The sequence below is a fragment of the Micrasema longulum genome, unplaced genomic scaffold, assembly GCF_059751315.1.
Source record: "Micrasema longulum isolate JH-2025_06_02 unplaced genomic scaffold, ASM5975131v1 h1tg001772l, whole genome shotgun sequence".
Taxonomy (NCBI): Eukaryota; Metazoa; Arthropoda; class Insecta; order Trichoptera; family Brachycentridae; genus Micrasema; species Micrasema longulum.
The window spans coordinates 9,516-297,873 of NW_028278947.1; the positions used below are offsets into that span (position 1 = coordinate 9,516).

At 31.0% G+C, this 288,358-nt stretch overlaps 2 protein-coding genes across 2 annotated transcripts; both read right to left on the reverse strand.

The window, feature by feature from the left end:
- Positions 1 to 53,396: 53,396 nt before the first annotated feature.
- LOC148274047 (lachesin-like) lies at positions 53,397 to 176,389 on the reverse strand. Its single transcript, XM_088237705.1, has 8 exons — positions 176,043 to 176,389; positions 116,765 to 117,035; positions 107,953 to 108,191; positions 78,301 to 78,402; positions 65,547 to 65,655; positions 62,067 to 62,178; positions 55,715 to 55,893; positions 53,397 to 53,807 (listed from the first exon to the last, which is right to left on the reverse strand). Exons 2-8 carry the CDS (start codon positions 116,871 to 116,873, stop codon positions 53,692 to 53,694), a joined length of 966 nt encoding a protein of 321 aa, XP_088093831.1. The 5' UTR covers positions 116,874 to 117,035; positions 176,043 to 176,389; the 3' UTR covers positions 53,397 to 53,691.
- On the reverse strand, positions 144,196 to 144,890 carry LOC148274048 (uncharacterized). Its single transcript, XM_088237706.1, has 2 exons — positions 144,411 to 144,890; positions 144,196 to 144,288 (listed from the first exon to the last, which is right to left on the reverse strand). The coding sequence occupies exons 1-2, from the start codon at positions 144,888 to 144,890 to the stop codon at positions 144,196 to 144,198; spliced, it is 573 nt and encodes a 190-aa protein (XP_088093832.1).
- Positions 176,390 to 288,358: the final 111,969 nt, after the last annotated feature.

A 288,358-nucleotide genomic window follows, 5' to 3' on the forward strand; every position in this document is an offset into this window, starting at 1 on the left:
CCGACGTTTTGGATCGCATTACAGCGTTCATCATCAGAGTTGATCTACAGTATTGTGCAAATTACTGGAATAAAATTCCTTGTAATCATAAAATACGTTTTTCATATATTTTGAGTTACAGGTGACATACAATCATAAAATGTTTTTTTATTATATAGAATGTATGTCTTCCCTTTGCTTTTATAACAGCCTGAACACGTGTTAGTATGGAATCAATAAAACTTCGCCAATTTTATTTTATTCTGTTATCTCGAAACCACATCTGAATAACAGCTTCTATCATCTTTATCTTGGTGATGCAGTCCAATTTTTGTATCCAAGATTTACGAATTTCCCTAACATTTACTAAAGTGTTTGGGTCAGATAAATATCCAGGCAAGTCTAAAAGAGTTATCTTTTTATCATTGAAATACTTAAGCATAAACTTCAATAAGCGACAAGGAGCTGAGTCCGGTTGAAATACAGCCCCACTATTAGGACTACATTTACTCAGTTGTGTACTCAAGTGCTGTTCCAAAAGAGCTTTATACTTTAGATTATTTATCATTCCTTCCCTTGGTATCAATAAACAAAGAACAGCTTCAAAAAGTCTTCTTCAAATAATATTTGAGCATTTGGTCAATATGAGCCACAGTAAGTTTTTCATTCCCACTTTTTCTGACAAATTTTGTACGATATCCCTCCACAAGAAAATGAGTCTCATCTGAAAACAGCACCTTTCTACAGTCTTCTACAGTCCATTTGGTATATTTTCTAGCCCAAATGAGCCTTTTTTTTTATCATACGTGCCACCAAGAGTTGTTTTTTCTGTGATAAAATTGCTTTTCTTCCAGATTCAATGAGTCTTCTTTGTACTGTTGAGTCATTTAATATCATTCCAGTGGCAGCCAAATCTCGTTGAAGTTCGTAACTTTTTTTTGGGGTTTAACTTACTATTTCTGATTAAAGATATTTCATCTCAGACACTAGTTTTCCGGTTTCTTACACATTTTCCAATTTTCTTGGCTTCAACTGACCCTATTTCTCTTTTCTGCTTAATAATCTTGCTTACTGCTCCCTGACTCACAAAACATTAACTTTCAATCTCTTTCTAAGTCATTGATGTATGTTTACCTAAGGTAATAATCTGTTTTCTTTTTTTCGGCGTGATATTCATAATTTTAACCAACTCAAAAACAGTTTTGAATATGCAAGCAATTTTAAAAATTTGTATTTTTTGAGAAAATGTAAAAAAAAAACAACAGGCAATTCATCAACAAATACAAATATGAGCTTTTAAACAATTAATGAACTGTAAATCATATTTTTTAGCGCTAAACAACTGTAAAATTGACATATTATGAGTGCTGTTATACGTAAAAAAGGTCCAAAATTACTCTTATTCCGTTAATTTGCACAATACTGTATCACCATTATCATTGCACACGTACACTCCTGTGCAAATTAATATGAACAAATTATTTTTTTCATACTGGTTTAGATTTATTTCAGATTTCGTTATGAAATCACTATTAAAAGTTTTCACTGATACTCTTAACTCGAATTGTGCACATGTTCGTATCATTAGTAAGAATTCGAAGTAAAAATTTAGTTTCAAGCGTTCCGACTTTCTTTTACCTATAAAATCTGAGATTTTTTTTTGTTTTCTTCAGTGTTTAGTGACAGTTTAGATGTATATGAGTAATGTTTATCTCAAAAAAAGTACGTTTAAATGTTATTACACTGTCTAAACATACTCAAAAGCAGATAACAAAAATGTGTAGCATATCTAAAACTTCAGCGAACAATTTGATCAAACTCTTTAGATAAACTGGCCGAAAAAAAAACACAAAGTAAAATTAACCCCACGAAGACCAACGACGACTGATAAATAGAGCAAGCTGTTTCTGAAACAAATTTACAAGCTCAACAGTGCGGCGTTGTCTGCTTGAAGTTTGCTGAAGGGCTCAGAAATCCGTAAAGAATCAACTTTCTATTACTGTGGTGATGAAAAAGAGGATAGCATGGAGAGAGCAATATAAAAAATGGACATACGATGACTTGAAAAGGATATTATTTTTAAAAGGAAGCAATTTCTTTGTTCAGAGCATGCGACATCAGTTTGTTCGCTGGTCAGAAAGTGAATCACTTTTACAAGCTTACTTTCTACAGTCAGTCAAACACCCCTTTCTTTTTCTACAGTCAGAAAAATATTTTGGGAATGTTTCGTTTTTTGGTCAAGGATTATAGTACTTGTAGCAGGAATGATGAATAGCAATAAATTTATTAGCATTTTGCAATATCAAATGGTCCCTAAACTTTAAAAAATAAATTCATAAAACTAATTTTTTTAACCAAATCTATTACTTCGTCATACATCCAAGATTATGAAAAATTTACCCACCAGATCTTAATCTCATCAAGAATTAATGATTTATTTTCAAGACGAGACTTGAAAGTATGGAAAAAACAAACGAAATTAAGTTCCTCGAGTCGGTGGTCAAAGTGTGGTACAGAGATGCAAAAATCCATAACAACCTGCAAAACATGGGTAAAATTTATGCAAAATATATTAGAATGGTACTCTAAACAAAGGTGGACATATGAACGTAGTTATGCAGAAAGCAATTTCCACAATTTTGTAAAAATGATCAATTGATGTTATTGGGTGCAGTAAGGTCGATTCTAAGTTCTGCTAAAAACAACCAGACCGCTTTCATACAAAAAACTTTATTACAGAAAAAGGTGTCGATCACGAAAACGGCATTTCTCGTTTCGCAGAAAATACCCACAGCACTAGAAAAATCCAATGGTACTTTAAAAATTATAAAAACTGGTCAAATACATTATGAATTCTTGATTGCAATATATAAAACAAACTTATGTATTCATTGTTTCTTGTTTGTTAAAGACAAAAATATTCCACTTGTTGTGTAGATTTTATAATTCACCCTTTTTCACAAAATGGTTATTATCTCAGTTTCACTGTTCTACCGCTGGCTGTTTTCTGTAAAACTACGTTTATTTGCATCTGATTGTATATCTATATGAATCAAACACATTTTTAAATAATTATTTTCTTGTCCACATTAATTTGCGCAAGGTGTATGTATGTATTGATTGACTAATACGACACGGTAAATTCCAAATTGAAAAAGATCATAATTTTTTATTTCTAGTTTAAATATATACTTCATAACTCGAGATGTTAAGGTTCGTCACCATTAAGTAAAACATGATTTATAACGATTATGTTATTTTCTGATACTGCGGATTTGAATGCCCTATTCTAGAATGATAATTCAAAAGATACGCTAGCCGCCCGTTGAACGTAAATTTTGGTCCTGCGCAGTAAAATGATTTTTCGTTTTGGCGGGAATGTTCCGGATTGGCTGGCACATTTTACGACGCGTGAAAAATGACGCTAGTCGTAACCTGATTCCCGCGTCTGTGATTTACATTTTTAGGTCATTTCAGTCAGGGTTGTCAAAACTTCAATAACAATATTTTGTTAATCAAAAAATTTAACCGGCGTTATTAATGAATTTTATAAACAGATATAGGGTGTGGCCATGGGTTCTCTACTCTCTCCCGTGATAGCAAATTTGTTACTAGAAAAAAATAAAGATACAACACTGGACACGACAATCTTGATACCAAGTGAAGATGATGAAGTAGACTCGAGAGCGGCTCGATGATTTGGAGGCCACGCGAACTGAAGTACTCTCTTATGATAGAGAAAATTCAAAAAAAGTTTCTGAGATATTTTTACATGAGACAGTGCGGGTATTATTCTTGGCTCTACCCCGACCGAGATTCTCTAGGGTGCTTGGCCACAACAGTTTAGAGACTATGTGTATTTGATTACACATTTTTATCGATTGTTGCGGTGTGATCGATTATTCTGAGATTATGATGAGCATTGGTTTGTATGTTCATAATAATTACCTTAGACAGCGTCAGAATAGATTGTTTAATATTCCAATATATAGGACAAACCTGTATATGGTTATGCTTGTTGGAAAGGCTTCCGCTATGCCGAACAACATCGCTCTGGATATTAATCTGTTCCGTGTATCCGAAGGAGTTTTCCGGAGCAGGATTCTCCTACTATTTTGACATGAGTCTTTTTTATGTATTTTTTTCTTTTTTATAATATGTACGTTTTGAATATATGTTTGTAATGTATATGTAATATTTAAAATAAATGAATTGAATAAATATTTTTAATTGAATACCCAGAGTATGGCTGAGGTAGGTAGAATATATTTTTGCGGTCTGGCCACGCGGAATTAATGAAGTGAATATTTTTCTGAATCGCATAAATTCATAACTTCCCCTTATAAAGTTCACAAAGGAACTACAAAATAATGACTTTTTTTGTGTTTATGTTTTTTTTATTAAACCCGAAAGACTGGTCTGTGTCCATTCTATGTCAATCGTAAAAATCACATTGAATCATTCTAACATCGCTTGCTTCGAAAAGTAGCATGAATGCTTGGACTAGAGAGAGTTAATTATTCTTATGCTGATAAAGAGTCAATGTCTAATATTCCTAGTCTACAAAAACGTAGAACTTATTTTGACTCTGTATATATGTTTGGCATACTAAATTGTATAATCGATATGCCATCATTACTGGGACAGGTAAATTCTATATTCTGACTCGTAGGTTGAGAAACAATGAAGTACTATTCACCGATCATCATACAACAAACTTTGGCCTTAATTCTCCATTGACCCGTATTTTGACTGATCAAGACGAGATCTGGATTTTTTTATTAACGTGTACAACAATTTAAACGAGCACTTAATACATATTCCAGATCTTGTCTTGATGTCTCTTTTGTTTGCCAATGCTTTTTTTTAATTTTTAAATGTTTTAACTACACTTTTATTGAAATAATTATTCCTATGATTTGTATAAATGGACAATGTCCATAAGTACATAAATAAATATATATATATAAATAAATAAAAAAGACACGAACCCCCTGAAAACTGAAGCAGTTTATAAACTGAGCTGCCGAGAATGTGATAAAGTGTACATTGAACAAACAGGGCGCACAGCAAAGAAAATAATTTTTAAATTTATTTCAACAGAGAGGGAAAAAGTTTTCGAGAAGAAATTTGGAAGTCTAGGCATTGACAGGGATTATGACCTGTCATTGGCTGGTTTAAGTGGCCACTTTACACACTGTGTAACATTCACCACCCACGTGATAAAGGTTTCAGCTCTTTCACTTCACAAAAGTCAACAGATGGAAGAGTTGAGTAAATGTGGATGTTCAAACATGGGCAGAATGGTGAATGTTACACAGTGTGTAAAGTGGCCACTTAAACCAGCCAATGACAGGTCATAAGCCCTGTAAATGCCTAGACTTCCAAATTTCTTCTCGAAAACTTTTTCCCTCTCTGTTGAAATAAATGAACAACTCCCTAGGGAGGAAATCCAGCCAGTCTGCAAGCATTTGGACATAATCAAACATTGTTGAAGAAAATAATTGACCAACGTAAAAGACTTTGTTAACTTGGGCACCCTAAATAATCTGCAACGGCAGAACACCTTATAGACACAGGACATCTTTTTGCTATCAAACCAAAGGTTTTCTACAAACCTAGCAATTACAGTGCACGAATAATAAAAGAGGCAATTGAAATACTTACACCCAAATAACATAAACAAAGACGACGTGCTAAAATTAAACTCAACATGGTTCCCGGCACTACACACTACAAAAATGACACAGAACGTGCCTAAAGCCAACCATAACACATTAAAATCACTAGCATTTGAATAAACATTCGATTCTTACAGATAATTAATACACAAATCAAAAATATTAAGAATGTACGTAGCAATAATAACTAAAAATTAATTTTTGAAATAAATAACTAAATTCAATAGATTATTTATATTCAATGTGTTTTACAAAATTTCATGTCATAACTATTTGATATAATAGTGTTCTGTATTTAAATTTGTAAAAGCATTTTTTTTTCAAACCTCTAGTATAAAATAAATGGGCCTTGGCGCGTTTTTTTTTTGTGTATATCATGATATCTTATCCAAATAAAATTCCTAAAAGTGTTTTTAAATAAAAAAAATTAAAAAGAAAAATCCATCCTAATATTATAAATGCAAAAGTGTTCGTCAGCTCGTTTGCGTTTCCTTCACGTCGCAACAGAAAAACCGATCAACGTAATATTTTCCATAGGAATAGACAGAGAGCTAAGACCCGTCAAATGCTTCTTTTTTTATGGAAAAATTAATATTTGCGTTCTAATTAATTAATTAAATTTTATTTTATTTATTTGAATAACCAACAGCTATAATTTTATGATAAAAATAACAAAACAAATAACAAATAAGCCAATTACAGGTTTTCACAAGTAGCATCACAGTAAATTAAAAAAGATTCTCGATCATAAAATTAATAGTCATTTTATGTAAATCCAAAAGAAATGAAAAAAAACCTACAAATTATTTCTAAAGCAAACGCCGTACGTCATTAAAATTGTTTGCAAATAAATCTATGTTTAATGATTTATTTATTACATTAAAATTATTAAAAGTCCGCCATAAATATAAACTTTGCCTATAATTAAATGAAACAAGAGGTTTGTGAAGAAGAAGGTTATTTCTTGGAAATTTGGAAGGAACATTGATAGAAAGTTTGCATAGCAGTTCAAGACAGTCGATTGAACCAGAGGCAATTTTTAGTAAATAAATTATATCCGCTTTTTTACGACGTTTTTGCAGAGGCAATAGGTAATGTTTTTTACATACATGAAAATATTGATCAGATTGAAACTCAAGTTTCAACCGGAAACACATGAACTTTAAGATTTTTAAAAAAATATTTTCAATGCGTGATATCTGCACAGTGTACATAGGATTCCATATTATGATTTAGCTACACAAATAATTAATTTTGAGTGCCATTTTCAACGAGTTATAAGTTACTGACTATTAGACAATGGAAATCAAGTTCGAGTAGAGTAGAGTTCGAGCCACGGACAAGCCGTGAGTTGAAGACACTAGCCACGGGACCACAGCCCGATTAAAATATTATAAAATTTCATACAGAAACAAAATACTCGTATATCTCCCTCCGGAAAATTCTTTATGAAAAAATGAATTCTTCTGTCAAGTAGCAACGGAGAGGTCAGATGAGATGATTTTTTACGTACGGTTATTCGGAAACCTGAAAAATATTATAAACTACTATTTATGCCGAAAAAAATATTAGTCCATGTTGGTGTTAGCTTCTAATAGCATGTGTCATATAAGCACGTTAGTTCTGTATTTTTGTGCAAATACTTTGGTAAAGGTGTACAGTAGAGTTCACATGTAATCGCAATTAATGTCCTGACGAAGAAACGGGCATGTATCGATACCTGTAAACTAGAGTCAGAAAGTAATTTAACACATATATTTTCAAATACATATAAATTTATTTCTGATTAATAAAGATTATTTGAACGAAAGAAAACCTTAAATTTACAATGTTTTTTGTACCTATTTATATTTTTTTTTGTAGAAAAATGCTGGATTCGATTACTTGGAAAGTTTAACTAGATAATTTAATATCGCGGCCTCCGTGGTGTAGTGGTCAAGACTATTGACTCACACACGAAAGGTTCCGGGTTCGATTCCCGGTGAGAACACTAAAATTAAAATATGATTTTTCTCAAGCCTGGATGTTCTGTGGTGTAATTCACCACTATAATTGGGCTTCTTGGCCTGTTGTGGTGCAAAAATAAATGAAATAAAATAAAAAATACAATAAAATAAATCTATTAACGATAGTGAAAACAATTTTTACTATGCGAATTTGGTAGATTGCAGTCCTGTTATGTCAGGACTACGATCAGGTCTGTAAATGTATGAAGCTTATAATTTGTTCGAGTGGATAAAGAATACAGTGTTATTTACGAATATAATATTATTGTATACACCATGATTTGGTCGGACACATTTTTTGTATATCCGAATTATGTTTCCAATAAGCATGTGTTCATTGTACTATACGACATTTCTTAGGCATCCAGATGTTTAATAACTGACATGGGTATGTTTTCATCATCACTATGGCGGCATCATCTGCATGGCATGTGATGTTAATGACCTTATCCCCCTTAGTAGATTCACTACTTTTTTTTATTCTTAAAAGCTTTTTTTTTATGTATTTATTCTGCTTGTGTAGGAAAATGTTTTTGGCGTATATATTGTAATGCTATATTTAGTTATAAAGGTGCTAAACTTGCTTTGTTTCTTTGTTGTTCTCAATATGTGTTATTTTCTAAATGTTAATATTATTTATGTCCCGAATTGAGTTGTTGTAACTCCTGGGAATGTAATTCAACGTATTATACTTGTAAAATACTAAAATTAATTTAAAAAATAATGGCCAATTGTAGTGACAATGCAGTGCCCTATGCCTTCTGGGTACAGATAAGCTGATGATAACATTGATGATGACTTATCATTGGCCGGCTTATATTATCATCTTATTAACTTTGTAAAATTCACCATTCTGCCTATGTTTGACATCCATGTTCCTCCGTCAAAAATGTTAACTTTTATTTTGCAATACCCATTAAATAGAAAACCTTTAATTTAAAAAATGTTCGTGATGAAATGCATCCATTAATTTACCAACACTAACGTGACGTCACACTTTGATTTACACTGTGGTATTTCCACAAACGTGTACTTTGAGTTGGTTTTTTCTAGTTCCACTTTTTGTTCAGCCAACCCCACTGTGCTGGGGTGACGTCACGCGTGAAATGTATGCGGTTGAACTCTGTTTGAGGGAAAGAGACATACCTCGTGTAGGTACACACATGTATTTTATACGGCAAAAGAGCTTGTTACATTATTTAAATGAAGAAACTAGGAATTAAAAATTAACCGCATTCGTTCATTTGTGTTGATTTATTGACACGTGCGTTAAAAAAAATATGTATCAGATACTTCAACAAAAAATCAAAATCGTTTAGGGAAAAGGACAATCTGAGCATCATTAGTTTAAATTTGTATTAAATAATTTGCTCGAATAGAATTATGCACATTTCAGGGTTTTCTTAAGACTTAGTTGCTCAATCACAATGGCCGCACTTGTCGATAATAACTGACGCTATAAAAAATCTCACAGTGATTGTTTATCGTTTTAGCGATTCCAATAGAAGATTGATTAAAATTTATAAATCGGTTTTTTTTTTTTTTTTTTATATTGCCACACTTTAACCTGATGCATGGCAATGTCATTATTAAACATATATATACGATTTGCAACGTATTATCTCAACGTTCAAATCGTATTGAAGTTTTATTAGGCACCGGTGAATTTTTTTATTAAGACCTCGTGTCGTACATCGCGCGTTTATTACGCTGAACGTGTGTGCCGCATTATAAAACTTTGTTTCCATCAACCACCAGTGTTGAGCTCCAGATCAGGGCCTGCCCTCGTGTAAGTGCTGCCACAAATCTCAGGTCAGATCCAACAATTCCATCAAGAACGAGAACCAAGTTAGTGGCATTCTTTCCTTATCCATCCCAATTGCTGGGGTTATGACTGATTGACACTAAATACCGCATATCGAGGATACTTACCTATTTTAATTAAACCAAATTTACGTCCACTCCGCTCAATAATATCATAAAAGCCCTAGGGCTTCGCAACCCGCTATTATGCGCCCCGCATCCGCGTAGGAGTTCTTACCTATATAGATGTTCAAATATAGGCCAAATAATTAATTTAGTGTGTAAAGTAATCACTTTTCTATGCTCTAAAATATTATCTATCTCTGTTGCATTATTTCAATTTTGACAACACCCTAGAGGGTGAAATCCAGTTTTTTGTCTGCAAAAATTTGGGCAAACTAAAAATATTATTGATTAAATTTAGTATTTAACTTTATAAAATTTACATTTGAGGCACTTTTTAATGGTTATTCGTTATTTTAAAAATAATTCATGAAAATAAAAATATTAGCTCTAAATGTCAATATTTAATATTTAGTAGAAACTGTTTAAGTAAAATGGGATAAGATTCATTAGAAAATTATACCTTTGTAATGAAGCTTGTGTAGCATTGAAACCGGTGGGCAGAAAAAAAAAGTTGTTAAATACAAAGTTGTTTTTTTTCCTATCATTAACTTAATATTGGTCGTGGTAATTTTATAGTGATTTTTAAATTTTATTTATCGGGATACAAAAATTGTAGTGTAGAAGTTTTGATTACCGTCCAACAATAGGACTAACGCCATCTGGCATGACGCCAAAAATTATCGAAGCGACATAAACTGTGCCAATACTGGCTATAAGTTTACAGTTGTGTACTTGTATATTAATTCTAGTTGATTATATTTTGCAACATTTAAGTATTATAAATTGCTAGAACCATTCTGGATAACGCTTATGTTTCTATGACTGATTTAAACTGTGAGCAACTCAATAAACTTGAAAGACATCAGAATAGATGCATGCATGCATGCATCATATTTTTGGTCTTAAGAAATATGACCATATTTCTGATAATCGTAGGCAACTGAAATATCTCAAAATTTGACAGCAAAGAGACTATCACTCCCTCTCAATTCTGATCAATTAACTTCATAGTCCTAACGCTGCTTTATACTCCAGTAAAAAATTGAATGAACTTATTTTTTCCTTTTAGTTCTTATTCTCAAAGCAATCTCTTAATACCCATGCATAATTTCTCTTTCTTTTTAACTCATAAAGTGTCCATGCGGCTTGACTGTGGAATCATTTCCTATGCACCATCAAAGATGTTACTACAGTATCTGTTTGAATCACAAAATCATCTTCTCCTTTATTCTCTCCTTCTTGCTCTTTTCTCTTTTTTCCCTATTCTTATTGAGTAATGGTTTGATTAAATAAAAGTTAAATATTTACAAATCCAGGTATTTCTACCTTTATATTTCTTTAGCTTTTTCATTTTTGTTTTCTATAGAATATGTTTTGTAACTTGAATTATAATTTTTTATTTTTATTTTATTGGTTGGTTAGAAGACATTGCCATTTGACTATAAACCCGCCAATGTTCAATTGACATTATGTGCAGAAAGTTAAATAAATAAAAACATAAAGAAGAAGAACACAAAATTTTGTTTTGAGATGTTCAGCGAAATGACGAAATTCATCGCTATCCTACGAGGGGAGGTGAGGGTTTCAGATTTCCCAAAACAAGAATCCAAGCAGCTCAAAACAATTTGTATCATTAAGGACTTACGATGTTTAATGAGTTGCCAAAAGGGATTAGGGAAGCTGGGTCTATCGCGTCGTTTCGTGGGATGGCGATGACTTTTGTTAAAAACAAACATCCATAAGGGCAGAGTGTCATCGGAAAGCGTCTGGATTTTATAACAATGTTTTGTTTTTTAAATAATTTTTACAAATATATTTTGTTTACTAGTTAAAGCATAACAAGATGTTCTAATTATTTATACAACTATCTAAAATAATACAATACAATACAAAAGATATGCATTGATATAATTTCCAATCTCCAAAAAAATATCAGATGGATGTTTTTTAACTCATAAAATACTGCAAAAATGTTTATCTGGAGACGGTGTTGTAATGAGTTACATTTAGTAAAAGACGGTTTTTTTTGAAATACAGATATCAAAAATTAGGAACTTCACAGGCACATAACACAAACTGTTTAATGATCTATTTCAAAATTTATTCGCTTTGTTTGAAACTTGAGGTAAGATGCATGTTTAATAACAAATAAAATTTTTCTTTGCACTCTTAATCCTGGGGATTGGTTTGCAATAAAATTCATCTCTTCCTCCACTGCCCTCCATAATCTGCAGCTCTCTTCTGCTTTATATATGAGGCGCAGTTCAAGTCAATTCTATTCAATTTGTTGTGCAGGAGACCTCCATGACCCATAATGAAGCCGATCCTTTGGATTCGCCTCTCTAAAATAGTTTTAATTATGTGCCTCCTTTCGTCAATTCTACTGAGAACTTCTTCGCATACTCTTCTGTAGCACCACATCTTAAAGGCCTCTATTATTTTATAGGCATTTTGTCTCACAGCCGTAAATCAATATGCTCTATACATATTTCTCGGCAAGTTGCGTGCGGAGCAATGTTGGTTGACCGGAAATTTTTTGATTTTTTTTAAACACAAACCTTGCTTGATGTATGCGGCTGTCAACTTTTTCTTTTGTTCTACTCAATTCAATTCAATTCGGTTCATTTATTTTAAATACATTACGAAGTAAAATTAAATACTTACATATTATAAAAAGACAACAAATACATTAAGAGAATCTTGTCAAAATAGGAGTATCCTGCTCCGGAAAACCCCTTCGGATACATGGAATAGATCAATATACAGATCCTAAAATTATCTAGTTAAAAAATACGAAATATTTTACAAAAGAAAAACGTCACGTACTTTTAAAACTAGAGTTAAAGAACATATGAGATGCCTTAAAAACAATAATTATTCTGAGTTTGCTGACCATATCATAACAAATAGTCACTCATTCAACTTTGAAGATGGCACCAAAATTTTACATACAAACAAAAAAGGATACGCACTTGATTATTTTGAAATATTGGAGATTATAAAGGCTGTTAAATAAAAGATGTAATATTATTAATAATCAAATAAATCTTAGTAATAGTCCTATTTTAAATATGTTCCCTCTCTCTAACTCCACACACAAACCCCCTCTCTTCTCTACTCCCGTAGCCACGCCCACTATGTTTTTTTAAATATGTTGTGTGAGTTTGTGATTTACCCTGAAGAAGGCGTTGTATTGCCAAAACTAGTTGGTTGTCAAAATATAAAAATAAAAGTGGTACATAAAAACAAAGTAATTTTATTTTATTTTAATATATAAAAGAAATTTTAAGTTTTTAAATTGTGAAACTATTCTATAAAATATTTCATTTTTTCCGGGTCTTTCTCGGTACAGAATTATTTCAATTGCTATGCATCAACGGCTCCGATTTATATACCATTAAATTATTTAGTGGTTGAAAGTCAAGCCATTTTAGTTTATTTTCTCTATTTAATGCTGTTTTCTGTCTGGCCATCGTAAACACGCTGTTTCACAATGATCACACTTTACTAATAGAGTGGTAGTTAACACGTTCACTGCCGTATAATGATAGAAAAATTCGAGGGCCAGTTGCATCAAAAAAGTTAAGTTAATATAAGTGTACATGATAGAATTAAGAATAGTCCAGAAGGAGCGTCGAATCGTATTTGAAAACATCGGACTGTGTACAATAATCCCCTCACTGTGGCCTACTTTCGCCGCGCGCATTCCTGATGTCACCGCGTAATGTTGCACGATGGGAAAAAAAATAATCATAACATAAATGTAAGGTAAAAAGAAAGCAATCTGATAATTTCTCTCAAATATCATTGTGCGCGCGGAAATATTGATTGACCCAACAAAGTAGATGAGTTAAGTGTCATTTAATAAGAGCAATTGAATTAATTAACTTTAAACTTAAAATACAAAACAAATTTTATTTTACATAAAACGAATATTTTTGTATCATGTTAAATAATTTTTGATGTTCTGAAGATAATGTTGGTCAAATGTTCGCCACAGAGTTGCTTAATCCGAGGTCTAATTTTATTTTTTAATTTTATTAGATGAGCAAAGTAGGGTAAACAAATTTACTACCCTGGCAACACAAACGAAATTCCGATTTTGTTTCTTCGACAATCTAAAAGATGGAAAAATAATTCAATTCCAAGTGTCTCGGACTCACGGACCAAAGGTCTGTGGTTCGAATCCCACTCTACTGCAACTTGATTCCCATTTTCTAATAGTGAGTTATTTACAACTCGTTGAAAATGGCCCACAAAATTAAATCTTTGGGTAAATCACAAGAACGCAAATATTTATTTTTTTGAAAATTAAAAAAAAATAAAAAAATATTCGGTTGTAGTCCCTAAGCTAGTGTCTCAAACTCACGGTTCAAAGGTCCATGGTTCTAATCTCACTCTACCTCAACTTGTTTCCCATTTTATAATAGTGAGTTATTTACAAATTGTTGAAAAAAAATCTAATATATGAAGCCTATTTCAAAACTAAAATATGTTTCATGAATACAACCACTATGGGGAAAAGGTAATAAAAATAACATAAACAGACCACAAAGAGAGCAAAATAAAATATTAAAGTTAGTATATGACCTTCCCTATCTAACAACAATGCTACCAATGAATAAAATGACTCGCTTACAGTCTGTATTGAATGCCGAAGCGAGACTTATTTTTGGAATCTCTAAGTTCCGTCATATCACTTCAGTACTTCGGGAATTACACTGGCTACGTTTACCACAGAGGGTGCAATATAAACCCTGTTGGCTTATGTAAAAGTCACTGCACAACTCTGCTCCAGAATATTTAAGGAAACTCTTCATTCCAAATGAACTAGCTGATAGACGTCTTACGCTTAGATCAACTACATCAACGTCGAAATAAAAAGTTATTATACCTCTACGCAAACAGCGCACTAAATTTGGCGAACGCGCATTTGCGGTCGCCGGCCCTACGGCATGGAATGCTCTCCCAGCAGAGGTCCGAAACTGTGCGAGTAAAATGATGTTTCGGAAGAAACTTGTTTTCCAAATCATTTGAATAAATTCTTAGCATGTTGAACAAAATACATTAATTTTCTTAAATTAAAAAGTTAAAATTAAATTTATATCTTTATAATCACTTTGTAAAGCGCCCTTGAGGTATTATATTTTGAAAATGGCGCCATATAAGTTATCCATAATAATAATAATAATGTTTATTATGATATAAAAGTAGGTAGGTACAGAATGAAATGTTTTTGAAGAATTATGACATTATATAAATAAAAGACGAGTGATACTTTAATCCACAAATATGGAATATCCAGTTACCGGTTTCATCGCTTTCGTGACATCTTCGAGACTGGTATATTTATTAAGAAGTTCGATGTATTTATACAAAACAGAGGTAAGGATAGATAATTCAAAGCTATATGGAAGTAAATTAAATAAAGTTTTTTTTATCTTAAGGATGATTATCAATTTTTTTTCTTCAGGTTAACTAATGAGTTGATATAATGCTATTTTAATGAGTTTAAGTATTTTATTTTATTTTTAGTGTCCTTCATCCTTTGTGAATGTGATTTTGTAAATGACGATTTCTGAAAAACAAAGGGTAATAAGTCATTAGTAAAAATATATTACAATGGATATTCCAAGTTTGTGGATTTAAGTATCACTTGTCTTTTATTTATATAATTAATTACAATGAACTTCCATCAAGAATTTTCAATTACATACTTAAATGTTTTAGAATTATGACAGTTTTAGGAAATTGTTTCAAGTATTCAGTTGGTATTATTTAAATGTAGGTAAGTCAAATACAAAAAATCAAAGTTATTTTAACGGCATTCGATAATTAAAGTTTTTTTGATTTAATCGCCTAAGCATTTTGAATCCAAAAACTGACAACGGAAAACAAAATATACCAATTACACTATACCCCCTCTAAGCTGGTGTAGTCTGTTGATGAGAGAATTTACAAAATAATTAAGTCATTTCATTTTAAGATACATTCGATTTGTGAAAATACCCAATAATTTTACAATTTACTGACAAGGAAGTTGATAAAGTTGTATTCTCAAAAGGCTAATTATAGTATAAAGCGACCCATACTTGTCAGATATGAGTGACAGCGGTCTCAAAGGCCAGGCTTCCAATAGTATTGTATGAAATGCTAAATGAAGTTGCGCGTTTTGGTTATTTAAAAGAAGTAGCAGTAACAATTACCGTTTCAAAAATCAAAACGTTTCGTGAAACGGTTTCTAAATAACAGTTTAGAGCAGCGTTGAGAAAAAATCTTATACAATGAAATGCTGAAACAGTTTCACAAAAATAAAATTAAACTTTTACTTTGGCAATACCGTGGCCATAGTCTTAACTGTTATTTTAAAACTTGTTTTACATTAACTGACTTATTTTTTTTTTTTTTTTTATAAATAATTTCTTTGACGTAACTACAAAATTATATCGTCCCTTTTTCTGACCACTGTCATTTTTTTTTTCAGTTTTTTTTTTTTTTTTACCACAACAGGCCAGGAGGCCCAATTACAGTGGTGAATTACATTTTCATGACAGTAACTTTATTTTTCTCAAACTGTTTCAGCTTTTGCAAAAGATACTGTACAAAAAAGAAAACTGCAGGATGGACTGTTTTTTTAATATTTTTTTTTATTTATACATCATATAACACAATGTATTTTACAAGATAAATGAGTTGAATTACATTCCCAGGAGTTACAACAACTCAATTCGGGACATAAATAATATTAACATTGGAAAAATAACACATATTGAGAACAACAAAGAAACAAAGCAAGTTTAGCACCTTTATAACCAAATATACAACAACAATATACACGACTAAAACCTTTTCTTACACAAGCAGAATAAATATATATAAAAAAAACCCTTTCAAGAAAAAATAAAAGTAGCGAATCTACTAAGGGAGATAAGGTCATTAACATCTGATGCTGCCATAGTGATGATGAGAACATATCCATCTCAGTTAGTAAACATCTGGATGCCTAAAAAATTTCGTATAGTACAATGAACACATGATTATTGGAAACATAATTCGGATATACAAAACGTGTCAGACGAAATCATGGTGCCTAACTAAATTTGTCAAAATCGACATAATCGTTTCTTTTCACGTTTTTCAAAATTTCCCATTCAATCATATTTTTTTATCGTATTTCCAAAGACGGCCGACAAAACTGGCCGTTTTTTAGGGTTTTAAAATGGTTCTAGCACACATTAGAAACAATAAATAAATTTAAAAAAAAACAATAAGGATTTGTAAACGGTGAATATCTATAGTGTGCTAAAAAATCATTGCTCTAGTGTTATAATCCAGGGAGGAAATTTACAATACGTTTGTTTAAAGAAAAATTAGACTGCTTTTTTTTTTAAGTACTCGTATCTTACAAAAATCTAAAAAATTGTCGACCAAGCCACAGACTAAGCAGCCGATTCTAGGTATTTTATATATTGCTAGGCTAGGCCTAATTTTTTAAAAAACTTTATAATTCAAATTTGACTACAATCTGACAAATAAGTTAATATTATATTGTTAGAATTACCTCAGCACGTCACCAGCGGCTATGTGTAAAAACGTCAATATATTTGTGTTGAGACAGGTAGCTCTAGGATTTTAAACATTCTCATTTTTTTGCAAATTATGTGGGTATGCGTTGTTCAAATTACTGTCGCGACTTCGACATTTTTTGTACCAACAACATCTGTTTACTTTCCACCTTAGTATCCTTTGATCATCCGTCACAATAAGACCTTGTGTAGTGAATCGCGTGTTTATTTTGTTGAACGTGTGCCGCATCATAGACTTTGTTTCCACCAACCACCAGTGTTTAGCTCTAGATCAAAGGCCTATCCTAGTGTTAGTGCTGCTTGCAATTGATCAGTCAGACCTCCTCAATTCCATCAAGAACGAACCAGGTTAGTAGCATCCATCCCTAATTCGTCTCATTCGTTGGGGTTGTGACCGATTGACACTGCGTTCCGCATATCCAGGATATTCACTTATTTCATTAAAATTAAAATACAGTTTACTCTAAATTAAAAGCTCTCTATTTTAAAAGCCTTCAGGCTTCACTTCCCGAAATTTTTCACCCCGCATCCACGTAGGAATTCGTTTTTCCAACACTTATTTTGAGAAGGTTTTAATGTACATATTTAGAATTAGAATATAACTTATTTGACTTTTTTAGTTTTATTTTCTGTATATTATTTCTATGACCAAAAACTGTATATTAACTGTCAAATATCTCCTTGTTATTTTTATTTACATATACACGTGTTTGCTTAGAGTATATACATATATAGAGGGATAACAAAACATTTTACCAATCCAATGCATGTTGCCGGTTATAGCGGACTCATTTTTAAAAATATGGTTTAAATGAGAGAAAGGGAGACAAAACAAATTTGTGGGTACGGTCCTTATTTTTTGTTTTGTAGTCGATTTTAGAATTTTACAATGCTCATTTTTTAAGTACGCAGCTAGTATTGTTTCGAACTGTCAAACGCTCTGTCGGTATTTTGATGATTGTTTAACGTATTTAGTGCTAATTACATCAAAATTCATTATGCTAACTTGTGCCATGAAATGATGTTCAAATAGAACTGGAAAAGGGAGAAGACGCTTCAGTTATCACAGGTATTCATCAAATAACATACATTTTCAAATTAATACGTTTTTTTGTAGTTTTCAACATAAATGCACCACTATTTTTATACTATCATTTGAGAAATTATTATAGCATTTGTTTCTGTGTAATTCAAATACCTTATACATTGGATTTATGTGATTTAAATATTTTTTTTCAATCGTTTCAATCCAAATATTTCTTTAAATGTTCAAGACACGCAAATTCGACGACCTTTTACCGAGTCAACCGACATCTAGAAATAATTCTTTCTCTTTTTATATCACTTAAAGAATGTGAAATTGTCGTTTATTGAATGTAACTAAAAGAGATGACAATACATCTGGGCCAATTTTGAATGGTATTTTTACGACTATTTTTTGGGCCGCTCTTATAATTAAGAATTCCAGGGCTGTGCATTACCTTAAAATATTACGTATTCACTTAAATGTTATTTATTAGTGTAACCATTTTATCATTTAATTTATAAGCATAATATAGTTGATAAAGGTTTTCTTTGGATTCCCGATAGACGAAATAAGGCGTAATAAATTGATCCATAAGACAGGGCGGAACAATTGTCCCCTTAAAATAACAATTGAGTATGTTCCAACCACTTTCTATCCATTAATTTGGACAAAAACAAATTATTTGGTATGTGTAATAAATGGTGCCGTACCCTTCATGTTTTCAAAAATCTAACTCGCTATGGGTAAATATACATTTATTTCATATTTATATACCATAAAGTCGGAAAAATCAGTGTACGTGCATGAGAAGATGTATGCATGTAGAGGAAGCGAGATCTACATGCAAAGACAGAGTGATATGGTGTTCTATCCTCTATGTCTACCTCTTTGGTGAAACAGCGTGATTTCTCCAAATCACCAAATTGGAAGTGGTATCTTCACTCTATCCAAAGATACAAGTTCAAATAAAAAAAATAATAGAGATTACTGTTTTCAGTTTTCAAATCAAACAACGAATTCGGAAAGTATTTTGGAATTGGAGACCCCGTTTAACCAGTTTTTAAAGATGTAAGTTACAACCTGCCGTCAGAGTAAGCCAATATTTTAACAAATTGGTTAATTTTCAAACTAAATAAATTTACTTTATTGCAGTTTTACTTGTTTATTATATGTAATTGCATATTTATTTATAAAATTAATTTATGTACACAACAATGTCATTTATAATGTTTATTATTGCTTACTTTTATTAGCGGATACGACAGACGTTGTCCTGCCCGAACGTTGATTTGCCTGCTATTACCTTGGAATAAGACTTTTTATTAATAAGTGGGTACCTAGGTTGTTGTTAATCATTTTATTTTAAAATTTAAAATTATTAAGACTCGAATATTGAATTTAGAAAGGTACCTGTAGATACTTGTTAATAGTTGAATTCCAAAACATAAAATAGTTAATGTTTAAATAAAGAATTCTTTTTGCAAATCTCAAACTCAGCTCTTCTCACCAACAGGGGTGCACTTTATTCATAAATGCGATTTTCAAAAATGTATTGAATGTCAGTTGATATTATTTTCGTTTTGTCAAAAATCCAGAAAAAATAAATAAATGGGAAAAAGTTATAAGAAATGTAAAGAAAGAATCTGATTGGGATTCATAAAAAGTGAATGTTGTTTGTAAACATTAAAAAACAAACTTTTTTTAAACACAAAAAAACAACATCCTTCCATTTTTTTGTATTTACATACTCGTTGAATGCAATCCTGGTAGGTCGATGAAAAAGTTTTATGCTTCTAACTTTTATTTTACAAATTCTATTAAAAAAAATATCTACGAAAATGCGTAGCGCAAATATTTACGTTTAGCTGAAGACCGCACGTAATTCGATTTACCGTTTAGGAAGAGTTCAGTGACATCACACGTATAGAAGAATAACATATATATAAAGATTGTGCTTTGGTATTTTTTTGCGTTTTTGTAAAATGTACTTTTGTACCCGGTAGTTAAGGCGTTCATACAATAAATTGGTCGGTAAACAAATCGGACACACTCTATAGTAACAAATTAAACAGTCCTGAATCGTGAATCGTTTCGGAATATGTGGTTTGTGTGATTCAAACCGCAAATTCTGGTTGTGTGTTCGTTTTCCACGTATTAATTCCCAATGAAAATAGAGCGCATTTGGAGGGTACAGGGTGTAAAGGATTAGTGTCAAAAATAAAATTTGGCGATGGAACGTTTTTAAATTTTCAAAGCAATTTGATATTAAAGGTGTAAAAAATACAATAATCTTCCCAATGAACTAATAACTATTAAAAATAATAAATCAATAAATAAATTAAAAATAAATCTGAAGAAATTTTTTAAACACGTATAAAAACAACATTCAATTTTCATTAGTATGTGTGTATTATTGTTTTTTTTTCTTTATATATCCTATGATTAAATTTTTTTCTCAAGTACTCATATTATTTTCTTTTTTTGTTTTTTACAATAAACATAATAGTAAAACAAAGTATTAAAAAAATAAAGCATAATTACATATCAATGAAATACATATTAATAGAAAAATAGTAAACAAAAAAAACCACAAAGGCATAGCCTGTTCGTGGGTATACAAGAAAATGTTAATGAATTTTTGCTCCTCTAATAAATAATGGACAGTTTTTATATTTCCGTATAACATAAGAAAAAAAAAATATAAAACAATATATTTAAAACTATATAAACTCTTATAATAAACAATAAACAAATACAACAGTGTAAATCACTCTCTAAGCACAAGAGTCTCTTTTTTGGAAAGTAACAGTAATAACATTTATTAGATGTGTAAAAGTAGATATATATAGAATTTTTTTAAAACATGTACTTTTTATGAAACTTATTTATAAAAAAAAAATTAAGCTTATAAATATAAAAGAACCTACCTCATGTAAATATCCTGTAATGTTTTACATATTCTAAAATGGTTTTCATTATCGTATCACAACAGAGATTAAGAAAATTTTTGAGAAGATAATATAGAAGTCTAGGCGTCTCGAGGGCTTATGATCTGTTATTGTCTGGTTTAACATTCACCATTCGGTGAATTTTACGCAGTGTAAAAAGTGGCTATTAAAACCAGCCAATGACAGCTCATAAGCCTTGTAAATGCCTAGACTTCCATATTCCCTCTCAAAATTGTTTTCCCTCTCTGTTGCAAACAAATTTAGACAAAAACTACTGTTTATTGATATACTCGTACATGCATTATGGTGTTTATAGTTTAAGGAAGTATTTTAGCAACTATTGAGGATTTCTATATAAATTTAGAAAAATAAAGTAATAAAAAATCCATTTGGGTATGAGTTCATTTTATAAAGTACATAATGGTTATATATTTATATGGTATATACCCAATTTTTTATTGCTTGACTTATCATGGTTAAATCCTCAATACTTGCTCAAATACCCCCCTATAAACTATTAGCACCACTATACACATATATCATAAAACATAAATTATTTTTAGTACATAAGGAAACTTTGTTAATATTTAAGTTAGTTGTTTATGTCCTAACAAGACGAATCGCGTCACATTGTACACTTTTGTGAAACACTGTACTTTGTTAGACTTTCGAAACGCATCACATAATTTTAAAAAATAAAAGCTGAGATTAATCCATTAATATTTTTTTAGTTAAGGATTCCTTAAAAATCATTAAAATGGAATTCTACCAATAACCGCATTCACAATGTAAAAATAAAGCTACTGTCCGAAAAATGCTTTAAAAAAGTAATTTACTAAATTAAATATCGGAGTAATCTTCTAAAGATATTCTCGTTATGATTCAAGTAGTCTTTTTCTTTCTTTTATTTATTTTTCTTTTCTTTCGTAGGAATATTTTAGTTCGTAAATAGTAATGTGAGTGATTCTAAATAGGCCGTGATATTGAAGTACTACCTAACCTCGAAACCGGACGTATAACAAAAATTTCAAGTAACTTATTATTGTTTTATGCATAGATAAGTTTAATAGTTAAATGCTCTTAAAAACTTTTTGTAACAACGCAAGACGACATGGATCAGTATATCAAAATCATTCATCCCATTTACTGGTGCACTTTAAAAGCTTTTTTACAGTGGAAGCTCGCGAGCTTTTACATAAAAGCAGACTCAACTCCGAACCTATTCTTCAAAAAGTATTTCAGCATAGCTCTTGCTTCGGAGTTTCAGATTAATGAATTTATAATTCTTTATTTTCTTTCTTTCCGCTAGGAAACTGCCGCATTATTTTTTTTTTTATTTGGGAAAAACCCGCGATCTTAATTTGATTTATATAATTACTAAAAACATATGAACATGAGTGATTAATATATCAAAAAGATGAGAAAATTATATATGATTATATATGATTAATATGGCCACTGTACTAACCGTGTGTGTACTATCAAAGAAAATATGGTAATTCATTAATTTTATAAATATTCAAAATTCCATTTTTTTTTTTGAAGAACCAGATTCTACCCGTTTAAGAGTTTTTAATATATTACAACAGAGATGAAGAATTAAAATTTATTTCAACTGAAAGAGAAAAAAAATTAAGAAGGGAATATGGAAGTCTAGGCATTTACGGGGCTTATGACCTGTCATCGGCTGGTTCAAGTGGCTACTTTACACACTATGTAACATTTACCATTCTGCCCATGTTTGATCATCTACATTTCCTCAACTCCGCCATCTCCTGACTTTTGTTTTGTTTTGTTGTAGGAGTTGAGTGAATATGGATGTTCAAACATGGGCAGAATGGTGAATGTTACACAGTAAGTTAAGTGGCCATTTAACCCAGCCAACGAGAGGTCATAAGCTCCGTAAATGCCTAGACTTCCATATTCCCTTCTCAAAAGTGTTTTTCCTCCCTATTGAAATAAATTTAAATAAGAATAACACCCTAGGGAGGAAATCCAGCCAGTCTGCAAGCATTTGGACATACTTAAACATTGTAGAGATAATGAACATAAGAAGGAAAGGGGTTTTTAGGCGATTCCTAGTATGTATGTAGGTGAAATAATTAAGTCTGAATGTCACTCACATCAATAAAGGTTTCAGTTCTTTAACTTCACAATCAACGACCGATGGAATATTTAAAGAAATATGGGTGTCCAGGCATAGGTTGAATGATGAATGTTACAAAGTGTGTGAAGTGGTCACTTTAACTAGCCAATAGGTTATAAACGCTCTTAATTTTTATATTCCCTTCTATAAAATATTTTTCATATCTGTTGTATTACATCAAAATAAAATTAAGAATTCCTTAAATACAAAATTCCCTTCTTTAAATGTTCACAGTCTTGTTATACTCATTAATATTTGTACCTACATTTTTTTTTCTTTTCTTTATATAGGCCAGCTACCAAAGCAAGAAAATATTGTGAGGAGTATCAAACCGTTATATGATAAATTCATAAATATAAAAAGAAACTTATTTTCATAACTTCTAAGACATGTGTTTTTAGTACTTAATCTGTTGACTAATTTTTTCCGAACCCATGGAATCGTGCAATCATTATTCTATTTAAATAAATCATGTCAACCATGTCGGTAACCAAACCCAGGACCTCTTGCATGGCAAGCAAACGCGCTAAACATACTCCGTGACACGAACTAAGCGATATTTCTTGGTGTTAACATCAAATATGTAGAACTAATGTTTTTCTTAATAGAAAAAAATAAAGTAAAACGCTTTCTAAAAACATATTTATAAATACCAATAGATTCTTATACCCTATTACATGTCATAATTAATATTTGCAAAATCTGTTCCTTTAACAAATTACAACAGGGATGGAGAATACTTTAGAATAGGGAATATGGAAGTCTAGGCATTTACAGGGCTTATGATCTGTCATTGGCTGGTTTCAGTGGCCACTTTACACACTGTGTAACATTCACCATTTTGCCTATATTTTAACATCCATATTTCTTCATTTCTTCCATTTGTTGATGTTAGTGAAGTTAAAGAGCTGAAACCTTTATTGTTGTGAAAAGATTCAATTGACTGAATAATTTCACATACAAGGCATCGCCTGAAAACAATTTTCCAATTTTTAAACTTCTTCTCGAACCAGTTGGTTTTATTACAATATTTCAGTTTGTCCAAATGATGAAGACAAAAGACTGGATTTCACCCCCTCGAGAGTCATTAAGATTAACAAATTACAACGGTGTTGGAGAATATCTCAGAAAAGGGAATATGGAAGTCTAGACATTAACAGGGCTTATGACCCGGCATTGGCTGGTTTAAGTGGCCACTTTACACACTGTGTAACATTTACCATTTTGCATTTGTTTGAACATTCATATTTCTTCATTTCTTCCATTTGTTGATTTAAGTGAAGTTAAAGAGCTGAAACATTTTTTGTTGTGAAGAGATTCATCTGACTGAATAATTGCCTGTTTCTTTTACTAAATATTTACTTTCGTAACGGATTCTCCCAAGAGACTTTTATTTAACGTGACAATTTTATTATTTTTTTACCCATTAAATTTGTACACATTTTTTAAAAACCGGTTACATATAATACCGATTTATCTTGTTTCAGGTTTATTTCAAAAACAGCCTTCCCATTAATTTAATGTTTTAAATTATTTCAGAAATCATCGAATTTTTAAATCGATTATCATATGAACGTAGTTATGCCAAACGAAGCCAGCCTTAAAAAAGTGAAACTGAGATCAAAGCATTTTTGTTAAAAAAAAAAAGAATAATCAAATCTACATAACAGTTTGAATAATTCAAATGTCTTCTATTGAGGGTATTGGAAGCAAATTTAGAAAGCTCCATTGAAAGAGTTACTGAGATATTTGCGAAAAGCTTTGAAAAAAGAGTTGTGAGTTTTTTAATTAAGCTTCACCAACTCAATGGAGAATGCCAAGTTTGCGGTGTCAAGTAGTATAGTTGAAATTTGTTTTTGCAAGATTTAAAGACAATTTTTAATTACTTTATTATTTAAATAGAAAGTTTTTTATGTGTTGTTTATTTTGGCATCAATAATTAATTTTCCATTTCTGATGGAGGTTTTTAAGTTCGCTTCGATTACTCTCAACTGTTTCAAACAATTAATAATGCACGCGTTTGTTTTTTTATAATAAAAAAATATTGAACTTATTATATGACGAAATTTGATGATTTTTAACCTCTGGCTGACCACACAACCTTAGACATGCATTTTTTATCCCTTGTTAAACTTTTCTCTGTGTTATGTCATAATGCACTTTTTATATTATTTTATGCTTACATAAGAACCCTTCCTCGTAAAAAAATAACTTGATATTTTTTTAATAATAACTTAATAAATAATTACATTATGTTATAAAAGAATTTCGATAATGTTTTAAGTCTGGCTGACATAACCTTAAATATGCATTTTGTAGAAAACAGCCAGATTTTACAATTAATAAAACCTCATACAAACTCTGAACGTATGATGCGACCTTCATTTATATGAAATTACTAAATTTTCATAAGTGTTTTCAGCCGTTTTCATACAAAAAACAGTAATAATACTGTTTTTTGTATGAAAACGGCTTGGTTATTTTAGGCAGAACATAAAATTGAACGTATTTATGCAGAAAACCTTCAGTTCACAATTTAAAAAAATAAAATATTAATGTTATCGGGTGCAGTAAGGTCTGTTCTATGTTCTGCTGAAAACAACCAAGCCTTACCAACAGGCCCAACCAACAGGTTCGATTCCTGGCAAGGAAATCATAAAATATTGATTTTACAGATTTTATAAATTTTTATTGTTCCCAGACTAGAACCTGAAACGTAAGACTGGTTCCCTTATCTTTAAATTACAGATTATTGAGATCTGCAGCATTTGGTTTACCAATGCAATGCCCTATGCACCTCTGGGCGTGGAAAGCGGATGATTTTTGAAAATTTGTTTAATTTTATTGAGGAAACATACAGTACAATTTTGTAGTTTAAGAGAATACAAATTTTGTCCTTAATTCAGCGTAGTTATGCAGGAAGCAGCCAGTCCACAATTTAAAAAAAATTAATGATGTTTTCGGGTGCAGTAAAATCAATTCTATGTTTTGCTTAAAACAGCCAGACCACTTTCATACAAAAAACTGTATTAATCACAGTCTGAAAATAATGTCGATCACAAAAACGGCATACCTCAATTTGCATAAAACAGCCAGAGCACTAGAAGAATCTGACGGTACTTTGAAAATCATTGAAACTGGTTAAATACATAATAAGATTATTGTTTGTAATATAAAAAAAACTAATGCTTTCGTTGTTCATCATTTGTTAAAGTCAAAAACATTTCATCTTATGTGTAGATTTGATTATTCACTCATTTCACAAAAGTGCTTTTATTTCAGTTTCACTTTTCTATGGCTGACTGTTTCCTGCATAACAACGTTCAATTGACCTTCTTGAATTCGATAACTCCTCATTCCATATCTCTTTTTTTATTGTGGTCTGGCTGCTTTTAGCATAACTACGTTCATATCTTATCACGCATACCACTCTTAAATTCTTAAACATTTCCGCGTCTTTTTAAGTGCGGAACATATAAACTCTATTATTTGGCCTTCAATGAGAAATATTTTACACCAGAAATAGTTTAAAGGCCGTTCGTACATTTCCTGAAAGCCTTCCACGTGGCAAATCAATTAAGGGAGAAATATGGGGTTCTATCCCATTTGGTCCGCAAAAAACATCCCCTCCTCTGACCCGCATCGGTATTCCTTTAAAACCCTCGATAGGTTTGAATATATTTTATAGGTTGAATCGACGCGTTTTGGGGCGAAATAAGCACACAATCCGACGCCCTTTTTAGAGGCAGGTTAGACGCCAGTTTATACCTGAAACCTGTGATTTGAGCTGTTCCAATGACACCAGATTGATATAGGACGCATACAAAAGTTCTATTTAACCTTTTTTACGGGAAGATCCTTGAATACTTGAAAAAATATTCACGGCTGCGTATAAAAACGCGGATTTATTGGCATCACTAGTCTACATAGGTTACAATACTTGACATATCTCTCTTATTTTTTTCAAATGATGAAATAAATTTGAAATTTTCAAATGGACATTTTTACACCGGATTAAGAAAGAAAAGTTTGTAAAGCTATGCTGAATTTTAATACAAAAATATTTATCTTTGCTACGCGAAGAATGAATGAGACGCTAATACCGCAATAAGTACCTAAATAACCGCAATAAGTAAAAATAGAGAACTTGAAAATGTAACTCATAATACGAAAGATAGAGACCCTGTATTTGTGAGAAAAGAGATTCGGTCGGTTATTGACAGAAATCGGGGATGCACGAACGCACGTATGTCTCCATGTTTTTTTTTTTTTTTAAGTGTTTGAACTTAAGAGTATTTATCTTGTGGTGGTAACACGATGTTACATCACCGCGCTCAAAGAAATTTTTTACCACAGTCTTTTGAGAGTTAACTCGAGTCACTCAAATTGTATTATTTGCTTTTTACTACATAAACACTTATACGCAAGCGTTCTAGGTTCAATTAACGTTAAAACTACTTTTATAAAATATTAATACAATTCTGCAAGACTTATAGTATTGGACATAAAACGTCAGCTAAATAATAGTAACGTTCTGCCGTGCATTCACGCCATGAAGATATGTTGAATAAAGAAACGTGGCCTATAAAGAGACCACAGGGTGAATTGTAAAGCCCGGTTAGGCCAACAAGTTAACCCAAACAGTTAGCTCAAGCAATTCAACCTTGTCGTGCAGCAAATAAATTCCAGCATCTTGTTCAACTGCAGCCAGTTCAACTTAACATCGCTATAGCACTCATCCGACTCAAAACAATTTATATATATTCTCCATGTAATCAATTCACTTCGGAACACCAACATTGTGTCTTCTGTCAATATCCAGCTAGGATAGGAGCTCCTTAGCCCTCAACAACATTAATCATACAAATATTAATCCAGCAACTAATGCAAGTAATTTATATTTTACCGTCTGCCTTGCGTTTGCCTCCGCAAGAAGTCTCGGGATCAATATTCGATATGGTTGATAGAAAATATTCGTTTGCTGTTTGTGCACTGTTATTCGGGTTTGATAAAAATAAAATACACGTTTTTATAGAATTTTGAATTTAAATACTTAATTGTAAGAGCCTTTTTTTCTAGATTGGTAGTCATGTTTTTTAAGAATCTTTAAATTTTCTTCCATTTTGACTTGAGGTAGTTAGTTTTTGACAGACAAATCATTGAAAAATTGTCAAGATTATTCCAAAGCAAAAATGACGGACGCCCTCTTACGCCTCGTGGCTTGTTCGTGAATGTTTGATATAAAAGTATGATATTTAGTATTTTCGTTACAAGTTACCCCCGTGAGAACACATTATTTTCATTGTTTTAACTTTAGTTATAATGAAAAAATGAAAAAAAAAAATGAATGAGCAAATAAATTTAATTAACAGGCCTCATTGTTAAATCCAGCCATCATATTCACAGGACTTGGCCTTTTGCAACCTTTTTCTGTTCCTAAAGTTAAAAAGGACGACGTTTTACGACCATAGAGGATAAAAATCCAATCGTTGACGGAACTGAAAACTATACCAAAATTTTGCTCCAGAATGTTTTGCGGATATGTTTAAGTGCTGGCATAAAAGTATTACGGGTGTATCAGATTGTTATAACATTGAAAAAGATAAAATTAATATTGATAAATTTCGAAAGAGAAATCACTTAATTTTTTTATCGAACTATGTAATCCAGTCTCTAGAGAAGCGTGAAACTGATTATCTTACATTATTGAAACAAAAATGATAAGGATACGCTTAGTTTGTCGTATCAAAACAGTTCACTATAGGTGCGAAAGAAAATTGATGATGACTGATTTTAAAATATTTAATTTCTTGAAATCTAACCTAAGACCACTTACATGGTAGAAAAACGCGCCGAGCACCAGAGCGCAATACAGACAAAACAGACAAAGACTTTAACTTTACTCTGATGATTTTCTTCAATATTTCAACAGAAAACAATAAATCAAAAATAGGGAATTGAAAAACTTTTTGCTCGATTTTTAGATTAAAAAATGCATTTAACTAAATGGAACATTGTAACCTATTTTAAGTGACATTCTGCAGCTCCCGTTTTGAAAAAAACTCGCCCTTCGAGACACGTACAAAGGGGATGAAAAAACTGGTCTAATTTGCTTATCGAATCGTGGATTTATACCGCGTACATCCGTAGTTTCGTTTCTATAGAGTCTGTTATACGAGAAGTCTCAGACTTTTCTAACCCAGTAAATATTAGGTATGTGTATGTAAAATTCACTAACATTCGTATAAGGAAATGTGTGACGTCCACAAACATTTTTTCCTTCCAATGTGTGACATATACAAATACTTTTTATCCAAATGTGCGACGTTTTGTCGGCAATATCTCAATACCGCCGTTGGAACAAAACTCAAAAGGTAATTGGCGGAAAATATATTTAAAGTTATAGAAAAGTCTAAGCTTAGGATAAAAATATTTAAATCAAACCTATTTTTTAAATTGAAGGTCTGTTACAAAACGATGTGTCAAATATTGTAAATATTCCTATGGGAACATTTTGTTTTAACTATCGTCATTGGCTCAACAGCCCGATTGTGGTCCATGGCATCCTCCTCTAAATATGTATTTATTTATTTTGACGACTTACGCCTTTAAAGTATAAAATAATAATAAGGCTCAATTATAATGAAACTAAAATACAAAACACCTGAACACAAGTGAGGAAAATATAAATATACATAAAATCAGCAGAAAATAAAAAATAACAAACAAAAATGAAAGAAAAAATTAAAGCATGGGTATGCAGCAAATTGACCATTAATATAGAGTTTAAATATAAAAAGTATTGAAGTAACAGAGACTTATCATTGTTTAAACAGTAAAACAAGTATAACACTTAGTACGTTTTTAGAGTTTTGAAAATAAGTTATTAAAAAGTAAGGATTTTTTTTTGTATAAAGATAAACGAAATAAATCTTTTTTTTTAAGAAAAAAATATTTGCGTTTTTATAATTTACCCAAATATTTTATTTTGAGGGCCATTTTCAACGAGTTGTAAATAACTCACTATTAGAAAATGGGAATCAAGTTGGGGTAAAGTGGGGTTTGAACCACGGACCTTTAATCCGTGAGTCCGAAACACTAGCCACAGGACCACAACCAGATTCAAAATTTTTAGTTTCCATGTTTGTTTGCTAACATGTAGAGCCGTGGAATAGGTAAATATTAAGCATAGTTTGATCTATACAAATTAACAGAAAACGTAGTCTTCTGTCTCGTCCCACGCTCTCTTACATAAAAATTCCAACAGTTTAAAAGTTCATTGAAGGATGCCATATACATTTATTTTAAATCTTCAAGTACAAAATTTAAATGTTTCGACCGACTTATTACTAAAAACAATATATTCCAGACAACCAATAAAACATCCATGAAAATACCTAATAAATTCAAAATAACAGCTGTTTTTTAGTGGGCAGATAAAGCTTGCACATTTAATCTGAATAGTAATACAATATGTTATACACCTAAAATGAATGATCAGGTAATGAGTTTGAAAGGAGAGAGCAAGAGGATAAAGGAAAGAGAAAAAATATTTTTGAAATAAAAAATGTTCTGGGTTCTAAGAGTAACACTGTTCCAGGCGTTTCTTAAACGTAGCCAAGGAGGATGCATTTATTACATAAAGAGGTAGCTCGTTCCAAAATCTGATATCATAAACGTAAAAAAACATTCGTCAATTTCTTCCTAGATCCTGGCAGTCTCTGATGCCAATAGCATCCACTTCCAGCTGTACTCCATCCAGCCATCTTCCCTAAATAATACTACGTTGGACTCATTGTGGATATCAAAGACTTTTTTGCTAAACCGTTTCCTCTTAACTCCGTTTTCCGAACAATTCATATATCTATTTATTTATATATACGCCCAATGGGAATTTTTATGTGTGCATTTATACATAAAAAAATATTATAGCAAAATTAGAAAGACTCAATGGTTTATAGTAGACTTTGTGGGAGTGGAAGCGGGAGAGAGGTGTTTATAATTGAATTTGATTCAGTGATCGTTTGAAAGTAGACAACTTGTTATCAAAGAAATTAAGACTGGTATGTTTGTTGGCAGACCTAAGAATTCTGGGCATAGGCAAATGAAAACCATAGTTAGTTCTATGGTTATCGGTTTGAAAGAGTAAGTTTTGTCTGAGGTTTCTAGTTGGGATATTTAATTTTATTAAGCTCAGTAGTTCAGGCGCATCAAAGAATGAGTTGAGAATTTTAAATAGGATTATAAGGTCGGATTTATTGTTATTTATTTTATATTGTTTTAAATATAATACATAAATAATAATACTTAATAAAACACCATTGTTTCATTTAAATAAGTGTTTATTTAATCAAAACTAGTTATGATTCAAACATAATACGCAATAATTTTTTTGTTCGTTAATCCAAAAAGGCGGGTTATATTCCGTACGTATTTTATATATATATTTTTTTAGTACCTTTCATATTTTCAAAAAATTGTACAAATGATATAAAAGACAAATACAAAAATCTATTCGGTAAAAAAATAAAACCAAAAAAACATACCAACTTAATTTTATGTTATATACGAGCACATTATGTAAATCTTTTTTTACATGAGTAAACTGACTAATAATTAAATTCTACGAAAAACTATAAAAAAGTTGAATAAAATATTTAAAACTTTAAATAGGAACACTTTCAGATCTCGGATCCTCTACATTCATACGATTATTCCGACTTTTAACATGCCCGTCTTCAAGTCTTTGTTGGATTTTAACATACTTTGTCTTTGTCGGTCTTCCTCTAATTCTGCATCCATCAATATTCGCATTTTAAATATTCTAAACCGTTCTTTCGCTGTTCATTCGCTCTACATATCCAAAGCAGCGCCGAGCTCCTTTCTTGGTTTTGTCGACAATGCTTGCCTTTTTTTGTCGACAACGCCTGCCACAGCCTTGCATCATGCACGGATCACAACATTTGTGCATCTATCATACATAGTTTTAACAGACATCCCCTCAAAGTTCGCATTTCGACAGCATTAAGCCTACTTTCATTCCTGTTTTTCCAAGTCCATACTTCGCTCCTATACATCAGGGTCAGGACCAGGACTCCGTTGTGAACTGCTTCTTTTTTAAAAAAATATTTTTTATTTTGTCTTAAATTTTATTTTTTATTAAACATAAAAAATGAATGTCCTTATATTAACTTATATCTAATTATTATTAAACATATACTAATTATTAATATTTCTAAACAATATACGTACACTTAAAAAGAAAACTTCTGCAAAGCTAACACGAATAAGATTACTTTTTTAAAAACTAACTCATCTGCTAAACACATGTTTTTTAACTGACATTTAAATCAAATAATATTTTTTAGCTCTCTTATTTCTAATGGTATTTCCTTATAATATAACTGTACAGCTCGGTGCATCAACGAGTTCTGTGTATTTGTTTTCCTACGAAATGGTAGTCTTACTTCATGTTTATTTCTTGTTTTATATACATGTTCACATTGATTAGAAAAACATTTTGAGTCAACTCTTTTGAGGTTTAATCATTAATCATTTTTTGAACAAAAAACGTTACATTGAAATATATTAGTTGACGCACTGTCATAATTTTTGCTTGTTTCAGCATCAACTTTATTCTAAAGTATTTATTTTTTCTCAAAATTACTCTCATAATTCTGCAAAACAGTAAGTTTATTTTTTTCCCCTTCAGTTGCCAAAAACAAAATACTACTTTTGCTTCTTGCGACAAACATTTATTTCCTTATGTTAATTTAAATGCACCGTTCACTCTGTGGCCGTGTAATTTTGAAACCATTAAAAAAAAACCTTGTACAAAGGGTTCCAATGTACTCGTATATTTGAAAATGGATATTTTTGATAGGTTGTTACACTAGCGTAGGCAGTATTAGGATCTTGGGGGCGATTTACATTATCCCAAGCGCTTTCCTATATGTGACACACTCACAAAGCTCCACACGATTTGCCCCCGTCCTGTGTCGTTCGCTGTACGGAAGGGGTGGTAAACTTTTTTCGTTCGAGCCGAAAGGTTAGTACGTGTCGACCAACAAAAACGAACTTCTATGTCTCTATCCCTGAACCGTCAACTTTTCAGAGTTTTTTCAAGCAGTAAACAAATCTCTAACACATCCCGTAAAAGTTCGAGGTTTGAATTCATATTTATTGTCGTTTTTATAAACACGGCGCACGTGTGAACTATACGGAAACATATTTTTTTATTTATGTGTATATTTCAATACCAACACATTTTATCACTTTACGGTAAGTTATTTAAAACTTTTTCTTTTTTACAAACAATTTATTAAATATGTTTTAAAAAAACAATTGGAAAATTTTATGTTTCAAGCATTAATTTGACATTTAGTTATGTCACATTTACAATACGTGTGTATAGCTCATTATTTAGGTTGAGGCGTTAACATTTATTTACTACCTACGCGACCCTAGTTAGGATGTCCGGCCCCAAATAACAACTGAACTGTCATCTTGTGTGCATGTGCCTTTGATATTCTCACCGCGATTGTGAATAAGTTATTTTTGCTATTAACATTATTTTAATACAATGTGTTGTGTAATCTCATATAATAATAAAGAAACCACTTCAAATAACCCTCTTTTCTGACCACAGAATCAAATTCTGCCTACCGCGAGAGAAGGTCTGAACAATAAGGTGGTTGAACCCCAGTACAAGGTAGGTATTCATTGTATTAGGGTTCAGTAGCAAAGTAAATAAAGATTACTCATATCCGCGAACCAGACCAATTCGAGCAGTTATCTGCCAACTGGCAAGTGGCGCAATCAACATATATATATTTTTGAAAAAGTCTCGATTCTTAAATCGGTAAGACTATTCATTTATTAACTCATTTCAAATTACATTTGTGAACACATTCACTAACCTATAATGGCTATTTAGGCTGAGTCCGTGTTAAGTCATAATAATTTGACTGGCAGTATCCTTCAGTCTATTAGGTCAAGAGAACTGTTTTGAGTTGGAATACAACATAATAGAAAATGAAAGCATATACATTATTAAATAATAGCAAAATAAAAAATTATAACATTTACATATATTTTAATAAATATCAACAACGCGCTCTATAATATAAAAATCTATGCAATATATCGCAGCAGTATCCTGCAATGGTCTCTTTCCTTTGATAAAATCCAAACTTGTACACCTCTCATGAATATGGATTTCGTTTTGGAGAACCATATGTTTATCCAGGACATTGAATTCTTTTGGGGCCACAAAAGAGAAATTTCTCTGAGCAAAAGTCTTACGTGTTTTTAATATAACAGGGAGAGCGAGATTTTATTGACAATACAATGCTTTTATAAAAACAAAAGGTTGTAGTTTTCTGGATGAGACATTATTTTCCAAAATGTGGGGAAATATATTACACGAAAAATGTCGAGATTATCTGAGAATTTTTAAAACGCTCCACTTTTGGAGAGAAAATTGTTCTGATAAGAAAAATGTATCCTCTGTCATTTTGATATAAATTATATCATAATTTTACTACTGATACTTTTAATAACTTTGCAGGGATGCGGAACGCTTTAAAGCTACAATTTTATAGATAAAATCATTTAAAAAATATATTATTACCCTTTTCAGGCTTCTAGTATTTTTTTAAAGTAATTTAACAATAATACTAACTTAAACCAAAGGATTCATAGATATTCGTCCATACAATTCCACGTTCATTTATCTGTAAAAATTCGGTAGTCGAGGGTTGGAGCTCCTATTCCAGCTAGAGATTGAAAGAAGACACGAGGTTGCTGTTAAATAAGTATTTATTACATGGCAAATAAATAATTATTTGTGTCGCGCGAGTGTTGCGGTGATGAGGTGTTGAACTTGGTGGACTTTGACTACATGCTAAAACTGACTCGCTGCATGACTGGGTTGACTTGTTTGGGCTGACTAATTAGGTGAACTGGGTCTGACTGGGCATTACCACGCTCTGTGGTCTCTTTAAAGACCGCGTTCCTTTGTTCTTCTTATCTCCATGGTAGGAACGATGTGAACGTACTGCTGGACGTTGGTCTTGTCATTATGTGAAATACTGTTAGTCCTGAATTCTGACTTATTATTACTGATAAGTAGGGCACACGTGGGCATATTCTTATGTCTGCTCCAATAATAATAATAAAATTCTATTTATTTTTTATATTATATATATTTTAATCAACAATATGTTTACCCTCGTAAAACAGAAAAGCAATCAATTTAATACTTAATTCTTTAACCATATTTTTTTCATTTGGATGTATGTTAATATAAAGATATATTGATTTATTTCGTTTAAATTATTTATTGATAATTCTTGATGAAATTCCATTGTAATGATGTAATAACTGATATTGTTATTAATTTAATATATATAACATAAAAGTTATTAATTTTAAAAATACTTGATAAAATAAAATAATTTTAACATACTTTTTATAAAGAAAAAAACATAAAAATTTTACATGTAGGACATAAAGGTCAAAAGTTAGATAGATAAGAAATTTTAGAAATAAATAGGATAAAAAATAATAGCGATAGAATTTTAATAAATCAGCAGATAGAATTTAAAAACTCACCCTTATTAGCCCCCTTAGTTACTTGTACATTGTAATAAAACAATAAATATTTTTCATAACATAGAATATCCTCTTAAAGTACACCGCCAACACGTGTTTCGATCATTTGTCTCACTCTGTTCCATTGCAATATTGCGTATTGTATTTTTTTCAACTTATTTTTAAATGTACCTACACTTAAGATAATATTTAGTTTTATATAAATTATCCATACACTGTATAATATTCACCAGTCTGAAGATGTCCATTATAGGGTGAAAGCGCTAATTGGTCAAAATAAATAAGTGGAAATGTACCAAGTATTTTTTAAATTAATAACTTATATGTAAATATAAGTTATTACATCAAACATTGATTTATGGTTTAATTGGTTTTTACATTGGAATAAGATATTTGTATTTTATTTATTATTTATTGTTTAATCTGAAAAAAGGTCACATACCAATATAAAATAAAATATGAGTGCTATATTTATGATACTATATATACGTGAAGATCATTTATAAATAATTTATGTTAATGATATTTATGACAAAATATATTTTTTAAATAAATTGTTTAATTGTTGCCTTAAAACGGGAAATCTTTACCTGGTTGGGGAGTTTAGATGACTCACCACTAAAAACAAAAAAGTATTTATACTTTTACTAATGAATTAACCTATTGTAAAATTAATTAAATGATTATTAAATAGTACAAAGATTAATTATTAAAGTAATTTTAAAGAAACCTTCAACATTGAATACGGAAAGTCTGAATAAAATATTTAAGGTTCATACAGTAGACACTCTTTATAAAATAAGTTATGAAATACAGATTTATAAAAAAGAAAAAATAAAAGAATTTGAAATGAATAAGTCACTCAGATACCAACATAATGTTAAAATTCCATACAAGTCATGGTCAAAATAGCTTTGTCTTCAAAGGTGTAAACAATTATAATAATCTTCCCAATGAACTAAAAACTATTAAAAATAATATATCAATAAATAAATTTAAAGTAAATCTAATGAAATTTTTTAAACACGTTTTAAAACTACCTAAAATTTTAATAAGTATGAAAGTATTATTATTTTATGTTTTATCTTTATATATCCTATGTTTTTAATTTTTTTCTCATGTACTCGTATTTTAAATTATAAAACTCTTATAAATAAACAACTATAACAGTGTAAGTCACTCACCAAGCACAAGAGTTAAGTCTCTTTTTTCGGAGAGTTACAGTGATAACATTAACTATATGTGTAAAAATAGATATAAACATTTGTAATTTTATAAAAACATATACTTTTTATGAAATTTGTTTAAAAAAATTGTTGTAATAAATATGTAAATATTATCAATTAAATGAAAATACAAAGATTAACAAAAAAAAACAATAAAGAATGATGACTTGCTTCATCGGTCGTCACACTATATTTTAAGTGAAATTATTCAGCACGTGTGTTTGTCATTGATCATATACTATGATCCCCCCGCAACTTTAATTACAGAATTAGATAGAGTAGATCGAATAACTTATTCCTACTTTTTTCATATCCGCTCCTAAATTGAGAATGTGGACATCACCAGATGCCTCCAGGGAATTGTTTTGCTAGCTATCACTGTCACCTCCTGTCACGTTAATCTCGCCTCTCATAGTTCCGCAGAATAAGGCCAAAAGGTTGTCATTAATGGCCATTTTGAACGGAGCGAGCCCGCAGGTGTAACTTAGGTTAAGACTCTCTTGAGCCATCTTCTCCACGTCTCCAAGCCAGGTCCACCGTTGCACCCAAAACGCTCGTCATGGAAGGTTTTTGCGTTTGTTCTTGGACTGCAATGTTAGTAAATCAATCAAACCACCTTATATACTTAATATTATCTTTATTGACTTATATTCAAAATTCAAAGTTTGGTGTTTTCAGTTTTGTAAGGGGTCAGGATTTGCACCTATATAGACAGAGTACAGGCATTATACAACAGATAAATAATCGGCGTTTCGTTTTGAGCAAGTATTGACTAGAGTTACAAACAGCACGTATCTTGTTAACGTTATTCCAGCAATTTCTTGGACGATTGCGAGCTATTTGTGCATACCACTATCGTCAGCTTTAAAAACTCCTAAATATTTAAAGCTTTCTACATTTTACATTTAAATGTTTTTTTTTAATACTTCTTGTGTAAAATGAACTCTGGATTTTTTACATGTACACGTTTTAAAGAAAACCGTAATTTAAAATTTCCTAAAAGATTATTAGCAAAAGTTAGAAAATGGTTTTAGCAGATATTTTTATAGGTGTCCAAATTTTTGTAGACAAGGACTAGATTCAACTCCCTGGGGAGCTGTTATCATTAATATATTACAACAGAGATGAAGAACATTTTAAAGAAGGTAATATAGAGATAAAAAGATATTGTTGATAAATCCACCTGGTCCATGAAGAAGTATAGAAATTGAAAAAATAAAAATTTCAGGCGTTGCCTCGTATGTAGGTGAAATAATTCAATTAGATGAATCTTACCCGCATAAATACAGGTTTCAGCTCTTTAACTTCACAAACATCAACAGATGAAAGAATTGAAGTAATATAGATGTTCAAATATGGGCAGAATGGTGAATGTTACACAGTGTGTAAAGTGGCCACTTAAACCAGCCAATGACAGGTCATAATCCCTGTAGATGCCTTGACTTCTATATTACTTTCTTTAAAATGTTCTTCATCTCTGTTGTAATAGGTTAATTTTTATAGGTGTTTTTTTATTCTTGATAATTTTTGGAATAATGGTTTATTTTAAATCTACTTAATATTTATTACATAAGTACACATATCATCATGATTTCCTTATGTGGTTGTGCATAGGACCAACAAAACGGACTTATATCCACTCAATTTCTTTTTGTATCAAAAACGTCCATGGTTCTGAATCATATTCACTGACAGAACTGTATTTCATTACTTCCAAACACGGCCGAAGATCGTTTACCTATGAATATATTTTTATGCTTACTGGACAACTTTTTAAAAAAATAGTTGGGATAAAAATATATTAAAGGGGAGAAAGAAAATTAAAGAAAAAGAAATAAGGAAATCTAGGCATTTACAAAACTTATCAACTCTAGTTAGCTGGTTCATGTGACCATTTTACACAGTGTGTAACATTCACCTTTTTGCCTTCATTTAAACATCCAAATTTCTTCAATGCTTTCATTTGTTTCATCGAGACTGTCAAACACAGTTTTTAAGAAAAATGAAATGATTACTCGGTTCGCAAAAGGGTGATTATTCTTTTTTTTTAAAAAAGCAATCTCTCAATCTGCCTTCATTGGAGAACCGTAAAAGTAAGATGGACCTTATTTGCATTTAAAAAATACATAATGTTATTATTAATGTTATATCTCTGTTTCAATCAATTTCTTTACTTTTTTTCAACCGTATCACCAAAAGTCAAAATGTACTGTTTATAAAATCTTCTTTTGTTTTTATGCCCCAACTTCCAGAAAGTGAATATTTGGTAATTCGTCACAAAACTTGGAATTCTTTGGAATTGATTTACCAGCTTTTCTAAGATCTCTTTGCCAGAAACACAGTGTTGGTTAAGGATGGATTAGCATGGATTAGCTCGAAATTTTATAATTATGTTGATCGTGTTTTTTAATATATTTTATTGCATACCATTCTTTAATTACCTTTGCCATATATTTTTTTGTTCGTTTTGTTTTTTCAGTTTCTAAGATACGTTTCTTTATATCTTTCACATAATGTTGTAATTGACTTAGGCCGTACGTAAAATAAATAAATCTATTTACCTTTGCATAGTTGATGTCCGTAAAATTTATTTGATTGAATTATTAAAAACTAAAGTTCATTTATAACGCAATACATTGCACACGTGCACCTCCATTTTGAATATTGCACTGCTATCTGGTCCCCTGTTTATAAATTCAATATTGATAGAATCGAAAAAATCTGAAACAAGTTATATACAAATTTCATTTGAATTTTCCAAATTAAACAGCTTCTTTTAAATTTCATAACCTTGACTCATCAACACACAGAAGAGATATTTTCGATCAGATCCTACTTTACAAAATTGTAAATAATAGATTTGATTCCCCAAAACGAATTCATCTACTTGCTAACCGTATCCCCTCTAGACCAACTAGACTGTCTGATATTCTCTATATTCGTAATATTTAAACGAACCATCGGAAACATTCTACCATCCCTTGTATATGTGCAGCATTTAACAAAAAATGTAACAGTTTTTGTATATATTTAACACTTCATATAATAGGTACAGAAGAGAACTAATAGGCTTAATTTAGAATTACAGAGAATAAACGTTTTATCTTTTTTTTTGATCTTATAATTTAATCAAATGCAGTTTTCTACTCCTACTTTCCTTGAATCACCCATTTCCAGTCCTTATCAATTTCTTTATTTTCCTTCCCACTATTGCCTTGTTTTGTCTATATTTCTTTTATTTGAATATAAAGTTTATTTATTCTTTATATAGTTTAAGCCGTCGTCGCTTTATTGTAGAAAATTTTTGTTAATTCATATTATCGGTTGGCAGGCCCTGCTATTTATACATTTGTTAAAGCTTTTACAAACATCTTTTTCTATTCAAAATAAACAAAATAAAACATTTATCCTTCTGGGCAACGCCAAAAAAACCCCTTTTGAATTATTTTTGTATTTCGCCTAAGAGAAGTTAGATTAATCATAAATTTTTTCAATTTTTCCAAATGTTTGTAGACGAAGACTGGATTTTACATCCAACTGAGCTATTCTAAAGCACTTTCACGTCCGTAGAACACACTTTAACATATAGAATACGCGAGATAAAAGATTTTTCTACGATTGCAAAAACGTTAGAACACCCCAGGAAATTATTAAAAATAAAATATCAAAACACAGATGGAGAAAAATTAACAAATGGAAATATGAACGTATTGGCATCCACAAGGCTTACGATATATTTTGTTTCAGGTCAAGCATTTTTATTATGCTCATAATGTGAAATAAGAAAAAGTCTATGTGACTTATTACGTAAATCTGAATTCTAACTTACTTGACAACAAAGAAGTAATAAATAAGATATACAGCGGATTATAAAGACGAAAAAAGTGTAACTTTGTCCATTATGCTAAAGATGAAGGCAATATTTCTAAATTCAAATGCCAACCTTAAATTTATTACCTGTCATATAAATTGTTTCTCTCATAAAAAAGTACTATAAATGAGCATGAAAATATAAAAACTAGGCGAGAATTTAAAAAAAAATCTAAACGATGAATTTAAAAAAAAATACATACATTTAGTTATTTTCAGTGTTTTTTTCGTAAGTTAGCAAAGTGTATGAGTTCTATTTAATCCGTTCAAAAAGTAAGTTAGACACATTTTAATATTTCATCATCATTCCCAGTGATGCTTTCGGCACAACACTGGTAAACCAAATGCTACGTATTTTAACATATTACAACAGAGATGAAGAACATTTAAGAGAAGGTAATATAGAAATCTAGGCATCTACAAGGTCTTTGACCGTCAATGGCTGGTTTAATTGGTCACTTTACACACTAAGTAATATTTACCATTCTGCCCATAGACTTCTTTATTACCGTCTTTTAAATGTTCTTCATCTCTGTTGTAATATGTTAATATAAACTGCTCCCCAGGGAGTTGAATCCAGTCCTTGTCTACAAAAATTTGGACAAACTCAAAACATTGTCATTGATAATCTGTTACATGTTGGTAAGGTGGTTCGTCTAACTTCTCAGGTGTCAGCCCGGGAAAAATAAAATTTTGGAGTTTTAATAACCGCTGAATCATTATTCCATGTCCACCCTGACCAAAATTGAACCCAGCACTTTGGAAAATGCGAGTTTGCCTTCACTCATTTCCTTTATTCAGTATTTTTACATGGAAGTAGACATTAGCCATCGAGTCAAGGGTTGTTACAGTTTGTAGTCGTTTATTTTTTTCTTAAATGTTCTAAATAAAATGTATTTCTGACATGTTGTATGTTTTTTATTTACAGAACAGTTTGCGATACATTGCAGAATAACTCTGTTCTGTATCAGTTCAAAGTATGGCCACATGTCAGCAAACAAACATGGACTTTGCTTTATTTAATTTATTTTTATACCAATTGAAATCATTACATTTTAATATCTTGTTTTCTAAATTAGAAAAATGTACTAGGTGTTATACTTGTTTCACTGTTTATGCTATGATACATCGCCTCTGTTACTTCAATACTTTTTTGTATTTAAACCCTTTATTTATTGTTAATTTGCTGCATACCTATGTTATAACTTCTTCTTTAATTTTACTTTATTACTTCCCTATTTTCTGCTGATTTTAAGACATGTATCTATATTTTTTATACTGCGTTTAAGTGTTTTGTTTCAATTTTATTGTTTTTCAATATTATTTTATACTTTGTCAAAATAAGTAAAATACATATTCGGAATCAAGAATAAAATACGCATCTACTAAAAATACGTCAATCTTCCTAAAACAACCACAACCTTATCATTTTCACTAATAAATGAGACTTTACTGCTAAAAGTCTGGAAGATTTCAAATTATAAAAGACTGTTCTGACCTACATAACTATTAAAGACTTATTAAAATATATATTTTTTTCTATTCCGTTTTTAAAAACATCTGAAATGAATGTACTTACTCGTTTTCAATTTAATTTATAATCTGCTAATAATTTCGAAGTAAATTAATTATTAGGTCGGCGTTACTAGTTTTAAAAACAGTAAATGCCCAGTAACGTCTATTTCATTTATTTGAGTAGAGTCAATTGGCATATTAACACAAAAAAAGTGTTTATTTAATTACTAAATAAAAAGGCGTTTCTAGCTGGAAACGTGTTTTCATTGCAGTATAACATATTTTCTTGTATTTTTATTACTTAAAAGAAGATAAAAAATTTAGTTTTTATATATATAACGTGCAATTTATTAAAATTAATATGTATATCCCGTTAGGACAAATCATAATACATATTGTCGCATAATAATATACTTAATTTTTGTAGTAATTTTTACACGGCAATTTTTTTAATCTCCGAGCTACAAAATATTCATTTTCTCCGTTTTTTATTTCTTATGATGGCAGTATAGGCTAAAGAAGAAGAAGAAGAGGAGAAGATTGTTCTGCATTCGTATGTATTATGCTTTAGCACACGCTGTATTTTAAAGAGCACACTGTGTTCTAACACAGACTAGTATTGGGTAAGAGTAGGAATAATTTTAATTGTTTTTATGCCAGTGACCGGAACTTGCCAGGATCAACTTTGTTGAAACTTCGGCGTACAATTTAATGCTCTAATTTTTACCACGCGTAATAAAACATTTTATCGATCAAATTTTCAGTAGGGTTGAAGTTCTTCATTGTTGCATTAACTTGATTTAATTTTAGTTTAAAATAATAACTTCTAAATCATTTCTCCGTACTAAAAAAAACAAAATACAGTACCATTGTACAATGAGATATTCCCGGAGTTAGTAATATTAATTTATTGATAGAAACAGCTCAAAGCAAGTTGATGGATCTATTTTTTGGGTAAGCATTATGTTCCCAGAAAATGTACTGAAAATATAAAAGAACGATTTAAAGAACAAATTGTAACAAGTTCTTAGAAATGAGAAATTGCTAATACAAAACTGCCTTGCATACAAAAACATTCTTAAAATACCTCTGGCGTGGGGAGTGAAAATGAGAATGGAAAATAAAAGGAATTGAATAAATAGGGAACAATTTTGCAATAAAATAAAGTGTCAGATGTTATGATTTTGTTTTATAAGTTCGTACGTTCATCACATATCCATCTCTGTAAAAAAAAACCTTATTGAATCTAATAAAAGAAGACGCATAAAAATTGAAAAATTGTTTTCAGGCGTTGCCTAGTAGATGAGGTGAATTGGTTCAGCCGGATGAATCTCACCAACATGATAAAGGTTTTAGCTCTTTTACTTCACAAAAGTCCACAGATAGATGAGTTTAGGAAATGTGGATGTTTACATATTGGCAAAAGGGTAAATGTTACACAGTATGTAAAGTGGCCACTTAACCCAGAGAATGACAGATTACAATGCATATAAGAAGATGGTTTGCGAGTGGATTAAAAACAGACCTTCTTATCGACCTGTGAATTGTTTCATTGATTAAATGTTTTTTCTGATTTAGTTTTAAAATATCTTTTTATTTTCAATTAGGTACTGATTTTATAAATATTTTAAAAATTGTATCTGTTTGTGCTTTTATAATTATTAGTACATTTAAACTAATTATCCAGATTAATAATTGCCAGATTTAATTGTTCTTAAAATAATACAGTGAATTGGGATTATATTAAAAACTTACTCAAATATGTCCAGCATAGTTTATTTCACAGTTAAATCAAAATTAAAAACTTCTGCCTTTTTTTATATTTCTTGATAACGATTTGGATATTTGGCAATTCAGATTACTGGAATTTGGATAAACAGAGTTTTTGTCATCATCATAAGCTTGACAGCCTTGGGTGGGCCTTGGCTAAATCCAGGAGTCGCTTTCAATTTCGCCAGTCTGCTGCCCTTCCTTTTCCAGTTTCTCACTTCCAACATTGTCATATCTGCGCTGATGCACTCCATCCATCGCATTTGGGACCTTTCTGGTCTTCGTCGTCCTTGTGGCACAGAGAGAATTAGGCGTTTTATGGGGTTTTTGTCGTCTATTCTAATTAAATATCTAGTCCACCTCAAACGTCCCACCTTGATGGATTTGATTACATTGGACGCTCGGTAGATATCGTAAAGCTCTCTATTGTAGCAATGAATATTCTTAGCCGTTCTTTCGCTGTCCATTCGGACTCCGTGTATATACGGCGGCCTCCGTTGTGTAGTGGTCAAGACGCTTGACTCACGCACGGAAGGTTCCAGGTTCGATTCCCGGTGAGAACACAAAAATTACAATGTGATTTTTCTCAAGCCTGGGTGTTCTGTGGTGTAATTCACCACTGTAATTGGGCCTCCTGGCCTGTTGTGGTGCCAAAATAAAAAAACATAAAATAAAAATAAACCAGCGCAGAGCTTCTTTTTTTTATTTTGTCGATGATGCTTATCTCAGCCTTACATAATGTACGAATCTCACCATTTGTGTATTTACCGTACATAGTTTTACCACAAATTCACCTGAGAGATCGCATTTCGACAGCATTCGACCTACTTTCATCCCTGTTTTGCCAAGTCCATACTTCGCTTCCATACATCAGGGTCGGGACCAGGACTCCATTGTGAACGAAAATAATTTAAATAATAAATAAATAAACAAAAAAAGAAAATACGGGTTTAACTGACGTGTATTGTACGAACTGTTGACTAACAGTCATTCTACAACATCGTTTGACATGATCGGATTCGTTTGTAGGAACGACAAACTGTTTAATTTAACCCTTTGAAGGACACCTAGACCAAAATGGAACATACATGTACCACCAGAATACAGTTCTACATTTTTTTTAAAGTCTTATTTTTACAAAAGTATCGTTTCAACTTTGTTAATTTTTAAATACAATATTTATTTATTTCGACGGTTTACGCCTTTGACAAAGTATAAAGTAATATTAGATAAAATAAAAAAATTAAACAAAACACACATACACAGTATAGAAAATATAGATACGTGGAATATAATCAGCAGGAAATAAGGAAATAATAATAAAAATAAAAATAAATTAAAAAGTAAGAGCGGTGAATGCGTATTGAGAGGGATCTCTCGTTACTAGAACGAAGAGATGGCCCATGATGTGATAGAGATTGGAAGAACTTTCTCTGATAAACCGACGAAGTGGGATTATTTAAAATATTTGCATCTGCTTACCTGCATCAGATGTTTTTGCTATTTTTTTATATTTTGAATCTTGAAATAGGGCAGACATAAATATTATATTCTTATGTGTGCTCAAATAATAACGATTTAAGTATATTTAATGTACAAGTGGTTTAGCACATATTTACTAACCCTCCGATTGAATTTTGATATTTTTTTCCTCATAAATGTTTTTTCCCGTATCATATCAGGATTTTGTTTGTTGAGGATTGGAGCTCCTACCCCAGTTAGAGATCGACAGAAGACACATGGTTGCTGTTTGAAGTGTATTTATTACATGGCGAATAAATAATAAGTTATGTCGGACGAGTGTTACGTCGATGATCGGTTGAATAAACTGCACTTGAAAAATATGCGGAACTGAGTAACGTCGTCAAGCTAGACTGCTGACTGAACTGAATTTGGGCTGACTGACTGAGGTCTCTTTATAGGCGACGTTTCTTTGTAGTTCATTTCTTTATGGTAGAGACGATGTGAATGTACTGCGGAACAATGCCCACGATTGCATGTGCAATACTGATAGAGTAACATTATAATGTTGTATTAGATTCTACAGAAAATGATGACATTTCTTTCTTTGATGATCATTCTATTTCAGGTAAAACGTTTTGGCACGTGAGTGTCATCAATTATGGACTATGAACCCTACAATGACATAGTCTTTTTTTACAGGAGTCTGATTTTTACCTTTTCTCTGGTATTGTGTTCATGTTTATGTTTTTTGACTTTTCAAAAACCAACGTTTGGAAGAATAAAAAAAATGGACTTTCAAACAATGGCAGAACGATAATTATTTCATAGTGTATAAACTGGCTACTAATTTTGCGATCCCGTGGCTAGTGCAGGCTCACGGATCAGAGGTTTGAGGCTCGAACCCCACTTAATCCAAACATGATTCCCATTTTTCTTAGTGAGTTATTTACAACTCGTTGACAAGACCTCCAAAATAAAAATATTTAAATAAATAAAAAAAACCTAAATATCGTTTTTTTTAAATAACCGCCAATGACAGGTCATAAGCATTTTTAATCAACTTTACTTTATTCATGTAAATATTTAAAAATATTCCATCGAAATAATTATTTGATTTAATCTTTATAGGTGCGACATCTAAGTTAAGAAAAGTGATTTTCTTAAATACATTTTGACGACATACATTTTTAAAAGAAATGAGAATCTACGCTTTAAAATGCTATTGAATACGGACGTTTTTTCCTTCCTTAAAAAGTAAGATTCTGAACAAAAGATTACGAGCTGATTGTATGAAAAAATGTTTTTCCCTCTCATTTTTTATTTCCAGAATCTGCGATACGCTTGTAATTTTGTATTTAAATACAATTAGACCCTTTAATGTAATTTCTTAAGAAATTATCAAAGAAAAAGGTTTAATTTTGGATAATTACTAAGATGAATCAACTATTTAACATTTATTTTTAGTATATGTGATTAATAATATATCTTCACTGATAATTATTACACTCATATCTTACCGTGTTTAATATTTTATTTTTTTATTTATTGTTACTTTTATTTTTATTTATTTTTACTTTTATTTTTATTTATTTATACTTTTACATTGTTTGTATTATTTTTGTGATACAGAATAACTTTCCCTCACTGTGTGCCGTGCCGAGGGAAACATTTTATAAAACGTGAAACATGCCTAATATTAGCTATTTAACAAAGTTAACATAATAATAACAATAAAAAAATAAAATATTCATGAAAAACATAACCAATTTAAATAGACCAATAGAAAAAATTTCATAAACAGTGCACACATTTTACCTATTTGGCTTGATCCTCTCGTCGATACGTGCGCAACCCCCCTCCACTATCCATTTATTAATAGCTATATAGAATTACTTTGTGTTTGTTACTTTTTTCAAACAAAATCACTCCACCAAATTGTTAAATTTGTGTTAAAGATGATAAATCTTTCATTTCATTCCTATGTCCGTTCCATGACACCCTCTTTCCCTTTTCAAGCAACGGTGTTTTGAAACGGACAAATTGAACACTTTACCAAAACTCTTTTATTGTTTTTTAATTATTCAATTAACAATTTTATTTTTAATATGCGTAGCAAAAAAATGTTTATTAATTTTACATACTTGATTTGTGTCTAAGGGCGACAGTTTTTAAGAAATTGACAACTGTACAAAAGTGGTCGTTTCATTCCGGACTTTCTCCCACGTCATGTGTATTGGTGATTGAGTAGTCTTTTTTTAGATATTGTTTTTTATTGAACTAAATGTTATACCTTGAAATATTAACAAAGTAAACTTATTTCATATGTTAGTTTTTCTTCTGATATTGCGTGTATTAAAATGGTCTACTTTGCATATGTTCGCAGTTTGCTCGAGTAGGCCTCTTCTGTTTGGTCTCGACAATATGTCACACATTAAGAAAGGCTTGATAAAATAAAGTGGACATTTCTTCGACTTCTTACTGGAGATGCAGGTTTACTGATTTAAATTTTATGTCTTTCTGCAAAAAGCACCACTTTCTTAGTTTAGAAGATCGCCGTCTACTATTAGACATAGGAATCTTTCATGACATATTTAGTGGACGCCTTGATAGCCCGGCTCTGACGTCAGAGCTATCATTAAATACAAACAAACGTACAAACTATGCCCGAAACTTTCCACTCATACGTTAAGCTCATGAGTATAATTTGAACTTAACCCTTATTAATCGTTTTGCTTGTAAAATAATGATATTTTAATTCTCGTTAAAAAACACACATTTTTATCTTAGACTTAATACTTTCTCTAATCAAATCTAATCTAATTATTCATATTTTATATGTTTTGATACTTGTGCAATAACATTTATACACATGTCCACTCTCTCACACGCGTTTACTAACCCAAATTCACTTACATGTATTGTACGAACATTTCATCTTTTTCTGTGGATATCTGTCATTGGTTTTATTATCTGTATAAATTATTTGTTATATTTTTTTGCATGTAATAATTTAAGTAGAAAAACGGATTTTCACGCGGATGCGGGGTGAAAATTTGTGGGGAGCGAAGCCTTAAGGCTTCTACGATATTATTTAGCGGAGTGAACTGAATTTTAATTTTAATGAAATAAGTAAATATCTTCGATATGCGGTATATAGTGTCAATCGGTCACAACTCTTACGAATATAATGGATTAGGAATAGATGCCACTAACCTGGTTCGTTCTTGATGGAATTGCGGTGGTCTGACAGGTTGATTGCGAGCGGCACCAACACTAAAACCGGCTCCCGATCTGGAACTCAACTGGTTGTTATTGGAAGCGAAATCTATGACGCGGCACACGTTCAACAAAATAAACGCGCAATTCACTACGCGAGGTCTTGTTGTGGCGGATGATTAAAGGATACTTAGGTGGGAAGTGAAAAGTGGTTGTGGGTAAAAAGAATGTTGAAGTTGTGACAATATTTGAACAATGCATACCCACATAATTCGCAACAAACTGTTGATATCCTCAAAAAATAAATGATTTGATGAGTCAATATCGTCAGTGATACTGCAATACCACGTTATCTATTTTTTTTTAAGAAAATGTTTTACTTTTTACTTTATATAATGAAAGTTTTTCTAATGCTTTAGCGGTGTCTCCGGTTTATTAAAATCGTAAGTTGTATAAATAAACAAAACACTTTTTAGGTTCCCACGACAAAAAAAATATTTAAGTTACGCGGTATTGCAGAATGCCCGACAATGTATACATGTATGTCGCCGCCAAATAACTAAATCAGCCACTCAACAGAGCGGTTAAGCTGTTCAATACACGCCGGTATTCAACCTAAATGACTAGGACCGTTCATTGAATAAATCAAGAATACTCACAGTTCAACGTGCTGGCTGGTCGAAAACTAGCCCTTTGGAAACGGCCGAACCAAAAGCCACCGGGTGAAGTTAGGATAGATTGAGTGAAGTTAAATAAAAATAATTTTAAAAAGTATATTTTACTGAATTTAATAAATGAAGTTAAAAATGGCCCTAAAAATTAAATATTTGGGTAAATTATAAGAACGCAAATGTTTTTTTTTTTATATAAAAAAAAAGTTTAGTCAAAGAAAGAAAACGATTTTTTTAATGTAAAACTTAAACCAACCCATCCTTACCTAACCTTAATTCACATTACAAAATTAATAAAAAAATAAAACAAATATTTTTGATGTATTTCGCGCGATTGTAGTTCGCGCTCAGCCGTACGGGCTGGGCGTGAAATATAGTTCCTCCCCAACCGTAGCTTATAATCTTATAATAAATCTGAAAATAAGTTGTTATATGTTAGAAAACAATGAGTTAATGTTTATAAATCATTAATGTGTAGTAGTGTAGTCATGTTTCAACAAACAGTGGAAAAAAGAAGACTATTTATTTAATAGCATTGTTTTATACTTTATTCTTAACAAAATATGTGACAAATAGCGAACAATGGAAACTTACAAAAATAGTGCGTCTGTAACCTTAAAATCATAAAATTTTACATGAATCCTTTAAAACCGTTTAAGAATGCATCAGTTTTTGACGCGAAAGTACCTAAATTTTGCTTTTTAGAACACTACACCCATAATTAAAAAATTACAACAGTGCTACTAAAAGTGAACTTACATTTATTGATAAATACATAATATTTCAAATATCTGCCTTCTAATAATATACAAAATTATAAATCAAACCGCTTATACACGCGTTTGTGTAATATTCATGTAAAGAAGTGAATTTGAACAGGAATGTTGCGTCTCATAAAACAAAATAATACGGACCAAAATGGACACCAAGTCATTGGAACAAAAGGCATAATAGTACTACACACGTGCGTTTCCAGAAACTATCTACTAGCCAGCGGGCCACATGGCAACGATATCTACCTACCGTCTACAAAAGCTTCTCTTCGGACATCTATCTCCCTTTGTTAACCATGGAGTTGAAACAGTGTTTGATTTATTTAGTTTTTTATTGCTTACTTCTTGGTATGAACACTTGACCAATTTACTACTATACTCTATTTTTTATAAATTTATTGATATTGTTTTAACTTTGTTTTAACTTTGCTGGAATTCCTCTCATCCATGCGCTTTGTAACTGCACGATGATTGGTTATCTAGCTTTAATATATCAACTTTAAAATACCTTAATTTTGTAAACGGGGTCTAGAATTCCAATCGTCTATGCGCTTAGTAGCAGCAAGGCGTGTTGTTATCTTACTCCTTTTTCCTATTCATATTATTATTATTACTAATTTTATTTTTCAATTTTTAAAATGTGTAAATGGGGGCTAAATTTCTAACTGTCTATGCGCTCTGTAGCTGCAAGACGTCCTGTAATCTAGCTCCTATCTATTATAATTTTTGATTGATCTTAATTGAAAACGAGGAACTAGAATCCCAACCGTCCATGCGCTCTGTAGCTGCAAGACGTACTGGGATATTTATTAATTGTACAGCGCCCTTGAGGTAATTTTCACAAAAATGGCGCTTTATAAATTATCCAACTATATATATTTATATATTTAATCAAAGAGCCAAAGCGACACTCAACCCTTTCGTTAAACGTTCATTCAACGATTGCCCAGCCATTCAGTTAAATGCCGGCATTTTATGAACAGCCTTGCCACTCATTGGAGTGACTTATTAAAATATTTGCCGACTACATATACTTCGCAATTGGTAGTTGTGCTGTAGTGTAAAGTCAGGGTGCCGACCGTGGAGCACACTTATTTTGGACGGCTGTAATTTTGTAATGGTTTAAACGCGAACGCTAAAATATAGTATCGCTGTAGTTGAAGTATCGTATTTTTGGATTGCGATGTATTTTTTTTATATTGACTAACAATAAAAAGAGTAACAACGGTTTTATGAAGAAAAAAAAATATCCACTGAGTACTCTAGATCCAGTACAATGGATCGCAAATAAATCAACAGTGACTCATTCTTGTACACATTTAATAAATATGTATTAAGACTTGCGTGAATATGTGGGTAGCAAAATAAATACTTCTAATAGCTTAAGTACGCAGTGGATCTTAATGGATCTGTGTACTCCGGTATTTGATCCACTGGCCATTTTGATTTTCTAGTCAAACAAACACAAATAACTTAGTTTGTTCGTGATAGTGATAATGTTGTATAAGTGACCAGAATACACGGAGTTAACAGTAAAATAAGATATGATATTTGTACCTTGTAGAATTATCTCTGCAATATTTAGCCATTTTACTGAAATAAGATTAATTATTCTTATATTTTCCTTAACGTCACAATATATCTTCATAGGTCGCAGTGACATCAGGAGTTCGCGTAGCACTGACCCACACTTCTAAGAATGATAAGAATTGTCTTTTACTATTTTATCGATAAGATTTTATTAGGTATTAGTTTAAAATAGCAAACTCGGGAGTTAAGGATAACACGTGTCAAAAGTAGACAATATCTCGCAATTCTTATATTTATTTATTTTATGTCCGCGGTAAATACAAAAGGCGACGGCCAATGGGCAGTATGAGATACACGGTGACTCTAAGCACCTCTCAAACAAATAATATTTTTTGCATTTTGTTCATGTTTTTTTTTTTAACTCTGTTAAATCTGGTACAATAATTTTTATTTATGTCATGGATTGAAGCAATTTTGTTTTGAAAGATTAAACTTACAACAAACAAGAATAAAATTTGTTTGTCGTACCATAATTTAATACGTATGATTTTCATTTAAAAACTTCGCTGGTCCGCCTTGAAACTTTATCTTTACTTTATTTTATTTATTTATTTTTTTTTTACAAAAAACATAAGTGATAAAACAGAGTATTAAAAAAAATAAAGCATAATTACATAGCAATGAATTACATATTATTAGTAAACAAAAAATCCCACAAAGGTATGGCCTGTTCTTAGGTATACAAGAAAATGTTAATGAATTTTTGCTCCTATAATAAATAATGCACAGTTATAATATTTTTATGTAACAAAAGAAAGAATAAATAAAATAAATGATTAAAATAATATGATATTTTTTATAGTAATTAAAAAAGGAAATAAAAAATATTTTTGAAAAAATACAAAAATATTTCTTATTATTAAAGGGCAACAAAATATATCATAGAAAAAAAAATCAAATATTAAGTTTTAATTCAAAATTGTTTGTGTTTTTTAAAAGAAGGGAAATTTTGAAAGTTTGGAGTCAATGAAATATTATTAGTAAAAATAGAATTAAACATTTTTGGGCCTATAAAATATGCGTGTGTCTGTGCGAGCCTCTTAATCATTGTTGGCATATTTCTGTAAAAAATAAAATAATGCCATATGAAAATGTTACGTGCAAAGTCGACAAGAAACAAAGAAAACTTTCATTTAAAATTTAGTTTTTAGACACAAAAAAAATGGTTGCACCGTGTGTACGCACTATCTTGTAGTATCTAAGCTAGTAGCTAGCAAGTGGTAAAGTGTTTGTCCCATAAGATATTTTTACTGCGAGCAAGATTTAAGTGTGGTGCGTCCATATTTTTACGCGCAAGGTATTAATTCCAATGTACTCACCTGAGCCACTGTCAGCACCTTGATCCTACGTGTAAATTTCAAATAAACAAATAAAAGACGAGAAAAACAGCTCAATTTTATTCATTTAATTACTCCTATAATAAATACCTACAAAATGTACAATTTAAATCTAATATATACAGAACATTTACTACTACTTGTGATCACAAATAGTCAACAACATTAAATAATTACAATTAACTTACATATTTAAGGATATTTTGACGTTTTATTTACAAGATTATAAAAGTTAAGAAATTTTGATAACATACGATACATTGTTTAAGTTTGTTTTGCGTATAAAAGTTTTTTACATCTATTAATGTTTTTTCATTTTTAAGAGTACTAGACTTAGGGTTGTCAGCTCAATAGGGCTATGGTTGTTGCTATCGCGATGATAGTAAAGATGTTACATCTTCTTGAGCATAAAGTGTGTCTGCACTCAGCTCCACTTTGCATCGCAGCTGGGTTCTCACCTGAAATGCAAAATACTTCAGTTATTTATACACAACATAATAATTTAATTTAGGATACTAACAACACAAACACATTTTTTTCTTTCTATAAGCATTTAAACCAAATTTGATATATTTGTTTATTTTTTAATTTATTGATTTTTTTTTCTCTTCTTTTTCAAATTAAAGAATTGTTTTGAACTATTTTATATTATATTGATTGAGGTTTTATTTATTTTTGTACTTTTTTATTTACATCTTTATAACCACTTGTGTCTGAACACTCGATGACATACTATTAGTTCATAGTTTATCTGGACAATTATTGGTTTATATGTAATATTTTATAATGTAAAATAATATTGTTATTTAACAAATTATGTTTTTTTCTTTTTTTATAATCACTCTGAAAATAATTCATATCTAACAATAACATTTACATATTCTATCAGCAAGTAAGAAATACTTTGATTTAAATTCATTATCACGTTTTTACAAAGTCGCGTTCTGATTCGGTCGGTATAATGTATTTTATTTAGTGATATACATTATTGAACGTGTAAAATTACTTATTATGCTTCATATACATATTTAATCAAATATACTTTTTTTAATCATCAAAAATGTGACGAAGAAGCAACCTTGCCTCGAAAGCAGTTAGAAAAGATAAAAACGTGTTTTTATTTGTAGTGTTACTGTTATAATAAATAACGTAAACATTTAGTTCGTTTCATACAAATATTTAGGGTAGAGATGAAACGGATACCAACATTTTCGGTATCCAGCCTATTTTAACTATTCGTCCGGATACTGGATAGTAGTTTTATGTCTGGCGCATGCTTGATTTTAATTTAAATGCAAAAAAAAATCAAGAAATCAGTCCCACTAAATTAGTTTATTGATGTCAACCGTGTTTGACCGTGGGAAACAGAAGGAAGGTAACCCTCATTGTATGAAAAATTTACTTTCATTGCATAACAAAGTTTGTCAGTGTTTATCATACAGTAAAAAAAATATCTGAAAAAAAAATATCACAAATGACTTTTTAATTGAAAGTGTAATTGCGTGAAAAAAGAGACAATAGGCCCGATATCCGGCTATTTGGCTAACCAAATATCCAGTATTCGGCATTTTGGCATATCTGGTATTTCGGCATGTCTCCAAATTATACAAAATATTTCTCTAGGCTCGGGACACCCCTGAGTAGCATTACTGTAAATTTTTAAAATAAGTATAAGAGTTTTACAAGAATCGTGTGATTTAACATAAAATAAAACGAAGTTAAAATAGAAAAGAAAATCACAAGACTCGTGTTTTATAGGACATGATTTTATCAGACACAATTTTTCAAATATTTTTTTTAATTTAAGAAACAGGGTTGACTTACTTTTAAATTATGAAGTGTACCGAAGTAAGAGCCGTATTCCGAAACATACTGGCATTTCAATTCAAATTTAGTTATTTCTCATAACATAAAAAAAATAATGGATAAAACAATTGGCTTGCTCACAATAAAGCAACAAATAAAATATATTGTATCAATTGAATGATAAATAAAATAAAACCAATAATAAAATTTAACCAACAATGTCTGTCATACATATGAAACAAGGGGTAAAAAAAAAAAGATTACCAATGAGGAGAAAAACAGAATCTCAAAACTCATTGTACAAGGGATTGAAGCTTTACAATGAGTAACCTAAAGAAATAATGGAAATAGAAAAAATCGAAATATTATAAATTTATTTGAAAAAAAATTTTTTGAGAAATTTTGATAAAAAAATTGAAGTGTTATAAAAAGTTTACATTAGTTCTTAAGATGTTATGAACTAACTTAATAAAGCATAAATGAATAAAAAAATAAACAAATGAATAAATTATTTAGTGTCAGAAAATCTCAAAGGTACATTAAAACAGGGTTGTCAAACCATTAAAAATGTGCACATAAATGCTCGCAGACTGCGCGTTGTTGGGAACACACGAATAGTTTCCGGCGTGGGATGGTCCGGTCGCGGGAATATACAGATCACTGGTCCGCCCGGAGAGGTCAGAGGTAACATTTACACCCCTATCCAGGTCGAAGTTAATCATTCGGCTATTGTGGTACCTGGAAAAAATAAATAAAAATATGTTGTACTATTATTTAAAAATAACAAGTTACACAAAGACTGCGAGAAACATGAGTGTTCGTCAGTCCTTGTTGGATTCGTTCCAACGTTTCTGCTACCATTGCAAGAACCATATTCAGGATAAACTATGGGTTTTAAGAAAAATACATGAGTTTATGTACTACCGTACATTCACAGGAACTGGACCGCTGGGCACGTGCAAACCACGTGCTCACTGCGTGATTTCGCATGATTGACTCACCTATACCTAGGAGATATAGGTATGGAAATGAATTAGAACAAATATTCGATTATTTCAATACAAATTATGTTCATGAATTAATACAAATTCTCACTCGTTATTATTAGAAAAATTATGGATCAACAATGTTTTGAGTTTGTCCAAATTTTTGTAGACAAGGACTGGATTAAACTCCCTAAGGAGCTGTTTATATTAACATATTACAACAGAGATGAAGAACATTTAATAGAAGGTAATATAGAAGTCCAGGCATCTACAGGGCTTATGACCTGTCAATGGCTGGTTTAAGTGGCCACTTTACACACTGTGTAACATTCACCATTATGCGTATATTTGAACATCTATATTCCTTCAATTCTTTCATCTGTTGATGTTCGTGAAGTTAAAGAGCTGAAACCTTTATTTATGCGGGTGAGATTCATCTAATTGAATTATTTCACCTACATACTAGGCAACGCCTGAAAATATTATTTTTTCAATTTCTATACTTCTTCATGGACCAGGTAATTTATCAACAATATTTTGAGTTTATTCAAATTTTTGTAGACAAGGACTGGATTCAACTCCCTAAGGAGCTGTTTATAGTAACATATTACAACAGAGATGAAGAACATTTAATAGAAGGTAATATAGAAGTCCAGGCATCTACAGGGCTTATGACCTGTCAATGGCTTTAACTTCACAAACATCAACAGACGAAAGAATTGGAGGAATATAGATGTTCAAATATACACATAATGGTGAATGTTACACAGTGTATAAAGTGGCCACTTAAACCAGCCAATGACAGGTCAGAAGCCCTGTAGATGCCTGGACTTCTATATTACCTTCTATTAAATGTTCTTCATCTCCGTTGTAATATGTTAAAATTATGGATTTTTCAAAAAATATAATATTAATTTAACTTTGTTTCCTAGAAAACGTGATTTACAACACTATAATGCATTTGAACGAAGCTTGTTCTTGCAGCAAGGGTTACATTATTTTCAGCCAGAGCACAGCTTGCGTATTTGTTTTGCAGGGTTGTTCGTTCACTAGTTTTAGTTATGTGTTATAGGTGAGTTAACAAACAACTGAGTGACACACAACACGGTTTTTTTTTTGAAAAAAGAACAGAAGTAGGGTACAGAAGAGGCCGTTGATTCATTATTTTTAAAATATATTTTTGCACCACCGGTAAAGCTTCTATTCTGGTTTTGGTAGCTCCTCCCCAGCTCAATATTCCGTATGCTAATGTGAACTGTACAAGTCCGATATTTCCGAGTCCATTTTATACAGAGAACTGTATTGTTCATCCGCCAGACACAGTCAACTTTTCACTCAATGGGACTTATTTATTCATTCAAAATTACACAAGTTTAAATATTAATGAACTTATTAAGGCTTTTAAGGCTATGCCCGTGTTAAGCCACAATAAATAACAATAAAAATACATAGTTAAATAATTGGATTAAATTATAATAACATGTGATGCAATATAATAACAATTTAGAAAAAAAGGTATAAGTAATAAATAATAAAATTCCAAAGAATGCAATGCAAAAAAGATTTTCAAAATAATTTTTAAAATATGAATTTTACAAATTAAGAATCACACATAATCAAATATACAAAATAATGGTTTCATTAAAATCAACAAAAAAATAGTAAAAAATATTAGTAAAAAAAAATAAAAATAAATAAGAGCATCATTGAAATCAACAGAAAAAGAATATAAATATAAAAACATAATTGAAATGAAAATTGAGATATGTTTTCTAGAAACTCACTTAATACTTTATTAAGAACTATATGAAATAGGAGCAATAAATCATATGCCAAATAATAGTACGTACTGAATTAAAAAATACAAAAATACGTGTGAAAAATGTAAAAATATCAAGATATATATAAAAAGCAAATAAAAGTAAAAGTATGGAAGGAAAGCAGTTTTGTAAATTTTTGCTAAATGCTAATCTCGAACTTAAAAAAAAAAAAAAAATGGATAAAGTTGGATGAACTGTAAACTTAATGCTTAAGAAGCCTTAAAATTATTTTTGGCAACCAACCGATCTGTTTTAAAGTGTTTATCCAATAGACAACGATAAAAGGGCAACGGTTAGTAGCAAGTAACGAGCGATGTAAGTAAACAATTTTACAGAAAAATATTTTCAGTTTTACAAACTTCCTAGTTTGTATTTGCTAACTTAGGTCTTTTCCTGGGGTGACTCTATGCGACTAATTCATATCTTAAACCGTGTCGGAAATGCTTCGTTCCGCTGTGTTCCTGTACCCGATTGGCTGCCAAGTTGGCAACCCTTACGTAACAAAAGTTTAGACCCGAGAAGCGCCCTTAATACTTAAATGATGGATACATTAACTACCACGTTAAATAATTAACTGCATACTTCTTTGAAACAGGTAGAATAAATGCAAACATTTAGCCTTTTTTAAAAAACACTATTCAGCTGCTAGACAATTTTGATAATTATTCATAAATGTTTTAAATATTGTAAATTCATCTCTTTTGCTGATGACCTAAAAATTAACGCCTGCATTAAATCTCACACTGACTGTGCAAAAATGCAAGAAGATCTCGACTGACTTTTTCAGTATTGTAATCAAAATTTACTGGAATTATCTATTAGTAAATGTCATTCATTTTATATTTCGCGCAAACAAATGACAATCAGCTTTCCTTACTCTTTTGATAATACCCCGATCTCAATAACAGATAGTCAAATTCGCGACTTAGGTGTTATTATTGATACAAAACTAATGTTCAATATTCATTTTGAATCAGTTCTGAAAAAAAAACATATAAATGGTCGGACTAATTATTTATTTATTTATTTACTTAAGTTAGTTAATATTACATTGTATATTAACTAATATATTTACAATTATAACAAATACTTATTAAATATTTCTTACATAACTACATTATTACAATAAACTAAACATTTTTTTTTTAAATCCGTAAGTTTTCTTTCATTCTTCATACTTTCAGGCATCTCATCATACAGTTTTAACCCTTTATACAATAAGCTATTTTGTGATTTTGTTTTTTTCTTAAGTGGTTGTCTTATCCTATTTCTATTTCTTGTCCTATATTTATGTACATTTCTATTTAATATAATTTCACTTATAAAATACTTTGGCATGAGATTATTAAACACTTTATATATAAATACAAATACATTATACAATAGTCTTTTCTTTATTCCTATCCAGTTCAATTGTTTTCTCATTTTTTCAACACTATTATATTTGCTTTTTTTCAGTATAATTCTCATTGCTCTATTTTGTAGTATTATACGAGTTTTGAAACCATTTAAACACGCAGAGACATATAAAAAACTCTACAAAACATTTGTTCGTCCCCAGCTAGAATACTGTACTCCTATTTGGTATAATAATATCAATTTATATATATCTTATCAACAATTACTTGAGTCGATCCAAATTTTTGTAGACATAAACTGGATTCAACCTCCTTGGGAGTTATTAATGTTTATTTGTTACAATGGAAATGAAGATCATTTTAAAGTAGGAAATATATAAGTCGAGGCATTGACTACATTTACGAAATACTTCAGTCAGAATGTCACCGGCATCAATAAAGGTTTCAGCTCTTTAATTTCACAAAGATCAACAGAAGAAAAAAATGAAGGAATAAAGGATAAATATTTTTTTATGATAGAGAGGCGTCGTGAAAAGATAGTAGGAGGGGTAGTGGTGACCTATAGTTTGGAAACCAGTACTTTATACGGAATGGAAACTTGAGAAAACGGAAACGGAACGCGCCATAATAATTGAGTCACGACCATATTTCATACTTCGCGTGATGCTCTGGAAAGTGCACCTTGTATAAACTCGGTCATGAATCATACCATAAGATTTATGGGGAAAAGTGATCACGAACCCTTAGGTAAAAATGTTTTTGATTCAAAGACTAGAAGAGAAATTCTTAGATAATGGTTAGTAAAGTTCTTTATATATTTTTAGATTTGAAGCACTAACTTTGTGGTTATTCATTATAATAAAATATAACAACTTCGTTTTTGATCTTTTTTTTTTTTTTCTCATGTTAATGTATTAACATTTACACTAAAGCTGCAGGTCTCGTAAATAACCATTTTGCCATGACTAATGTAATACAATGGCGCTTCTAAGGACTTTATTTCAAGAAATATGACAATTAACATTTATTACAATATTTGAGTTTGTCCAAATGTTCGTAGAAAATAGACTGAATTTGACCCCCTTGGGAGTCATTGAGATTAACAAATTACAACAGGGATGGAGAATACCTTGAATAGGGGAATATGAACGAACATTTGGACAAACTCAAATATTATTATGAAACCAACTGGTCTAAGAAGAAGTTTGAAAACTGAAAAATTGTTTTCAATCGTTGCCTAGTATGTGAAATAATTCAGTCAGATGAATCTCTTCACCACAATAAAGGTTTCATCTTTTTAACTTCACTAAAATCAACAAATGGAAGAATTAAAGAAATATTGATGTTCAAACATAGGCAAAATGGTGAATGTTACACAGTGTGTAAAGTGGCCACTTAAACCAGCCAATGACAGGTCATAAGCCCTGTAAATGCCTAGACTTCCATATTCTCTTATTCAAGGTATTCTCCATCCCTGTTGTAACTTGTTAAAATTAACCTTTATTTTTATTTCTATCTGGCTATATCGACCCCGGCATTACTGAGGCCAGGATCAAAAGCGAGTCATTTATCTTTATTATTATCTTGGCGGCCTCCGTGGTGTAGTGGTCAAGACGCTTGACTCACGGAAGGTTCCGGGTTCGATTCCCGGTGAGAACACAAAAATTAAAAATGTGATTTTTCTCAAGCCTGGTTGTTCTGTAATGTAATTCACCACTGTAATTGGGCCCCCTGGCCTGTTGTGGTGCAAAAAAAAAAGAATGAAAAATGAAAATGAAATTAAGGGCATAGAACTCAGCCAACAAATACCGGGGTTCCTAGTTGCATACCTTTTAATATATTTACTATTTATTTATATCGTTTACACTTAATACATATTATTCGCGTCCAGAACAGTACTTCAACATATAAAATATGTTGATAAACCTATTTAATCCATCTTACAACCAATTGATATATATCCAAATTAATAATAAATGGAACTAACAAATTATCATATTACACTTATTTGTTTATAAATTTGTATAAACCACTTAATTTTTTTTAATTACACTTCGACCGGTTTCGAGGTTACTACCTCATCGTCAGGAATTTAAGTAACTTATACTTACACGCGTTGCTATTTACATTTAAAAAAAAGTGGTTTATACAAATTTATAAACAAATAAGTGTAAAATGTCATACCACAAAGTAAAAAATGTTTTTGATAACAATAATAAATTATCATATTGTTTCACCAGAGAGGAACACAGAGAAAATAGAACTACACATGATTCTGTATTTGCGTAAATACCTCGCTCCTTCTTTATTTGCACATATTCTCATGCACGCACAATGTTTATTCTGGCATGTCCATCTTCGAGTATTAATTAAATTTGATTATGCTATGTCTTTCTCCAAATCAATGAAGCACTTCTTTCGTAATAGTGTCGACAATACTTGTTTCAAACTTAAATAACACACGGATCTCGACAATTGTGCACCTACATTTATAACACATAGCTTTCATAAACATGTATAAAAATATCAAAATGATCGTGTTGTGATTGGGTATTAGCTGATTTTTGAGTTTGTTCTTCTTCTTAAGAAAAAAAATGACAGTTACATAAAAACAAGCACACAAAGATGAAAAAACAATTAAATAAATCGAAAAAGCAAACAAACAGGCATATGCGAACAAACTCACAAACACAAACAAACAAGTTAACAAACAAACATATAAACAATGAACAGACACAAATTCTTACCAAAACACAAAAGCAGGGGCCTCGGTTGTTTTGATTATCACACATTGCAATCTGAGGGCAGATCCTGGCTTTATGTATTTATCAGATGGTCCAGATATTTGAGCTCTTGCCTCTGTAACATAAATTAAAATGAACAAACACATTTTATGATCAGTTTTAAGGGTTTTAATTTAATGCTGCTTAAAACTTCAAACTGTATTTCTATAATTTGTGTTTTTGTATTTTATTTGTTAACCCATATTTTTATTTTTTAAATCTAGCTTCCTTAGCTTTTTTTAAAGCTTTTCAAATCAACTAACTATACTCTTAAACAATGTTCTGTATTTTCTTTTCTTTTTATTGTATTTTTTTAAATTTATGTTTTTTATGTACTCATATTCTTTTTTATACTAACTTTACTTTTTTTTAATATATTCTTTTATTTTATTTATTTTATCTAATATAAAAAACAATACAAATTCATAGTTAACAAAAATGTATTAACAATAGGTAGGTACATTCAATATTTTTTTTTTTATGGATATAGCCACTCCACTGGCCCACAGGCACGTTCCGGAGTGTCAGTGTATTATTTATTTATACATAATTGTACATAATTTCACATCAATTGTGTAAAAATTAAAAAGAAATAAATTATTTTTTAAATTAAAACATATCTACATCAATAAAACGAAAAAGGATTTTCAAGAAACTATAATTACATTCTTATATATGAAACATATTCCTCAGCTTCCTGTTTAGTCTTCTAAACACTGTTCTATTTTTAAATGCCCTAAATTGTATTTTAAACTATTCTTTCTTTTAATACTCATGTTTCTTAATTGCCCTAAATTGTATTTTAAATTATATTTTGTTTTAATACTAATGTTTCATATAACGTTCATATATGTAAAAGCCTGATGGGCGTGAAAAATGAATAAAATATAAAAATAATAAGAAAATATAAATGTTAGTTGCTTAGAAATAATTTAATTTTTGATTATTTTGTTGTAAGTATCCGAGGATTTTTGAAATCCAAAGATGGATCATATTTTTTAGAATTCCTCAACATTATCGATGTAGTAAAAACTGAGTTTTGAGTTGTTTTTGCAATAACTACAGAAAATTTGTGCCTATTTGAAATTAAATTGTCCGTAGTCAGTGCATTTACCTGACTTGGTCATTTACCTGAAAAGGTCTTGGGTTCGATTTTCGGCATGGTTGACATGATATATTTATTTGTAAAATATGTTTTTGCACTAGATTATATCATAGTACCTGGACTGGTACCAGAAGTTTAAGTATGTTCTTATTGTTTTCATGTTTTTTAATCAAGATACGCTTCCATTGGTGTACCCATGCAGCCCTTTATAAATCATTAGATGCAGAAAGTGAATGATGATAAAGTTAAAATTAAAATTTACTCAAAAATGAACGTTATTTCACACTTTATTATCAAACATCGTAAGTATCGAGTATTTAAAAAGTAACCAAAAAACCAAAAGGAATACTGTTTGTTGTTACATTTTATGTTTATACTAGAAGTGTTAGATTTGATTACATTTTTAAATACTCTCATTGAATACGAGTACATTTTTATTATTTTCTTAGGTTAACATTTCCTTTTATTTCTTTCTTATTTTATTCACATTTTAAGGATCTTAATTTTCATAAGTACTTTTATTTTTTCTAGATAGTAGATATGAATTGAAATGTTCGATTTACTTTGTTTTATTTTTTATCTTGTTTTGATTACATTTATGAGCACACACTATTTATCGATGTATATATATTTTTTTTATGTTTAAAATGTTTTAAAATAAATGTCTTTTCTTTAATTTTAAAAGTTTCATTTTTCTCTACTTTCCTACTTTAAAAAAAATTAAATTAAATCATTGTATCTGGTTTTGTTTTTTCCAGGCTGTAAGTTTTTTCTTTTCTATCTTCTTAATAATATTTTTCAAAGCATCAAAAACAAAATAATATATGTTCATTATTTTATAGGTATACACTTTATATTATATGTCTGTAATCTTTTATTTGATTTTAATTTAAAACTAATGTCTGAGCACCCGATGACAAACTATTATTTAATTAAGTCTGAAAAAATATGTTTTAACACTTTACTTTCTTTTAATAGTGAATAAACATTGCAATAATGTGTGTATTTTATTTAATAAAGACTCAACGAAGAAAAAAGAACCAGAGTGTGTTTTTCGAAATCTGTAATGCGACTCTTGATCTTTCAAAAAACATTTTTTTTTTCTTTCTGCAGTTAATAAATAGTTAAATACCAAGGAGAGTTTCAAATATGATATTTTTTCGACTTAATTACGCCTAGAACGTGGCCGAAGGCTTCTCCTGCTTGCAGACCGCAGTTTAATAGTAAGGCTCTTATTGTGGTTATTTTATTAGCTAAGTGAAGAGGTTTTGCGCAGCAGGCCTCTGAGTTGAAGTAGTGTACTGGCGATTGGCCTTCAAAAGTGACGGCCGCGTCTGAGCGACAGCGTCTGACTACGACATTTCCCTGTAAACGAGAGTTGCCCTTTTGCAGGGTTTAAAGAGCAAAAGTAAAGGTCATGGTCAGGCCCACGGTCCCTGTTTTCATCTCGGGTTAAGAACCCGGGGCCAGAGACCAAACGTTTTTCGTTGGCCAAGTGGCCGCCCGGCACCCTTCTGGTGCGGGCGCGCGTGCGTGTTGGTAACAATATTAATATTGGGGAAAAATAATTGTTTTTTGAAATGTATTTTTTTTTAAATTTTTAATCAAATTTCTCTACTGAAATTTATATTACTGCTAAAATCGCTTTAATGAAATTTTATTAACTACCTTTGGTTTAAAATCTTCTCCTTTTATTGCTTTTTCAAATCTTAAAGATTACTTGCTATTATTTTTTTTTTCTCTGCTGCATCGACATATTTTTATGCTTTTAATTAAAATCAATATATTGCTGCTCTTACAATAATGCGTCATTAATTTAATTTTGAAGATGTCTTTTAAATTGAGTTAAACTTATTGTCTTATATTTTATTTAAAGATTCTTCTCGTCGTTTCTTTGAATCCCATAAAACATGTATGTGTATGTATTTTCCTTTTGGAGAATGTTTTTTTTTTTTTTACATCTGAGCATGTTTTTCATTCTTTATTTTAATTTTGGCTTTTAAATACTTTTACAAAAAAAATTTCTTCATTTTTTATATTATTTCTATTTGTAAATACTAACTACAAACTTTTAAATAACTTTTTTTAGTTTAATTTTAATTTTTAAGCAACTTCAGTTATATTTTTTTCCTTCTTTTTTTGTTCTTTCGTTGCTAACCTTACATATAATTATTGTATAATATGGAAACTTTACTGGTTCATAAGAGTTAAGTGTAACAGCGTAAAATATAAAACTATGTAACCGTACTGTATGTTTCCTGAATAAAAGAAAATAAAAAGTTTTAAAAAAGTACACAAATTAACTGAATTTTTTTAAAATAAGCTCTAAGGGTCCTTACCAACTACGTTAAGCTGCAGAAAGATGCTTGTTGGAGGATGAGATGAAACTTGACATTCGTAAATTCCAGCGTCTCTCTTTTGGACGTATTTTATCTGAAGAGTCCAATCCTGTGAATAGAAAAATAAATATTTATTTATTTATTACTTTTTCGTATTACAAACAATGATTAATAATAAAAAAAATGTGACCTCACTGGTTACTCGTGCTAGGGACACTAAACAATATGTTTTTTTTTATTATTTACATGTGATAATACCTACTTAATACCGAGAAAACGTACGATGTTTGCTCGGAGACACTTTTCATATACAGCTCAAGAGTGTTCAACGTCTTGGATGAACATATTAATTTCTCCAAAACAACGTCTATATTTAAGATGAAGATCCATAATTGGATTTTATCGAGGAGTAGAGACCACTGTATAAGATTGCTTCGGGAATAAATATATAATATCGATGCTTTCTTCATTATTATCCAGATTTTTTCTTTTGTATTTAATTTATTTATTTTGTATGTAAAACGTACGTCCAAAGACGACATATAAAACTGGATCTTTATTCAAAATTTTGGATGCTCTTGCTTTCCATGAGAAGCAATAATTGTTTCTTAAATAAAAAAAAATAAAACAACAAATAATTAACAAATTGTTTGTCAAAAAAAAAAACGATAAAGGCACGCTGATGGTTAATTAATATTTTGTAAAAAAATTCACTGCTCTTATGCCATAATCCAGGGAAAAAATACCGGAAGACGTTTGCATAAAGAAATGATGGGCCGCATTTTCTCTCTAAATAACTCCCTAGGGGGTGAGACAACCAGAATTATATACACGAAATATTAATGCGTTGCAAGATCCGTCTAAAGATTATAAATTATTGGCATCATTATTTTTTCATTGAAATAAATATTAGTTTTCCTTTGATTTTTTTTTATTTTGAAAAGTTGAACTTTTAAAATAGGTATCAAGTTAGGGAAGAGTAGAATTCGAACCTTGAACCTCTGATCCGTAAGTACACAATACTAGTCATGGGACCAAAACCCGTTTTTTTCAATAATTCAATTTCATAAAAAGACGAATGAAGTACAAAACCTACAAACAAAATACATTTCGATATGTTCCACTTCATAACTTTACAATGTTTACTCTATTGATATTGTTTAGCCAAAATATTGTTATAGATGACTGGAAAGAGAACATTTATAAAAATAAATATGTAATTGCAGTGTTTTTAGATTTTTAAAGAGCGTTCAAAACCATTGACCGAAATAAAATCATTTAAAAAATAAAAAATATTGGTATTCAAAACACGGAAATAAAATGTTTTGAAAATTATCTCAACAATCGCATGCAAATGACAAAGGTTAATAATGAAACGTCGGATCAACAAAAAAAAATTATTGGGAGTTCCACAAGGATCTGTTCTGGGACCACTTTTGTTTATTTTGTACATAAACGATATGACTTTAACATTGTCTTATTGCCAAGTTCGACCTTTTGCAGATGATACTTTAATTTATGTGGTTGATAACGAATATGATTCAGCAATAAGGAAAATAAATGCAGAATTAAAAACAGTCTCCAAATGGCTAATGGCAAATAAGCTAAAACTAAATGTAGGAAAAACAAAATGTATGATAATGAGTAAAAAATGCTGTTTTAACAGTGATCACAGTGTTAAATTGGATGGAAAGGTTCTTGAGAATTTTGAAAGCATAAAATATCTAGGAGTTTGGATTGACTCTAAATTATCTTTTTCAAAAAATGCAGACTATACGAGTTAGAAAATCGCAAAGAAGGTATCCCTGTTAGGAAGGATAAGGAATAAATTAGACATTAAAACCTCTCTGCTAATATTTAAAAGTATTATCGTTCCCCACATTGATAATTGCTCCGGTATTTTATTTTTAAGTAATGAAGGAGATCTAAAGGGACTCCAAATAATACAAAACAAAGCAATGAGGATAATATTAACATGTGGGAGACGAGCAAAAGTTAAGAAAACGTAAATATAATTATGAAACACAAAGCAAATCAATTCTAATGCTCCAACGTTCAGGTTATGTATATTTAGGTTTCTAAAATACATAATTAAATGATAAATCAATAAAAAAAACAAACATATCTTTCAATCTTTTCGATACGATTTTACAATTTTTCGGCTTCGCAATTTTATGATACTGTATCTTATTCTTACCAGCGTCAAATTACAGAGAAAGTAGATTGCTCAAAATCAGCAAATTATACTGAAAAAAATTCATATAAAACTTTGACCTTTTGAACACATGAACAATAATAGAATTTGCATTACACAAAAGAACTATTTCGTAGATACAATTGGTTAAGCTTTTTTATGATGAGTAATAACTTGGAGGAAAAGACTTCAAAAAAAAAAACTTTAATTCTTGATGCCAATTCGTAACTCATAGATCGTCTGGAGCGTTTGCAGAATCAAAGCATTAGCTTTATTTGTAATTTTAAAAAGTATGACCATGCATCAATCTTTAGCTCTGATTTCAAGTGGCTTAGTTTTTATCAGCGCATAAACGTTCAATGCCTTTCACATTTTTATAAATATCTTGCTGAAAATTTCATTTACCTTTCTGATCGTGATCTTTCGCTTCGCTTCTTTCAGGAGATAACATTTGCCATTCCTCGAAATAGCATATCATTTTTCAGCTATTCCTATTCTGTTCAAAGTGCTAGACTTTGAAATGAGCTACTCTTTCCTTACAAAAAATGCACTTTATCTAGTCACTTTTTAGGATTACCAGAAACATAACTGTACATTCTTATAATCAAAAAGTTTTTTTATTTTACTGCCTTGTAAAAAATATTATTTTATTATTTTTCTTCTCTTGGTTCCTCTTTATCTCTTCTTCCAAACTCAGAACCTGATTTAACATTTTTCATTCTTCAATATGTAAAACATGAAGTGTTTTTACTTAAGTTAATATGCGCAAGCCTTATCTTCCCATTAAAAAAAACACCTGTTATTTTTATTTAATTAGCTTTTTTACTGTTTGCCTCTTTTGAAATGTATTTTATTTTTTGTTACAAATTTTTAAACAACTCTTCTTTTGAAAAGTCTGTTTTATAGTTGACTGGAAGATATTACTTGAAGCAAAAACTCTGCCACAGCACTAATTCTTTGTACTGAAATATTATTAAAAAATAAATATTTTATCAAATTATAAGAAAGCTAAAATATTTAGTTTTTTTTTTAAGGCATTAAATTTATCATATTTGAGTAACGGCACTGTTTTCGTGCGTCACACATTCAAAAATAATTTAAAGGGTGAAATACATTTGATAAAATTTTGTAAATAAATTTATCTCTTCATTTCACAGTCTACATATGGAAAACAAATAAAATGAACGAATTCTCTCTCTATGTACCACTAATGATACATTTTAAATTTTCCGCATAGTGGTTTGAATACAAATGCCACTTTACCAAAACACGTATTACCAGATTTATATTTTGCGTGAAAATAAAATGGGAAAAATTATTGCGACATAAAATTTGCCGTACCTAGTAAGATTTTTTTTATTGGGAGATAAAAATGTAATGTTTTATAACGCTTGACTTATGCACGTGGTTATGGAAATAATAAAAAAATATTGTCGGAAATTATGAATAAAATCTTTATTATTAAAAAAGATATGTGTAAATGTTTACTTCTGTTCAAATTGCGTTATCGTTTTTTTTTTCATTAAAAAAATATTGTAAGATTCTCATCATGGTTTGCGATCTCAAAAGGCGTAAAACAAGGATGTGTTATGTCACCATGGTTGTTTAATCGTCTTCTTCTCCTTTTCAACATCCGCTCCTAAGTAGAGCATGTGGACATCACCAGTTGCCTCCAGGAGACCCTATCGCCAGCCAGCATTATCGCCTCCTCCCACGTCAATCTAGAGCCCCTTTGTTTCGCCGAATAAAAGCGAAAGATTGTCATCGAGGGCCTTCCAGGACGGCGCGAGCCCGCAAGTTTAAAGAAGAGACAACTTGGGTTTAGGATCTCCTAAGGCATGCGCAGAACGTGTTCAAGTTAGGTTTTTTTTATTTATTTTTCATTCATTTTTTTTTGTTTTTTTACAACAAACATGATAATAAAACAGAGTATTAAAAAAATAAAGCAGAATTACATATTAATGAAGTAAATTTTAATAGAAAAATAGTGAACAAAAAAATCCCACAAAGGCATGGCCTGTTCGTGGGTATACAAGAGATTGTTAAAGAATTTTTTCTCCTAAAGTAAATAATAGACAGTTATAAAAATTTTGTATACTCGTAACATTAGAAAGAAAAAATACAGTATTCTGTAAAATGTTATATGTTTTTTTTTCTTTTACAGTAATTAAAAAGGGAAAAAAAAAATATTTTTAAAAAACACATAAATATTCCTTATTATTAAAGGGCAACAAAATAAATCATAGAAAAAAAGAGTTCATATCTTTAATTTGAATCCAAGATAGTGCATGTTTTTTAAAAGAAGGAAAATTTTGAATGTTTGGAATCAATGAAATGTTATCAGTAAAAAAAGAATTAAAAATTTTTGGGCCTATAAAATATGCATGTCTCTGTGCGAGCCTCGTTTTGCAATGAGGTATTTCTAACACACGATTCCTTCTTTGACTTGATCTATTTGAATTACTTGTAAATAAATTATGGTTCTTAAATATATGTTTTAAACATTGATAACAATATATTTGTCTTACATCTAAAAGTTTAGCTTCTTGGAACAAAGGGAAAAGTGCAATTTTTGTGAAGCATTATTTTTAATATAAATTTTTGAATAGTTTCTAATGGTTTACCGTCGCATTCTCAAGACGCTCTTTATAGGAGGTTGCTGCGTTTGTTCTAGGATTTCAATGTTACCGTTGTTTAATTTTTGGATGTTGGAGCAATAGCTGATAATTTTGCAGTAAGCTGTTTGTTGTACGATGATAATGCAGTTATTTTACAGTCGAGGAGAATTTGCAACAAATAGTCTCTTAAATGTATGATGTTTGCCTGGAAAGCAAACTGGAGATGAACGAAATAACATTTAAAGTTATTTGAAAGGGAAAGTGAGATTGCTGATTTCATAAAAAATGAAAACCACAAATGTCTCAAACAAGTAGAAGAATTTGTGTTCCTGAAAAGCATATTTTCAAGAGATGGAAGAGTAGAAATGGGTGTTAAAAGGAAAATGAATGCGGGAAACAAAATCGTGTCGAACGAAATCTTCATTTTTTAGTAGTTCTTTTCCCTTGTAATCGGAAGAACTATCAGAAAGATGAACTGAAGAATTTAATAAATTATTCGATTCTCAACAATATTTTGACTTAGTCCAAATTTTTGTAGATTAGGACTGGATTCAACTCCCTGGGGAGCTGTTTATATTAACATATTACAACAGAGATGAAGAACATTTAAAAGAAGGTAATATAGAAGTCTAGGCATCTACAGGGCTTATGAACTGTCAATGGCTGGTTTGAGTGGCCACTTTACACACTGTGTAACATTCACCATTCTGCCCATATTTTAACATCTACATTTTTAAATAAAGATTTCAGCTCTTTAACTTCACAAACATCAACAGATGAAAGAGTTGAAGGAATATAGATATTCAAATATGGACAGAATGGTGAATGTTACACAGTGTGTAAAGTGGCCATTTAAAGCAGTCATTGACAGGTCATAAGCCCTGTAGATGCCTAGACTTCTATATTACCTTCTCTTAAACGTTCTTAATTTTTGTTGTAATATGTTAATTATTTGATTCAGTTTTTTTTTCCTCTCACTTTTCTGGCGGATAATATTTGTGAAAACCAGCAAAAATCATTTTTCGGAAAGTTTGTTGGTCAAGAAAATATCGTTCTAAAAGCGGGACAGATTCATTCTTTACAGCAAAATTTGTGCATTTACAGGAGTCAACATCAAAAAGTTTTTGATTTTTGTAGGAAAACGCTGTACTATATTCTTTAAATACCTAACACTTTACACGATGTTTTCTGGTTTTTCAATAAATTTGGATACTATTTGTTTGATTCTCACACTTGAAACTATAAAATTAGAGATTTTTTCCCTTTTTTTATTATACTTCGAGAAACTCTCAAATATATTTCTGACGCCATGGCTCTTGCAACGAAGAATGTCATTTGATGTCTCACCCATAAGGTTATATTGGAAGACACTTCATAAGTTGATGGAGATGGACTCATCATTTCTCATGGAGTTTGGTTTAAAAAGTCGGATTTGGTAGCGAGTTTCGTATCTTTTTTTTCGAAGACATACTAATGAATTTCATCTAAGTAAGCGATCAAAATGATCGCACGAAAAAATTGTTGAAACTTTCAAAAACACACAATATTTACAAAACAAGTTAATCAAAATGGAGGGACAGGTGTGATATAACCGCCACAGATAAATCTCTTGGACCCGCTGTTCTGTGTCCTGTGACCTGATGAGCTGCGCTTACATTTTTTCAAAAATGAGGATGGGAAGAGGGTCGTGGAGGAATGTGAAGGGGTAGGGAAGATAGGAAAATAATTAAAAGAACTTTAAAAGTAAAAAAATAAGAATTATAAATTGTCAAATAAATTATTGTGGTAAAGAGACTGTTAAAAAAATTATTTTTAATTAAATTTAAAAAAATGTTTTTTAATTTCTCGTATTTTTTATTTTGCTTGTGAAAAAATAAAACATTATTTTTAAAAATTTGCATGGTTTGTATTGTTATAAACACGGCGTTTGCAAAAAAAAAAAAATATTTGATCACAATTTAATTTTTTTATTATTTAAAAATTATAAATTTTTGTATTTTTTGTGTTTTCAAATCTTTTCGGCATTTTAGCAAACCAGACATTTTTTAAAACATTTTTAAGGGTGTTTTTATTTTTTTTAAAACGAAACTTTTTAGACGTTTCTGAATTCGAAAGTCGAAAAAAATGACACACCCTATTGACCAGCGACTTTACATCATATTAAATATCCTTTGATGGTCATGTTCAACATTTTAATAAATAAGCGGAAATTACGCAATACGTCGTTCAAAAACCCGGAAATTAAGCTCTTTGAAATAAAATATAAATTTAAATAATGTACACCTGAAAAATCTTTGAAATTTTGTGAAAATTGACACAAAGTGTTTTTATTAGAAGAGTAAGATAATAATTGGAAAAGAATTAGGCCTTCAAATAAAAAGTGGAGGATATAAATTTATTTCGTAAATTCTTTTCCGTTTTTGATCTTCATTTGCAACCGATATTTTTGATGAAACAAAAATCTTTTGACGATGCGTAAATTAATTAAATACAATAGAACTCCTCCTATCCGAACTACAGGCATACCAAACATCCGGATCGTTATCAGGAAATAAAACCTTGCTGCGCGTAAACGAGCACCTTTGTCGAAGCAATTAACTTTGCTGGACATGTTTAACTCTTTAAAAAAAAAGTATAATTCATTGCCCAAAAAAAAAAAATTATTAAAACTCATTTATCTATCGTATCTGCCCTAAATTCAAATAACTTAGTCCATATTTTGAACTTCCTCTCTGAACACAAGTAGTTTGCTAACTGAGAGGGGTATTGTAATTATTTTTATTGTAGATAACTCATATAGCGCCATTTTCGTAATTTAATACCTCAAGAGCGCTTTACAAAGTGATCATATAAAGATATAATTTTTTTATTTTTTTTTTTAATTTAGGAATAACATAACATAGCATCAGTATATTTTCTCGACGATGATTTGACAAAAAGGTGCGATATGTTATTTTGGCCCTTCGAGCCAACATTTGTCGTTATTTCAGGCCTCTGATAGTCAGCCTTTAAGCCAAGTTGGTCTTTCGGTTTTACTTACGGGTTGCGGTCCTGTTGCTAGAGTCGGGGATTCGCGGATCAGGGGTCCGACGTTCGAACCTTATTCCCTTTTCCTAATAGTGAGCCATTTGCAACTCGTTAAAACTGCCCCCTTAATTTGAAATATTTGGGTTGTTAATAAAAACACAAATATTTCTTTAAAAAAAAAATAATGAAAATAATAGTCTGTCATTCATAATAACGCTACTAAAACCGCAAATTTATAATTTATTTATTATCCCAGACGCCACCGAGGTATAGTGGTTAAGACGCTTGACTCACGCACAAAAAGTTCCGGGTTTGATTCCTGGTTAGAACACAAAAATGAAATGTGATTTTCATCAAAAAAGTTGTAGGTAGATCATCCTATTTTAATTAAAATCTACTGATCTACCGAATTTGTTTGAAATACTAACATTTTTCAAATATTTCCGTTTTTTTCATAGAACTATTTTAAACTATTAATTAGTCCCCAAAATATGCAATCTGCTTATAAATGAATAAACCAAATACTAACTTTTTTCTGTTTACTTTGAAAGTATTTTTCCTGCCATCTGTTTATTATTATTTTTTTTCAATTACAGTTGTGAATTGTAGCGCAGAATATCCAGGCTTAAGAAAAGTCACATTTTGAATTTTCGTATTCTCACCGGAAATCGAACCAGGAACCTTCCGTGCGTGAGGCAAGTGTCTTAACCACTTTACCACGGAGACCGTCTATTATATTATATATACATAAAAATAAAATAAAAACGACTCCCCTGAATTGGTTACCCGCATTCACCTTAAGGTACCACAGATGCAAACGCGTATCTAAATGTAGAACAAATTTTACAAAAAACACTTCAATTAACCGTTTTATGGATACTTATAACAGGAAATTAAACCACATAGATATATTTGCATGAAATGTTAAATTTATCAAAAAAGCCATAAATATTGAATTATCATTGCTGGCTTCTTCCTATCCGTTACTCTCTTTCCCTACATAAGTATAAGTTTATAATAAAAAAATATTTTAATATAATTATGAATCCCCGTACTGCGGGCCAACTGTTTGTGACACCTGATTTTTATCATCCGAATTCTATCAATTATATATTTTATATCTATTTATTTATATATACAATGTAGGTGCACATACATAGAATTAAGAATAGTCCAGAAGGAGCGTAGAATCATATATGAATACATCAGACTGTGTCCAATAATTCCACCACTATGCCCTATTTTTGCCGCGCGCATTTGTGACGTCGCCACGTAATGTTGCTTGATGGGAAAAAAAAACCATTACACAAATGCCAGCCAAAAAAAAGCCATTCGTTAATTTCTCTAAAATTTTATTGTGCACGCGGAAACATTGATTGACATAACAGAGTAGGTAAGTAAAAGGTCATTTAATAAGAGTAATTGAATTAATGAACTTTGAACTCAAAATATAAAACAAATTTTGTTTAACATAAAACTGATATTTTTATATCATGTTATACAATATTTGATATTTTAAAGACAATATCGTTCAAATGCCCCCCACGGAGTTGTTTAATCTGAGGTCTAATTTTTATTAGTTCTTTCATTAGATGAGCAAAGTAGTGTAAAAAAATTTACTACCCTGGCAACACTAACGAAATTCCCATTTTTTTTTTTATTTATTTAACTTTTTGTACATAATGTTATTTGTACATTGGCGGGCTTATTGCCAAATGGCAATTTCTTCCAACCAACCAATAAAATAAAAGTTATGTTTTTATAATTCAAGTTACAGAACATATTCAATAGAAAAAAAAGATTAAAAATTTAAAGATATATAAAAATAGAAATAAACGTATTTGTTTATAAATTACCTTAAATCGAAACTATTACTCAATGGGAAAAAAGAGGAAAGAGGAAAGAGGAAAAAGGAAAGGAGGAGAGATTAAGGAAGAGAAAGGAGATGTTTCTTCAGACGTGATTTAAACAGAGATAATGTAGTAACATCTTTGATGGTGGATGGGAGATGATTCCACAGTCGTCACAGTTTTTCGTTGACAAAAGCGACAATGTACGTCCAAGACTCGTCCCCACCTTATTATACCATACGTTATTGTAAACCATTTTTAATTCTACTTTAGAATTACAGTGGATTTATTTAATTGGCTCTAGTATTGTTAATACATTTCTACTAATTTTTTATGTAAATAGCTGGAAAAATCCCAAACGAAAAAATATATACTTCGCCTATAATATATGTTTATTAATAATAAATACTATTATTCATCGGTCGTACAAAATACGTACATTGATTGGTTAGTATAAGTAAATAGTGATTTCTGGTTATTTTCAAAGTTGTTTGAATAAAATTAAAATTACGTCATTTCTCTTAGTTTCTATTTCATTGAATGAAATACCAGCATATTATTTAACAATAAAAACAAACGTTTTAAAAGTAAGTATTTTCTGCTCAAATTTAAAACTCTATTTCAACGATTAATAGTAATTATTATTTCATCATTAATCTTAAAATAACGATAAACGTAAAAAAAATGCATGAATTATTTATTTATTTTACAGAAACCAACAGTCTACATTGATATTATAACATAACAGCGAAGTTTCTTAATAAAAATGAATTGTGGTAAAACAAAAGGGTGTGTTTATGTGTATTTGTGAGAGAGTAAGTGTAGAGGTGTGTTTGTGTGTATTTGTGTAGGAGTAAGTTTTCAGGTTTGTGTAAGCGTGAGCATTATTAAACAGTAAATGGGAGCGTATTGCAGCCAAAACGAATGATTCATAATTTATTTCTCAAATAAATTAAGGGGTTTGTTAATTATATCAAAAGATGAATAAAAAGCAATATACTTTGAGAACGATAGAAGAAAGAGTGTTGTGCATAGTAAGTGCTACAGACTGACATATGGAATAAATGGTGGCCTTCGTGGTGTAGTGGTCAAGATGCTTGACTCACACACGAAAGGTTCCGGTTTTGATTCCCGGTGAGAACACAAAAAAATAAAATGTGATTTTTCTCAAGCCTGGGTGTTCTGGGATGTAATTCACCATTGTAATTGGGCCTTCTGGCATGTTGTGGTGCAAGAATAAATAAATAAATAAAAAATCCTTTTTTCTTGTCCCGCAAGAGGATATTAAAATTTATTTAAGAGAGCTGGTTAAAAGAGTCTACTTTATTTTCAGTAATTTATAAAAATAGCATAATTCAGATACAGAGCGTCTATTTTCAAAAGTAAAAAATCCATTTTGTTTAGTAGATTAGCTGTAAGTGAATAAGTGGAGAATAGGTGTTATGCATGCGTTATAAAGGCGGTATTTGTTTTTTACTGAATCAATTACTAATATGCAAACAGCCTTCATACGATTGAATGTGACTCCTGCTACTACTAGCCGCTCTCAGTTCTATTTGAAAGCTAATTTTACACAAGAATTCAACGAAATTTTCTTTTTCTTTGTTCAATAGAAACATTTAATTACGTTTTTTGTAACGTTTATACATTAGTGTTTTGCAGAAAAACGTGTTTTTCAATATTAAGAAAAGGTGTTATTGTTATTTTAATCGAATTAAAAACACATTTAATACACTTTGTTTCTATCGTACATTTTTTCTTATCTGGCCGTGTTTTCCTTTATCCAACCATAAATATCCTGGGCAATATTAACCACAGTAGGGTCCTATTTACCCAAACAAGGATTTATTTTCCCCGCAGGGTTAACGAGTTTTCTTGCTGATTTAGAAGCAATTTTCCAGAATGTGTAAAGTTTTTAATGCGAGCCTTATCTCCCGCAAGGATCCCAATAACTCCATCCTGGAAGTTTAATAAAATCGACCAAGTCTCGCCATTTCAACGACAGCTTTTCGCCAAATTTTTCACATTCCAGCGAATATTACGGTGAATAAAACGTATTTATAGCGATCTTCTGCAACGCACATTTTTTTAATAAAACTTTCCATGACAAAACCTTTTGGCTGTTTTCTTGAATAATTACGATTAAGAAAAATATATCCATAGAAACGGATAAGTTTAATGAATGAAGAATGTACAAGGTAGTCAAATCAGATAAATTAAATAGTAGTTGTTCAATTTAGCTGCATGAGTTGCTTTTTAAAATTAACGAGAAATATTTATGTCCAAATGTTTTGAGGGCAGGTTGGATTTCCTCCGAAGGAAGTAATTTAGATCTGAATTTGTTGCAACAGAAAATGAAAACATTTTTGAGAATAAAATATAGAAGTCTAAGCATTTACAGTGCTTATGACCTGTCACTGGCTGGTTTGAGTGGCCCCTTTACACACTGTGTAACATACACCACTCTGTCCATGTTTAATCATACACATTTCCTAAACATTTCCATCTGTTGACTTTTACGAAGTAAAGAAGCTGTAACCTTTATCATGTGTGTGAGATTCATCTGGTTGAACCCATACACCTACTAGGCAACGCCTGAAAACAATTTTCTTTCCATATTCTCTTCTATTAAACAGAACCTAAAAAACTTTTGTACAAGGGATTGAAGCTATATAATGCATTACCTAAAGAAAAAAAGAAAAAAAGGATTGAAATATTAAAAATTAAAAAAAAAAATGTTCCTAGATTTTTTTTTTAAAAAATCGTAAAGTTATAAAATGTTTCTATTAGTTATTTATATGTTATGAACTAAATTAAAAAAGCATAATTAAATATATATATTGTAAATAAATATTCCAGTAAAGTGGTTTAATAGTGCAGAGCCAATTCTACCATAAAAACAACAACATGAATATTAATTTAACAATGTAGAGATAACTAACAGGATAAAATATTAATAAAAATTTTGAAAAATAAAAACTTTAAAAAAAAATAATAATAATTTACATTTTTTAATTGTTTTCATGTGTTAAAAATAATATTTCAATAAAATACAGACAACTTACTTCAGAATGAAGAAAATGTATTGCTTGATATCTCTCATCGGATGTGTATGTTGTAAGGCCTACTGTCAAAAGGTGGCGATCCTTTCTCCTGATCCAAGACACCTAGAAGCAAACACAAATGTTTCTATGAATGTCGCTCACCTACATGGAAATTTTTATTATTTTATGAATACGAAAATCACGAATACATTATTAATAAATATTTTTTTTTATTACGACGGGTATTCGTATATTATAAAAATCTTAATTTCATTCCGGGAAGAATGATGACATTATTTAGGAAAAATTAATGCCATCGAATGGTCAAATATGACCATTAAAAAATCTTTAAATGGAATGAACATTTTATGTCATTATAATCAATATATTATATTTAAAAAAAACAAATTTATTAATCTTAAAAAAAAACAAAATACATCTTAATTTATGTGAAATGAAATGATTGTATTTTTAACTTTTGTAACTTTTAAGTATCTTATTTTTTATTTTATCCCTCATCTTTAAACTAAAAGAATTGACCATACTTAAATATATTCGATTACCAATATTATCTACATAAGTTAAGATTTAACTTCTAGCGTCGTAATCTGCTGGTCGAAGAGTAATTATATTTCAGTGACGTAAAACTTTTCAGTAATTTTTAATCAAAAACGTGAAAAGAGATTTTTTCTCCCACTTTCATTATCTGATTTTGTTAAAAGCGCGATTAAAAAAACGTCCTGTAAAAATGGCAAATTCTAGTGATTTTCTCGTTTTTTATCAGACAACAGCCATAACTAACTTAGGGCGCAAATAATATGATACAAGAAATACAAAACATACGTTTTTTACAATTATCACTGTTATAATTGTTATAGTTATAACTGTTATAATTAATTTTGATTCATTACAGAAATTAAAGACGATTAGTACTTAAATACATTAAATAACCAATGACCGGTTTCCCGTCTCTCGCGACATCTTTGAGTCAAGTCTTAAAACCAGATGATAAAATAATCTAAGTTGAATGCCTGATTTCAGTCTCCAAGACTTCAATTAACCTTTTGACTGACCCTTGTGTATAAGAAGAACAAAAAACGCATGTAAGTAAAAAAAAGTATTTTGTTTTTCAAGATCTTTGAACATAACAAAATATCTAGAACCTTGAGTTAAATATATACAAATATTAATTTGAAAGAAATATATGTATTTTAATTCGATCACTTAGCAAGACAGAGATGTTTTTTTAATAAGATGAAAAAAAAAGTGTTTATCTGGCGATCATTTCCTTGCCTCAGGTTACCTAAAGTTAACCTTAAGTAACTTCAGTTTACCACACAGTGACTCAAGGGAGTTTTTTCACAGTATGTTAAAAACACACAATAAATTACACAATATGGCCATATTTTGAGATTTGGGTGGTATTCATAGTTTAAATTTGTTGTAACAGAGAGAGAAAATATTTTTGAGCAAATAACATTTATAGGGCTTATGACTTGCCATTTGAGGGGTCAAGTGGCTATTTAACACACTGCGCAACGTTTGCCATTTTGCCTTTATTTAAACATCCATATTTTTCTAACTCTTCCATCTGTTGACTTTTGTGAAGTAATTCCTGTAAATGCCCAGACTTTCATATTACCTTCTCAAAAATGTTTTGCCTCTCGGTTGCAATAAATTTAAATCTTAACAACTTCCAAGCTAGGAAATTTTGCCTGTCTACAAAAAATCACAAAACATTGATATGTTTTGTCCTGTTTGAATTAATAGCAAAATACATTAGATTTTTTTTTAAGTTGTTCAAAGATTTAACATTATATTCTAAAGTTTGATAATTTTAACGTTATGTATTATAAGAACTTAAGCGTTCAGTAACTAAGATTATTTTTTTAATTTGAAAAAAAATTATGTCGCCATCGTGATGTAATGGTCAGCGCGTTTTCGTCCCATGCAAGAGGTCTCGGGTTTGATTCCCGGCATGGTTACGATTTTTTGGTTTAAAGGGGTGTTTTTACACTAGAATATTTCATAGTCCCTGGACTGATTGACATTATATCTGAAGCGTGAGACTGACATCGTATTTCATGTAACAAAAATAAACAAGATACGATGCAATTACTGTACCAATGCATCGGAATCTGAGGAATAATAATGATGATGATGATTTTTATTAAATTAAGCCTATTATAAATAAAAATGTCTTATTTAATATTAATTTGGTAATCAAGTTATCAAATACATGTTTTAATTATTTTATTAACGGTCGCAACTTTTGTACAAAATGTAATACATACTTAAAAAACTTATACTTAAAAAGTAAAGTTGAATATGTTAAAAGGAAGGCATAGTTGATAAATATAATTAAATTTAATTCAGGTAAAACACAACAATATGAAGATTGGCGGCCTCCGTGGTGTAGTCGTCAAGACGCTTGACTCACGCACGGAAGGTTCACGATTCGATTCGAAAATGTGATTTTTGTCAAGCCTGGGTGTTCTGTGATGTAATTCACTACTGTAATTGGGCCTCCTGGCCTGTTGTGGTGCAAAAAAAAAACAAAAAATATTTTAAGATTTGTGACCAAATAGATTAAGTAATATTGAACATAAACTAGCTACTGGAACTTTTAAGTTAATTTAATGGTTCTATATAATAACAAAATAAATTTGTTTTAATTTTTTTCTCTACTGACTTGTTTTGAAGCTATACAAACTTCTTTTTTAAAGTATACTTAACTGATTAGTTCTATTCTTATTTATGCTTACAGTGATAACTAAATAGTACACTTTTTATGCATATTATTGAGCTTATAAGACAATAGTTTTTGTCATGTTGCTATTTTAATGACGGGAAGTGTAAAGTGAAATGGATAAGATGTGTTAAACTGGACAGAAGTGGACTTTAAGAAATATTGTTTTTTTTCTTACTTTACCCTTTTTTAATTTTTAAGATTTCCATCTCGTATTATTTTGTATTCTGTTTCATTTTCAAAAAAGAAGTTGTTTTACATTTATTTTGATATTATGAAAACCACAAAGTTAGTTCTACAAATTTAAGTTTTATGTTTTTGTACTATTTTATTTATAATACACAAAAATTTCGTACAAAATAAATATTTTCTTCTTAAGGGCTAACGTTAGGTATTTGATCCATCAAAATACATAATTACTTCGTTTTAAATAGTCTTTAAACGGGGAAGGAACGTTATTTAAGGGGTAGATAATATTTTATGAAAATATTAGAGTTCATGATAATATAATTACAACGCAACTCCACACAAATTTTCGAAGAGTTTAATATCAATTTCGCATAGAGAGTAATTAGATTTAAATATTTGACATTTTGATAATTCATTTTACGTGTTCTGTAAAACGAAAATAATGTTACTTTAGCACAGAAACGAAAATTTGTTAGTATTTATTTATTTCAATGTTTAATTATCAAAAGGAATTTATTTATTCTTGGAATTCTTTAGGATAGATTATCCGGCTTTTCGTTGATCTTTCGACCACCGAAACAGTGTGGGATGAAGATGGATTGGCATGGTTGAGCTCGAAATATTATGTTTATGAATTTGCATAAGAGGTAAAACAGAGTATTAAAAAAATAAAGGATAATTACGTAGAAATGAAATACATATTAACAGTAAAAACAGTAAACAAAAATCCCACAAAGGCATTACCTGTTCGTGTGTATACAAGAAATGTTTATGAATTTTCGCTTTTATAATAAACAGACAGTTTTACTATTTTTATGTAACATAAAGAGGAAATAAAATATTCTGCAAAAGTGGTATTTTTTTTATTATAATTAAAATAGGAAACAAATTAACTTAAAAATACTCCTCATTATTAAGAGAAAAAAAAATCATCGAAAAAAAGAGTTCATATCTTTAGTTTAAATCTAGGAAAGTGCATGTATTTTAAAAGAAGGAAAATTTTGAAAGTTTGAGATCAATGAAATATTATCAGTTAAAAAGGAATTGAAAAAATTCGGGCTTATATGCATGTCTCTGTGTTTTAAAATGTGGTATTTCTAACACACGATTCCATATTTGACTTGATCTATTTGAATTACTTGTAAATAATTTTTGGTTCAAAAATATATATTTTAAACAATATATTTGTCGTATATCTAAAAGTTTAGCTTCTTCGAACAATTGGAAAGAGAGAAAAGTGCAATTTTTTTGAAGAATTATTTTAAATGTAAATTTTGAACACTTTCTTAAGGTTTAATATGGTTGTTGTAAGTTCCTCCCAATCAAATTATTCCATAGGAAAGCAATGACTATACAAGTGCATGATATACCATTAAATAGTATCTAGTTGGGCGTAAATACTTTGTCGTTTGAACACATAGGTTAAATATCTCAGTTTATTAACAAATATTTCAAGATGTTTGGTCCATTTAAGTTGACAGTCAATGATTACTCACAGATATTTTGTGCTCCTTTAAGACTTAATTTTTTTGCTGTTATTACACATGTCAAGATTACAATATTTTTTATAAAACAGTACTTTAAGGGAAGAAGAAGGGGAAGATGATTTTGAGTTATAAAATTGAATAAACAGTATTTTATGACAAATTAGCGAGAGAAGCTTTGCTTTATAGTTAATTGTTATTATTGTTCAATTTCTTGTTTATTTGTTTCTTTATGTTACAATTGTAATTGGTTTAAGCCATACATATTTTTTTTTTAAATAATTCATATTTAACGCTGAGATTGTTTTCAGAAATCTCAAAATGACAACTATGAGGGTGTTGAGAATTTTACAATGAAAATTAATTTGATAATTGTTTCTGAAATCGTAATAATACTGATTTGTTCTATATACCTATCCAACGCCAGAGTAGCTACAATCACTAGAGTAACACAACACTATCCGCTACAAAACGGAAATAAGCCAAGCCATACTTTCTCCGTTCAGCGCTGGTACCAGACGTTAAGCGCAACGTCGCAACCGATACGCGATAGTTTTGTAAATTCAACAAATTTTTTCACAACGCCTAAATTCACCCAGTCTTGTCTATATTTCATATTACCATATTCAAATATCTAGGGTGATATTTTGAATGCCCTCGTAGTCACGGAAAACGCTTTTGTAAAGCGTACGCAGTACGTAAATACACTATATAAAAGCGTTTTCTACGACCGCAAGAGCGTTTGAAATAGTAGCCCTATTAAAGCTTAACATGATATTTAAGTTAGTAATTTACTCGCAACCTATACAACAAAACTTCTTGTCAGTTTAATTTGATCTCATCATCGCTAACAGAAAATTATTAAAGACGATGCTTTTTAATAAGATTAAATCTGTTTATTATACTTTAATATGATTGCTTTATTGTAATGTCCTTGTTTTTTTGTAAGGTGCTTGATTTATTGTAATCTGCACGTTTTACTGCAATGTGCTAGCTTTATTCAAATATGATTGCTATTTTTTAATCTACTAGTTTTATTATTTATTTATTTTTTATATTAACGGTTCAAGGAACCTTTTACAATAAAAAAAATAACAGAAATAATCACAGCAGTGAACAATTCATTATGTCATATATAATATGAAATATAACTATATAATTCAACTAAATTATCAAAACTAAACGAATTGGTTAAAGTTATAAATTTAAAAAAAAAACTACAAAAAATTAAAAAATAAACATAAAATATCCAAGATGACAAATAAAAGGTAACAATCAAAGTGATCAAATAGTATGCTCTAAATATAAGTATAACAAAGTTAAATTAAGAACAATTTAACATAAACATAAAGTAGCTAGTATTTAGCTAGGTAATAATGAAAAGGAAAAATAATGCTACAATAAAACTTTATACATAATACGTTTTTTGGATCAATGTGGAAGCTTCAATAATCTTAACAATACCTTAATTTCTCTGTTGAAATAAATTTTAATATGAATAATTCCCTACAGAGGAAATCCAGCCAGTCTGCAAGCATTTGGACATACTCAAACATTGTTGAATGTATTTATTTCTCGGTATTAAAAAAATAAATTAAGTTTTTTTTACGTACATGCCCATAAATATTTTTTATCTCGTGTATACCGTGTTAAGACCACATTAAGCGCCGATTTTCACACCCCCAAATATCAGATAAAGTTCAAAATACCTGCGAAGCTGTAAGTAGATCCTTATCGAAATGTTTAGGATGCTCCGTAAAATATAGAAGACGAAAATCTTTTCAACTGTAAGGAAGCCATTTGGATGTAAAACAGGTTGAATTAAAAATACGTATCCAAGAAAACAAAGTAATATAATCAACTTTTTATGCCAGTTTATTTGTTTTATTATAATGTGCTTGGTTAATTATTTATTTAATTTAAACTGTTAATTACAAGAGTTATTTCAACAAGATTTTAGTCGTACTGTTATTATTATTATGAAGAATAATAAAAGTTACGCAATTTTTGTAGAATTTATCAACAGCGCAGCAAACAAATAATATATAACAAACACATAACAGATCTTGACCGTCTGGAGGATTACTGCAACTCCAACTGCTTGGACCTTAATCCTTCTAAGTGTTAAGTTATTACATTTAGTCGCAAAGGAACAGCCCTAGTGAATTTAATAAATTTTATTCAAACCAACATGGATACTGGGATCCCAATCACGGGAGTAATCTTAGATTTTAAAAAAGCTTTCGATACGGTTCATGTTGAGACAATGATAAAAAAATTAAACGACATAGGAGTAAAATCTCAAGAAAGTAAATTATTAAAATCATATTTAGCAAATCGGAAGCAGTATACATATGTAAATGAAAAAAAAAGCCTTTTGCAAACGGTAAATTTTGGAGTACCCCAAGGATCCATTTTGGGTCCAATATTATATATTTTATACATTAATGATTTGTCACTGTACAATTTCAAGGGAAAAATTATTATGTATGCCGACGACATTGGACTATTCTATAAAAATCAAACAGACGTATTAACAAACAATGACATAAACAAAGACCTAACTATGTTGACTAAATGGACAAACACAAACTTACTTACACTTAATGAAAAAAAATGCAATATTATCCATTTTGAAACTAGAAAAAAATGTCATAAAGTAGATGCTTACATAAATAATGAACGACTTACTGAAATTGAACATGTTAAATACTTAGGACTAACAATAGACAGACAATTAACATGGACAATTCATATCAACAATTTAATTAGCAAAGTGGCGACATTATCGAGTCTTTTTTTAAAAATCAAAAACTTTGTTCCAAAAACGGAAAAAATTCTAATGTATGAAGCCTATGTAAAAACTAAAATATGTTATACGCAACTATTATGGGGAGCAGGATATCAAAATGACATAAATAGACTACAAAGACAACAAAATAAAATATTAAAGTTAGTATATGACCTTCCCTATTTAACTGCAACTAGAGAACTTTTTAAACAAACTAAGCAATTAAATATAACTGAACTCTTTCAACTAGAATCATTAAAATTTATCCATAAATTAGCCACTAATGTAATTGTAGACGAAGAACTAAAACTAATAAAAAAATGTAGTCAACATGGACATAATACGAGAATATCAGACAAATACCATATACAACTTTTTAAAACAAGACAAGGACAATCAAGACTAATGAACCAGGGACTGAAATTATACAATAAACTACCAGACAAAACTAAACAAAAGACTCAGACAAACTTTACAAAAGATGTTAAAAATATTATTTTAAACAACAGAGTATAAATGAAAAATGTATATATTTTTTTATGTAAAATGAATGTTATAATCCGTAAGGGTTTATAAATAAATTTTCAAATAAAAAAAAAAAAAAAAATTTTTACCTACTAACTATGTGCTTAAGGGACAAAACCTCCAACGCTCATTATGTGTAAAGGATCAAGATGTCCTTCATGATAGTAAATTACTTTTCGACGCCCATGTTGACAGCATCATAAAAAAGTCATCGCGTGCGTTTGGCTTTGTTATGCGTAGCTCTACCTCGTTCACCATGGTAGACATTTAAAATTGTTTATTGTATATTAATGCGAAGCAACTTAGAAAATGCGTCACAAATGTGGAATCCAATGTACAATGTGCAGATATGACGCATTGATTTTTTTTTTTTTCAATTCGTAAAGTTCATGAGTTTCCAGTTGAAACTTGAATTGAAATCCGATCAATATATTCAAATATGTAAAAAAAACATCACCTGTGCAAAAACGTCGTGAAATAGCGGATATAATTTATCTACTGAAAATTGTCTCTGGTTCAATCGAATATCCTGAACTACTTTGCAAACTTTCTATTAATGTTCCTTCCAAAGTTTTAAGAAATAACCTTTTTCTTCATATACCTCTTGTTTCATCTTATTATATTTTATAATTTTAATGTAATAACTAAATCAATAAACATACATTTATTTGCAAATAATCAAAATGATGTACGGCGTTTGCTTTCAAAATAATTCGTAGTATGTTTTATTTTCTTTCGGATTTACATTAAATTACTGTGTATTTTATGTTCGAGAATCTTTTTTAACTACTGTGATATTATTTGTGATAACCTGTAATTTGCTTATTTGTAATTTGTTTTATTTCATATTTAAAACAAATGTAGCTGTTGGTTATCCAAATAAAGAATAAAAATAAATAAAAATAAAGGTTTACGCGCATAGAACGTCTTGCAGCTACAGAGCCTGTTGAAGGTTAAACATCTAGCCCAAATACAATTTAAAACTTACTGTAAAGAGTTTCTTTTTAAACCGTTTAAAAATATGAGCTAAATTGGACATGTCCTGCACTAGGAAATTATTTTTCAAAGCCTTTCGTTTCTTAAATCTTTCAATTTTACAAAATAATGAATGATATCATTTAATAACTGAGCGAAGAAAACTTTTTTAGAAAACAACATATAATTGTTTACATATTATATGTTCTGCCGATAAAACAACTTTGTGACTTCAAATTGTTTGTAGATTGCTTTTTCGATCCGGAATATATAAAAAGAGTTTCCGACATTCACAACAGTAGACTGAAAAGTAAGGGTTTCCTGGTCGTTCTCTGAAACACAAATTACTTCGGAGAACAAACATTGAATTACGTTATTCAAAAAGTGTTCCATAATCTCCCGGAAAATCATTACTTACCCGGAAGATCATCAAATGGAAAAAAAAAGAACTGAAAAACACCTGAATATTATTTATTAATTTATTTATGCTTTATTAAATTAATTCATAACATCTTCAGAACTTTTAATAAGATTACAATTTTTTATCAAAATGTCTGTATTACATATTTTTTCAAATTAATTTGAAATGTTTCGATCTTTTCTATCTCTTTTATTTCTTCAGGTTACTCATTGTACAGCTTCAATCCCTTGTACAATGAGTTTTGAGATTCTGTTTTTCTCCTCATTGTAATCTTATCTTTTTTTATTCCTTGTTTCATATGTATGACATCGTTGGTTAATTTTTATTATTTTTTCAATTTTATTCATCCCCTTAATTATTTTATGCGTAAAAATTGCTACATCATATTTAATTTGCTGCTTTCTGTCAGCAAGCCAATTTTTTGTGCATTCTTTCTACATTTAAATAGATGTTTCTTTTCAGTATAGTCTTCATCGCCTTATTTTGAAGAATCTGTAGTTTTGTAATTTCTTCTTCATTACATAAAAAAAGAATAGAAAAACAGTAATTTATATGTGGACATATGATTGTTTTATATATTAGAACACTACTCTTTACATATATTACATTTCGCAATCTTCCTATAAATGTTTTTTTTTGTTACATATTGAGAATGTGTTTTGAAATTCAAATATCTATCCAAGTAAACCCCGAGATATTTTATTTCGTCCACAGAATTTATATTTAGATTATCAATAATAATATTGTATCCATGGGGTATACTTTTTCTCCCTATATTCATATATTTTGTTTTAAAGATAATCAATTTTAATTTATTCACTTTTGACCATTTTGATATATTTTCCAAATTGTACTTGATCTTATTTATCATTGTATCATTATTAACTCCTGATATGTAAACCAGTGCATCATCTGCAAAAAGTTGAATCTTACAATATTTAAGAGATTCACTGATGTCATTTGTGTACTCGTATATCATAAATAATATGGGCCCTAGCACTGAGCCTTGGGGTACTCCTAAATTATTTTCTATTGGATTTGAAATAATATTTTTAACTTTCGTTATTTCATATCTGTTATTTAAGTTGCTTTGAAATCAATTTAAGGCATTTCCCCTTATTCCAATTAATTTAAATTTTTCTAGTATTCTTGATCTATTGATTGTCTCAAATAACCTTTTAAAATCCAGAAAAACCGCCAATACATGCTTATTTTTCTCAATTTCTGCCTTCCAGTCATCAATTACCGTATTAAGAGCTGTTTCACATGAATGATTGTTCCTGAATCCAGATTGTTTTTAAATAATTATATTAATTTTGACTAGAAATTCAACCAGTTGATTTTTTACAATAAATTCCATCAGTTGTTCATATTTTGGAAGCGTGTTGATAGGTCTGAATTTTTTGTCTTATTTAGTATTCTTGATTTTTGGTATTGGGAAAACTATTGATGTTTTCATGACTGTGGTAATGTCCTTGTTTTTATAGAGTGATTAATTACATCAACTAAATATTTACCAATTACTGGCATAGGATATGTAGGCATGGTTAAATTATTTTAATTGCGTGTCACCATAAATATGTTTTGCCATAAATATTAATTAAGTATTAAATATTTTATACGTTTGTGTGTAAAACAAGTCTGTTTTAAACAAAATGTGTCTTAACGAAAAATTTCTAGACTTAATGGGTAACTTAAATAATATCACGTTACTATTCTATGGGCAATTTAAAAAGATACTTTTGACGTTTACACGTTCATGAAGTTGTGTAAATATTAAAAGTCTTCAGATGTTCAACGACGGTCCTGCAGAGACAAGCAACGGACTCTGCAAATACCTTGATCCGTTAATTTCGGGATTGTTGAGGTTTTTTTGGCAGTCTTCGTGGTTGCTTCTTCTTCAGTTGCTTCTTACTGTTGAAAGATTTTCCTCACAGCACACTTTGTGGAGCCACCACATAACCTGTTGGCGATATCTCCATAATAATAACCTTATTCATAAAATGTTATCGCTCAACTTTTTTTATTGGTTGACCGATCAGCAAGTGAATGCATATTTGGGGTCATTGTTCTCAATATGCAAACTTGTGCCACACTTTAATGCGAGTGACATGGATTTTTTCTACTTAAATAATATAAGTCGATTACAAGGATATTGAAAATTTATTTTAACTGTTGCCAAAGCTCCCTTGATTACTGGATTTTTTCAATTGCACGCATCCTGTCGTAAGTTCATATGGGACAAGTTACATTTTATATTGCTAATGCACAAAAATGTTAATCTGTAAATCTTTTTATTGAAGACTCTGACAAGTCGGGTTGTGGTCCTGTGACTAGTGTCTCGGACTCACGGACCAAAGGTCCGTGGTTCAAATCCCACTCTACTCCATCTCGATTTCATTTTCTAATAGTGAGTTATTTACAACTCGTTGAAAATGACCCTCAAAATTAAATATTTGGGTAAATCATAAGAACGCAAATAATTATTTTTGTCAAAAAAAAAATATATATATCGTACAGAAATACACAAGATTAAAGTAATAAAATAAAATTACTGATTAACACCAAATAACCAAATGTTGGAATCGGGACTGGGTCATGTGGCTAGTGTCTCGGACTCATAGATCAAAGGTCCGTGGTTTGAATCCCGCTCTGCCCCAACTTGATTCCTATTTTCTAATAATGATTTATTTACAACTCGTTGAAAATGCCCCTCAAAATTAAATATTTAGGTTTGTCTTATGATGTTATGGTTAATCTTATAATTATATGTTCTTATGAACGCAAATATTCATTTTTTCTATGAAAAAATAAAGAAATCATAAATGAAATTTCAACTAAGATGCCTAATGAATTTTAATATTTCGAAAAGCTTTCACAATTAATGCCACTAGTGTTAATTATGGTATTTTAAAGCTTTTTTGTAATTGCTCATTAGCATAAAACATGTTTCATATCGACACAATTTATATCTTTGGTTAGGAAGTCCTTGCAATATTCATGATAGATTTCAGACATATGTTTGAACATATGGGGTTATATAGAGAAATAGGGTAGAAATATAAAATAACGATCTAACCTTTGGGAAATACAGTTAGTACGGAAAGCCGTAGGGGATGTTTTTTCTAAAACTTCCCTTGCAATTCACCCCGAAAAAAGGCTTTGTTGCTCACATCATTTGCTTTTACGTAAGGTATCTTAAAAAATAACAAGTAAAAATATGACTCATTCAAGCATAAGATTATTATTTAATGCTAATTCTATTTTTTTTTAGTTTCCTTAAATCTAAGAATCGTAGTTTTATAAATTTGATTTACGAGTGTGAGGTTTATACTTGTCAATGCAGAGAGCTCCTACCCCAGATAGAGATGATAGACGAAAACGACGTTATACTTATGTGTATTTATCAACCATGTTTTGAGTTTGTCTAAATTTTTGTAGACAAGGACTGGATTCAACTTCCTGGGGAGCTGTTTATATTTACATATTACAATAGAGATGAAGAACATTAAAGAGAAAGTAATATAGAAGTCTAGGCATCTACAGGGCTTATGACCTGTTAATGGCTGGTTTAAGTGGCCACTTTATACACTGTGTAACATTCACCGTTCTGCCCATATTCGATGATCTATATTCCTTCAATTTAATTCAATTCACCTGGTTCATGAAAAGGTATAGAAATTGAAAAAATAACATTTTCAGGCGTTGCCTAGTATGTAGGTGAAATAATTCAATTAGATGAATCTCACCCGCTAAATAAAGGTTTTTGCCCTTTGACTTCACAAACATCAACAGATAAATGAATTTAGGGAATAAAGATGTTAAAATAAAAGCAAAATGGTGAATGTTAAACAGTGTGTAAAGTGGCCACTTAAACCATCCATTGACAGGTCATAAGCCATGTAGACGCCTAGACTTCTATATTACCTTATCTCACATGTTCTTCATCTCTGTTGTTAAATGTTAATAATGTGTATTTATTACAACATAATGAACAAAATATAACATTTCATAAATTGTTCCTTCTATTTGATGTTATTCATTCCTTTTGTAATATTTCATTTTTCATTTCTTCCCCGGGGAATGAATCCAGTCCTTATCCAAAAATTTGAACGAATTCACAATATTGTTGATCTTAAATACTTCTTCTTTGTATAAAGTTTATATTTGAAACACTAACTTTGTGGTTATTCATTATAATAAAATAAATAAAACAACTTTGTTTTTAACCACTAATTTTTATTTTTCATCGACCGGTTTCAAAGCAAACAAGCTTCTTTGTCAAGGTTTACGTAACCTTTGAATTGATTCCTTTTTATTTTATTTCTATCATGTTTACTAAATACTACACGTGGACCCAATAAATCAAGTGTTTTTTTTTCTTACACGGGTAGTAATCTGATATCATTATTTTCGAAGTAAGCCTATTATAAGTTATTAATTATTGTTTTCTTATTATGAATCGCTTTTTTAATTTCTAAGATTTCTACGTTGTCTAATTATAATATTTTATTTTCAACATGAAGTACTTTTAATCCAATGTCTTTATTGAAGTTATGATTATTTTCTATCAGATGATTTGCGAATTTAGAAAAGTAATTATTATTTAAGCATCTTAAGTGTTCTTTTACTCTAATATTAAAGTTTCTTTTAGTTTTTCCAATGTAGATTGAATCGCAATCATTATAATTTAATTGGTATATTCCAGATTTATTATATTTATGGACTTTGTATGTGTCTTTGTGATTTTTTAACAATGTTCCCATATTATTAGTTGTGTAGAAAGACGGTTTAATGTTTGATGGTAGGGAATTTGAAAATTGTTTTGAAAAAATGTTATTTATAAAAAGAATCCGCCCCCATTGTTTACGTGGGTTTGCTTTATTTACTGTGGGAGTCGAATATAAATATTTGTTTATAAGTTTGCATCTTTGTTTTTGATTTAATATTTTATCAATGAAGTTCTCATTATATCCATTATTATTAGCAATCTGTTTTATTCTATTTAGTTCTTTTTTAATTATTTCTTCTTTGAATTGAACTCTACAGATAAATTGATCTACGACTAAAGTACTGTTGGGTGTAATTGCTTTTATAGAAGTCAATATAGTTCTTTGAAAAAATGCGAATTTCAGATATTTTACATCGATTGCTAGGTTTAATAGTGTAGCCTTTACAATAGTACCCTCCTTTGTTTCAATTGTTTACAAGATACAATATTTTTATTATAAATGGTACACGTTGATGTGAGCTTTTAATTACACATGTCCTATCTGCAAGTTTCTTTTATATTTTTGTGCAACAACTACAGCGAAGGGTATAGTGAGATTTGCATATGAGTGTAATTTGTATCCTGACAAATAGACGGATACGTCTCAAAACCAGTAGACTTCATCATCATCATCATCAGCCGTCTCTTGTCCATCGAAGCTAAATTGGCAATGCACAATGGAGTTTTAGTCCCAACACTTATGTATGGAAGTGAAACATGGAACTGTCAGAGAAAGGATGAAGTCCGTAAAAACGCGGTAAAGTAAACGTGGTTAAAATGCGATCTCTTAGACGAATGTGTGGGAAATCAATGTATGACACGGTTACGAATGATGAAATCAGGCGAGAGTGTAAATCTAAGTCAAGTATAATTGATAAAATTAAGAAAGGGTCTCTGAGATGGTTTGGTCACGTAGAACGAATAAACGGCAAAAAATGGTAAAACAAGTATAAATGGTGAAAATGAACAGTAACGTGAGACGAGGACAACTAAGGAAGACGAAGCATGATCAGATAAAACATTATCTTAGGTCTGGTCATGTCAAAAGCAGACAGAACCAAAGGACATGTATGACAAGATATATGACCGTGGAAGAAGCTAGGAATGTATGCCAGGATAGACGTGTGTGGCAGTCCATTCTTTTTGCCTACCCCTACGATGGGATGGTAGTAGTAATAGTAGTATTAACCATACTCTAGGTTGCAGAGTTTTTGGAAGGAGGAGATGGATATTTCTCGATCTTGTGGAATCGACTTTCTCAAGACGAAGGCCATGAGGATTATAATAATGAAAAAATAAAAAATCATCATGAAACTTTTTATTTTCCATTTTAATTATTAATACCTCACACCTAAAGTAAATTAAATATACAACCGTTGTCATATTACAAATGTTTTTAAACGAGTTTTTTCCTACTAACACATACAAAAAGAAAAAATTGCATTATATTTTTTTGTCAGCACCCCTACCGATAATTACAGTCACCGCAAGGGCTTAGTATATGTCTTTGTATGTACATTCCATATGATTTACTTTGCTTTAAATAGATTTGAAGCATTCAGGACAATCACTCAAGTGTTACAAGCAAAGAAGGATTTTATTACAATAGTAAAAGGAACAAAGGAGGTTTCCTGAATCGATTGTTCGACCACCCTACATGAAAATGTAAATCACTTGCTGATTTCACAGCCTGGAACGAGTATTGACTATCCCCATTTAAGACCTTTTATGTACAAGAACTGTGTTCTGCCACTTTAAGGGTTTTTGCACTAGGCGTGAACAAACTCGGATTGATAGATGTTTTACTTTATTTGTTACGGTGGCCTCCGTGGTGTAGTGGTCAAGACGCTCGACTCACGCACGGAAGGTTCCGATTCCCGGTGAGAACACAAAAAATTAAAATGTTATTTTTCTCAAGCCTGGTTGTTCTGTAATGTAATTCACCACTGTAATTGAGCCTCCCGGCCTGTTGTAGTGCAAAAAAAAAATGAAATGAAATGAAAAAAATAAAAAAAAATAAAAAATATATACTACCTTACTTTAAACGATATATAAAGAAATTACGCAGTGGCAGACATTTGATGAATGGGTAGGTATTTTAACATAGTTTTTCTGTCACTCTCTCGCAAATGTCTCCCCGATATTTTGCAGAATAGAAGTTTTGTTGTCCCGTTTTTCGCGCCCCATGAATGGACGATATGTATTTTGTCAAAAAGAATCAGAATTACATTTTTTGTCTTGTTTTTTTTTCAGTATTTCAAAATTATTCATCATAATTGTTTACCATATGCCAAAGACGGCAGATAAAACTATGCGCCTTGTTCTTGTAAGAAACAATTTATCAAAATCGCAAAACAACAGTCACGCTAAATATTTATAGTTCAAAAAAATCACTTCCCTAGTGTCATAATCCAGGGAAAAAATATGGGAATACGATTGTATGAAGGAAATTAATACCACGTTTCCTCTTAAAGCCTAAGCATTTAAAAATTTAACGTCTCACTTTTTTCTGCCTAGACTGTCTTATTTTTTATTTATTTTTTTATTTTACTTACATAAACGGCAAATCTGCCTTTTACAAATATTTATAATACTAACATATTTGAAACATAAATTTTCTTATACCCAAGATTTATAAAAAAAAATAAACCTAAAAATTATACAAGATATTCAGTAGAAAGTTTAAATAATAAAACACTACAGTAATACAACAAGAAAATCATAAGTACTATTTCACATAGTTGGGCCAAGTGAACAAAAAACTGTATATATTATGAAATGCATGAATAAATAAATATAATTTCTATTCACCATCTTTGAAAAAGTTAAAAAGGTTTTTTCTATAGGAACAATACCCACACTAAATATATCAGATACGTGGGAATAATTATTGACGAGTTCATGAAGTCTGTTTAATACGGCATTTCATGTATACACTGTCCGTGAATTGTTGCTACAAAACGGTGGCACTTGTCTAGTCATTCCTCCAGGCATCCTGAAGTTGATGAGAGATAATAGTTCAGGGCAATCCCATATTGAATTTACAATTTTGAATAAATTTAAAAGGTCTATAATTTTTCTTCTATCGATTAACTTACTACAACATAGATGAAGAATATATTACAGAAGGGAATATAAAACGCATGAAGAGACTGGTAATCTTCGAGGGTTTTCAAAGATGTCACGAAAGCGATGAAACCGGTCACTTTGTGGATTAAAGATTAATTTGTTTTTTTTTTATTTAACAAAAATGCATAACACCCATTGATTGAAATTATAGTAACAAAAGTTTAGTAACAAAGTAAATCTTTTAAACAATATTTTAAGTTAGTTCAAATTTTTGTAGACAAGAACTGAATTGAACCCCTCTTATTGAAGTTGATATATTACAAGAAAGATGAAAAACATTTTTTGAAGGAAACCTTTTCATTTTTTTTTCAAGTCCCTAAAATCCCACCAACCCACTCGATGTGGCTTGTTGGTGGACATTTATATTAATATATATTTTAAATTTCATTGATAAACCCTTACGGGTTACACACATTTAACAAAATATTTTTACTTCTAAATTCACATTCTACTGTTAATGATAATATTTTAAACATCTTTTGTAAAGTTTGTCTTAGTCTTTTGCTTAGTTTTGTCTGGTAGTTTATTGTACAGTTTCAGTTCATGGTTTATTAGTATCGACTGTCCTTGTCTCCTTTTTTGAAGGTTGTGTATAATATTTTTCTGATATTCTCGTATTGTGTCTATGTTTACTACAATTTAATTCAAGTTTTAGTTCTTCGTCTACAATTACATCAGTGGCTGATTTATGAATACATTTTAAGGATTCAAGTTTTAAGAGTTCAGTTACATTTAATTGCTGAATTTGTTAAAAAAGTTCTTTAGTTGCTGTTAGATAGAGTAGGTCATATACTAACTTAAATATTTTATTTTGCTGTCTTAGAAGCGTGTTCATATCATTTTAATTTCCTGTTCCTCATAGTAGTTGCAAAAAACATATTTTCGTTTTAACATAGGTTTCGTACATTAAATTTTTTTCCGTTTTTGGAACAAAGTTTTTGATTTTAAAAAAAAGACTCGATAAAGTCGCCACTTTGCTTATTAAATTTTTGTTATAAATTGTCCACGCTATTTGTCTGTCTATTGGTAGTCTTAAGTATTTTACATGTTCAATTTCAGTTAGCTGTTCTTGATTTATGTAAGCATCTACTTTGTGACATTTTTTTCTAGATTCAAAATGGACAATATTGCATTTTTTAAATTAAATGTATGTTTGTGTGTGTCCATTTAGTCAATTAATACAAACTTATGTTATGTTACCTAAGTTTATAAAAACAATAAATTTACAGATATAATTAACAGCCGGAAAGATCCAAAATCTTGAATCCAAATCAACTGTTTTTTTTTAAAACAAATAATTAAATATTTACATATAAGCTAGTTTAATTACTATTTATAAATAATCTTTTGATCAATTAGCCAGTCTCTTATTCTGCTCTTGTTACATTGTGAGTTAAATTAAAGTTCTTTTGGCAATAAATTTAATACGCTAGGTACTAAACAAATGTGAGTTCCATGACCATACTTACAATATATTTTTGGTACTTCTAAACTCATATTATACGTGAAGCGTGAATTATGCTTACATTTGGGAGAAATTTTGAAATTATTACTATTAAATCGTTCTTAAATGATGCAAAGCTACAGTTATCCTCAGATCAGCAGAGTTTTTAGTGTTTTGTACATGAAAACTGTGTTACCTATTTGTCTGTAAATCTCTTCTGGCAAAATTCTCCTAACTATAGAATACGTAGACCTTGGATCATTTAAATATTAGTTTATGTTTAATGTCTCCACGACTTTATGCTATATCTTATCATTGATTAAACTAAGAAAAAAAAATAAAGAGTTCTTTTAGGCATAAAATAAAAGGAATAAAAATTACTCGCAAGAGTCCACAATTGATCACAAAGTTTAACCATCTGACAATTCTATTTAAAATTATGATCTAAAAAAATACCTTAATACTTGTACTCCTCTACAGTTGCTATAAATTTACGATTACAAGGGTTTGTTTACTTTTTGTAAACTTGTTGTTTGATTGAAGAAACTCTTAAAAAACTTTTTATAAAACTTGAATAAACCTGTTTGATTGTAGACTTGTTGTTTGATTGAAAACAAATGTTGGTTTCTTCCAAAATCCCTGTTGTAATTTGTTAACCTTAATGACTCCCAAGGGGGGGAAAATCCAGTATTTTGTCTACAAACATTCGGACAAACTCAAATATTTAAAAAAGTCCAACTGGTCCAAGAAGAAGTTTAAAAATTCGGAAAACCGTTTTCAGGCGTTGACTAGTATGTAAAATAAATCAATCAGATGAATTTCTTTGGAACAAAAAAGGTTGCGGCTCTTTAATTTCACTAAAATCAACAAATGGAAGAATTTTAGAAATATGGATGTTTGAACATAGGTAAAATGGTAAATGTTACACAGTGTGTAAAGTGGCCACTTAAACCAGCCAAAGACAGGTCAAAAACCCTGTAAATGCCACGACTTTAAGATTCACTTATTTAAGGTATTCTCCATCCCTGTTGTAATTTGTTAATCTTAATGACTTCCAATGGGGTGAAGCCCAGTATTTTGTAAACAAACATTTGGACAAACTAAAACATTGTAAATTTTGGTTTGTTTGATAACCAGTGCAGTATACAATTATTTATAAAAATACACAATGATTATTAGTGTTAGTGCCGGTAACAGAGTTAATGGTGCCTTAAAGTCTGTCGTAGCAAATAAGTGTCTATCGCAAGAGGCTAAATTAGCAGTTCATAATGGAGTTCTGGTACCAACCCTAATGTATGGAAGCGAAGCATGGAGTTGGAAAAAAAGGGACGAAAGTAGACTGAATGCTGTTGAAATGCGATCCCTCAGGCGAATGTGCGGAAAAACAATGTATGATAGGTGCCCTAATGTCGAAATTAGAGCAGAATGCAAGGCTGAGTTAAGCATTATCGACAAAATTAAGAAAGGTCTTTTGCGATGGTTCGGTCATGTGGAGCGAATGAATGATGAAAGAACGGCTAAAAAGATTTATGATGCGAATGTGTCTGGTTGTAGAAGTCGAGGAAGGCCGAGAAAGACATGGCATGATCAAGTACAACAAATTCTTGAAAGTGGTCATGTGAAAAGTCGGAATAATCGACGTGCGTGCATGAGAAGATGTATGAATGTGAAGGAAGCAAAGGAAGTGTGCCAGGACAGAGTGGTGTGGCGTTCTATCCTCTCTGCCTACCCCTCTGGGGAAATGGCGTGATGGTTAGTTAGTTAGTTAGTTCACAATGATTATTCGTTTCAGGATTAAAGTTGCTATCCAAATTATAACAACTTTTTAATTAGTTATCGAACTAAGATAGTAATAAGCCCTTTTATTTCCTAATGAGTACATTTAACAATAAAAACCTAAATGTTTAAATAAATATATGGAATAGCAAAACTCATGACTTCAAAAATTTTGAGTTATCCCACTATGAAACTGAGCCATCGATGTAAAACATTTTTTTTCTATGTTTGATCAATTACGGCTGACTGATGAAAATGCTTGAACAATGTTTTGAGTATGCCCAAATGCTTGCAGACTGGATGGATTCTCTTCTCTCCCTAGAGAGTTGTTCGTATTATAATTTGTTTATTTATTCATATTTTTCTCTTACAAACTATAATTATTAATAAAAATAATGTGACCTCACTGGGGTTACCCGTGCCGAGGACACTTTACAATATACTTTTTTGAAATGTTTGTACATTATAAAATAAACAAAAAAAACTAACTTAATAAACAGAAATAATTCACAAAATATTCACAGTTTTAAAAACTAGGTATATATGTACATTTATATTATTTATATTACAAAACGCACAATGAAAATAACAAAAACCTAACAGAAGACCTTGTATGCATTTTCAAAATACTTAATACTTTAAGTGATGTCCCATCTCTGTTGCAATCAATTTCTTTTCATGTTCCCAACCGTGTCACCAGAAGTCAAAATATGCTATTTATAAAATCTTCTAAGAGCAACTTTGGTTTTTATGCCCCAATGTCCAGAATGTGTAGATTAGTCAATTCATCACACGACTTGGAATTTTGAGGGATAGATCTTCCGGCTTTTCGTAGATCTCTTCGCGACTAAACAGTGTGGGATGAAGTTGGATTGGCATGGTTTAGCTCAAAGTTTTAGGTCTTTCGTTTTTTTTAATATATTGTATACAATTATTGTTTTGCCCTTGTTTGTCTTTGCTTAATAGTTTTATGTTCTTTTTGAACAGTTTCTTGCATTTATGTTTCTTCATGTAACTTTTGTAATTAGCTTAGGCAGTATATAAAATAAATAAAAATAAACCATACACTTGTTGCAACAGAAAGGGAAAATCTTTTTGAGAAGGGAATATAGTAGTCTTGGCATTTACAGGGCCAGTGACTTGTCACTGGCTGGTTTCAGTGGCCACTTTACACATGTTAGGCTGTTCAATTCATTACAGGGGCAATCAAGCAGGCTAATTTATTTAATGGTAGTATTTAGCTCCTTTTGTTTTCTTTGTGTTCAATCTTTACGACTATTTTTTTTTTATTATTTGTTAATTCATCGTTATGAATCAATATTTCAAATCAACTATGTCAGGAATCGAACCCGAGACCTCTTGCATGGTAAATAAACGCGCTGACCATTACACTACGAGGCCGACGTTTTACGACGAGTGCCTATGTTTACACATCCACATTTCCTCAACTCTTCCATCTGTTGACTTTTGTAAAGTAAAAGAGCTGGAACCTTTATCATGTGAGTGAGATTAATCTGGCTGAACCAATTTTTCTACTAGGCAACGCCTGTAAACAATTTAAATTTTTTTTATACTTCTTCTTTATTGAAGAGTTGATGAAATGTGGACATCGCAAAAAAAGAAGTATAAAATAAATGATTTTTTTTTTCAGGCATTGCCTAGTAGATGAATTGGTTCAACTGGATGAATCTCACCCACATGATAAAGATTTCAGCTCTTTTACTTCACAAAACCCAAAAAATAGAAGAGTTGATTAAATGTGGATGTTTAAACATAGGCAGAATGGTGAAGGTTACACAGTGTGTAAAGTGACCCCTTAAACCAGCCAATGAACGGTCATAAGCCCTGTAAGTACGTAGACTTTCATATTCTCTGATCAAAAATATTTTCCCTCTCTGTTGCAACAAATAAATGAAAATTATTTCAATATCAATTTTACTTTATACCGTCTTGATAGGTACAGATGAAAATAGCGTTTTTAACCGGAGCCCTGGAGTTCCACCAGTATTATGTGATTGATCACTATACCTTTAAGTTACATAATATTATGAAAATAGGCTGCATTTGTTTTAACAGTGCAGTGCCTTAAACACCACTGGGAGCAGAAGAAGGGATTATTAAAATAATTAAGTTTTACTTTTGATTTTTCGGAAAAAATATTTTTTAATTATTTAAAACCGAAAAAATAAAACAAAAGAAATTTTAAATTGTGAGAGATACAACCGCTTCACTTAACACCACCTCTCTCTAGCGAAATTCATTTTTGCATAAAATATTCCACACCGAACGCTATGCAAATAATTTACCCCTCACTACAAGGGTGAGAAATTTGAATACTCGAATATCGAACGAAAATTCGAAAAAAAAACAATCGTTAAATCCACGTCAGTTAACGAAGCGTAAGACATTTTTTATTTGAGATAAAAAATACAAAAAATGTGTTCTATTAGTACGATAATTAAAATAGAGCAAGGGGAGGTGGATCCAGAAAAAAAAATGTAAAGATGTAAAACAAATGAGAAAAGATTTGAACTGCATGAAAATAAATGAAGAATTATATTTAACGTACTCATATAAAATGATTAATATGTCGGCCTCGTGGTATAGTTGTCAGCGCGTTTGCTTACCACGCAAGAAGTCTCGGGTTTGATTCCCGACATGGTTGACATAAAACATTTATTTAAAAAGTGGTTTTTGACTGGTACCTGAAGCGTTATACTGATCATATTACTTTCATGAAACAAAAATTATCAGAATACACTGTGATTGGTGTACCAACGCAGTGCCCTATGCACCATTAGGTGCGGAAAGATAATGATGAGTGTTTAATAATCTCAGAGAAATTACGTTATATAGAACTGATCTTTTGAAAAAATAAAAACAACTTTCTACTAAATGTTATTAAATATTAGTATATAACTTACCGACTTTTACATATATATATATTTTTTTAATGGAACAATTCGCTAAGCTTCTATTTTGAGGCTTGTCAGCAGGTGGAATAGAGGGGATATGGAAGGAGGTTATGAAAAATGCACCACAACACCCTGACCAATTGAGAAAAAAATGTTTCTTGGATTTTCTTGTAGCATTGGCGGGAATCGAACACGTGACACCAGTTTCACAGTTAATCGTCTTACCAACTGCACCACGGTGCCTATGTCTATCGGCTTCGAGACGTACCCGTCTTTTTGTCAGGATACCAATAAACCAACTAATAAATTGAATACAATGTTAATGCTTTAAATATTGATGATAAAAACAACTTGGATTTTTATAATACAAACGAGAAAAAAATGAATAATTTGGATGCGTTTTCTACATAAAGGCGTAGGATTGTGCAAAACATGAAATATATATGAAAATTAACAAATAAGGTATTAACATATTACAACAGAGATGAAGAGCATTTTAGAGAAGGTAATATATAAGTCTAGGCATCTACAGGGTTTATGACCTGTCATTGGCTGGTTTAACTTCACAAATATCAACAAATGAAAGAATTGAAGGAATATAGATGTTCAACTATGGGCAGAATGGTAAATGTTACACCTCGTGTAAAGTGGCCGTTTAAACCAGCCAATGACAGGTCGTAAGACCTGTAGATGCCTAGACTTCTGTATTGCCGTCTCTAAAATGTTCTGCATCTCTGTTGTAATATGTTAATGTTAACAGCTCCCCAGGGAGTTGAATCCAGTCCTTGTCTACAAAAGTTCGGACAAACTTAAAATATTGTAGAAAAAGGGTATTTTTGTTTTTTTTTTTAAAAAATGACAAGTGATACTTTAACCCACACATTCGTAATTCTTTTAAATAAAAAAAAAAAAAAACGATTATTTATTGAATGTTTTCAAGTTTTGTTCGATTTGAAAAGCACGAACATTTGAAAAGCTTGGCTAATTTAATTAACGTGAAAAATTAGCTTTAAGGGTAAACGAGAACCTAAAGAGGGGTTGTTTAATACAAACGGGGGATATTTTTATAAGTCTTTGGATTCCGCATCTCAAAGTTAATTTAATTCAAAGTTTTTAGAAACGCGGATTCCAAATTGTACAGTTAAAAATAATGGACGTTTAAATATTTCGCGAATAAATTATTTACAAAGTTCTGGTTGCGAAGGTGGAATTGTAATATTTCAGCATTTTTATGTAAATGGTTTTGAAATCAAGTGTAAAGTTTCTTAATAAAACTCGAAAAAAGAAGTTGCGCCTTTTGGGAACATTTACAAAATAAAAAAACATAATTTATTTCTGCGAATTCGGATCCAATACTGTCGCTTGTTTAGTTAAAATTTGTCAAGGCATTACATAAAGAAAATGGGATTTGTAAAGAACCCATTTTTTCTTTACTAATTTATGACCAAGCGCTTTCGTAATACGATTTAAATTTTTCGTGTTTATATTTTATAATCTCTCAGCTCTTTTCACGCTTCGTCATGCCTGTTATTGGATATGGTACCATTTAAAAAACTAGCAATTTTTTTCTGTTTTAAACTGTCATTAAATTAGATGGTAATGCTTAACTTGAATATCAAAGCACTATGATACGTAACAAATGACGTATTGTTGCGAATTAAGATCAATATGATAACAATATTGCAAAAATATGTAAATTTCATAAAAGACGCAATAGACAAAAATTCCGTCAAGTTTTGTTTACTTCAAACTTTAACTAACTTTGTATAGTTTGGGGATTCATTTTGGAAGTAAATACTAGGGTATTTTGAACATTTCAATTTCATTATATTTTTACTCAAAACTTTCCATCAAAATAAAAAACATACTATCAGTAATGTTTTATTTAAAAATATAAAAAATATATGAGTTTATTACAATATTTGAGTTTGTCCAAATGTTTGAAGATATAAGACTGGATTTCATCCCCTCGGGTGTCATCAAGATCAACAAATTACAACAAGGATAGAGAACACCCTAAAGTTGGGAATATGAAAGTCTAGGCATCAGGACTTATGACCTGTCATTGGCTGGTTTACATTTGGACAAACTTAAATATTGTAATAAAACCAACTGGTCCTAGAAGAAGTTGAAAAATCGGAAAATAGTTTTTAGGCGTTGCCAAGTATGTGAAATAATTCGATCAGATGAATCTTTTCACAACAATAAAGGTTTCAGCTATTTAACTTCACTAAAATCAACATTGAAAGCATTCACCACATACCCGAATCCGTTTTGAAAGCTACATGTCTTTCTTCGAATTCACTTATACAAGCAAGTATTTTTTTTTATTACGAATTTATTATATTTCATGCTTTACTAACCAAATTCAGTTAAGAAAAGCGCGAACAAATATTTAGATTTACAACTTTCAATGTCCCTTTCACTGTCGCTCTAAAACCACCCCTCATCGTCTTCATTGTAGAGACAAAGGGAAGTATAAATAAAATAAAATAATAAATTCGTTACTTATTTCAAACTCCCTTATGTCGACAGTGATAGAAAACGTTACTTACTACTCTCTGGAGCACCAGAACGCCCCCAGGTGGCACTTGAGGCCAGTCACCGGCAGCGCACCCAAAAGCAGCAGACTTACCCAAAGACTACTGGTTGCAAACTTACTTTTGCCACCACTCATACCTTCTCAAACTGTAATTATTGAAGAATTTTACCTCATCAAGCAAAAGCAATAAAGGAGACGTATATTCCGTGCTCAGGGAAGTCCTCAGCAAAAGATGTCCACTGACAGGGGCAACCGCAATCAAAAACCTCAGGCCTCAGAAACGTCCAGTGACTTTTGCTTAGTAAAGGATTAATTACCTCTACCGTGGAGGTAATTAATCCCATACTAAACTTAAATCAACAAATGAAAAAGTTGAAGAAATATGGACATTTAAACATAGGGAAAATGGTGAATGTTACGCAGTGTGTAAAGTGGTCACTTAAACTATCCAATGACAGGTGATAAGCCCTGTAGATGCCTAGACTTCCGTATTACCTTTTTTATCTATCCATACCTGTTGTTATTTGGTTATATGGATTTATGTTTTTTTTTTAAAAAACGTTGTTCAAAGCATTTTTGTGTTTTGTTATTACAAAAGTGTACACTTACAATAATTGTTAAGGTGTTCTAATAAAAGGTGTTATCCCCCTTTTTTGCTTTATTTTCATATTAAAAAAAAAAAAAAAAAAATATCACCTGTATTATGTTCTACTGAGTACTTTTTATGTAATTTACTTAACAGCGAAGAATAATAATTATCATATTTTTGAAAATTACGCCTTATATTATAGCTCAATTTTCTCAGTTTGAAGTTAGAGTGGCTTAACTCATTTTTACATAACACCATTCAATTTTCAAACACTTTAGCATCAAATTTCTGATTTATGTTAATTAAAAAAAATATATCTTATCCATTCAACTAAGTTTTAAAACATATTTTTGTATTAATGTATACGACTTGACGACATGCTAATTTGTTTCTTACTTATGTAATTTTTTTTTAAATTATATATTTTTCAGTATGGCCATATTTTAAAAAATATTTTTTGTAAAATATTTGACTCTACTTCGAAATTATTTGAGTTGGGACTAATCATTCAAAAAAATGTGTTATAAACTGTTTAAAAGTTAATCAATAAATAAAAATGTTTTGTTTTTTTATTTATATCCCTACAGAGATGAGGTAGATTTTTTTTTTCAAATTCAGGATTATGGATATTCGAGCGTTTACAGGGCTTATTACCTGTCATTGGCTGGGTTAAGTGGCCACTTTACGTAGGTACTACAACATTCCCCATTCCGCTTATTAGCGAATATCCACACCAGGTAACATTTTTGATTTTTTGTATTTATGTTACGAATCGAGAAACCATCCACAAGCGAGTTGGAGCGCCATCTATGTATTTATATTGAAGTTAAGTATTTTAATTAGCAGATTACTTTATTTTATGTAGTTAAGACTCTTCCGAGTTAAATTAAGTACTAGTAATCGCCTGCAGATGACTCTGCAATTTATTTTTACTTATATTTGAAAAATGTTTTGTTTTCTATTTAAGATTAACCAGTTCTTTGTTGATTTTATATCTTTACATGGATCTTGTTTTAATCAGTTCTTTTTACACGGTTCCTTAATAATTAGGTCTTAAAACATTTGTTTTCGAGATTTAAGATATAAGTCATATAAGCGTCTCAAAAATGATTGTGTAATCAAATTATTCTACCAAATCCTAAAAGGAACACTTTCACTCTACCAGAAGTCAAACTAGAGGATGGGTCATAGGGTCTACCGCAAATTCTGTATTCGAATAAAAAAGTTTCAGGTGTTTGGGCCCCAAAATATTGATTGTGCTACCCAAACATTGCAAAACTAGGACCCGGATTCAATCAAATAAATTTGTGAAAAATTGGTTACTAGGTAGAGAAAAATCGGAGAATTTACAAAAATATATTTTTCAAATATAAATAGTAAAATAACATATTGAATAACTTTTTAATACATTTACTAAGAGGTTTTTATGTAATTGTTTATTTTGCATAAAAACGTCTGCCTTGAAACAGCTTGTACCTAGATAGACCGACTAGATAAAATCCAGAGAAATCTATTACCTAAAATACTGAGTAGATAAAATAATTGTGATTTTTGTTAATAAACCGTCATTACTATAATTATTAAAAACTAAAATGGCAAACTCAACTGTCAAAGAGAGCACTTGTCAAATGTTGACAATATCTTCCGATTATCATTTATGTTTTATTTATTTATTTATAAACGAACTTAGTCCATTCAAAAAATGGCAAACGCATATCCGCATAATTCATACAGGCACAATACTATCTAGATGTATTTATTTTATGTCCTCGGAAAATACAAAAGGCGATGGCCGATGGACGTTATGAGATACACAGCGCTAATCACTTATCGAACAAATAATATTATTCCATTTAATTCGTGTTTTTTTTAAGAAAACTATCTTAAATATAGTCCGACGATTAACATTTATTTTTTGAATCGAAGCTTTTTTAGGAATAAACAGAAAATACGTATAAAATATATTTATCGCGTAATCGATTATTTTTGTATTTATAGGGTGTTAGAATCTTGTCATCCCATTTGTCATTGGAATAGCCTACATCGCTTTTTTACTTGGCGTGAAATATATGAAAACTAGAGGAAAACACATTCTTAGTCAGTTTGTTTATGAATCTTAGTTAAATATTTCAATTTATAAATTTCTACTGTACGCAATGTTATGCCACCAAAAAAAAATCACAACATTATCAGTCATCAACAAAGTTGTTTAAAAGTTTTGAATCAGGCAAAAATAACATTTGGAAGGAAATAAGAAAAGCGAAAAAATATTGGTTATGTTTCCTACGTCCAGTCTCAGAAATATAATATGACAATACCACTATGAAGACAGTTAAAACTATGAGAGACTATATCAATTTGATTCAGTGCTGGTACATGAGGGGATCTGACATGCATAATTTTAATCGTTTTTGCATTTATTATAAGACCCATATAATGCGACCATTTAAGCAAGGAATTGTAGTCTTCTTGTAATTGACTTTCCGCAAAAGATGAATGTCTGTGAGAAATTACAAGTGTCGTATCATCGGCGTAAACATAATGTTTGGCGTACTTAATTTTTTTTACTTTAATTAGATGTAAGTAATATATAATAATGGACCCAAAATGGATCCCTGGATGGACCCAAAATAGATCCATCAAAAATGTTATAATTTTGTAATATCAAAGTTTCCCAAACGCTTAAGTTCCTCATTGGAACACTTATAATTATTTATTTATTTATTTCATTTTATTTGGGATTTTTACAGCTATTACATAAACAAAATAATTAAAAAAATCTTAACAATACTAAAGCCAATTAAAAAAATCCACTGTAAATATAATGACACATAATATATAAGAAAAGAAGTTTAGTAATTGTATTTGTGTGACGTTTGTATTCATGTGTATGTGAATGTGTGTATGCGTGAATGAATGAGGGAGAGGATACATGTGCGTGTGGGAATGAAAGAGGGAGAGGGTGCGTGTGTATGGGTGCGTAAGTATGAAAATAATATATTTGCTTAAAACTTGTAAATTGTATTAAAAATGGTACAATAAAGAGCTTAGTAAAAAGTGAGAAACCTTTTTGTTAAAATTCAAATGACGAAATGATATAAATTGTTTTTTTTTTTTAAGTATGTTAAATTTCAAATCCGTATTCTGAAAAAAAAAGCATTTTATTTTTTAAATTTAACTGATACACATCGAATGAATAATGTGCGACGAGTCCTATACAATACAATACAGTAGGTAACCACAAAATGCAGTAAATACGAAATAATGACAACAATAAAATAAGGTTTGACAATACGCAAACGTTGATTCAAAACGAACACACAAATGCATATTATATGCACCAATTATGAAAAATATATTTTTTCTTTCTTACCGTTCCTTCGTCCATATTTCTTATAATGCATGGTAACAGCGCATTGGAGCCAGTCTGTGACGTCACCGCTGTGTTGTTGTCTGTGGCAAAGTACATCCCCGTCGGGGCGATCGTGGGTTCGAATCCCGATGGAGGAAAAGAGGCAGTCAGGTGATTCTCATCTCTCGAGTCGAGTACTCTAGCTGGCTTCTTCGTCAGGATGGAGCCTTGTAATGCTGAAGCTTGCATCGACGGTAACCCTGGAAAGGAATGTTAAAATACGTATTAACAAAAAGTATCGATTGATATTTAGTCAATTTTATTTCTTCAAAAATAAACATGTATACTTTGATTTCGTTAAAATGAAAATATCACAATATTCTTAGACGAATGTGTAGGAAAGCAATGTATAACAGGGTTACAAATGATGAAATCAGGCGAGAGTGTAAATCTGAGTCAAGTATAATTGATAAGATTAAGAAAGGGTCTCTGTGATGGTTTGGTCACGTAGAACGAATGGACGACAAAAGAATGGTAAAACAAGTAAATGAGGCAAAAATGAACGGCAACGTGAGACGAAGACGACCAAGAAAGACTTGGCATGATCAGATAAATCAGAATCTTAAGTCTGGTCATGTCAAAAGCAGACATAACTAAAGGGCATGTATGACAAGATGTGGAAGAAGCTAGGAATGTATGCCAGGATAGACGTGTGTGGCGGTCTATTGTCTCTGCCTACCCCTACGGGGAAATGGCGTGATGGTAGTAGATGTAGTAGTAGTAGTTATAATATTCCAACAATATGTTCGTAAAACTTTAAACTCACGCACCTCCCTTCATCCCATCCCTCTTTTTCAAACTATTTCTCCCACACAATTTTTACAAATTATAATCGCTGCATGTAAGAGTTACCTTCTTAAAGCACGTGATTTCAAATCGGCATACTGGTGTTATATTTTTGTGCAGCAACTATACTGAATGCGCATAGTGGATTTTGCATGTTTGTTTTATTGGTATTCTGACAAAAAACGGGTACGATTGGAAACCAGCAGACATAGAAAAGTCGATAAGTAGTTAGTTTGGAATATTTCATTACATTTAGTTAAATATTTGCCTACTAGTTTAATGCTTTCAATAGCAATAAAACATATCATAATTCATCGGCTATTGGCAAACACGTGGTCACATAAACACGTGTCGTTGCAAAGCAGTTCGTTTTGATTAACTTCGCCGTACAATAGAACACGCTAGTTATTACATCATCGTCATTCCCTTTCCGCACCTAATGGTGCATGGGGTATTGCATTGACAGTTTTTACAGAATGTGAGAAAATATTTGTTTATTTCCATTTCCCCGTAAAACAGAACTTTATCATTATAGAAAAAGCGGTTTCATTATTTGAAACACATATATTATCCAATTATACAGGGGACTGGAACTGAACCCGCCATAGCAAATTCGCATATAGAGGAGGTCATTTGCTAATTATTTTATCTACTTTCCTAAGCTTAAGTTTTATAGTTTGGGAGATATGTCAAGTTTTTACATTAATAAGATTGTTCCAAAATTTGAACTTCAAGCATTCAGAATATTATTTTTTTCGTTATTTTAGTATTTTTTTATTATTTGTTGGTAGTCATAAATATTTGTGATTAAAATACCTCGGAACTTATCTCAAAGTAGGGTTGAAAAATAAGATATTACGCTCTAAAAAAAAAGGTGACGAACTAGAGAACTAACTTAAAGTAAAATAAATTATTGAAACACCGTAGTTTTTCTTATTACAGGTTGAATTTGATCGTTAAGTTTTTTTGAGTACTTTTTATTTAAAACGTAATATTTTATTTTTCAACCCTAGTTTGAGAGAAGTTATGACTTATTTTAATCACAAATATTTATGACTCACAACAACAACAAAAAAACCAAAAAAAAAATTAAGTTTCAAATGTTTCAAGGTCAAATTTTGGAAAAATCTCAATAAAGTATAAAAATGGACATAGGTATCTCCTAAACTTCAAAACTTTATCTATGGAAAGTGAGATCCAACAGTTAGCAAATGACCTCCTCTATGTGCAATTTGCTTTGGCGGGTTTAGTTCCAGTCACCTGTATAAGTTTTGTACATACTTTTGCAGAAGTATTAAAGGTGCAAACTCTTATCGGCACTATTTTGTTAACAAAATGTGTATAAGACCCATGTCAAATCACATTAAAACTAATAAAAAACTTTTTTCGAAATCGTGGCTTGAAACCTTTATCTTAAATATAGTCAATTTGCTATACTGTCCTTAAGCAAAAAGGCCGCTTTTCAACAAAATTCACTAAATTAGTTGAATATGAGGTTAAGTTCAATAATATTCTTTTAATCATTTGATATAGTAAATCAAAAAGCTGTAAAAAAAATTTAAGAACGAAAAACGAAAATAATATTTTTTAAGTATTTTAGTTTTTTAAGCAATAATACAGTTTCTATAGATTCTTAAGGAAAAATACAGTGTAGATATGGCACATACAGGTTTATGTTCTGAAACATTTGCCGTGCTGTATATCTACTAATGATTATTAACAGTTTTTTTTATAATTGGCATATATTGATAAAAATTTAAAAATGTAATATTAATTACTTTATTTATTAATCAATAAAGATGGCACGTAGTGTCTCTTACTTTACAAAAAATACATGGTTAGTAGAAATAAATACTTCAAATAATAAACAGTTTATAAACGAGAGGAAAAAAATCTAAAAAGTTTATGTCTTTATTATAATAAATGGTTTCTGTAATAAAAAAATATTGTGTTAAGAATAAATCATTTAAAAGCATATAAAAATTAAAAAGAAAGAAAAAAAAAAATCGTTTAAAGATTTTTAAAAAAAAGGACAAGTGGGTATATTTTTAATCATAGGTACGGTACATTGAACAAAAAAAAATTTCAAAATGTAATTGTACTAAGTTAAAGAGAAAAAATATTTATTTAAAAGTTAAAAATAAAAATCCAAAAAACATGTAATTTATATTAACAAAAACATACCAAAACTAAAAAAAAAGTAAATAGTGAGCAAATATTTTTGTAAAAATATATTAAAAGTACATAAATATAGCTTGACAAATGTAAGTTACCGTTCACTATCTTTAAAATAATCAAAAAGAGTTGATTTATATAAAGTATAGTTTATGTTAAAAATATCGGCAACGTCAGAATTTTTATTGCCGAGTAAATTGATTCGATTCAGAATAGCATTTTACCAGTTTACCGTTTGCAAATTGTTGCAACTAAACGGAGGTACTTAAGAAGTCATTTGTCCAAGTACCTTGAGATTAATGAGTTCTAATATATACATATATATATAACCGGGTTGTGGTCTCGTGGCTAGTGTCTCGGACTCACGGCTCAAAGGTCCGTGGTTCGAATCCCACACTACCCCAACTTGATTCCCATTTTCTAATAGCGAGTTGTTTACAACTCGTTGAAAATGGTCCTCAAAATGAAATATTTGGGTATATAATGAAAACGCAAATATTTATTTTTATTAAAAAATAAATTTCAAAAAGATTTGGGCAGTCCCATGTAAAGTTGACAATTGTAAATAAATTTTATAAATCTATCAGTTTTCTTCTTTCAGTTAGTTTAAAGTATTTAATGGGTAGTCATAGTTAGTAAATTCACATCTGATTCCGAGTTTTTTTTTTTAACCAACACAGTCATAGTTATAAACAATGCTTAGTCCTGCTTTACGCGTATTAAGTCGTTATTTAACCGCTAGTCGGGTTTTCAGGTGAACTTGATATTTCATTCAAAACCGAAATGTTTGGTTGTATCGTGAAAGCGTTTAAAAACTATTCGGATAAACGTACAAAATATGGTGTAAATTTTCATTGGTAAGTAGGTACTTAGGTATTTTTTTATAATTGAATTTCAGTAGGTACTGAGGTATTTGTACATGGTTTAATTTAAAAAAATGATACAATTATTTATATATATCATTATTTATGCAAATGTTAGACTCTGCTCTTTTTACGAACAAAGGTGCACTTTATTTAGGAATGCAGTGTTTTAAAATGTATTAAATGTTAGTTAATATTATTTAAGTTTCACTAAAAATCCAGTAAAGAAAATGAATTGTTAGAAATTGTAAGGAATTAAAGGAAAAAATCTGATTGGGATCCATAAAAAACGAATGTTGTTTGTTAACATTAAAAACAAAAAAATATAATAAAGAAAAAATAAAGAAAAAATCAACCTTTAATTTTTTTTGTATATGCATTCTCGGCAAATGCAACCTTGATAAACGATTTAAAAAACATTTACACTATAAATGAAAGTTTTTAAGAGCAATAAATATGTTAATTTTAAAGATCTACACAGCCTTTCATATTAAATATCTACAAAGATAATACATTCACGATATTTTATTAATTTGCACAAAAGCAGAAAAATTCAATTTGAAAAAATATCTTTTAGAAAAAATTTCCACAAATACGTGGAAGTAATTTAAACATTAAAAATCTATTCTTAAAAGAACGTTTTCCAGGATTAAATTATGTTTTTGAGTTTAAAATTATGCGGCGTTTTAATTACACGTCATTTAATTTAATGAATTATTTTCTACATTAAACTCACGTCCTGAAATTCTATTTTTATCTACTGTTTCTCCTTAGTACAAACAGGTTTATTGCCTTTTTCTCTTTTCGGTAATTTTCTAATGAACCGTTAAAAAATAAAACCCGGTTTTAGGGCGCCGTTATGGTCACATTTTGTTCGGGGATTAATTATATCAAAATTTAGGGCCTATTCAAAACAGTCTCAAGAGAGGTCATATATTTTGCATTTTAATTTTAGAATTAACTCGCTAAACGTGGGTCAATGTTCTTGTTTGAGAGAGTGAAAAGTCAAGGGTAGGTTTGATTTAAAAGAGCTCTTATTTTAAGGCTCTCAAAAGTAAGACCCTCGTTAGGTTCCATGCTATGAAAAGAACAGCGGGACGATTTATTTTCATCAAGCTCTCATTTAAAAACCTACGAGTATATAAAATATTTAAAATGATATTTTTGTTTAAGAATATAGGCATTTGTAGCAAACTGTCTCCTGGTTATATTTAATTAAACAATTATGTTAAATAAAATGCCTTTTGTCTCAAGCAATGTTTTAATGCGTATATTTGCCTGTCGTACTTGAACAATACCATTGATCCAGCTCCTGGGGACTAAAGCTAGGGATTCCTAGGACAGCGGTGCCCGTATTTTAACGCCTGTAGTGAACGGTGATGCAGTGGACAGCCGTCGTAACGATGACTAGAGTGTGGTTTCCTAGTAAAACGGTGTTATCAACACCATTTACACCGTTTCCCTAGGCTTCCTACTGCATCACCGTTCACTACGGCCGTTAAGATACGGGCACCGCTGTCCTAGGAAACCCTAGCTTAAGTTACCTTTTTGGTTCTCACCATTGAGGTATATAACTTGAGTAAGCAAGAGCGTTCGAAACGTGACCCCTCAACCTGCGGCCAATTAGCATATGTTTAAAAATACTTACTATAGTCTGTTGCAAGCAGTCTCTAGCTACTTTTCTTCTCGCCATTACTAAAATGCTTACTGTACGCTAAGATACTGCACAAATCAATCTGAAAAAACGATGGTATATCTTTTCAACAGTAAGTAATATTATTATCTTAATTAATACTTAACTTGTTTAAAATAGCTATTTTAATGTCAAAAAACGTCTTATTAATAATATGTTACCAATTCGTGAGTTATCTTCTGTTTTTGTCCTGCTCAGTTAGTCAGGCGTATTTTAAACGACAAACAAAGGTGACACGTAGGCGGAAAGAAGCGACATACTGAATAGAACTTACAGAAAACCGTTTTAAACAGTCGATGTTTTTACTGTGCTACGTGTTTTGCTTGCCAAAGTCGATGATATATGACAATACAAAACTTGCTCCCTCTTCTGGTCATTCCTTTTTCTTTGGAGTCGACTTTTTAACTCGGATTTAAATGGATTGTTTTCTCAATACATTATATCTCACTGGTTCTCACAGGAGTAATTTTCATTCACCGCGTCCACCTTTCACACCAGCAGACTAGAGTATTTAGGTGGCAATGTTTGAATGAACGCAATTAACCTCAACGGCTGTGATGGCAGAAATAAAGTGCACCATTACGACGGATCAGGCGAATGAACACAACTCTTATCTCAGACCACCCGGAGATACTTCGGGATACAGGCTTTTGGGAGACAGCGGCGTCGCGTCCGGTTAAATGTTCTATTGAGGATGATAACAGAGAAACAATAGTCGACGGTGGCATCCTCAGGCACAATTAGAAAGAAGGGTTCATTTTTCGGGGTCAAGTGGCAATCGGCTGTAAAAAAAATCAAACAAAAATTTCCTAGCCCGACATATAGATTTAGGACTAGGGAACTGAACTTAAGTAAATGGGGCGTACAAACAGGAGGAGGAAGAATTTGTATTAAATCACATCATTTAATTTTAAAAAAATAATTTTAAAAACTACTTAAAACTATGCTGTCCTCGTGTACGGGGCTCATTAATCAATTCTAAAGCCCCGATTATAATTGGAGGTAAAGAGAGTTATTTTCGATTGTGTATAAAATAAAATATGAATATAAAATAAAAATATGTCCAATATTTTATACATTGATGATTTGTCACTGTACAATTTCAATGAAAAAAAAAATTATGTATGCTGATGACATTGGACTATTCTATAAACATCAAACAGATGTATTAACAAACAATGACATAGACGAAACCTAACTATGTTGACTAAATGGACAAACACAAACTTACTTACACTTAATAAAAAAAATCAATATTATCCATTTTTAATCTAGAAAAAAATGACATAAAGTTGATGCTTACATAAATAAAAAACGACTAACTGAAATTGAACTTGTTAAATACTTAACTAACTAACATTAGACAGACTATTGACATGGACTATTCATATCAACAATTTAATTAGCAAAGTGGCGACATTATCGAGTCTTTTTTTTTAAATCAAAAACTTTGTTCCAAAAACGGAAAAAATTCTAATGTATGAAGCCTATTTAAAAACTAAAATATGCTTTACGCAACTACTTTGGGGAACAGGATATCAAAGTGACATAAACAGACTACAAAGACAACAAAATAAATTATTTAAGTAAGTATATGACCTTTTCTATCTAACTGCAACCAAAGAACTTTTCAAACAAACCAATTAAATATAACTGAACTCTTTCAACTAGAATAATTTTAATTTATCCATAAATTATCCCCTAATGTAATTGTATGTGAAGAACTAAAAATTGTAAAAAATTGTAGTCACATGGACATAATACGAGAATATCAGAAAATTATCATTTACAACTTTCTAAAACAAGAGAAGGACAATCAAGACTAATAATTCAGGGACTGAAATTATACAATAAACTACCAGAGAAAACAAAACAAAAGACTTTTCAAAAGATGTAAAAAATATTATTTTGAACAGCAGAGCATGAATAAATAATGTTTGTCTTATTTTTGTAAAATGAATGTAATAATCCGTAAGGGTCAATAAATAATGATAGATTGATAAAAACAAATAATGATAAAATAAAAAAATATATACATTATTCAAAAAGAAATTAATTGAGTTTGTCATTTACGAGTCTGTTTCACATGTATCGCCCCAATCCACTTAAATTTCGGTCCAGTAAGATTAGGGCGGGTGGATACTTTTTTGGTTTTATTTTATTAGTTTCTACTCAGGGTGAAATTTTTGCTAAAAAAATCAAATGAAGATTAATTGGCCTCATGGTGAACTAGTTCGTATGGTTATCTGCCGATTGATAAATTAAATCGTAAAATAATAACTATTTATAAATCCGCCCTATGTTTTTTTTTATGGCGCCATGCTTTACTGAACGATAGACTAAATTAGCGGAAAGGATTTTGAGCTCTTTATGTTAACAAATATTAGATTTTTTATTATATGCAAGATTCTACAGTATGAGTAGAAAATGTTCAAAATAATCATTATTGTTCCTCAACCAATAAATATATACGGTTTAGCAAAAAAACACAATTAATAAAAAAGAGATAGAAATATTCTAAGCGTCGTTTTCATCATTTTTCTATCCTTATCTAGACGTGCATAGGGCAAATATTATAAATTAAACAATGTTTTGAGTAAGTTCAAATGTTTGCAGACCGGCTGGATTTCCTCCCTACGGAGTTATTTAGAACTAAACTTTTTGCAACTGAGAGAAAAACCATTTCGCGAAGAGAATATGGAAAATTAAACATAAATATGGCAATATTAATTAGCTCTTAGAGTCAGGTAAACAGGTACAACTTTGCTTCAGGACTCAGACCCGGATCAATTAAATACTTTAGTTGAAAACCTAAAAGAATATATATAATGTTTACTTTCCCTGGAATTGTACCCTAGACCTTAAGCATGGTAAAAAAATACGCCATTCATTGCAGTAGGAGGTGGATGATTTTTTATTTAAGATTTTTAACTGACAGCACTTGTCACATCGAGTCAAAAACGCACAGTGGAAAATCAAATCAAACTTTTTTTGATGAGTGAAAATATCCTTGGATTTTAATATGGCCACCAAAAGCAATTACATTTTCAACCACAGTACATTTGCCAAGTGTGTAAATATTATTCGTTTTGCGGGAACAATGTCAGAATTAAAATAATTATAATTACGGCCGGTAAGCCGCGCAAAATAAAATAACAATCCCATCGCGAAGCGACTCTTTCTCGGTTAGGCCGTCAAAATACTAAATCCGCAAATTGCTTTCAGACCCTTTCAGTGTGATTTATATAATATTTACCTTGACCAGCGCCGGTGACAGCGAATAGCAGAAGCGTCGCCGCCCACAGGCCTGCCCCATTTCCGGGCGTCGGGACGCCCGCTCGTCGCTTCCGGCGCTCCAACGCCATCTCGCGCCGGACACACGAAACTCACTCACTTGTGATTTTTCACCATTGTTCGAATTTCACACGCACACTTTAATTATTTTTTGCATTTGTTATGCAGTCGCTCACTATTGGTACGTGTTGTGGGCATCGTCTCAAAATCACTGTTTTAAATTTCGTGAAAGTCTTTTTTAATATAATGAACGTATTTTTTATTTAAAAAGTATAAATAATAATTAAAAAACGAATTAATCAAATAAAATTAAGCGGTCATTTAATCACATTTTACAGTTTTAACCCTAAAAAGATAACCTACATTGATTCAACGTAATAGATACAAAAACACATACATAATTTTTTCGTATATGGCGCCACTGCGCTCGCCGTTCTTCCCAACTCAGTCGACCCACAGAGCGTACAGGAGACTCCCGTGTTACTCAGGAAACTGCACTACTTTTGTGAATGTATACCAAACGTACGTCTTAGTGACGTATGGTCATCTTCAATCTACTTTTAAATACGGTCATCTTTCTAGCGTTAAAAAGCAAAACGAATAAAAATGATTTTTTTGCAACGTTCCTTACAAAATCTTTAATCATTCGTTTTTTTTACAAAAGACATATAAAATTAATTTAAAAAAGATATAATTGAAAATATAAGTCTTAAGAAAAGATTTCCATATTTCTTTTTGTTTTGCAAAGTAAATTATTTTTTTGTTATTTCAAGAATCTTCCTTATCAAAATACAAAAAACCTTCTTATTTTTATTTATCTATAAGACCATGGCGTTTATAGTTGTACATTTACACTAACAAAAACATTTTATATACACAATCCAAAATATGTGCATTCAAACATGTAGACGTTGAATTGACGAATGGTTATCTTCAATATACTAAACATATAAACATAAAAAGTTTTCTTGGGTTTAAACTCATTTTTCGTTTATCAGCATTTTTCAATAGAGATTGAAAAAACTATTAAGAAGAAAATTTGTTTATTTGTTTTGTTTCATTTGGGCTTGTTACAGCTATAAAATCACAACCAAGTTGAAATATATTTACAGTACAAGATACAATTATAATAATCTACTGATAATTTAATAAAACATAATATAAGAAAATAGTTTACATAATAGTATGCGTGCGACGTTTGTATTCATGTTTGTTTATGTAAATGTGTGTGCATGAGCTTGGGAGAATGAATTTGTTAGGGTGCGTGTATGTGGGTGCGTAAGTATTTTTTTTTAAAATACGTGTTTTTATAACAAAGAGTATAGGAAAGAGCTTAGTAAGAGATTTGTTTATTTAAAAAAAGTTTGTACGTGCTTTTCAAACCTTTTTCAAAACATTTTGATTAACTAATGATGCTTTGACTAAATATTTGTATTTATTTATTTTTTATTATTTTTTTATTCCAGTAAAATGGCTATATAGTGCAGAGCCAATTCCACCATATGAACAAAAACATCGATATAAAATAAACGTAAACCAATATTTTATATTTGCAGAACTTATCGTGGTCTTAGCATATCCTGCCATCGCTCGAACAACGGTGAATGAATCCACCCTGCAGTAGCTTGGAGAAGCGCGTTATTAGAGCTTTTCAGGCGTTCCCATAGGCTCCAGACTCTTTGGTGAAGTAGGACAGAGAAGATGTTTACCAGCCCAGCTGTAAACATTTCGGAGGCACTGCAGTACCTAGGCAGTCCAAATAATTGCTTGTATGAGTTATTGTACGTGACCATTAATTTATTCCATGCAGCTTGCGTATAATTGTTCCATAGTTCCACTGTATACATGGACGTCAAATACGAAGTAAAGATGATTTTCTTCACTTCGTCACTGCACTGAAATAAGCGTCTTGCTAACATAGAGGCCCTGACATTAATGGTTCTTCTCTGTCTCTCTATGTCCTGATCATTTTTACAATCATCAGTCAGTATGTGCCCTAGATACTTGACTTTTGCATTTACCGTTAAACTGTGGTTGTACAGGAATACAGGTAAAAAACAAAATAAATATCGAAACCTTATTCTGAAAAAAAACCTTAAAAAATAAATTAACGTATGATAAATGTACATAAGAATACCTATATATACCCGTATGAATATTTTTTTTGTTTTTTATTACATTAATTTTTTTACATATTTTTTGATTCAGGTTTTAGGCCGGCCCATAAGGTGATTTATGGGTTACTTTAATAATTTCACTTCACACTGTCATATACATAACAGACTCAAGCTGTTTCGTTAATATGTAAACTAATAAATTGCTTTTAATGTTTTACAAAAATAAATTGAATTCCATGAAAATCTAATGAAAAATATTTAAATTTGTTGCAACAGAGAAGGATAATATTTTTAAAAGAGAATATGAAAGTCAAGGCACTTAAGAGGCTTATGATCTGTCATTGGCTGGTTAAAGTGGCCACTTAAAACACTGTGAAACATTCACCATTCCGTCTTTGTTTTTGTTTCAGTGCTGAAAACAGCGTTTATCAAATATTTTTAAAATACATACAACAATTTGTTACCCACTAAGACTTTTCAGTGGGACACATTTTTTTCCATTATTTTATTAATATAACACGTATTTATTGATGAATATTAATTAAACAGACACAAAAAAATAAAAAAAATAAAAAATATATAAACATATTTTTTCAGTTATTCAATTGAAGACTTATCATATTAATGATGGTTTAAAACATCAGTATTCCCTCAACTCTTCCATATGTTGAATTTTGTGAAGTAAAAGAGCTGAAACCTTTATCACGCTAGTGAGATTCATCCAGCTCAACCAAGTCACCTACTAGGCAACGCCTGAAAACAATTTTCCAATTTTTATACTTCTTCTTTTACCGGTTAGTTTAATCAATCTCTTCGATTGTAATAACTCCCTGGGGAGGAAATCCAGACTATTTGCAAACATTCGGAAACATCAAAAACATTGATGAAAACTATTTAATGTGAAAATTTATGTTATTATAACTTATTTAATCCTGATTTTTTTAGCAAAGTTCAATTTTTTTATACCGTTAAGATTTTGGAAAAGCTTTAACTGGTTGAAAATATTTTTTCTAAGTATTTGGTCAGTTAAATTTAACATGATCATTAAGTACGTTAGGCTCCTGGCTATAAATTAACCTTAATTGCGAATTAATTCAAGGTTAATTACGCTTTTACGTCACTGCTTTGTTTCACTTTTACAGGTCGTTTTACATTTTAATTTTCTGTAATTATGAATTTCCGCGGTGATAATAAAGAAAGATGCTCGCTGGATTAAACCTTTTAATTTCACAAAAGATCCTTATTTCGTCTAAATGGATACATTTCTATTCAAATATTAGCATATTTGTATTTTCTCCTGCTTTAATTTAAAATGCATTGAAATGTTTATTTATATTACTTTAACTAGTTTGAAAATTAAAATTTCATTGAGTAATAATGTAAAAGCTGCCCAAAAAATTGACGTGAATTTTTTTTTTTTTTTTAATGTTCCGCTAAGCCTCTATTCCGAGGCTTGTCAGCAGGTGGGATAGAGGGGATAAGGAAGAAGGTAGTGAAAAATACACCACAAAACCCAGACCAATTGAGAAAAAAATATTTCTTTGATTTTTTTCTTGCAACTGGCGGGAATCGAACCCGCGACGCCAGTTTCACAGATAGCCGTCTAACCAACTGCGCCACGGTGCCTGAAATAAAACATGTTTTTTAAAAATTAATAATTGTACATTTTATATTTATTCATAAAGGATTGTAATATTGCTGGCCTAAAAAAACAGTGGAGTTGACCCGAAATTTTCCAATTTTGAAATACACATGCTGATATGTTAATAAATTTAATAAATGCATAAAATATTGAAGTTAGATCGTTAACCTACGTAAAAATATGGTATTTATAATATTCTTCAAATAAAAAAATTTATTTCAACAGAGAGGCGAAACATTTTTGAGAAGCGAATATGGAAGTCTAGGGATTTACAGGTTTAAATTTGGTTCAACATTGGCTGGTTTAAAGGTTTCAGCTCTTTTACTTCACAAAAGTCAACAGGTGATAGAATTGAGGAAATGTGGATGTTCAAACATGGGCAGAATGGTGAATGTTACACAGTGTGTAAAGTGGCCACTCAAACCAGCCAATGACAGGTCATAAGCCCTGTGGATGCCTAGACTTATTTTTTCCTGTCTCTTAAAAGTTCTTCATCCCTATTGTATTATGTCAATATTAACAGCTCCCTAGGGGATTGAATCCAGTCCTTGTCTACAAAAATTTGGACAAATTCAAAACATAATTTAAAAAAATTGGTATTTCTAATAAAATTTTATCGACTCTAGTAATAATTGCTGAACTTCGAAATGATAGCACTCTTCCAAATTGGCAAGTTTGTATAATTGATTGATTGTTCTGGTTCCAATTTCAATAAACATGTCTCCGTTATTGAAATAACCTTTTTGCAAATAGGAGCCATAACTCTAGGAACCCCTATTATTCAGAGTTTCTCTATCAAAATAGAGGGTTGTTTTACATCGTAGATCAACATTATATTTGTGTTTGTATTCAATGTCACAAACTTCACAAACCAAGTAAGTAATTCTAAATCTGATATTTTTCAGCACCGTATATTATTATCGTTGGGTCGAAAAGAAATTTGTAAAACTAAGTTTTTACAAAATCCGTGGTAAATGATTTTTTCGTGGTTACTTCTTTTGAGCAATGTCCGTTTAAAAACATGGTTAATTAATTTTTACAATATTTACATAGGTATATAATTCTTCTGTACGAATGTCACTGAATTCCTAATTGGTTTAATCGATTTACGTACAGTTTTTAGCGAAATGTAGATTTTTGCGCTGCGCGTATTTATAGATATTAAAATTTTTAATCTAATCTGTAAAAAACAAATTATGAGTATGAATTTTGTTTTCATCGACTAACCAGAGTTGCATTCTCATCGAATGTGTTAATAGCTCAAAAAAGGCAAAAATAAAATACGTGTGTTTTTATTTATTTATTGATTTGGTGATTTATATAATTATTCTTCTAACGCGTATGTCACTGTACTCCTCCTAAACGGCTCAACTGATTTTGATAAAAAAATTGTTTGTGTTTGAGAGAATCCCTGGATGGTTCAGATTTACAATTGAACCCGGTAGGTGACTCTGCGATCTCAATGTCAAATGTCCCTTAGTATATATGTTCAACAAACCCGTCAGAACAGTTTTTCCAATAAATTAAGGTGCAGAATATGAGACAAACTGTACCTAAAAGAAGCAATTACACACTTCTGGTCGAACAATCAGAAGAGATCTCAGCAAAATGTCCATACTAGGTTTTCCCAGAACATGAATTATGTTATACCCAAAACCCGTATGACTTTTGCTCAGAGGCATCTTTCATTTATCGCACCGAGAGTGTTCAATATTTTGGAAGAGCGTATTAAGCTCTCAAGGACAAAAACTATTTTTAAGAAAGCAGTTAAAGACTGGATTTTCCTTAGTGGAGGGGATTTGATTAGGAAACTCCTTGATGGTTTTCCGAATGTTTGAGTTTACAGTTTACCATATGATGTGCCATATATATATATACATCCATTTAAAAAAAAAAAAAATTTGTTTCTGATCCTATATTTGTGATGATATACTCATATGTCTGTGTCAACTAATTACTAGTCCTATCTCAACACAGGACTTTTAGTTCCATGGAGTTGGAACTTACGTTTCAAATAATGTACAATAAACTTATGCATGTAAATAAATAAATATAGTTTGGGAAAAATTCGATTTTTTTAAGATTTTGAGTTTGCTGAACCAGCTAATAGAAGGCAAGCCAACGTTTGGGCAGGACAAAGTCTGTCGGGTCCGCTAGTTACTTATAAAATACAATTTTAAATAACGGGTAGATTTCACACATTGAAATTTTAACTAAACATGGGAACATTAGTACTCATAAAATGACAAAGTAAAGTAAAATTTGTTACTGTGATTTGATTAATAAGAAAACGGACGCAGCAAAATTTGGTGACAACTGCCATCAGCGGAGGCGATACGGTTGGCTTAGCCATGTGGTGCGGATGCCTCCTGAGAGCCTTGCCTTAACCACGCTTGCCTACTTTACATGGCATCAGGTTCTCGACGTCCCGGACGTCCACTACTGACTGTTTGTCGGTAGTTCGTGTCAAAACTACGGGACGCGAACCTTACTCGAGGGGATGCACAGGAGCGGGCAGCCGAATGAGATGCTTAGAGGATCTTTGTGGACACCATACGCTCCAATTAGGGAGCGGACATAGAATAATGAAGAGTGAAATGAATTTTAGTCGGCCTCGTGGTGTAATGGTCAGCGCGTTAGCCTACCATGCAAGAGGTCTTGTTGATATGAAATATTTATTTAAAAGGGTATTTTCACACTGGAATATATCATGGTCCCTGGACTGGTACCTGGAGCGTAAGACTGATCATCTCACCTTCATGTAACCAAAATGATTAAGATACGCTGCGATTGGTTTACCTATGCAGTGCGGAAAGAGAACGATTTGATGATGTTGAAATGAATTGAAGGTAATGAATTGAACAAAAAATGGATTAGGGAAAAAACGTTAATTTTTGTGTTCAAAAAGAAAACATTTTAAATCAGACAAATTTTATGATATTCGTGTTAAATTTTGGATTTATTAAAATATTAATGATCGTTTTTTTTCTCATATTTCAGTTGGAACCATTTTTAATGGAATTATTTTTTTATTTCTAACATATTTTGCAAGCAAAACTTTGATATTCATATTTGTTCGACGGCACTGAAATAAACGGTGAAATTCGTAAGATTTTATTACTTTTTATCAGGCTTTTAATATCGTTGGAATTTAAAGCAGGTTGATAACGTATCATTCAACTGATTCTACTATAGATAGACAAGAACCTTAATGGATCCTTAAACATTCTATTGTCATGCTAATGGTCGTCTTTTCAGTACCTCTGCCATTCTCCATACTCTACACTCTACACTATACTTTGCTTACTTTTGTCCCCAAGCTCAGCTCAGTTGTATTATGGCCCCGTTCGCTAACCACAGTGCTTATATCAGTGACGTCACACTTTATGATGATGACGTATGCTTTGGCTCCAACTTCATGCATCAAACGTTATTCTGAACTGTATATTATGTAAATAAAGTGCACCAGAGACGGAGACAATAAAAAAATGACAAACATATGAAACTAGAGATAAAAGAAAATGAAACTACTAAATTCAATGAATCTCTAAAATTTGGTAAGATATCCAAAATAAAACACTTTTATTGGATTACTTCTTTAAAAATACCTTAGAGGCGTTTTTTCTTGTTAGGACATTATCAAACTGACTTAAATATTTACGAAGTATCCTTGTGTACTAACTATTTATAATTTATGTTCAATGATATAGGTGTACAATAGTGCTAACAGTTTATAGGGGTATTTAACAGTTATTGAGGATTTTTGTTAAGACCAAGAAATGTTAAGTAATAAAAAATCAATCAGGGTATGTATACCGAGTGCATTCTATTATGTACATTATGGGTAAATTAGGAAAGCCCATATATTATTGTGTATGTATTTTTAAAATGTATATTTTTAAGTGTCCTCGGCACGGGTAACTCCAGTGATTTGACATTTGTTTATAATAAATCATTGTTTATTATGTGGATTATGTAAAAAAAAATGAATAAAAAATAAAAAAGGAAAATTAAATTTTTGGCGTGATATTAGGGTGCACAAGGGTTGTAAATTTTTTATTTTTTTTTGATAATTAATAAATTTACAATATCTACCTACTGTAAATCATAATAATAAAATTGCGCATTTAGTTGAATTCCACTTTTACTTATATTTTTCATCAGTGACCAGGTTTAGTCATGTCCGGCATCAGCAGACCGGAAAAAGCGAATTCTCATGTTATATACAAGTGCAAGCAGATAAACTTGTATATAACATAATAATTAATTGATAATTATAATAATAAATATGTACATCTCCCTTCCCCTCCTTATCCTCTCTTCAAGCATTCTTGTCATAATCCCGCCCAATTTACAGTCACTTAACTTTGTATACTTTGTGAAAATCTGTTATTAGTTCTGAGTTTATACACTATATCTGTTTACTATAAACATGTTTGTAGAACTGTTGATTTCCCAAATAAAATAAAATAAAATAAAATGTCTTTACCCGTATTCAGAGACAAAATTGAAGGTGAGGAAAGTACTTATATTGTCTTTACCTTTGGGTTATTCTCTGCATATGAAATTAGAATGAAACTCTGTTACTGGGAAAAATTATAAAAAAGTAGAATTAACTTAACAGGTTATTTTATTATTATAATTCAAATGCAGTTCTACAGAAAAATGTCTAAAAAAACTGTGTCATCTGTAAATTTATATCGTTGCATTTGGAAATTCAAAACAAGGTTTTAATGTACTTCAAAGGTCAGCTTATCACATGACAAAGCCCATAAATTGTTGGCAGAGAGGAACATGTTTTTAATTAAGATCTATTTGCGATAGCAGAGTGTGAAATTCTCGTACATCGACTGTTGTAAATTTATTTGTGTGTTTCAATACAGGGTTGAAGCAGATTTATAAAAAAAATATTTTTTTCACCACTATCGATGATTTTTTTAAATTTATGTTATAAGATTAAGAGCCTTCGTCAATTATTACTAGAACAAGTGTAAAAACTGCTTTTTATTTTAATTAGTATGAATGTATTATTATTTTTTCTTTTTTCTTTTAAATCCCATTAGTTTTTTTTTTATTTACTAGTATATCGTGGGCATACAAGAGAAATTGACCAAGTGACAAAATCAATAATGTTCAGGGGAGCCATTTTAGTGTTTTCTAGAGTTCAATTTCTTCTCTCAAAGTATAAACGTACTTAAAAAACATTATCACTTTTAAATAATAAAAAAAAAGAAAAACTTAGTCAATTTTGCACGTAAAATTTGTCATAAAATTTTGCAGATAATTTGTTTTTTTTTGTTCATTGAGGGATTTTTTAAATTTTTATATTTTATAACTATAAACTAAGTTTTTGGGATTTTTAAATATTTGTAAAGGTTAAATAAACACAGAAATACAAAATAAATGGAAAAGAACAAATGATGAAGAAGTGTTGCGTAATAATCTAAAGAAGAAATTTTATTTATTAACATTTGATAAAAAAAAAACATATCTGTCAAATACAAAACGTATACTAACTTACTAACTACTAACATTAATTACTCTTTACTGGTTACATCTACCTACAAGTTAAATTGACTAACTGTTACTTGGTCAATTTTACTTGTCAAAAATCTATGAGTTTTTATCAAATGGTCACATATTATAATGACTAAATTTTTTTGGAGTGTCCGATCGACTTGGTATTTTTACTAGTCAAGCATTATACAAATATAATGTCGATAAAATAATAATCCCTATTTCGTTATTTTTTCAAATGGTTACTTTTTTTTGTATAACCACGATATTCAAAATTATATAAATTCTAATAAATAAATAACTATAACAGTACGAGGCACTCTGCAAGCGCAAGAGCTAGTCTCTTTTTTTGGAGAGTTACAGTTATAACAGTTACCAGATGAATAAAAGTAGATTTGTATAGATTAAAAAACCCATGTACCATGTTATGAAATATTTTGATTATTAAAAAAATTAATACAAGAAACTGCACAGACCATAAATGCACGAAGAAAAATTCTACTTTTCATTTTGTTTTATCCCAACTCACAACACAAGGCTTCTTTGCCTCATAGAGTTAGAAAAATGTAACTATTTCTTTTGTCTTTGAATGAATAAATACATTTTAAAATCAGGCAAACCCGGACAGTAAAATGATGGTAAACCGTATATTTAAAGAAAATTATCTAGTTAAAAGTCTTTACAAGCTATCTCTATAAAAATAATTTGATCTCACACTGTAAGATGACATGTATGTGTGTGAAGACGTGTAATGACAAAAGTAAGAAAATATATTCCAAAGAGCTCTAAGTTGTACGAAGAAATGAGAAATCTACACATGCTGAATATTATTACATAAAATTTTAATTGTTTTCAGAGTAATTTTTTTTTTTTAAATTTCGGTTTCTGGTGACACGGTTTTTTGCCCAACATAATATGTTGGTATATTATACCGTATGTGAGGAGTCAAGTGTCATTGACGGTGTCTACATGCGCGGAAAAATTACTTGCCAAATAGGGAAAACTTCCCTTGGAAGCTTTCTGTAATTTGAAAGCCTAAGCATAGTTAACGTATAACAACAGAGATGAAGAACATTTTATAGAAGGTAATATAGAAGTACAGGCATCTACAGGGCTCATGACCTGTCATTAGCTGTTTTTATTATTTGTTTATTTATGGATTCAAAAACCAAAAAAGCATAGAACGGTCAAATGCAACAAATACTTGATGATGGCCATGTTGAATGTTGGAATAATTGGCGGACGTGAATGAAAAAATGTATTGATGCAGAGGGAGCGAAATCTGTTCGCAGAGACAGAGTTATATGGCGTTCTATCTTCTCTACCTACCCTTGCGCAGAAACTGCGTGATTGTTTGTTTGTACGTTTTTGTTTAGATTTACATAACGTACAAACATAAAACACTTGTGTTTTTTTTTTTAATAATAAATTTTGCATTATCTGATTTCAACCCTGTACACGCCATGTACGATTTACGTTCCTGGTTATCAGGAAGGTCTCTAGAGATTTGCTTGTTCGCGAATAAAACATTTTTTGCAGTTATCGGATTACTTCCTGTGTATTTTTGTCACCAGAACTGTGATTTAGGGAGTTTTTTTACATTTTTGAATCGGTTAAAAAAGTTGTGGAACAAAAAATATTTTAAAATATCGTATTCAGACTATAACGTTAAATTTTTATTATTTTTTTTGTTTAACTTTTTGTACATAATGTTATTTGTACATTGGCGGGCTTATTGCCAAATGGCAATTTCTTCCAACCAACCAATAAAATAAAATAAATATTTTTATATTTCAAGTCACAGAACATATTCAATAGAAAAAAAAAAAAAAAAGCTAAAGATATAAAAAAATCGAAATAAACGTATTTTTTATAAATTACCTTAAATCGAAATTATTACTCAATAGGAAAAAGGAAAAAAGAGGAAAGAAGAAAAAGGAAAGGAAGAGAGATTAAGGAACACAAAGGAGATGTTTCTTCAGGCGTGATTTAAATAGATAATGTAGTAACATCTTTGATGGTGGATGGGAGATGATTCCACAGTCGAGCCGCATATACACTATATGAGTTAGAGAAGAAAGAAAAATTGTGGATGGGTATTAAGAGAGTGCCTTGAGAATTAGAACGAAGAGGTAAACCATGAACTGATAAGCGTTGAAATTTTTCACGCAGGTATATAGGAGCGTTAGGACTATGAAGTACATTGAACAGAAGTGAGAGGGAGTGATAGTCTCTCCGCTGTCTAATTTTGAGCCATTTCAGTTGCCTACGATAATCAGAAATGTGGTCATATTTCCTAAGATCAAAAATGTACCTTATGCATGTTTTCTGAAGTCGTTCAAGTTTATCGAGTTGCTCGCAGCTTAAATCAGTCATGGAAACATCAGCGTAATCAAGAATGGGTAGTAGTAATGCTTGTACAAGGGTGCATTTAGTATTAATGGGTAAGAATTTTTGCAACCTTCTTTTTTTGCAAAGTGAGTGTAGACTGAAAAATATTTTGCGGCTTAATTCATTAGTATGAGCTCGCCAGCAGAGATGTTCATCCATTTGTACTCCTAGATTTTTTACGGATTTCCTGTATTAAATATTGGTACCATTGACAATAAGAGGATAAAGTGAAGGTACGTCTAGCTTTCTAAGCAATCTTTGACTACCTGCAAACATAATTTGTGTTTTAGATGGGTTTATTAGTAAACCATACTCTTTTGTCCATGTTGACACGCAATTTAGTGTATTAGACATCGATTCTATTGCTTCGCTGGTGTTTTCAGGTCTGCAATGAAGATATAAGTGTAAATCATCTGCATAGAGATGATATGAACAATTTAGACAATCTGCAATCGGATTAATAAACAGGGAAAATAGTAATGGTGATAAAACTCCACCTTGAGGTACTCCAGCGGCAATATCAACCCATTCCAATTGATGATCTGGTGTTTTGATGCACTGTTGTCTATCTCGTAAATACGATCTGAACCATTTTATCGCCGGTTGTGTCATATTTAGTGTTTTGAGCCTAGCCAACAAAAAATCGAAATCCACAGAGTTGAAAGCGCTGCTGAAGTCGAGTAATGTTATCAGGGTTAGCATTTTGTTATTCATTGCGTATCTTATGTCATCTGTAACCTTGATTAAAGTGGTAGTTGTACTATGGCCCGCACGAAAACCTGATTGATTGGGATCAAGAAGATTATTTGACAATAGATAATTATTTAGCTGATTATATGAAACTCGTTCAATGAGTTAGGAAAAAAATGTAAGAATAAATATAGATCTGTAATCTTTGATAGAAACTGGTAAAGAAATTTTGGGAAGTGGTATATTGAATGCTTTTTTCCAAGCTTCAGGAAAATCTCCAGTATTTAAAGAAAAGTTTATAATGTGAGTAATAACCGGTAAGATAATAGGAATAATAAAGTGTATCAATCTCATACTAATGTGTTTATAATTAAAGTTTGCAATGCGTATTTGTATTGATATTATCGATTAATTATTCATTTTCTTAATAGAGGTCCTGCCGATGTTAAAAAAGTCCATGTTTTGTATGATTTCTTTATATTATATTATTTACATTAGCTGATTCTGCAGCTTATTGCTTTCCCGTAATTCGACACTGGTAACTTTAGGGATAGCAATATAAATTATTGATTTTGTGTTTATTTTCTGGAAGTACATATAATAATTTTAATCCTAAAATCAAAAAGTGATTTGAGTCTTATGAAAATCGTTTATTTTATTTTTTAAAACAAATACGACTTTTGCTCAGAGAAATTTACTTTTTATGGCTCCAAGAGTGTTCATTGTCCTTCATGAACATATTAAATTGTCCAAAACAAATGTCATTTTGAGAAGAAGTGTACAAGTTTGGATTTTGCCTAAGGGTAGAGACTATTGCAGGAAACTGCTGCAAAACCTTGCACAGATTTATACATGGTTTTATTTAGGGCCAGACAGCGAAACTTTAGAGAACTATTCCTCATGGAAAGCTTTTAAAAAAATCCTAATGATTTTTTTTCCAGAAAGTCATTTAAAAAAAAAAATATTCTCGAAATCCAGCATCCCTTCCGCAAACCTTTACTTTATCTACTACATACACACTTAGGTTATAAATTTCTCTGGATCATGTCTAGTCTGCCTAGTTAGATACAACCTGTTTTAAGGCAGACATTTTTATGCAAAAATAAACAATAACATTACAACTTACTAGTTAACTAACTAACTAACTAACCATCACGCCATTTCCCCGGAGGGGTAGGCAGAGAGGATAGAACGCCACACCACTCTGTCCTGGCACACTTCCTTTGTTTCCTTCACATTCATACATCTTCTCATGCACGCACGTCGATTATTCCGACTTTTCACATGACCACTTTCAAGAATTTGTTGTACTTACTAGTTAATTTACTAAACAGTTGTATTTTACTAATTTATACCATTTTAAAATGTGTTTGAGTAAATTTCCTGATTTTTCTCGACCTCAACCCAGTAACCAATTTTTTACCGATTTATTGAATTGAATCCGGGTCATGGTTTTGCAATGTTTGGGTAACAAATTGAATATTTTGGGGCCCAGAAACCCGAAATTTCTTTGCATGAATTCAGAGTTTGGTAGACCCCATGACCCATCCTCTAGTTTGACTTCTGGTAGTGTGGGAGTGTTCTTTTTGGGATTTGGTACAATAATTTTCTTTCACAAAAATTATTATTCTTTTTAGAATTTTTATACATAATTTTCTTATATCTAAGATCTCAAATAATTTGATGCTTGGGTACCTGAAGGGGTTTTTAAAAAATATTTCAATTATTGTTTTTTGAGCGGATTTGAAGGGTTTTAATATTGATTAATAAGTGCCTCCCCATCCTTTGTTGCCATAAGTTAAAATTGAGTTACATTAAATAAATATTTTATTTTTAATGGATTCCTTACAAGAGTTTGTGCCATTATTATATTTTAATTATTTACATCAAAACTCTTTAACGAAAAATGATACCGTTTGAGACAAACACATCATAATCGAATATCAACAAAACGAGAGCATAAAAATGAATGGGGAAAATCGAATATAGTTTGTGCAGTTTTCGCAAAAGAAAATTTATACCACAAGTTCCAATGCCACTTAGGTTTTTCTGAAGTTATCGACGCTTTCCAACTATAAAACTGAAACAGACTGTGGTCTAAAATTTTATGATTTAAGAAAAAGAAATAGCTACACAGATAAAACTTCTCTGTGGACATTTTTTTGTTGAGCTGCCTTTCAATTATAAAAGTATAAAAAGTCTAATAATTTTTACCACTTTTATGAATAATGTATACCAGTGACCGAGTTCTGTTTTAGTGGGAGATTCCAAAAATCATTACGCTTTATTATGTACACACAAGGAATGGGTTGTGGTCCCGTGGCAAGTGTCTCGGCCTCACAACTCAAAGGTCTGTGGTTAGAATCCCACTGTACCCTACCTAAATTCCTATTTTCAAATAAAAATAAAATACCTCTTTTTATCTATTGATATATTTTACATGCCCCTTAATTTATTTAAAAATAGATTAATACTCATGATTTATGACTGCAATACGATCCCACTTACTATTTAATTATGCTCACACTTACCAACACCTGAAAACTTACTCTCACACTAATACACATAAAAACTCATCTACACTTAATCTCATACAAATACCCGTAAACTCACCCTTTTGCTGTAAAATAATTTAATAATATGTATGATTCTCATTAAGAAACTTCGCTGGTCTGTCTTTATAACCGTATTTTTTAGTGTTATTATTTTATTGTTGACTGTTTGTTTCTTTAAAATATATAAATTACATATTAGAGGGTATTAAAACAAATTGAGAAACCTCCACCAATAATGGAAAATTATTAAAAAGTTATTTATGCCAAAATAAACTATAATAAAAACCTACCTACTGACCTAAATAATAGCGCAATTCAAAACCGTCTCTAAATCTCGCAAAAACAGATTTCAATTATTCTACTTGGCATCGTCAACTAAACGTTCTCCATTAAGTTGGTGAAGTATATTTAGAAATGTCACTATTATTTTATTAAAGATAAAATACCTCAGTAACTCCTTCAATGGAGATTTCTTAAGTTTGCTTCTTATACTTCATTCATTATACACAAGCTGAGTCATGTTAGATGGAGACTATCCTAACCAGAGTACGCTCCGTATTTATTTCCTCAGTCAATGGTTTTAAATGGATTCCGTGGTATTAAATATGTATACTTTTTATGCGATAAATTAATTGAATTAATCAATAAAATGAAAATAACAGGATCCACGGTGAACTGAAATCAACTATGGCAAATAAATAATTGTCGCAGAAGGCAAATCCAGTAGTTTTATAACGACTGAAAGAAAATGGCGACAAGTATTTTGTAAATCACATGAACGAAAAAAAAAATTTGGAGCATCATGTAAAAAAAACACATCACACCACCGTGCGCAAAATAATTATTTTCCATAGTTTTTTAAGAGTTATTCATTAATGTTTTTGTTTTCTTTGTGTTTGTTTAAAATAATGCAATAAGTATCTACAAGAAACAAAAACAACAACTTAAGTGCCGAAAACCATAATATTTTCAATATATTACAACACAGACGAAAAACATTTGAGATAAGGTATTATAGAAGTCTAGGCATCTACAGGGCTTATAACCTGTCAATGGCTGGTTTCAGTGGCCACTTTACACACTGTGTAACATTAACCATTCTGCCTATATTTGAACATCTAAATTCCTTCAATTCTTTCATCTGTTGATGTTTGTAAAGTTAAAGAGCTGAAACCTTTATTTATGCGGGTGAGATTCATATAATTGAATTATTTCACCTACATACTAGGCAACGCCTGAAAATGTTATTTTTTCAATTTCTATACTTCTTAATGGACCAGGTGGATTTATCAACAATATTTTGAATTTGTCCAAATTTTTGTAGACAAGGACTGGATTCGACTCCCTGGGGAGCTGTTCATATCAACATATTACAACAGAGATGAAGAACATTTAAGAGAAGGTAATATAGAAGTCGAGACGCCCCTTCTTTATTTACATTTATATCAAGATTGAAATGTCACTATTTAAATTGTTTCCTTATACTTTCCTTCCCATCCCCTCTCCTCTCATCATAGTAAAGTGTTATTTTTTAAAAATGTATTTTCATTTTGTTAATCTTTGTTTTATATTTTTGTATAAAATTGTAAGATTCAATATGTGCATGTATTTAAAATTTTCTCAAACTGAACGGTTTGGGTAGGTAGGGAGAAATTGCCTTAAGGCAATATGCCCGCCCTGATATGTTTATTTATATTGTATATGTATATAAAGTGTCAAATAAATAAATAAATAAGTCTAGGCATCTACAGGGCTTATAACATTAGGCAGAGCTTGTAACATTCACCATTCTGCCTTTATTTTAACATCTATATTCCTTCAATTCTTTCATCTGTTGATGTTTGTGAAGTTAATATTCTCACTTAAAACAAAGTTTAAATAAATGTATGGCATTTTTTATGTTTACCTCGTCGGGAATAAAAATCGATAGTGATGCATCAATAAAATTCACGGCCAACACTAGGTCACGTGACGTAAATTTATTACTATAAAGCAATTAGCATATTCGGTGTAAATGAGCAAATAATCCAATTACACTAATCGCGATAATTAATAATCATAATTAATAATCCATGTTCTTTGATAAGCTCATTTTCGTCAAAGCGTCAAATTCAATGTTGATAAATTGAATTAATAAGGAGATTATATTGGTAATCAACTTTTGTTATTTAAAATGATTGGATTTCAGAAATCAAATTTTAAAAACATTAGGTAAATGTATGTTTTACTTCAATTAACGCGTCTTATTTACAATATTTGAGTTTGTCCAAATGTTTGTAGACAAAAGACTGGATTTCACCCCCTCGGGAATCATTTAGATTATCAAATTACAACAGGGATGGAGAATACCTTAAATAAGCATTTACAGGGCTTATGACTATCATATCAGTTAAGTCTATCAGAGATTTAGGAGTTATTTTGGATTATAAACTGACATACAACGAGCATATAGATAATACAGTAAATAAATCACTGAAATTACTTGGCTTCATTAACAGAACATCCTCTGATTTTACTAATGTCCGTACAATCAAAACTCTTTATTGCTCAACTGTTCGCCCTCTTCTAGAATATGCCTCCGTGGTCTGGTCTCCATTATATGTCAATCGCATAAATTACATTGAATCAGTCCAACATCATTTGCTTCAGAGTCAATGTTTAATATTTCTAGTATACAAAAACGAAAGAACTAATATTGACTCCACATATTCAGCATACTAAATGGTATAATCGATGTTCCATCATTACTGGGACAAGTAAAATTCAATATTCCGACTCATAGATTGAGAAACAATGAAGTACTGTTCATCGATCAGCATAAAACAAACTGAGGCCTTAATTGGTCTTTGTCGTATTGTTAACTCAAGACAAGATCTGGACTTTTTTGGTTTACAACGATTTTAACGAGCACTAAATAAATAGTCCAGATCTTGTCTCGATGTCCCTTATGTTTGTCAATGCTTCTTTTCTTTTTTTTTAATGTTTTAAACTATTCTTTCGTTGTAATATTTAAACTTTATAAATTGTATACGTGGACAATGTCCGTTAATAAATAAATAAATGACCTGTTGTCGGCTGGTTTAAGTGGCCACTTTACACTCTGTGCAACATTCACCATTTTGCCTATGTTTGAACATCCGTATTTCTTGAATTCTTCCATTTGTTGATTTAAGTCAAGTTATAAAGCTGTTACCTTTATTGTTGAGAAAAAATTCATTAGACTGAATTATTTCACATACTAGACAACGTTTAAAAAGTTTAAAAATTGGAAAAATGTTTTCAGCCGTTGCCTAGTATGTGAAATAATTCAGTCTGATGAATCTCTTCACAACAATAAAGGTTTCAGCTATTTAATTTCACTAAAATCAAAGTACTGAACACGCAGTCTGGGCGCAGGCGCAGACTCAACTCCTCACTACGCAACGAAAGCAATTGAAATATACCAATACATTATTTTTATATTTGCATCGCCGCCGCCGCGCAGCACAGATGCGATTTTAGTATTTTGGCGCTAAACATAATATTATAATTATTATTTTGTGGTGTAGTAGAAATACAAAATAAAATGTAGAATTAAATTCAAACATTACATCAATATTACGATGATTTGTTACTAGAAAAAAGGTTATAATCTACAACATATGTTGATTTTTCCGGTTCAAAAAATGACCAATTATTTTTCGTTGAAAAGTCATGTTTTATTTTTATTTTTATTTATTTAAATCTTAAAATAGGGCACACATATCATACATATTGTTATGTGTGTCCTAATAATAACATTGCAAATATATTTAATTTATAAATTGTTTATCACATATGTCTTGACCATTATTTTAAATTTTGATATGTTTTTTTCTTCATAAATATTTTTTTCCATTTCGTAATACTTTTTAATTGCTTTAAATAAAATCGAATATTGTGACTTTGCCTTTTTCCTAAATGGAAGTCTAATTTTGTTCTTTTCTCTAGTATTGTGATTGTGTTCATGCTGGTTCCGATCAATTTTTTTCCAAAATTCTGTTTTTTTATTAGAGTTTATAATTTTATGAACAAATATCATTGTATTGTAAAATATTCTTTGTTTATATGTTAATAATTTCATTTCATTTACCATTGACTTGTTTGTTATTGTTTTTAAGTAAGATAATATCTAAATTTATTTCAACAGAGAATGAAAAAGTTTTTGAGAAGGGAATATGGAAGTCTATGACAGATTATAAGCCCTGTAAATGCCTAGACTTCCATATTCCCTTCTTAAAAACTTTTTCATTCTCTGTTGAAATAAATTTAAATACGAACAACTCCCTAGGGAGGAAATCCAGCCAGTCTGCAAGCATTTGGACATAATCAAACATTGTTAAAGATAATATCTATTTTGGTTTCACTGCATTTTAGTCAAATAAAATAAAATGCCACAAAATACTTCGCAGTTATTTATTATAGTATATATTAAAGTGAAGTTGGTTGATTTGTTAAAACATTTTTTTACTAGATGTGTAAAATTATTGTTATTTCTTTTTATATGAGTATAATATTAAGTTTGTCTTTAATTTCTTAATGGCAGTGTATATTATTATGTACCAATATATTTTTTGCTTTCCTAATCAAAAACTCCACCGCACGCTCCTGCTACATAGGTATATAATTTTTCTGTGTGTGTGTGTATGTCACTAAACACCCCTTTAAACGGCTGGACCAATTTTAACGTGTTTTTTCGGGTTTGAGTGGGTCCTTGGATGGTTAAGATTCACAATTGAACCCAGTAAGTGAAACGGAAAAGATTGAAATAGCAAATGCAATGTCAAATTGCTGTTTTAGCTCTTGTATGTCCAATAGACCATTTTGCAAATTGTTCAAAGGACATTTTATTTGTTTTTAAAGTTAAACGAGTAAGATCAGTTAATTGGCACTCAAAAAATGATAAAAATACTATTTAATAACGGAAAAAATAATAATTCTTTAGCAACATGAATGCGTTATAAGATAATGAACATACTGGCTTTAATAACTCATTTTTTTACAACGGTCTATTGAACATACAAGAACTAGAATAGCGAAATGTCACTAAGTATATAGTTTATCGAAAAATTCGATTATCGAAAAAACTTTTACTGAACCAGCTAATAGCAGGCACGCCATTATTTGGGCAGGACAACGCCTGTCGGGTCCACTAGTTAATTATATATTTATGTAAAAGTATATTTTAAATGTTTATGTTTTTAAATTTTTATTTGAATATGAACTGAAAACAAAACGAACTAAATTTTAATTAATAAAATAACTTTGTTTTTAACTAATCATTTATTTATTTTTCCACCAAACGGTTTAAAAACAAACAAGCTTTTTTGTCTAGGTTTACGTAAACCTTGACGAAGAAGCTTATTTGCATAGAAACCGGTCGATAAAAAAAAAATAGTGGTTTAAAACAAAGTTGTTTTATTTATTTTATTATAATGAATAACCACGAAGTTATTGCTTCAAATATAAAATGTAAAAACTTAAATTGTTCTTTTTCGGCATGGTTTTCCCAGTGAGGAATGCATTGTTAATGCAATTACGTGATTTCTGATTAAACATTAAATAAATAATGAAACTCATCCTCCCCGCTGACTTAGTAAAAGTATAAATGATTAAAAAGGATTGGACAAAATGAAAAAAAACTAAAAGGATCGAAGATGACGTAAGAATAAGATTAAAGTATTTTGCCCTTTACGGGAATTTATTATTTAATTCCTTTAACGACAGATCTGACCTGACGCATGACGTCACGCTGTCTAGGGAATTCCCCTAAAGTACCCTAGAAGTCTTTCTAATTCCCCCTTCCCATTCTTAGTAAAGCTTTTCCATTCAATAAAACATCTCTAAACGAGGGTATTATTAACCCCTTCTAATGTAAAAGCTTAACCTTTTCATAAATTATCAAAATCACAAAAAGAAATAAAACTCTTTCTTTTATTTTATTCAAATACAGATTTCCCTTTATTTGTCTTTTTTTACAACGTGATTTGGCAAATAGCTTTATTGTCCATAAAACCAAATTCATATTAATGGTGTTATTTATTTTAAGTCTTAACAGAAATGTTAAAAAAAACAACAAAAAAAACCTCGATCATTATGTACTTTTATATAACTAGCAGTAGTATATGTATACAAGTTTTATTTTTAACTTAAATGGCTCCGGAACCAAAATTTTTAGGTAAATCAGTACTCAATTTTTTTATTTTTATTAATACTGAATTTTAAACCTATTTATTTAAACACTTTGTTTTTTTGGTTGGCTGGAAGATATGGAAGATACTTTTAGTAAAAAAGCAAATATAATAACGTTGTTTGAATGAGAAAAGATTTGATCTGGATGGAAATGAAGAAGAGACTATTGTGTAACTTTTAAAAGGATGTTCTAAAGTATTCCTTTACGCTCAGTTAAAAAATTCCTTTTCCATATTTTTTGTTATTTTATATTGAATTTTTCGAACAAAATTTTAATTGCACATTGGTGGACTTATTGGAAAATGGCAAATTTTTCCAACCAACCATACAATAAAAGTTTTATTTTTATAATTCAAGTTAAAACAAATTCAATAGAAAACAACGGTAAAAAAAGCTTAAAATTGATAAAATTATAAATAAATTTATTTTTAAATAAATTACTATACATCAATAATATTAATCAAGAGAAAGGAGATCTTTCTTTTTTTACTTTACGTTTTTAATTTAAACAGAGATACGGTAGTAACATCTTTAATGATGGATGGGAGATGATTTCACAGTCGAGCGGCATAGACACTATTTAGTTGGAGAGGAAATGAATTATGGATGGGTACTAAGAGAGTGCTTTGAGAATTAGAATTTTTAAAAATTATAAAAAAATTTAGACCAAAAAAAAAACATGAATACGCCGTTTTTTTTAGAGTTAACTAGTGCGAACTCCCATTACCTAACATATTTAACTAATTACTGATTTTATTTTAATCTCTTTCACACAAAAACCGGCCATAGAACAGCGTCTCTGTCTTTTTTATTATAAGTTTTATTCTCGTGCTTTTTCGTGTACAGAAAAACCAATTTGATGTAGTATTGGCATTACTTTCATTTGCATAAACATTCATCGCATAGTAAAGATAAATATATTTGTATTTAAAACAGCATGTTAATACAAATTTTACTTTCCAATCCGGTGCAAAAACGTTCATTTAAAGATTTAGTAATAGTAATAGAAAAAGGCTAGCTAGCACTTAAAAAAAACACAATATTTATGTATAAAAAGTTAAAATTGTATCATAAGATGTCTGAAACTATGAAGAATGAAAAAAAACTTATTGCATTTAAAAAAATATTTTATGTTTTTTTGTAATAATGTTTATAATTCATCATCATCATTCTCTTAACGCATCTAATAGTGCATAGGGCACTGCATTGGTTCATCAATCGCAGCATATCTTGATCATTTTTGTTTTATGAAGGTAAGGTGATCAGTCTAACGCTTTAGGTACGAAATGTTTTATGTCAACCATATTGAGAATTGAACCCGAAACCTCATGCATGGTAGGCAAACGCGTTGATTTAGAAATCGAACGTAGTTATGCAGAAAGCAGCCAAACATAGAAAAATAAAACTGAGATGATAGCACCTTTGTGAAAAGAGTGAGTTATCAAATCTACACAACAGCTGGAATGTTCTTGACTTTAACAAATGATAAACAATGAATATACTTGTATTTTTTACATGTTCACAAAAAAATCCAATTACGTAGTTGACCAGTTCAAATGACTTTTTTTAAAAACCGTAAGATTTTTTTAGTGCTGTGTTTTTTTTATTTTTAAAGGAATAACCCGCTAAGCCTTTATTTTGAGGCTTGTCAGCAGGTGGGATAAAAATGAATGGAAGAAGGTAATGAAAAATACACCACAACGCCCAGACTAATTGAGAAAATAATCTTTCTTGGATTCTTTTCTTGCAACTGGCGGAAATCGAACCCGTGACGCCAGTTTCACAGTTAGCCGTCTAACCACCTGCGCCACGGCGCCTGTCTGATGTTTACAGCAAATTGAAAAATGCCATTTTTGTGAACAACACCATTTTCAAAAGGTGATTAATACAGTTTTTTTGTATGAAAGTGGTCTGGCTGTTTTTAGTAAAACACAGAATTGACCTTACCGCACTGGATTACATCAATATCATTTTTTTTCATAATTGTGGACTGGCTGCTTTCTTTATAATTACGTTCAATTAGTAAATAATTATTTAAAGCATTGTAAATATTTGACACATTAATGTCATATTAACTAACTAAAGAAAATAAACAAAAATAAATAAAAACACGTCTGCCAAAGTGCATATTTGTTTGAATTGTATTTGAAATTCAACAAATAAATTAAAACTTTTTATTTTATTGATTTAATACAGTCGCATAAAACGACACGTGGTTAATTATAAAAACTGTAAATTTCTAAAAAGAAGACTAACTCTTGTACTTGGACTTACACTGTTGATTAGTTATTTGAAGTTTTATTCTTTCGAATATTTAATAAAAATACATTTACATGGGTTTATATAGTTTTGAGTGACACCTAGAAGAATAAGACCCGTTTTAAGACAGACTTACATAAACTTGTGTTTGTTTATATATCCTTATGTACATACGCACACACGTGTGCATGAAAAAATATACATACACATGTAAATTCACCCTGCTCACAAATCTTACACCCAAATCCCTAACATTCGATGTTTGTAGCATATTTTCATCATGAGTTTTATAAACCCTAGTAAAGGATGAGACCGAACACTTGAAAACATTAAACCTACGTTTGTATATCAGATATATTAGATATATCCGATTAGAGAATATGAAAATCGTCAGAAGTTGTCACCTTTCAGAAAAATCATCCACATATAACAGAAAACGCGAGTTCAAAATTACATTTTTAATATTTCTAATGAGAAAAGAGAACAATGGACTCAGGTTAGAGCCTTGCGGGACACTAAAAAAAGCGTAGAAATACTCCGATGAAAACAGACCTTAAGACGTATTGGTTTCTATTTTGGAGGTAGCTTGCCATTAATTTTAACGTTTTATCCGAGAAACCAATCTCATACAGCTTTTTCAATAAGACATCATGGTCGACAGCATCAAAGGCCTTGGCCAAGTTATTATATGAACCAGTCTACCTGATGTCCTGTATCCAGAGCTTCCGCGAAAACCATTAGATTTGTCTCAACCGAGCGTCCTTTCTGAACCCATTTTGTTTATCAATAATCAATGGTTCTACTCGGGAAGCGACAATTCTACATATTATGATTTCAAATACCTTCGCTGGTGCAAAAAGAATAGGTACAGGTTCTTTTTTTTCTACGGGTGATTTAGGTTCACTCTTATATATTATCCACTCGTATAGTAATTTCATCAGGTTAGATGAGTAAAATATCCCTTACTTTAATTCTAGCAGCCACAAAACTAAAAGATCTCTGTCCGATATACATGTACATGAGAATAAAAAAAATAAATATAAGAAATAAAGAAAAAAAACAGAAAATTATGATACAGTAATACTAATTAAAAAATAATTATGTTTTGTCTTACTTAAGAGCATATATTTAATAGGTTTTCCATCTCATCTTCACATTTCCAATTTTCTCACCTGTTCATATTTTTTTTACAATTGCCAACTTTATAAAAGCAGATATTTTATTCGCGGATGATAATTGAGCTTACCTTGAATTAACGAAAATATATAAACACGCTTAACATTCATTTTGATTTCCCCCTTTAGGAAATTACTGACTTTTAAAACATCGTTTTCTTTGCTTAAGTTTACTTAATGAAGTTAATTTGGCTTTTTGGGTTTGTTGGTTTTAATTCGTGGCGTGTGGGAGACCGCTCTGAGAAGCTTTACAAGGAAAGAATATCTTATTAAAATTACCTTAGGCTTTTTTGAAGAAAAAAAAAACAATTAAGGTAGCCATAACTACCCTAAACTGAAAGGTAACTACAACTTTAGGTAGAAAAATTGTAAAAAAATATATTTTAAACAAACATTTGCGTCGACGTATCACAACAGAGATCGAGAATATTTTGGAGAAAAAAAATATGGAAGTCTCGACATTTACATTTAGAAAATTACATTTAGAAAATTATTTCTGTCATTTTTTGAGTTTTAAAAATTAAAAATCTTAATATTGTACGATAAGTATTGACAAAATATTGTTAATATGTTTTGAATATAACTAACTAACTAACCATCACGCCATTTCCCCAGAGGGGTAGGCAGAGAGGATAGAACGCCACACCACTCTGTCCTGGCACACTTCCTTTGCTTCCTTCACATTCATACATCTTCTCATGCACGCACGTCGATTATTCCGACTTTTCACATGACCACTTTCAAGAATTTGTTGTACTTGATCATGCCATGTCTTTCTCGGCCTTCCTCGACTTCTACAACCAGACACATTCGCATCATAAATCTTTTTAGCCGTTCTTTCATCATTCATTCGCTCCACATGACCGAACCATCGCAAAAGACCTTTCTTAATTTTGTCGATAATGCTTAACTCAGCCTTGCATTCTGCTCTAATTTCGACATTAGGGCACCTATCATACATTGTTTTTCCGCACATTCGCCTGAGGGATCGCATTTCAACAGCATTCAGTCTACTTTCATCCCTTTTTTTCCAACTCCATGCTTCGCTTCCATACATTAGGGTTGGTACCAGAACTCCATTATGAACTGCTAATTTAGCCTCTTGCGATAGACACTTATTTGCTACGACAGACTTTAAGGCACCATTAACTCTGTTACCGGCACTAACCCTCCTTTCAATATCCTTGTCCATATTTCCATCTCTAGTAAACATACTACCCAGATATACAAATTCTTCGACCTGTTTCAAACTATCTCCATTTACTACAATCTTACATTCAGTCATAGTTACATTTCTTTCAAAGACCATGACGTTCGACTTTTGCACATTCATTAGCAAATCACTCTCCTTGCACACTTCGTAAACCTTTGTAACCAAGGATTGCAGTTCCTCTTCGCTGTCAGCTAAGAGGACTGCGTCATCGGCGTACAGAAGGCAACTGACAGTAAGATTACTCATTTTCGCTCCCACATCCATACTTTTCAATTCTCTCATACATTTATCCATGTATATGTTGAATAACCACGGTGACATAACACATCCCTGTTTGACTCCTTTAGGGATGTCAAACCAGGAAGTTAATGACCCATTTACCCTTACACACGCTACACTATCTTTGTACAAGGAAGCAATAGCGCGGACAAGGTTGTCACTCACTCCATACTCCGATAGAACCATCCATAATTTTTTCCTAACAACTCGATCAAATGCTTTTTGCAAATCAACAAAAGCGCAAAAAAGCTTCTGGTTTTTCGCCAAAAACTTTTCTGTCATATTGCGTAATGCAAATATTTGATCCATACATCCTCTACCATTCATAAATCCACTCTGTACATCCCATACTTTCTCCTTGGTCACGTTTCTTACTCTTTCTATCAGTATTCTTCCATACATTTTGCCGACAGCGCTCAGAAGACTGATAGCTCTGTAATTCCCACACTCCACCTTAGAACCCTTTCCCTTGTATAACGGCATAACAACTGCCCTCCTCCAATCAGGTGGAGTCCTTTCCTCCTTGAGACACAAGTTAAAAAGTTTATGTAGCCATGTGAGAATTAATTTGCCACCCGACTTAATAAACTCTGCTGCAATACAGTCATACCCTTGCGCTTTACCATTCCGCATACATTTGACAACGCTGATAATTTCTTTCATACTAATCTGACTTACCTCATCATTTGCGTTCAGACACACCTCGGATAATGTCGATACATCGGCACCGCCCGAGTTACCAGTGTGCGATTCATAAACTTCCTCAAAGTATTCCTTCCATCTCTCTTTTATTCCACTCTCACTAGTCACCATTTTTCCATCCTTATCTTTAACAACTGTCATGCCTCCGCTTTCACTGCTACTCCTGGAGTTTTTCACAGCTTTCCAGAAAACTTTAATGTTTTCATGGAAATTGTGTGTCATTTTCATTCCTTCTTCATCCTTCAATTTTTTCTTCCGTTCACATACACCCTGCTTAACCTTTTTCTTACTTTCACCATACACGCGTTTAGCCGATTCATATTCAATTGTATTCTTTTTTACAGCAAGCAAATTTATCCACGCATCCTTCTTTTCTTTAACGAGTTTTTTGACTTCGTCGTCCCACCACGCATCACCTTTCTTTCTCCCTAGCGTTGTCACACCGCACACTTCTTTCGCCGCCTCGCACATACTTATTTTCAAACACTCCCACATATCGTTTATACCCATACATTCTACATCTTTTTCGTTCAGTCTGTGACTCACAGATCTTTCAAAATTATCTTTTATGTCAGCATTTTGCAGTTTTTCAACTTTGACTCTAGAAGGAGCCTGAACTTTGTTTATTTGGGACCGCCATCCCTTAAACAGAATCACCCTTGAGACCACTAAAAAATGGCCTGATTCCATCTCGGCCCCTCTGTACACACGTGTGTCGACAGTTACAGGCTTCAATCTAGAGTCAATGATGACATAATCGATAATCGACCTTTCATTTCCTCTCTCCCATGTGTATTGGTGGATTCCTTTATGTTCGAAAAATGTATTTGATACAAAAAGGTTCCATTCCAGGCATACCTCTAGCAGTCTTTTCCCATTGTCATTCACTCTTGCATCCCCAAACATACCTAGAGCTGACTCCAGCCCATCTCTCCTTGTTCCCACCCAACCATTAAGATCTCCAGCCAAAACTATCCTTTCGCTATCTTTTTTCCCATTCATCACATTCATTAGACTCGTCCAAAACTCGTCCTTCTCAGATTCACAGTCGGAGTTGACAGGAGCGTATCCTATGATAACAAGCAATCTTGTCAGTCCGACCTTAAATCTGACAAACATGAGTCTCTCACTTACAAATTCATATTCATTCATGCCCTCTATCATTCTTGGCGATAGAAACGCAGCAACACCCCGGCAAGCTCTGTCCGTCTCAGGGAGACCGGACCAGAGAACCAGAGTATCACCGTGCTCCATCGAACCACTCCCTTTCTTCCAAGTCTCAGAGACACACAATAAATCTATACATTTATTCTTCATTATATCACACAGTTCATTCATCTTATCAGTCATACGTCCTCTTACATTCCAAGTGGCAATTCTACATTCCTGAGAATTCCTCCTCTTTGCGCCCCCCCGAGAGAAGCGACCTTGAATATCTAAACTTTAAATACCTGGAAAATGTTTAAATACATATTTTTCTAAATTTTTATTCTCTGCTGCACTGGCATATTTTTATTCTTTTAAACTACTTTTAATTACATATATTATGTTTGTAAATAAAATCAATATATTGCTGCTCTTACTAAAATGTGTCATTATTTTTGAAGATGTTTTTTAAATTGACCTAAATTTACTGTCTCATATTTCACTTAAAGATTCTTCTCATCGTTTCTTTGAATCCCTTATATTAAATATGTGAATATTTATGTTTTACCTTTTTTAAAAAAAATGTAATAACTATTTCATTTTATTTTTTACATCTGTGCATGTTTTTCATTCTTTATTTCAATTCTTAATTTTTAATTACAAAATTTTCTTCATTTTTAATATTATTTCCATTTGTAAATACTCACTACAAACTACCAACTTTAAAATATCTTTTTTTCACTTAAATGTTAATTTTTAAACAATTTTCATTTGTGTTTTTCTTTTTCCTTCTCTTTTTTATACTTTCATAACTAACCTTACATATAATTGCTTTATAATATGGAAACTTCACTGGTCCATTGGAATTAAGTCTAATTGTGTAAAATATTAAACTTTGTAACTGTACTGTATGTTTCCTGAATAAAAGAAAATAAAAATAATAAATTTAAAAAATAAGTTTCAACTCTATGGGACTAAAAGTCTAGTGTTGAGATGGGATATGTTCAAACATTAATTCAAAATTAATATTACAGTTTAACAAGTAACAAATTAATTAATTAATACGTAATTACTACAACTAGTTATATTTTAAATCAGCTGTGTTACCAACTGAAAATACTTTTTTTTCATCGTTCATCAATGCTTCAAACAAATAAGGCATGCACTTAAATCATCATAATATGATTGTTATTAATCACTGCTTACCTATTTTAGCATTCTTGGAAGAAGATAAAAATCTGTATTTTTAGTGGGTTAATCAAAAATACAGATTTTTAAGATACCTAGTTGTAGTAATAACCCCACAACATAATATCTTTAGTCTAACTTATAAAACTTTTAAATCCAAAACCAGCTATCTTTCGGGGGTAGAGTAAGAACAGTTTTTACATCAGTAGCAGTAAAGTGGCCACTAAAACCAGCTTACGACAGGTCATAAGCCCATATTCCCTTCTCAAAAATGTTTTACTGACGCGTCATTATAAAGGCTCGCTCTATCTACTTGACATTTCTTGCAATAATATTAAAATACACGTAAAGCAAAAGCAAACTTACTTTTTTGTGGGGCTGAAAATTTTCTTTCGAATGACGTGTAATTTTTACCATTTTGCTTTACTTTTTACGAAAAAAATGGATAAAAATGTTACCACCTAATATATGTACTATGTTTTTCTCTTTATTATATAATTATACGTCTCAATATACAATTCCTAGTAAAAAAACAAAATTGCTTTTCGTGAAAATGTAAATAATTTAATTATGTTTTACTTTTGTAATCAGATATTTTTTCTTTGAGAGCTTTTTAAACATTGATACAGAAACGAAATAAAAGAAAAAGAATTGGAAATTATTTTTTCCCAATAATTAAAACAGCCTATTTTCTGTTAGAATATCACGAAAGTGAGGTAATATTCCATTAATTATGTCACAAATTAGCGTTTCTATTCATTTTAGCATAGTTATTAAAATATATTTAAAAAATAATTATCATGAAACGAAAATAATACCTATAACGCACTGATAAAAAAATTGAAAATGGCAGTTTTAAAAAAAAACGGGAGTTTGAATAGAAGTAGCCGGTGCCCCATTCAACAGTATGATGGCCGTCTGGAGATCAGATATTTACTCAATGAAAAATAATCGCCTCATATAATATAACGCCAGCAAAACAACTATTCTCCTCTTCGGATGCGAATCGTGGCACTTCACTAGGGCACAAAACAGCAAAATACTGAGTTTGAGAATAGGTGTCTTATAAGAATATTGGGTATGCGGTTGTTTCATTTTGAAAGGAATAAAAAAATAAGAGAACGGATGCTTGCATATTCCGGTGACAACTGTCATCAAGCGAAGGCGATACGGTTGGCCGGGTCATGTACTGCGGATGCTTCCTAAAAACCTTAACCACGCTTGAATTTCCTGTTTTCGTGATTTTCCTACAGTTTAAACAAATAGATAGTAACGAAAGTGATACAAGTGTTTTAAACTTATTTTTCTATAAAAAAAGCGCGAATAAAGGAATACAGGTGTGAAAAATAAAATTTCTTTTAGTAAATAAAACATTTTTTATTTGTTGGCTAAAATTGTTACTTTTTATTTTATTTATTTATTTCACAGTTTAAAATTTAAAGATGTTATCTATTTCAGGTCCCGACTAGCTATAAAATGCCCGAGTTTAAGTAGGACCTTTTTTACATATTTTTTTTTAAAAATAAATGATGCTAAAAAAAATAAATAATAATAATAGTCACGACACAAAAAAGGAATATAAGAAATAATAATATTTTTTGATTTTTTTTAGTTTCTTAAAACATGTGTCATTAAAACTATAATTTAATGCCTTATATTGAAAATAATTATTTTAAGTAAGATGAAAACATGTGCATCTCCCAGTTATATTACGACTATTCTTGTCTCTATGTTTTAAGGAAGCCACCCAACAGATGTAAAAAAATAACGATCCTGACAGATTGCAAATCTGGCGTCCATGCAAAAACTGACCGAAATTCAAAGAAGGTCAACCTTATTGTGATGGACATTAGAACAGATATCCAGAAGCTACGATGCAGACACCAGGGCGTGTACATCGGCTGGATACGGGGACACTGCGGAATCCTTGGCAACGAAAAGGCTGATGAAAAGGCTCGGGAAGCTACACTCAAGAAGACAGCCCCCGATTCCACCGATTACCCACTCAGTTTTGCCAAAAGGATAACAAGAAGCAAGACCTTTCAACCCTGGAACGATCGTTATTTAAGTGAGACTCCCGAAAGTATAACTAAAACGTTTTTCCGACCATTTTTTATGCCCATGATTTCAGGAGAATGCAAAATGCTGACTACGAGCTTACCCAGATGCATACGAGTCATGGTGGGATCATGAGCTCCCTGCATCACTTCAAACTCTCAGATATTGACAACTGCCTATGCGACAATGAAACTTCTCAAGATGTCCCTCACCTATTGATGCATTGTTCCTTTTTCAGCTTTCAAAGACAACAGCTGGAGGTACAATGCAGAAACCTGGGTGAAGATCTATAAATGTTCTATGAGAGGTACTATCATACATGATCAATATAGTGCAGGTAATTGGTAAAATAAACCAAAGTAGGGAACAAAATGCCGAACACTCCTTTAGTGGAACAGAGGGCCTGTTGACTACTGCCAACAAACCGGCTTCTCCTGAAGAGTTTGAAGTGATTTCCTCTCTACGTAAGCAAATGCTGAGAAGTTCCTGATTGGCCCACATAAGTATATTTCTCCTGATGACAACAGTTTAGTTCAATTTAAAGAAATTCAATTGCAAAAAATCCACCTTTTTAAATATAAACGTTTTAAATTATAAGCAACTTATAATAAAGCAACTCCCAAATAAAAAAAATAAAAAAACTACTCTTGTCTCACTGGGTATTGCAAACATCGCAGGGTTAATAGTGTGGAAATCGAGTTTTATAGATTTGGAGACACTAAACATATTGTTTATTTATAACTTCAAGTACAAAGAATAAGTACTTTGGCGCACTAATTTCTAAAACAAATATCTTCCAGCCAACTAAAAACAGGCTGGTCGAAGTAAGAGAAAATCCATAAATATATCAGAAAACACATACATTCGCTAATATATAATATTAAAAAATCTAATTAATTTAAAATCACAGCTGGTTTTTAATTGGGAAATAAGGCTTGCACAAAACATCATTTTTTTTAAATATTATGTTACATTTATTAAATAAAGAGGAATGTGGGATTAGATAATGAGTTTGGAAGGAGAGAGAAAGAGGAACCAAGGAAATAAAAAGGGATAAAAAATACGTTTGAGAAAAAAAAAACAATAAAAATTCAAAGAGTTCAGGATTCTGGGGATATGTAGCAATGTTTACTGTATCCACATTTCATATTTGTTTTACTTCAAACAGTTGACAATAAAAGTACTAATACCTGAAAAATTTAAATTTGGAAATAGTTAATTAAAAAAAGAATTCTAAAATGAAGAAGTTCAACGCTACGGGAAATAGTTGCAAAACATTTTCCACACGTGATTAAAATTACAGGTTTTAATTGCACAGTAAAATTATCTCAAAATTGTATGAAAAAAATAATACAAAAAAACTTATTTGAATTAGGTCACCACTATTACACACTATCTCTCAGGAATCGAACTCGGGACCGCAAGCATGGTAGTCAAATGTGTCAACAACTGCACGACGAGGCGGATTCATCTCCAGTCGATATCATGTTTTTGTGCTTCATGTCCAGGTAGATAAAACATTAGGTTCTGTGTGTGAAATAGAACTTGAACCCTTGACTTAATTATAGATAACAATAAATATAATACAACAATTAAGTCGTGTCTACTTGAAATCAGTAGTTAATCGAAAAATGGTGTACGGTTAACTGTGAAGCTGGAGTCGCTGGTTTAATTCCCGCCAGTTGCAAGAAGAAAATATAAAAATGCAATTTTTTCAATTAGTCTAGGTGTTATAGTGTATTTTACATAACTTCCTTCCTTCTCTTTACCACTTGCTAACAAGCCTGTAGAATAGAGGCTTTGCTGGTTGCTTCATAAAAATATAAATAAATAAAAATGCGGCTCGACTGAGAAATCATCTCCCACCCACCATCAAAGATGTAACTACAATATCTCTGTTTAAATCACGTCTGAAGAAACATCTCCTTTCTTTTCCTTAAATCTTGTGTGGCTGTGATGTCACACTAGTCAACATAGGACGCAAGATTTGATATATCTCTCTTATTTTTTTGAGTGATGAATTCGTATTTTTTGTAATCTTCAAATAGACATTTTCATTTTAAAGTAAAAATTGTACAACTAAGCTAAATGCTCATACAAAAAATATTTATCCTTGCTACGCAAAAAATACATGTCCGCTAATTTAGCAACACATCTATACGGATACCTTATACAAGAGAGAGCACGAAGATAGAAGTCATAACAAAGAAGACCGAGACGCTGTTCTGCGGCGGGTGTCGTCTAAAACGGATTTAGTCTTCAGTCGGTTGATGACAGTGATGGGGAACGCACGCGCGTATCATTAGCGGTGTACTTGTGATTTTAAAATTATTTTGCTATAACAGGGCTAAATAAATGTTTATTTGCATAAACAATGGAAAAGAAATTATTAAACAGTATGTCTCCTTGTTTTTCATTTTCTTTAAATGTCTGAACTTTAGAATATTCCGTCTTTTACTAGTGGTAACACGATGTTACATCACCGCGCGCAAAGGGATTATTTACCACAGCTTTTTAAGAGTTGATCTCTCCTTCGTTCCTCTCTTCTCATTTTTTCGCTTTTTCCCATTGAGTAATAGTTTTGATTTAAGGTAATTTATTAACTAATACGTTTATTCCAATGTTTAAATATCTTTAGCTTTTTAATCTTTATTTTCTTTTGAATATGTTATGGAACTTGAATAATAAAAATAAAACCATATTTTTTTAATATATTACAACAGAGATAAAGAACATTTAAGAGAAGGTAATATTGGACAAACTCAAAATATTGTTGATGAATTACCTGGTCCATGAAGAAGTATATAAATTGAAAAAATAACATTTTCAGGCGTTGCCTAGTATGTAGGTGAAATAATTCAATTAGATGAATCTCACCTGCATAAATAAAGGTTTCAGCTCTTTAACTTCACAAACATCAACAGATGAAAGAATTGAAGGAATATAGATGATCAAATATAGGCAGAATGGTGAATGTTACACAGTGTGTAAAGTGGCCACTTAAATCAGCCATTGACAGGTCATAAGCCCTGTAGATGCCTAGACTTCTATTTTACCTTATCTTAAATGTTCTTTATCTCTGTTGTAATATGTTAATATAAACAGCCCCCCAGGGAGTTAAATCCAGTCCTTGTCTACAAAAATTTGGACAAACTCAAAATATTGTTTATAATTTTATTTGTTGGTTGGAAGAAATTGTCATTTGGCAATAAGCCCGCCAATGTACAAATAACATTATGTACAAAAAGTTAAATAAATAAAAAAAAGTTTTTTTTTTCGTGAAAATAATAATTATTTAAATATTTGAAAAGCGTTATTATTTCTTCCGGCGCCAGGTAGCCTAAGCATGTTATAACCAATTAAGTTCATTTTCCGGATGCTTTGTTTATTGTTTGCAAAACGAAATTTTTATTTGCTTTGTGAGGTGACTGCCTAAATTATTAATTAACAGGAACAATTATTCTGTTCCGCGAAACGAAATATGATAAAACGCTTGCCTAATTTATTCCGGAGTTAATATTAAAAATATAATGTCATTGGAATACCTTTGTACACAATTTTAATAATATGATGTCGTAATAAAAATGTTCGTTGTGTTTGACGATTAATTATACAATTAAATTTATTTGCAAATAAGAATCCTTGTAAAATGGAGTGTAATTTGCGAATCTGAGGTGTTGAGTTAAAATTTAATTTAATCCAAATCTAAGTAATGTTAAGTTATGTAATTAGTCAATGTAATTGACTTGTGAATAATAATCTAATTGGGACGAGTTGTGGTGTCAAGTGCGGTCAGGTCCACAAACCTGTGTCCAGGTGGACAAAAATACAGTTATGTGTTTAAAATATAATTAAAACCCTATTTGTGGGTTTTGGACATGATAGGTACTCTCAGGCAAAAATCCTTGAAACGAAAATCGAGTGAAAATACGCCGACCTCGTGTGTAGTTGTTGGCGCGTTTACCAACCACGCTTTAGGAATTATATAAATAACGTTAATTACCGATTATCAATAATTATAACATGTACTAAAAATGAGGTTTTTTCAAATAAATCGGTATTTACGTAGTTTTCGATTAAAAAATACGTAGCATTTTCGCTTCAATATTTTTGTTTACAAAAATCTAAGCTTTTTTTTGGTTTTAATAGTTAAAACAACGCATTAAAAATTGAAACAAGATTTTTTAAGGATCTCGAATTACAAAAATCTAATCATTTCTCAAAAAAATGTAAGAGATATTACTAAAATTGTTTATCTTCAATATTTTAAGTTCGTCAAAATTTTTGTAGACAAGGTCTGGATTCAACTCCCTGGGGGGTTGTTAACATAAACATACTACAAAGAGATGAAGAACATATAAGATAAGGTAATATAGAAGTCTAGGCATCTGCAGGGCTTATAGCTTATGCAGGGTTTAAGTGGCTACTTAACACATTTAATAAACTTCACCCTTATGCCCATATCATAACCTTCAATTCTTTCATCTGTTGATGTTTGTGAAGTATAAGAGCTAAAACCAATATTTATGCGGGTGAGATTCATCTTATTGAATTATTTCAACTACATACCTAAACGCCTGAATATTTTTTTAAAATTTCAATACTTCTTCATGGACCAGGTGGATTTATCAACAATATTATTATTGACAAGACATAAACCCTGTGGATGCTTTGACTTCTATTTGAATTTATTTATTTTGAAAACGTTTATGAACATTACGAAAATATTTTAATGCATACATAACACAAAAAAATTAATACCAAAATTTGAATATAAAGATGGTAAAATAAAAATACCCAGCAATTAAAGGAAAAATAATGTTATCCTATCTGAACTTTTTTTCACTTATTTGAAAAATGCCGATATCCGAAGAGATACGGTTGAGTAAAGACATTGCTCTTCCTACAGGCATTACCATCGGCAGGTTGGTTCTGCCAGCAGGAAGATAAAACAGCTTAAGCTGCCTATGTCTAAGGTAGTCATTAGGATTATTATATTACTTAATCTCAAATGCTCTTCATCTCTGTTGTAATAAATTAAAATTATTAACTGTTTACTTTTATGAATAGATTTTTACTTATAAGAGATAGACCCCCTCCTACAACGTTTTTTGTAACTATAGATACGCGCAATTACAGTGAAATGAAAATCTTCTTTATCTTTAAAATTATTGCAACACAGAGAGAAAATATTTTTGATAAAGAAATATAGGAGTCTAGGCATTTACAGGGCTTATGATCTGCCATCGGCTAATTAAAGTGGCTACTTTTCACACTGTGTAACATTCACCATTCTGCCTATGTTTATGTTATTTACATTGGCAGAATGGTAAATGTTATACAGTGTGTGTATAGTGGCCACTTAAACCCGCCAATGACAGGTCATAAGCCCTGTAAATGCCTAGACTCCTTTATTACTTTCTCAAAAATGTTTTTTCTCTTTGTTGCGACAAATTTAAGTATGAACAACTCCCTAGGGAGTAAATGCAGCCAGTCTGCAAGCATTTGGATATACTCAAACATTGTTGAAAAATTTTTTGACCAATTTTTTGTATTTATTTATTAATCTTAGAAATTTTTGCTAAATGAAATTTTTGCGCGCAATTCCAGAAACGCCTGAACTGGCAAAAGCAGGGTTTTTACATAATATAACGAAATAACTTAATAGACATTTTATTGTAATCGAATTTTCATCTGATTCTCCGTAATGATATTACCTCCCCTTTATTCTTCCTTCGTCATTTTGATCTTATATGATTGGCTTATTTCCCAAAAAAGACAAGAATTGATAAGATTACCCGATTTGATATAAAGAAATCACCTGGGAAGTAAAAAATGAAAGGTTTAGTTCAGAACTCAATATTTTGGGACAGAAGTGTCCAGAAAATACGAGGAATTATATTTCTTCTCTGTAATATAAAAAGGGAGAAAAATCATCAATTTTTAAAATGAGAATTTCAAGAAATAAAAAATAAAATATTCAAAAGTTATCTGCATATTACAATGACATATTATTTTCTTTAAGTTTTTATTTCATTTCAGTTCTACATAAAGCAGCCAGCCGTAGAAAAGAAAAACTAAGATATTGGGCCTTTGGTGAAAAGAGTAAATAATCAAATCCACACTACAGTTGAATGGTTTTAACTTTGACGAATGATAAATAGTGGATGCATTAGTATTTTCTTATGATACAAAAATTAATTTAATTGTGTATTTAACCAGTTTTAATATTTTTTTAAGTCTGGCTGACCACAAAACCCAAGATGCGTTTTTCAGGATCTTCTAATATAGGCAGAATGGCGAATGTTACACAGTATGTTAAGTGGCCACTTAAACCTGCCAACGACAGGTGTAGACTTTTATATTCCCTTCTCAAAAAAGTACTTTATCGCTGTTGTAAATATGTTTGATGTATTATATAAATATCAATATATATTCTAACCCTGAAATGGAGGTAAAAACTTACACAATTCATTGGTAGTTAACAAAATATTATTTTGTGTGCTAATAAAAATATTGTTAAATTATTGCTCGTCACAAATTTGCCGTTTGTTCGAAGGAACGCCAAAAGCGGATTATTAGTTCAGGAATCCGTAAAACGTTTCAAAGAGAAATTCAATTAATTTTGTAAAGTGCTTTCATCTTCGATTCAGAAACAAAGGGTTTATTTGGAAATATTGATTCGGTCAACATTGAGAAGGTTAATAAATAAATGCCAGTAGGATTCAGGGTTGCCATTTTTTTTTGAGATAAAGATTCTAGAGCAAATATTTTGGCGCATGAAAAAAAAATGGATAATGGCGTTCTATGCAAACATTTTCACATTATTTGTAATGCTTTAAAGCAATTTTTATTACCCTATCGGATATATTTTAAAGAATAAAAATTTATTACTTAATTTAATTAAAATAAAAAGTCAAATGAACTAAAAAAACACTTGAACTATGGGATGACGGAGAGATCAAAGTGGTAAAGGAGAGGAAAAAATAAATATGTGAATAATGACACTTTCAGCGTGATTTGAATGAATGGGTAACTTTGACTTTAAAGGGTTGATTATTCCACAGTCGAGCAACTACATTGAGCAGTGTGAAGGGTGATTTTGTCACAGAAGAAATAGCCCATCTTAATATTATATATATAATTTTTATGTACGTGTGTATGTCACTGAAGTCCTCTTAAGCGACTGGACCAATTTTGATGAATTTTTTGTGTGTGTTTGAGTGGGTCCTCGGAAGGTTTAGATACACAATTAGACCCGGTAGATAGCTTGTGATATTGCATTCATTTTTAAATTTTGCTTTGGGCACCAGCAAATTACTCAATGACAAAACGGAAAGATTAAAGTGTCAAACTCCATGTCACTCAGTAGGTATATAGTTTATCTAAAATTCAAATTTCATAAAAACGTTTGCTGAACCAGCGAATAACAGGTAAGCTTACGCTTGGATAGGACAATGTCTGCCGAGTCCACTAGTGTTGTATAAATGAATAAAATATAAACGCCTGCATAAAACCTATTCTCCTCTCCGGATGCGAATTGTGGCACCTCGTCTAGGCCCAAACCTGCAAAATTCTCAGTTTCAAGAATGATATCTTGGGTGAGCGGTGCTTTGAATTTGTAAGTAATAAAGTAATAAGAGAACGAACGCAGCAAACTCCGGTGATAACTGTCATCAAGCAAAGGTGATATTGTCGGCTTAGCAAAATGACTCGCCTACAATCTGTATTAAATGCCGCAGCGATACTTATTTTCGGAATCTCTAAGTTCAGTCATATCACTCCACTACTTCGGGAACTACACTGGCTACGTTTTCCACAGAGGGTCGAATACAAACTCTGTTGGCTTATGTATAAGTCACTGCACAACTCTGCTCCGGAATATCTAAGGGAACTATGCATTCCAGATGAACTAGCTGACAGGCGTCTCACGCTTAGATCAGCTACGTCTACGTCGAAAGGAAAAGTTATTATACCTCTACGCAAACAGCGCACTAAATTTAGTGAACGCGCATTTGCGGTCGCAGGCCCTATGGCATGGAATGCTCTCCCAGCAGAGGTGCGAGGCTGTGAAAGTGAAGTGATGTTTCGGAAAAAACTTAAAACCCACTTGTTCTCTAAATCATTTGAATAAATCCGTAGCACGTGACAACAAAATAAATTGTTTTAATTAAATTACAAATTTAAAAGCTTCAATTAAATTAATTTAACAATAGAATCACTATGTAAAGCGCCCTTGAGATGTTTTATTACGAAAATGGCGCTATATAAGTTTTCCATAATAATAATAATTAACCATGTGCTGCGATTGCCTCCTGAGATTATTAACCACGCTTGCCTACTTTACAAGGTATCAGGTTCTCAACGTTCTGAACGTTTCATGCTGACTGTTTGTTGGCAGTTCGTATCAGAATTACGGGACGTGAACCTGACTTGAAAGAATGCACAAAAGCTGGCAGCTGAAAAAAACGATTAGAAGACCTTTGCGGACATCAGATGCTCCAACCAGAAAGCGGTTATTGAATGATGATGGTGATGTTTAAATTTATATCCATAAGATACAGCATGCCAATGACATCAACCCAGATGATAGACGCTTCAATGGTGTCCGAAACGGTGGTTTGATGTGCTTTTCTTAGCACTAGGAAAAACCACAAAAAAAAACCTATTCATTTTTATTTATTTATAAAACACTTTATATACATATACAATATGTTTACATGTTTAGAACGATGGGCATATTTCCTTAAAGCGATTTCTTCCTACCTACCCAAACTGTTTAGTTTGCAAAAATGACAAATAGATAAATATATTCAAGATATATAAAATAGAGTGGGCTGATGATGTATATTTTTTAAATATTTTTTTAGACATCAAAGTTAAAAGGGTCTTAAAAGTTGAATTTTAAATCACATTGAGCGTAAAAATGATTAAAACAAATTATTCCATACTCTTTTTGGCCCTCAACCTATGTTTGGAGTTTATAACTGTTTGAATATTTTGTGAACTATTTATATTGATAAAATTATTTATTTGTTAGTAAAGATATAACATAATCACATTACAAATTCGAACACGATTTAAAACTACCGAATTGGAAAAAGTTTACACTCCGCGGAACTAATTCCGTTGAGCGCCTGACTAATATTGACGAAAACAATGTCTCATTTAAACAATGCTACCCGTTTATTACAAAACAAAGTGTAACTCACGTCCTTAGATGCTTATTTTATAATTAAATTAGACTGATTTTTTACTTAAATACGAAATGACAGCCAAAATGGACTTTTTCGAAAATTTCAAGCTCTGGTAAGTAGGATAAAATATTTTAAAATATTTTTTTGCGTTCCGAGTAATCCAAAAGGCAATTTTTAAAACCCTTTTCATTTCAAATTCGGAAAAAAAAATTATCTGCCCACCCTTATATAGAATCTTATAATTTCATACAGAATTTAAAAGAAAAAAATAGACTAAACTATGAAGAGAGGAAATGAGATGCGAAGGAAAGAAGAAGGAGAAAGTAACAACTCGAACATTTAGATAGTGACATTTCAATCCTGATTCAAATGTGAATAAAGAATGGGGCGTCTCTAACATTAGTGAGTAGATTATTCCACAATCAGCAGCTACTACTGTAGAAGAGGTGGAAAAAAAATTACAGCGATTATAAATTTTATTCATTACATTATGTATAAAACAGACGATCTTTTTTATGTTTTCAATACTTTGCCTGTTGATAATACAATAAAAAAATATGTAGATAATAACATAATTAGTATTCAACAAAAGTAATGTTAAAATTAGTCACCGCTTAATTACGAGTACAACTACTTAATTTCATATTGGACAATGTATTTTTTTTCCTTATTTATATAACAATATTTTGAGTTTGTCCAAATGTTTGTAGACAAAAGACTGAATTCCACGCCCTGGGAAATAATTAAGATTTCTCTAAAAAGTCGTTTAGATAATCTTAATGACATAAGATAAGCTTAATGACTCCCTTGGGGGTGACATCCAGTCTTTTGTTTACAAACATTTGGACAAACTCAAATTATTGTTATAAAACAAACTGCTTCAAGAAAAAGATTAAAATTTGGATTATTATTTTCAAGCGTTGCCTAGCATGTGAAATAATTTTATCAAATTAATCACTTCCCAACAATAATGGTCTCAGCTCTATAACTTCATTTAGATCAACGGGTGGGAGATTCAAGAAATATGGATGGAATGTTGCACAGTGTGTAAAATGGCCGCTTAAATCAGCCAACGATAGGACATAATCCCTGTAAATGCCTAGACTTCCATATTCCCGTCACATAAATGTACTCCATCTGTTAAGTACTGACTTTACATTTTCTATGCTGGCAACTCTAAATATTCCGTTCCTTCCCAAATCCTTCCTATTTCAAATTCTTGTGCTTCTACCGTTCTGTGAGCAAGTCACATGTAAAAAGTTGCGTCTCTGATAAATCTTTATCATATTCTCGTCAGCATATTCGTACAAATTGAAGTTTTGTGTTATATCAACAGCTAAATTATACAGTTCATCATCATCTACACGATACTGGTATCCGTGTTACAGAAATAGTGAAGTGCTTCATATTTGAAACAATCGGAAGAACATTAAAAGTGAGTTATAACAATTACCATATAGTCCACTAAACTAAAAATCCCGCTGTTATCAGTGCTCAATGCCAGAGAGGCGTTGAACTGACCAAACATTCCTATTTGGTCTTTCGAGCCGGATTATTATCAATTATTTCCTAAAAATTATTCTCGATTCCTATTACAGCCTTATATGAAGTTTTCATCGTTGTTCATTTGTCTTCCATATTTTCTTCCATTTGTCCACCGGTGACGCGCAAATTCAAATAACGTTCGAAAATTCATTCGATTCGTAATTCATGTAGTAGGTAGGTACCTACACAATATTTCTAGTGTATGCGTTATGTTTAATTGTCTTTTTTACCACTGAACTATAAATCCCGCTTTTATCAGAGCTCAATGCCTGAGAGGCGTTGCACTGACCAAACACAATCCCTGTTGTATTTTGTCTACATTATTAATATGTTTTACGTGAATTGCGCACGTAACTAACGTTGTTTTATTTTTATTATTTTTTCTTAATTTTTGTCATTACCGTTTTGTTTTTAAAAATAAATATTGGTGTTTTAATAATGTATCTAAACATTTCAAATCAAGTGGCCATTTTAACGAGTTGTAAATAACTCACTGTTAGAAAACGGAAATCAAATTGGGGTAGAGTGGGGTTCGAACTTCGAACCTCTGATCCAGGAGGCCGCTTCGCTAGCCACCGGACCATATCCAGATTTTTTTTTTTTTAAACTTTTACTTTGTAAGAACTATAACTGTTACCTTTATTTTATTTTTGTACATTTTTTTGTTTATTTTGTCATCAACAATTTATTATAAAAGCTCTCTTGGTGTTTGATGTATAAAAAAATCATAGTTAGAAATAAATTATTTGAAATCAAATATACTTCACACAATTTGGTTCCTGGGTAAGTTGAAATAATTTATTATTTTATTTCATTTTAAATAATTTTTAATGAATTATTTATATTTTTCTTTACTTAGAATCTGTTAGTGGTCCCATGGTTTGAGTAACAAAATCGCAAATTAAAAATCCACGGTTCAAATTCCATGCAACATCGATTGATTTTCTAATAATGAGTTATTTACAACTCGTTGAAAATAACACCTAAAAATTAAATATCGGTTTGAATCGTTAAAAAGCAAATATTCATTTTTAAAAAAAAATATATGCCATTTACTTTTTAAAAAATACGAAAATAATAAATTCTTGTGAAAGATTTGGTCAATTTAGTACGTTTGCTAACCAGGATTTTTTCAAGTTTTTGATGTACGTTGAAAATATTTCTCCCGGTCAATCAAAGTGTTCTTATTTTTTCAAGTTTTTTTTTTATTAAACAGTAAAGCAAGAATGAGAAAAGGGAGGATTTTTTTTATTCCGTATATTTTTTTTTGATGATTGGTACTCATTTATTTTGAAAAAAGATTAAAGTTCTCACTTTTATAAAAAATTGATTTTTGCTCTTTTATACATCCATAAATTTAAAACCTTAAAAAAGTAAGATGTGTATTAAAACATATTCAGAATTATTTTTTTTACACTACGGCTATATTTGTGATTTATTTGTAAATCTGACTTTCAAATTATTCTGTTTGTTGCAAATATGGTAACCTCTACTTGAAGAAATGAAAAATTAGAAATCTACGAAATAAAATTTATTGTTTTTTATTGTTTCTTGACGTTATATTTACCAGTTATAAATACAACATTAATTGATTAAAATAAATTTGATATATAAAATATTTATTTATACAAAGATACATATTACAAAAAAATAATAACGTTTCCCCAACTCTTTGAGATCAAGAGCCCTGTGTTAAGTTGTGAAGCAAAATAATGGAGTGAAAGCATACATATTATTAAAGACTACTAAAAATTAAATTAAAACATAAATATAAGTTAAAATAAACATCTGGACAACACGCTTAATTTTATATAAATCTATGCAATTTCTCGCAGCAGTATCTTGCAATGGTCTCTTCCCTTGGACAAAATTGTACACATCTCCAGAAAACAGCGTTCGTTTTGGAAAACTAAGTATGTTCATCCAGGACATTGAACACTTTTGGGGCCACAAAAGATAATTTCTCTGAACAAATGCCTTACGTGTTGCAAATAATAGGAAAACCTTGCACAAAGATATATACTAAGTTAAAGCTATTTATTCATTTATTCAATGGCCTACGCCTTTAACAAAGTAAAAATAATAATAAAAAACAATTTAAATTAAACATAATACAAAACATCTGTGCACAAGTGATGAAAATAAAGATTCATAAATTCAGAAGAAAATAAAGAAAAATTAAACAAAAAATTAGAGCATAGGTGTGCAGCAAATTAACAAAAAATGATGAGCTAAAATATAAAACAGTATTAAAGTAACAGAGGCGATGTATCATAGTACGAGGATAAACAGTAAAACAAGTAAAATACTCGGTACATTTTTAAAATTAAAAAAAAAGTGATTGAAAAGAAATTATTTCGATTTGTATAAAGATAAATTAAATTAATACAAATTTCCAAGTTTGTTTGCTAACATGTGGAGCCGTGGAATAAGTGAGTATTAAGCATAGTTTGAACTATGAAAATCAACATAAAAAATAGTATTTTGTCTCGTTCCACGCTGTCTCACATAAAAATATACACTATTTGAATTATATTTAAATCTATTGTTGTATTCGTTTTTTGAGATTAGCTCAAGCTTAAGAAAGGTGGATTTTGCCGGGTTTGTACCCTTATTTTTGTGTCTATTACTTTTTTTATTTTTTATCGTTAGGGTTAATGCTTTACAAGCTTCTAACGTCACTGCGACTTGTGAAGATCTATTGTGACGGGTCCCCGTGAATAGTTCTCGCCCTTCAAGTCGAGATCTATAAAGAGCCTGGCTACTGTGCTAAGGCGGGAGTTCACATTTTGGTAAATCTTCCACTCCAAGCCCAGATTCGTAAAGCATCGGGCTATTAGGTAGGGGGCGAGCTCTTTAATATCCTCATGGTTAACCAGTGGTCCCTCGAAGTTGCGGCTTCTTTGTGTGTCGGTATATATAGATATATATTTTTTTAAATTGTAAATTCTTTATTTAGATAACCAATAGCCAAATATAAAACAAAACAAATTACAAATAAGCCAATTACAGGTCATCACAAGTAGCATCACAGTTAGTTAAAAAAGAGCAAAAATGTGTTGTTTTTTTTTTAAATAAATATTTGCGTTCTTAGAATTTACCCAAATATTTAATTTTGAGGGCCATTTTCAAAGAGTTGTAAATAATTCACTTATGTTGATAATTTTAACCGTGTTATTTCTCTAATTAACCTGCTTCAATCACCAAAATCTTATATCCCGATACACATAAAAATCATTCAAACCTCTTTATTATGTATGACATACAATTGCTTTTAATAATTTTTTCGTATTTGAGGCGGATTTTGGTTCCATTTCCTCAAAACTGTATTTATTATCACCCTGAATATAGGAAATACTTGAACATACATTTTAAAAATACTTTTCAAAGCGTTAAACAACGATGAAATTAATAATCCCCTAAAACCAAAAATTTAATTTTTATTTTTCTCCAAATTTTTACTAAGGCTTTTAATAAATGAAACCATTTTTTTTTTTCTACAATTTTATAAGGTTTTTAGATATAACCTCCATTTTCATTGCGTAATTCCGATTGTTTAAATATGGAAATCATCCCCTTAAAATGCCCACCGCAGCCTCAATAAAGCTTATTAAGTATATTATGTATGTAAGTCCCGGGAAAAGAAAAATTACGGTTTAAGTTCAAAGACCATACACAAATGTATGGAATAAATCAAATTTAAGGCTCTTAGGCCTAAAGAAAATTTAATTTTTAAAAAGGTTTCTCTTTTAGCTTTTGAATATATTCTTATGTACAGTTCTTTTAAAAAATCAAAGGAAAATTTAACACATCGGAAAGCACCATACCACGTAAATGAAACTATATAAATCCACGTACCAAAAATATGTATTAACGTTTTCAGTTTATTAAGTTCAAACAAACAAACCATCACGCCGTTTCCCCGTAGAGGTAGGCAGATGGGATAGAACGCCATATCACAATATCTTAGCATGCAGACCTCACTTCCTCTACATTCATACATCTTCTCATGCACGCATGCCGATTATACCTTCTTTTGACATATCCATCTTGAGGTATTTGATGAACTTGACCGTGCCATGTCTTTTTCGGTCTTTCTCGTTTTCTGCATCCATCAACGTTCTTTCGCTGTCCATTTGCTCTACATGTCCAAACCAACGCAGCATCCCTTTTTTGATTCTGTCGATAACGCATGTCTCAGCCTTACACACTTCACGGATATCGGCATTTGTGCACCTATAATACTTCGTTTTACCACACATTTGCCTGATTGATCGCATTTCGACAGCATTCAGCCTACTTTCATTATCATTTTTCCAATTTCATACTTCGCTCCCATACATTAGGGTTGGCATTTTACTATTTTAAAAACCCATTAAGTTTATACAAACATACCATAAGGTTTCTGTGTACACGTGGATGAAGAATACAGTTCTGTGTGTTAAATCGATTCAGAATCCTGGACAAGCGTTTTCGAATCGATAAAATAATTACTAAAATAAACTCGGGTAAAATAATAACAAATAAGGAAATCGAGTTTAGGTGTTATTATGATGATCATAAGATGAAGTCATGGTACGTTTTAGGTGGTTAACTCTTAAAAAACTGTGGTAAATAATTCCTTTGCGCGCGGTGATGTAAAACATGAAACCACAAGCAAAAGACAGAATATTCTTAAGTTCAAATGTTTAAAAAAAAAACATAGTGACACACTGTTTCAAAAGTCTCATTCCATAATTTATAAATATAATTTAGCCCTGTTATAGCAAAATAAATTCAAAATCGTAAATACGCCGGTCATCTTACATGCGTACGTCCCCATCACCGTCAGTAATTGAATGAATATGTTTCACACATACACTGGCCACAGATAACCTTAACGGTCTTCTTAACAATCATAAATAAGTAAAACAATAACATTATATTTTAAATATGCTTCGAAGAAATTGCTTGTCAAAAAAAATATTTGTTCTTTTCTCCTTTGCGTCTTTTACCTTCTGTTATATTTTTCCTGTTATAAATGGAATATATATTTTTTCTTATTTTTTCGATTTGTTTACTTTTTAAACACTGTGTTTTTTTTCATGAAATAACTATTTGAAACTCTTCAAAAATATTTTTGTGGATAAAATCTTTTTAAAAATACATATATAGGTTGGGATAAAGTAATTTCGTGTTTCGCGCCATTTTTTTTTTAAATAAGTATATCTCGTTCATTATTGATTACATCGAATCATACGATACGGCATTGTAAAGGTATAAGTATGAGTGTATACCACAATGTTGAAAGTATTTCGCTTGGTAGGTTTAGTCGTGAACTATCGTGCGTCGAGTATAGAGGTCTAAAAGGAAGAGATTCACCATATTTTACATTTTTACTACCCGAAAGGGAAAAACGCGTCGAAAGCGACCAAAAAAATTTGCGATGTATACGGAGCCGATATTTTTTTGGTTCGTGCCACACAACAGTAGTTTAAGCGATTTCGTTCTGATGTAGTAAAGATGAATGATGCACCACGCTCTGGCAGGCCTGTCGTCAAAAATGTTGATAGAATCATGGAAAATATTGAAATAGACCGTCATGTTAGCAGTGGTAGCATCGTTTAGAAGCTGAATATTGATCACAAAATTGTTTTGAACCGTTTGCAGAAGGCTGGATAAAAACAAAGCTCGATATTTGGGTGCTACGTGAGCTGACGCAAAAAAACCTCATGGACTAAATTCCAATTTGCGTATCACTGCTGAATCGCAACAAAATCGACCCATCTTTGGAGCGGATGGTGACAAGTGATGAAAATTGGATCATTTACGACAATGTCAAGCGACAAAGATCGTAGTCGAAAGCCAACGAAGCGGCCCCAGCCAGTAAGGTGTTGCTGTGTGTTTGGTTGGATTGGCGAGGTATTATGAGCTACTATGAGCTTCTCCTCCATGGCCCGACGCTCAATTTTGCCCTTTACTGTGAACAACTCGATCTTTTGAAGCTAACGATCGAACAGAAGCGGCCAGCATTGGTGAATAGGAGAGGAATCGTGTTTTACCAGGACAACGCTAGCCCGCAAACATGTTTGATGACGCGCCAGCAGCTCCGGAAGCTCGCATGGGAAGTTCTTATGCGTCCACCCTACAGTCCGGACCTGGCACCAAGTGACTACTACCTGTTCCTGTCTATGGCCAACTTATAGTATACATGAGAATACTTTTGTTTAAAAAAAATGTTCTTCGGTAGCCATAAAATAGGGTGGTTAGTGTTGTATATTATGGCCTGCCTTCCATTGTAATAGGACACGACTTAGACCAGGCCCATATATTAAAAAAGAAATTAAATTTAAATATTTCCCTCCTAGAACTGTGAAGTACTTGCTTACTAGTCTTTCGTAGTCACTCACTGTGCGGCGGTTACCCTAGACAAACGGCTTACTTGGCCCAACAGTTGCGCCCTAGAGGCTAAAATTCAATTGTACCTACGCTTTGACCGTTATAAAGGCAGCTTTGAGCCCCGTGTAATTCCCCACTGATCCAACGCCCTTCTATTGCCGAATTTTACAAACCAATTCCTTGTGATTGTTGAGTAAACCTCATTATTAACGCTTACGATAGAACTTCTCATAAAATTCTGAAATTCTAAAACTCATGTACATTGGTCGCGAGGAAGTGATTGAAAATTTCTTGTGAAAGCGTTTACGTAAAACCCGACAAAATTTATTTATTTCGACGGCTTACGCCTTTGACAAAGTATAGAAAAGTATTGAAAAACAATTAAAATAAAACAAAACACCTGAAAACAGTATGAAAAATATAGATACATGAAATAAAATCAGCAGAAAATATGGAAATAATAATTAAAAATTAAATAAGAAATTATAACATAGGTATGCAGAAAATTAACAATAAATAAAGGGTTTCAATAAAAAAGTATTGAAGTAACAGAGGCGATGTATCATAGCATAAACAGTAAAACAAGTATTTCATTTAGTACATGTTTATAATTTTTTTTTAAAAGTAATGATTTTAATTAGTATCAAGATAAATTAAATAAATCTAAGCTTCCATGTTTGTTTGCTAACATGTGGAATCGTGGAATAGTTGAGTATTTGGCATAGTTTAAACTATGCAAATCAACAGCAAAATAAGTGTTTTGTCTCGTCCCACGCTGTCTCACATAAAAATTCACACTATTAAAAAGTTCGGGGCTGTCTAGAACATTATTTAATAACTTGAAAAGCAGCGCTAAATCACTAATACTCATAAATTTAAATGTGTCCTGTATTCACATAATATCACAAGGACGCAGTCCTAGGCGAACAACATTCAGTGGTTTTACAAGCTTTTTGTAATCACCTATTTAAGTGACATTTGTATGGAACACGTGAGAAATTAATTTACTCGTACATGGGATCGTTCGAAGGATAAACCCATATTGTTCGAATTGAATATTGCCACCGGCTATCTACGAGTAGGTGCCTGTCAGTAAAATCCACTTTGTCGATTTCGTCGATATTAGTCCTTGACTAACGAAACGATATACGCCATTACGAGCCAGTGATAACCAGTGTGATTACACCATTTAGACAAATTACGTCACAGACTATTCAAATCATAAGGAAAAGACATTTATTTAATTATTTATTTATACTTTTATTTAAACTTTAACATTGTTTTTAATCTTTTATTCTTTTTTTATGCAGCATAATGTTCTCTCACTGGGGTGTCCCGTGCCGAGGGAAACATTTTACAAAATGTGAAACATACCTAAGATTAGCTTTTTAACAAAGTAAACAAAATAATTACAGCTTGCCCACCACATAACGCACACCGCATCTGAGGACATAAGTCTCCTTGGCGGTGCCCACATACACGGAAAATTTGCTCGTTGTCAAACGAGAAAAGCTATCCGAAGGACCTCTCTGAAATCTGGTAGCCTTTGTGCTGAAAGAAAGTAATCCAGAAGTACATAATATGTACTTCATTGGATTGAGAAGAAAGGGAAGTGAATTCTTCACTGACTGGAATTAAATTGATTCGACATGATCAATTCGCCGAAATTATTACAAAACTTTTTAAAAGCCTTGAAATTCTTTTTAGAAGCCACCAGATCTGTATATCCGACAGGACCTATAACAGGGCCACGGATAGTAGCGAGAAGCTCCATTCAGTAATCATAGAGAAGCGGAAAGGGACAAGACCACAGGATGTATTCAAAAGATTGGTTAGGATATCCGCAGCAGCACGAAGGGGAGTCGACAATATTAAAAACAAATAATTTTTGATTAAATTTACCATGACCTGATAAAAACTGCGTAGTCCAGTGATCGGGGATAACCCAAAAAGATTCTAAGCGCTGACGGATTGAAGGAAAAAAAAGAAAGGTAACCCTCCCTGAAGGGGAAGATTTCCATCGCAATTGCCAAGCATTAAGAAAAGCATTTAAAGTCAATAATAACAATAAAAAAAACGTAATTTATCCAATTAACCTAATTATAATTAACATAATAAAAAATAAAATAACAAAAGCATTCATAAAAAATAAAACCAATTCATATAGACTAATTTAAAAACAATCATAAACAGTGCATACATTTTACATATTTGGCTTGATCCACTCATCGATCCGTGCGCAACCCACCTCCACTTTCCATTTCTTAAAAGCAATTTTATATTTTGAGAACTTACTAATTGTCTTTATTGATAATGGAAGTGGATTGTACACTTTAACCGAGTAGAGGGTCAATCCTCTTTGACCGAAGGTTGTATTTATTATTTTATTTTTTTGCAGCATCAGGGTGGAGTATCTAGTAACTCTTGTATTTGAAACGGAAGGTAGAGAATAATGTTTACGTGCGTATAGTTACAAAGTTTTAACATAAAGTTGTTTTATAGATTTGACATTAAGATTTTCAAATATACCGAGGGAGCTAGTTCTGATTGGGACTCTTAAGATAATTTTTAATAAAGCTTTTTGTGCAATTATTATTTGCTTAATCATCCCCATCCAATTATCCCATTTGCATTTTATAAAAACATTACTGCCCACTGTTTTGTTCATCATCTAAGGTGCGTGGGATTCGTACTATAATCCCACCTTTTCTGTAACTAAGCAGAAGGACCTACAGGCTACCTACCGTAGCCTACGCATAAATACAGCTGGGATCTTCCTCCTTTCTAGTGTAACGTTGCGGACACATTCGTCAACGGTATTCATTCATTTTTTCATACATTATTCATTTATTAGTTTAAACATACAATGTTACAAAAATGGCACAAAAAACATTCTGGCAAATTCTGCTTGTACTAGGACTAGGCTCAGTATATGAAGGGTCGGCAAGCCAGAAATATTAATACGCCTAATGTTGCAATCGGTTCCTATATGGGCAAATGCCTGTTCTAAGAAACCGATTTGTTGCGGCAAATATGGTTTTCAAATGTGTTTCCTATAAATAAAAACAATATTGAAGAAATAAAAAAACAGTTATAGCCCAAAAGAGAAGAAAAGAAAAAAAATTACAGTTTACATTAAATGTAAAAATACAAATAAATATGTAAATATAAAGCATACATACTTCATACATACATATACACATACATACATATATACACACATATACATGCATATACATATATATACACACATACATACACAATATATATGCACATGCGAAAATACAATAAATTTATATATTATTCAATGGGATAGCATAATATTTAGATTACTATCCTCAATAAATTCTCCAATTCCTTACTTCCAATGTCTGTCAACCAAATTTTTGAATTTCTTTTCAATACTGATGGTTTATCAGATTTCCAAAATGACGGTATCAGGTATCCCATCAAAATTCCATTGACGTGAGTCTCACTACTGATAAATAAAAAAATTAATTACTATTATACAGAATTCATTCATTGCTCAAACAGTATCGCTTTCCATAGTGTCTCAAACAGTATCCATTATTGTCTCAAACAGTATCGCTTTCCATAGTGACCCAATTTTAGCATGTTGTACGACAAACCTTGGTCGAGCCATATCGATGTTAGTATTTGGGAAATAATACAGACATGGATTATTCGAGGGCAAACATGATTTTATTACCTATTATAGCTACTGGTGAGATGTCTTGACATTTAAATAGGACAAGAAGAAAGTTATCTACTAAAATCATAACACCTGTAATTTACTTTTAAATAAATCTATTTTCCAAATATCGAATATGATTTGTTCTCGAGCTCAAATTATCTTGGAGGTCTCTACATATCAATGAAGTTAAAGTGTAGTTTGTATTTAATATCAGCCCATGCAAATGTCCATAGTTGATCTATTTTTCAATTTTAATATTTTTCTAAAACTTTACCTGTGCCAATATTTTAATATATAATAATGTTTGTTTTTGTTTGTTTGTGTTTGTTACATAATACTTTTACACTAAAAATGTATTATGTAACTAAGTAGACATTATAATAATAAATATGTACATCTCCCCTCCCCTCCTTATCCTCTCTTCAAGCATTTTTGTCCTTATCCCGCCCAATTTACAGTAACTAAATGTTCTTAAAATTAATATTTAAAAAATCTTTGATTATTGAGAACATGAAAGAGACATTTTGATACGTATAAATTGTATGTATTTATTTGATTTGTAATATATTTTCTTTACTAACTTTGTATACTATGTGGAAATCTGTTATAAGTTCTGAGTTTATACACTATATTTGTTTGTTTACTAAAAATATGTATGTAGAACTGTTGATTTCCCTAATAAAATAAAATAAATAAATAAAATTAAGCAAATTCTTCATTTCAACAGAGAGGAAAAACATTTTTGAGAAGGGAATATGGAAGTCTACGGATTTACAAGGCTTATGACCTGTCATTGGCTGGTTTGAGTGGCCACTTTATACACTGTGTAACATTCACCATTCTGCCCATGTTTGAACATCCACATTTCCTCAATTCTTCCATCTGTTGACTTTCGTGAAGTAAAAGAGCTGAAACCTTACACCTGAAATGTTACACAGTGTGTAAAGTGGCCACTTAAACCAACCAATGACAGGTCATAAGCCCTGTAAATGCCTAGACTTCCATATTCCCTATTAAAAAATCTTTTCCCTCGTTGAAATAAATGTTTATATGAACAACTCCTTAGGAAGAAAATTCAGCCAGTCTGCAAGCATTTGGACATGATCAAACATTGTTGAATTACTACCTGGTAAAAGAAGAAGTATAAAAATTGGAAAATTGTTTTCAGGCGTTGCCTAGTAGGTGACTTGGTTGAGCTGGATGAATCTCACTAGCGTGATAAAGGTTGAGGAAATGTGGATGTTCAAATATGGGCAGAAGGTTGAATGTTACACAGTGTGTAAAGTGGCCACTTAAACCAGCCAATGATAGGTCATAAGCCCTGTAAATGCCTAGACGTTCGTATCCCCTTCTCAAAAACGTTTTCCCCCTCTGTTGAAATAAATTTTAATATGAACATCTCCCTAGGGAGGAAATCCAGCCAGTCTGCAAGCATTTGGACATAATCTAACATTGGCAAATTATTCTACCGAATCCCAAAAGGAACACTCTACACACACACTACAAGAAGTCAAACTAGAGGATGGGTCACGGGGTTTATCACAAACTCGGAATTCGGGCAAAGAGATTCTAGGTTTCTGGGCCCTAAAATATTGAATATGTTACCGGAACATTGTTAAACCATGACCCGGATTCAATTTTTAAATATTGATAAAAATTGGTTACTGGGTTTAGGTCGAAAAAATCGGAAAATTTACTCAAAATACATTCTTTAATAATAAATAGTATGAATCAATATTGTACAACTGATTAGTCAATTAACTAGAAGGTAGTAATGTTGTTGTTTATTTTTGCATAAAAATGTCTGCCTTAAAACAGGTTGTACCTAGTTAGGCGAACTAGACATGATCCAGAGAAATCTATTTCCTAAGTGTGTATGTAGTAGATAAAGTTTTTGTTATTTTGTTATTTTGTTAATACACTATAATTATTTTTATTATTTTTTCTTAATTTCATTTAATGTTCCCTAAAATCTATTAATACAAATAGCGATCGCCTAAAATGTGCACTTATAAAAATTTGTGCTATGTACATAGGGCGTACTGATACGATAATTATTGTGTCGATAAATTTAAATTTTCGTTCTTTACAGTTGTTAATTTATAACTAAATGTCCGCTTTGTATGTATCTTTGTGTCCTTTATGATGATCAATTAACATGTGTGTATTTGAATAAAGGTTTACATGCAATTGGTGTCTTTCATTCGTCGAGTGGGAAGTCAGTTCTCTCATAACCTTTAAAAATTAACCTAACCCTCGCGGAGTTATGGTCGTCACTGACTCACCTAACCTAACCTAACCTTACCTAACCCAACCTAACCTAACCCAACCGACTAGGGCAAAAGGGCCCTTCCTCAAAACACTGAGCTGGCTGAAAGCATAGAGGTACTGTATGAAAGTAAGGAGAGGTCTGGACTGACTTCCTTACTTAAAATATAATTTAGTTTACCCATGCATTATTCTTGTCTGATTGCTGATGTAAGTTGTAAAGAATCACAATCATTATACTTTACAAGAAGTCTCGGGTTCAATTCCCGGCATCGTTGACATGAAATTTTTATTTAAAAATGTGTTTTTACACTGTAATATTTTTTAGCCCCTAGACTGGTACCTGAAGCGTAAGACTGATCATTTTACCTTCATGTAACAAAAAAATATCAAGATAAGCTTCGATTGGTGTACCAATGCAGTGCCCTATTCACCATTAAGTGTGAAAACGGGGATGATGATGATGATCTATATATTAAATTAAACAAACTCGAACTTAATATAAGTTATTTTTAAATGAACTCTATAAATTTAAATTCATTATTTTTTAGGCTAAAAAAATAAGAGAGTAATTATCCTTGACACCGTAATTAGTCTTCTGTATTTAAGTTGGTCATTGAATTTCGTAAAATTATATTATCATAGCCACAGATTGTGTGAATTCTCTTGGCTTAAATCCAGCTTTAAGCACCAAACTTATAATTAAAAGGAAGACTGTATTAATTCGTCCTTGGAAAAGCTATATTCACATAGTTTGGGAAATTTTCAACATAGCTCAGGATCGAAACTCATTGCCATAGAATGTTCATGAAAAGATTTTCGAATCAATTGATAATATAACATAAAAAAGCCATAAACTAAATACGGTAAAACTCCAATTATCCGGAATACGATTAATTAGTGCCAAACCTAATTCGAGTAAGAAGAAATTTGTGAAGTTGGATTAACCATTAACCTTTGAAAAGAATCGCAAAATTTACTCTTAGATAATTTTTATCTTGCTTTTGAAATAAAAAAGCCAATCAGAATCACATTCAAAACTTTAAAAATTTTGGAATAATTTTTAAAACATAAAATAAGTAAGGGGATGGATAAAATTAAAAACATAATAAAACCAAACCAACCATATCACACATATGAAAGTAGGGACAAAAAAAAAATACCAATGAGGAGAAAAACAGAATCGTAAAACTTATTGTACGAGGGATTAAAGCTTATGAATTACCTGAAAAAATTAAAGAAATTGAAAGAATTGAAATATTTCAAATTAATTTGAAAAATTTCAAATTGATTTGAAAAAATATCTTCTTGAGAAATTTCAATGAAAAATTGAAATGTTATTTAAAGTTTATATTAGTTTTTAAGATGTACTATTTTTAACTTACTTAATTAAGCAAAAATAAATAATTAATAAATAAAAAATAAATAAACACATCTAGCAAAGTTAATTGCTTTGACGGGGAAATTCGTTTCCGAGCAGCGAAGTCCCGTACGAGTATACGCTTTATGAGAGTTTTTTTATTTTTATTTAAATCTTAAAGTAGGGCACACATATCATACATATTGTTATGTGTGTTCTAATAATGACATTGCAAATATATTTAATTTATAAATTGTTTATTACATATGTCTTGACGATTATTTTAAATTTTGATATGTTTTTCTTCATAAATATTTTTTTCCATCTCGTAATACATTTTAATTGCTTTAAATAAAATTGAATTTTGTGACTTTGCCTTTTTCCTAAATGGAAGTCTAATTTTGTTCTTTTCTCTAGTATTGTGATCGTGTTCATGCTGGTTCCGATCAGTTTTTATTTCCGGATTACGATTCGGATATTTGGCAATCAAGATATCTGGAGTTCGGATAAACGGAGTTCTACTATACATACTGCCGCTGGAAAGGAAATAATACCAAACGACGTATAACAAATTCTACAGAAGAGCCAATTAGAGAATTTTTATTTCTTAATCAATAAAAAAATATCATGCATACGTATTATTTTGGCGTCATTCCTACAAAATTTAAATAAAAATTAAATAATTTACAGGGCTTATGACTATTTTACCACTTTACGCACTGTGTAACATTCACCATGTCGTATATCTTGTCATTACATTGGACATATCTTGTCTATGTTTTAAAATCCACATTTCCTCAACTTTTTTATCTGTAGACTTTTGTGGAGTAAAGAAGCTGTAACCATTATCATATGGGTGAGATTTATCCGGCTGAACCAATTCACCTACTAGGCAACGCCTGAAAATAATGTTCTATTTTTTATACTTCTTCTTATACCGGTTAATAAATTCAACAATATTTTGAGTATGTCTAATTATTTGCAGACAGTCTGGATTTTGTTTCTTCGGAGTTATTTAGATTAAACTTTGTTGCAACAGAGAGGGAAAACATTTTCGAGTGGAAAATATACATTATCAATTTATTATGAAACTGACACTTCTAGAACATTTCTGATTCACGTATATCTTGTCAGACGAATAGAGGAATCTTCTTGCCATCACTTAAGTCCTACGTCTTACTTAACATGAGACCAAACCCTTCAAAGGACGAGCGAGGAAGACTACTAAACTTAATCAAGAGGTCAGGATCTAGACCAACCGGTTTACTAATTAGATTTATGCCCTTATTTCTTCCCTTGAGGAAATGTTATTAATTAGAAGTTAAAATTAATAAAGGGGGTTGATGATCGGAAATAGGGAAGTTCAGTGCGATGGAAAATAGGACATGATGAATGTTTTCTTAGACGCGGTAAGAATTACACGTAGTAATGCTAAAGACAAACTTTTCTTGTTTACATTTAAATCAAGATTGAAATGTCATCTCAGTGTTTGAGTTAGTTTTTTCTTCTTCTTCTTTTCTTCCCATCCTATCTCCCCTCTTCATAGTATATTAAAATGTTTAGTTATTTTTTGTTTCAAATTTTGTATTAAATTATTACATTCTGCATGAACCTAGAATTAACCTAGAATATGTCCATGTACATTTAACTCCTTAATGCTTTATGCTTTAAGACAATATGCCCCTCGTCATATGTATGTAAATCGTATATACGAGTTTATTTAAATGGTTAAATAAATGTAGAATGCTGCCAGCCATAGAAAAGTGAATTGAATTGTGAAAAGAGTAAATAATAAAATATACACAACAGTTGGAATATGTTTTACTTAAACAAGGGATAAACAATGCATGCATTTGTTTTTTTTTACTCAAATTTTTATTTTATCAGTCAACCATAACCTTAGATGTACATTTTGCAGAAAATAATTAATCCTTGTTAACGTCTAATGTATAGTGTATCATTATGTATTGAAAATATTATTTTGTTTATATTATTAAGGGAACTAATTTGTAATGATTCACTACATTCGTTTGTTAAAGGTAGTAAATAAAAATGTAAAATAAAAAAAAAAAATAAAGCTTGCAATTTGTAGAAAATAGACCGATCCTTATTCAATCTTTGAATGCATGAGTTGAAATTCTGTATAAAATCTTTTTTTTTATAATACGCATTTTAAAATTGATTTATTTATAAAATGAATGTATTTATCCACTTTTATTAGATTTTTAGAGGCATTAATCTTCCTATCAGCATGTGTACCGTAAGGTTTTCCTAGTTCTGTAGGTGTTTTATGCAAACAGAAAAATACCGTTTTTGTGATCAACACTATTTTCAGAAGTAGATAGATAGATAGTTTTCTGTATGAAAGCTAACTGGCAGTTTTTAGTATGACATGGAGTTGACCTTACAACACCCAAAAACATCAACTTCCCACCTTTTCAAAATTGTGGACTGGCTGCTTTCTGCATAACTACGTTTGATTGCGCATTCATTTGTAGAACGATTATTCTCAAAAATGTACGAAAAAAATTTTGTTTTAACAGGTTTACGTGAACGCGTGTTCAACCAATTTATTATGGCATTGTAATAGATTTCCGGTTCCCGGATAACCATGTTTGTGGATGTTTAGCGTGTTTAGATGTCAGGAAAACTCACCGTCTTCATTATGATCGTAATACAACGTCACATGTCAGTTTCTTCAACTTCACACGAAAGTTGATTAAAAAAATTGTCACATATCACAATTTGATAAATACAAAAGTACAACATGTTATACTTAATCAATGTTTCAACCCTTTGACTACACAAAAGTCAACAGATGGAAGAGTTTGGGATGTGGATGTTTAAACAAAGGCAGAATGGTAAATGTTACACAGTGTGTAAAGTGGTCACTTAAAAACGTCAATGACAGGTCATAAACCCTGTAAATGCCTAGGCATATTTTCTTCTATTTTTTTCCTTTCCTGTTGTAATCAATTGAAATATTTGTTTTGATAGTCTTATCAATTTTTAAATACGTTTATTTTTAACACCCTTAAGGGAACTTTCAAAAATATTTGCGTTAATATGATTAACCAAAATTTTTCAACATTGGACCATTTTTAACAAAGTGTAAATAACTGACTAATCGAAAATGGGATTCAAGTTGGGTACGAGTAGAGTTCAAACTTTGGTTCTCTGATATGTTATTCTGCAACATTAGTCACGGCATCACAACCCAATATTAAATAATCTTAAAAATATTAACACTTCTTAACGTGAGCCAGCGCGTCAAAAACACAAGTCCAAGATCCTAGTTCCATTTCACACACATAAGTGTATTCTTCATTCGTCTGGACACAAATATAAAAAAATAACTAATCAAATAAAAATATACGCTCGGGTTTCAATAAAAATGTTTTTGTAAATGCTTAATTCAAAACACATAACTAAAATAAAATTTTACTTTGCGGAAAACGAAATATTTTTTTTAATAAAGTATACTTGTATTTTTTTCTTTCTTAAATTTCTTAAAATATAAACAAGGGACTTAGTTTTGAAAATGCAATGATCAAAAACCTATTAAAAATATTATATTTATTACTTATTTTTTTATTTTTTTTAATCATCGGTACACAACATTGGAATGTAAGTTTTAAAATAAATTACAATCTTACCTCACTCCATCCATAAAATAAGAAAAACAAAAATAAATGACGAAAAAATAATTGTTTTTATTTGAATATTTTTTTAAAAGATAAAATAATCACTTGTAATGTTGATTATTTAATAATGTCTCAATAAACATCACTTGAATAAATTAATTTATTACACATTATTGGATCACTTATTTTTTTTTCACAAACTATACATTTTTATGTTGAGATAGTTTATGTCTAGTTAACACAAGCGAAACATACAAGGGTAAACTTTCAAAACAGGAAACCGTAACGGAGGCTTAACAAATGGAGCCTTTATCTGTGACGTCTACGTCCCGTCAAGGGGCGTCGCGACGCTCTACTGAAACGCCGTCGGGGGTGGATTTGCGAAATAGATAGAGCGCCTGCGCGGAAACCTGAATCTAGATGATTTTACAGCATCCATGGGATAAGGGATGATTATACAAGTAGGATGTGTAAGAGATAAAGGACGAAGGATTTTAAGGTTCAATTCGAAAGTGTTTACTTTTTGTCCCGAAAGAAAAAATTTAATTTTTCTGGAATCAGTTCACACTATTTAATTATAGAGAGATTTTTTTAACAAACAAAACAGTGGTATTACAATTTTATCAAAATTTTGCAAAATGACTTGTTAGAAACAAAAGATAAATTTATATTAATTAAAGTTTCAGCTCTTTATCTTCCCAAATATAAACACATTAAATAATTTAAGGAATATGGATGTTCACGATGTGTAAAGTGGTCACTTAAACCATCCAATGACAGGTCATAAGCCTTGTAAAGTAAATTTCTTAACTTCTACATACTCTTCTATAAAATGTTCTTCACGTCTGTTATAATGTATGTTATAACCACCTACTCACTTTTCAATGTCGACTAGCTTCAAGACGTACCCGTTGTTAACGAAAAGGCGGAATGTAAATGAAAATCGAATTTCATTCAGTTTTGTGATTGGGAAATATTTGAGAAAGAGTAAGAACATGGAATGGATACCTACCTTTAATATGTTCTGAATTTTCTTTAATTTCTGGCTCTGGGTGACGAAATGAACTATAAAAAGTTACAATGTTTTCCATGACGCGCGACGATTCCAACCACTTTTTATCCGATTTTATGTGAAATAAAAATGTAGTTTGGTTTTCCTTCTAAATTCGAATCTTCTAATTTTGAATATCTTCTATCTTTATGTTAGGTAGGTACCATAAAGATGGGTCATGGGAAGGTTGGGAAAAAAGGTAATCAGCCAGGAATAGTATCGATAAATGCTGTTATTTACTTAACACCCGTATCTTCGTCAAAACACCAATTATTAAACCAACATGCAAAACCCACTATACACCTTCACCATAGTTGCTGCACAAACAGTCAAAACCAAAATGCCAGTGAAACCGGTAGACCTAGAAAAGTTGGTAAACAGTTATAAACAAATATTTAATAACATTCAATAAAACGTTTGACCGCAAAGTTAATGCTTTAAATATTTATAATATTAGGACATACATATTTCATGATGTCTGTACTATTTTAATACCGAATAAAAAAACAGACAGAATAGTGAATGTTACACAGTGTGTAATGTGCCCACTTAGTCAGTCAATAGCAGGCCATAGGACCTGTAAATGTCTGGACTTCTGTATCCCTTCCATAAAATGTTCTTCATATTAGTGATAAATAAAATATATTTTTATTTGTATATTTTATCACGCTTTTTTTTTTTAAAAAAAACTATTTCGAGCTCATAAAGGTACATACAAATGTGAACATAGAAAATTTCTCTATGACAACCAAAAAAAAATTCAGCCACTCCAACAGCGTTCGTCGGAATGACAAGATAAACTGAATGCGATTCTAATGTGAGTGAATGAGATAAATATTGTCTCGTATTGCGCCATGAACTGTTTGTTCGAAAGAAATTATAATATTCCTTTTTTTTAAATTTATTGAATTTTTCTCTTATGATTACAAAGTTTTACAGTACATATGAATAATAAAAATATTTAAAAAATATAAACACAAAAAATCCCCCATTGGCAAAGCCTGTACATAGATATATTGGTTTTATCAGTTTAACGTCACAGCACGAATTTAAAAACAAAATAACACATACATACTGATACAAATAAGCACACAGACTTATCCATACACCCTATACATGTGTAAATCAGGGGCAAACCGTGTATATAAGCGATTATGCGTAGCTTACCATTATATTTGACTAACCATAATAATGTTTTACTGTAACTTTATTTACAGAAAAACAAATAAAAAATGACTATTTATTTTAAATTATTTCCACGTAACCGCAGAACTAGCCGATTATTCCAGCCTATTTTTTCATACTAATAAGTATACTATATTTTGAATGTTTTTACCCCAGTGCGGGTTTTTTCTCCTAGATTAAACTTGCAGATTACACAAATTATCTGAAGATTCTTGATTCGGAAAACTATATTTTAAACATTATTTCTTAAGGGCTATTTTCCTTTGAGATGATATTTTTGACATAAGACCATAATAACTTTCATGCATCATATTGCAGGACATATTAATTTCTAGAACAATCCGGCCAGTTGACATTTCAATTGAATACTTAATATCGACTGAATTCATATTGCTGTTTTTTATTAATTTTTAAATGAGTTTCGTATTTTAGAGTAATGGATAATATATCAATATAATATAATATATCACGAAATTACGTCGTTTGAGTTGATTTCGTGAATGAGAGTTGTTGTATCAAACAGAACCACAAAAAATATGAATTTATAGAATATATTACTTACATTATATTATGTACATTCTAAGTAGGTACAAACATAATATATATTTTTATAGCTTACGTGTAAAAAAATCACAATTTGCAACTGGTGTATATACACACAAACTTGCATACACATATATAAGCATTCACATAATTTTAAAAAATACACAATATATATGTTTGTACAAAAACAAAAAAATACATATTTTTCTAGCAATTTACTTAAAGAAATCAAGTACATATTTTTCTATGACCCATTTTTTGCGTATTTTTTAAAAGTAGGACGAATTAAATTTTTTATGTCTCTAACATTATTAATAAATACATTGTATAGTCTGGGAGCAAAGAAGAGTGCATATCTCTATCCAAGTCAAGTTTTACACAGGGGTACTCTATTTTTTAAGGTTAAGCCTCTTACTGGTTTGATTTGAATCGTTATAAATATAGTTTTTTTGCGTGTGTATAAATTTCAAAGTCTGTACACAATACAGTCTTCTTATTTCCAATATTTAAGTTTCTCTTAATAATAATATGGAGGTGTACGTTAAGGGTTTTTCAAATATAACTTTAAGCATTAATTTTAGAGGTATTTCTAATAGTTTTATGTTTGTCTAAGACTCTATCTTATCTAATTATTCAGTATGATAAACGTGAATGAACAAGAGCATGGTTTACCGATTTCATCATTCTGAAGTTCACAATACCACTTAGTTTTTTTAAATATACATTACGTTTGTCTTATTTTACTACCCATCATTTCAATTTGTTCAGTAACAACTTTTTAATTTTTCAGTTTTATTCAATTTGAACAATTAAAAATATTACAAGTAATTTTATCAAATATTATATTTGGAGTACTATTCAATATTTGGTTACATTTCTCTATCTTTATATCAAACATTTATCCGCAAATAATGGAGCATAAAACACTGCAATGGTAAAGTAAATGCTAAGTATTTTAATCAATTGTCCCGTTAAGTCAACACGAAAAGTTATTTTTTTTATAATTCATTGCCCAAGAAAAATTATGTTCAAAACTCGTTTATTTATCGTAGCTGCTTTAAATTAATTTTACTCTGTCCCCATTAAATTATTTTTAAAACAAAATTTTGTTACTTTCAAAAAAAAAATGAAACACAGTAAAATGAAACATTTATCAGTGTGTAATAAGTTAATGTTCCTTCAAATATGTTTATTTTATTATGCTATCAAAATTATTAATTGGTCAACTATAAAATGAAAATTCGTCTCCTCCACCCCTCAACTCTTTTTCCTCATCCCTTCTTACGAGCTCTTTTTTTTCTCATGTCTTTTATAATATATTATTTTTCTCTTTACTGTGTAACATGTTCTATCATTATATTTGTGAAAAACTTTAACTGGATGTATCTAGTATTTTTTATATTTTGTATTTTTATACAACAACTGTTATTTTTCCATAATAAATTATTTTAAAAAAATCATAAAATAGAAATGTCTGCTATATTAAGGCAAGGTTATTAATCTGACGCTTCAGGTGCTAGCCCATGGACATGGAGTAAAACATTGCGATGTAAAACCATCTTCTAAACAAATATCTATTGTAACCTTATACAGAAATCAAACCCAAGACCTCCAACATTGTAGGCTATACATCAAAAACTACACTGCAAAGAGGACAAACCTTCACTTGATTCCCCTTTTCAGAATTTTTACCTGACAGTAGCCACGGTGTCAAATGCACTCATCTAATCTGGTTCTGTTAAACACGAACAGAAACGAGCTGTTATAATTAATTAAAATATATCCTTCAGCCGACCATTATTGGTAGGTTTTTTTCTTTGACATCTCAAATGAGGGTCTAACACTTAATGAAAATGAGGAAAAAAACGCCGTAACCCTTTAAGACTTGAATTGTTTCCTGTCGACAAATAAAAATCCATTTTCTGATCTTGAGTTATTTACAGTGCGTTGAAATTGGCCGCCAGAACTAAAATATTTGGGTATATTTTGAGAACCCAAATATTTCACTTCTCAAAAAAAATAAAAAAAATATTGCACTCCATTAACATGATCGTTGAACAACGTCACATTTGAACTTTTTTGTACTTTACATAAGGGCGGTTAAATGTATTTTTTTTGACACTTTATATAACAACTCAAACTCAAAAAAAGTAAATCCTTAGATACTTTGGTTATATCATAATCATTACTTTTCCGCACTTGTGGGGCATAGGGTATTGTATTGGTATACGAATTGCTGAGAATCTTGAAAAATTTTATAATATGAAGGTAAGATCATGAGTTTTACGCTACAGACATACTGTTTGATAATTCCTTTTCCCTAATTTATAAAAATAAAAATATAATTATGATATGTTACATTGAAATAAATTTAAAATTTTAAATACGCTGGTCATCCTACATGCCTGCACCCCTCCCTTTCCGCTCAGTACCAATAATTGACTAAATTTCTTTCACACAAACACCGGCCACAGAACAGCGTCTCTGACTTTCTTGTTATAAGTTATATCTTCGTGCTCTCTCTTATACAGTATTACTTCTGTATTGACGTCACATTCATTCTAAGCATAGCAAAGAATTTTTTTTTTGTATTTAAATCACGCTTCTTCTTTTTCTTGTGCCATGTGAGGTATCGCCGACGGTGGAAATCTTTTAAAAAGACCTCTCTGTTTTGCACTGTTCGGAACAATTCTTCCACACATCACAGTTACGTCCAGACTCTTATGTTGCGCAGCCAAGACGTTTGCCTTCAACCAGGTCTGGCATAATATAAATAAAACAACTTTGTTTTAACCACTAATTTTTTTTTTTCACCGACCGGTTTCAAAGCAAACAAGCTTCTTCGTCAAGGTTTACGTAACTAATGAATCGATTCCTTTTTTATTTTATTTCTATCATGTTCACAAAATACTACACGTGGACCCAATAAATCAAGTGGTTTTTCCTTACACGGGTGGTAATTTGAAATCATTATTTTCGAAGTAAGACAGGAGAGGACTAAAAGAAATATTGTTTATTTGGTTATTAATTATTGTTTTTTTTATTATGAATCGCTTTTTGAATTTCTTAGATTTCTAAGTTTCAATCTATATTGGAAAAACAAAAATAAACTTTAATATTCGAGTAAAAAAACACAAAAAACAAGATGCTTAAATAATAATAAAACTTCTGAATTCGCAAATTATCTGATAGAAAATAATCATAATTTCAATAAAGACACTGGATTAAAAGTACTTCATGTTGAAAATAAAATATTTTTATTTGACAACTTAGAAATTTGAGAAATTAAAAAAGCGAGAAGGAATCAATTCATTGGTTACGTAAACCTTGACGAAGAAGCTTGTTTGCTTTAAAACCGGTCGGTGAAAAATAAAAATTAGTGGTTAAAAACAAAGTTGTTTTATTTATTATATTATTAACTATAATTGTAATTTTAATACATAGCTTTAAAAGATAAAAAGATGTACATATCAAGTCGTATTTCGTATGAAGACGAGTGTGGAGCCGCACACTAGTGTGAAGCCACACAAGAGTTAAAAAATAACTAAGACTTTTTTTGGCAGTGCGTGAGTTAATATATATCTTTTTTCCGGTGTATTTAAAAGACCACCCGGACTGAAAGGGTAAACGAACTTCATAGGCTTTGCGGCTCTGAAGCAGGTCAGTAGGTCAAGAAAATAAATTGAAAATTCTCGCAGATGCTATGCGACGCTGGAATTTTTCAGAATAAAACGGAAAAAACGATACGCATGTAGACAAGTACTATAACAAAAAACATTATATTTTTGAGGAAATTTTGAAAACTGTCGACTATTTTATTTTTTTTAATGAATATTTGCGTTCTATTGATTTACCCAAATATTTAATTTTGAGAGCCATTTTCAACGAATTGTAAATAAGTCACAATTAGAAAATGGGAATCAAGTTGAAGTAGAGTGGGGTTCGAACCACAGACCTTTGGTTCGTGAGTCCAAGACACTAGCCACAGGACCATAACCTGATTTAAATATTATTCTTAGAGGTGGTTGCAGCGCTATTTAAGCTCCAGACGTCACTGCGATCTTTGAATATCTATTGTGACGGGTCCCCGTGAATAGTTTTTGCCCTCCGAGCCCAGGTTTATAAAGAGCCTGGCTTCTGTCTGGAAGGCGAGAGCTTACAGTTTGCTAAATATCCCTCTCAAGGCCCAGATCCGTAAAGTATCGGGCAATTAGGTAGGGGTTGAGCTCTTTAACATCCTCAGGTTGAACCAGTGCTCTTCCGAGGGTAAGGTTCCTTTTATAATGTTAAGCACCACATTCACCCAGAATGTGTAGAGGAGTTTCCTCATCTGCGTTGCAGAACCTGCATCTAGAAGTTTCGTAAGAGTTCAGTCTAGCGCGGTGTTTGCTCAATCTGCAGTGCCCTGTAAGGGTTCTTGTGATAAACTTCCCTTGATTTTGGCTTTGAAATTTATTTACAATACTTCACTTTTATTTAAAGTGGTATTGTTACCTTTTGAATATTGATTAACCGTGCTTTTCTTCATTTGATCGTTTCGTCTATGTCTAGGCGGATGAAGAATATAGTTATATGTCTCAACTAAAAAAAAAGGTTTTATTTTAAATTTTATGGTTTAAATCTCCAAGTTCCAAACCAGTCAATTCGACAATGTTTTGGGGATGACCAAATGCTTGCAATCTGGCTGGATTTTCTCTCTGGGGAGATGTTCATAATTTCATTTGTTACAACAGAGAGAGTTAATATTTTTGAGATGAGAATATGGAAGTCTAGGTATTTACAGGGATCATGATCTATCGGCTTAAGTGCTCACTTTACTTACTGTGTAACCTTCACTATTGTTTTAAAATCTTTATGTTTTAAAATTTACATTTCCTCAAATCTTCCATCTGTTAACTTTCGTGAAGTAAGAGAGCTGAAAGCTTTGTCAGCCTCGCAGTGTAGTGGTCAACGCGTTTGCCTACCACGCAAGAGGTTTAAGATCGATTCCCAATAGGGTTGACATGAAATATTTATTCAAAAATGTGTTTTTACCCTAACATATTTCATAGTACCTGGACTGGTACCTAAGGCGTAAGATCGATTATCTTATATTTATGAAAAAAATGATCAAGATATACTGCGATTGGTGTACCAATGCAATGCCCTGTGCACCACTAGGTGCAGAAAAGAAATGATGAAGATGATGAAAATCATCCGGCTGAACCAAATCACCTACTAGGAAGCGCCAACGCCTGAAAAAAAAAAAATTCTTCTTCTTTTACCTCTTAGTTAATTCAATAATGGTTTGAGTATGTCCAAATGCTTAAGGACTGGCTAGATATCCTCTCCAGGGAGTTATTTAGATCTAAATTTGTTGCGACAGAGTAGAGAAACATTTTTGAGAAGTGAAGTTTTGACGTTTACACGGCTTATGACCTGTCGTTGTCTGATTAACAAGCTTTAAAAACAAATTTTCTGCTCAATTTTGATCAAATAAATTAAACTATTCAAACCGTTTTCACGCGATTGTGCAAACTTTTAATTTTATTCGTTTTGAATTTTTCCGATTTCCATAAAATAAATGTTTTACACGTTTCTCTGCGTTTTACGAAGAATAAATAAAAGGAAATCCTTTTCATCCCTTTTTCCAATAAATTCAATAAAACGTAGCCGTGCTGTGTGCTTGTATTACGTTCTTACTCTATACTTTTATTTGAACAGCGTACAAGGTTACAAAGGATAAAAAGTCTTATGTTACATTTATATGTTTTAATTTAAAATGAAATGATTAAGTGTTTTTCTGTATAGAAAACGAGACTTTGACAATGTTTAAATGTTTATGGACTAAAACTGCACCTTTCATTTTAATTAAGACCAAGCATTGGTAGTGAAAATGTGCAATTTTAACGCACTAACATTCATTCGTTTTCATTCTTGCAGAACCTTGTCAGGTCCCTCCGATGCCGACGCCGACGCCAACGCCGACGCCGACGTTGGCAATCACTCAGCGAAAGAATCTCTGTCCTGCGCTACCCTTATTTCCGCAGCCAGGATGACTGTTCAGTTGATGTACTCACCACGGTGATTTCTGGGAAAAGATGACCAGAGTGGTTTCCCGTTCCCTTCTCTGGTGGATTTTTCTGTCGGGGTTACCTTCCCTTAGCTGGTTGGTTTTGGTTTTGAGGCGCCAGACACTCGCCTTTCATTTCCTCGGCTGTGATCACACCTTTATGAGTGTAATCCCATTGCCTAGGGTTTGCGACGTGGACGCTAACGAGTTGGACTAGTCAGTAGTGTTACCGGTGGGCAACTGGGCGTTCGCAGCATTTTATGGAATCACACCCTCCAGCAAGATGTGACTCACTGCTACCTTACTGATATTAGAAACCCTATACGTTCATCACATCTTATGATTATATTTTTTATAACTGTTTTAACACTTTGTATCCCGGAGCCGTGTAAACACGTTATTTTATAACCATGCGTTGGGTCCTGGTCCCGTGTTTTCACGTGGTTTACCAGCTGCCTAAAAAAGTGCATTTTATTGACATCTAGTGACTTTTATAAGGATTTTGGCGATGCTAGTAAACTACGTGAAAATATTGGACCGGGACACAATGTATGGTTATTATAATCACGTGTTTACACGGCTCCAAGACACAAAGCACACAAAAAGGAGTGAGGCCCTGTATATGTGCAAACATTGCTATGCGCAATGTAACTCTCCATAAAGGCTAACGTTGGCAAAACTATCATACAAAAATTACTTTTTAAACTATATAAAATAAATATGAGAAGTTTTAATTGATTTAACTTAGTATTTTCATAATGATGACACTTTTAAAAAACCCTTTACAAAGCATGAAATTTCACAAAAATGGGCCGGGCACAGGGTAAATTCTATGTGTATTCGGCCGGTACTCGAAGTGTAAAGTCCTTACTCCTTTTTTTTAAATAATAATAATAATAAAAATACGTATATACTTTTTAAATTCATTGCAAAAGAGAGGGAAACATTATTGTCATTGAAAACATAAATGCCAAGACTTCCATATTCCCTAATCAATAATGTTATCCCTCTCTGTTGCAATAAATTTAAATATGAACAACTACCTAGGGAGGAAATCTAGCCAGTTTGCAAGCATTTAGACATACTCAAACATTTTTAAATCAACTACCTGGTAAAAGAAGAAGTATAAAAATTGGAAAATGGTTTTCAGGCGTTGCAAAGTAGGTGATTTGGTTCAGCCGGATGAATCTCACCCACCAATATAGGTTTTAGCTCCTTTGCTTCACAAAAGTCAACAGATGGAAAAGTTGAGGAAATGTGGATGTTTAAACATGGGCAGAATGGTGAATGTTACACAGTGTGTGAGGCTACTTAAACAAGCCGATGACAGGTCATAAGCCCTGTAAATGCCAAGACTTCCATATTCCCTTCTCAATAATGTTTTCTCTCTCTGTTACAATAAATTTAAATATGAACAACTCCGTGGGAGGAAATCCAGCCAGTCTGCAAGAATTTGGGCAAACTCAAACATTGTTGAATACGTATATACGTATAATACGTACCTTTTCTGTTACATTACCTAACGTATTTTGATATTTTTTTATTCAATTTAATTTCAGGACTGAATTTTTTTTCTCTGTTAATATGGATTTATTTTTTTAAAATTCATTTATTTTGAAATCTACTCTTAGTATTGCTTTTTTTTATTTTAAAGATTGTGTGATAAAATGTAAGTTATTTCTTTCAATCACTCTGAGAATGTTTTTTATATTTTGAAACTCCTTTTATTTTCTTTTAGAATTGCTTTTAAAAATATTGCTTTTCTTACAGTAATGTATTATTATTTTTGAAGTAAATTTTTTAATCAACTTTTATGTTTTTAATTTGTTGATTCTCATTTGTTCATTTTTCAATTCTTTAAATGATATAAATATTTTAATGCATTTGAGCATATTTTTTATTCTTCTTGTTCTTTTTTTCCACATCCGCTCGTGAGTGGAGTATGTGCACATCACCAGTTGCTTCCAGGAGACCTTATCACCAGCCATGCATTTTTTCACGTCAATCCAGCGCACCTTAGTTCCGCCGAATAAAGTCGAAAGATCGTTATCAACGGCCCTCCAGGACGGCGAGAGCCCGCAGGTTGAAAAAAGAGGCAACTTGGATTGAGGTTCTCCTGAGGCATGCGCAGCACTGGTCCAAGCCAGGTCCACCACTTCATTTTTAAGACGCTTGCTATAGGAGGCTGCTGCGTCCGTTCTTGAACTTAAATGTTTGTTAAAAATCAAACTCAGATGTTTGATGCTCTCAGCTTTGATAAGGTGCCAAGATTAATCAATTGCAATTAATAAATTCCTTCATCTTTTAAATATTCTAACATTTGTGCTATGATTATATTTTTTTCCATCTGACAACGTTACGCGGTGACTTCACTCATGCGCGTGGGGAAATTGGAATAGAGTGGGGGGTTTTTTGGACACATTCTGATGTATTTATATGATTCTACGCTCCTTCTGGACTTTTCTTAATTCTTTGTAAGGAGCATTATTCTTGGTCATTTTGTACACATTACAGAAATATTTTACGTGCCAGAAGTTAGGTTTATGCTATAGTATACAATGATTGCCTATTTTGTGCCCTTGAAAAATTTAATAATCTTTTTTTGAGGAATGGAATAAGCAATTTGTATTTATTTTTTCATGCCAGACTAAGAGCAATTGTGTTGTAAAACCTCGAGAAAAAAATATTTTTCGCTGAAATGATAAATGAAAATTAAAAACACGATATCGTAATTCATAACGCGATGAAATACATCGGACATGTGTCAAAACTTAGAAGGGGAGTGGAATCTGTCGGGTGAAAGATTTATTTCTCAAGTTGGGCTAAAACTTTTTAAGAATTTTTTGGAAGCACGCAACGTAAGATAAATTTTATTCAATATATTAATAATATTGGAATATCTATGTACGAGGCATATCTAGAAAGTAATATTACTGTTTAGCTCTCGTGCTGTGAGTTTTTTTTTCCCTAAAGTTGCTAACATTGATTGGTAGTGGGGGTCTCCTGAACACAACTAGCACCAGTGACCCTCGATGGTACCAGAACTTGCCTTGCAGTGTTCGTTTATGTGAAAGATGTCAATAAAAAATCCCACCAAGTGCGAGGCGTGCTGTCATAAGGTTCCTTCTCGCGGAAAAAAAACTCCGGTTGAAATTTTTGCACGGATCAAAGTGTTTATGTGACTCTCCATTGTGACTGGTGATGAAACATGGGTGGCTCATTACACGCCTGAGACAAAAACACAGTCATCACAGTAGTGACACACTAGTTTTCTACCTGCCGAAAAATTTAAAACCTCTATTTCCGCCAAAATTTAAGCATTCATGTTTTTGGACCGAAAAGTGATAATTTTGATTAATTTTGCCTCAAGAAGAGACGATTACTGCAGCATGATACCGTGAGACCCAAAAAAAGCTCAAAAGAGTAATTCAAAACAAATGGAGGGGAATGTTGAGAAAAGAAGTGTGTTCGTTGCACGACAACGCCCACCCGCACACGGTTAACGCCACCAAAGCGCGTTTGAACTCGTTTGGTTGGCACATTTTAAACCACCGTGCATACTTCTTTGACGTAATGTCTTCAGATTTTCATGGGTGGCGAAAACATTCTAACCGATGAGGAGGTGAAACAGGTCTTGCAGTGGACGAAGGAGATGGTGGGAGAGTTCTATGAGGAGGGCATCAAAAAGCTTATGCCGCGACTTACAAATTGCTTAGAACGGAGTGGCGACATTCAACATTCACCATTTTTCCTATGTTTGACGATCCGTATTTCTTTGATTCATTTATCTGTTGATTTTAGTGAAGTCAAAGAGCTGAAACCTTTGTTGTTGTTAATGGATTCTTCTTATATAATTATTTCACATACTACAAGGCAACGCCTGAAAACAATTGCACCCAACAGAGAAATTATCTTCTTTGACCTCTAGAGAGTCTTATGTCCTGGATGAACATATAAAGTTCCCAAAATTGAAGGCCATTTTTACAAAATGTGTACAATTTTAGATTTTGTTCAAGAAAAAAGAGCATTGCAGGAGACTGCTGCGAAACATATATTCATACTATTGCGTGTTGTCCAAATGTTTATAAAATACGTTTACGTATTCATTTTTATTTTTAGTATTATTTAATGAACTTTTACTTTCTTCTGTTAGCCTCATAGAGTTAAGGAAACGTTATTGTAATTTTTTTCGCGATATGTTTTTTAAATGAATAATTAATTTTTTTGTTTTTTAAAACAGATATGACCATAAATAATTAATACTAATAATAATTACTATACGTAACAGTAAAACCAGGTCACGGTGTTTATTTTATATTAAAATACACGCACTTTATATGAATTATGCTATTTATATAAATTTTTCCATAATAAAGTAGACTCGTTTAACCCAATATCCAAAATTCATCTTAATGTCCCCTTTCCTGCCAGTCTGTAACACTAACTATGCACAACACTCCATCCTCTATCGTTCTTTGATAAAACAATAATGCTTTTTTTTCACTAATACTATTACTACTATCATCACGTCATTTGCCCGTGGGGCTAGACAGAGAGGATGAACCGCTATATACGTCTATCCTGGCATACATTCCTAGCTTTTTCCACATTTATCCATATTGTCATAAATGCCCTTCGGTTTTATCTGCTTTTGACATGATCAAACTTAAGATTTTGGTTTATCTGATCACGCCACGTCTTCCTTAGTCGTCCTCGTCTCACGTTACCGTTCATTTTCGCCATATATACTTGTTTTACCATTTTTTGTCGTCTATTCGTTCTACTTGACCAAACCATCTCAGAGACCCTTTCTTGTTCTTGTCAATTATACTTGACTCAGATTTACACTCTCGCCTGATTTCATCATTCATAACGCTGTCATACATCGATTTCCCACACATTTGTCTAATAGATCGCACTACAACCACATTCACTTGGCTTTCATCCTTCCTCTTCCAGTTCCATGTTTATTTATTTATTTGACACTTTATATACATATACAATATATATACAGATAAGAGCGGGCATATTGCCTTAAAGCAATTTCTTCCTACCTACCCAAACCGTTCATTTTGAGAAAATTACAAATACACGGACTTATTGAATCTTACAATTTTATACAAAAATTGAAAAACAAATTTTAACACAATAAAAATATATTTTTAAAAAATTAACACTATACTATGAAGAGAAGAGAGGGAATGGAAAGGAAAGAAGAAGGATAAAGGAGCAATCTAAATATTTAGATAGTGACATAGGTAGATTATTCCACAATCGAGCGGCTACTACTGTGAAAGAGGAGGCAAGAAAATAAGAGCAATGACAGGGTATTAAAAGGGTTCTCTCGTTACTAAAACGAAGAGATAGTCCGTGTTGTGAAAGAGGTTGGAAGAGCTCTCTCAGATAAACAGGCGAAGTGGGATTATTTAAAATATTGTGAAGAAGTGATAGAATGTGAATGTTTCTTCTATGCCTGATACTGAGCCAGTATAGTTGCGTGCGATACTCGGTTATGTACATACATCAAACATAAGTGTTGGGACTAAAGCTTTTTTGTGCGCTACCAGTTTAGCTTCGATTGACATATTTTATAAGCAATTACTGTGCTTAGTGCGCCGTTCATTTTGTTACCCGCATTCAATCTCCTTTCACTATCTTTTTCTACTCTTCCATCTCTTGAAGACATGTTTACTAGATACACAAATTATTCTACATGTTCAAGACATTTATTGTTCACATGTATTATGCAGTCAGTAAACTCACTTTCCCTTTCCTTTTTTTTAATATATTGATTTATTTAACATGCTCCTTAATTTATTTAAAAAAAAATCAAACTCTTTTTTTTTCTGCGATACGCTCCCACTTGCTATTTTATCATGTTCACCCTTACTCTCACACAAATACACACAAACACACCCTATACACTTATTTTCATACAAATACACACAAACACACCCCTTTCTCTGCCAAAATTTCGTATGAATGATTTATTTAGATTCTTCACTGGTCAGTCTTTAAACCGTATCTTTTTTATTTTGTAATACCATTATTGACGGTTTTTTCTTGTAAAATAAATAAACAAATATAAAAAGTGTTTTTTTTTAATCAAAGAATACTGAACGAAATATTTACTTCTAGCATAATATACATGGCAGGATTCCTAACTCTGAAGGGCCAAAATGACGGATATTGAAATGAAAAACGTCGATTTAAGTGACTAACTTGAACCTCCAGCTAATAAAAATTCCTTTCCAACAAAAATTCAGACCACTCGGCTAAATGGGACTTTCAACGGAATTTCTTTTGATTGGAAATTGAGATTCTTTCTAGAAAAACTTTTCGGAAACTGAATTATGTATACTAAAAAGTAGACTCAATTACTCTCACTCAATTTTTTTTTCAGCGTGGAAAGAGCCGAGGGAGTTGAATATGAGTGCTCACCTTTTTTCGCAAATAAATTAAAAGTTTTTTACGTCATTTACTTTCTATCAAGAGCCAGAATAATTTATTTTACAAATTAGTTTTGTGTTCTTGACATCCAACGTCAATATTTAATTACGGGTGAAAAATAATTCAAACACTAATTTATATTACGTTTAAATAGAAAAATATTGATTACATTAGAATAAAAAGGTGGCGACAAAAGATTGGATATGGTCAGAAATGCAAATACATAAATATTTTTTTTTACTAAAAGTAAAACATAAAATACTAAATGTACATATTATACTCCCAGGAGTTATTTAAATAAATTCATTTTGGACCGTACATAAAAAAAAACACATTTGTATAAGTAACATAAACATGTGTACCTTATCTATATAAATTACATTAATAATTATCAATATCAAAAAGACTTAAGAAATATTCTTGGATTGCGACACTTCTGGGTTTTTTATTCTATTTTTCATGTTTTAGCTCATTGGGCAGTTTATTATATTCGGAATGGCCAAAATTTGACAAAGACCTACTGCCGAACTTTATTGAACGAAACTTAAGCTTGGGTTTCCTAGTACAGCGGCGACCGTATCTTAACGGCCGTAGTGAACGATGATGCGGTGGACAGACGTCGTAACGGTGACTAGAGAGTGGTTTCTTAGGAAAACGGTGTTGTTAAATGTTATCAACACGACGTTGTTAACGACGGCTGTCCACTGCATCACCGTTCACTACGGCCGTTAAGATACGGTCACCGCTGTCCTAGGAAACCCTAGCTTTAGATACATGAAGATTCCCTGAGTGACGCGTATTGTAATTGTGAATATCATGACCAAATGTGTATTTTAAATTTGTGAGAGCATTTAAAAGTTTTGAAAAATAATGTCCATGTATGATACATGCAATAAATAGGTTAATGTTTTAATATTTTTAGATAATTATTTCTTATAACATAAAATATTATTTTTTGCATAAATTGTCAATGGTTTAAAAAGTATTCAATTTTAAAAAAGCATCCATTTTAATAAAGCATTAAAATAATTAATTCCGTAGAATTTCAGAAATAATACATGTCGATTTTAATTTATTTCAACTCTCCAACAATAAAAAAAACAAATATACCCAAAGTAACAAAATGCACATTTACATAATATATACAAGTAGCCAGACACTCGAGGTGAATCAGCACATAATGTAAGGGTGAGATGAACATTATCCAGAAAAGAGCTCTGTGACGACCAAAAAGATAAACGATGTGAATGCTGATTAATGTAGAAAAAGAGGAAGATCGAAAAAGACATGGCATGACCAAATTCAGCAAATATTTTAAGATGGACGTGTCAAAATTAGGAATAATCGGTGCGCGTGCATGTAAAGATATATGGATGTAGAGGAAGCAAGATCAAAATGCAAAGTCAGTGATATGACGTTTTATCCTCTTCTTACCCTTACGGGGAATCGGCGTGATGATTTGTTTTTGATTAACCTTTATTCTTCAGATCTGATGGTATAATGACTGTGGCCCGTAATGAGCAACAAATGAATATAGTCATGTCAGGAGCAACTCTGAAAAACGCGAAAGAGTTTGTGTACCTTGGAAACAGGATCACCAGGGATGGGAGAACAAAAAGAGAAGTCGACTGCCGCATACACCAAGCAAGACTTGCGTTTAACAGTCGAATAATATCAATCTAAAACTCCGTAAGCAACTTGCCAAGACATATGTATGGAGCATATTGATGTACGGTTGCGAAATATAGTGCCTTACCGAAAGACATAAAAAAAGACCAGAGGCTTTTGAGGTGTGGTGCTTCAGAAAAATATTAGGAATTTGCTGGAGAGACCACATCACTAATGTCGAGGTTCTCAACAGAACCGAAGAAGGTAAGCACTTAATCAAAACCATCTCAGAGAGGCGAGCCTGATGGATCGGCCACATTATGCGCTATTAGGGTCTCCTGCACGATATCATAGAGGGAATGGCTGAGGGGACAAATTATAGAAGAGCGCCCCCGACGGGAATATTTGAAGCAAGTGTGTGAATATGTCGAGTTGAAGAGGGCTGCAGAAAATAGAGACCAATGGAGGACGAAATGCAGGACTTTGCTGCAAACCAATCTCCAGGATTGAGACTGCGAAGAAGAAAATGGTGTTCCATCACCACATTTTTTTACCTCGAGTGTCTGGCCATCCAGTTTATATTTAGGAATATAATTTTATAGTATTTTATAGATGTAGCCATTCCATTTGCTCACAAGGACAGAGAAGTGGAAAACGGAAACTGCTTGAATTGTATTATTTTCTAAGCAAGCTTCCTAAACATTATATTTGTCGTATAGTTTTATTAAAAATAAAGTATAATTGATTTCTTTTAAGAATAAATAAGATTAATGAAATACTAAGCATAATAATTGAATGTTGCTTCAATAATCACCGTTTATTTAACGTCAATTTAAAAAATACACTCGTGCAGATATATGTTTTTCTCTATTTTTATAATCTTTGATTTTATTTACTTGCCTTCGTTTTATAAATTCAGGTTGTAAGTTGTCAATTCCTTAATTATTTCTCATTATTTTTTTATAAGTTTATTTTTGATGAAAAATAAATATAATTTAAAATGAATAAAAATGTTCAGATTTAAATAAAAATATTTTTTAAACTTTATCATAAATATTTTAAGTATTTTACTATTGCAATTTACAGGCACAAAATATGTTTTTTTTTAAATTTAAATCTTAAAGTAGGGCACACATATCATACATATTGTTATGTGTGTTCTAATAATAACATTACAAATATATTTAATTTATAAATTGTTTATCACATATGTCTTGACCATTATTTTAAATTTTGATATGTTTTTTTCTTCATAAATATTTTTTTCCATTTCGTAATACTTTTTAATTGCTTTAAATAAAATTGAATTTTGTGACTTTGCCTTTTTCCTAAATGGAAGTCTAATTTTGTTCTTTTCTCTAGTATTGTGATCGTGTTCATGCTGGTTCCGATCAATTTTTTTCCAAAATTCTGTTTTTTATTAGAGTTAATAATTTTATGAACAAATATCATTGTATTGTAAAATATTCTTTGTTTATATGTTAATAATTTGTTGTTTAGCTTTAGAGCAGGTGTTTTTGTATATATTGAAGCTCCCAGGAACATTTCTTGCAATTTTTACATGTAACACACTCATTTTGTTCTATTATGTAATGTAAATATGTACGTTTTTTCCAATTAAAGCCGTATTTCAGCACTAAACTGAAAAAAAAATTATTTATTATTACTTGTGTTATAACAAAAATATTTACTACATTATATTGTGAAATTATTAAAAAATAAAATAAAATTTACACACATAATTTCACCGTGTTTTCGAAAAAACTTAATTGTATTATATTTTTTGATATTTATACATTTTTATCATGATTATGTGTATTGATATTAAAATTTACAAATGTTTTGATTTTAGTATGGAAGATACCTGACGAAACACGGAATTTTTGTAAACGTCGGAAAGAGAAAATAATTTTGCTAAAATGAACGTGTATTAAACAAATTTTTAAAAAACGGTGAAGTACTTACAGTTTATTTTAAAAGAAACATTTCAAATGTGGATGATTTTATGAAAACGCATTTATGAAAGAATTCAATTTTCTTAGAAAATGTGACGTCATTTGATACAGTAAAACCGCTTAGTCCTAGATCCAAGGGAAATTTTCCATATTCAAAGTTTTTTCTTTGCAAAATGTCGCTCAAAGTAGGACGACTGAAATTCTAAATGAGTAGATTTTTATGAACTTCTCGATGTTTAGCGTGTTTACAGAGATTACTAGGAAATTGAGAGAAGACTCTTTAAATATTTATTAGCTTTTATGATCCCTATTCAAAGTTTTCTGACTTTTCTAGTACGTATTTTAAAAGGATTCCCGGCTTATATTATCTTGAAATTTATTTACATATTTATTTTTATCAACGGTTCAAAGAACCTTTTACAATAAAAGTTTTACAGTAATAATAATATGAAATGTAACTATATAATTCAACTGAATAATTAAAACTAAAAAAATTAGTTAAAGTAAAGTATTTTTTAAAAAAGCGGCAAAAAAGTAAAAAAGAAACATAACATATGAGTACTACTTGCACACCCGGCAAAATCTAAAAAAAGTGAGATATTAATTGAAACTTATTCAGAATACATTTTTTTCAATAAATGAAACATTGTCAGTTAAAAATACAGCTTTATATATTTTTATTTATTTATTTTATTTAATTAACATAAACAACAAATCTACATTTTACAAAAAATTATAATACTAACATATTTGGCTTTATATTTTTTTAAAAAACATAAATTTTCTTTTTCCCAAGATTTATAAAAAAAATTAACCCAAAAATTGTACAAGATTAAAAAAATAATAATTTACAATTTTTAAAACTTGACTCTTAAATTATCGGGTTTGTTGCAAACATGGCGACCTCTACTTAAGTATTTCAAAGATGGAATGTATAAAATTAAATATATTATTTCATTACTGTTTTTTGACAAAATCATCCTTATGTCATCACATAATAATTGTATCAGTTTTTTGTGATTTGCTCAAAATAAAGAAATATGGATTTTGCCGAGTTTGCAAATAGTACCCTCATATCTAAGATGACAAATAAAAGATAACAATTAAAGTGAGAAAATCTTGTGTTCTGAATATAAATATAACAAAATAAAATTGAAAATAATTAAACATAAACTCATGTGGCTAATATTCAGCTAGGTAATAATAAAAAAGAAAAATAATGCTTCAATAATACTTGATAAATAATACGTTTTTTGGATCAATATGAAAGCTTAAATAATTACCACTTAAGTAATTCAGACAAAAATTGACAAAATTTCCCACAGAGACGAAGAATTGTTTTGAGAAGATAATGTGGAAGTCAAGTCGTGTATCAATTGAACGTAGTTATGCAGAAAGCAGCCAGTCCAGAATCTTGAAAAAAATAGATATTGGTGTGGTCAGGTGCAATAAGATCAATTCTGTTTTCTGCTCAAAACAATCAAACCGCTTTTCCACAAAAAACTATAATAATCACCTTTTAAAAATAGTGTCGATCACAAAAACCGAATTTTTCAATTTGCAGAAAACACACAGAGGACTAAAAAAATCTAACGGTACTTGAAATTTCATTCACACTTATTTATTCATTCAAAATTACAATAGTTTAAATATTAATGAACTTATTAAGGCTTTTTAGGCTATGCCCGTGTCAATCCATAATAATTAACAATAAAAATACATAATAAAATTAACAAGATTAAATTAAAATGACATGTGATGCAATATAATAACAATCTAGAAAAAAAGTATAAGTAATAAATAATAAAATTCCGAAAAATACAATGCAAAAAAAGATGTTTTCTAAAAACTCACTTAATATTATAGTAAGAAATAGGATTAATAAATAATATACTAAATAACACTGTTCAAATACATACTAAGATTCTTGTTTGTATTATAGAAAAAAAATGTATTCATTGTTTATTATTTGTCAAAGTCAAAAACATTCTAACTGTTGTCTAGATTTGATTATTTACTCAAGTGCTATTATCTCAGTTTTACTTTTCTCTGGCTGGCTGCTTTCTGCATAACTACGTTCAATTGTGATTAAACAATGTAATATTGTTTGTGAATTGAATTATTTTTATTTTATTTAAATTATTGTTTGTAAAAACCTTTAAAATCGCTCTCTTAGATAACAAAGAAAACCTACATGAATTTCGTCACGGTAATTTAGTGTCGATAAGCATTTTGCCCTGTAAAAGTAGATAAATTAACAAATGTTCCTATTCCTGCGACCGCAAACTGCCCAAGTAGAGGAAAACTTCTTACTAATCAACAAACATTAAAAAACTTCAATACCAATACAGTTGTCACCATAATTGCGGAATTGAAAGTTTCTAGAAAGCAACCCTCCTGTAATAAAAATAAACTAGGGGAATAGGTAGAAAAGAAAGGATAACGAGGGAGGTTATATAAAGTTAATAGGCAACAATGCTATCGCCGACTGTATTATGCTAGGAAGGCCTTGTGTAATTGGCCCTGTGGCCTCCGGTTGGTGTTTGGGCCTCTAAATTTATATTTTACTGTTTGGAGTAGTCTAAATTTAGTGGAGATGAATCTTACACGTTAAATAAAGCTACTAAAATCACTCAAAATTTACAGATTTGTAGGATAAAGTAGTTAAAAGTTTGATTGGAGTTCCTACCCCAGTTAGAGATTGACAGAGAAGACACGAGGTTGCTGTTTAATACATGGCACATAAGATACAGCACTTGATTTTGTAGCACGAACGTAGCGGCGATGATAGGTTGAAGTAACTGCACTTGAACTACATGCTGGAGCTGAGCGAAGTGATCTTGTTGGGTTGACTAACTGAACGGGCTGACTGATGTTGGCTGCGTCCTATGGTCTCTTCACAGAAGACGTTTCTTCATGGTAGGGACGCGGACGGTGTGAATGTACTACAGAACGATGCTCCCCGATTTCATTTGCAATACTCATAGAGTTGCATTTTACGAATGTATTGGCTTCGATTGAAAATGATGACATTGCATCGTCGGTCATTAGTCTATTTCAGGTAAACTAACTAAACACGTGTGTGTGATCGATTATAGACTATGGACCCTACCGATATACTAAACATCCATGACAAAAATTTGCTTAGTAATGTATTCAAATTGAAAATGGAAAAATCTTTCTTTCTGTTACATGATATTAACATATAACATTTGAGAGAAGGGAGTATGGAAGTTTAGGCATCTACAGGGCTTATGACCTGTCATTATCTGGTTTGAGTGGCCACTTTACACGCTGTGTAACATTCCCCATTCTGATTATTTTTGAACATCTATATTCCTTCAATTCTTCTATCTGTTGATGTCTGCGAAGTTAAAGTCTGTTGAATAAAGCTTTTGAAAAGGTGATCAGGGACTCAAAAATAGAAACTAGAGGCCATATCTTCTTCAAGTCAGTTCAGCTGCTCACCTACGCGGACGATATTGACATCATTAGAAGATCTCTTCAAGCCTCCCGCGAAGCGTTCATTGCGCTTAGTACAAGGAAAATGGGAGTCATCTTTGATGAGGACAAAACAAAATCAATAATTGTCTCTCTAACCCTGGGCACAAACCCCCCTCCTTCATAGCAAGAAACCACAATTTTAAGTTGATCAACTCGTTTATATACCTGGGTTCCACAGTCACCATCACTAATGACAGCAATACACAGGAATAAATCAAAAGTTAATACTTGGTTTATAAATTTTAAACTTAGAATCAGTCGTAAATTTTTAAATTACTAGTTTTTACTTAAAACATTAAATTTGTTATAACCCAACGATAGAATAAAAATTATAAACCTTTTAAATTTATTTAAAATTGTAAATTCAATATGGAATAGCCCTGAACTGTTATCTCTTATCAGCTTCAGGGTGCCTGGAAGAATGACTAGACAGGTGTCACCGTTTTGTAGCAACAATTCACGGATAGTGTATACTTGTAATGCCGTATTGAACAGATTTTATGAACTCGGCAAAAGTTATTCCCACGAATCGGATATATTTCGTGTAGGGTATTGTTCCTATAGAACAAACCTTTTGAATTTTTGTAAAGATGGTAAATGGTAATTATATTTATATTTATTTTACTATACATTTCAAAATATATACAATTTTGTTTTCACTTTACTCCGCTGCTATTTTTAACTTTATTTCTTTTTTATATTCATTATTTAAATTTTTTAAACTTTCTACTTAACATGTTGTATAGTTGTTGGGTAACTCTGAGTCTAAAAATAAATAAAAATAAGACAAAGCTAATGACTGTAGACAGAGCTGGCAGTCTCCTAAGGACAAGACAGATGCAAGACCTTGACCTGATAGAGGACTTTGTGTACCTTAGCTCGCTTATCTCCATCAACAGCAGTTGCAGACCTGAGATTGGTCGCAGGATTCAAATGGCCAAAGAAGCAATGAACTGTTTGGAAAAGATTTGGTGAGATTGAGGTATATCAACAAACACAAAATAGCGGTTGATGGAAACCCTGGTATTTTCCGTTTTCCTATATGGGGCTGAAACGTGAAAAATGCGTGCATACAAGAGGAAGAGGATCGATGCATTCGAGATGTGGTGTTGGAAAAGACTGCTGCGTGTGCTTTGGACAGCCAGAAGGTCAAATGCATCGATACTGGAAGAGCTCCATATTACAACTCGTCTATCAGTGGTGTGTTTGAGAAGGATACTGTCTTTCTTTGAACATATTACTAGACGTGAGCTAGACAATCTTTAATAATGTCTGGCCGAGTTAAAGGTAAGAAAAGCCATGGTAGAATCCCATATAGATGGACAAAACAAATAAAGGTGGCCACCGGGCTAAAATTTGATGAGTTCGTAGGACAGACAAGAGTGAAACAGACTAATCAGAAGTGTACATGGTAATCACAATCCTCAGCATAAAGGGATCGATTTGGAAGAAGAGACTCAAAACTTCAAAACTCTGATCATACTAATTCTGACATATGCCTCTATTATGACCTGGGTTATGACCAAGAATTTTGAGAGAATCATTGTTTAGCTTTCAAAATAAAAATCTTCACGGTTGTCTATGGCACTGTAAGAGAAAACAAGAATCGGCATCGTCACTACCATAAGGACCCAAATAAAATCTACGGAGCGCTTGATGTAATCGACACCATCTAGGTGAGGCGCTTGAGGTGGGCTGGCCATATAATAATAACTCGTTGAAAATGGCCCCAAAATTGATATATTTTGTAAATCATAAAGCTGTTTTAAAATAAATAAAAAATTATGCACTTGGATCATTGAAACTTATAAAACTTTTTTTTGAATTATTCCTACAAATTTTATTTTTAAAAATAAAAATCTCTTTTTTTCATTTTTTTTAATAAAATATTTGTAAAAAAGTTTGTTACAAAAACTAAGAAGCATTTCAATACAAGAGAAACATCGACCTTTGCATTATTGTTGACCATAAAACCCTTCTGTTTTTGGATTTTATTAAAAACAAAACATTTTATTTTTAAAGTTTTCACGACCTACTTCCGCATTCAGGGGTGACCAAAAACTGGAGTCATGAATAGATATTTTTATGTCCAGTAAAGGTTGATCGACATTATTAGAAACGGCGCATTTTGAACGAATCGGGGCATACTGGTCGAATTCTTCTCAAAAGACACGTCCTCAATTGGTAAATAAAAGAGGTTTCATTGTGTTTCCCAATACAAAACGTACCACGTTCAATCAAGATGCTCAATTTTATAATATTTATTTATATATTCTACATTTTATTTTATTGTACATCTTATGTACAAATACAATATATAAACATATAAAAGCGGGCATATTGCCTAAAGGCAATTTCTTCCTACCTGCCCAATCCGTTGATTTTGAGAAAATTACAAGTATATAGATATATTCTATCCTATTCATGGAATTATTCTTTATCTTAAAAGTGCATATAAAATTTTAAACAAAAATTGACTAAAAATACAAATTAACATTAATAATGAAGAGAGGAGATGGGAAGGAAAAAAGAAAGAGATAGGAATGACTCAAATATTTAGATGATGACATTTCATTACTGATTTAAATGTAAATAAAGAAGGGGCTGGGTGTTTCTGACAAAAGTGGGTAAATTATTCCACAACCGAGCAGCTACTACAGTGAAAGAGGAGGCAAGAAATTTAGAGCGATAAAAGGGTATTAAAGGGTTCTCTCGTTACTAGAACGAAAAGTAGTCCATGTTGTGAAAGAGGTTGGAAGAGCTCTCTCAGATAAACAGGCGAAGTGGGATTATTTAAAATGTTGTCAAGAAGTGATAGAATATGAATGTTTCTTCTATGCCTGATACTGAGCTAGTGTAGTTGCGTGCGTTTATTTTCTTATATAACCTTGAAATAATAATACATCATCATCATTTCATTTCCGCACCTAATTTCAATTTCAATTTAAATTTTATGTATTCATATGTATGTACATTACAAAATGAAATACCTCAATTCATATATATATGTAGATAAATAAAATAATAAGATAAAATTATGTTCATATAAAAATAACACAAAAGTTTACATATTATCCAGAGAATATGTTAAAAACGTAAAAGAATCTTGTAACGAAAAACTCCCTAAGAGACGTAAAAAATGTCAATGTCCAAAGTAATATTGTTTAACAAATAGATAGTCCTTCCAACTGTCCTGTTTATTGGAATATGAAACAGACTGTGCTGACGCTGCCTAAGGTAATTATCCGGAACATAAAAGCTAATGCTCCGCATAATTTCAAGGTTGTCAATAATACCGCGCAACAATCAAAAGAAGTGCGTAGTTAAATACACATTCCTTCTGGTCTTCAAACTCCTGTAACCAAGCATACCCTGGAGGAACTTAGTGGGATAAAGCCATGGATAATATCCGCACTGCCTCATGTAGAGAAACCAAAGAAATTTCTTCTGAACCCTCTCCACCATAAGAGAGTACTTCAACTAACACGGTCCTCAAATCATCGAGCCTCTCTCGAGTCTACTTTGCACCAACGAGTTATAAAGAATTCTCAGTACTCGTGTATTTAGAGGGGCACGATCAGGTAAACGAAGTTAGTCGTAAACTTTAAAGCAGTTTGCACTCACTTAAAAGATTACAGAACTTCTTGCCAATTAATGTAAAGCAAACATTAGTCCAGAGTTTAATTCTCCCACTCCTTGACTACGCGGATGTATGTTATCCAGATGCTAACTCTGAATTGCTTGATAAGTTAGAACGATTGCAGAATATTTGTATTCGTTATGTCTTTTATCTTCGCAAATTTGACCACATAACCAAGTATCGCACGCAACTACACTGGCTCAGTATCAGGCATAGAAGAAACATTCACATGCTATCACTTCTTCACAATATTTTAAATAATCCCACTTTGCCTGTTTATCTGAGAGAGCTCATCCAACCACTTTCACAACACGGACTATATCTTCGTTCTAGTAACGAGAGAACCCTTTTAATACCCTGTCATCGTTCTAATTTTTTTGCCTCCTCTTTCACAGTAGTAGCCACTCGATTGTGGAATAATCTACCCACTAATGTTAGGACGACCTTCTTTATTTACATTTAAGTCAAGATTGAAATGTCACTATCTAAATATTTAAATTGTTCCTTTATCTTTCTTCTTTCCTTCCCATCCCCTTTCCTCTCTTCATAGTAAAGAGTTAATTTTTTATATATATATATTTACTTTTGTTAATTTTTGTATAAAATTGTAAGATTCAATATGTCCATGTATTTATAATTTTCTCAAACTGAACGGTTTGGGTAGGTAGGAAGAAATTGTCTTAAGGCAATATGCCCGCCCTTATATGTATATTTATTGTATATGTATATAAAGTGTCAAATAATAATAATAATATTACCAAAAACCCTGGCAGTACAAAAGACGAATCCTTACATCTTCAAAGAACTACTACAAACAGTTTCAATCTGATCATGAAATGTCAGGGAACTCACAAAAGTAATGCCAAAATCTTTAACCTTCGAAATCCGCATAAGATTCTGGTCATTCATTATATAGCGGAAGAAAAACGTTTTCTAGGCCTTAGTGCAAGGTATAACTGAGCATTTTGAAACATTGAGCAATAATTTATTTCGTCTTCCCCATTCAGATACGTTTATTTTATCTGCCTAGAGAGTACGAAATACGATGGTGAATAGGGCACTGCTTTGGCACATCAATCGCAGCGTATCTTGATATTTTTTGTTTCAAGAAGGTAAGATGATCAGTCTTACGCTTCAGGTATCAGTTCTGGGAAAGATTTTATTTTAAAAACACCCTTAAAAATTAATATACCATATCTCAGCCCTTTATAACGTGATGTTTTCTTGTAATTGTCACCTTGTGCGTAGTAAATTTATGCTCCTTCATTCATCTTCTCCCCTTATTTCAACTATCCCCCAAGAATTTGTTTTATTATTATCTGTGCATGTCGGTGTGTTACCTTCTAATAGCATGTGTCATATCAGCACGTTGATTTTGTATTTTTATGCTACTATTTTGATGCAGGTGCAGAGTTAGATTTGCACTTAACTGTAATAAATAACCTGACGAAGAGACGGGTACATTTTAAAAAGTCGGTAAGTTGTAATGCACAAATATTAACTTACTCTCATTTGTTTGAACCCGAGGGGCTTTTACATGTTGGATGTATTATTTCTCCTAGTCCAGGTAGACGAAGAATACAATTCTGTGAGTGAAAACATACGAGAACCCTGGACAAGTGTATTTTAATCGGTGCTACTCGTAATTAAAAATTCTTATATAAGTCCGCCTCGTTGTGAAAAGATTGGCGCGTTTGCTCATTATTTCTGAGGTCCGGGGTTCAATTCCTGGCAAGGAAATTATAAAATATTGATTTCACAGATTTTATAAACTTTTATTGTTCCCGGACTAGAACCTGAAACGTAAGACTGGTCCCCTTATCTTTAAATTACAGATTTTTGAAATCTGCAGCATTCGGTTTACCAATGCAATGCCCTATGCACCTCTGGGCGTGGAAAGCGGATGATTTTTGAAAATTTATTTAATTTTATTGAGGAAACATACAGTACAATTTTGTAGTTTTAGATAATACAAATTTAGTCCTTAATTCAACGTAGTTATGCAGGAAGCAGCCAGTCCACAATTAAAAAAAAAAAATAATGATTTTCTCGGGTGCAGTAAAATCAATTCTATGTTTCGCTTAAAACAGCCAGACCACTTTCATACAAAAAACTGTATTAATCACCTTCTGAAAATGGTGTCGATCACAAAAACAGCATTTCTCAATTTACAGAAAACACCCTCAGAGAAAAATCTTTTGATACTTCATTAACACTGGTTAAATTCTTGTTTGTAGTATAAAAAAAACTAATGTATTTTTTGTTTATCATTTTTTAAGTCAAAAACATTCCATTATATATTTTAAAATATTTGTATAAAACCACTTACCGACTTTCATAAGTTACCGGTTTCGAGACGTACCCGAAAAACATGAAAAAAATTGGAAGAGACCTATATCCGGCAGTGGAGAGAAACAAACGGATTAGAAAAAGAAGAATACATTGAAACCACAATTTATAAACTTGCTCAAACACGCCCTGATGATAATGATGCAATAAAAAAGAAAAAAACAAGAAAACTATTGAAGTTTGACTCGCTCAAGTAAGAAATATATCGGAGTGGCTTTCATATATTTGTTTGCGTACCAATTTCTGGAAAATTTGTCCACTTAGGGCAGTGGATGGCTAACATCCCTACATTTGCATACAAAATACAACAACTCTCGGATTCGGGGTGGTATGATTTTTTTATCATGTTTGCTTATTTTTTCGGTCGTTTATGCGGGAAATGACAAAATGCATAATTTATGATCCGTATCGAGGGAAGCTTTTTCATTTGGGTCAATAGGAGTTTAGAATATCGTCCCACTCATCGAAAAATTGTTATTTTTTTCATGCATGAAAATATATTTGATTCATTCATTCTGAACATTTCAATTAAAAAACTTAACTATTAATGTTAAATGAAGAACTTAAAATTAATATGTATTAGTGATAGAAGAGACATTTCAGATTTAGTGCTGCTTTTCAAGTTATTTAATAATTTTCTTTACAGTCCCGAACTTTTAAATTATGTGAATTTTTATGTGATACAGCGTGGGACGAGACAAAATACTCATTCCGCTTTAGATTTGCATAGTTCAAATTATGCTAAATACTCACCTATTCCATGGCTCTACATTTTAGTAAACAAACATTGAAATTTAAATTTTTTTCATTTATTTACCTACAAATTAAAATCACGACTCTTTAATGACTTGTTTTTTTAATTATAAAAATGTGTTTTAATTGTTTTACTGTTTATACTATGAAACTTCGTCTCTGTTACTTCAATACTTCTTATATTGAAACTCTTTATTTATTGTTAATTTGCTGCATACCTACATAATAATTTCTTGTTTAATTTTCTTTTATTATTTCTTTATTTTCTGCCAAATTAAATTTTATGTATTTATATTTTCCATACTTGTGTACAGGTGTTTTGTTTCATTATAATTGTTTTTCAATTTGATTATATACTTTGTCAAAGACGTAAGCCGTCGAAATAAATAAATAAATGGACGAAAGAAGCATTTTTTATATTATTATCACACTGATCGCCCCAATTCACTCAGTCCGGTAAAATTAGGGTGAGTGAACTCATATTTATTACTTTCCGTTTTGATTTCATTAATTTAGTTTTTTCTAGCAAGTATAAACTTTGCTTAAATAAATCGATTGAAGATTAGTCGGCCTCATTGTGTACTGTTTTGTGTTTTTACCTGCTTATTGATAAATAAAAAAATAATATTTAATGAATCTACCTTATGTTATTTTGTGCTACACAAATGTTCGATATGCCAGTGATAGTAGTACACATACGTCGTTTTGTAAAGTGCTGTCTTCCTCATAACCGTATGGGTTTGTAAAGTGCTGTCTCTTTCATCACCGGACTGGTGGATTACACTTGCGTTCTTTATTGTTTTGTAAAGCATTGTCTCTTTTTTTCTTATCACCGGACTGGTTCGACATAAACGTAAAATATTTTAAGTTTATAAAATCGAAGTTTAATGTGGCTTTGCTTGCATTATTCTGAGTGACTGATTATTCTTTTTTATATTTTTTTAAGAAGAAAAATGTATATTCGTATGATTTACACAAATTTTTCATTTTTGAGGGCCATAAATACCTTACTATTAGAAAATGAGAACCAAGTTGTAGTAGAGCGTAAAGTTTAGCTTTTCTTTTATCCTGTGGAGATACAAAATGCAGAATAACTTTTTTGTTTGTCTGTTAATTCGATTTCCCTAGTGGGTGAAATTTCACAAAGCTCGAAATCCTAATTAATCAACCAAGGCCTGAAGAGCCAAATATCCTAGCATGTGACAGTCGGCGATAACCAACTATTTTTTACGTGTGGAATGATATGGAGTGGCTATTACAATATACGCTTTTTTTCTTATTTTTTTGACATTGTATTTAGTAGTTTATAGAAATCTATACAGTACTCAATTCAATAATTGGCTTATAATTTTAGTTTATTTGCAAATATTTTTTTTTGTTGTAATGGCTGTTGTTTTCTTTTAATAAATAAATAAAATAAAATTAAATTATGTTTCCTTAAATTCAATCATTTTTAATTAGTTACGTATTTTGCCTTTTATGGATAACTTATAAAGAGACATTTTTGGAATATCCCAAGGGCGCTTTATAAAGTGATTTTATGAATATTGATTTTAATTTGACATAAAATTAAGGTTAATCGTTTAAGTAGAACAATTTATTTCGTTATATTTAGTAAGTTCTTGTGCAATAGCACCACTTTTAAGGTGCTTTTGAAAGTGATGCTACGAATATTGATCTTAATTTGTATTATGGATAACTTGTTTAGCACATCCGAGATTCTAACCAAAACTCAAAGAGACGATTGCCCGAGGTCCGTAGAGCAGATTTAATAAAGCCAAGAAGATACACTGATTGTTAGATTTTCAGAGATATCTGTTGTGATTTTTGGGAAATATTAAACTCATTTGCTTTGCCCGGTCCATCCGCTTAACCTAGGTCTTCCTTACATATTCAGGCCTTCAGTGCTGGATTTTCGACTCAAAACGTCTAACTTATTTGGCGAGATGCACAAACAGAGTGAGCAAAAAAGTTGTAGAAACAAAAGGTATGTATGCGCTGCCCCTAAAGAAAATTTTACTTAAAAACATGATGAATAGAAGGTCATCATTGATTTGCATTCATGTTTATTTATAAATTGAATACCCTGAATACATAAAAGATTTTTTGTACAAAACACAAACATGTTTCTTTATTTTTATTGCCTGAGCATCGCATCTTACCACAATAATAATATTTAAATCATTCCGTGCCATAGAACTCCGAAGTTTGTTCATATTGCTCGGCTTCCGGTATCGTTCTACTGCGGAAGTTGGCGCGGCCTTCTTTCAGACTCTTATTTCAAATCTTAGTGACGTAATATGAATACTCCTTGGCTTTGATTTCCGGGTTCTTTCGAAAAACCTTTAAAGAAAATATGGCACATAAAAGTTAAAGCTCACACTTAAAATTTATATCATTATAACAGACACAGTTCTCGGGTTCGATTTCTGGCAAGGTTGAAATGAAATCAATACGTTTTTTTTTTGGGTGATGCTGTGTGTGTTGGATTTGTTCCCACGTTTTAGCTACCATTATAGGAGCCATCTTACAGTGGCCGTGAAAACCTTTGCACCTATTTGATCTATAATATTAATATTTTATAAATGAGCTTTTTCATTAAAATACTTTAGTTCTTGCGCCTAAGGCGTATGACTGATCACATTAACTTCATGTAAGGGAAGGGTGTACAAAATGACATAGCTTTTTTTGAAAAATGAAAAAAAAAAATTTGGTTACATATTAAGTAATAAATCTCTTTAGTTTAAAATGTTCACTATTTTTTAACATGTTAGCACTGTTGTTGTAGGAAAAAATACAAATCTATCAAATAAAAATACAAAAATAAAAACATACTGCAAACTACCGTTTTGTCCCACCGGGTGTACAAAATGACATACGATATAACCTTGGATGGGAGATTATTCAACACCTTTTAAAAACAGAATTGATAAGTTTTTTTTATGAATATTAAAGAATTAAAATATTAAATGCACACTTCGCAAACAAAAATCTTGTTTTTTTTATTTAAACCAGCACATTCTGCATGAGCCTAGTTTTCACATTTCATGCATTTTAACCATGTTTTACCTGGCTTTGATCTCGTATATAACTCATTACAATAAATGCATGAGCAGTCATCTTCATTGTCCGTAAGTAAAAAGTCTTCAGTGTCTAAATCAATAATAATTTTTTACATATACCTTGTTTACACTTTTCCAGGATATGTTTTTTGGAACCTTTAGCTTTATCCTCTGATATATTTGGAGTTGTATTCAAATTTCATGTGACACAATATATCCTTTCAGTTTGTATTGTAGAATAATACAAATAAAATAATGATAACACCTTTGGTGTCCGCGCAACAAAAAAGTTGTTTTATTTCACAAAGTAACTCGCAACACGTCCTCCTCGGGTGGTCGCCATAAGCGTCCTAAATATTGGTGAGTATTTATATGTCGTACCAGTGCTCATTCTTGTGCAGGTTCAAACATGACCTAGATTTTGGTTTCTGAGATATGATTACTGGGTCATTTTACCCGCCTATGTCATTTTGTACATCCTTCCCCTAATAATAAAAAATAAAAAATACGCTACAGTGGGCGTACCTACTAATTCAGTGTCCAATGCATAATTCAGAGTGGGAAGGAATTGACGAATAAAACTATTTTTAATAATATTTTTTTATATTCCTACTTACCGGGCTTGTTGCGACATAGCAATTTCTTCCTACCAAACAAGATTTTATCTGTACATTTATCAATTTTACATCGCCATAGTTTCCCTTTCCACACCCAGTTATGCATAAGGCACTTTATTATTATACCTAATGCAGCATAGTTCGATCATCTGTTACAACAAGGTAGGGTGATCAGATTTACGCTTCAGGTCCCAGTCCAGGGACAGTGAAATATTGCTTTGTAAAACCACTTTATAAACAAATATTTTGTATCTACCCTCCCAGGAAAAGAACCCAAGATCTCATTCATGGTAGGCAAACGGGCCACCCAATTTAGGTTTATCTATTTTTTATATTAGTGATTTTACAGAAACGAAGTTTTATTCGTAGTAATATTATTTATTATGCCCTGTTTGACTCAAGAGCTAAAATCTTATTTTAAATGGCTTTTTTATCCCTGGTGGATTGACTGAACGTAGTTTTGCAGAAAGCAGAGATATTGGTCTTATCGGGTGCAACAAGGTCAATTCTATATTCTGCTAAAAACCGCCAGACCGCTTTATACAAAAAACCTTCTGAAAATGACGTGGATCACCAAATGGCATTTATAAATTTGCAGAAAACACTCACAGCACTAGAAAAATCTTATTATACTCTTAAAATCATGAAAACTCGTCAAATACATAGAAAGATTCTTCTTTGTAACAGAAAAAAACTGATGTGTTCATTGTTTATCATTTGTTAAAGTCAAAAACATTCCAACTGTTGTGTAGATTTGATAATTCATTCTTTTCACTAAAGTGCTATTATCTCAGTTTCACTTTTCTATGACAAGCTGCTTTTTACATAACAACGTTCAATTAAACTGTCCGATTTTCCTTCATACAAACGTATACCTGTATTTTCTTCTTAGCGAGCACTAGAATTTTTTGCACATTATAGGTATTTACTACAAACATCTCTATTATTTTGCTTTTTTCACGCATTGTTTTTTATGAGAGCTAGGACCATCCAAAAACCCACAATAGCCTCTATTTAATATACTGCCTTCAGACGTTCAGTAAACATTTTTAAATAACTCAAAATTTACAGAGACAGAACATTTTGATAATTTTTCTTAAAAAAAAACAAAAAAAAACAGTTTTAGGGTGCGGAAAACTTAAATACTAGACTTTAATTTGGTGGACTTAAGTTAATCATAATTAATTTGACGAGCAGTTTCATTTTTGCACAGTATCAGGAAGGCATCAACGAGAGAGTGACAGAAAAATAATGTTTAGATTCATTAAACTTCTCTGGGACGGCATATTCTCTCAAATTATATTTACCAGTTTTATTTTTGAGGAATAACTTTTAACTTTTTTGCCAAAACGGTGTTATATTGTTTCATAAACAGACGAATCGTACCCTTTAATGTTTTATTCATTTCATCCTTCGTTTTACAGAATATGGCAAAGGTCAGAAAGTTATACCGTAATGCCCAAAATCTTCTCTGAACACGAGTTTGTTGATAACAAAAAAACTTTCTCTTTTCCTTTTATTTCCATCATTTTTATTTTTTGTTAAAAAATATAAAATACAAAACTTAATTTTATATTTTCAAGGAGTTTTTGGAAAAATTTATTTAGATCAAGCAAAATGTAACAATTTTTTTAATATTAATGTTTTTTATTGATATTTCTTGATAAAACTCCTTAGTTAATGATTATGATGAAATTATAAATATACTTATCAATGAAACTCTTAAAATTATTTATTTTTCTTTAGTAGAATCAATAATAAGATATGGTATAAAGTCGTGGGGACATTCGACTAAAACCAATATTAAAATGATCCAGGGTCTACAGTATTCTATAGTTAAGCGAATTGTACCTGCAGAGATTTACGAACAAAGAAGTAATAATGATCTCCTGTACAAAACAATCAAAACTCTGCCTGTTCGAGGACTACTGTGGCTTTGCATCATTTTGGAACAATTTAATAGTAATACATTCAAGTTTCCTCTCAAACATAACCATAATATACGCTTCACGTCAAATGATGGCTTGGTAGTACCAAAAGTATGTAATAAATATGGAAATAGAACTCTCAAATATTTGGTACCTAGAATTTTTAATTTATTACCAAAAGAACTTAAATTTAACTCACATTGTAACAAGAGCAAAATAAGAGAGTGGCTACTCGATCAAGAGTTTATATATGAATAGGTGTAAATATTTTAGGCTTAGGTGTAAATATTTTAATTTTTCATATATTTTCTTGTATTTAAAAAATAAATTTATTTATTATTATTTGTATAAACATGTTTATTCTGATCTTTCCGGATGTTAATTTTTATCTGTTATTCATTGTTTTTATAAATGTAAATAATATTATTGAGTCAGTATAAATATAATATTCACCAACAACCTACAAAAAGTGGCTTGGTGGGATTATAGTTTTAGTAAAAAAATATAACAAGTTTTTAAACTTTAAAAAAATTTAACAATTTTTTTTTTAAATTGTAAAAATGTATAATTATGCTATTAAATAAAAAAAATAAAAAAAACCTAAAAGTTTAGTTTTACTTTTTACTATTTTGATCATCGAGCGCTTTTGCCTAAGTAGACATCTTCAAGACTGGTGAATTGTTTATAGCGTTTACAGTTTTTATACTATTCATAACATATTTTGGAGATAAGATTAAATAAGTATATTAACAGGGGACAGGGGATTTAACGAGGGATTTTATCATAACAATTTTTATTTACAGATGTATTTAACGCCAGAAAGATAACTGCAATGATTTGATGTTGGCTAAAGAAATGGTTAGTGTAGAGATAAAGTTTAATTGTACCTGTTTAAGTATATTTAAAAAAAAACCTTTGTGAAAATGACTGCATAAGATAAATTAATACAATCAAATACGTCTTACTGCTAGGGAAGTCTGAATCTGAGTGCGGTTCGAGTGATCACTTTTGACCCAATACTGATGGCAACGTTCCACGTGGCTCCGCTTACTCTTACGTCATGACTGGCACCGCAGTAGCATCTCTTGAGTAGTGAGTATCATTACTTTACTGCATTAACCGTAATTTTAGTACATTGTGTGAGTGCACATATTTAACATTGTATTTATAATATGTTTCTGGTAATGTATTACTATAAATATCATTGTGTTATGAGTAAATGAAAAACACTTATGTTTTTTTTTGTAATTTGAAAAAATCTTGAATCAACAAAAATAGATATTTCTTACATTAAAAAATTAAAAGATATCAGCATCACTTATTTAAACTTATAATTTGATTAAAAATAAACTTTTTGTAATCTTTTTTATTTAAAAAACGTTTAAAAAAAATCACTTTGCTTTTTAACCCTAGGAAGGTAGCTGTATTTTATGTTTATGCTTACATAAATGATGAACGAATAATTGATATTGAACGTGTTAAATATTTAAAACTTCTAATAGACAGACAACTGCCATGGAAAATATAAAACAAAATAAAACAAATACAACAATCAATATAAATAATTAAGTAAGTAAAAGAACAAGAAATAATAAAAGTAACAAGAAATCAAAATAACATAAACCGACTACAAAGACACCAACATAAAATATTCATGGTTGTATATGACCTTCTTTATCTAACAACTAAAAAAATTATTAAACAAACTAAAAAAAAAACCGAACCAGTTCAACTAGAATCCTTAAAGTTTAGTCATAAATTAGCCACTGATGTAATCGTTGCCGAAGAACAATAAAAAGTAAATTATTTGTTAAATGAATGTAACCCGTAAGGATTTATAAACAAATAATTTTAGAATACAAAAATAAAAAGCGGAGTACCGAAAGACTTTAAACTGCTTTCATTAAAATTAAATTAAAGAGAATCACATGCGTCGTTGTTCCATGATAAAAATTATTTCATTTAAATTAATAAATCAATCAAATAAATTTTAAAATCTCCTTTTGCGTGACTAGAAATAAAAATTTATTTTATCTGGCAGCCTGTAGCACTAACAATGCACAGCACGTTTTCCTTTATCGTTCTTGCTCAAACCATAATTCTTTTTTTTATTTATTGATGCGTGTACATACCCCTTCAATTAAAAAAAATATTAATACTCATTCTATCTGGATACACTCACACTTGCTTTTTTATGATGCTCACGCTTACACACACCTGAACACTCACTTCTATACAAATACACACAAGAATTGTCGGTACCATAATTTAATATGTGTGATTTTTATTTAGAAACTTGGCGAATTTTTCTTTAAACCTTATTTATATTAAGTTATTTAATCATTTTTAATGAATGTTTCTGTAAAATAAATAAACAACAATATTCAGTATATAAAAGCCAACTAAATGCGTACTTCAAATTTAACACTAGGTTAACGACTTGTAAACATGATGGTACTTTGCTTGAATTTTTTTACTTAAAAATACGAATCTTTTAAAATAATGTCTGACCAGAAAACACGTGCTTTTTTTAATGGAGACAAAATGAAGCTATTACTTTCAATGCGAGATAAATTGAAGGTTGAATTTTTTCTTAAGGAACAAAATTTTTGCCTCCTAGAATGTCTTAAGGCAAGGGGTTGGTTCAAAGCTTCTCGATGGTATAATTTTCCAATCATTTTGTCCATGATAGTCGATGAAAAATTGGATTTATGAAAGATCGGTTAACAAGATTACGAACTGTAATATTTTTTCCAAGGCGCGATATTGGAAAGGCGAATACAATGTCAGAATTTGCAATATTTTGCTATTTAGATGTCGACAATTGAAATAACGGCGTTTTTAAAAAAATAATGTAGTTTGAAATAACTTTTTAGACAACTTTAAGTTGATGGAAAATCCCAGCATTATTACTATTCTTGTGTGAGAAGTAAACTACAGTTTCTCCAAATATGATGAAATCGAGTTAATATTATATCGAAATCAAATTTATCGTCCTTTTTTTCATGTCAAGTAGCATCAACTCCTAATTTCTTTAATAACGAGGATATATTTTTTTTATTGTAATTCCACACCAAATAAAATGTTGAGGACAGTAAAAAAACATACAGTTCTACGATTTTTTTTTGAAAAATTTGTATTTTGGAAATGTACTCGTAAATGAATATATTTTATTTTCTGTTCTAGTTTCATCCAAAAAACAAAAACTTATTTAAATATGTTAAAAGTCTAATGTTAGTAAATATTAGTAAATAACCATTTACCGACTTTTTCAGTTTACCGGTTTCAAGACGTACCCGTCTCTTCGTCGAGGACGTTACGTAGCTTCAATACTTTATTTTATTTTATTAACAGAAACGGCAAATCTGCCTTTTACAAAAATTTACAGTATTAATATATTTAAAAAAAAAAAAAAAAACAAATTTACTTATACCCAAGATTTATAAAAAAAAATTGACCCCAAAATTATACAGCATATTTAGTAGAAAGTTTAAATAATAAAACATTCTACAGTAATACAACTAGAAAATCATAAGTACTGTTTCATACAGCTGGGCAAAGTGAACAAAAAACTGTATATTCGCATTAAAGATGAAATGTTTAAATAATAATATTTTTTCAGAGTTTGCTAATCATCTTATAACTTCAAATCACGATTTCGATAAGGATAAAGGAGTTAAAAATTTACGTTCAAATAATAAAAAAGGACTTAATTTAAATAATATGGAAATTTTTTACGTTAAAACAGCCTTAAAAAATGATATTCCGTTAGTAAATAATTATATAGGTTTTCAGTACAGCCCTCTTTTTTAATTAAAAATTAACCAATCTGGTAACCCCACCTCTAGCCTATCTCCCTCTTAACTCAATTCTTAAATATAAGATTAAATATTTCTTTAATTCAGCTTAGTGCATGTATACGCATGATGCTGTTTGCATCTCTTTAAATCTGCATGTGATTTATGTATTCTTGGAAAAAAAAATATGCACAAGGGTGAGATATAGAGGTGGAGGTGTATTTTAGTATTAGCATGTTGGTGTAGTAAGTGTCCTGACGAAGAGACGGGTACGTCTCGAAACCGGTAGACTAAAAAGTCAGTAAGTGGTTATTTAATTAAATTTACTAACGTACGTTCAAATGTTTGACCACAAAATTAATGCTATAAATAATTTGTTAATAGTCGTTTCAAAACGCCCAAAATTAGGCGTTTTTATCGTTCAACCCTACGAGTTCATTAAAATAAATGTTAAATAAAATACAAAATGAAATAAGTTTTATAAGTAAATGAGATATTTTTAGCGCTTTGGTTGTTTTTATTTTATGAAAATAACTTATATGTAATAGTTATTGAATGTACGCTAGAGGAACTACATTTAACTTATTGATTGTAAAGAAATAACAAAAACTTCAAATAAAATATATGAGGACAATTAACTTTAGTAAAAAAAAACACAAAACTAGTTAGTCTAAACGTAACTCGACAGATTTCGACCGCAGGTTTTGGCAGAGCCGAAGTTTCGGACAATTCCCTGCCGAAACCGAAACATTGGTCGGTCACTAGTATATATATTTTAATATGAAATAAAATGCCAATGTGACATTTTCTGTTTTTAGACATTGATTTATGTATTTGTTTACACTACATGCAGCACTAAACCCTCGTCCTTTGTTCCATTCAACTTAAGCTCCGGAAATTAACTTGCAGTCTGTAAATGTAATGCAACGTAAAAATGCACCAAATACAGCTTTGAATTCACAGTAAATCGCATGCGCAGTTTGTATTTTTTACTCTGCTACGCGTTTTGAACGGCAATGTTGACGCGACAAAGATCATTTTTCAGAACACAATTTCAGGCTATTGTTCTATGGAGCATCACAAGGCTTGAAGTTTACGACATAAAATACATTACAGACAAAATATTTTAAATAAAATACATTCTTTACAGTATGTAAATTTAATGTATAATAATGAGATTTGTACGTCTATTTTAATCTTATTTGAGTCCAAATACCTGATTCCAAAATCCTTTTAAATGTGCCACCTTCATTTATTACAAACATTCCAAAATTATTAATTTGATATATTTGAAATAATAGAGAAACTATTATTGGTTCAAATATTTTAAGTTGCTGATTTGACCGAAATTTGGTATAAATAAAAAACACGGCCACGCGTGAAAAACGGAATCTAGAAAAGTTACGTTTAGGCCCACTTCTTTAATGCTCTCGAGTCTTTTCTTTGGTGTCATTGGTCATCTGGTTGGCAGAAAGTTCTCAGAAGACAAAATATGACAATTTTTTCATTAGTTGATTTGTCCATAAATACAATTCATTTGTTGTCAATTTCAATAACGTGTAATGATAATTTAATAATTTGATTGAAATTTTCATTCCTGAACTATTTGAACTGAATCAATCAAACTATCAAAAAAACGTGGTGTTTGCTATGTCACATTCTTATAACGGAATTAGGTTAAAATGTGTGAGTGTGATGTAATGTATTGTACATGAGATAAAAATTTTAAGTAAAAGAAACAGAAGGGGCTCTGTAAATTATAACCAAAGATTAATGCGATGTCTAGAAATATTGGATATGTATAAATAAAAGTAATTTTTATCTCTGACAATCAAGTTAACCCCTTTTAAACAATCGCTTTACGTTCACATTCTGTCACGAAAATAAAGCTTAGAAAGGAACGTCGAGACTCTTTTATATTATAATCAATACATTTATAAATAATATGACAGATCTAAAAACAAAGTATGCAACATTTTTTTTTTTTTTTTAAATTTATTTATAAACCCTTAGGAGTTACATAAATTTAACAAAATATATGTACTTTTTAAATTCATTTTCTACTCTTATACCCGTATGCAGAGACAAAACTTAGGGTGAGGAAAGTACAGTCTAATCTCATATGCAGAGAATAACCCGGAGGTGATGACAATAAAATGTACTTACCAAACCTTAAGGTTTGTCTGTGCATACGGGTATTAATGATAATATTTCAAACATCTCTTATAAAGGTTGTCTGAGTCTTTTGTTTAGTTTTGTCTGATAGTTTATTGTATAATTTCAGTCCGTGGTTTATTTCCGTGGTCCTGGCAGCAAAATGTAAAATTAGCGCAGGACAAATACATATGCTTTCTCTGTAGTGGTCGCCAACGTCGGGGGGACCCGGCAAGGCACTAGAAGAATAAGAATTAATGTAGCTAGAATTCCATTTGTATATGCGTTTTGTAGCTGTAACATGTACTGGGATATTTGTTTATTGTACAGCGCCCTTGAGACAATTTTCCACAATAATGGCGCCATAAAAAAATATCCGGACTAAATGGTAAAGAGATAAATAAATTAATTTATGTTTTGATAGTATAAGTAAATATTTTATGTCAACTATTTCATGAACTGAGCCTTAGTTTTCTTGTTTGGTAGGTAAACGCGTAGACCTTCAAACACACCAACGTAATTTTCGATTTGTCTCCAATATTCATTGAAATTTAAATCGTTTTTCTCTAGATTTTTTGTAAGATATAAATAACGATACGGCGATATTGGATTCTAAAGAGCCTCCCATAAAATGGAAATACGCACGATAATCATTCAATTTGACTAGAAACTGGCTGGAATGATTTATTCCGGGCGAAATAAAGAATGCACCATTTCCTAATGTACACCATAAATTTTCCACAAATCTTTCTAGAACACCTGTTTAAATAAAACTGGAAAGAATTTTCCCGCGAGCGACATCTTCTTAGCCTTATAAATATATCTGATGACAGGGGACACCAAGGTTTCCGAAAGTTTTAGAAATTTTTAAGAATTCGAATGAAATAAAATATATCTGTTGTTATTATTACGGATAGCTTATATAGCGCCATTTTCGTAAAACAATACCTTAAGGGCGCTTAACAAAATGATTTTATAGATAAATTAATTTAATTTAAGCTTTTAAATTTGTAATTCAATTAAAACAATTTATTTCGTTACGACATGCTACGGATTTATTCAAATGATTTAGAGAACAAGTGGGTTTTAAATTTTTTCCGAAACATCACTTCACTCTCGCAGCCTAGCAGCCTCGCAGCCTCGCAGCCTCGCATTTCTGCTGGGAAAGCATTCCATGTCACAGGGCCTGCGACCGCAAATGCGCATTCACTGAATTTAGTGCGCTGTTTGCGTAGAGGTATAATAACTTTTTCTCTCGCCGTTGACGTTGCTGATCTTAGCGAAAGACGCCTGTCTGATCGAACCGTTATGTTTATGTTGTCAAATAAAACAAAATGGCCGCCACTTGGTTGCTAACTAACAAACCAACATCGCCTGCGTTCTATGAAACATAATGATAGGGCGTCTCTTTAGGTAACGCATTATTACTGTGAGGTTTTATTACAATAAGCCGTAAATACAACTAACCTAACTAAATTAATAATTAACAGTGAAATAAACCAGTTTTTTTTTTTAAGTAAGTGATATTATATTGGTCATCCTAACGCTCTCTCTTAAAGATCTAAAAAAAGTAAACCTGGCAAGTAAAAGTAAAATGCCAAATGTTGACAATATGGCTAATCATCGATAAGCCCTTTTACAGTATGTCGTCGTTTTATAATTTGGCAAGCCAATATGTAGTCTGGTTAAAATAACTAAACTTTCCAGTCATTGCTGAGTCAGACTCTTGTATTTGAGAAACGATTCACTAACGAAAGAAAATAATTACATGTTTTAAAAGATGTATATTTTCAAATACTTTAAGTCAACCTTGCCATCAAAGCATACGTGTTATATGTGCTGTTGTTTGGAGTAAAAGGAAATCTCCGTAAAAAACGACATTGAGGCATTTGAAATGTGGTTGTGCAGGAGAATGCTGCGTGTATCATGTGCCGATCCGAGTGTCCAACGAAAGGTTACTAAATTTGATGAAAAATTACTGAGATCTGCCCAACCACTTTCAAAAGATGAAAGGCCGTATACTTTAGCCACAGATGCTATGGAAAAAAAATGCTCTTCTGTAGCTCATATTGGAAGAGAAGTTATATGTTAGAAGGCGTGATAAAGCATCAGGGCTCAGGAATCTCCGGCAGTGGTTGAGAATACCAGATGCAGCAGTGCTCATCAAAATGGCCCAGGATCAAAAACGATTTCAAGTGATGGTCGCCAACTTCTGATAGAAGTGGCACGAGGAGAAAAAGAAATAATAATACAAATATATACTTTTTAAATTCTCTTTGTGTTATTTTCTTTGGCAACCCTATTACAAAATTTTCACCTGCAAAAGTGTCAATGGAAACCGCAGTTTGTAAAACTCTTGTGGGAGACAATGATAAATTACTGGGGTTACGTCTAACACGCTTATGCCCCAGTGCACAAAGACTACCCCCCGGTAACACTCTATTTCTTTATCATTATTATTAAACCTTTAAGAATGAAGAAAATGCTTATCTCCCCATATTAAAATTATACAGAGGTTAAAATTTTTCTGACATCATCTTTATTTTTAATGATTTTTGTCATCTTCAATTCTAAACGGTAGAAAATGTCAAGAATGGATTGCGTTTTATTTATTTATCTTTATTCTTTGTTGGAGCAGATGAAAAATACAGTCTCTCAACACATTATAATTATTTATAAATTTAGTAGTTGTTCCCCGAATTACAAATTAATAGAAGAGCTTAAAATGATCTTTGAAGATATTGAACACTCTCGGTGCAATAAAGGAGAGATGTTTCTGATCAAAAGTCGTACGGGTTTTGGTATGACATAATTCGTGCTCTTGTTAACCTCGTACGAACATTTTTTTGAGATTTTTCCTTATTGTTCGACCAGAAGTGTGTAAGATCTTATTTTATGTACAGTTATCTCATATCCCGTACCTTTGTGTATTGGAACTATTCTGTTCTTGTGAGTATGTTATTCTCAATGTTATTCTTAATATTTTTCTTAATGATAATTTTTGGTGACATTATGAAAGACTTTAAGGTGAATGCCGCACAACCCCCCCAGTCAACTATTCCATACGTTTCAATGGATTAAAACAAAGCAAAGTACACATTTCTGAGAGTGTCAATATCCAATATCAATTAAATTATTTGGTTTTAATTATACTTTAAATTACACATTTTACAATATGAGGTTGTCAATCTTTTTAATGTTTGAGATTAGCAAAAATTGACTAAGGCGCTTTTCTTCTATACCTTTATTTGCTTTTTATATATCTTGCTATTTTTATATTTTTTTATAATGTACTTTTGTATTATTAAATTAAGTACCCACTGTCATTTGGCATATTATTTGCGAGTATATACAAACCATATCTCAATTATCATTTCAATTATCTTTATGTTTTTTTTTTCTATCGATTTCAATGATACTATTATTTTGTATATTTGAATATGTATGAATGTAATTTTGTATATTTGAATATGTATGAATGTAATTTTGTATATTTGACATTTTCATATTTATATCTGATTATTTTTTTTACATTGTCTTCTTTGGAAATATTGTTGATCATAATGGCTTAACATGATAATAGCCTAAAAAGCCTTAATAAGTTAATTACTATTTAAACGAGTGTAATTTTGAACGAATGGATAAATAAATAAAAATAAATAAACAATAGGGTTCACTGTTGATTTTTTTTGCAGTCCAATTTTTTGTAAAAGGTTTTTTGAACCGTTAATGAATGAATAAATAAACATATTATTAGAAGAGCGCACATGATATTTTTTTTATGAGTGCACTAGTTCAAGATATGTACTTTTTTTTCAAATAACATTCTTTCAATTATTGATACTTTCGCCTTGACACCATTGAGCTGACAAGAAGTGTTTAAAAAACTAGTTTTGTGTTGTCCTTTAAAACCTAACTCCGTGTCCTTGAGAAGAATCACTGATTCCAGGCGTCTTCTACACGATCCATCAAAGTCACTTCTTCATTCTTCCATCCTATGTTGTCAGGACTAAAATTCGGAAAATACCCAACAAACAGAGCGCTCCTTAATATAGGGAAAGTGTTAGCTGACATTGTGAATAATCGATTACAATAGACTTTTTTCCATTTAACATAAAATAAAATTTTTCGAAGTAATCGGCTTACCGAAAATATATATAAATAGATATCAATATTATGTATCTTTTTGGGTGATACCGTGTATGTTGGATTCGATCCGACGTTTCGGCTACCATTGCAGGAGCCATCTTCAGGGAAAACTGTGTGTTTTATAGAGAAATGTATGTGTTTATGTACTAGTAATTTGTACCGTGTCGCAGTCAGCAGTAGGCACATTTCTAGTTTTGTAGGAAAGAATAATTATGTTCATGTACTAGTAATTTGTACTGTGTCGCAGCCGGCAGTAGGCACAATTCTATTCGTTTTTTTCAAATGTAGTGCTGGGAACCATGTTAAATTTAATTTAAGCCCGTCGTCTTTGTTTATATTATTTGGATGTCTGTGTATTTCAATTGCCTCTTTTATTATTCGTGCACTATAATTACTAGGTTGATGTAGAATTTTTGGTTCAAAGGCGAAAAAATGTCCTGTGTCTATAAAGTGTTCCGCTATTGCGAATTTGTCTGGATGCCCAAGTTTACACGCTCTTTTGTGTTCGTCAATTCTCTTCATTGCTGTGCGCCCTGTTTGTCCAATATACACTTTATCACATCCTTGGCAACTTAGTGTGTACACGGCTTCAGTTTCCAGAGGGTAAAAAGATATGTATGCACGTATATAATGTTTCTGTATTATGCAAACTCAATAATTAATTCAATTCTGCAGTTAATGTAATCCTTATTATTATCATTGTCATCTTTCCATGTCCACTCCCTAGTTATAAACCCATCCCTAAAAATCAACAGAGAGATATGAATTTTAAGACATTTAAAAAATGGTGAATGTTTTGCAGTTGTACAAGTGATTACATATTAACATGAATATGGTCGAATGGTGTAATAACTTATATTTACATATAAGATACCATTTATAAATACTTGGTACACTTCCACTTATTTGTTCGGCCAATTAGCTCTTTTACCTTTTAATTGGCATCATCAGACTGATAAATATTATATTATTTTTTTTAAATTTTATTTATTCATATTTTTCGCATACAAACTAAAATTTACAATAAAAATAATGTTACCTCACTGGGGTTTCCCGTATTGAGGACACTTAACAATATATTTTTTGAAATTACATTTGAGAAAAAAACAAAAAAGACTAACCTAAAAAACAGAGATAATTTACAAATATTCAGACAGTTTTTAAAAACAAGGTATTTATGTACATCTATATTATTTATATTACAAAACACACAATAAAAATAACAAAAACTAACATAAGCCATACACTTGTGGAGCAGTTGATTCAATATTGGTATGGGGGAATGAGACAATCCATTTTACTTATACCTAGCTCCATTATCCATTTTTATAACCTTTTTTAACATTTTCTCGTTACTAATTGTATTAATAGATAGTGGAAGTAGATTATAGATTTTAATTGAATAATACTCAAAATCCCTTTGTCCGAAAGTGGTACTACTTTGTATTTGTTTAAGTTGTCCATGTGTTGAGGATCTAGTGATTATATTATTCTTATGTGATTTATTGTCGGAATTTTGTCTTTCATTTGAGTAAGAGTAGTTTTTTAATCTATAAGTGAGTATTGTTTTAGCGTATAATTGTTTTGGTGTCATGAGTTGTGATTTATGGAATATTTCTTCACTAAATATCTGTATCGGGACTGTGAGTATTATTTTAACTACGGATTTTTGTGCAACAAATACACTAATAAAACTGTGTCACTCGCACCATCTCACATATAGTCTAAGGGTAATTTTAATCAAGGTAAATATTATCATAAGTGTAAGTACATCATTTCAGTTCATTTTTATATTCTTAAATTACTAAAAAATACCTCATAATCTTTTAGAGTATGCATTTATTTTCTGTCTGTTTATTGTAAGACCAAAAAGTTCAATAACATTTCTTGTATATTCACAAACAGGCCGTGCTTTTGTGGGAATTTTTTTTACTATTCTGACTATTAATGTAATTCATTGCTATATAATTTTCCTTTTTCTCTGTTTTACGTCTTATGTATTTTAAAAAGAATATAGAAAAATATTTTTAGTAAAGTAAAAAAATCCCTACTGTTAAATATTAATCTGGCCAATTAAATTGTAATGACTGCGATTATATCTACGGGAAAAACCAAAATAAATTTAAATATCAGAGTAAAAGAACAATTGAGATAATAAATAATTAAAATTTCTCTGAATTTGCAAACTATCCGACAGAAAATATACATGATTTTGATAATTGAAGACACTGGAATAAAAGTTGTTGAATTTCAAAATATTATGTTAAAATAAGACAACATGGACATCTTAAAAATTTACAAAACCTATTAAATATGGAAAAAAAAAAACAAATTAACAATATATATTTTAGTCTGATCCTGTCTTGTTATAAAAATCGTAACCTTCTCACTCCACATCTCCCATATTTACAAGGACAACTTTACAAATGGATTTGACTTATTAGTTCCATATGTTTAATTTTTAATATTTAGTAAACACTATTGAAATAAATAAAAAGTTAAGATTAAGGTGTATCTTTGAAACCGGTTGATATGAGAAAAAGAATGGTTAAAAACAAAGTAGTTTTCAATTTATTTTATTATATAATCATCACTTTTTTAAACGTTTAGTTTATATGAATAAAATGAGTTTGCACACATAAATTTTCACACGCAACTGTACTCTTTATTTGGACTAAGAAAAAATACCTAACTGAATATATTTCTACATTTAATATAATACGTTGAGGAAATTTAATGAATCAAAGTTTTTCAAACTTCCGAAATATACCAATCAGGAAACCAAAAGTTCAAAAGTCATTTTTCATGTTCTATCAAGCTTTCGATAATGTATAAATCTTGTAAGGCTTTCCATAGTTTCCCAAACCTTTGAGTAACATTACAATCATCCACCCTTTTATTCGTGATGTGTTTACGCACACTGTGTACAGCGTTATCCAAACATTTTTTTCGCACTGAAATCCAACCCAAATCGACAGGTTATCAATAAATAAGAACGATATAGTCGAGCCCTTCCGAATGTTACAAACCTATTATTTCTACGAAAATTTTTATTTTTGCAAACAGTATAAGAAAACATTATCAAATTATTAAATAAATAAGAGAGGAGCCGTGCTTATTCACAAATGTGGAACAACCAGTGGCAGATTTCATCGCCTTTGTCATATTTTTGAGACTTGTATCTTTATTATATAATTGATTTTTTTCCCTCAGATGAAACGGATATCTTTTAACTAACCAGTATCTGGCCTTTGCGCTTTAATTTTAGTATCCCGCCGGATACCGGATATCAACTCAATATCTAGCAGATATTTAAGATTTATTTAATTACGAAAACTTCATAAAATCAACTCCACTAAATAGGTTTTTTGATTTCAACCGTGTTTGGGAAAAAGAAAGTAACCCTTATAATAGTATGAGCAATAAGAAAGAAAATAATTTAATTGTCTATTTTTCACATAAAAACGATCGTCCGTATTCAGTATTTACTATGAAAAAAGAACAAAACCGGCAAATAAAAAATATTTGATAAAAATCTTTTTTTTATTTCAAAATATACATGCGTGAATAAAAAAGCGCAAGGAGTTGAACTGCCTCAATTCATTATAACTATGTAGTGTTTTATTTTGGAAACTAAACCAAACTTATAATACCTACCATCGCGTTGGTTACCATAGTTAATGTTCAGAAATGCCATATTTGTTTAGTTTTTAACTGTTTATTTTATGTGCCATTGCATCATGTACACTTGCAGAACTAATGATATTTATTGTTATTTCAATTATTTTATTTATTATTAAAATAAATGTTATCAACGCTGTATAATTGTTTACTAGTCTGATGATGTCTGTTTGAGGGTGAATGAATTAACTGGTCAAATACATGTGCAAAAGAGTACCAAGTATTTTAATTTCTAGTTCATATGAAAATAGAACTTATCGCCTAACTACAGTGAAATTCCTAAAAAAAAATACGATAAAGAACATAAATTACCTACACATATCTTTCTGGAAAAAAATATGAATGTTACACAGTGTGTAAAGTGGCCATTTAAACCAGCCAATGACAGGTCATAAGCCTTGCAAATGCCTAGACTCCCATATTCCCTTCTCAATTTTTTTTTTCTCTCTGTTGCGACAAATATAAATATGTACAACTCCCTAGGGAGAAAATCCAGCCAGTCTGCAATAATTTGGACATACTCAAAACATTGTTGAATAATTAATCTGATTATCATTATTTTTAGATTTAGTTCAATTTTATTAAGTTTGAGAACCGAAGCATCTGCCTCCTCCGACAGACGTCTTGAGGGTACTGTGGTGGACCTAGCTTGGACACGTACTGCGGATCCTCAGGAAAGCCTTTACCCATGTTGTCTCTGCCTCACACTTGAGGGCCCCCGCCGAACTGGAAGACCAACGATGACGATTTTTTAGCCTTACTCAGCGGAGCTTCGGGACGCGGGGTTGACACGGGAAGAGGCAAAAGGGCAGGCTTTACTGATGTCCACATATTCAGCTTAAATGCAAATGTGAAAAAAAAGATACATTTTTTGAAATAGAAAAAACGTATTTCCTTAAAACTTCATTTTAAGAAATAAAAAATCTTCAATTTATAAAGTGTTCATTGGGTTTCCTTAGAAACGTTGAAAGGGAAATTTTAGTCATGTAATGTAAAGTGCGTCTCATACTATGTCAAATGCTACTTTTTATCAAAGAATATATTATGTGTAATATACGTTTTCTTAAGGCGGAAGTTGCTAATGATGTAAGTTGTTCGCCAACTTGAGATTACTCAGCAAAAGATTGCCAAGGGATGCTCATTTACTGAAATGAGTACACAATAAACAACCCTTAACAATAACAACCCTTGATGGTATCATTATTTACCCAAATATTATTCATGTAAAATGGAATTTGAATACAAACGGTTTTTTTAACCGAATTAGCTTTTGGTACCGTAGCTAGTGTTGCGGACTCAAAGATTAGAGGTCCAAGGTTCAATCCCATTGAAACTCGTTGAAAATAACCCCAAAAACTAAAATATTTTGGTGAATAAAAAAAATACAGAAGTTTTATTATTTTTTCAGAAAAAAAAAGTTTTTAGTATAATCATTTATGCGTTTTGGTCTGCGTTCAGACTGATAAACTATACAGTTCTGTGTGTGAAATAGAACTATAATGATGGACGAGTGTTTTATACTCGATCTTCTAAAATCTTAAAATACGAAATCGAGTAGAGAATCGTCTGCTTCATTGTGTTGTGGTCGGTGCATTTGCATGCCATTCTTGAGGTCCCGGGCTTGATTCCTCAGAAGTTTGATGTAAAAGCGTAAGAATCGTAAGATTAATCACCTTACCTCCATGTTACTGATGATCAATAAACGCTAAGTTTAGTTTACAAATGCAGTGCCCAACGCATCACTGGGTGCGGAAAGGGAAACGATGGTTATTATGTTTTTCTAGGTTCAATTTGTAATCTTTTTAATTAACGAAGTTTTAACAGTGAATAAAAAATGACAAATACAAACGGTGAATTTCAAATTGTCTATTTTTATTATAACAATCCTTAAACACAAAGCCGGCATATTTAAAAGTTAAATTACTTTTGTTTCAGCAAAACCGAGAGAAAGTATATTTTCTAAGTAAGAATTGGAACCTCATTTTCCTCAATAATTGTTTTATTCTTGCTAAGTAAATTCAAATATTGTTTAAAGGCGGGATTCGTTAATTTTCTATTGCTTATGCCAATAAGCGATAATAATTTAGCGGTTTGTCAAATTCAAAGCCTTTGATACTGCGGCTAACAGTGCAAAAGCCTTCGATCAAATTACTTTGCGGTTTTACTATTTGATTAATAAATGAAAATCTTTATTGATTATCGCAACAAATTCTACCGTTACTTGTTGCTACAAGAAAATTAAATAAGTTATTATAATTTAATGTCATTTTATACAACAGCTTGTTCTTATTTTCCCCATCCACTCCTAACTGGAGCATGTCGACATGACCGTATGCATCCAAGAGACCCTATCGCCAACCAGCTCTGTCACCTTCTCTCACGTAAATCCCGCGTCTCTTAGATCCACCGAATAAATCCGAAAAATTCTTATCTTCTGTTTTCCAGTACGGCGGAAGCTCATAGGTGTTAATAAGAGGCTAGTTGGGTTAAGGCTCTCCTGGGGCTTTCGCAGGTCTATTACGGGTTACCAGCTCTTTGTGCCAGCTACCATTTTCAGTTATGTAACCCCGTATATAAAGCAATCAACTTACTGGATAACGAGGTTTTCAGTATAATAAAACAATGGAGTCTCCTATTTGACATTATACAGGAAATAGCTGAGGGAACAAGTCGCAGACGGCTCTCACGACCACGTTTTAAACAAATGTGCGAAGATTTGAACTGCGCCTCATATAATTCAAGAGGTCAAGAAATCAGTACACCATATAAAATATTTGGGAATAATTATTGATAAATATTTTAAATAGACAGAACATATTGAATATATAACACAAAAAATTAGAAAACTTTCCCATATCTTTAAGTCAATACGTAACATCTTATTCCTAATAAAACTCAAACAACTATATTTTATTTCATGTAATTTAATTATAACTTATGGCATAATAGGATGGGGAGGCACTAATAAATCGATATTAAAACCTCTCGAATCTGCTCAAAAATCAATCATTAAAATAATTTTTAAAAAGCCCTTCAGGTACCCCAGCGTCAAGTTTTTTGAGGAATTTGAGATCTTAGATATAATACAATTAAATGTTTTTAGAATAATAATGTTTGTGCAAGTAAATTATTCTATCAAATCTCAAAAGGAACACTCCCACACTACCAGAAGTCAAACTAGAGGATGGGTCATGGTCGCAGAGAAAAAAGCGCAGTGGATGACGAGATACAGGACTTTGCTGCAAATTAATCCCTAGGATTCAGATTGCAAAGAAAACAAGCGGAGTCTATCAATGATTTCTTGAACATCACAAATATACTTTTTAAGAAGAATTGCATCGACTAGGTACTCTAAGTAGCATAACTTGTGAAGCCAGTTTCCTTCTATACCTTGGTAAAATGGTATTGATTAATTTACCAATTTTTATTTTTTATTTTATTTATTAAAAGAAAACAACAACCATTGTAACAAAAAAAATGTTTTATTTTTTTAAAGCCAATCAACGGGTTTATGAAAGCTCTAACAGATTGGCATTATTGAGTATTTACTATAAAATAACACTTAATCTAAACTATTCTAAATTTACAAAGGTATAATCATGGCATAATCTAGGCAGAAATGGCAAATGTGACATCGCGAGTCAGGAGAGTCACCGCTCGCTTCTTAAATGCCTGCTTTTGCTGTAGAACACATCGACAGTACCGTTTGGTGAGATTTCGTTCCCTGTTCTGAGGATCCTTGGCAGAGGGAAAAAGAATCCGATGTTACTTTTATAACTTCCCACAGCAAAGACAGGATTGGTACGCAAGTAACAGCAATGTAAATTAAGGTTTATCTGAGCAAGGACATCATGGACATCTATACAGTTAGATATTAATTTGTGCAAGAATATCAAGCCAGCCAAAATCCTTCTGAATTCTAAACTGAAGATATGAATGTACTCTAGAGGATCATAATAGTTAATTTTGAAAGTATTATTTTTTCCAAATAAACCAAAATCACAGGCCAATTATCGTTTATAATCGAGTAAATACAATGCAAAAAACATAAGAAAAAAGCGTACCCTTGAAAATCCACTCCGTATAATTTCGCTTGTAAAAAAATAAAATATGACAACATAAATGAAAAAGAACATTTGAAAATATTTTGTTTTTTTTGTTGACTGTCTTAAAAAAGCCTTTCGCTAGTGGATGCCCACCGAGTAACCCCAGATCAGCCTTCCTTCCTTCTTATCTTTTTTCAAACAAGAGAAAATAAATATTTTATTTTATTTATACGAAGAAAGCAATCGCGATTAAAACAAAAAAATAATATTTTGTTATAAACCAAAATTATAGGTAATTAAAGTTTTCTATACAATACAAAATACAATGTCAAAAAAAGGGGGGGAAAGTACCTTTAAAAAGCCACTCCGCATCATTTCACACGTAAAAAATAAATAAAAAATTACATTAATAATGAAATAGTAAAAAAAATAAAAGAAAAAACTTTTTGTTTACTCGGACTTAAAAATCCTTTCGCCGGAAGATCCATACAGAGTTACCCCAGATCAGCCCTGCCTCCTTTCTTCTTTCAAACAGATGAATAAATTACAATATTAAAGAGATACAAAAAAATTAAATATTAGGTAGGGAAAGTTAGATTTAATTATAATGATTATTTTTAATTAGGGTTCTAGCATTTTCTTTAAATTTAGATAAAAATAGAGGAAATATATATCGATTTTAGTAAAAAACGTGTTATAATTATTAAGAATTCTGGGAAAATATGCATTCCTATTATTTGTGCCTGAAATACAAACATGAAACAATAGTTGCAGCCGAGTTGTACGTTGAGAAATACGAATTTTAATTTTCTCAAGCAGTTGTGGGCAATCTTAGTTATTATAACTGTTTTGTAAAAACAGGCGGTATTAGTGATGGTTCTTTTAGATTGCAAGGTATCGATTTTGTGATGTACTGCAGCTTCTTCATCGTTATTAAAATGTAAGTTTTGACGATGGTTTATGTGTTTCGAAATTTTTTTTAAATACTTTTTCTTTCAATACTTAAAACATATTTATTTATTTATTCGTGTATACACGGCACAAATGCCTTTTATAAACATAATCATAAATACAATTAACATACAGTGTTCTATTACAAAATAATGAAATAATAAAATAACAAAATATCTATACATATTAAACAGTTGTTTTATAAATGCTCTATATAATAACCTTTGGATTTTAATATTTAACATACTTAGGCAGAAAAATAATAAAAATAAAGATAAGGCGGTATATTCGAAATAGCAAAAATTAAAGATCATTGATTTGTTGGTATTGTTACAATGTAAATTGAATGCTCTAGGAATAATACAAACTGTCTCCCGATAAGAACTCGGGGGTCCTCAACCGTTTTAAAAATAAAATATAAAAAAAAAACAAAATAATAAACCTTTTTAAAAAAATTTATATTAAATTTTTTTGATATATATTTATAAAAATTTAATTTTTAAGAACTAAAAAAAATAAAAAATATTTGTTATATATTTAAAATTCATGATACTTAAACCAGCGACTGACAGGTGATAAGCCCTGTAAATGCCTAGACTTCTATATTCTCCTCTCTAAAATGTTTTCCATCCCTGTTGTAATTTGTTAGTCATGACTTTAATATTTGTTTTGTATTGTTGTATTTTTTATCAACATGTATGATCTGGACTTTATTTGTCAATAAATAAATATTGTCTAGGAAGCAGGCAATTTTGTATGTGGAATAGAACCGGGACGCTAGACGAGCGTTTTTGACACTCTTAACTCTAAAATATTTCTCTTCAGATCTAGTCTAGAGACTATTAAATAATATTATTGTGAAAATCCATGTCCCAATCAAATATTTTACTTTGACCTGACCAAGAATCAAACCTGGTATTTCAAAAAAGCGAAATTATTATTGTGACAGGTCTTCATGAATAGTTTTGTGGTATTTTATATAGAGTCTAGCTACTGTGCGAAAGGCGAGAATTAACTATTTGCTAAATCTCCCCATCCAAGCCCAGATCAGAAAAGTATCAGGCTATTTTCAGGTTTATCCAGAGGTCCCCCGACGATGAGGCTCCTTTAATTTCATTTTATTTATTTCATTTATTTCTTTAAGTTACATTTAAAATATAACAGATTATCCTATTAATTTTCAACACATTATAAAATATACATATCAGATTTATTAAATAGAAAAGAGAAAAAATGTAAATGTTAAATTGATATACATATTACAATTCGGAAATTACCCTCGTAAGAGTAATCCTACTGTCATGAAATATATCGACATCCGAGGCAATTTGATTGAATAACAAAATTGTTCTACCCACCAGCATAACCATTGGCAGGTTGGTTCTGCAACGCGGTAGGTAGAACAACCTGTGTTGCCTTTGTCGAAGATAATTATCAGGGACAAATAGACCGAATTCATTCAGAAAATCAGAGTTATGTATGAGTTGAAAAAGGTGAACATTCAAATGAATATTCCTTCTTCCCAAAGTAAAATCCATACGCCCTGAGATACAGATAACGCAGAATTTTTTCCTGTACCCTCTTCATCAGTATCAGAAATACGTGGTTTCATTTGGCAACTAAATGATGGAACTAAATTCCAAGCGACTACTTACCAAGAAATTCAACAATGTTTCCAGAACCTGAATATTTGAAAAAATCTGGGCATTTCTAAAAACAAATCCAAGAATTAACATATTACAACAGAGATGAAGAACATTTAAGAAAAGGTAATATAGAAGACTAGGCATTTACAGGGCTTATGACTTGTCAATGGCTGGTTTAAGTGGCCACTTTACACACTGTGTAACATTCACCATTCTGCCTATATTTGAACATCTATATTCCTTCAATTCTTCCATCTGCTGAAGTTTGTGAATTTAAAGAGCTGAAACCTTTATTTATGCTGGTAAGATTCATCTTATTGAATTATTTCACCTGCATACTAGGCAACGCCTGAAAATGTTATTTTTTCAATTTCTATACTTCTTCATGGACCAGGTAATTTTTCAACAATATTTTGAGTTGAGACTTCTATATTACCTTTTCTTAAATGTTCTTCATCTCTGTTGTAATATGTTAATATAAACAGCTCCCCAGGGAGTTGAATCCAGTCCTTGTCTACAAAAATTTGGACAAACTCAAAATATTGTTAAATCCAAGAATTTTAAAGGATATGGGAAATGATGTAAAGCATCACATCCACATAGAATGTGTATAGGTGTTTCCTCATCTGCACTGCAGAACCTACATCCAGAAGTTTCGGGAAGGTTCATTCTAGCGAGGTGTTCGTTCTGTCTCACTCTCAACTGTGGTAAAAAAGTCCTTGGCGATAGTGATGTAACGTTGTGTTACCTCAAGCAAAAGACGGAATATTTTGAAGTTCAGAAATTTAAAAAAAAATGTAGAGGCACACGTTTTAATAATTTCCTTACAATAATTTATAAAAAAAATGACTAAATTAAGCACAGCTAAATAAATTAAAAATCAGAAATACACCGGTCATCTTACATGCGCGCACCCTCGCTCACTGCCAATCAACGACTCAATCTCTTTCACACAAACACCGGCCACAGAACAGAGTCTCTATCTTCTTTGTTATTAGTTATATTCTCGTGCTTTCATGAATTATAATTTGAATTATATCGTACTTTTTTATTTTTAACTTAATTCTTACTGACCTAATTAAATTTATACAAATAACCAGATACCCAGTTTCACAATTGGTCGTTTAACCAAGTGCTAAATTTATCTATTTATTTTTTGCCATAATAAACAAAGATAATTATTACAAACAATGTGACCTGACTGAGGTAACCCATGCCGAGAACACTTAACAATCTACTTTTTTTTTAAATATTTTTACATGTGGGAATAAACAAAGAAGACCGAGATAATACATAGATAATTAACAATTAACAAAATGTTCAGACAGATAATTAACAATAAAGTAGATTTGAGGTCTTGGATCAGCATGGAAGGAAAAGGTAGACAACCTTTAAAAACAAAAAAAATATATATATGTATATTCTGCAAATAAATCCTGTATTTGCAATAGCAGCATATGTAAATATTGTTCTCCTGTTTTATGGTTATGTCATACCACATTTATAAACTATAAACTGATAATGATGTAATAACTTTAATAAGTTTGTAATTTAAAAATACTTGGTACACTTCCACTTGTTTATTTAACCAATTTACGCTTTCACCCTCTAATGGGCAGCATCAGTTTGGTATTAGAGGGGGAAAGCGCAAATTGGTCAAATAAACAAGTCGAAGTGTACCAAGTATTTTTAAATTAATAACATATGTAAATATAAATTATTACATCATTACAATGGGATTCCATCAAGAATTGTCAATAAATAATTTAAATAAAATTTAAATTTTTAAATAATTGTTAAAAAGGGAATGGCCCACGCTCAGATACTGAAGTCTTTGCGGACATTTTTTCCAAATAACGGTATAGCTTAATTAAAGGATGTATTTTTTAGAGTGTATTTTTGTAATGAAAATTCTTGTAAATGAATGTATGGAAAAATAAACAGATTAAAAAGAATTATAAAATAGATCTACACAGGTCCCAGTGACGTCATGAGCGTGTTTGGCACTTAGCTCCATCACCAGAACTGGGATAAGTGTATTCTTTCATTTTGTCGTGTCGTGTGGATTTATACGACTGCGACCGGTGTGCCATCAGCCATTAGAATACGATTTATCAAAAAAAAAATCATTAAGAGAGTTTTTCAAAAATCATTTTCATTTGGCATTAAATATTGTGAAATAAGTGTTTGCTTGTGATTTTATCTTCCGAGTACACTCTTCTTTCAATATTAGGTTTATTTCCGGTCGTTTGTTTTGCCTTTCAGACAAGAATCTGAGCTGTAGGAATATTTCTCGTTCTGTTTTATAATCCCGTCGCAATACCTCCGATGAGTATTAAAATTTCCAGTAAAATCCGCTCCCCTTTATCTGGAAGTAACAACCCTTTCCATCAACATTATCAACCTCCATTCACGTTGACTTTCCCATTGTCTGAGGTCGGATAAATACCCATTCATCCCTTCCGGAGGCTCCGGCGATGAAAACTCAATTCGGCCGTTTTAGTTTTCAGGAGTTCGCGAAATGAAATGAATCGGTAAGCTTTATTTTTAACAAGCGTCTGAAACCCTAAAATGTATTGGGATTTCATGGCTCGAAAAATAAATGCTTGGAATGATTCAGAAACTTTTTTAATATCAGTAAAAAAGAAATGTTTAAGACGAAAAATTCATATTTTTGCGGCGTGAAAATTTTATAGTATGGAACCGAGATCTCAACAGTGGAGATAGATATAATATTTGAGAAAAAAATACAAGAATTGTGTCGTTCTATTGGCTCAAAAGTCGAGAACTTGACACAACTTCTTCTAATGTGTAATGATGATATATATATATTATTTTCTTTCTCTTCCTTATTCATTTTTATTTTTTGCTCCTTTTTTGTGTAAAGCGCATTTCTGTTTTCATATTTAAAATGCATTTTGGTTCTTTCCACTTTTATACTAATATGTAAAAAATATATATTAAAATATTTTTCTTCTTCTTTTAAAAATCATTCATATATTTTTTTGCTACTTCTGTGTAAAACACATGTTTGTCTTTATTTAAATATATGTATGTAAAACATGTAAAAGTCTAAAAGGCGTTTAAATAAATAAATAAATAATGAATATGACACAGCGATGAAGAACAATTGAGAGAAGGTAATATAGATGTCTAGGCATCAACAGGGCTTATGATCTGTAATTTTCTGATTTAAGTTTTCACTTTATACACAGCGTAACAATTATAATTCTGCCTGTATTTAAACATCCATATTCCTGCAATTATTAAATTGGTTAATGTTTGCGAAGTAAAGAGCTTAAAAAATTATTGACGCGGGTAAGATTCATCGGATTAAATGATTTTACCCACATACTAGGCAATGCCTGAATTTTTTTTACTACTAATTAGCAACATAAAAATTATTTTTTAATTTATAATTTTGAATTCCCGCGAAAACGGACGTTCCATTGGCCACGCCCCTAATACGTCACTATTCATGATAATGTTGAATTTCGTTGGTATTCGTTCAATTTTTCAAAGAACATCGTCACAAATCTTGACGTCACAATTAAAAATACCAAACATGTCGCGTTTTTCTAGGGACATATTTTTATATATTTTTTAAAAGTTATTTATGTAAACATTTCTCTGCAATATCAACATTGATAATGAAAATGCAATTAATTTTTCTAAATCCATTTCATAAATTTTTATCGGTATTTGTAGAATGTAATATTTCCTTTCTGTCCAGAAATCGTACAACTAATAAGATTATATGTACCTCAAAGACGTACAAATCATAAAAATATATATTTCAGTGAGAAAACTGCAAAACTATCTTCCATTACAATAAAGTTATTAATAGGTTGACAATTATTGATATTACATTTGGGAATATTATTTATATTTTGAACAACTCTCCTAACTCACTTTTACTTTTACCGTAAATTTACCTTAATTATATAAAGAAACTTTATTAATTGCTATCTATCATTAGTTATTTTTTAATAATAATCTTGATTTTGCTTAACTTTAGATGAGAAAAGTTGGATTATTTTTTTGATACTTTATGTCACAACTTACAGTGTGTTTTTTTATTTATTTCTTACTATTTCATATCATCAAACATTTAATTATACATTGATACAATGTTGTTTTTACTATCTAACTATAAATTTTACCCCGTACTAGACAATAAAAAAATAAATATAAAAAACAGTAATCAATACTTTGAAAAAATAAATAAAGGTAGTAGACATTGTGAAAATTGTAGTGAAAAACATGGAAAAAGAGTAGAAAAAGACACAATAAAAATTATTTTTAAAAACCCAGTAAAATATATAATAAAATTCAAGTACATAGTAAGAAACATACTAAAAAGCAAAGTTAAATATATTTAAATGTGTGGCAAAGAGCACATTTGAAAAAAACATGCAAATCGAGAATATTTTTATCAATAAAAAAGTTAAAATATATAATTACTAGTCAAATAACATGAGTTGGCCATCTAACGGCCATTACTAACCCCTCAGACTCTTTGCGACCAATTTTACTGAGGAAGTAATAATTTATACATATTTGTTTGTTTTTTAACCCGGAATAAACCCTTAGAAAACCATTTCAAGGTCAAATGTAAGTCAATGTCACATTTCCCACACATCTATCGTTCCTCAACTTTCAATACAATACTGTGTTAATGTCGGAAATTTTTTTTCAGTAAATCAATCACTCTATAAACAAATCATCCATTTGATGGATGATTTGTTGATTCCATTTTATTATTTAATGTGTAAGAATTAGAAAAAAATATGACAAGAGGCCAAATCACATTTAGTTTATAGGTACTAGTAAAAAACAATCACGCAATCTACCTATAACTCAGCATTCCTTTACAGAAAGTCTCAAAATAGGTAATGAATAATCTAACAGCTATTTAACTAAATCTTTTGACGCAATCTTGGAGTGAGGTGTTCGATAAAAATCAAAGGGGAGAAGACGTGAAAATAAAATATATCATGAGAACTTCCGAAGCTACGAGTATTTCAAACAAATGGCTAAAATTTATGATGCTTTCATAACAATAATGTAATATTCATAAAAAAATTAAAAATATCGATAATGATCGTATATTTCAAACGGAATATGGTACAATGGCTTCAAATGAGTTAGGTTTTACCAACACTTCTGTATATAAAACTGACAGAAATCAAAGTACAACAAAATCAAGAGGAGGTTGTCTCCTTGATCTCCTTGATCTCCTTTTGTAAACGCAATTTCGAATGTGACTGTGTAGTATTAACAAACTAAAACAATTTAATCTCGGGAAGTCTTGGATTTGATGTATGTTTGCAAGTAACTGAATTACTAGATAATCTTGTGACTGTTGATAAACATTAGCCTTTACTAGATAATATTTTAAAGAACGTCTTGATTATCACCCCACCAAAGCAGTAAACTTGTTTATATAAAATAATTATGCATTTCATGTTTTGTATTTGTATCCACACTATGTCTCTTTGAATATATGTCGTATACTCGTATATTTGGCATTTGTGTGGATGTTGGGCCACCGGGAGCTGACAGTAGCTTGTTACTTGACCCAATGTCTGCACAGTAGTTAAATGCGTGAGCTGTACTAATAATATAATGTTGTTTACTTTTCCTTTTTTTTCTCTCTTACTATTATATATGTTAATATATCTGTGTGGATTTAAATATGAATATGTAATATTTTATATGTATTTTATTTATATTTTTTAGACACTATAAGTATAATATTTTAAATCATGTAAATGAATGCGTCGACACGGGTTGTGCCCAGTGAGGTATTTATAATTAAAAAAAACGTTTGATGTAAAACGTGAAATAAAAAAAATATAGTACTGAAATTTGTAATTTTAAGAAAGCAGACTAGATTGCGCAAATGTATGTACATTAATTTAGTTTTTTTATATTTTTTTTTTGTTAGATTTATTTATTTATGACAAAATGCAAGGTTTTTTACTACATTTTACATGACATTTCATATTTTTTTGTATGAAATATTCCCAATCGGCAAAAGTGCTGGTATGAGGGGACATAATATATATATAAAATATCAAATGGCGTATTGGACGTCCCGGAATTAACTAGTGTTATCAGCTTAAAAGTACCTGTTCGAAATACTCGGCAGCTAACGTTATTTTTTTAATCTCCTGGCAGTCAGAATTATTATTACAATTCACCAATACCTAGACTACACCAACTAGGTAACGAGTATGGTGAAGTTGATTTATTTTTCTTGTCTTTATATAAATAAAGGTTAAGTATTCAAAAGGTTACAAATTAATTTTTATAAAATTTCTCAATATTGTTCTTTATATACTTTTTTGTTTTCTCATGTATCTCTATAATAATGTATAAACGTATTTGTATGTATATGTATGTGTGTATGTTTTTATTTGCAAATTTATTAAATATTTTTCTATGTACCCTATACCTATGTTGGTACATTTCCTGATTTTTACTCATTATTGTATCTTTTAGCTTTTCTTATGTTATCTTTAATTTTAACTTAATCTACATACTTATGTGTACATATTTATTTATTCATTACATTGTACGTAGGTACATTTATAAGGGATAGAGACACAGTTTATACCGACACAATCAGGAACGACCTTTGCCTGTGATCTTGCCCCGACTCGTTAGAAAAGCCGTAAAAAGCCACTCTTTATGCATTCATACACACATATTTATTATATTTTTGATCAACAATATTTTGAGTTTGTCCAAATTTTTGTAGACATGGACTGGATTCAACCCCAGCACCATATGGGCAGAATGGTGAATGTTACATAGTATTTAAAGTGGCCACTTAAACCAGGCATTGACAGGTTATAAGCCCTGTAGATGCCTAGACTTCTATATTACCTTCTCTTAAATGTTCTTCATCTCTGTTGTAATATGTTGATATAAACAGCTCCCCAGGGAGTTGAATCGGGTCCTTGTCTACAAAAATTTAGACAAATCATAATATTGTTGATAAATCCACTTGGTCCATAAAGAAGTATAGAAATTGAAAAAATAAGATTTTCAGGCCTTGCGAAGTATGTAGGTGAAGATATTTAATTAGATGAATCTAACGCGCATAAATAAAGGTTTCAGCTCTTTAACTTGAAAACATCAACAGATGAAAGAATTGAAGTAATAAAGATGTTCAAATATGTCCACATAAACCAGCCATTGACAGGTCATAAGCCCTGTAGATGCCTAGATTTCTATATTACCGTCTTTTAAATGTTCTTGATCTCTGTTGTAATACGTAAATATTTTTGATGTTTTATTTTTCTTACATAATAATTTTATAAATATACTATATATTTAATTACCAGTTACATTTTTTTTACATTTTACATTTATACATACATATTAATCGTTCAGCAGTTAATCCACATTCAATCGCAGTGATTCATTTTCGTTCGAGGAAACCAATTACTCAAATCAAATTTGAATTTTGAAAATGACTTAGACTCCTTTGTCATCTGATCCAGTAAATTTAAGATCCTCGGACCTGCCACAGAGAAATGGATCTAAGCCAAAAATGTTTTGCTTTTTGGTACGTAGTAATTCACTTCAGAGAAATATCTTGTTTCTATTTATTGTTGAGTTATTTGTTAACTGTGGTCCAAAAGTTGATCAGATATGACTTAAAGTAAAGTTTTCTAATTGAAAGGACTTTAGCCTCTTTGCACAATGAATTAAACGAAAAGGTAGGAGGATATTTATATATCTAGAGCGGTCCATAGATTGCCTGAACACAACCACCCCATCCTATCATGCCGTATGTTGCCAATTATTAAAAAAGTGCAATATACACTGAACGAACAGTTCTTTAGTCTAATACATTTCTTTAGTTGTAGAATACATGTATTCATCATCATTATCATTCCCTTTCCGCACATAATGGTGCATAAGGCACTGCATAAGTACACCAATCGCATTGCATTTTGATCACTTTTGCTACATAAAGGTAAGATGATCAGCCTTACGCTTCAGCTACCGGTCCAGGGACTATGAAATATTCTAGTGTAAAAACAGCTTTTAAATAAATATTTCATGTCAACCAAGTCGGGAATCTAGCCCGAGGCCTATTGCATTATAGAAAAACGCGCTGACCACTACACCGCGAGGACGACATATCAGAGTACATATATTAGTTCTTTTAATCTATCAATTGTTGTGTGTTTATGAAATTTCCAGCAAAGATGTTCGTCAATGATAATGATTGTGATGATTTGATTTATACACCTGCTTTACTGTTAATATTAAAATCCATTAGATTTGTTTTTTTTTATTTTTAAATATTTATTTATACAAATAATATAACAAACATTTTTTGTACACTTTGCCCAGCTAACAAGGGTACATACCTCGTTCTAAGCTAGGCAATTACATTTTAATACATAATAATTATTTATTAATTTTTAAAAAAAGAACGGACAAATAAAATATAAACACACTCGTATACATATATTGATACAAACACATATGTTTTTATGTACACATACATACACACATATATACACATACACACGTATATACCTAGGCGCATGCACATATATACATTAAATATACAAAATCTTATTAATACATGCGAAACTTCATGATTGCCTTTTGTATTTTTATCATTATTTTTTATTTTTATATTTTATTTTCACCATCCAGTTAGAGTCAACAATCCACGACAGGCATCAACTTTATAACTTTGTATTATTAAAAATTATTCACATGATTTATATATTACAAACCAATTTATTTTTTGACGCATATTTAATTGAGTGTTATTTTGAAAGGCAGTAATCCGTGTACAGTAAAAAAACAAATTTGAAAAAAAGTATGTGTCTCTCCGTGTATTCAAAAACGACATTATTATTATTGAGTCGAACCGGGTTGTGCTTCCGTGGCTAGCGTCTCGGACTCACGGATAAGAGGTCCGTGATTCGATTCCCACTTTACAGCAACGTGATTCTCATTTTCTAATAGTGTGTTATTTACAACTCGTAGAAAATAGCACTAAAAAAATTAAGTATTTGGGCAATTCTTAAGAACGCAAACGTTTCTTTTTTTACAAATTGCAAAAAATTCAATGCTATCGGAACTGTAAAAACAATGAAATGGAGCGTATTAACATCATTGATTAAAAACGTAATTATTATTTTTCTTTATTTAACTGAGAAAAGCAATTTGACTTGAAAAACAAGAAAATTTTTATTTTTAGAAATGTATGGGAAAATACCAGGAAAAAGAGATGAAAAATTATAAAATCTTCGTTTATTTTACATCATTTGTTTTCAAATGTCAGTTTCCTTTGTGTACATTCCCGAAAAAGATTTTTACAATAATATTTTTTTGTATTTCTGTTTTCCTTATTTTAAGACAGAAGGTGAAGAATTAATTTAGAATGTATGAATTATTCATAGAAATACTTCCGGAAAGAGAATCGTAATAATATTGGTATTTTTTCAGATTTTTACTGTGGAAAAAAAATGTGATTAATAAGGTTTGTTGAAATAATAGAAAACTATTTAAATCTGTTGCAACAGAGAGGGAAAACATTTTTGAGACGGGAATATGAGAGTCTCGACATTTCCAAGGCTTATAACCTGTCTTTGGCTGGTTTAAATGGCCACATTACACACTGTGTAACATTCACAATTCTGCCTATGTTTGAACATCCTCATTTCCTCAACTTTTCCATCTGTTGACTTTTGTGAAGTTAAATAGCTGAAATATTTATCATGCTGGTGAGATTCATCCGGCTGAACCAATAAACCTACTAGGCAACGCTTGAAAACAATTTCCCAAGCTTGCAAACTTATTTTTTTACCAGTTAGTTAATTCAACAATGTTTTGCGTGTGTCTAAATGCTAACAGACTGGCTGAATTTTTTCCATAAGGAGTTGTTCATATTTCAAACATAGGCAGAATGGTGAATGTTACATAGTGTGTAAAGTGGCCGCTTAAACCAGTCAAAGACAGGTCATAAGCCCTGTTTATGCCTAGACTCCCATATTTCCCTCTCAAAAATGTTTTCCCTCTCTGTTGCACCAAATTTAAATATGAACAACTCCCTAGGGAGAAAATCCAGCCAGTCTGCAAGCATTTGGACATACTCAAAACATTGTTCAATGTTTAACTGACCTACTGAAGCTTAAATTACGAATATAAAAATAAGAAACACGTTATAGATTATATTTTTATGAATATATTTTTTAAAAAGTAGAGAAATAGGCCTTGTTGTATGACAACTAATTTAACATTTTACACATACATTTTATTTATTTATTTACATTTTTTTAGCACTACACAGGCCAGGAGGCCTAATAACAGTGGTGAATTCCATCCATTCCAGAGCACCCAGGCTTGAGAAAAATCACATTTTAATTTTTGTGTTCTCACCGGGAATCGAACGTGAGTCAAGCGTCTTGACCAATTCACCACGGAGGCCGCCTATACTTACGTATTCACAAATTTACTATAAAATAAAAGCAAAATAAAAAATACATGGTAGGTTCGTAGTCCAAACGGGTATTTATTTATTTATTTATGACATTCTCCATTTATACAATTCATAGGGTATTAATATTACAATATAAGAATAATATTTTGAGTTTGTCCAAATTTTTGTAAACAAGGACTGGATTAAACTCCCTGGGAAACTGTTAATATGAACATATTACAACAGAGACAAAAAACATTTCAGAGAAGGTTATAGGCATCTACAGGGCTTATGACATGTCATTGGCTGGTTTAAGAGGCCACTTTACGCACTGTGGAACATTCACCATTCTGTTCAAATTTGAACACCTATATTCCTTCAATTCTTTCATCTATTGATTTTCGTTAAGTTTAAGAGCTAACTCCTTTATTTATGCAGGTAAGATATTTCTAATTGAATTTATTTACTAACATACTAGGCAACGCCTAAAAATCTTATTATCTTATATCAATTTCTATACTTCTACATGGACCAAATGGATTTGTCAACAATATTTTAAGTTTTTGCAAATTTTTCCAGGCAAGGACTAGATGCAACTCCCTGGGGAGCTGTTAATATTAACATATCACAACTGAGATGAATAACATTTTAGAGAAGGTAATATATGTCGAAGTAATTGAAGGAATATAGGTGTTCAAATATGAGCAGAATGGTGAATGTTACACAGTGTGTAAAATGGCCCCTTAAACCAGCCAATGACAGGTCATAGGCCCTGTAGATGCCGAAACTTCTATTTTACCTTCTTTTAAATGTTATTTATCTCTGTTGTAATATGTTAATCTAAGAATAGTCAAAAAACATTTTTTTAAATGAAAAGAATCGTTGACAAACGTAAGGGACATCAATACAAGATCTGGACTATTTATTTAGTAACAATATATTGAGATAATTGTAATAAATTAGTCACGTGGCTAGTGTCACGAACTTACGGATAAAAAGTCCTTTGTTCAAATCCCACTCTCCCTCAACCTGATTCTCGTTTTCTTATAGTAAGTTATTTACAGCTCTGAAAATGTCCCTCAAAATGAAATATTTGTGTAAATTATATCATTCTTTTCCCTTTCTTTTTCCGCACCTAGTAGTGCATAGGGTACTGCATTGGTACACCAATGTAAGGGTAAGGTGATCAGTCTTATACCGTAGGTACCAATCCAGGGACTATGAAATATTATTGTGTAAAAACACATTTTTTTTTTAATATTTCAAGCCAACCATGTCGGGAATCGAACCCGAAACTTCTTGCGTAGTAGGCAAACGCGCTGACCACTGCACCACGAGGCCAACAATAAAAACGCCAATATTTATTTTACTTAAAAATGGAATGAAAAAAAAAGTTTTTTTCGGAAACCCCCAAAGTCAACCGAAGTCTTTTTTATAGGAGATTCAAAAAATTATCTAATGACTGTTTTTATGAAAGTGCACTTTTTTTATAATGATTCAATAATTATGTATTTTTCCTCATCTAAGTTGTTTGCTCTTGGCAGAGCAATCGTGGTCACGTTAGCAGAAGTGACCTCCAGCCTCTTCTACTTCAGCGCTTCAGGCCTCCTCAAGAGAGACGCCAGTCAGTTCTGTCAGCAAGTATATCCGTCTGGTAGGACTTCTTCCGTGAAATCGAATTTCCTCTACTTGTCCTTGTATCACTAATTTTTCTATATTGTCTCCTCGTCTTGTAAGGTGGTCGAAGTACCCGAGAACACGGATTTGTATTGTGAAAGATGGACGCTGTTTAATACCCAATTTTCGTTTTATAAAGGCATTAATTATATAGGCTGTCCGTGGTATTTGCTGCGCCCTAAGCCAGCATCACATTTTGAAAGCGTCTATATGTTTTTGTTCTTTTTCTTTCGGGGTCCACGTTTCTAAGGCCAACGAGAAAATGAAAAGAATGTATTCTAAAAAAAACGTATTAAAAAATGAAGTTTTTGAAAAAAACTTCAAACAAACAAACCATCACGCCGTTTCCCCGTAGGGGTAGGCACAGAGAAAAGATATCACGCCATATCACTTTATTATTTGCATATGGACCTGGTTTTCTCTACATTCATACATCTTCTCCTGCACACACGCCAATTATTCCTACTTTTGACATGTCCGTCTTCAAGTATTTGATGGACTTGATCGTGCCATGTCTTTCTCGGCCTTCCTCGTTTTCTCCATCTATCAACATTCGCATCGTAGATCCTTTTAGCCATTCTTTCGTTGTTTATTCGCTTTACATGTCCAAACCAACGCAGCACCCCTTTCTTGATTCTGTCGATAATGCATATCTCAACCTATACTTTATTCCAAATAATCTTAAAGGAAACGCTTATTTTAATAGTTAGGACTAAGACACAAACTAGCCCGCCGCTGATGACAGGTATTATGTACTTACACAGTCTCACATTTTGTCTTACATTTTACTAAAATTTCACAATTCAAACGACTTTGAAACTCGACTTTAGTCTCAGAACTGATAAATATATTGTTTATATTTATTAAAAACGCATTGCGTGAATGCCCCACACATTTCATACAGAAAAACTGTAAAATAATTCATTTATATTTTTTATAGAATTCTCATATATATTTGCATGGAAACAGGCGGCTACTGCATTTTAAAATATATCCAAAGTTTTATTGAATAAGAGTGAAAAATTAATTACTTTTGAGTACTCTTAATGGATGAGTATTTTTCAATTTATTTGATCTGGAATTGAGAAGGATTTTTAAAACAAAATGTGTACTGTTAGAGCTTAAAACAAAATGTGTACATGGAGCGTGACAAAAAATGCGTGTTTGTGATTTTAAATTCCTAGATTTATTTCTCATAGGACCTTCGAAATTTCAAATATAAATTTCAATACTAAATACCTTAGATATTTATACAACTTTCCATTTATTTATTTATTTACACACATTTTATTTTATTTATTTATTTGTTAGTTTAAACACTGCACAAATGCCTTTTATAATCATAAATACAATTAACATACAGTGTTCTTTATTATATAAATATAACACGAGTGATACTTTAATCCACAAATTTGGAATATCCAGTGACCGGTTTCATCGCTTTCACGACATCTTCGAGACTGGTATCTTTATTAAAAAGTTAAATGTATTTATACAGAACCGCGGTAAGGATACATAATTCAAAGTTATATGTAAGTAAATTAAATTAAGTTATTTTTATCTTAAGGATCATTATAAACAGATTTGAAACCGGTCACTGGATATTCTTAAGTTGTAGATTAAAGTATCACTCGTGTTTTATTTATATAAGGATTTGGGGATATTTTTTGACAAAAAAATGACATTTATTCCTCACATTGATACCATCACTAATAAGGCAATGAAATGTCTCGGATATTTGCAGCGAACTGTAAAGGATTTTAATTCCATCACTACCCTCAAAGTGCTATTTACTGCCTTGGTTAGAAGTAATTTAGAATTCAATTCAACAATTTGGTCACCTTATTACAATGTTCATATTTTAAAGTTAGAAAGAGTACAACGTAAATTCCTTAGATTCATCAATTACAAACTTAATATACTCGCTGAAAATATTGATTATGATAATTTATTATGTACACTAAATATGTCAACTCTATGTAAAAGAAGAATTATAAATGACTTATTAAATTTATATAAAATAGCGAATGGCGTATTGGACGTCCCGGAATTAACTAGTGTTATCAGCTTGAAAGTACCTCTTCGAAATACTCGGCAGCTAACGTTATTTTTTTAATCTCCTGGCAGTCACAATTATTATTACAATTCACCAATACCTAGACTACATCGGCTAGGTAACGAGTATGGTGAAGTTGATATATTTTGTCTGTCTTTATATAAATATAGGTTAAGTATTCAAAAGGTTATAAATTAATTTATGTGAAATTTCTTAATATTTTTCTTTATTTACTATTTCTTTTTCTCATGTATCTCTTTAATAATGTATATGTATGTAAATGTATGCGTGTATGTTTTCATATGTAATTTTTTTAAATATTTTTCTATGTACCATATACCTATGTTGGTACATTTCCTGATTTTTACTTATTATTGTATCTTTTAGCTTTTCTTATGTTATCTTTTATTTTAACCAAATTTACATACTTATGTTTCACTGCTACACTTAAATGTAATTTCTAAAATATGTAAAAGCCCATTGGGCGTGTAAATCAATAAATAAATAAATAAATTAATTAATTAATAAATAAATAAATAAATAAATAAATAAATAAATAAATAAATAAATAAATAATAAATTACAATGAACTTCCATCAAGAATTTTCACTTACAAACTTAAATGTTTTAGATACAGTGTTCTATTACAAAATTATGAAATAATATAATAACAATTTACCTATACATATTACACAGTTGTTTTATAAATTTTCTAAATAATAACTTTGGAATTTTAATACTTAACATACTAAGGTAGAAAAATATTAAAAATAACGATAACGCGGTATATTCGAAATAGCAAAAATCATAAATAATTGATTTGTTGGTATTGTTGCAATGTATATTGAATGCCCTAGGAATAACACTAACTTTCTCCTGATAAGAGCTCAGGGGTTCTCAACCGTTTTAAAATTAAAATACTAAAAAAAAAATGATAAGATAATAAAATAAAAAAAATATATAAAAAAATTAAAAACTATTTAAAAAAAAAACAAGTATCTAGTCGTAAATATATTTGACGTGTATTTATTTGTACATTTTTAAAAATCTTTTTTTAAATGAACTAAATACTTAAAAATCATACATAACATATATACAGTTAATATATATATGCATAATGGCGGGCATATTGCCTTTCAAGCAGATTCGTAATTTAAAAAAATGTGTGTGAAATAAAACTCATTAAAAATGACAAAAACGAAACACAGCTACTGTTTCAGAAATACAATTATTCATTTTCTTTTTAAAAAAGTAATAACTTTTTGAAAGTATCATAGTTTTTTCTCAGCGGGGTTTCACAACAACCCTTCCCACTGTAATCCCACTTCTGTATTTATATAAAATCTACCCTATTTTCGCTACGCGGTGCAAATCCAAGGCTTAGCGTTAATGTTTGCCCAGAAATTCTTATCAAGGTAAATCCTGGCTTTTGTTGTTGCATTTTTTAATCGTGGTTTACCATTGTTGGACCTTGTGCAGGTCTGGAGCAGATCAAAACCCTTTAAAAATATTATGTTAATAATAAACATGTAAAATAATTTACAAGTTATTCCAGCGGCAAAGGGTAAAAAGCACCATATCGATTTTCTTTATTAGAATTCTTATGTAAGAGAAGCCATAGGCCTGTCATTTGTTGGTTTAAGTGGTTACTTTATACACACTTATAAATGTTTACAATTTGCAACTATTATTGTTACATTTTATCCATATTTTTCTCTTTTATATAACGAAAAATTTTACTTTTGATTTTGCATTGCAGTATGGTTTCTTTCAAAAAAAAAATTATGATCTTGTTTATTTTTCAAATTATATCTATGTTTGTATTAACCTGTATTATTTTTGGGAATGCCCTTTAGGCGTTTTGTAAAATTAAATTAAATAATATCGGCGCAACCAATAATCAGTTTATATCTCCCTAGTTTCCTGCACCTTATAATTGAATCATATTACATTGTTAAGATTGAACGTAGGCTTTATAAATTTATCTATTTTCTTTTTTATTTATTTGATTGTATTATTTTTGTTAACTGTGTGAACCGTAATGAATAAAATAAAATCAATAAATAAATTATCACAATAAAGGCAGTGCACAAAAAGATACTTTATGCAGTTTAAGTTATTTACACTTTTTCCTTTTGCTATTTTTAAAGTTAGACTTTATGATCCCATAACCTCCCTTTCGAGATAATTTATGAAATAGCATACCTTGAACCTAAGTGCAACTGCAATTCGTTCTGTACACGATTGTTGTATTTTACAATGTAAGTGAAAAGAATAGACATTTTTATAGGTCATTGTTCAAACTCTGCGGTTATGTTTCAACTCAGAAATAAAAATGTCATTTACTAACATTGCACTTCTGACATTATTAAAGATTATTACTTTGTCCGATATAAAGAATTTAAAACCGTAAATCCACAACAGTATTTATATATTTTACCACTACTTTTTTCCTATAGCGGTAAACAAAAGATTATGATCATCATAATTTCACTTTCCGCACCCAATGATACATATTTGCAGCGTATTTCGAGCATGTTACATTTTTTTTTTAAATATATATTTTAAAAATACATTTAAAAAAATTAAAATAATTGTATCTCTATAAGGCCAAGAGCCTTGTGTTGAGTTGGGAATACATCAAAATAAAAAGTGGAGCATGCATATTATTAAAGAATACGACAAATAAAAAAAATATCCCATTAACATAAATTTCAATAAACATCAGAACAATAAGCTTTATAGTATTATTTACATTTATTTGTTTTTTATATATCTTGATATTTTTATGTGTTTAAGAAATATATTTTTTTTATTACTCAGATATCAAATAAAACTACAATTTACAGCTAAAGACAATTTTTACTTTTATTAAATACATATATTTACATTAACGTTTCCCATTAAGTAAAAGAAATAGACAATTCTTGTGTACATAGTGGGGAGTGACGTCTTACAATAGTTTGTTTATTTTATAATAATAATAATAATTTTGGAAAACTTATAAAGCGCCATTTTATTAGCGATTATATAAAGATATAAATTTAATTTTAACTTTTTAATTTAAGAAAAATAATGTACTTTGTCGCCACATGCTAAGAATTTATTCAAATGATTTAGAGAAAAGTGGGTTTTAAGTTTCTCCCGAAACATCACTTCACTCTCACAGTTTCGGACTTCTGCTGGGAGAGCATTCCATGCCGTAGGGCCTGCGACCGCAAATGCACGTTCGCCGAATTTAGTGCACTGTTTGCGTAGAGGTATAATAACTTTTTCTTTCGAAGAAGATGTAGCTGATCTAAGCGTAAGAGGTTTGTCAGCAAATTCATCTGGAATGCAGTGTTACCTTAGATATTCTGGAGCAGAGTTGTTCAGTGACTTATACATAAGCCAACAGAGTTTGTATTCCACCTTCTGTGAAAAAAGTAACCAGTGCGATTCCCGAAGTAGTGGAGTGATATGACTGAACTTAGAGATTCCAAAAATAAGTCTCGCTGAAACTGTAAGCGAGTCATTTTATTCATTGGTAGACCTGCGTAGAAATCATTCCAAAAATCGACTCTAGACACTACAAACTAGATAGTGATCTCTCTATGTATTCTAGTGGAAGAAAAATACCGTTATGTGTGTGAAATAGAACCTGAACCCTGGACAAGTGTTTTTGACTCAATCATTTCCTCGACTGCAGTTTTAAAATCAAAGTTACCCACCAGACCGTGACACGACAAGTATCGGCACAGCATCTGACGGTGTTTCGACATAAAAACTAGTATGTAGATAGATCAATGGGGAGTGTAGTACCAAAAATGTTCAAATTATTACCAAGTGAAAATCGAGGGAAAAATAACTTAAATCCATTTTTTAAATCTTCAAAAACTTATTGAAAACAGGAAGTGAATCTTAAGTGTGCACATTAATATTTTCTTAGTTTTTTATTAAACTCTGCACCTACCTTTTGCTGAAGCTAAAGAGTGATCCTCTTACCCTCATGTAACAGATTATCGAAATACAATGCATTTGGTTTTCCCCTGAGAATAAGATCAGTGTTGAGTAAAAACGTATTTTAAGTACGTTTGTTCTTATTTTATTTCTTACATTTTTTGCAATGTCTATTTGTCTAGACATAAAACTCAGTATATAGTTCTGTTTCTGATATTTTTCATTTGGTTTTTTTTAACAAGGATACAACCATTTTCGTCCTAGTAATGGCAAAGGATAAGGCTTTAGCCCATCTGATAATGAAAGGTTTTGATCTAGAAACTAGGCCAAAAACATAAACCCCTGATAATACTATCCGCAATTAACTGAAATGGTCAGCAACTTTGGTCTTCTGAAATTTATTTCAACCCTTTTCTCTTTCAGTAATTCAATTGCTTTGAGAAAAAAGTAAAGATGATTTATTTTGTTTTATTTCTTAAGCATGTTTAGGGAACGTGATGATTTCCAAGAGTTTAAATTAAACATATTTAAAACATTAAAAATAAAACCACGATTAAGGTGTTCGCTGCAAAATTTGAGGTTTATAAAAATAATGAAAACTTATTAAATTTTTTCCTAGTGCCATGTCAACTCGGTTACATGGTCACCGTAAAAAAATATCTTTGCAATGATTCATATAAAAGACATTGAATGAGTTCAGCATATTTTTTTTGCGTTTTGTCTAATTTAAACTTAATATACCGTTTTAATATGTGTAAAGCGCAATGTAAATTTTTAAAATCATTTATATTTATAATTCGATCAAATACATTCATAATTAACTATTTTGATCGACTAAAGTATTTTCATATCTTTAGTTTAGAATTCAGAAGGATTTTGGCTGATTTGATATCCTTGCACAAATTAATATCTAACTCTATAGATGTCCCTGATTTTCTTGCTCAGATTAATCTTAATGCACCTCACCGTAACTTGCGTACAAATGTTGTCTTTGCTGTGAGAAATTATAAAACCAGCATCGGATTCTTTTCTCCTTTGCCAAGGATCCTTAGAATAGGGAATAAAATCTCATTAAACGGTACTGTCAATGTGTTCCTAGAGCAAAGGCAAGCATTTAAGAAAAAAGCGGTGTTATCACTTCTGCTTCGCAATGACACTCTTGCCATGTCTGCCAAGATTATGCCATAATTATACCTTTGTAAATTAAAATAGACTTTAAGATTGTTTAGATTAAGTGTTATAATATAGTATATAGTCAATAATGTCAATCTGTCAAGACTTTTATAAGCCTGTTGATAGGCTTAAAAAAGTGCTTATACTGGCGGCTCTTGATTTTCATACACTCTACTTCCGCACATTAAAAATAAAAGGTGTTTTACATATTTTTATCGATAACGCACTGATTTTTAGCTTCCATGCAGTTGCTTCTGCGGTCAAATATTGATAGCTACGTTCAAATGATGTTGTTTAAATGAGGAAAATAATGAATCAAGCAAACAAGGAAAGTAATAGGAAAGGTGTGCCTACATTAAGAGAATTTCGGATGAACTGTTATGTTATATAGGATGCAATAAGCAATATTGAAGCTCGTGGGCTAAAATAAATAGTCAACAATGAAAGGTTCCTGGAAACAATCATGCCCGCAAATGATGATTGAGTGATTATATAAATTCTTTAGAAACCCAAAAAATTGACATTTAAATTGTTGGCTTAATAAATGAACTAAACTTGGACGTCAACAACGAAGATGTAAATGAGTCGATTGAACTTTATTCAGTAACTTTTTCAAATGAATACTTATTTGAGCATCAAATGAAAGCGAGGAAGAAGTACCTGATAAAATCGTCAAAAATTTTACAATCAAAAGTATAAATAAAGCCTACATCCACCTAGAAGATTTTTTGTCTATCACGGAAGAATGTGATCAAATAGAGAACATGTATCTAAAGTACAAAGAACAATAATTAAGAAAAATATAGCATGTTTATTTATTTATTTATTCACTCAGTCATTCAAAATTACAAAATTAAATATTTATGAACTTATTAAGGATTGTTAGGCTATGCCCGTGTCAAGCCACAATAAATAACAATAAAAAAACATAGTAAAATTAATTAGATCAAATTATAATGACATAGAATCACAATCTAGAAAAAAAGGTAAATGCAATAAATAATCAAATTCCAAAGAATACAATGCAAAAAAGATTATCAGAAATAATTTTTAAAATATAAATTATACAAATTAAGAATTACACATAATCAAATATACAAAATAGTGGTATCATTTAAATCAACAAAATAATAGTAAAATATAGTAGGATTAAAAAAAAAAAATAATAATAAAATAACAGCATCATTTAAATCAACAGAAAAAGAATATATATATATATATGTAAAAGCATAATTGAAATGATAATTGACTTATGTTTTCTAGAAATTCACTCAATTATAGTAAGAAATATAAGGAAAAGGAGCAATAAATCATATGCCAAATAATAGTACGTACTAAATTAAATTATACAAAAATACATAATAAGAAAAACATAAAAAATATCAATATATATAAAAAGCAAATAAAAGTAAAGAGTATAGAAGGAAAGCAGATTTGTAAATTTTAGCTAATTTCGTACTTTAAAAAAATTGACAACCTCGTCCCTATCGGTGTTGGAGAACTCGTTATCAAAAAAATAAAAGGAAATGGTGGTATTTTACTTACTCTGAGACGAATTTGAAATCATTAACTTTATAACATTTATCGATTGACCAATATTTTTTATTTAAATTTATTTCAACAGAGAGGGAAAAAGTTTTCTAGAAGGGAATATGGAAGTCTAGGCATTTACAGGGCTTATGACCTGTCATTGGCTGGTTTAAGTGGCCACTTTACACACTGTGTAACATTCACCATTCTGCCCATGTTTGAACATCTACATTTCCTCAACTCTTCCATCTGTTGACTTTTGTGAAGTGAAAGAGCTGAAACCTTTATCACGTGGGTGAGATTCATCCGGCTGAACCAAATCACCTACTAGGCAACGCCTGGAAACAATTTTCCAATTTTTATACTTCTTCTTTTACCAGGTACAGGTCATAAGCCCTGTAAATGCCTAGACTTCCATATTCCCTTCTCGAAAACTTTTTCCCTCTCTGTTGAAATAAATTTAAATATGAACAACTCCCTAGGGAGGAAATCCAGCCAGTCTGCAAGCATTTGGACATAATCAAACATTGTTGAATATTTTTTATGTTCATATCATACAGACAAAATTATATATACCATTCAGACTCTCCAAAACAAGAATCCAGGAAACTCAAAACAAAATGTATCATAAAGGACTTTTTTTTTTTCAAAATCATTTACAAAATAGTCTTAAATTAAAGTCCCGCTGAGTTGTATACATACAACTTTTCAGCAGGTTCTTATAAATTTCTTCAATTATTTATACTGAACCTACATTAATAATAATTTTACTTGAAACAAATTGCATATTACATTATTAAAAATTAAAAACTATCACTAATACAAGAAACTTTTTCTATTAACCATAATTTGAACATACGTCTCACTACTGTATTTAACTCAGTATTTTTAATAGTGTTTGGTAAAATGTTAAGTATTTTAGGTAAACTGTATTGCAGTGTCCTTTTGCCATATTTATTGCAATATCTAGGAACCGCTAGCCCTTCCATACTAGTAAACCTGGTGTTGTAATCACGTACCAACTTGTGTTTATACTCGGAGTGCGACGCATGCTGACAAATTAAGTTGTACCAAAGTAGAGCCCTAACTGAAAATGTATTTACTGATTTATACATCAATGATATTTAAATATTATGTCTCTGGCGGTATAAATCTTTGTGTAGTAGCAATTTGATCATAGAGTTTTGTACATTTTAAATAAAATTAATATTTGTTTCACTTAATTACCACCAGGAAGTTAGAGCGTATCGTATAATTGATTCAGAGAGAGATAAATAAATAATTCGTGCAGTATTAATAGGGGACATAATATACGGCGGCCTCCGTGGTGTAGTGGTCAAGACGCTTGACTCACGCACGGAAGGTTCCGGGTTCGATTCCCGGTGAGAACACAAAAATTAAAATGTGATTTTTCTCAAGCTTGGGTGCTCTGTGATGTAATTCACCACTGTAATTAGGCCACCTGGTCTGTTGTGGTGCAAAAAAAAATGTAAAAAAAAATATTTTAACATATACATTCAATTACTCATTGATCTTAATCGCTAACATAATTTTCTTAAGCTGTTCAATGAGTTGCCAAAAGAAATTAAAAATGCTGGGTCTATTGCATCGTTTTGTAGGATGGCGATGATTTTTGTTAAAAACAAACATTCATTCAGGTAGACAGAAAGTCATCGGAAAGCATCTGGATTTTATGACAATGTTTTGTTTTTGAATTTATTTTTGTATGCTTATATTGTTAAAAAAATATTTGCACAACTATCTAAGATAAATCAATTACATTACATTATATTGATAAATAAACATTTACAAATCCATTTTTATTATTTTATTTACATCCCTCGACATTCGAAGATTCATCATTCGCACTCATTTTCATGAACCAATTATCTGCGTAAGTCGAGGGCCTACTTAAAAAAAAACGATTATCTGAATAAGCGAATGTATTATTAAATCATTTCTTTGTGTTATTTAAAATAATTATACCAATGTTTGATTGTTATCAACTCATTATTATTAGTATGCGAGTGCCCGGTCGAGTCACGAGTAATACTCTATTCTACAGCTGGCAATTATTTACTAATAACAGTATATGGACCAGAGAGTGGGTGACGAGAATGAACTTTTATCTATCACTAATGTTAGAAAATATAAGTATATAACCACTTACCGACTTTTTTAGTCTACCGGTTTCGAGACGCACCCGTCTCTTCGTCAGGACACTCATCAACATGAAAATACTAAAATACACCTCCACCTTCACCACCACCGTAGTATATTACTGATTTATTTAATTTCATAAAACTGCAGGTTTTTTTCTAAAATTTGGATTTTTAAGCCAACAGGAAGATACACATGCTATAGCTCTGAATAATGTATGATACTGTCACCACACGACGCAACCTTATTAAATAATATATATTATTCAAGGCATTCCAGGAGATGGGAGACTTCACAGTGCTGTACACGTGTATTTGCATTTAGAGTAGATAAATGACCAAGGGCAAATTATGACCATGTGTTTGCTATGTTAGTGATATCTTTCAGGAAGTAGAACAAATCTTGAAAATTGCTTTTTAAAATTAATTGTGAAAGAACTCTTTTATTCAGGCTTATATTTATTTAATTATAGACTTTATTTCAGTATATATTCTGTACCTTAGAGGATTCGACACGGGAGTCCATATTTTGCTGTTTTGAAGTTGAAAATGCAAAAATTATCGTAATAAGTTTGGTTAATTATTATTATTATACTATCGCCATCTACTGTCGGACATAGGGGTGCTTCATGACATACTTATTGGACGCCTTGATAGTTCGGCTCATTTGTCGGAGCTATCATTAAATGTCCCCGGCTACCGCACCCGTCACACGTCGAGCTCTCTATTTCATGTGCCAGCAGTTCGTACGAACTATACCCAAAACTCTCCACTTATACGTTTTGCTAGTGAACATAATTTGAACTTTCCCCTTATTGATCCATTTGATTGTAAAAAAATAACATTTAAAATGCGCGTCTTAAGACATACTTTTTTGTCTTATACTCAGTTTCATTAATAAAGTCTTATTTTATCTTATTTTATTTTATTTTATTATATTTTATCTCTAATTCTTAATATTTTAAATATATATTTATATTTTCGACACTTGACCCTTTTGCAATATTTACACACATGTCCACCCTCATTCCAATATAACACCCACCCTCTCTCTCACTTACGCTCACACAAACACACTAGTATGTATTGTACGTGTATTTAATGTATTTCTGTGGATATCTGTCATTGATTTTATTCTCTGTAAATTTTATTTGTTGTATTTTTGTTACATGTATTACTGTTGATATCCCCAATGAATAAAAATAAATAAAAAAAATTAAGCCAGCAGCTTAAAGCTGATATGCTTAAATTTAGTTTAACAAAAGTTATCTGCTTGCACACTTTAACTTTTCCGAAACAAATCGGATCCTTTTTTGTACGAAATGAGATCAGCTTTTGTGGCAGCTTATTTCAACCATCAACAACCCTATTGCTCATCAAATGCTTCCGTGGATTTAGATTGAATCTCGTTTTCTCCAGCCTTACACTGCGCCCTTGAAGACGAGCATCTTGTGTAAGCTTGAACATGGGATCCAAATTTTGGCAGCTATAGTGACTGTTGAGTATCTTGTATGTCTCTATCAGGTCACCCCTTTCTCGCCGTTCCTGCAGCATTGTGAGACTAAGAGTTTCCAGTCTCTCCACATTTGGAAGCCGTTTTAGGCTCGGTGACAACTTTGTAGCTCATCATTTATTTATACGGAAATAAAACACCGAAGTCGATTTTCATCATAAAAATGTTTTTTAAATTAAAATGAAAATCTCAGGTCCACCTTGTTTTTGTGCAAAAAATATTAATAGTCATAAATATGATATTTTAGAATGCACTATTTTTATCGAAAAATCTTTTTTTTCCATTGAAATTTCTTTATAGATTGAAATCATCGCCTTTGGTTCCAAAGTTATAATGTTTTGGAAATAGCACAATCACATAAATTTGTTTCCTGCACATTTTGTTAAATGTGACTCCCGTATCTTATTATTTAAAAGGTACAGATATTATTTGAAGTTAATTTTAAATCTGAAATAGTGCTTACACACTTAAATATTTTTATGTGTGCTCTAATAAAAAGCATTATGCAGGAGAAATGCATGTGAGGTGAATGATTGGTCTGTTGGACAGCCTACCAAAAGAGGTGGATCTTTTCCATGCTGGGATTACTAGCTTAAGACTATTCCTCTCTAACTACGAACGTATAAGTGACTTGCTCGTCTTTGTTAACAATTGTTTAAATGGACTTTATGCTAAACCTTAAAAATCAATTATGCTTTTTTAAAACATGTTTTTGTTTCCGAAAAATATAATAGACTATGAACACTATAATTGGCAGTATTGCTGAATTGTACATTCAAATAAATTATAAAAAAATAATAAAACTTAAGTTAAAAAAATATTTTATACATTATTTAACACATGCGCCTAAAGGTCAAACAGCGCTACAGCGTTGCTGAACTTCAGCGGCGTTGCTCAAAATTCTGTACGAAGTGCCGCGCAGTGTAGAACAGCTGTTGTGCTGTTTTTTTCATCCAAAACAGTGAAAATAATATTTCGTAGTGTCGCGACATGGCGAGAAGTGTCGCGCAATGCAGCGCAGTGCGGTTTACCCTTTAACGTAAAGTTTGAATTTTGATTTTTTTTTTCATCACAAACGTTTTTTTCCCATTTAAAAAACTTTTTGTACACCTTACGAAAAAAATTGATCTGTGACTTCGTCTTCTTTCTTAATAAGATTCTGATAATGAAATTAAAATAATTCTTAGAGCTCGGACAATTTCACAGGAATAAGTATGTAAATTGAAAAATGATTTTAGGCGTTGCCTAGTACGTACGTAGGTGAAATAATTCAGTCAGATGAATTCCTTAATAATATATTGTTATTATAATACCCCCAATATTTTAACATTGTTATTTTATTCATTATTTTGCAAAAAAAATCCAAATGCAAAATACTCTGTGTCACATATTTTTTATTTTATTTTATTAGGTAAACAAACAGTATGTACTCATATATTGCCAATTTCTTTGTATATTAGTGTAAGAAACTCATGCACACACCAAAAAATTGTTTATACTTAATACAATAATTTAGATTATGTTCAATATAATATATGTAAAAGAAACAAAATGAAAAAACATGTATATACTTATAATAATAAAGTTAAATATCTGCTTTTCTCAAAATTTCTGTAATTTTTGACCTAAATTTACTAACATTGTCACAAAAAATATCAGCCTCGGTAAAAATATTGTTATTTTGGTCGCATATTCTAATTATTGTAGATTGTTCAAAATAGTTTGTTGATGCGTTTTCAGTGTAAAATAGAAGATTTTTGTCTTGTCGGTCTAGATGGCACACGGAATTGAGGTCTTTCAAGTAGGTTAGAAGAATCAATTTTATTATTTATTAATTTGAATAAAAATAACTGGTCTAACATTATTCTTCGATTTTTAAGAGAGTTTAATCCATGGTACTGCATACTTTCAGCATGATTAGAAAATTTAATTTTTAACCGGTAGTCGACCTGCTTAAAAAAAAATATTGAACCCTTTCTAGTCTATTAATACTTACATTATAGTAAGGTGACCAAATAGGAGTACCATATCCTAGCTGGGGACGAACAAATGTTTTGTAGAGTTTTCCATATGTCTCTGCATGTTTAAATGGTTTCAATACTCGCATAATAAGTGCGTATTAAATAATACACATGGACAAATGCCAAATTTACATGTTCATTTCTTTATAACATACCTACCCTTATCAAATTTGACACTGAGGGAATTTTGGTTAGGTACGTTTTAAAACACGAGCTTTGGGAATTTAAGTTTACGTCACCTGAGACATATTTTGTATCAAAAATAAACATTTATATTCAAACTCGGCTACAATAAATTTGTGTATGCTTAGACCCTGTATGGTACCTGTAAAATTCTCATCATCACCATCACTTTCTTTTCGCATCCAGTGGTGCATGGGGCTCTGCATAAGCACTCCAATCGCAGCGTATCTGGATAATTTTATTTCAAAGGGAAGATAAGCTGATCAATCTTACGTTTTCCATACTAGTCCAGGAACTAGTATCAAACGGCTGCTTCTCTAGGGAAAAACTTCACCGCGCGCTCCTAATATATATTTATATATATTTATGCCTGTGTAGTATGTACGTGTATATTGATTAATTTTGTTTATTTGAAAAAGTGTTTTTTTTTTTCAATGTACATATTCTTTTTTTTAAATTTTTATTTGTCATGCATTTTTGTTTTTATTTCATACTAGCTGAACCCAGCAATGCTTTGCTATTGCTAGATTGGAGTTCTTGCTAAATAGATTAAATGAACACAATCGAAAGTTTGTTATCAATTATTGTATTTAGTTCAAATTAGATATGTACGTAAGCATAATAATTTTTGTGTGTCGGTTTAGATAAATTGTGAGGACAGAGAATTTTTAAAAAAAGGTGTGCACATTTTTTAAAAAACGAAACAGTATAGGGACACGCCAATTGTAAATAACTATATGTTAAAAAGAGCTCTGTGCTGGTTTGGACATGTAGAGCGAATGGACCACAAAAGAACGGCGAAAAATATTTAAAATTCGAATGTTCATGGATATAAAAATATAAGAAGACCGTGAAAGATATGGCATGACCAAATCCAACAAATACTTAAAAAGGACTTGGCAAAAGTCTGAATAATCGGCGCGCGTGCATAATAAGATCTATAAATGTAGAGGAAGCGAGATCTGAATGCAAAGATAGAGTGATGTGGCGTTCTATCCTCTCTGCCTACCCTTACAGTGAGCGGCGTGATAGTTTGTTGTTATTGTTTTAATTGTAAAAAAAACATTTCTCTTGTGCCATAATTCAGAGAGAAAATACGTGAATACGTTTGTATGAAGAAAGGTCAGACCACGTTTCCTCTTAGGATTAAACATAATTAAGTATACTTTCAAAAATTTACTGAAAAATCTTTAATAAAAACCGTTCGTATACACGTAAAAAAGATGTTGTAACTTTTCATTGGTAAGTAGGTACTTGTTTATGATTGAATTTCAAATCTAAAAGTAATAGATATTCAAATATTTAATTTAAGTAGGTACCAAAGTACTTTTTTGTGTTTGAATTCTAAAACATAAAATAATTAAGTATTTTAAAATAAAGATTTCTTTTAGCAAACTCTGCTCAGGGATGCACTTGAGTCAAGAATGCGATTTTCAAAAATGTATAGAATCTCAGTTGATATTATTATAGTTTTATCAAAAATCCAGTTAAAATAAATAAATGGGTAGAAATTATAGGGATACAATAAAATAATCTGATTGGGATCCATAAAAAAAACGAATGTTGTTTGTTAACATTCAAAAACCAGTTTTTTTATGTACAAAAAAATAACCTTCGTCCATTTTTTTTGTAACCGCATTTTCGGCGAATGAAACCCTGATGATGGATAAAAAAACATTTACGCTCGTAGCTGCTTTTGTACTTTATAAATTGAAGATTTTGTAAGTTATAAACCTTCTCTTGGCAAAGATGTACATTTATCTGAAAACCGCACGTGAATCGGTCCGGTACTTATTCAGTCCATCGAGGACAACCATTCAAGAGCCTGACTCTTTTTAACAAGTTCAACCTGAATTGTTTTTTTTTTATTTCGTGATAAATGTTTTAATGACCTTAAAAATTGTGCACAAAATAACACTGGGAAACATACAAGACGACGACATAATATTAGTCAAAAATGCTGACATACATAAATATAACACCAGACAACAAAAACACTATCATATTGAAAAAGCAAAGACAAACACAGGACAGTCAAAAATACTACATAATGGACTTAAACACTACAACGACCTACCTTACTACTGGAAAACTTTTAATGGAGACAAATTTAAAATCAATCTGAAAAAGCACATGATGACTGAACTAACTAGACTAGACGAGACATAAAATGACTGAACAATATTATATTTCTAATGTTACCCTTACGGGTTTTTTAAAATTGTAAATAAATAAAATAAAAAATAAAAAAAAATGTTAAATAAACAAATAAAAATTTAAGAAAACTGTGTTCATAAACGGATTTTCTTTGCGTATGTTAAAATTTATATTATTTATGGCAGTTGGTTTATTGAAATTTATATTTTGTATTTTTATTCCCCGACAACAATCCAGGAGGCCCAATCACAATGATGGATTATAGCATACAACGCACAGGCTTGAGAAAAATCGCACTTCCTTTTTGTGATCTATCTGGAAATTAAACCAGCCACCCACCTTAGGGAGGCAAACGTCTCAGACAGTATTTTATTTGAGCCATCAACAATTTTAATGTAAAACACAATTACTTCAAAACTTTATATTATAAAACCATTCAAAGTTGTTTGGCACGTCAGGACAATACGGGGTTGGTTGAAACAAAGCCTACAATGTTCAAAGGGTTATTTATTGTCACAATGGAAACTTGTTCAGAGAACATTGAAAAACAATTTAAGGTTTTCCGATCTCGCACCATTACTGAAGGTAAGAAAGGGGTGGTTTGGTAGCCGGAAGTGGGTTAAAGGAGAAGAGTTGATCATATAATAGAAGAATGGGAATATTGTTAATATTTTAATACGAGTTATTCATAAATCAAATATTGTCTTATAACTAACTTTTTTTATGAAATTTTTGGATTTTATTTTAAATGTTATTTTCAGTTTTTTAAATATTAGTGTATATTGTATCATTAATAAATCTATGAATTTCTTCTACTAAGCACAAATACAGTGGTAATTCATGCAACATTTGAAGTGAAAAAACTTTGGGCCTTACGTTTTTGAACACTCATTTCATTGACCTTTTCTGTGCCACTTGGTCTTTAGCATTAATATTGGCCGCAAGACTTAAGGTATTTTTACAAAAGATAAAACCATTTTTATAATTATAATTATTTCAAGTAAAATATTTTAAAAACTTACCAAATAAATACACGAAGTGTCATTTAAGACATCATTGCTTCAGAAAAACGCAATTAAAATTGTCAGGGTTATCACTCGCCACATAAATTTATATTCTACATCATTTTACAAGGGTTTTCAGGGCCAGACCGAGAAACTTCAGAGGAACATTCCTCGTAGTAAGCTTAAAAAAAATCTTATCAATTTCCAAAAAGTCATTAAAAATTTTTTTTTTTTTTTTAATTATCTAAAAAGGAGCAAATATTTGATTTCTCAGACTTCTCCTCCTCGACAAAAAAAAATGCGATAAAAACGTATTTGACCAACGAAGCGATACGCACCAGACGCAGACAAGGGAAACGGCTGGGTAGGAGAGGGGAAGGGGTTTGTGGAGGGACTGCTTGTCCGAGAAATTGAGGATTTACTACATTTTGAGATAGGTAATAATAAAAAATAAAAAAATTACTTTTTGGAAAAAAAATATAAGGATTTGTATTAAATCGTACCATGAGGAATATTTTTCTAAAGTTTCGCGGTCTTGAAAAACCGTGTATGTTTCATACATTGCATACATGATACATTAATATTTTCCTTCCATTTTGCCTCCGTAGAAAAAACAAGATTTTTCACTAAGTTAAATTTATGCAATATTTAACCAAATAAACGGTAAACATCAAATAGTCGGGTAAAATTATTTAAAAAAAATGACAATAAATCGTTAACAAATCGTTCTTAGGTCCCGGTAGTTAAAATACATTATAAGATAAACAGACACAGGCTCGAGCATTTCACCATAAAATCAAGATGAATATTCTTTAAAATTTAGAAATAATATTACAAAATGCAATTCCTCTGTCCACAAATAATATTAGTTTCATAACACAAAGAAAATCTATGAATAATATAACTGCGGCAAAATAATTAAGCATCGTGTATTATAACAAGCTAAGGTTGACAAAAAATAATTTTGCAATAATAAAGGAGACGCTCAAAATTAAGTGTCAACCCTACTGTCTCCGATTGAGCTTCATTTCAAATCGTTCAGAATACTTGACCTGAAGTAGTATTCTAGATCTTCTCTACCCCTTAGAGAGCGATTAATTTGAAGATTTTTATTTCTTTAATGCGACGACACTTTGCTTCATATAATGGCCACACTGATGATTAAACGTCAAACGGTATATACCGTTTATACCATAAAACTGCTTCAAAAATGAAAACTTTATTTATACAGTTTTGTCAATTCAACCGAATTAAGTTTTTTGGGTAATGCTTAAGGTCGCAATAATGTTCTTAATGAAAATCATCATGTTTGATTTCACGTGTTCATATTATTTTACGTTTAATCGTCAGTGAGGTCATATATGAAGCAAAGTGTCAAATTATAGAAATTCTAGAACTCCAGAAAAACTTTGTAAAAGGTAGTGAGTCATATGTAATTAGACCTTCTAGTCATATTTCAAATTCTCAGCTCACTCTTTGATGCGCCTGAACTACTGAGCTCAATAAAATTAAATATCCCAACTAGAAACCTCAGACAAAACTTACTCTCTCATACCGATAACCATAGAACTAACTATGGTTTTCATTCCCCTATGTCCAGAATTCTTAGGTCTACCAACAAACATACCAGTCTTGATTTCGTTGATAACAAGTTGTCTTCTTTCAAACGATCACTGAATCAAAATCAATTATAAACACCTCTCTCCCGCTTCCACTCCCACCAAGTCTACTTTGTACCATTGTGGCTTTCTACTTTTCTTTGTAATAATTTTCTATGCATTAATATGTCCTTGAAAATGCTCGTTGAGCGTATGTATAAATAAATAAATGAAAATGAAAAGAAAAAACAAAAATATTTTTTTATTTATTTCTTGAACGTGTAAATAATCTTAATTTTTTAAATCCTTGTCGAGGCCTAGTGACACGAAACCCTCCCCTCTCATCAGGAACGCAAAACTGAGAAAGTAAAGTGACCCACCCGCTCTCTAAATCATTGGAATAAATCCGTTGTATACGGTGACAATTTTTTTTTTCAATATGAAGTTTAATTTTAGTTTGAAAGTAAACCAAAATAAATATTCACTGAAAAACTTAATCACCGTAAAGCTGAGACAAGCATAGTGACAATATAAAGAAAGAAGTAATCTATTGATTTGGGCATGTAGAGCGAACAGACAACAAAAAAACGGCTTAAAAGATTTGCGATGGGAATGTTGATGATGGCGGAAGATGAAAACGATAAAGGAAGACATAGCAGAAACAAATTAAACAAATACATGAAAAAAAACATGCAAAAAGTCTGAATAATCGACGTACGTGTATGAGAAGGTGTATTTATGTATAAATGACACAGTGATGTGACGTTTTATCTTCTCTGCTTACTTTCACGGGGACATAGCGTAATGGTTCGTTTGACTTGTTAATGTTTTAGAATCCCTTTTGTTAATAAAATTGCGCCAAATAAATGAGGTGTTTTAAATATACAATAAAAACAGTTATAAATGAAACATGTTTAGAAAAAACTTAACAAAAATAACATGAAACTATTAAGCTAAAACAAACACGGGCAATAAAATAAAGGTATTTACTAAATTTAAAAACACGATCAACATTTATAATATTAATAACTTATTTATCATGAATAACTTATAAGAATAATTTTTGTCCTATACTGAGTTCTTGAGTAAATATTGAACAAATATTTTCGTATTTTATTAGGAACTTGACTCAAATATTGATGTAGTTTAAGTCCTGTCACTCGAACAAATAAAATCTATCGATTTGCCGAGAAATGGTAATGGAAGCTTTGTAGAATCAATGCCTAGTGCAAACAATCAAGCTTTTATGGCAACTTTCCATGAAAAATATTACACTTCGACTTCGAACTCTTTTGGTAACTATTTAAATTATTTACAAGCTTCCACGTTGAATTCTTTTGAGAATATCGATTGCTTGGATAGACTTTTGAATTTTAGTACGAAAACAAGTCTAGATTCGAATAAAATATTAGTTCAATACTTTACAGGTCTGAACAATGAGGAAATACAGTTTTACGGGAAATTGGAAATGAAAAATGTTTTCTTACACGCTGTAAAAATTAGAGTATTTAATTATAAAACGAATTTTATTTAAATTCGTTCTTGCTCTAACTGAAATGCTTTTTTTTCATCTATAGATATATTTTACATGCCCCTTAATTTATTTAAAAATAAATTAAGACTCCTTATTTCTGGCTGCGATACGATCCCACTTACTATTGAATGATGCTCACACTTACACACACACCTGAACGCTTACTCCTACACTAATAAACATAAACACACATCTACACTTCAGTAGTCAGGTGGCAGAAGGGACCATCTGTAATTTTCAAAAATGTTCAGGAGAGCTGAAATACGTCTCAATTTCAAGACTTTAATCCACAAACTAATTTTTTTTAATAACAAGTTACCGTTCTAAATGATACTGTTTTTTTTCTTTTTGTATTTATTGAAATATTAATTAAAACTTTTGAAAACTTAAACATAAACAAAAATACAGATGGTCCCTTCTGTCATCTGACTACCGACTTACTCTCATACACATATACATAAACACACCCTCTTGTTGTTACACAATTTAATAATATGTATGATTCTTATATAAAAATCATACATATTCTATATAGAAACTTAGCTGGTCTGTCTTAAAACTGTATTTTTTTAATGTTACTATATCATTGTCGACTGTTTGTTTCTTCAAAATAAATTAAAAAAATATTTTATGTTTCCAATTTTGGTTACAACTAATTAGTATTTTATATTTAACTAGTGATGAAACAATCATGGTTATGTAAAGGAACTATAAATAAATAATCAATTTAATTTTGGAGATGGCCAAGTTTGCAACACTAAAGTAGAAGTAACAATTTTTACTAGACACCAAATAATTTGAAAGTAAGATGCCCTCGAATAAAGCCATATTTTAAAGTGACAATGTTAAAATGATTGGAAATAATTATATTCTTAAGATGTTTTAATTCATATTTCACTTTTTAAGGTTTTGGACTTTGCCGAGTTCGCAAGTAATACCCTCGTTTATCTAAGTCAAATTTGCATATTTGAGGGCATTGGAAGCAAAGATAGCAAACTCCCGTTTTGGTGTTTTTGAGAAAAATAACAAAAACTGCTACACTAATGCCAAAGAGAGTCTCTATGTTAGAAATATTATTTTCACTGAACTTCAACTGTAAGATACTAATAAATTAGATTTAATAGAAACACGAATTCCAAAAACTTTCTTAATATTTGTTTGGCACGACCATTTAGAAAATTTAAATTTCAAGCCTATCATTGGTCGAATAAAGTAGCTGATGGATATTGCTATGTTTGCTTAACAGTATTTTCAAACTATTAGAAATATGATTTTAAACTATATTTGTAACTCAACTGATGATTTTTATAAAAATATATGATAAACTAGAGAATGACATCATAACCAATTTTTTTTTCTAGTTTGCTATCTTTGCTTCCAATGCCCGCATTTGACCGATACTTTATGATGACCAAAAAAATGATGTATTTGCTGTATATAACTTAATCAAACTTTAAGAACTAATTAGTATTAATTTTAAATAATACATGTCGACTTTCAATTTTTTTTTAAAAATTAATTTATTTATTTATAAATTGTTTATAACCTCTGTATATATCATATCATGCCTTTTGATTGTTCGTAAATAAATTATCCTAGTTCAATTTTAGCACTTATATTATTTTATTTTTCTCGAATTTGCATTATACATTAAATTGTGTGTTAATAGTTAATAATTATAATTTTACTGATTGGTTGGTTGGGAGAAATTGCCATTTGACAATAAGCCCACTGATCTACAATGATGCATCTATGAATGAAATCTTATTCTCTCTCAGTAGGTTACATTCAAAATACAAATAAATGTATGACAGGGTTACGAATAATGAAATCAGGCGAGAGTGTAAATCTGAGTCAAGTATAATTGATAAGATTAAAAAAGGGTATTTGAGATGGTTTGGTCACGTAGAACGAATGGACGACAAAAGAATGGTAAAACAAGTATATATGGCAAAAATGAACGGCAACGTGAGACGAGGACGACCAAGGAAGACGTGGCATGATCAGATAAACCAAAATCTTAAGTCTGGTCATGTCAAAAGCAGACAGAACCGAAGGGCATGTATGACAAGATGTATGAATGTGGAAGAGGCTAGGATTGTATACCAGGATAGACGTGTGTGGTGGTCCATTTTCTCTGCCTACCCCTACGGGGAAATGGCGTGATGGTAGTAGTAGTAGTAGTATTTTGAAACGTTGATATTATATCTATGTCTGTGTCCGGGCAGATGAAGAATTAAGTTATGTGTGAAATAGGACTAGAATCGACTCGATGGCTGTTCTCCTACTGATAAAATTCCTGAAAAATGAAAACGAGTAGAGAAAAGTCCGCGTCGTAAGGTAGTGGTCGGCGTGTTCGCCTACCATGCTTGGGGTCCTGGGTTCGATTGCTGGGTGGGTCGACATTAAATATTTGTTGATAAGATGGTTTTACATTGCATTATTCCAAATTTATGGATGTTACCAGACAGTCTAAAACGCTAACTTATTTATTTATTTATACTTTTACATTGTTTATATTCTTTTTTTTATACATAATAATGTTCTGTAAAAATGTTCACTGGGGTGTCCCGTGCCGAGGGAAACATTTTACAAAATGTGAAACATGCCTAAGATTAGTTATTTTACAAAGTTAACATAATAATAACAATTAAAAAAACATAGTTAATCCAATTAACCTAATTATAATTGACATAATAAACAATAAAAAACAAAAATATCCATAAAAACCATAACCAATTTATATACACTAATTTAAAAAAAATTATAAACAGTGCATACATTTTACCTATTTAGCTTGATCCACTCATCGATCCGTGCGCAACCCACCTCCACTATCCATTTCTTAATAGCAATTTTAAATTGTGAGAACTTACTAACCGAGTGGTAGGTCAATCCATTTTGACCAAAGAATGTATTTATTATTTGTAACATAAGGTAGAGAATAATTTTTACGTGCCTATGGTAACAAAGCTTTTACATAAAGTTGTTTTATAGATTTGACATTAAGATTTTCAAATATACCGAGGGAGCTAGTTCTGATTGGGACTCTTAAGATAATTTTTATTAAAGCTTTTTGTGCAATTATTATTTGCTTGATCAGTGTGTCACTTAGTTAAAAACAGTAGGAATTTCATAGTATTTAGTCAGGTTGTTAGCTCTTGAGTCGATAAATGGGACCTTTATCAGGGATGCTCCGTAATATGGTGACCCGTGCTTGTGAAATTTTCGTCTTTGAGAAAATGTGTGCAGAATGGTTGTCAAATTAAATTTTGAATGCTGTCTAGGGAGCCTAATGCCCCCGGGTATAAGCTGAACTGACATTTTATGCCGTTTTATCTCACCAAAGGAAAACAGTGTTACTTATCCTTGGTGTTAAAACTGTCAAACATAGTACTTACCTACTAACAATCATTTCACTGTAACTTAGTTAAATTGATGTAGTTAATAACCTGTAAGTAAGAGGTGTTACATGCATGATTACGGAATATATCTTTTGGTGACTTTACGAAGACCGTCGGACGTGAGAAATTTTAAAATAACGATAGTAAAAAATTTATCTGATGTTATTACATTTATAAAGTTAATTTAATGGAAATAGATTATTTTGATACTTGCATGTTTGCAATATGGTGATGAGAATGAATGACAATATTTAGCAAGGGTCCTTCATATAATTCAATTAAATTTGGAGCAGCTACAATAAATAAACGAGTTAATCTGAGTTATGACCTGTCATTGGCTGGTTTAAGTGGCCACTTTACACACTCTTTTACTTCGCAAAAGTCAACAGATGGAAGAGTTGAGGAAATGTGGATGTTCAAACATGAGCAGAATGGTGAATGTTACACAGTGTGTAAAGTGGCCACTTAAACCAGCCAATGACAGGTCATAAGCCCTGTAAATGCCTAGACTTCCATATTCCCTTCTCAAAAATGTTTTCCCTCTCTGTTGAAATAAATTTGAACATAAATTCCGTCTTAAATTTTAAAGACTGTGGTAAATATCTCCTTTGCGCGCGGTGATGTAGCATCGTGTTACCACAAGCAAAGGGCGGAATATATTCAAGTTCAGACATTTAAAGAAAAAAAAAACATTGAGACATACTGTTTAATAATTCTTTTTCCAATTTTTATAAAAATAAACGTATAATTTAGCTCTATTGTAGCAAAATAAACTTAAAATCATAAATACGCCGGTTATTTCACATGCGTTTGTCCCCATCATTGTCAATAACCGACTGAATTTGTTTCACAAAAACATCGGCCACAGAAAAGCGTTTCTGTTGTCCTTGCTCTGAGTTATATCTTCGTGCTCTCTCTTACAGGATTAATCACTGTATTAGAGTCACGTTTGTCCTTCGCTTAATATGTTTGTACAAATACAAATTTTACGTAAAAACCCGGTGTGAAAACGTCCATTTAAAGACAACAAAAAATATAAAATCAAAATCTAAAAAAATAATAGAGAGATTTATCAAGTCTTAATTCTTATGTTGACTAGTGTGACATCACAGCCTTACAAGAGTTAAATAGAAATTAAGTATCCGTAATCATGCATGTATGATTACGGAATATATCTTTTGGTGACTTTACGAAGGCCGTCGGATGTGAGAAATAAAAAAAAAACGATAGTAAAAATTTTATCTAATGTTATTACATTTATAAAGTTGATTTAATGGAAATAGATTATTTTGATACAAGTGAATTCAGTTTCATGTTTGCAATATGGTGATGAGAATGAATGACAATATTTAGCAAGGGTTCTTCATATAATTTGCCAAATAAACAGTAAAAGAGGCAGTAAAAGTAGCAAAGCTAAATTGAATTAAAGTTGCGATAAATGAAATAGAAAGTTTTAAAAGAATAACTCGTTTATTGACAAGAAAACATGTATTTTTGTCAGAGTTAAACCGATAAGAAATCCCACGATCTTTAAAACGGTTTTGAATATGTGGACGAAGTACTTTCATTGCATTATCCCACGGACCCGTGATAAGCACTTAAGTGTAAGACCAACCAGCTCACTGTTGTAAGGGGTTTGATTGATAATAATATTTTAACTATTCTGAGTAATTTAATTTTGCAAAAATGGTTTTTATTTTATTTATAAATAATAATAAAAAAATTGACGTAGGAGTACAACAATACTTGGATTTTAGTGAGAATATTTTCAGTTGTTGCGATTTCACACTTTAACCCTTTCGAGCCTAAGCGTGAAAAAAATCCGCGAGTTCAGAAGCGGGGTATCAGGTACACCTCTATTACGTATAATGCTATAAATATGACTTTTAAAGACAAAATTTGAATCATTACGATTGTCTTTAAAACTATTTTATAATATTTCGAGCTTTCTTCGAAATTCAAAACACTTTTTCAAATAATACTGTTGCAAAAGGATGCTTTATGACATCGCGCCGTTCTCGCTGTTACGCGTCGAATAGCACTGATCTAGTCACGCAACTCGTTAGCGGGAAGATACAGCGGGGGCTTGAGAGGGGGAAAAGATGTAAAATGTAACGCACAAAATCCATTTTTTTGTGGTTATTAAAATATATAAAAAGCACAGGTGCAATGAACTATGTTTTCACTACATTATTACTTTATATGTTTTCGCTTCGTTTTATATAACATTTTTACTGTTTTTTACTACATTTTTACTATGTTTTAACTAAATTTTTACCATGTTTTTACTCCATTTTTTACTTTGTTCTCTTTGTATCTTTGTTACCGTTTTAAAATATTAATTTATATTTTTTATATTTTTTTGACTGTCTTAGAACAGGGTAAATAACCCTAGCTATGCAGTCAAAGCAACTTTTTATAGATTATACACCGCAAGACAAAAAAAATTACGAGTTTACCTGCTACCGCGCCCCTTGACTTTACTGAACCCTTTTTCTAAGAAATCCTTTATCGATACCTCTTTCTTTTGTTTAATAAATTAAGGACACTATGTGTCACCTTTCTACAATATTTACATTTTAAAATGTCTCAACAGTCTTGTTTTACCCGCGTTTGAGTGAACATAACACAACAATCATGGAAAGTGCAAAGCAAATGTCGATTGCGATAAAATCCAAAATAATCACATTGTCGCAAGAAAACATATCTAATTGTGAAATATCTCGTCGAGTTGGGTATTCAGAAGGTGCAGTGAGGTTTTTATTTAAAAAAATCCAAGAAACTGGATCCATAGAACGGAAAAAAGGAAGCGGACGGGGGCGCGTGACATCTGCCCGAGATGATCGCTTAATAAAAAAAATTGTTATGCGCGATCGATTTTTAACGGCACCTGAAATACACGCAGAGGTGCAGTCTACCAGCACATCAACATTTTCAGTAAAAACAGTGTCCAGGCGGCTGTTGGAGCATGGTTTCCAAGCACGGAGTCCCGCAAAGAAACCATTACTCACGGACAAAATGAAGAAGGCTAGACTGGATTGGGCGAAAGAGCACCAGAATTGGACCTTGGAGGATTGGCAAAATGTTGTTTTCTCTGATGAATCAAAATTCAACCTTTTTGGTCCAGACGGCAGAAAGATAGTTCGACGAAAACGTGGGGAAAGATATCATCCGTCGTGCGTCACTCGAACCGTTAAACATTCACCCTACGTGATGATTTGGGGGTGCATGACAGCATACGGTTTAGGACCTCTAAATTTTGTACAGGGTACGATGAATGCCATTCAGTACAAAAAAGTGTTAAAAAAACATATTATTCCAACAATCGAGGACATTACGCAGTATACCGCGGACCCAATTTTTCAGGACGATTCTGCGCCGTGCCATAGAGCCCGCACTGTGAGTACAAATATATATATTTTTAAATGCATTTTGTGACCACATGATAAATAATTTATTGTTTTTTTATAGATCAATGAATTCAAGGAGAAAATTGGCTTAAAATCGTTGACGTGGCCCGGGAATAGCCCTGATTTGAACCCGATAGAAAATTTATGGGCGATTATGAAAAAAAAAGTCGGGAAAAAAAAATCAAAAAACATTGAGGAATTAAAAAAAACTTAATTCAAGTTTGGGAAGAAGAAATAACATCAGAAATTTTAGATTCGCTTTACGCTTCTCTAAATAATAGAATTTTACATGTTATAAAAAATAAAGGTGAATTCACTAAGTACTAAATATTTTTAAATGTTATAAATATGTTTAAATGTAAAATACTTTAATTTAAAATAAAGCGATAAGAACCTACTTCTTAAATATGAATTAAAAAATAACATGTCTTTTATTATTCCATCACAAACACTCGACCATAAATGAACCGTTATGGGTCTCTAAGGTTCGGGTAATCTGATACCTGATATATAATGGCAATTTCTAAGTACAATTCATGAGTAAGATTTTTTATTTTAACCTTGAAATAACGAGTAGTCATCACATATGTCAAACAATATAAAAAAAACTAATTAAATATCAAGAATAATTCATTATATGTCAATTTTAGTTTTTTTTGAGAACTCGTAAATTTATTTGTCTTGCGGTGTAATTTTATGTATGTAATATGATATGATAATGAATAAATAAATAAATGAACTATAGGTACGTTTTCGTGTCAATTCTTTCAAAAAGATTTCACTCCATAGGGAGCGTCTATGTACTTATATGTTAATCTGGAAAAAAATATTATTAACTAAAAAGTTCTTGAAAACAATATGCGACCCGATGGACCGTAGATACCCCTGTTAGGCACGGATGAGATGAAATAAATTGAAGCTCTAAACGTGAAAATGGCTAGGAAAGTGGTACATTTCCTACTGATCCAATTTTCATGGAAACTCAACACTTGGCGTTAAATCTCTCACATATTTTCTTGGCGGAGCAGACACTCGCCGTGTGCAAGGTTCCCGGACTTAACTCTTCCCATAAAATGAGATTTATACAGCCGACTCCTATTTTACTGCAATCCATTTTGTTTCCTTGCATAGAAACACATTTGCTGACGTATAGCTTTTAATACTCGTATATTTGTTATGCTTAAAATTTTAGCGTAAAGAAACTATGAATTCCGTTTTTGAGTATGCCCAAATGCTTGCAGACTGGCTGGATTTCCTCCCTAGGGAGCTATTCATATTAAAAATTATTTCAACAGAGAGGGTTAACATTTTTGAGAACGGAATATGGAAGTCTAGGAAAGTTTGAACATCCACATTTCCTCAACTCTTCCATCTGTTGACTTTTGAGAAGTGAAAGAGTGTGTAAAGTGGCCACTTAAACCAGCCAATGACAGGTCATAACTCATATAAACTCGTTTATTTATCGTAGCTGCTCCAAATTTAATTTACTTTGCCCCCATTTAAATATTTTAATTACGAAATTTTGTGACTTCAAAAAAAAACTTTTTAAACATTGTAAAATGAAACATTTGTCAGTGTGTAATAAGTTTATGTTCCTTTAACTATGTTTATTTTACTACCTCAAAATGTTGAATTGGTCAACTATATTATGAAAATTCCTTTTTTCGTTGTCTTCAAATGGTTGAAAAAATTTAAAACTTCAAATGGTTGAAACGTTGAAAACGTCCATTTGAAGACAACAAAAAATATAAAATCAAAATCTAAAAAATAATAGAGAGATATATCAAGTCTTGTTTCTTATGTTGACTAGTGTGACATCACAGCCTTACAAGAGTTAAATAGAAATTAAGTTGTAAAACGGGGAAATTAATTTCTAGTTATGAGACTGAAGTCCACAACCCGACCATTTAATATGAGAATTAAGACAGACTCACCCCTATTTCACTGCAATGCATTTGGTTTTCTTGCATATAAATAAACGTGTTTTTTTATGACTTGAAACACAATTGTTTTACTTTTTATTTTGAGGTTTTGAGGCTATAAAATCTGGTTGAATTATAAATCGAGAAATCAATCTCCAGTTTTTTATCTGAAATCCACATAAATTGCATTTTTAATGTCTGTACAGAAAACAAAACATTTTGTGTTTTAAAAAAGTTTGTATTTAAAACGTAAAATAATATTTTTGATGGATACTGAATTGATTGATTTCATTACAATTTCTTATTTTCTACATATTTACCTATTTTAAATTGATTTTAAGTAATGTTTTAATAATTTTAACTGACATTTGTTACATTTTTGAAAAACGGATTCTTATACAAAATGCACCACTGTTGGTAAGTAGAGCAAAGTTTGAAATTTGCAAAAAGAAATCTTTATTTGAAAATGAATTATTTTGTGTTTCGGAATTCAACCATAAACAAGTACCTAGGTACCTTCTTATCAATGAAAAGTCTTTTTTCTTTTATCCGGACAGTTTTGCACGCTTTCACGACAGTCATTTTTATTTTCATTTGGTTTCGAATTAAATAGCAAGGTCACGTCTGAACTCAGCTGGTGGTTAAAGAATGACTAAATTCGCGTTGAACATGAGTTAAATGTCATAGTTTTAGATTGATCAGGATGAACCGTGGTCTGATTTTTCTTCATTAACGCGTGTTTCCGTATTTTCTCCATGGATTGTGGCACTACCCAAGTAACATTTTTTCGGGAAGATGGTTCTGAGATTTGCCTTTAAGTCCTATAAAGCTCCTATTTTGGTTTTGCACATACTTATTGAGCAAATAAAGGTTATATTTCGTGCTTATTAATCGCGCGGACTTTTAAGTTCTCAATTTAACCTACAAACATTTTTAAGGGGTTAAAATAACGTTGTACTAGACAGTTATCACTACTGTATACAGAAGTAATTTTGCACAATATCGATTTGTGCGCGACGAAGACTCTCAGTCAATCATATGAGGAGATAAAACAATTAATTAACCATTACTACGCATATTTAAATTGCTCAAAACAGTCAAAAATATTAATCGTTTGTCCTTATTTACGATAAAACGTTTGTTCAACCAGCAGATAGCAGACAAGTCAACGCTTGGGTAGGACAACGTCTGTCGGGCCCGCTAGTCTGTTATAAAAATGTTTATTCTTTGAAATAGGAGAACTGGTATCCAGGGCTCTGGTTTAACTGCACACAGAACACACAGAACTATATTCTCCATCTGACTGGACACGAAAATGAATATCAAGTACTGTTTGGTAATTTGGCGCAGTCACCACACAAGCATTAGCGCTGATACTATAGTTAAGGATGTTGGAAATATCAGAACTTTGCAAGAGGAAGTGGAATACTGTTTTGGTACAGTGCCGCACCCAAAATAAGGAAGTTTATTTATGTATTTAATACTTTATATACATATACAATAAATAAACATTCATAAAAGGATGGGCATATTGCCTTAGGTTAATTTATTATTACCTACCCAAACGGTTCAAGCTATAAAAAATTACTAGTACATGGTCATATTCTAAGGATTTATGCTGAATCTTCAAATTTTATCCAAATATATATAATTTTTTTTTAAATGAACACTTTACTATGAAGAGAGGAGAGGAGATGGGAAAGAAAGAAGAAGGAGAAAGGAACACTCAAATATTTAGGAAAGTGAAGGGAGTATGGAAGTCTAGGCATTTATAAAGATTATGACCTGCCATGGCTGATTTAAGTAGCCTATAAGAATTGAAAAATTATTTTCACACCTTGTCCTAAAAGGTGAATTGGTTCAACTGGATAAACCTTACCCACATTATAAAGGTTCCAGATTTTACTTTAAAAAGGCAACAGATGGAAAAGTTGAGGTTATGTGGATTTTTAAACATGGGCGAAATGGTGAATGGTGAATGTGATGAACACAGTGTGTTGAGTGGCCACTTAAACCTGCCAATGACTGGTCAAAAGCCCTGCAAATACCTAGACTTCCATAATCCCTTCTAAAAATGTATACCTCTCTGTTGCAACAAATTTAGGTTTTCGTATGATTTTATATTAAATAAACCTCCCTTGAGCACGCCACTGTGTCGGTACATAGTTTCCGCCCTAGTGTCATTTCCTAACTAACTTTGATCAAACCAAGTTGTGACGTATGAGATGACAACGAAACGTGACGTTTTTATTGATTAACATGACAACTATACCAATTTTCATAGTCTAAGATGTAGTTTATTTTGAAAGAAAACTGTTAATGTTTTCTAGGAAAAGATATTTAAATATTCACATAATTTGACGCCTCTTCACAGGTGACATCTGTTGACTTCTTGGTGAAGTTTTTTTAAAGCAATGTCATGTTTAATAAATGACCGCATTTGTTGATATCATTCCTGGCCGATTACCTTTCTTTCCTATCCTTTCCTTGACCTAGTCTCGCGGTACCTACCTTACATCAAACAAACAACATTTTTGACATTACATATCAGATTGAATAAAAATTATTGGATTCGTCGCTCGTCATTGTAAAAGTTAACATTAATCGTTACATTACTCATGGTTAATTTCATCATCCAGTGCCTAAAACTAAAGAACATCTCTATCGTATCAACGGTAGTCCATTTTCATGTTCTTTTCCTTTCTTTAAATATTTTCAACATTTTTCAAAATAGAATGAAATTCGTTTTTTTCGCTACAGTCCGCTTTTCGTCAACGATTCATTCATTGATGCTTAAATTAATGCGAATCTGAAAAAAAGCCACAAGACCTCTATAACGGATCCATATAAGTGAAGAGTGCTTTCAATGTTTATTTAAATGTTCGAACAAAGGCAGAATGTGAATGTTACGTAGTGTGTAAAGTCACATAAGAGGACAGGCGGTATCAGAGAAATTTGATGATTAGGTATTTGAACATGGTTTTTACGTCGGTCTCATACCTTCTCAAAATTGTGCGAAAATGTTGGACTGATTACACACTTATAAAAGTCGACAAATTGAGGTTTCGTTGTCCCGTTTTCCACACCCCAAAACTGAATACATTTTTTATTTTTATAAAAAATATTTTTTTTTTTAAAGAAATATGGGAACTTTTTGAGTCTTTGAATGGTTCTTGCTTCTATAAGAAATAATTATCAGAAGATCGAAACAATAGAGGCACTTTAATGGTACATATCTGTGATGTGAAAAAATACTACACTTTTTAAAAATTACTTCTTTTGAGTTATAATTTAAAGAGAAAATACGGAAATAAATTTTTAAAATATGTTCTCATGCAAAATGTACCATCGCAAAAACGAAAAAATTCCTCCAAAGGCATGGCCTGTGTACTATGCAGTATGGTCTATGACATGTCATAAGCCGTATTGACGCCTAGACTTCTATAATTCCTTTTTTATAATAATATAACATAAGTTCTGCATCTCAGTGAATCTAATATTAATATTTATTTGAAAAAGTTTTATTTGAAATGTTACCTGATGCGTCGGTGCATACTTGACTCACTTTGACTTTGTGAACAATACGTTGTAGGATGTAAATAGCATTTTCGATAGATACTATTCGCCAAAAACCAATTTCGCTATACTTTTGTCAAAGATGGCAAAACTCGATACCATTTTGCGAAGCTTGTTTTTACATTTCGCCATGTTTTAGATATTGCCTCCCTTATTTATGGAAAAGTTTATTTTTCTCGGCTTTGCACTGATACGGGACAATAGTTTGGAAATGTTGTGGTGTCAGTAACAAAGAAAATATAAATTTAATGTTATTTCTTTCCAACATGACGCGCAAATAAATCCTTCCCCGAATTTCGCAAAAGGATTCGCGCATTATGAATGAGATGTCACCTAGTCTTGACATTTAAAAGCATTTTATTTATTTTACTATGCGCATTTGTTTCTAAATTAATAAAAACCTTTTTAAGGTTTTTTACCACTAGGGCGGGCAAAACAGGGATTTTTTATTATCGGATTCAAACAGAGGTCAAAACTTACATTATTGACATGTTTTTCAACGAAAAAATACTAAGAAAAATACATCACATCATTTGTAATGCAAACGGTCTAAAATTTGTACATATTTCTCATTTTAATTATGTAATAACTTACATTTACATATAAGTTACCAATTAAAAGTACTTGGTACACTTCCACTCATTTATTCGACAAATTAGCGCTTTTACCCTCTAATGGGCATCTTCGGACTGTTTAATATTATATTGTGTAAGTTTAATTTATCTGAAACTAAATATTACCTTAGGAACATTTTAAAAATATACAGTACATATTGTACATGTTCAGTACATGTTCAATGCAATTCAATCATATTGGCGGTGTAAAGTAAGAGAGGATTTTTTTCTTTGAAAATATTTATTGTTTTATTGCAATGTACAGTGTAAAACTAAGGGGGCTAACAAGGTTGAGTTTTTAGTTTTTAAAATTCTATCGCTTTTATTTTTCATCATATTTATCTAAAAAATTTCTAATCTATCTAACTTTGGACCTTTATGTTCATTTGTAAAATAAGAATAAGAATACCATCCTTATTCTACTACTGCAATAAGGATGATATTTCCATCCGTATTATACCACTATATTTAGGTGTAACGTCATGCTAAGTTTATGAGTAAGGCCCATGGTATACTAGCTTTTATCCACAGCTTCGCACACGCGGTATTAGGGGAAAAAATGTAGGTAATGAATCAGTCGAGTCGTTTAACAATAAAAAAATTCCTGATAGAATGATACGCGTATATTTTATCAAGATTGAATGTAGCTAGTCTTCCAACTATCGCTATGAAAGTACTACAATGATCTGTTAGTCTATAGCAGTGGTCGGCAAACTCATTAGTCATAAGAGCCAAATATCAGCATTACGACGATAAATATTTCTTTTGAGAGACAATTTTTTTTTCGTTAATTGTCTCCTCTTCAAAGCTAATGAACCTTTACTCAGTAAAGATCTCCGTATTTACTCTATGTTATCGAGAAAACATTCCTTAAATTGGCAATGTTAAGGAGATTTATTAACAATTGTGTCGACAATCTTGATCACCAAATTCATAACAGTTGAAATTTTGCGCCTCTTGATGATTAATGCAATGGTAAAAATCCATCTCGTGACTAATTTTTGCTTTGAAAATAGAAAAAAAAACTGTTCTCACTTCGGTCATAATTTTAGCTCCATTGAAATAATTTCATCAAATTTAATAAACTTTTTATTTATTTATTTATGCTTTATAAAGTTAGTTTATAACATCTTAAGAACTAATAAAAACTTTTATAATATTACAATTTTTTTATCATAATTTCTGAATAACATATTTTTTCAATTTAATTTTTGACATTTCAATTTTTTCTATTTCCTTTTTTTCTTCAGGTGTTCTCCACTCATTGTACAGCTTCAATCCCTTGTACAATGAGTTTTGAGATTCTGTTTTTTTTCCTCATTGGTAATCTTTTTTTTTTACCCCTTGTTTCATATGAATGACATTTTTGGTTAAATTATATTATTGCTTTTATTTTATTCATCCCCTTAATTATTTTATGTATAAAAATTGCGACATTATATTTAATTTGTTGCTTTACTGTGAGTAAGCCAATTTCTTTGTGCATTTTTTCTATATTGGAATAGATATTTCTTTCGAGTATAATCATCATTGCCTTATTTTGAACAATTTGTATATTTTGAATTTCTCCTTCATTACATTAAAAAAATATGATGCTTCTCCAGCATTTGATTACCGTATCTGCAATATTCTCAATAATTCAAAAGGCAAAAGTCCTAGAAATTCTTCTGTAGAAACTGTAGACTAAACAATTTGAACAAAGGGTGTATCTTGCGCGGTTTGCCGACCACTGGTCTACAGTGACGTAACATTATTATTCTGTTCACTAGTCCAAAATCCTACCATAAAATCAAAACAAAACGCAAACTAAACTAATCACTAACCACAAAATCAAAACAAAACGCAAACTAAACTAATCACATTTATGAGTGGTTTAGTCGGCTACAGTTTGATGCACGTACGTAGTTTCTTGACTATTTTAATTCATTGATAATTGGTATGTTTTCCAATTTATATTTATCTCTAATTTTTAGATAATATTCTTATTATTAGAATTTTTCAAGCATCGTGATATATCAAATGTAAAAAAAAAAAACAAATACTAAAAATAAGGTTTTGCCTAAACACAAAAATTTCCTAGCTTGTCGGAATTCGAAACAAAGAACCTCTGTACATTTCAAATATGTAAAATTGTTAAATAATTAATGAATTAATTGAAAATTTCGTAAGACATTTCCGCTCAACGCGAGTTTTTACCAAAAGAGCTAAAATGCACGTTAGCCATATAGGTATAAGCCATATTATGTATAATTAATAAATTAAATTGATATGTAAAATTGAAATGAATAAAATAAAAAAAGTGGGGGATGAGTGGAAACGTTTGGAAAGGGAATTTATCCAGCAGTGGAAGGCTCAAGAGGAAGAAGAAGAATTACAAAATAATTTTTTTTTGGGAAAAATCCAGAAATCAAATTTATTTATTTAATCCAATACAAAATACAAATACATTGTTTACAAATGAAAATGTTTATACAATAGTACATTCAATATAATTTTATTTTTATTAGTGGATGTAGCCACTCCACTGACCCACAGGCACGTTACGGAGTGTCAGTGTAATATTTATTTTATACGTAATTGTACATATTTTCACATCAATTGTTGTGTAAAAATTCAAAAGAAATCAAAAAAAATAACATACCTACATCAATTGAACGAGAAAGAATTAACAAGAAACTAAAATTATCTTCTCATATATGAAACATATTTCTCAACTTCCTATCTAGTCTTTTTAGCAATCCATTTATGGAATCGAGTTTGAAAATATTGTTTTTCATTTTGTTCACCAACATGTAAGTGTGCGGGTAGTCAAAGATCGCTTAGTAAGCTAGACGTACCTTCACTTAATCCTCTTATTGTCAATAGTACCAATATTCAATACAGGAAATCTGTAAAAAATCTAGGAGTACATACTAATGAATTAAGCCGCAATATATTTTTCAGTCTACACTCACTTTGCAAAAAAAGAAGGTTGCAAAAATTCTTACCCATTAATACTAAATGCACCCTTGTACAAGCATTACTACTACCCATTCTTGATTACGCTGATGTTTCCATGACTGATTTAAGCTGTGAGCAACTCGATAAACTTGAACGACTTCAGAATACATGCATAAGATACATTTTTGATCTTAGGAAATAAGACCACATTTCTGATTATCGTAGGCAACTGAAATGGCTCAAAATTAGACAGCGGAGAGACTATCACTCCCTCTCACTTCTGTTCAATGTACTTCTTAGTCCTAACGCTCCTAAATACCTGCGTGAAAAATTTCAACGCTTATCAGTTCATGGTTTACCTCATCGTTCTTATTCTCAAGGCGCTTTCTTAATACCCATCCACAATTCCTCTTTCTTCCCTAACTCATATAGAGTCCATGCGGCTCGACTGTGGAATCATCTCCCATCCACCATCAAAGATGTTACTACATTATCTCTGTTTAAATCACGTCTGAAGAAACATCTCCTTTCTCTTCCTTAATCTCTCCTCCTTTCCTTTTTCCTTTTTCCTCTTGTTTCTTTTTTCCCATTGAGTCATAGTTTCGATTTAAGGTAATTTATAAACACATACGTTTATTTCTATTTATATATTTCATTAGCTTTTTAATTTTTTTTCTATTGAATATGTTCTGTGACTTGAATTATAAAAATAAAACTTTTATTTTATTGGTTGGTTGGAAGAAATTGCCATTGGCAATAAGCCCGCCAATGTACAAATGACCTTGTGTACAAAAGTAAAATAAAGGACGCCTCTGTCCGTATTTTGTTTTTTTCTTTAGGAGCAGAAGTATTGTTTTTTGTCTTTGCCTGGTGTCGTAAATTTGTTGTTCGTCGTTGTCTCTCAGGATTTTGATGGAAATGTCTTAAAATTGTCTTTATATATATTTGTCTTATGTCAAGTACTGGAAATTCTGTAAAAAGTCTGTCTGTATAGTATTGGTAAGGCTTTTTGTCGGCTCCTCTTAGTAAGGCGTTCTGTGCTTTCATTAATGGCTCTAATGCTGCTTTACTTGTTCCTCCTCGTATTATTATTGTGTAACTGATAATTGATTGTGCTAAAGTATAGTATACATTGATCAAAGTTGTTTTGCTTAGAATCTTTCAAATGTTTTTAAATAAAGTATATAATTTTTCTTAGTTGGTTGCTGTCTTATCTACGTGTATGTTCCATCTTAAGTAACTATCAATGTGCATCCCTAGATAATTTGTATTGTCGACCTTTTCTTTAGTTAATTTACAAAGATAATTATTGACAAAGATTTGTATATACTCGATATGTTGTTGACTACGATGAAGATTGATGATTATTTTCATTCTCGTAACGATCCACGGATTTCAGGAACTCAGAACTGACGGAAGCAGGATGCTATTTTTGACGGTGGCTTCCATCTCCTGTCAATTTCCTTTAGCGGATTGTTTCAAGGCGTTGCTGATCGCATCTTTTTAGATACATTGTATTGAAAATATGTGTTTTGTATATATAGAAGAATTAATTTAAAACTATAAATTTCAACTCTTTTCACCAGACACCAAATGTGTGGCATTATTACCAGCACTGTATTATTGAGCAAAATTTCTTTAAGATAACTTTCATTAAACATATAACAACAGAGATGAAAAACATTTCAGGAAAGGGAATATAAAAGTCTAAGCATTTACAGGGCTTATGACCTGTCATTGGCTGGTTTAAGTGGCCATTTTATTCACTGTGTAACATTCACCATTCTGGGAGGAATATCAATGTTCAAATATGAGCATAAATGTGACATAGGATGTAAAGCGGCCACTTAAACCAACCATTGACAGGTCATAAGCCCTGTGGATGCCTAGATTTATATATTTCTTCTGTTAAATGTTCTGCTTTTCTGTTTACAAAAATTTGACAAACTATAAACACGTTTATTTACGACTTTAAGTAAATAAACCTAAAGATCCAAATATTTTCGTAGATTTTAATGGGGCAAATATTTTTTCTTCAATAAATGAATAACTAGTGTATAAATATGTTTAAAATAAATAAAAACTTATGGTGGTTGTGTGAAACCGAAAAAAGGCACTTGGCCCCGAATACAATGGGAAGTTATCTGAGTTATCTTGTCCATAAAGAAAAACCGATATGTGTGTACGAAAATGAGTATATTTGCAGGAACATTTAAAGTATTTTCGTTGGTAACCTATAATTGAATATGTTAAGAAGAAAAAAGTTAATTTGTTTTCTGCTCTTCATACAGAAAACTTAATTTTAGTTTGTAAATAAAATTGAAGATAAATGTCAACTTCCTATTGTAATCGGAGCCCTAGAAAGAGGCGGGCGCTTTCATTGTAATGAAACACAATTTGAATTGAAAAAAATATTTCTTTCACCGATATTTAAGCAATCTTCAACCAAAATTCTAAAGAAAAATGTCGGTCAGCAGTCACCTTTACTAAGAATCCCATTTAACTCCAATAAACTATAGTCAACACGTGGAAAGTTTGATAGCTTTTAAGAGTCTAGACAGTTGTTTGAAAAAACTATTAACTTTGGTCGTTCGTTAATTTTTTGTTCTGTATTTTATATTTACGTGTTTGCTGTTCACATTACATCTTTGACAAATATCATGTTCTACTCGTATTAAGAACAAATTAAAAGATTTAAAAATGTTTTTTATTTTTTTTTCGTACAATAGTTGTTAAATTGAATATATGGATAAAGAGAATGGTTATTCAATTAAAATTTAATGCTTTGCAGTAAATTAAGCTTAAATTATATTTCAAATATGTTATCATTTTTTAAATCTTAATTCTAATAAGTGCGAGCTGAAGTCATGTTTCTTTTTAGAAAACGTGAATTTAAAGTGTTTTTAATTTGAATACAATTTGTTTTGATGATTTATCTCTATTAAATTTTAAGTATTTTTAAATCATTGTGGAATAATACAGCTTGTCTACCACATACCGCACATCGCCTTGGCGGTGCCCACACTCACGAAAAATTTGCTCGTTGCCGAACGAGAAAAGCTGCCCGAAGAAGCTCTCTGTAATCTAGTAGCCTTATCATCTTTGTGCTGAAAAAAAGTCATCCAAAAGTACATTATATGTACTTCATTGGATTGAAAAAAGAGAGTGAAGTCTTCACTAACTGGGATTAAACTGATTGCACATGATCAATTTGACTAAATGATTACAAGACTTTCAAATGCCTTGAAAATTTTTTTGGAAGTCACCAGATCTGTAAATCTGATAGGACCCATAACAGGACCATTGATAGTAGCAAGAATATCCATTCGGTTATCATAGACAGGATAAAAAGAGACCACAGGACACACGTGTTTAGAAAACTGATTAGGATATCCGCAGCAGCACGAAGGGGAATCAACAATATCGAAAACAAATAATTTGTCATTAAATTTACAATGACCTCATAAAAACTCCGTAGGTAGTCCAGTGATCGGGGAAGAACAAAGAAAATTTTATGCGCTGACGGATTGGTAGAGTAATAGTAGATTTTTACCAAATTCCCCGATTTTTTTTTACCTAGTTTGGAGATGCCCGGCCATTTTTTTCCTTCGTCTCTATTGAAATATTTGTCCGTTTATGTGTATTTTTTGTTGATTATGTGCGAATTGCAGTTAATTTTTTAAAAGATCCTACTTTGAAGAACAAATTCAAGCATATTACTAAATTTATTTGTTGGGTGTTTACAAGTTGTGTCCATTTTTCCCGAAAGAAGAGAAAAAAAAGACACAAAAAAAATCTTTGTTCATTTAAAATTACATTTTCATATGGCTTTTAGGCTGTGCCCATGTAAATGCATAATAAAATACAACAACAAAAAATAAAGTAAATTTAAAATAATAAAAAAAACAAAATTATTGTAAAAAGCAATCCAAATACAAGAAAAAACATTTAATGCTTTTAAAATTATTACATATGATACAATATTCAAAATAATCATTCAATAAAGAATAATAATCCAAATAAAATAAAAACCATAAAACTAACAGATACTCATGCATAAACCAGTTTACAAAATAACAATATCAATAAAAATAATAGAATATAGTGAAAAAAACATAATTGTTACAATAATTTTAATATTGTACCTACATATACAATATTTGAGTTTGTCTAAATGTTTGTAGACAAAAAACTGGATTTCACCCCCTCGGGCATCATTAAGATTAACAAATTACAACAGGGATGGAGAATACTCTAAAGACGGAAATATGGAAGTCTAGGGATTTACAGAGCTTATAAACTGTCATTGGCGGGTTGAAATGGCCACTTTACACACGGTGTAACATTCACCGTTCTGCTCATATTTGAACATCCATATTACTTCAATAATTTAATTTGTTGATTTTAGTGTTATGGGGGGAGTTTTTTCTCACCTAGCAAAGCACCGTTGCATCCTATCTCACTTCATTCTTCCATCTCAGCCTGGGTTTCCACTAATCTACTTCCACGCGTTTACGTTTATAAGTCTTATAGAGACCCGTAAATCAGGAACTCACATGTTCACCTCAGTTTTGCTGGGTGGATAAGGTAATTAAATTGATTGAAAACTTTATTCTGTAAGTTTTTAGGTTTAGTTATTAGTTCACAAGTTTTAGGATACAATTTATTACACTACAGGTGATTAATATACAAATTTTAACTAAAACAGAGAAATAGTTATGATTTAGTTTTTCCCGTCAAACCCACTCCGGGAAATCAAATTGGATTTCTGATTGAAAGTTTATATAACTAATTAATTGAAATTATTTGAATTAGTTAGTTTTACGTTTTCCGAAATATTAAGTAATCAATTAAATAAGAGAAAATTAATCAAAAACTAAGTTTATTTAAACAGGCTTACCAAAAAATACCGTGAATTTTTTTATTACAAACAAAGTAACAAGCTTACATCAACTTTGAATCAATCTCTTCAAAAGTACTCTCCTTGGCTAGCGATGAACTTAACCCACCGTTGATTACATGATTAAAAGCTTTTCTGGAAGACTTCTTTCGAAAAGGCCTCCAAATAGTTAACTTTTTTTTTTAGAAGAGCTTAAAGTCGCGGGATGTAAATGTAATGCTGGACATTTCTCTTATGTAGACGGACGTTTCATGAGCAATGCTGTTAATCTTGATAAATATCATGTTTATTATAATATTTATGAATTATTAGTTTATTTAAATGTACAATACAGCACTTCTGCCAATTACGATGTAAGTAAATTATGTATTTGGGTATCTACAAAAACATGTTAAAAAAGGCTCAATAGATTACAAAGGTCCATAAAAACAATAGTTAATAAAGACGAATACGTGACTATGCGGATGTATGTTATAAAGATGCTAGCTCTGAATTAATTGATAAGTTAGAAAGATTGCAGAATGTTTATTTACGATATATTTTTGATCTTCGCGTATTCGACCACAAAACCGAATACCGCACGCAACTACACCGGCTCAGTATCAGGCATAGAAGAAACATTTGCATTCTATCACTTCTTCACAATATTTGAAATAACCCCACTTCGCCTGTTTATCTAAGATAGCTCTTCCACCTCTATCAAAACACGGACTATGTCTTCGTTCTAGTAACGAGAAACTCTTTTAATACCCTTTCATCGCTCTACTTTCTTGCCTCCTCTTTTACAATAGCAGCTGTTCGACTGTGGAATAATCTACCCACTAATGTTAGAGTCGTCCCTTTGTTATTTACATTAAAGTCAAGATTGAAATGTCACTATCTAAATATTTAAGTGGTTCCTTTATCCTTCTTCTTTCCTTCCCATCCCCTCTCCTCTCTTTATAGAGCAGTAATATATTTTTTTTCAATCTTTGTTTTTAATTTTGTATAAAATTGTAAGATTCAATATGTCCATTTACTTGTTATTTTCTCAAACTGAACGGTTTGGGTAGGTAAGTAGAAATTGCCTTAAGGCAATATGTCCACCTTTATATGTTTATAAATTGTATTTATTGTCAAATAAATAAATAAATACGTCACTTATACACATTGTGATACATGGTTTTTCATATTTTTTTATTAATCAATATATTTTTATAAACAGTACATGTTTTTTTTATTTTTATACAAATCTACTTTTATACATCTAGTAAATGTTATAACTAACACTCCAAAAAAGTGAGCAGCACTTGTGCTTGGAGAGTGACTTAAACTGTTATAGTTATTTATTTATTAGAGTTTGTATAATTTTGAAGATACAAGTACCTACATGAGAAAAAAAACTTAAAGGACCCAAAAAGAAAAACAGAAAATAATAATACATAAAAACTTATTAAAATAGAATGCAGTTTGTAAACGAATTCAAAAAAATTATTTAAATTTACTTTGAATTTATTTATAGATATATTAGCTTTAATAGTTTTTAGTTCATTGGGAAGAATATTGTCATTTTTAAAACGTTTGAAGACAAAGCTATTTTGACCATGATTTATGTAGAATTTAGGGATTTTGATATTATTTTGGAATCTGAATAAATTATTCATATCAAATTTTTTTATTGTTTCTACGTTATAAATTTGTAAATAGGAGTTCATTTTATAAATAGTGTATACCGTATGAACTTTAAATATATTTTTTAGTATTTTCGTGATAAATGTTGAGGGTTACTTTACAATAACTTTAATGATGATAATAATAGTTTGAGAGTAAGAAACTAAAACTGGTAATCTCAGCATGAAAAAATCTACCTCTCTCGGTAGGCTGTTCAACAAACGAATCATTCTTCCCACAGGAATCAACAACGGTAAATTTGTCCTGCATTCTGAAAAAACAAATGGTCAGTGTTGCCTATCTCTTAAATAGTTGCTCGGTACATATAATATCTGAAATGCTAACTTTCTTCAACTCGTCGTTGCTCTATATTTCAGGTGAAATCATTGCACGTGCGTGTGTCATCGATCAACGGACTATAAACTTCCCATATGTATCCAATTCTGCCGTTATTCATTTTTGATTATTAGTGATTTCTAGTGATACAGAGTTTTCAGTAATCCGACAATGTTCTGGTCCGATATTTGCCGAATTACCAAAACACAACTTAACGACGGAAAATTATTTTCTACATTTTGATATTTACAATTGATTAATTACTTTGATCTTAGTGACAACTTAACACTTTGAGTACCGGACGAATACACATAAAATTTACGCTGTGCCCGGCCCATTTTTGTGAAATTTCATGCTTTCTGAAGGGTTTCTTAAACATGTCATAATTATGAAAATACTAGATTAAATCAATTCTAACTTCTTTAATTTATTTGAAAAAAATTAAATAGTCATTTTTTTATGATAGTTTTGCCAACATTGGCCTTTATTGAGAGCCAAATTGCAATATTCGCATATATACCTATAGCGTCTCACTCTTTTTTTTGTGCTATGTATCCCGGAGCCGTGTAAACACGTGATTATAATAACCACGCGTTGTGTCCCGGTCCCGTGTTTTCATGTAGTTTACCTGCAGCAAAAAAATACTAATAAAAGTCACTAGATGTCAATAAAATGCACTTTTCTGAACAGCTGGTGAACCACGTGAAAACGCGGGACCGGGATACAACGCGTGGTTATATAATCACGTGTTTACACGGCTCCGGGATACAAAGTATTAAGATCCATTGATAAGCATTTGTCATTTATTGGTACTTAGAATTTATAAATACACTTAACCCACATCTCGTTAACGTTTGTCTGATTGTATTAAATTAAGTAAACTCATATAAATGTCTTTTTATTTTTATTTTTGCTGAATTTTTGTGCCTAACAATATGTGCCCATGTAAGATTTACAAACCTAAAATGGCAAATCTTTTTGACTATTTTTCTTCTATACTCCACTCTTTTACCATAAATCTTTTATTCCTATTTTTTTTTTCACACATTACTTTTACTGAGTTTAACCATAACAGTTAAATATGTTTTCTTTTTATTATATCTTCTTCTTATGGTTCCTCTCCCCGATAGAGGTTGGAAATCATCGTTGCGATTCTTACTTTATTGGCAGCTGCCCTGAATAAGGGCTGAGTGTTGCAATGGAACCAGTCGCGCAAGTTCTTAAGAGATGATTCAATCCTTCCCTGTAGAAAGACTTTATATTTTTTTCCTCTCATCACATGCCCAAAGTATTAAAATTATCTTTTCTTTATGGTCTTCAGGACCTCTTTATCTTTTTCCATCCGTTGGAGAACATCATCGTTTCGGACGTTTGGGTAGACCCAACCAGGAGATTCTTAATATTCTCCTGTAGCACCTCATTTCAAGTGTTTTGGGTAAGTGTCCATGT

Bases quoted from the DNA above. Each gene is read 5' to 3' on its own strand.
- LOC148274047 (XM_088237705.1), bottom strand. From the start codon at position 116,873: ATGGCGTTGGAGCGCCGGAAGCGACGAGCGGGCGTCCCGACGCCCGGA. The intron at 62,179-65,546 runs GTAAGGACCCTT...TTTATGTTACAG, and splicing joins TCTGCAGCTTAACGTAGTTG to AGGCAAGAGCTCAAATATCT. The intron at 55,894-62,066 runs GTAAGAATTTGT...TATTTTTTCCAG, and splicing joins GCCCCTGCTTTTGTGTTTTG to GTACCACAATAGCCGAATGA.
- LOC148274048 (XM_088237706.1), bottom strand. From the start codon at position 144,890: ATGAATGAACTGTGTGATATAATGAAGAATAAATGTATAGATTTATTG. The intron at 144,289-144,410 runs GTATGCCTGGAA...CATTGACTCTAG, and splicing joins ATGGGAAAAGACTGCTAGAG to ATTGAAGCCTGTAACTGTCG.